This window comes from Vanellus vanellus, assembly GCF_965231255.1.
Source record: "Vanellus vanellus genome assembly, chromosome: 11".
Taxonomy (NCBI): Eukaryota; Metazoa; Chordata; class Aves; order Charadriiformes; family Charadriidae; genus Vanellus; species Vanellus vanellus.
Genome location: NC_138916.1, coordinates 4,342,559 through 4,624,527, shown reverse-complemented (window position 1 = coordinate 4,624,527; position 281,969 = coordinate 4,342,559). Strand labels below are relative to the sequence as shown.

The 281,969-nt window shown below is 39.9% G+C and overlaps 4 protein-coding genes across 4 annotated transcripts; 2 read left to right on the top strand and 2 right to left on the bottom strand.

Annotated features, from left to right (window-relative positions):
- Positions 1–22,300: 22,300 nt before the first annotated feature.
- TMEM266 (transmembrane protein 266) lies at positions 22,301–91,641 on the top strand. The gene is made up of 10 exons (XM_082489067.1): positions 22,301–22,365; positions 24,595–24,783; positions 39,116–39,270; positions 47,161–47,234; positions 56,925–56,981; positions 58,769–58,907; positions 60,432–60,547; positions 70,220–70,406; positions 82,506–82,556; positions 90,396–91,641. Exons 1-10 carry the CDS (start codon positions 22,352–22,354, stop codon positions 90,986–90,988), a joined length of 1,575 nt encoding a protein of 524 aa, XP_082345193.1. The 5' UTR covers positions 22,301–22,351; the 3' UTR covers positions 90,989–91,641.
- On the bottom strand, positions 91,616–124,228 carry ETFA (electron transfer flavoprotein subunit alpha). The gene is made up of 12 exons (XM_082489068.1): positions 124,165–124,228; positions 116,704–116,853; positions 115,015–115,096; positions 114,831–114,913; positions 113,263–113,362; positions 111,940–112,050; positions 110,599–110,700; positions 108,263–108,331; positions 107,115–107,197; positions 96,211–96,276; positions 92,587–92,667; positions 91,616–91,726 (listed from the first exon to the last, which is right to left on the bottom strand). The coding sequence occupies exons 1-12, from the start codon at positions 124,201–124,203 to the stop codon at positions 91,688–91,690; spliced, it is 1,005 nt and encodes a 334-aa protein (XP_082345194.1). The 5' UTR covers positions 124,204–124,228; the 3' UTR covers positions 91,616–91,687.
- Positions 124,229–132,685: 8,457 nt separating this feature from the next.
- ISL2 (ISL LIM homeobox 2) lies at positions 132,686–135,341 on the top strand (the record flags this gene model as incomplete). Its single annotated transcript, XM_082488792.1, has 6 exons — positions 132,686–132,743; positions 133,692–133,881; positions 134,108–134,370; positions 134,497–134,780; positions 134,890–135,060; positions 135,225–135,341. The coding sequence occupies 6 exons, from the start codon at positions 132,686–132,688 to the stop codon at positions 135,339–135,341; spliced, it is 1,083 nt and encodes a 360-aa protein (XP_082344918.1).
- Positions 135,342–137,515: 2,174 nt separating this feature from the next.
- Positions 137,516–272,966, bottom strand: SCAPER (S-phase cyclin A associated protein in the ER). The gene is made up of 27 exons (XM_082488793.1): positions 272,866–272,966; positions 271,388–271,504; positions 266,892–267,052; positions 259,403–259,665; positions 258,723–258,947; positions 256,996–257,166; positions 256,499–256,574; positions 255,918–256,035; positions 255,471–255,582; positions 254,782–254,922; positions 251,748–251,903; positions 249,044–249,186; positions 245,066–245,147; positions 243,571–243,723; positions 242,486–242,593; positions 227,600–227,736; positions 223,332–223,397; positions 213,969–214,095; positions 194,316–194,431; positions 186,019–186,142; positions 177,102–177,331; positions 173,102–173,257; positions 162,554–162,791; positions 159,386–159,535; positions 142,413–142,604; positions 139,683–139,734; positions 137,516–138,027 (listed from the first exon to the last, which is right to left on the bottom strand). The coding sequence occupies exons 1-27, from the start codon at positions 272,955–272,957 to the stop codon at positions 137,933–137,935; spliced, it is 3,801 nt and encodes a 1,266-aa protein (XP_082344919.1). The 5' UTR covers positions 272,958–272,966; the 3' UTR covers positions 137,516–137,932.
- Positions 272,967–281,969: the final 9,003 nt, after the last annotated feature.

The window sequence follows — 281,969 nt, the reverse complement described above, 5'->3', positions numbered from 1 at the left end:
TTGTGCTTTATGGGTATATCCAGATACTCCTGTTTATGTGTCAAGGGTCAACGCTGGCAAAGAGAAGTCTTATTGCCTTTGGCAGCATGAGTATGTGTACACTTTTGTTGTCATTAGATTTCACATTACTAACATTGAAATTGTAACAACATAACTTTCTTCTAGTTATGTAAAACCAATTAGGCTATATAGTATAATATTATATAATACTATAATATTTTAAGATCTTACCTGAAGATGAGTACCTCCAGAAGTAATTTTTAAATTAAATTTATTTTATACATATGACAGCTAACTTTTGTACATTGTCTGCTTCATCAGGCAATAGTTTGTTTTTCATGTAGCCCCATAAAAGCCTGAATTTTTTTAAACTGGAAGAGATGGTTATAAAACCAGAAAGTAAGTGGGAGAGTCAGAAGCATGTAATTTGTCTGAAACAATCATCCTTGCTGTTTAGGTTAGGGATCTTACTTTTGATTGTTACATGCATATTTATTATGTAGAACGGTGCTGCAGTGACCCACCCCACTGTGATATGAAAGTGCTTGTGGACTGGTAAGAATAGTTTTGGCTTTGGGGAGGAGAGTGGCTAGAGTTTGTTCACTGCATTCTTTAAAGCTTTTAATTTGTTTGAACAGAAGCACAGTCAAGTTTTTAACACAGCATTGGGATTGTTTTGCCTTTTCCTGCAAGAATCAATTTAAAAGATGTTAGATAGCTTTCTAGAAAGCTTTTGTCCTTTGCTGAAACAGGCAATGAGAAATAAGTTAATTGTAAGTTTTCCAAGAAAACCCAAGTTTGAGACTTACTCTAAATGAGCTGTTTTTGAAGAGACATTCTGTGCATTAGTATATCTTCTGTGTATTTTAAAATGGAAATCCAACCCTCAGTACACAGCTGCGAAACTAGGCTGACAGTGGGAATATTGAGTAGATTTTAGGAGAAGGAAATATTTAATGGCTGCTATTACAGTCACACGGCAGCTGTGGCCTATCTATTGGTGATCTATAGCTGAATATCTGTAGTAGTAGTAGTATCACTGAAGACAGCCAGCTCTGCTGTCTGAAACTGAATGGTAGGGTTTGTTAAATCACTGCTGAGCTGCATCTTGGAGTACTTTGTTGAAAGACTTGTGCTCTGTGGAATTTTTTTCCAATTTAAAAGGAGAGGGGGAAAAAAAAAGGCACAGAAAACCCCAAAGGTTTGTTTTTAGCCCCCAAATTGGAGAACTTAAGAGACTAGTTAGTGTGTAGGCCTTGGGGTTTTTTTTAATGCATGGTGTTGTATGACTTGTATTGAAGTCTTCTGAAATATATTGTTTAAATATACAGGAGTTTGTTGAAGGGAAAATCTGTGATGGATATAACTGTGACATGCTCAGATTCACAGGTAACTTCACCAAACTTGGCTCCCCGCTATTGTTTTCTAACGTAAAAATGAGGAAGAATTCCTTTAGTTGTCTGCTTCTTGTGAGACAGAAATTGCTGATAAGGCAGTTTCTCTACGGTCTTAGAAGTCAGGATCAGGTCACCATAGTGACTGTTGACACTAACATTAGAAAAAGTTTAGACTTGGTTAAAGATACTAAAGATCTTTAGTTTAAAGATACCAACCATCTTCTTGCAGCTATTATTTATTATTCTGCTGTAGAAAAAGAAGTAATTGTTGTGCAGGTAAAATAACATGGTTCTGGCTAAGCAAGAGACTAACAGTTATCCTAAAGTGCTGCTTTTAGGCTGGTACCCAGGCTTCATATCCTGCCAGAAAGTATAGGAGTTTTGATGTGTAAATGAAGGTATTCTTTGAAATGCTGGGAAGGCCTGGAGTGCCAGGCAAAGGATTCCCTCAACAGACGGAGGAATAGGACCTCAGGGACTCTTACAACCCTTTGAATATTGAGCTACATACTGTCCAGTTGTAAGCATGTTTTGTTTTGTTTTTAAATTACGTTCTCCTTTGATTAAAAATGCTTGTCAGCAACTCCCTTGTACTCTTCTGAAATTCGGGAGCTATAGAAAGAAACTTGGTCATTTTTCCTTTGGTGGCTGGATGTTGCACCCAATCTGAATGCATTGTTTCAGTCTGACGATTAGATAGGGCTTGCTGCTTTTGAAGAACTTCTTTCAGTCTAAGATGACTTCCCTTTTTTGGGGGGGAAGGGACTGCAGTCAAAGTATCTGGTAGCCTGCCAAAGCCTGAATACTAAAGCAGTGGCTACAGCGAACTAGCAAAGACTAATAGGTTGTTTCACACAACCAGTTCTCAGAGTGTCTAGGTGACTGGCGTCAGCTAGTATCTGATTGATATTTGCTGGGTTAAATGAAGTAAGTATATCATCTAGTGAGAAATGATCCACATCTTCATCCCAAAACACTAACTAGCGCTTTTCACAGGCTGCCTTGGTGGAGAGATTTCATAGACTGAGTGAACATGTGAAGTGAGCTTTCTTCTGCTTCATGCCTTCGAACAAAGGTTAAGGTGCATGGGATGAATTGACTGGGAAATACAGGCTTGCACAGTTCATTTTGTCAAGACAGGGAGGGCTTCATGCCCTAGTGCCTGTGTATTTCGCAGGCTTTAAAATTTCACTCTAAATAAAACATACTCTTTGTTATTAGCTGTGTGGGACAGGAGCTTTCTCTCCAGGTAACATCTAACGTAATGAAATACTTATCTTGATTATGATGCTATTGTAAAGCAATGCAGAGTGTTTTATCATAGAATGAAGACAGAAAAAGGGAAGGCCAGTGTTCAAAATATTAAATTTTAAAATGGACAATTTGGTATCGGAGGAAAAACAGGTGGTGGTGGTACTTTCCTTCCCTAGAAGGACATCTGATCTTGAGGGCTATATACTGGTTTTGTTTGAATGGTTTAACAAAGCACTTCAGTCTGAAATTGACTGTTTTTCTATTAGTTTCACTGGGTATATAAAGCATACTGTATGAATGGCATTTGGCAGGAGAGGAACATAATGTATCTGAAGCCTTTAATTACATGCTGTAGGCAGCTCTGTCTAGGTCAGAAGACACCATATTATCAAATAATATTATAGGCATTCAGAACTTGCACAGTAGCTTGATTATTCATTGAATAATTGGGCTTTGTTAAGCAGATAATGGCACTGTTTGCATTCAGAGCCTAGGTTTGAAGTATATGATATAGAATATTTGTATTTTAAATCATCTGTTATCCAGCTGATGTAAGAACTAAATAGAACAGAGTTCAGTAAAAGCTTTTACAACAGCAAAGACTGCCTATTCTACCATGCATGGCACACTTCTACTTACTATATCCTACCAGCAGTTCTGAAAGTGTCCAAGAGATTTTTTTGGTTTATTGAATTTAATTTTGTATGGGGGTTTGTCTGCAGCAACATTTAGGACCATACACACTGTTTAAACATAGACTGTTAAAAAATGAAACAAACAAAAAATGACCCAAAGAATAATAATAATAAAAAAAAAAGTTTAGAAGCTTCCCAACTGCTTGAGGGCAGAAAGGGAGAAAAATAAGTAGTGAAGGAAAACAAGTGTACGATTAAGACATGCAAATAGGAGTTACAAGAGAAATGGCATGTCTTTCTCTGTCACACATTGTACCTTACTTTGTCTTCTATGGATAAGTAAAATATTTCTACTGTATGAATAATTATTCAGGCTTTTTAATGCTTAAACATCCCAAGATGGAATAGGAAATTATTGACTGCAGTGTCAATAGCTGAGAATTTTTGCAAGTATGTCAGAGTATGATCTAAGTTTGCAGGTTCCTCTGGGTACTCGCTTATGTAAATTCGTGCTCGGAGGTAACTATCAGCTTGGTAAAATTCCCAGTTGTTTCAGTACTCTGTTTTACAAGGGCTGGAGAACAGGTGATGATGAATGGATCTTTTTCCTCTAGATTTCATCCTGCTTAAGCCTAGCATCTTATTTTCTTTTTCCCAAGCTGGAGTTTAAAAGCAATAAGTTGATAAAACTATTGCCTTAAAGGACAACAAAAGTGATCAAACCCACTCAAAGTAATGGTTTTATTGTATCAAGTGCAACATACTCAGTTAATGAAAACAGGTGCTCTGTGTCTGTGACTGTTTAGCCTGCAGAAGATCAGTCTGCCTTACAGAAGAGAAGTTGTATTTTCAGTATGAGCTATATACCCATTTGAGCTGTGATCAGCACTCTTTGCCTTCCCTAAGGAGATGGCAGTGATTGTAACATTTATCATACATAAAGGAATCTGTCTTGCTGTATATAGCTGCCAAAAGACATGTGAAAAATAGGGAGAAAGAAGGCAATGTCCATGATCTCAGGAACCCTTGAGACAACAAAACTGATGGTGAACTAAGGAAATCGCATCCCCACTTCTCACCCGAGCCCCGTCTTTAGCCACAGCAATAGCTAAGACTTGAGCTGATTTGGTAGCATGTCTGTAAAGGAATCTGCCAGCAGAATATTGTCTGGTGTAGTGGTCTGTGCATGAAGCTATTGACCCGTGCTGTAAAGACACGGACCTCCAGGTGAAAACAAACGCTCGTTCACTGCAGAAATTGAGTACACAGGTAGAATGCTGTGGCTTACGTTAAAGATGGTTACTTGAAAATGAAGTGAAATGATGGGCAAGAATTTGAATTGTTAGTGTTCAAGGAAAAATCCAAATGCATACTGGTGTTTTAGTAAGAGCAGAGACATGAAACCAAGGGCAAAAGTTTTCCTATTTCAGGAAGGAAAGATGGAGCAGACTGAAGTGGCAGAGCACTTTTGCAAGGGAAAACACAGAACATTTGAGTTTCACTTTGGTTCTCTGTGCTTTGTAACATGTAGCAAAGATGATGAATCGGTGATTCTTCTGACTTGGTGAAATTAAGTCTGCTTTCTGGGAAATGCAGCAAAACAAACTCAGAGGCTGCTCTGGGGATGCTTACAGATTTGCACTCCTATGAGAGGTCTGTGCCTTTGCAAGGGAAGGAGAAGGAAAGGACTTGCAAGCCAAGATCAAAATAAAAAATGATATATCAAGGTGCCATACATGACCTGATTTTCACTTCTCTGCTATGGGCGATGAAGCTACATGGTACTTAATTTCTAATGACTTTCCTCATACCAGGCTAAGCATTCTCTTCCCTTCACCCCCCAAAGGACTGAACTGTAAGGATTCTTGTGATTTGAGAGGTATATGTAGCAACAGCTATTGAATCTCTATATGCTGGACCTAGGTGCTCCCCTTCTTGTCTATCATGGCCTTTGGTGTCAATGGCATTTGAGTTGCTAATTGTTAATTTAACATCCACATTAAAGGATGGATGAAGATACGGGTATGTGCATAGCTGGAGTATGTGTATCCCCTATACAAGGGGTATGACAGTGTTCTATCCAAGCTTAGATTTTTGTCAGTTTTGAGATGGTTATGTGTTTGTTTTAGTGCATGGATAAATGCATGTTTAAACTAGTTCTCACCTTTTCCCTAAGGTATAGTTTTGCATTTCTATAATCATTTATAACTGAAGTCTTGGAGGAAACCTTTCCGGCATGAGTATTTAATAAATTAAGATCTAGTAATACTGTTCACCATTGCCTAGAAAATCCTACCAGGCTTTTCCTTAAATAAGCAAGTAAGATCTCTTGCTCTTCCCTGGTTTTGCACAAGTTTCAACACCATATCCACTGCAAAAGTGCATAGGTTAGCTTAGGAAAACCATGTTTGCCTTGTGGAATTTTTGTCATTATCCAAAGTGTATGTACATGTGGATCCTGTAATTTTTATGCCTTCAGAGCTCTCATTAAGGTCATCGTGCCGCAGAGGTTCAACTTTAATTCATACTTTATACCAAGTTGTCTCTGGGACAACCTCTTATCCCATTGATTTGCTGTGATATTTTTCTGCGAACTGTAGCAAAAGGAGAAAATGTTTAAGAATTTTAGATGTACTTTACATCTTTTGGACACAAACTGGTACAGCAAAGGGGAGAAAAGTCAGCATAATGTGACCAGTCATCTCTGTAATAAGTTGTCGATGGAGCACAGTTTGAGAACATCTGGACTGTAAAATGCACCTCTTGAACTTTCATTGATCAGTTCCTTGGGCTGCCAGCCATGAAGTATATTTTTAGGTACTTGCAGCAAATCTTATTGCATGTGAAAGAATGCCAAATCCATAGTTTGTCAGCTGCTGTTTTTCAGTAAGTAGGGAAAAAGGATTTTGGTTTGAGTTAAATAGTTAATGTGCTGCTGCATTGCAGACTGCAGTTTGTACAGCTATACCTGAGTTAGCTTTAAACAAGGCAGCCTGGCAACTAGTATCAAAGTCCAGCTGCAGCAGTGCTAGCTCAGCATGAGCTGCTATAATCCGTCTCTAATCCGAAGAGGAAAACTATTGGCCTGGACACAGTAAAGCAATCTTTTCTTTCAGTAAGCCATTTCCTCCAAAAGCCCAGAGGGGAAAAAGTGTCCGTACTTTTAATTTTTGTGGCTCATGTTTTGCCTTTTTTTTTTTTTTTTTTTTTTTTTTTTTTTACAAGAAAAAGGAGGGCATAGTAATTTAATGGAAAATGAATAGGTCGACTCCTTAAATGGCTGAAAGTCTGTATGCTACAATTACGTATCACACTATAGCATGGGTATTCCTTGGAACTTTTGAAATGGGGCATGCTCTTGTCAAAAGTAGGAGAAATTAGTTCTGCGCTATAAATGTGTGCTCTGTCTGCCATCTGCAGCAGTACACGTTAGTGGTAAAATGCTTTGAAAGTGTATGGCTGCCTGAACTGATCTGAACCCATTGATTGTCTTAGTCCCATAGGAGTCGGAAGTGTTCTGCTCTTGGGTGAGGGTGCGTGGTGTTTTGCCCTGCCTGTACTTGGTAGACTATTTTTCTAGCCTTTGGATGCTGCCTAACACTACTTCTCTCTGAGTGTTCTCTGCAGTTCATTACACTTGGTTTGGACATCTGTCTGTTTTGTGCTTAGTAGAAGACTGTTTCTGTATTACCAGCTGTTAAAGAAGGGTAATGTGCATTAACAAAAAAATTACTTGTTAACAGAATATTTTTTCAAAAACTTGTTCATCTGTGATTCCAGACCGAAGTTTTCCTGTCCTGAAGCATTCCCTGTTTCTCATGCTATCTATCCTTCAATTTTTCCTAAAAGAGTCTGTCTTTAGTATCAAAATAAGTATGATAAGTCTGTTAAACCAACCTATATTTATACTATATGCAGTATATACTTGTTCAAAACTGTGTGATCTTATTACTGCTAACATTGTCTCAAATTAGATTAAGTACTTTGGAGCAGGGTTTATGTCACTTGAAAGAACACCTTCGAAAGTACCTAATGTGTCTCTAAGTAGCATGTGAATAACAAAAGTATGGGCCAATTTTTCTTGCCCTGAAAGACCGTTCATTTCCAGGATCTTAAAAATCATAGAATTCTGATTGTAAGCTCGGTATCTTTCCTGTCTCAATCTTGCAATGAAGTTTGCAGGGGATGCCTCTGACAACTGTCACTGAGAACGGGTGCTTAATACCATCTGAAAGCTTTCTATCCTGTGTTTTTCAAATGTTGCAAACTCAACAGGTCATGAACTGTTAATTGTAAAGGTCATGTTTGAAATCAGCATATTGAAAATGACAAAGATAACACAAGAGACCAACAGTTTTATTAAGGACTGGTGTTTTGGAGCTATGAAGATTAGAAATGAATGATCACAAGATACTGCCTTTTTACATCCCTTATTGGTGTTTGCAGCAAGCAGTTTGTCTCATTTCTATTGCTTGTTTTTATAGGGTCAAGTGCAGTAAATCTCTGACCTGAGGCCAGTATAATCTTAATTCCTTGCAGATATTCTTGTTTTACTGGAGAATTTGTATTGATTTTGTATTTTTGTATATGTTTCTGATTCAAACAGGGCTTTAAAGCAAAATTAAGTTTATTTTTTGGAATATTTTATATATATGTATTTTAAAAAAAAAGGCAACAGTCTACACTTATACTACTGGAGACTTTTATTTCTTTTGGGAAGTGGCATTTTTTACTGACTGAGCGTTAGACGAACACACAGAAACATGAGTTCCAATTCAGACTCTGGTACCTGTTTGCTAAGTGGTCGTGGACTTTGGGTTTAGTTAGGGAGTATGTACTCATTAGTTTACTTAAATTTTATGGAAAGTGCTAGTTAGACTTTGGCTGAAGACTGGTAAGTTATTTAGCAGATAGTGATTGGGTTGGAGGGATTAGTACAACATTGATGTTAAACTATTTCTGAAAAACTTAGAAGAGTTTGACCATCTCTTCATGTTTTTAATCCAGAAGCTAGTACAGATGTAGCTTCCTTGCTCTCATCTGTTGGTCTTTGGAGTCTTTTTTCTGAGTTTCCTACCTCCTAGAAACGTTAATGACTATCCTGGTAAAGCTGTTTTGATTTTAATAAAAGTGAATTTATAAATCTTAACAAAAGTCTGTTTGCAGCTGCAACAGACACAGTTCTGTTTCAATCCAGGTGGCTGGTATGTGTTATGGGTTTAAGAGCAAGAATGTGTTTATTTATAACTTAGCATTTGTTTATTGTTTTGGGGGTTGCATTGCAGTATGGATCCCTTGCATAACCATTGCTTGAAAAGGGTGCTTTTATCTGATCAGTGTATTAGACAGAACCTCATTATTGGATATGGGTCATGAGACTTGAAGTACTAAATAAGATACTGCTAAAATAGAGCTGTGGAGGGTGACAGGATAACTGCTATGTTGGGTCACACCGTAGCGACCAAAGCTTTTCTGTCTGTGTGCTGTGAAAAGAGGCAGAATTCACCTAACTTGCTCTGGTGGATGCTTAGGAATGACAGCACAGAATGTTGAGAAATAACAAAGATTTTTCTGTGGGCCAGTGTGGTTGGGTTGTCCTGTTTTCTTTATGATCTTCTGTTTCAAAGAAAATAGTGAGCAAACAAAGCTTTTTCAAATACATCTGCTTTACATATTGCCTGGACTGAACTCCAGGGTAGCAGAGTCTGTTGCATAAACTTGTCCATTGTACTATGTTTCTCCAGCAAACACTGTCATGTGTGATATAAGCATTCACAGAAAATGATTGTGTCTCCTTTAATAAATGTTTGTTATAATTATCTAATACACAGGCAAAAGCCACTGTGGTCTGATTCAGAGTTAGTGCTAGGCATTTTAAGTGAGAATAACTTTCCTCAATCAGTTCATCTCCCCAGCTTTTTTCATCTGTAAATAAACTATAGTTCTATATTTAAAGAGCAGCCTAGGAATTAACATATATGACTTTTAGTTGAAAATACATGTGAGGTTTTTATATGCTATTTGTCTCTTCCCATTTTGCTATGATTTGGTAAGTGTTGAGTAGAACAATTACTGGAAAGTTTACTTCTGGAATTGCTAGAGAAGCTGAAGCCAGGTCCCTGTGCAATGTTTCCTGTACTTTCTTGCTGCATTGTCAGTGACAGCAGAAGCCTCGCTGGACTCTGCAGCACCTCTGGGGTTCTTGGTGCCACTTCAGGAAGACCAGCTCTGACATGAGGGTACTCTGTGTTTTTCTTAGATTCATCAGTCTGCACCTATGAAAGCACTTGGGCACCTGGAGTGGCATGCAGGCACCGAAGCCCAAACAGCTGAAGCAGCATCTCAGTATTATCACTTCTGTTTGAGCCATAGCATGAATTTTGTCTGCCTCTAGCATATGGAAGTATTGTTCTTATTGCTCAGTGCTTCTCGCTCATGATCGTTCTGCTGGGTTCTTAGTTGATCGGCATGGTCAACTGCAATGGTGTTCAGTTTTACCATGTGTCTTTCAGGCCCTGATTCAAAGTGCTTTATAGAAGCCTACAAGGGAATACAGAAGTACATTTTAAATCTGAATCCCAGAGTACCATTCACATTGCTTTACAACATGGATTTCTTAGTATGTTAGCAGTAGCAACAAATTAGTGTGCCACAGTGAAAACTGGTTCTGTGCTCAGTGTTAAATCACAGTAAGATTAATTTCCTAGTGTCGTGGTTCAAACCAGGACACCTAGTGAAGCGTAAACTTTGTGAGCCCTTGGCAATTGAGAATTTAATCTCAAGTTTCTCTGATACTGACGCTATCAGTGGAAGAGCACAAGCTGACAATTCTCCACTTTAAAACAAAGGGAGTTCATGGGTGGGTGTTCCTGCACTTTTCTTTGGAATTTATTTAGTAGCTTGTGGTGCCCTCCATTTACTCATGTGGCAAGAGTACCAGTCCTCTCTGTTCACACAGCATTTCAGAGAGATGGGGGCTGGGCAGGGATAGTGATGTTAGTTTTGTATTCTTGAAGGGGGAAAAAGATCAGCTTAGCGTTTTTACTTTCTGTATGTGGTATATTACATGACCAGTAGCTGAATGCATTTTAGTATGTATTTATATGAATAAGCAAATAGCTTCATCCTGCAGGAAAAAATCTGCATGCCTGTGCAGAGCAAATACTTATCAACATGTTCAGAAACTACTTCTCTTGCATACATCAGTGATCCTTCTTGTATTCTATACAAAATAACTAATGAATCATTTACCTCTAGTAAAAAAAGTTCTGAAAACCTAATGCTTACGTTGAAGTTTCACCAAAAAAAAAATCATAAAATATTTTTTGTTTTGGTTTGTTTTTTTTTTCTAAGTAGGAAAAATAGAACTTCAAAGTTCCAAAGCATGTATTTAGGTACAGATAGTGTGTGAAATTATTGTTTTTAAATGAACGCACTATTTTTAAGATAAAAAATGTTTACTTTAAATGCACAGTGTAAGGTAGAAGTAAAAATGTAATTGTTCATGAGGTAATAATTTGTAATTGTGTCTCACACCAGGTAAACAGAGGTGCTGATGGTTGTCATTATGAAATCCAGGGGATTTGGGAAATGTATGTCCATTATATACAGCAGAAATTAGTTTAATGCCCTCTTCTTTCCATGTCTGTTTATTCACTTTCTCAGTTTTCCATCAAAGCACTTCTTAATAGAAGAATTAGGAGCCTGATAGATTTCTTTTAATTAGCTTTTCCAAGGGAAGGAAGTAATTCAGTTATTATAACTGATCTATTGAGACGAAGTACCAACTTCAGCATCATGGCCATTTGTCCTGTAAGAACTGATTAGGGTACTACGACTACAATTAGGGTGATTGTAATTGACCTTGGGGGTGTTGGCTTTTTGCAGCATGAATTCTTCACCAGGCCATAGCCTGGGATTTGGCAGCAACAGGGACCAAACCAGATCCTGTCCCTTCTTTCTCCATCTGTTTTGTTGCTGTGCTGCCTTTCATAGAATTATGGAATGGTTTGTGTTGGAAAAGACCTTTAAAGGTCATCTAGTCCAACCGTCTTGCAGTGAACAAGGACATCTTCAACTAGATGAACTTTTGCAAAGGCTGTTCAAGTTTCTGCTTTTTCTTTCCCCTTTTATACTTGGTAGGATCAGGAAAATTATGCTAGCCCTTGCACTGTAGTTACTCTTTGCTGCAGGAGAAAGAGCAAGCACTTCCCATCCTGTTTCCAGGTCCAGTGGGAAGAATTGTTCTCTTACCTATGCAGTCTGCAGCAGCCAGTCTAGGCAGACTCCAAACATACACTGGCCGCATGTGTCTCCTCTGCGTCTGCCTTCCAGACCTCAATTAGAAGTGAGGGGGGAAGGTGCAGGCTTGGCTACTAAATGTGGAAATTACTGGCCAGTAGACATGGCTGCTTCCTTCAGATCGCATGTAGGACTGTCAGGGCTGGGTCTACTTACTCACAGCTTGGACTGAGTCCTTCACCATCACTATTTTGTGGCAGAAACCTGGCCTATATGTAGTAAACACATTCCATCACCTGCTAAGGGAGCCAGGGTTATACGGTTAAATGTACTAGCCGTATATTAAAATAATGACTGTCAGTATGCTGCATGCTATGATAAGGCAGTTAAATCTTGCATTTTAGGCTCTCGGTGGTGAAAAAAGATTTTCCCAGCCACAAACAGGACAACTGTTGTGTCTGCATACACTGTTTGAAATAACTGCCCTCTGAAGTACCAGACAGGATGTGAATTCAAGAATTTGACTAGCTGTCTGATCTTCCAGAGTGGGGTTTACCCTGTTAGCATCACTAGGATGAAATACTGCAGCTATTTGTAAATTTGCAATCAAAACAGCTGGAATATTTGTTTCCGAAAGCTAAACTACAAAGCATAGCTCTGTTTGGGAGAAAAGTGATGTATTTCACATCAATAGGCTAATTATTATATATGTGCTTTTAAGATACGTAAAGCTGTAAATTCATAAATTTATTGCGTTTTTTCTGGAAAGTTGCCCGTAAGACTTATCAGGAATGACAGAACATAGATGTTTCTCAAAAATATATTTGTAGTATAGTTGGTTCTTATAATTAAATCTTTGCTTCCAGATCCTGGTTTTGACTTGTCTAATAGCTTGACTGGATTTAGTACCGGTGTACTTGGGTTTGTTCTGGTTCTGTACTGCCGAGTATGTGAGGGGGACAGAATTGGTCTGAAGAACCTTCTTCTCAGTCTCCATCTTGTATAGGAATATAATATTTACGGGCCTCACAGGGCCATAATTGGTAAGACGTATTGAAATCCTCAGCTCCAAGAGAGTAAATAAATGCTAAGAATTTCTCATGAGGTTTTCCCTGTACTTTCCCCCATTCTTATTGTAGTGTTGTGAATCTTGTATTTTGGTTGACATTATCTCTGCTAGAAAATTAGAGAATACTTTTAAAAAAAGGTATTTCAATCCAGAATCTATTAGGCCTAGCATTCTAAAGAAAATAAAAATTCATAGCTTGAGGAAGAATCTTAAGGCTGAAGGACAGTGTTCTAGTTACATTAATCTAAGGGTATGGGCAGATACTCAAGCTTGTATTTATTAGAAGATTAACCTGCAAGTAAGACGAGCAACAGATATTATGGATGGAAATTGAAATGTAGTGAGTTTTAACTATTGTCACGGCAGACAGGGAGCGACCCTAATACTTTCACATGGTTTGGACAACAGATTGACAGTGTCACCCCCATGAATTGAGACATATATTATCACAGAATCACAGAATTTTCAGAGTTGGAAGGGACCTCTAGAGATCATCTAGTCCAACTCCCCTGCTAAAGCAGGATTGCCTAGAGCACATTACTCAGGACTACATCCAGGCGGGTCTTGAAAATCTCCAGAGAAGGGGACTCCACAACCTCCCTGGGCAGCCTGTGCCAGTGCTCTGGCACCCTCACTGTAAAGAAGTTTTTCCGTGTATTTGAACGGAACTTTCAATGTTCTAACTTGTGCCCATTGCCCCTCGTCCTGTCGCTGGGAGCCATTGAAAAGGGGGGGATGTCTCAGAGCAGGTTGACTCAAGTATCTGTGTTACTCTGTTGCTAGTGTTAAGAGCCTAAGTGAAATTCTAGCTCTGTTAAAGTAAATTTTGCTGTTGGATTCAAATGGACTTGTATTTCTACCTCAAAAACCATTAGCAGACTGCAAAAACTAAGTGTCTGTGTGTTTAACTCAAATCTAATCAGAGAAGACCTGCGACTCTTCTATATATAATTTTTCTATATAGAACTAAAAACATTCGTTCTAGCGTGTTGAAAAGTGTATGTATTTTTTCTTTTCTATTCCAAAGTGTGACTGGACCTTTGTTGCTTGGCTACAAAACAAAAGACAAGGCTGCAGGTCTCAGGTTAGTGGCTTTTCACTGCAGTTCCAGGGAGTAAGAAAGAGAGAACTGGAAGCAGAATCCAAGAGTTGATTTTTGACAGACAAAAGCAAACCAAATTTCTTTGAAACTAAATTGGTACTTGATTTGCTTCCAATAGTAATAATTTGGCTTAATATGACTCAGATAGGCTAGTGTCATCCCCAGACATCTGAAATTCAGAAATAGAATTGTTGTTAGCCAAACAAATATAAAACCAACTTTGCTGGGTTTCAAATTTAATCTTTTAATATTTAATCCAAAGGAGATTGGAGTTTTGGTTTTTTTTTTCTTTTCAGAACCAGGATTTGTGGCACAAAAAAATCTTGGCGGGGGTGGGGGAAGTACCTGTGTTATGAAATTGGTCCAAATGATTTTCTAACCACGTGCTGGCTGAGCCCAGAGTCATTTAGTTTCCTAGACCGGAAAAAAACAGGTATTTTCAGTCCAGTGGAGCTGTTGATGCCAGGCTCATTCCTATCAGCATGTGCAGTGGCACTGAGCTTTCCAACTGTGAGCCCAGAAGCAGTATCAACACAGCATCCTGCCAGAGCTTTTTATCCAAGTCCATGATCCCTGCTGGTATCCTTGTGCTGGGCTATGAGGAGAGATCATCTCACTAGGAGCCACGGCTGGTCTAGGTGGAGCTGCTTTGTTATGTGTAGGTATGACCTCACTTTTTTTCAACTGAAAGTACAATCTCCAGCAGTCAGCCCCATAAGCAGAGCAGATGTTGAGACATGCAGTAAAATAGTGTAAGCTGGCAGCCTTGTGCCTAATGCTTATGTGAAACACCAAGCGGGCTTTTGTGGTTGTGGTTTCCCTCCTTAGTAAGTGGACCCAAACTTTGAAGACTAGACAAATCTGTGAAGGGACCTTTTAGATATGTGATTGCTCTCTTTTGGTTGCTCTCTGTATGTGAGAGCCCTGTAGTGCGGGGTTTTTCTTCCACATTAACCGCATTGGGAACCTATAGGGAACAACTAGGATCACCAATTTATTACAGCTAAATGGGCGTAGTTTGTAAAATGGTGAGGTAAATGGCAAGCTTGGAGAGTTACTCCAGAGTAAGAGATCAAATGAGTAATCTTCTTGCTGAATGAATGTGCGTCCTTTATTAAGGAGCTAAGAGCAAACTTTCTATTTGGGTAGCCTTGATAGTCAGTTCTTCCAGATTTTTCAGGTGCCATATTGCTCCTGTTATTTGCCATAGAGTATTAAAACTTGGCAAGCAGGACCTCAGTCCAGAGAAGTAATTTTTTTTTTGCCCCATGACACCTTGAGAATTAGCTATATTGTGGATCGCTGCAGTACCTGCTGGACATGTGCCTTTTCTGAAAAAAGTTGGTAGCATATCAGAACTGGATTTTCACAGTGCCAGCATGCGCTGTGTAGCATGAACTGGAAGGAGATCCCAAAGTTGCTGTCAGGGCAGCACTGGTATGCGGTGAAAGCATATTCATGCTGGAGTGTTTGCATGTCCCAGAACCCTGTTTGTAGACCTGCTACATAGCCCCCACCCTCTCTCCCTAGCTCATGGGTGCAGAGATAGCAGAGGGAAGGAGCGTGAGTGGAGTCTTTTCATAACCGTCCCCAGCAGAGCAGTTCTTCCTGTTTCTTTCTGTGTGGAAGTACCATGTGCTGCACATCCACATGTTCCTTGAAAGAGGGTGGGTGTGACTGGGTTCTTCTGGGAGTTTGTATTGGTCTAGTCCTCCTCTAAAGGCTTTCTTCCCGCTAGTCTTATTTGTTCTGTAGTCCAGATTTGCAATACTGAAAAGTTCAAGATTCGACCAATGATCATGATGAATTTGTGGAGAGATTATTATAATTGTGCCCAAGATCATTCTTCTCTTTTTTTTTTGTCTGTCTAAACAACTTCTCCCTAGAAAGTATAAGCTATACTTACGAATAATGACAGTCTTCAGTTACATGATTACATGCTCTTTTTTTCCCTCCTGAACAGCATTCTGCTTAATTTCAGCATACAGGATGATCCCACAAGGGGATAAAATTATGGCTGCATGAGCAAGTTCAAATCTGCCGTTTCCTAATTTCTGAATGCCTGATTTTTTTCCAATCTAAATACCTTTCCTATGATGGAGGGTTTTTTCCTTTTTTTTTTAATGTGATGTATTTAAAAACTTTACTGTAGATCCCTCCATAAAAAAGATATAAAATTCAGTGTCCTTCTTCCTTGAAATAAAAAGCTCTATCTCTTGTACCTCTTTCCTTTTCTGAATACTGCATGGGAATGTTAAAGATATGAATGGAATCGGGAATCTGCAGTGTTAAAATAATATGTATCAAATGTACTTGACTTGTTAAGGAAGTTAATTTGCTGTTTGTTTTCTGTGTGGCATCTCTGCATTCATAATCTTTTGACAAATCTAATTATTTTATTTTTTTAAAACAAATAAAGGAAGTATGCCTTATCCACCCATACAGAGACATATAAACAACAAATACTTTATCAAACTTTTGTCTTAAAGTGGGATTAGGGAGGATCAGTTTAATGAAAAGAAATTTTGATTTTTTTTTTATCCCGATGAACCTGTTAACCCATAAGGGGGGCAAAAAGAAAAAGCAATTTTGTTCAACCTGAAGTGACGCAAGGAAGTGCTGGGACTGTTCCTGCAGGAGATTTTCAGGGTTTCCACTTCAGAAGTGCAGGTTGCTGGATTTCTGAGGGAAACAGTTTTGATATACATGACCAATAAAACTTTTTAAATGTAGATGTGTAGAGCTAGTTAAAATTCTCACAGAGAGGTCAAAACAAAAACAGTTGTCAGAATTGTCAGGTTGTGATCCCAGGGAACCTAGTTTGAGTTCCTGGAGAAATGCGATGTGCACTAGTAGAGATGAGTGATCAAATCTTGTTCATGCTGATCCTCATGGTGATATCAATGGTGTTAATCACAAAAGAAATTTGGCTAGTCTAATTAACAAGAGCTAAATGTAGCTACCCCTAAATCACACTTCCCCTTTCTCTTTCAAAGCTTCTGGGCAAATGTCTGGTTACGTGTTTCTTCTGCTCCTACTTCAAATTATTCCTTCTTTCCCCTTCTCTGTTTTTCTGGATAGCTCTATGACCTCCTTAAGATTGCCCAGTAGGAAACTTAGCAGCCATCATTTGCATTTGAGCTTTAGACTGTATAAGAATTTTAATGTATAGACTGAAATAAGAACATAACTGTCTTGCACACAGCAAACAAAATTCCATTTCCTGATGCGTACTAGATTCAGAATAAAAAGCTCCAGCATGGCACAGAAGGATAAAAAACTCACACAATCCCTTATTGTTTCTACCCCTTCCTCAATCTGTTAAGCATTTTCAGGTTGGGTGCTTACTCCAGTTGAATATTGCCAATGGCCAGGGCTCGACACATTGTCTTTGATTTGAGTATTTCTGATCTTAAGTATTTCTCCTCTGTGCTGTTTGTTTCCATGGCTGGGCCCATGGTGCACTGCCCTACCCTCTCAGTTTTGCTGACATAACTATTTTTGGAGCTGTACTGTGACCTGTATCAGAGATGCCACCCAGCTTGTTGTTTTTCCTTTTTTAAAAAAAAAGTGCAGGAAAAGAAAAATATTTTTTGTTGTTGTTGATTGAAATGCCAAGTCAGTTTCCTGGTCCAGCTCACAGTAATGGCCCGCGTGCAGGTGCATGGCTATGGCATGGGCAGAGGAAGGAGCAGAAGCTGGGCATGAAGACCTGAAGCCTGCATTGCAGCAAACAGCAGTGTTTCCTCAAGTGTGGCCTGTTGCATTTACTTCGAATGCAAACTGTGAGCCTGTCCACGTGTCTAAGCTGCTGTTGGGGGACTGTGTGGAAGAATCTTTAGTTAGAAGAATGTGCCAGAACTTGGGTTTATAGCTACTTGTAAGTACATAAGCTCAGATGTTTCAGTTAGTGTCTGTATTTAGTACAGCATCTTACAGCTTCAAATTCCTCAGACTGTAAGCAAATGCAACAAACAACTCTGAACCACATGGTCTTGACTTCAGCTAAACAGGGTACAAGTTAGTAGAGACTTTGGTGCAAAAGACTTAAATTAAACTATCTTCTACTCTCCCCACACGCGCTTGGGCCCACTACATTGTGGCATGTATTTTGTAAGACACTGATTAAGCCAATGCTAAAAGTTATGGTTTTCACACACAAGTGGAGTACAGGTGTTTGTTTTTTGGTTTTTTTTTTTAAAGTTGCGCTTGGGGTTTTGGTTTGGTTTTGTTTTTTTCTTTTAGCTTAGACTGTATGTACACACACGCTACACTTCAACATCTGTTTTCCAAACTGTGTTCTGTGCTTTGTATTGTTTAAGCTGGACTTTATCTCATTATTAGCAAGCTGCAGCCAAGGTGTGGTGACTGACAGTAGAAGGTTGATCTAAACGTTAACAAATTAACTCAGGCAGGATGTGTGCTGGGCAAGGGCAGCAGCATGAACCTTTGCTCAACTGTAGCGCGTGACCCCACTTCTCAACCTGTGTGGCTCTGAGCATAACCCACGGACTGTGAAGCAGTTGCTTGCCAGTGCCCCCACAGAGGAGGGGGTGAAAGAAATCATAATCAACCAAAGGGTACCTTGCAAAAGCTTTGAGGAGCACTGGCGTGTGTAATACCTGTGCAAAGAACAGAGGCAAGCTGAAGGGCTTGGAAGGCAAGTACAGCACTTGTTAAGCACTTTGAAGATGTTGCCTCAGAAAGAGCTCAGTGTACTGGGTGCAGCTTCCTTCACCTGCTACAGAGGGGTGAAGTGCTGAGTCAGCTTTGCTGGGACTTGAACTGTGATCAGTTAAGCTGGACTACTGGTTTACAAACTTGATTCTATGCAGAAAACCAGATGCAGAAATATGCTTCCCATCAGATTGCACAGTCTGCTTGGTACATACAAGACAGTATGTCAGTCATTTAGTCCAGTGAATGCTTCCGTTCTTTTAAGCCTCTTCAAAGCGCTCACTAAAACTTTTTGGGACAATTCTTTCCTTTCTGTCATATCTCCTTTTTAAACTAATTCTGTTTAACTTTGGAAACTGTGCTCCTTCTACAGCCATATTACCTTGAAAACTGTCGCCAAAAACACACCACAGAACAAATAGAATTGCCGAACTCTCACAAAATGGGCACTGCTCATACTCACATGGCAACTCAGCGTGTACTGTGTGCTGTCTGGTCTCTGTTCCAAGAAGTGAAAAAAAAAACAAAACCAACCAAAACCAAACACCACCCACCCCTAAAAAACAACAAACAAACAACAACAAAAAAACCAACCAAAAAAACCCCTGTAACTGTTAACTAATTTCCTCGGATAAGACCATAAGACATAAGGCTTTTTTGTCTATCGAACACTGAGTGGAATAGGTGTGGAAAGGGCTGTATGGAAAAGATTTCTGCTCTCGGGTGGTAGATGGAACACCCAAAGGATGCCCCTGCCTGTCCCTGGGAGGGAGGAGAGCCACATCATTGGAATTTGTCTACACTATATCCTAAAGCGATGCAAGTGAGAGATAAGTGCAGAAGAATTAAACCTCCCTACTGGTCCTTGTTGCCTTTAAACACCGCTCAGTTGCACAGAAACTTCCTGTGGAAGTTGGAGTGGTTTATGCTGCTATAAAAGGTGGGGTTTTTTTACGGAAGTTTTGAATGTAACAGATAAATAAGGTGGAGCGGATGGAAGAATAAGTTTTTGCAAAATATCGGTATATGTTAAGACATTTCTGTTGCTTGTATAAAGTCTAGGAAGAAGCATGAATCATAGTAATCCCTTTAGGGTATAGATATAGGCAACCTATTACATCCATTTTGAAAGTTTCAGTTGTGCTGCCCTCTTATTGTACGTATTAACTACTTGTCTTTTTAATTCATAAAATAAGCTAATGTATTAGTTTTCTGCACCAGAAACTACTCACGTTTTTGCCACTTTTTTTCTCACGAAGGCTCCAGTGAGTCCTTTGGAGACTTGATTCCCTCTGTCTCCTTTCAGGTCTCTTTCCACGTTACTCTCATCTCACCTTTGTGAGCACCATATGTCATGGTGACAACAATCCCTTCAGCTAAGGCGAGTTGGACTCTGCTCCCTGTGGGGCCACCAGAGCTATCAGAAGAGCTTGCTGCCTGGCTGCGAGTTGCTCCTTCGGTCCTGGTGGTGAGAAAACTATCTGTAGAGCTGCCAGCTCCAGTAAGAGGGACCATGTCTGGTTTATTGGTGTTGCCACTGGTTAGGTTTGATTGAGTTGTAAAACAAAATTCTGTATGGATGTGAATGTATTTCCAGCTTTAGAAAAAAAAAAAAAAGATTGAGCCTGTATTCTGGAGGGGCAAATGTTTCATGTTTGTGTTCTATGTGAAAGAACTTCAGTGTTGCTGGACCTACTGTTATGACTTAAGTTCCCTCAAAATCTTGAGGTTAATCTAAAAACGATGGATTTTTTAAAACCTAGCTGTACATTTTTTGTCATTCTTTTGTTTCATAAACCCCCTTTAGGAGGGAGGTTGCGAGTATTAGCACTCTGCTGTCTCTCAAATAAATGGTGAATTTTTTGCTATGTTAAGAAATTCCCATATCTACATCTGTCTGCCTGTCCTCTGAGGCCAGTTTCCATCCGTTTTATTCCCATTTCCAAAATCAGCTGTGTCCCCATTTATCTTTTATTCTCCAAGCCTGCAAATGCAAGTATAGCAGGGTTCTCGGTTTCCTCAGTCTCACAAAACAGGTGCAGAATACCTTATGCCTTAACCATTTTCTCAGGCTAAGTGCTTAGAACAATTGATTTCGGTAAAATTTTTAATGAAAAAATATTTTTTTTAAAAGTTGTTGTAAAATGTCAACCAAAACCAAGATGTTAGGGAGCTAATATCGCAAAACAAAACTGATAGTTATATTTTGGGTTTGTTGTGCTAGTAGGTGTAACAATTGCTATCATAAAGCTGTCACAGGTACAGATTCACCAAACCCCTTCTGTGTGTGATTTAAACATGCATCATTTTAGGCAAATGTTTTAGTATTTTGCTACCTTAGGGATAAATAAAATCATTCAAGGACTAGGAAGGCCAGGGAAGAGACTCCTATTGATATTAAATGGATGTTGAATCAAGTCTCTGCTGTATCAGGGAAGGTTTATCTGAAAAAAAAGTTGTCGTCTTACTCTGACTTTAGAAGTATTGCAAGGTTGTAGATAAATAGAGTGTGTGTGGTTTTTCTAAAGTACGTGTATTTTTCTGATTTCATATTTCATTTCTTCATATGAATAATTGAATTGCTTTTGGCTGACCTATCTACCTGAGGAAGGTGGTAACAGTGTAGACCCTTTCTTTTTGCATACCCAGGCACATTACCTGGAAAATCTGAGAATGCGTTGACTACGTTTTACATTATTATAAGGTTACAAGACATAAAGCCTTGGAAATGGCTCTACAAAAGATGTAAGTTCAATTTTATTATTTGATATCAAGTGATTGTTTGGGGTCATAATGTTGCTACTTAGAATCGTCTAGGTTGGAAGGGACCTTTAAGATCATTGAGTCGAACAATTAACCTAGCACTGCCAAAACAACCACTATATATATAACTCCACTGTAAATACTTGACTAATACTAACAATTCAGCCTCTAAGTGACTCTAGTATAAAGTTTAGTATAAGAAGCATTTTTCATTATTGTGAATTTTTTTTTTTTGGTGTTATCGTCAGTAGTATTCTAATTTGCCAATGACTATTTCTGTTTAATTAAAATTAGAGTATGTTTTTATGTTACTTTTAAAAGTTATTTAGCATATAATCTTGTCAATAGCTTTCAAAGTCTCTCATGATATCTTTTTGTAAGAATTTTTATTTCTTATATAGTATTCTCCAGTTTATATTTTTTCAAGCTACATAAACCTGTGTATCGGTAGGTTTCATTCTCACAAGCTTGTTATCTTACATTCTGGTTGCCATGCATTGATCCAGGTACAACACAAACGGAGACTTTGCCACAAGCAAATGTGGGGCCTTTTCCAAATGTGTTAGTGGGTTTTGTTGATCAATATCATCTTGATAACAGCCCATCTAGAATGTTTGAGAACATGAATTAATTCTTGGAAGAGACTTTTTAAAGTAGTAAAGGGAGTCAGGAACACAGTTCAAATTGGAAAATGGAGAACAAAATCCCAGACTTTGACAAAGCTAATGCTCATCTCTTTAAAGTACATTATATTGTGTAAAAAAAAAAAAATCAGTTGGCTTCCAATAGAATTTGTGCTCCTGAAGCCATGAGCTTTCTTTGAAAATCCATTCCCTCCTCTGATCTTGGTTATCTTTCTCAACAGTCTAGTAGTTTAAAGCAAGACATGTGTTCTTATGGAAGTATATATGTGAGCAAGTGTCCATGTGTATAAGTAAATGCACTGTAACTTTACAGCACCCATAATATGGAGGAATTAACCTGGAACAACACCACTTTGAAAAGGAATCATGGGGGAAATAAAATTATTAGACAAACTCACAACATGACAACACACATCAAAGCAGCCCTTTGGAGTTCTTTCAACTGTGTTTTAGCTAACTGTGTTTTGCTTCTCATAGAGACCTAGTCTTGGAAGGCTAGAACTTCTGTGCAGAGCAGCTGGAATTAGTTAAATACTGGACCCACTGCCGATTTGGTCCCATCCTCCAACATGACCAATCCTCAGTAAGTACCATGTGAGAATAGTTAGAGGTTATTTTAAGTAGAAGGAAACAGGTCGCTGCCTATAGAAGAATGATGTTGTGACATCAAGAGGGTTGTATCACTATTACTGGAAGGAAAAATTGGCATTTTGAGAAGTAGTAGGATTTGGTGAGTTGTCTAAAAGAGTGTGAATTAGCAGAAAAAACCATGAATGTTGTAAGAATGTTAGATGTGTTACTAACAGCCAGTGGCTGAAAACTAGTATGTCATATTATCTTTAGATCTATTTGCCTTTTTTCTTTCCTGCCACCAAACCTGCCCCAAAGCTGTTTGCCAACACTAGTCTGTTGGTTTGTTTGTCTGATTTGACTGAAAAGAAAAACAATGTCTGTCATTTAGTCTGTCTAAGAATACAGAAGGTATTCTCTTTCTTGGGAGAGGGAAGGATACACAAACCCATTTCCTTTTTCCTTTATAATGCTGGAAATTGGATCATTGTACGCTCTTTCAGGCAAAACTGAACCAGCTTGGACTTGTAAAGGTAAATGACCACAGGATGGCACTAAAGGTGAAAATCAAAGAAAGAAAATACTTGCTAAAATTAGCTCTTCCCTTAGGGCTTCTAATTTCAGATTGTTTACAGAGGAATACAGTTCTGTTGGAAATGGAAGATTCTCATTATTTTCTATTATTAGTCAGACAAAGAATAAAATAAAATAAGCCTTTAGGTTGTTCAAATAGTACTTCCTTTTACCTCTGCTTTCTGCCATAGTATGACACAGTTGCAACCTTTCTCTGCCAAATAGTTGAGATATAAGAGCATTTTTTTATTTTTTAAGTTACTTTCTTGTGTAATGCTGGCAGCAGTTAGCTCCTTTTAATTTAGGAATAATGTTTTCTGTCCAAAAGGGTTACCCTAATGGTGAGGCTCTGACCAATAGAATCTTTCCCTATATCTTTCACATAGAATTTTAGTTTCTTCACCCATATCCTTAGACTTACAAGATATATGAGTTAAGAACTCATCTAAATAATTTATTTTTTTTTTATGGGGAAAAAATGAACTGTTACTCAGGTTGCTTGAATATCTGGAAGATTTTAATAAGCTGCTTTAAAAACAAAACCACCAATGCAACTTTTGTAGTCAAATAACAGAGGGAAGTTGGGTGCTAAGCACTTTTTAACTATATCCTTAAGGAAAAAGAGTATCTGCACACCTGCTGTTGAAAACCTCTGACAAGTAGCCTGAAATTTCTTCAAAGTTAACAAGCTCCCCTGGATGAAAGCTAGAGAAGTTTATGCTTGCACCTACTCTGAATGAAATGGAGCAAGCAGCTTTCTCTGGGTACTGCAAAGGATCAATCCCTGCTGGGGCTTGACTTGCAAGCTCTCTCCTACAATGAAGTCATCCTTCGCATGCACTAGGTAATATGCTAACTGACAAAGTTTGAGTTTCTAGATAAGTAGTATCTTGTTACAAATGTGGAAGATACATATCTAGTCAGGCTCTGGTTTTACCTGCATGGAGTTCCCATTAATGTTAGTGGGGTAGTAGAAAGATTCAGATTTAGAAGCTGTACATAAGGATAGCTACGATAATTTTTATAGAGGAGTCCATAATTCTTCTGAATTGTTGTTCTCCTTTCAGAATTATTTTGCAATAACTTGTAGAAGAATGATCCTTTCTAGTTCAATGAAACAAAGTTGCCATTCATCAAAACTATTTGAATATTGACCCACAGTGAAAGAGGCGTCAAACTGCATCCATTAATTAACAGTTGATTTGTATATAATGATTAATAAGTTTAACTATACATTGCTCTCTGATCTAACTTAAAAAGCAGTGAGCTTTTAGTTGGCGTGGTTACATGCCTTCTTTCTGTTTTGCACAAATATTTTGCTTTTGGGTTCATGCATTGTTTCCCTGCTTGTTTATAACATGCCCATTTATATTTAGTGCTTTTAAAGCAGATTCAGCAGAGTGAAATGCTGCTCTTTGTCTGTGAAGTTTCTGTTGATTGCAGTGGGATCGACGAAAGACAAGTTTGGAGAAATTTGGTCTGTCCCCTCAATAAGGACACCTCCCTCAATGACCTTGTAACGACCTTTTAAGTTGCTGGCTTTTTGGGATTCTGTGAAATTCTTGTCTCTAACTTATTTTCACTTGCTTGCTTCTTTATTTATTTATATTTGTTTATATGTATGTGTGTTTAGAGAGGGGTGTTTTTATTTTGCTTATTGCATTTTCAGGCCTACAATAGAAGGCGGTGTTTCAGAAGTTGAGATAATTTCGCAACAAGTGGAAGAAGAGACCAAAAGCATTGCTCCTGTACAGCTTGTTAATTTTGCTTATCGAGATCTACCTTTAGCTGCACTTGATCTGTCTGTGGCTGGGTCCCAGCTTTTGTCAAATTTGGATGAGGAGTACCAAAGAGAAGGGTAAGTACAAAGGACAGAATTTTGCTTTATAGTTTTAGGTTATAGGAACTTCATGGCCTGTAAAAAAGAAAACCTTGAGGTGGAGAAGTGCAGCCAGTTGTCCTCAAACTGTTTAAAACCACTGTCATAGGATGGAAGTGACTTTTTCTAATATAATTAACCTGTGATGGTTTGAGGCTCTTCATAATTATGAAGTGATTCGTAGCCGCTATTTGACCACAGTCTGGAAGCCTTCTGTCAGGAAAAACTAGACCAAGCATCTAGCCCATCAGGCAAGCAGGATGGCCTGGTGAAAAACTCTTTGTGAAAGGTGTTTCAGGGGAGTTTCAGGATGACAGAGAGTTGGCTACTGTGATTGTTGTACATAGTTGTACGTCTTCTGACTGAGAGATAATGACAGTACTGCTGATTCCTGGACCGATTGTGTACTTTTCACAGAATAGTTTGAATTGCGCAGCTTGCTTATTGTCTTTCATAATGTGTATACGTATTACTCCTGTTTTTGTAGAACAACTGTTCCAGTTTTAATGGAATAAAAGATCTTAATCAGTTCATAACATTTGCCTGAACATGACCCAGTGTCAGATTAGGTAGCACTGTTGTCCTACAGGACGTTAGAAGTCATCCTTATGCCTGGTTCAGGCTTGAAGTAGCTGTAGGTGGACTGCTATACTAAATTTTTTATGAAAGATTTGGGTCAACTGGAGAGAACCCAGAGGAAGGCAGTGAGAATGATTAGAGGCTCAGAAAACCTGCCGTGGAGTACTGATTGAAATTACTGTTTCTGTTTCACATGAAGAAGAGACTTTCAGGGGAGCTTATAAGAGACTTTGGTGAGGAAGAGAACAGTCTGTTATTGATCTCCATGTTTAGGACAAGAAGTAAAATGCTTGAATTGCAGCAAAGATGAGAATAATGAAGGCAGTGGAGTGCTGGGGTAGACTACTGGTGTGTATGACGAGATGGGGAATGAAGTTGCAATTGCTAGATGTCTTTAAGAAGACGCATTTGTCAGGAATGATAACGCTATAGTTTAACATCCCTTGGGATAGAAATTAGGTGAGTGCTTGTGCGTAGCCCCTCTGATTCTGTGATTCCCGTTCCACTCTGTGTTGCACTGAACATATACACTCTCCACTGTCAATGAGATCTATCTAAAAGCACTTCACAGTAAGTCATATAGAGCTCTCATTGATGAAGACATTAAAAGACTTTATATAAGCCTTCATTTATTAACAGCTGAATGTGTTTTAACCTGTTCTCAGGAATCAGTAGAGACCTGCTTGATCTGTGCTCAGCAGGTATTCTGTATGGTAGTCAGGAAGCAGTATGTGAGGAAGGCTCTTGCCTTTAATTTCTTTCCAAATTGGACTTTGTGAGACATCTCCAGAAAGTTGTTACTCCAAACGAGGGGAAATACATTTCAAGTAGGTTATATAAGTGTGGTACAACTGTAACATAAAATACCCTGCATAGCAAAAGAGGCACTTGAAAATTAATTTGAGTATGCAGGTGTAACCCTCAGGCTATTTTGGTGCTGAGTAAATACCAGTTTAGTTCAAATACGCATTTTTATAATTTTTTGTGATCTGAAACTCAATTCTTCACTGTGCCAAAGTGCACAGTTCTCTCACTGTAACCATTTAAGCAGCTTTGCAGTCCTTGAGCATGGAAACAGACTTGTCATTCTTTTCCTCAGCCGACATATCTTCCTTCACACAGACTGCTTTTGTGGCTGTATCAGTCCAAACGGAAATAAATGGGTGCCATTCAGACCTCCCAGCTTGTAGAGTGGATTCTCTGAAGAAAAGTCAGAGCTTTAGTTTGTATGTCTCGATGCGTTTTGGCTCTCTATGTTCAGCTGAGTCCCAGGACTGTATCTGCCTTGTGGGAATCATAGAATGGTTTAGGTTGGAAAGGACCTTGGAGATCATCGAGTTCCAATCCCCCTGCCATAGACAGGGACACCTCCCACTAGACCAGGTTGCCCAAGACCACGTCCAGCCTGGCCTTGAACACCTCCAGGGATGGGGCTTCAACAACCTCTCTGGACAACCTGTTCCAGTGCCTTACCACCCTCAAAGTGAAAAATTTCTTCCTAATGTTTAATCTGAACCTGCCCTCTTCCAGTTTAAAGCCATTCCCCCTCATCCTATCACTACATGCCCTAGTAAAAAGTCCTTCCCCAGCTCTCCTGTAGGCCCCCTTTAGGTACTGGAAGGCTGCAATAAAAACTCCCTGGAGCCTTCTCTTCTCCAGGCTGAACAGCCCCAACTCTTTCAGCCTCTCCTCATAGGAGAGGTGCTCCAGCCCTCGGATCATCCTCATGGCTCTCCTCTGGACACGCTCTAACAGGTCCATGTCCTTCTTATGTTGGGGACTCCAGAGCTGAATGCAGTACTCCAAGTGGGCTCTCACGAGAGTGGAGTAGAGGGGCAGAATCACCTCCTTTGACCTGCTGGCCAATTGGAATGGCAGCTTCTTCCTTTCAGAGGCACTTGATTGCAGCTGATGCCCTGTGAAATTTCAGAACAGAGCTGAGCTCAAGAAGCCCAGCAGCAAAAGTAAAATACTGTCCCCATACCACCTCATGGCTTGTTTGGTTTTATGAGTGTGGTGTAATTTCTTTCTCATGGCCTTGTTAGATATGACTGGCTTCCACCTGAGTAAGAAGGAGATAGGGTGGGTCAGATTGGTTTGGTACAGGAACTGCCAGCTTCATCTCCCTCTGGTATGAAGAGAGTGATGTGGGAAGGGCAGCACAGGAGGTGGCAGAAAACGTCTAAGTCCCTGTAGTTTCTGCCAGCATCCATATTTGTAACTGTGGAACTCTGTTACCCCAATGCTTCCATACAGATTGCAGGTGGAGATACCTGAAGATGCTGCCAATGCCAGAGAGTACTAAAAGGCACTGTAGGACTCATCTTCCTCTCCGTGGCAGTCTGTCTTTGTCACAGAGTCCAAGCGTTACCTTCTGTATACTTTTCCCTGAGAATTTCAGGAAAGATGCCAACCCATATGGCCTGCATATATTCTGTAAAGATCTGTTGTTGTAGGTCTGTAGCTGACCTAGGCAAGTTGTAGTCATTCTAATGGCAAGGCTCTGCATCAAGGACTGGTGGAGGATATTAAGGTGGGGGGCAGACTGGGCTGCAGTGATCATGAGAAGATTGAGTTCAGGATTAAGTGCAGCATACACAAAATGACAAGTAGGGTTGAAACCGTAAACTTCAGGAGGGCTAACATTGATAGCTTCAAGGAATTGCTTGGACAAATCCCATGGGAGAGGGCTCTAGAGGGTAAGGGGGCTCAAGAGAGCTGGCTGCTATTTAAGCATCACTTCCTCCAAGCTCAGGATCAGTGCATCCCGAAGAGCAAGAAATCAGGCAAGGGAAGAAGGAAACCTGCATGGCTGAGTAGGGACCTTCTAAAAAAGCTCAGGTGGAAGAAGGGAATTTACAATAGGTGGATGAAGGGGCTGACCGCTTGGGAAGTGTATAAGAATGCTGTCAGGGTATGCAGGGAGGAAACAAGGAAAACCAAGGCATCCTTGGAATTGAACCTGGCAAGGGATGTCAAGGCCAATAGGAAGGGTTTCTTTAAGTATATAGGAGACAAAAGGGAAACTAGGGAAAATGTGGGCCTGCTGTTGAATGAGACAGGTGCTGTGGTGACAGATGATGCAGAGAAGGTAAAGTTGCTGAATGCCTTCTTTGCTTCTGTCTTCACTGCTTGGGCCAGTTCTCGGGAGACCCAGAGTTTGTGGGTAACAGAGAAAGTCTGGAGGATGCAAGACTTTCCCTTAGTTGATGAGGAACGAGTTAGAGATCAGTTAGATAAACTGGATATCCACAAGTCCATGGGGCGTGATGAGATGCAACCTCAAGTGCTGAGGGAGCTGGGGGAAGTCATTGCTGGGCTGCTCTCCATCATCTTTGAAATGTCCTGGAGAACAGGTGAAGTGGCTGAGGACTGGAGGAAAGCCAATGTCACTCCAATCTTCAAAAAGGGCAAGAAGGATGACCTGGGAAACTACAGGCCGGTCAGCCTCACCTTCATCCCTGGAAAGATGATGGAACAGCTTGTTCTGGGTGTCATCTCAAAGCACCTGGAAGAAAAGAAGGTTATCAGAAGTAGTCAACACGGATTCACCAAAGGGAAGTCATGTCTGACTAATCTGATAGCCTTCTATGACGGGGTGACTGGATAGGTGGATGAGGGTAGGGCAGTTGATGTTGTTTACCTTGACTTTGGCAAGGCTTTTGACGCTGTCTCCCACATCATCCTCATAGGCAAGCTTAGGAAGTGTGGGTTAGATGAATGGACAGTGGGGTGGATTGAGAACTGGATGACAGATAGAGCTCAGAGGGTTGTGGTTAGTGGTGCAGAGTCTAGTTGGAGGTCAGTAACAAGTGGTGTCTCTCAGGGGTCAGTACTGGGTCCAGTCCTATTCAGTATATTCATCAATGACATGGATGAAGGGATAGAGTGTACCATCAGCAAGTTTGCTGATGACACAAAACTGGGAGGAGTGGCTGACATGCCAGAAGGCTGTGCTGCCTTACAGCGTGACCTGGACAGGCTGGAGAGTTGGGCAGAGAGAAACCTTATGAAATTCAATAAGAGCAAGTGTAGGGTACTGCACCTGGGGAGGAATAACCCCATGCATCAGTACAGGTTGGGGGCTGACATCCTGGAGAGCAGCTCTGTGGAAAGGGATTTGGGGGTCCTGGTGGACAACAGGATGCCCATGAGCCAGCAATGTGCCCTGGTGGCCAAGAAGGCCAATGGCATCCTGGGGTGCATCAAGAAGAGTGTGGCCAGCAGGTCAAGGGAGGTCATCCTCCCCATCTACTCTGCCCTGGTGAGGCCACATCTGGAGTACTGTGTCCAGTTCTGGACTCCCCAGTTCAAGAAAGAGAGGGATCTGCTGGAGAGGGTCCAGTAAAGGGCTACAAAGATGATTAGGGGATTAGAACATCTCTCCTATGAGGAAAGATTGAGGGACTTTGGTCGTTTTAGTCTAGAGAAAAGAAGGTTGAGGGGGGGATCTTATTAATGCTTACAAATACAAGGGGGATGGGAACAGCCTTTTTTCAGTGGTGCCCAGTGATAGAACAATAGGTAACGGGCACAAACTTGAACATAGGAAGTTCCGTCTTAACATGAGGAGGAACTTCTTTACTTTGAGGGTGGCAGAGCACTGGCACAGGCTGCCCAGAGAGGTTGTGAAGTCTCCCACTCTGGAGACATTCAAAACCCACCTGGATGCCATCCTGTGCGACTGCTGTAGGTGACCCTGCTCTGGCGGGGGGGTTGGACTAGATGATCTCCAGAGGTCCCTTCCAACCCTGACCATTCTGTGATTCTGTGATCCCTGTGCTTGGAAAATGCTGGGTTTGTTGTTACAAGTTGCATCTGTTCCTCACCTTGTGGTTTTCAACGTAATTGTTCACAATCCCTAGTTCATTATGTGGGTCGTCAGACTTCATCACTAGTAAGTCTCCACCTCCATGCACAGAGCAGTGAGAGAGACGTCAGACTAGGGATGAATGAGTGGGCAATAAAAGAGTCTTCTAATTTAATGGTTTGGTTGTGTGCACCCCAAGGCTTTCCTCTAACTTTCCTTCTTTAAGGCCAGAAGGTGTTCAGGGTGCAAGGACAAGCACAAATTTAACCTGGTTGCTAACTAGGGGAGCTTTTTTTTTCATCTGAGAGCATGTGTCTCTCAAGAAACCTGATATTAACAGGCAACCAGGAATAGGTGGGTCATAGCTCAGCCCTCTTTGTATGACTGGAAACTCTCAGATGGCATCAGGCTAACTACCCCTCCCACAAGAAATGAAAAAATGAAAAGGAAAAGCAAAAAGAAAGGAAAATTATGGTCTGTCTTTTGATAGACAGACCATATGTAAACTGACATTCCTATGGCTTTAAAGATACTGGAATAAAAATCTTATTTTGTGCAGTTTGACGAGTCTTTGCTGTATCATATCAAATGCTCAGGGCAGTTCGTTCCCATCTGTTAGTGTTGTTGAAGGAATTTTTGTGGACAGTTTGAGCTGGTTTTGTCAGAAATTTAGTTTACGATGCTGATCTCTGTGCTAAGCAACAAAGAAAGGACTGCAGATTAGACGGCGCATTAAGCCCGTCCCTGAAGTACACCTGTAAGTAGTGAAAGGGTAATCAGGCAAGAAAAATTTTTCTGCTCTCCCAGAAACCCCCAAACAAAACACAAAATAAGCTGACTTCTAATGTGGGCTGAGCAAAAATTCTTTTCCCTCTGTAAACTTCTTAAACAGGGAAAGTACAAAGATTTACATGATGGAGGTTGGTTAAGCTGGATGGAATCTGCATTGCAAATATTCTCACTCGGTATAAATCACGTGGGTGGGCTGGCATTGCCGCCTTTGCACTGAAGGGGAGTAAGGTGCCTGTGGCCTCCTCATGTGGGATAGGAGGGATTCCTGCATCTGGCTTGCTTCCTAGCTACAGCATGGCTGATGTTCCTGGTGTTAATAGAGCTGTGGGTCTTACTCTTCAGAAAAAAGAAATTTTCTGATAAATGCCAACAATATGTAATTAAAACATTTTGAGTTTACGTGACTATAGCAATCTCTGTAAAGGTGGCACTGTGAAGAAATAGTAGCTTGGTTCTCAGAACCAATGTGAGTGTGATGTTCATTACTTATTAGTCCCACTGATCTGCCTTGCAGTTAACTTGTTAGAATCATCCTTAGATATTGCTGCTGTGCACTGTACTACATGCTTAGACATTGCAGAAACGATCAAGGCATTGGCTGGAGGTATGTATATGAGAAGTAAACTTACTCAAAAAATGTGCCATGGATGCCAAGGAGAACTTGTGGTGTACATTTCTAACATACCTGTAACAGATTCGGTGATACTTGTGTACAAAAAGCAGCGGCCAAGTTGCTGATTTTCTTCGTGTCTGTGAATTTATCCGAGAGGCTGTGCCTGCATTGAACTCAGTTTGCATGAAAAGAATATGTAAATGTTTCTTTAAGGAGACTAATCACCCAGAAAGCTGAGGAGATTTTTTAATGTTAACATTAGCTTTAAGTGCCACTCTTAATTTCTTTTTTTCAGTCAAGTATTCTGTTTTCCAAAAATTACTTTCTCTCTTCTATTTTTGCCTTTCTCTCTTCCATTTTTGTATCAGTGACCAATAAAAATGATGGGGAATAATTGGAAAATTGACAACATGCAGAAAGTGGTACGTGTGTGCTAAAGACAAGTGGGCATAGGGAAAAGCTCTCCTTCCTGTATTTTCCTTGAGTTCCATTAGGAGGTATAATAAATTATAAAAGAATTTACAGACAGTTGCACAACAGGCTGTATTTGTTTTGTGAATATACAGTTAGGCAGTGAGCCTGTCTCTCGATAAAGATCTGTGTTTAATGGGGCTGGGAAGCCAGGGGAGAGAGATACACCAACTTTAAATTATTTGTTGTATTTGTTTTAGATTGCAGTTCTTGAATTTTTATACGTTGAACAAATTTGAAACATGAAGGTGCTTTCAAATAATGTGTTTTACATCAACAACTGTAAAGGTTGGGAGTTCATACAGTTAACGTAACTCACTTGGCATTAGCTGTAAATAGTCATGCCATTGTAATTTAATAATTTATGATCAACTGTACATAGCCTTAGATTTGTTTGTTTGCAGCTAGGAAGTGCATTAAACAGTAGGAATATTTGGGGAAAAAAAAGCTGTAGGAAGGGATAGAGAGAGATAAAAAGGAAGGGAAACAAAAACTGAACAGTGAACAGAGATGTTTGGAGATTCAGAAGTTAACACAGGAAAGAGTCATGAGCTTTTAATTTTAAATTGGTTGCAATACTTCACTGATGAATGTATTCACCCATCCTGGGAGAAAAGAATGTGTGTTCTTTCAGTCTGTCTTCTGTAATTGCATCAAGTGGATGCCATTATTTTTGGTTTTCATACTCATCTTTTAGGTTTTGTTTTGATCTCTTTTAAGGTATTTTATTTGTGTTTTCTACAAAGCTTAAAGGTGCTTTAACTAAAAGAACTCGAATGGACCAAGTTCTAACATTTCTCGTTTCCTGCTTTTCCTGTCTTGTATCTGGCAGCATAATTAAAAAACAGTCCCTTTTCTGAAAAGTTCTGTGCACCTCATGTAGATCCCGGAGCACATCATGTTGATACGTGCTGAATAATGAGCTCCAAGCTCAAGATAAAGTGCAAAGGTTTTGGACAGCAGAAATATTTCATGTAGTGAGCAGGCTCCTTATATTTACAAAAGTGACTTTAAATTTATTTTTAGCTGCCAGCCATGGTCTGAATCCAGAAAGATGGTGCAAAATCTTAACAGAAAAATACAGAGAATGAGACAGTAGTGCTGATTTTTTCTTTGTGCAGTACTATATCACTGCTACTCTCTGTGCTCTGGTCCAAAACTAAGACCTGCACTGCAGCAGAAAATGAGCATTCAGCACGACAGAAACGGTGAGGTGACCAGCTCTTCACTGGAGAATACATGAAATTTTGGGGTATGTTACAGGGATGTTTAATGGTTTAGAAACTTCTTCTTCTGTACGGATCCTTTTAAGTGTTTATCTTTGTAAATAGCTCATTACTGTGTTAATCCCGGTACCTAAATCATTTGAGTGTGTCCCTCTAATGTCTTTTATCAGTAACACCGATTGGTAGAGGGAGGTCTACTATAAGTAAAAAAAAAAAAAAAAAAAAAAAAAAAAATTCATTTTCTAGCTCAGTGATTTTCAGACTTTTTTGATGGGTATGTCTTTCTGTATTTTTCCAACAGAACTTGCTTTTCCCCAGGTATTTTTTGTGGGTAGAAGTGTAGTAGTTGTAGCCCACAGACCACTGTTTGCAAAGCTCTTTATTGGAGAGTGGAAATGGCATGGGTCTAATTTGTCTGTCTTAACACTGGAATTAATTGTCTAAGTTGTAGAAGGTATGGCTTGGTGCAAGAACTGAAAGATGGATAAGCAATAAGACAAAGGAGAAATGTGGAAAAGAGGAATATTAGCCTGGAAGGAGGGTCCGTGAAAAGGTCAGCTAAGTGCTGAGCAGCCGTCTAAAGGCAAATCAGATGTTAGGATTCATTAGGAAAAGGAGTAGAGACTAGAAGAGGGGCCTCTCTATATATCCAAGCTTCGCCCACATCTTGAACATGATTGTAGTTCTGGTTCCTGTCAAAAAGGATATGGTAGATATAAAAGAACTGGAAAAGATTCAAAGGAAATCAGTGATCAAAGATGTGATTTGACTTCCATTGGAGATGGCTACGTAAGCTAGCACTCTTCAGTCTGGAAAAGAGAAGTCTGACACGGGATTTGATTGAGATTACAAAGTCTGTGGCACAGAGAGGTTAAAATAAGGTTTGACATGCACCCTCTGACCTCCCCCACCCCCCAATACAGGGACTAAGGTACTTGCATAGATTATGGCCCAGTTCAAAAGAAATAAAAAGAAGTTGCTCTTTGCACAGAGGGCATTAGGTGTATGGAACTACTTTATAAAAGATGTGTGGCTGCTAATAGCTTATCTAGCCTTAAGGGGAGATTGGACAAGTTTGTGGAAGAGAAATTTGTTGAAGATTACTAAGAAGAATCCGAGAAACCACGTACGTCTCAGGAATTTACCAAGTTGAAAATAGTTGGATGCTATGAGAGTTTTAAGGGGAAGTATTACATGTTTGCTGTGTTCTTATTCACCTTGAGACATCTGTTCATGGCCACTATTGGAGACAGAACACCCAGCCTTTGTTCTGACCAAGTATGGCTGTCCTTATGTTTCTTAAAGGTTGTTTTTGAGCATCGTGCTAAAGACCTTACCATAAAAAGGAAAAGCCTAATAAGCAATTTTCTAATGAGAGGAGTGACATACCAGGTAATCACAGGATGCTGCAAGCAAACGTTGTAATATACACCTATAAAGAAGGCACAAATGATCCTAGAAAGCATAAAGTACTTCAAATAGAGCTGGGAAGCATTCATGTAATTAAAAGTGTTCCAAAATATTATGTACTGCTCTAGGTGTCTGTATTCATATGCAGAAGAGACTACTAGGAGGTTATAGAAACTGAGTGTCTGTTTTGCAAAAAGCACGGGCTTTAATTATATTACATGAGTGGATGCCATTGCTGTGTATGGACAAAATGCCAGCAAGGGAAAAGAACTAATCAAGCTAAAGAACAATATTGGCAGAAGAGCAAATATGTGTAAACTGGCCATGCATGTGTTTAGGCAGAAAACTGTGGGAATCTTTCTTGCCATTTGAGCAACAGAGTTTTGCAGCAGTCCTCCAAGAAATGTCATGGGGTTCGAAATAGTAAAACTTTTAGGGAAAAGAAAGGATGAGGATGCTCTCAATAGTTAAACTTCTGTAGTTAAACTAAGCTTGTAGAAGTCCAGGAAAGGGGTGCAGAGCTCTATCTGTTGTTCCTTGGAGTTGTCAAAGGCCTTCAGCTGCTACCTGTAGCCTGCTGTGAGGCTCTGCTGTCTGTTCTGTCTCAGCCAGATTTTGTAGTGTTACTTAGCCTTGCTGTGTTTCTGTCACTTCCTGAGCATGGCCTTTCTACTCCTTCAGAGAGTGATTTGGATCTCATCCATCCTTCTGTTTTCTGATCATAGCCATCTTGTGAGATGCAAACACTTGCTGTTTAGCCAAAAGAAAAAGAAAAAAAGACAGGGCAAGGTATAATGCAGACTTTGAGGTATTTGTTTGCAAGACCAGAAAATAGAAACAGTGACAGCTGTTAACAGCTTGAACAAATTGTTTGTAGTGGTTTCTTACCAAATAAATATGTTAAACCTTTTCCAGTTTTGCCTTATGTTCTTTTTTCCAAGCTGTTTATTAATAAAACTAGCAGTGATGATGACAGATTGGTTTTCCACAAAGCCATGTGTGAAAGTATCTTTAAAAATAATTACCCCTGGTAAAATTCCACTAAATATATTTCAGTGTCTCATAACAAAACTTTACAGCCCTGTATCACCATCAACCAAGAAATTCCCATGCTAGTACATTTATTTACTTCATCCAGGCATTGTAAGAAAGGTAAATAATATTCCTGTTGTATAGACGGAGTAACTGAGGTGTCTAATGAGCCTGATGGAAGTCATGTGGTAAAGTTGTTTTAAGTCACATTTTACTTGTATCCATATAGTGCATGGCATCCACAGATAACACAGGACACCAAAAGTTGTACTTGCTCTCTGAACAAAATAGGGTACTTTTTTTACTCGTTTTTTTTTTTTTTTTTCTGGAGTGAGGAAAAAAGGTGTTTTACTTGTGTGTGGTTAGTATGTTATCTTTTCATAAATTTGAGCTGTGTAAATTAATTTTTCTTTTTTTTTGAAAGGTCTGTGTAGCTGAGTTTCTAATCTGAGCTTTAAACTTAGTGTAGCTTTGCAGTATTGCAGGGGAAATGGGCAGGATTTGGAAGGTGAGTTTAAACCCGCACTAATTCTGGTAGGGTTTTTTTTTTTCCTTAAATACCAGATTTCTCATCTTTTGAATGGATGAGCCCCTATACATCAGGCAGGAGAGATACTACTCTCCTAAGGTTACAGGGCTGAAGGAGATGAGGTTTGTGTATTAGGAGTCAGTATGGTTAGCACGTAAACAAGTTTATCTAAAATATATTACTAGTTGGAGTATAGTTCCTTTTATTATTTATGTCCATCCTTTACAAGAGATAAGAAGTAAAAAAACCCACAAAACCCAAAAACCAACAACCCAAGGCAAGATTGGGACTCTACTATACAGGAGTATAGAAGTAGCAGGGAATGAACTAGTTAAGGAGCAGCCAGAAGATAAACCCTCTGGTGTTCCTTTTAGAGCACAGTGTGATTGTTAATGTCAGTGAATTCAGAGGACTTGGAGGAAGTCTGGGAAGAGGTCTGTTAGGCAGTGATGTGAAGATGCTAATAACTGTACATTTACAGGACAAGTGTTGAACAAAGGTACTTTGGTGTTATAAGATATGAAACTGTTTGGGTTTTTTTCAGTGCTTGAATTTTAAACACTTTTATGTCTTTGAAATCAGTATATATATTTTGAGTGATACATAGGTGTAAACATGCAGATGATCTGCATTGACCTCTTAAGTTAGTTGCTTTTCCAATCACAAACTGATAGTTTTCTTCAGAAGCTTTTTGGAATGAGTGGAAGATTAGTACTGCACAGACAGAATAACTCCGCATTCTTTAGCATTCTATAAGGAATTATTAGCTTGAATAATGATTATCACTGCTATATGTAATGTGTGCTGAGTATCACAGTTGATTTATTCTTACTAGTACATTTGGTATATTTGAAAATCTCGACTGTGTGGAACTTTTAAAGGAATGTACTTAGGCCCTCTACTGATCATTCTGAGAACGGGAAAGAGGAAAAAGTGCCCTGCACTATGAAAATGCTGGCAAAATGGTTCTTTTTGGAAAAGGGAAGATAAATGTAGGAAGAGAATAGAACTAAAACCTGTTCTATTTAAATGGAGCCATTCCCTAGCATCATTTTTAGAAATATCTAAAAAGCCCAAAATAACAGTTGCAGTAAAGACAGGTTATCCTGTTTTGAGATTATGTAAAATAAAATCCATTAAAAGGTCAAGTTTGCAAAAAGGCCCTATCCCAATGCCTTTTTTTCATTATGTTTTAAAAATGCCTATTTAAAATCTAGTGCATCCTGTATTCAGGCAAGAACCATAACAAAGTTAAACTAAGGGCAAGTTCCTAATAGTAACACTTGTCAAATCTTCTGTGAAGTTTTAAGAGTCAATTGAGGAGGTCTTTTACGGTCAGGTAATCAGCCAATCTAAGTACAAGTATTTAGTTGATATGCTTAATTCTGAGAAGCTGCTTCAGCGTGTCAAGTCTCTGAGCACTGCTTAGCATCACTTTCTCCCTCATTTTTGAGTGTGGCTATGTCAGGGAATGTTTTGTGATGTTTTTCCAAGTGTTTGATTATAACGTGACTTATTGAGTCTAGAGTTGTTATTTGGAATTGATCAGTATCATCATGTCTTCTTGTATACCATTGGTTTCTGTGTATTGATATTTTGCTGCAGACAGTGCGGTTTCTGCACCACACTTCTGTATCCTTGCAGCTTCTTAAACCCTAGTTAATAAATCACGTCAGCTCTTTATTAGCTAATGTGTATTTACAGTGATTTGAAAAAATGAAGTGTCAGGCAAGCATCAGAACTTTAAGAGGTGAGCCAGTACAAGAACATTACAGAAATTATTATGGTGAGAAATGATACAATACTGCCTCAAAGTGAAGCTGTGGGGGAATTTTAGGAGGAAAAAAGTATCAGGATGGGCTTTGTGCTTCAGAAGTCCATGCTAGTATTATTCCTATTACAAATATTTTCAAAAGAAAGAAAAGATTATTTTTTTTTAACAACCCACTTGAAAACCTGTATCTGCATTAGCACAATACTAGAGCAATATTTACTGATTCATCAACTTCCTTCCAGAGTTCTGGTCCTCGTAGCCTGCTCACAGTTTCCTTCATCTTGCCTAAACCTTCTTTTTCCTCCAAAACAAAGTGACCTCATCTAAACTAGGTTTGGGAGCAGTCCCTGGTGTATGCTGGCCCCAAAACTGCGCTACCCCAAACTCTGGGAAAGTCCTTTTTGGCCTGGTCCGCAAACAGATTGGTGAGAGGTAGACAGATTGACAAAGCTAGACAGCCTTGGCCGGTTGCTTGACACTTTGTCAGGCTCTGAGCTTATTCTTTGGTGTTTTCCAGATTCCTATTGCTCTTTTCCGTGATGTCACGGACTGATTGTTGCAAACCAAGTTTGGCAGTTCTTGTCTGATTTCTGTCATACTAGAACAGGGGTAAAGGTGTGCAACCATAAAATTGAATAGCAGAGAAATCCTTACAAAACATTGTTAGCTTATAACCGAATAGCAGAGTCCTGCTGTGCCTTGGTACTCACAGATAAGTGAATGTAGCATGTATGTCAAAATAAAAAGACATGAAAAATAGTAAGACAGGAAGAAAGTAGAAAAGTATGTATGATAATTAAGGTTGTGTTACTCAGAGGATTGGAAGGCACTTGAACACTGGTATGCTTCAGAGGGTTGGAGAAACACACAAGATCCCCGGGGTGAAGTTTTTTGTGAAGTGTTTTTCTTGGTAAAGAAACCAGTAAAAGTGAATTTTGCAAAGTCTTTGTACATTATTGCTGAGTGTATCCATAACAGCAGAAGTTGTCATTTTGAGTTCACTGCTCTTTAGCTCTCTTCCTTTTTCACTTCTTCTTTTCTTTTCTTGTTCTTCCTTTTAATTTTATTTCCTTAGATCTAACTGGCTAAAACCGTGCTGTGGGAGACGAGCAGCTGTGTGGCAGGTATTTTTGCTCAGTGCAAGTCTCAACAGTTTCCTGGTAGCCTGTGTAGTATTGGTGGTGATTCTTCTGACTCTGGAACTCCTAATAGATATAAAGCTTCTCCAGTGTGAGTAGGAGGAATTTTTATTTTTTTTTTTTAATTATTTTGATGAAATAAAGGCTTAACTTGCTGGGAGGTTTTTGAAGGGGGGAGGATGGTGGGGATTCTTTTTTTCTACCATTTAAATGATTACTAGGCTAGGTATAAAACGTATTTTTGTGGAACCCTGGTACAGTGAAGTCAATCTCTTATTTTGCTGACCAAAGGACAAACTTTCAAAGGATACAAGCAGAGAGTACATGCCGAGATCCGCACATATTGTCGTTAGTACTTGAAAAGGTCTGTCCGTTACAGACACACTCTGTGTACACAGAAGGAAGATCCTTCATGTGTCATTAGTCTCTGATACTTTTCACCTGCATGTGGATAGACAGAAGTGATGAACTTGCTAGGGTATTTGGTGCTATCTCTATTATTAATTTACATCTACTGAGGTGGGTAGGCATTGAAATTATGGATTTCTATCTTGTAATGCACTGAAATGACAGAGCTTTTCATTCTACCTTACTGATACACTGGGAGTCAAACAATAGCTTAAATGGAGTTTTGCTTTATCTGAATTCACTCTACGCAGGTTCCACAATGGAAATTTTAATGCTGCTGTTTTGCTTTCTAATTCATCTTTTTTTTTTTTACTGCTCTCTTCCTCCATTTCCCCCTCCTTTTTTTTTTTTTCTTTTGTGATACAAAGCTGACATGAACACAAATACCAGCTGCGTTTTTCCCTAGGCTAAATGTTGAAGAGCAGCCTCTAGCATCTCTGTAGAATCTCAGATATTTTGAAATGGCAGTGATGGGGTTCAGAGGCTCCTATAAATGCAAGAATATATAGCATGGTCTGTTATTTTCTATGGCAAATTTAAACTGAGCAAACGAACTTTTTATTCTGTTGAAGTCCTTTGATTTTTGTGATTTGTCAATTGATATTAGTGGAGTTAGATTTCACTGTAAAGATTGCAATTGTATTAAGATTACTTTAGGGGACTTTATTGATAATTGCAGCCATTTTATAAACCGTCTAAGATGAATAAGTGACTAAACTTTCCACATTGTTGTCCACCATTTACACCCCTGTCTGTCCATACTGCACACACCGTTCTGAGCACAGCCACTCTGTTACAGTTGTTATTTTCTGTAGTCTCTGATGATTTACCATTTTGGATGAGGAAGTCCAGAATTTGGAAAAGTCTGCTGCTTTCAAAAAAAAAAGTCAGGAATGCTAATTAGGGGTGCAAGTCCTTAAAAACTGAATGAGAAAGAAGCTTTCAACAATATTTATTGAGGTGCCACATCTTTCTGTTTATATTGAGATTTGTCACTTCCTGTAGAGCCGAAGAGTTTTAAAAACTGTTTCTGTTGATTTCTCTTAGATTTTTAACGCAGTTTTGGAGACTGTCCTCTGGAAGAACCTGCTTTCTTACCATTTATTTTCTGAAGAATCTTCTAAAGAAGGCTTTATTTTAGGGATCATTCCTCCTCTATGTGTCTAGTGTGTCTAGCACATGTGGTACTCTTAAAAACTAAGTAGCTTACACCTTGTGCATGATCTATAGGTGTTTGGTCAAGCCAGGTGATTTCACTGTTCAGAGGCTGCCCCTGCCTGTATGGATTTTCTGAGCGCTTGAGAAAGAACCCATTCTGCTCTGTTTTGCTGCTTTGCATTTAGCTAATGCATCAACCCATCAGGCTTCTTGCCTTTTAAAAGTTGAATACCTTCTATTTTGTTTTAAATCAGATAAAGGCTGTCTTGGTGGGGCTGATATAAGTATTGCAGTTGTGTCATATAAGGAATGTATGTCACTGATCTTAAGGTTTTAAAAAGCCATTAGGCCATAATTATGTTTTTCAAAAATGTAATTACAGTTTTAAATGATTCCTTTTTCTATATGAAATTAACAAATGCATTTAGGATATGCTACAGCACATCACTGCCAATTTTATTCATAATAACAACTGCTAATCCACATTATAGACTGCAGTTACTTAGGAAGCCTCCTTATAAAAAAAAAAAGCTAGCCTTTTCTTTGGCTGTGACATTTTGAGAGCGTCATTTTCCTCTCATACTTTGAGTACAGTCTTTGGTTGCACTGTGCACTTCTCCCATATGCCAAACTTGTCAGTATCAGTGATGGAGACCACATTTGGAAATGTGTAGGTCACACACATGAAAAGGACAGAGACATTTCAGGGTATTTTAGCATAAAGCATATTCATGTCAGAATTAGAAATCCCAGAAAGCAGAGGACGTAGAACAGGTCTTTTATTATAGGTCTCTGTCTTATAATCAGCTTTTTTAGTCCTTCAAAACTTTTCACATGCATTGATGAATCACAGAATCACAGAATTTTAAGAGTTGGAAGGGACCTCTAGAGATCATCTAGTCCAACTCCCCTGCTAGAGCAGGATTGCCCAGAGCACATTACTCAGGGCTGCATCCAGGCGGGTCTTGAAAATCTCCAGGGAAGGGGACTCCACAGCCTCCCTGGGCAGCCTGTGCCAGTGCTCTGTCACCCTCACCGTAAAGAAGTTTTTCCGTGTATTTGAACGGAACTTCCTGTGTTCTAACTTGTGTCCGTTACCCCTCGTCCTGTCACTTGGAACCATTGAAAAGAGCCTGGCTCCATCCTCCTTCAACCCACCCTTGAGATACTTGTATGCCATAATAAGGTCTCCCCTCAGCCTTCTCTTCTCCAGGCTAAGGAGTCCCAGCTCTCTCAGCCTTTCCTCATTAGGGAGATGCTCCAAGCCCTTAATCATCTTAGTTGCCCTTCGCTGGACTCACTCCAGCAGTTCCCTGTCCCTCTTGAACTGGGGAGCCCAAAACTGGATGCAGTATTCCAGTTGTGGCCTCACCAGTGCAGAGTAGAGGGGGAGAATGACCTCCCTCGACCTACTGGCCACACTCTTCCCTATGCAGCCCAGGATTCCATTGGCCATTTTGGCAACAAGGGCACATTGCTGGGCCATGGATAGTTTGCTGTCTACCACGACCCCCAGATCCTTCTCCTCCGAGCTAGTTCCCAACAGGTCTGCCCCTAACCTGTACTGGTGCCTAGCATTCTTCCTCCCCGGGTGCAGGACCTTGCACTTGCTTTTGTTGAACCTCATTAGGTTCTTCTCTGCCCAGCTCTCCAGCCTGTCCAGGTCACGCTGGATGGCAGCACGGCCCTCTGGGGTGTCAGCCCAAGCAAACTTGCTGAGGATACACTCTGTCCCCTCATCCAGGTCATTAATGAATATATTAAACAAAATTGGACCGAGTATTGACCCCTGGGGAACACCACTGGTTACAGGCCTCCAACTAGACTCTGTGCCGCTGATCACAACCCTCTGAGTTCTGTCCCGCAGCCAACTCTCAGTGCACCTCACTGTCACCTCATCTAGCCCATACTTCCTCAGCTTCCTAATGAGGATGTCATGGGAGACAGTGTCAAAAGCCTTGCTGAAGTCAAGGTAGATGACATCCACGACTCTCCCCTCATCCAGCCAACCAGTTATAACATCATAGAAAGCTATCAGATTGGTCAAGCATGATTTACCCTTGGTAAATCCATGTTGACCACTTCCAATAACTTCCTGTTCCTCAACGTGTTTGGAGATGACATCCAGAATGAGTCGCTCCATTACCTTCCCAGGGACAGAGGTGAGACTAACTGGTCTGTAGTTCTCTGGGTCCTCCTTCTTGCCTTTTTTGAAGATTGGAGTGATGTCAGCTTTCCTCCAGTCCTCAGGCACCTCTCCTGTTCTCCATGACCATTCAAAGACGATGGAGAGTGGTCTAGCAGAGATGAAATAACATCTCAATTCCTTGTGATGTTTTGCATATGCAGAAATAGATATATATTAAGTGACTTGAACCTCATTTCTCCTCATAAATAAAGACCATGCTGTTCCTTTCTCCTCTTCAGTAGTTCTGGGGGAAAGCAGCTCAGGAACTTACCTTAGTATTGCCCTCCTTCTGCAATCAACTACGGCAGGTGTGTCTGTAAAAGGCATCAGACCTTCCTGAAAACTGTGAAGCTGAAAAGCTCCACTCCTGTCCATTTGGTTGCTGGGTGAGGGCCCTGTGTGAGTACGCGCATAGCTGTGCAAAGAGAGCACACGCTGCGGTGCAGCAGTGCCTCGGTAAGAACGGTTTCAGGGCTTGCCCAAACCACGCAGTGAGCATCTGCCATCTGCTCCTCGCAGAAGCAGTATAGCTTGGATCTGCCAGGAAACCATGACTGAGAGCAACATCCACCGAAAGCAAGCACTGGTAGTACAAGCTTCTCTAATAGCCACTCAGGGTTTGTCAGGATGTATTCTTCATCCCTCCCCTCCTAGATATACGTTTTGAGGAGATGTGAAAGCGAGGGAAAGGGGCAGGAGGTAGACTGAGGTTGGTTGACTGTGTTCCACATTTTATGCTGAACCGTCTTCTCCAAGACTAAAAAGCACCTGGATTTGCATTCACTTCCTCCCCATAGCACCAGACAAGCAAAATGTGAAATAAAGCAGAGCTTTTTGGCTTTTAGCTATGTTACAAGTTCAAGAAATGTGAAATTCTGTTTCAGATAAAGGTAGAAGCTGAATAGCTGAGGTGCTTTGCCTCAGACTGAATCCCAGTGATGTGTCTGAACTACCATAGAGCAGGAATGAGCACCTCTTGGAGAAGACCCTTCTCCCGTTTTTGTAGCTTTTCACTGCATTTTTGAAAGGGGATATTTTGGAAGAGGCAAATATCCAGATTCGACGTATGGGCTAGTGATTCAGCTCTTGTACAAAAGCTTCTTGCTTGAAAGGCTTTTTCAAATTTACTGTTTTACTGGCAATTTAATTGCATGCTGTCTGGCAGCACTTCCAGCACTCTGCTACAGTTAGTGCAGTGTCAGAAATTTATTTTCTTTCCAAATTGGTGTTTGCTATATCCATTTTGTCCACTAAGGGGCAGCTCGAGCCTTGACTGTCAATCGGCAGCTGGTTGAAAAATAGCTTACAAATGGTTTCCATTTCTTGTTCTTTATGCCACCCGATAAAGACAGTGTCTTGAGAAAGTTAAATATATTATATTTTGCCCAGTTGTTTCATCTTTAAGTAGTTCTCTGTGCACCACAGCAAATCCTGTCTCAGCAAGCCCCAGATGAGCCTCAGCTGCGAGTTCCAGTGGCGGTCCACTGTCCTGGTTTGAGGTAAAACAGGACCAATTTTGTTCAGTAACTTTACTTTTTAGCTGGGCCTCTTCTAACTACTGAAATTAACAGCATATTGTGCAGACACTGTTCACTCCTGGAGTGATAAGACCTATATTTATAGCTGATGCCAAGGCATGGTATGTGGAGAGGCTCTTGCTTACACTTATAACACCCAAGGCCAGCTAACTTGGTTATGTGCACCGTTGGAGGGTCGGAAGCGGAAAAGCGTAGAGGGGTCTCACCTGCAGGGAGGAGCGAACAGGATAGGTCAGCCAAAACTGACTAACAGGGTATTCCATCCCGTCTGCCTCATGCTCAGTATAAAAGCTGAGGGATCAAAGGGCCAGCACTCTTTCTTCAATGGCCGATGTCCGAGGAGGACTCTGTTCGTCTGCCCTTGATACCGATCCTGAATGCAGATCTAGAATCCAGTTCCCATCTGTCACTGAGTCCAGCCTGGGACTGCCCCAGTGCCAGCTGGTGACGTGATCGTCATCCTGGGAGCTTGATACAGTTCTGTATATATGTTATTGTCTTTTTATTTTATTAATATTTCATTAAAGTGGTTTAGTTCCTTCTAAACTCGTCTCTCTTTCCCTCCTGTGCCTCTCTCTTTAAGAGAGGTGGGAGTGAGCATCTGTAGGTCACCCAGTGGCCAGTTCTGCTCAAACCATGACACCCATGCTAACAGTTTTCTTTGTATCCTGATTTCTTCCTACATCCCTTCCCTCCCCTTCCCATTTTAAGCAGTTTTAATTTTAAAATAAGATGTTTTATTTAGTGCTTGCCCTATATGTTCTTGGGACTTAGTTAATTCTGCCAGTCTTGCATCTCTATGCACAGTCATTGATTGCCTTAAACTTTGCTGTTACACAGTAATTCTTGAGTATAGGAAGTTCCACCTAAACATGAGGAGGAACTTCTTTACCTTGAGGGTGGCAGAGCACTGGAACAGGCTGCCCAGGGAGGTGGTGGAGTCTCCATCTCTGGAGACATTCAAAACCCGCGTGGACGCATTCCTGTGCAACCTGCTCTAAGGTGGTCCTGCTCTGGCAGGGGGGTTGGACTAGATGATCTCCAGAGGTCCCTTCCAACCCTATGATTCTATCATTCTATGATTCTGTGAATTCTTTAAAACCGCAAGACCGCACACACTACTTTAATCTGTCTGCTGTAAAGGATGGTAGACTCACAAATGCCCTGAAGTAAAGAGAGATTTTTTTCTCTTCATTCTCTTATTCCAAACTTGAGAGCATGTGACCTTCAGAGTAGGAGTTGCCAGCAGTTCAGATACTGGACCCTTTCAGATTTCTGCTTTGTTTTGTCAGCAATGAAGGGAACTTTGATCACAGAATTTCAGTTGAACTTACTTATTAAGGAATCCTCCATATTTCAAGACAGCCATGTAAGCCCCTAAAGACAATTTGTATCATAGAGCTTCTTATGTTTTCTTGTGGCAAACTCATTTGTCTGAGTTTATTTCATTTTACTTACAAGCAAAATAAGTTGAATCAAATGAAAGCTTGATTTAATGCCAGTGAGTGTCCATGCAAGACTTTAGTAGTCTGTAAAATCATACTTTTAATGAATTCAGATAAGTTTTCCTGAGTGTTCCAGCCAGTTTCTGAAAGGACTTTTGTTCAAAGCCATTCCACTTTGAAAGTGGAATAACTACCTCAACAATCTGCATGCATGAAGAGTACCTACATGGGAAGTTAGTGTGTAGAATCTAGAGTTTTATAAATTACCATTTTAAGTTACTCTTTACAGACTTCTTTTCGTGGAGGAGTTTGAAATGAAGTGAAACACAAATGATTTTAGTGGTCCCTGTCTTTCTGAAAGCAAGTGCTTACAAAGGAAATTGTGTGTTTTAACGGATTACTTAAACTGGAATTTTATTTCACGTACTGTAACTTTCTTGAGTGTTCTCATAGAAACTTGCTTAAAGACAAGGCTGTTCATATGACAGCAACTTTTCCTGAAATAGACGGTACAAAAATAGTCATGTTATGTTTATTGTACAGATTAGAATTGCTGATATTTCACAAACTCCTTAACATTAATATATTAAGATTTGATCTTATTAACAATTAGTAACAACAATGGTTCTTTTTATTGCTTCACTCATTGTAGTTTTCAAGTCAAACTTGACTCTGAGGGGAATGGGATTCTGAGCCACTCATAGCTGTTCATGCCACATCCGGAGAGCTGTACAAAAGTCTACTTATCTGGGTTATTTATTTAGATAATAGAAATGTATTTTGAAGCCCAGTTTGAGCACCAGTTTTTAAGCACCTATTCCAGATAATTACTGATCTTCTCAGTGAATACCAGGAATAATGTGTTGGGTAGTAGAGCATTCTGTTTCCTTACAGAATTCTGATGCTGGATTTTTAGATATATGGGATTTGGTCACACATCTTGTACTAAAGCAGTGCATGGAGCGAGAGCATGGAGCAGTGACAGAGCATCAAAGACCTAAAATGTGTATGTCGGTGCTCAGTGGCAGTCTTATCTGTAAAAGCTCCAATGAGCAGCTGCTGCGGCTGCTAACACGCTGGCCTGAATTAGGGTGAGCAGCTGACAGGGCTGGGGGTCCGTGTCCTATTACATCCCATCCCCTTTCTTGTACTTCCATTACAAAATTTAAGAAAGCAAGTTTCAACCATATCTAAGTTGCATTCTGCTACTATAATGATGATTCATTGTATTATGTTAATTGCAGTTTCAAGTGCTTCACAGTTTGCAGGAATAATTCATTGGATCAGCCTAGTCATCCTGTCTGTTTTCTTTTCAGAGGTATGTATAATCAAAGTCTTTCACCACATACAGAACTGCAAAGTATTCTTATGCTGTTGCTGGAATTAGCAAGAGTTTAACAGTAATTTGCCTGTGAATAAATGTTGCACAGTGTACTTTAAGGGGGGGAAAAAAAAAGGAAAAAAATTAACAGTTGCTGCTCCTACTGAGCAAACTAAAAAATCTTGGTTGGATTAGTGCTGTTTGTCAGTTGCCTAGAATTGGCAAGGAAACATGGAAGATACTGGCTTACAAATTATAACTGGAAAACTACAAAAAGAAATAATTATCTCTGAAGCACTAAAGGCGTGGGACAGGACTAGTTTCATCCGTTTGTTCTTACAGAAATCTTATTGGTGTGACTGGGTATAAGGTACAGAAATAAGATATATTCTTCAGGAATAAAGATCCACAGGTTTTTTTATTACAAAAAGATCTGTTTTAGGTATGGAATTGTCTCTTCTCACAATTTATGTAGGTAGTTTAGATGTTCTAGGTTGCTGCATATATACACAGTAAAAGAATGAAACAAATGGTGAATTTCTTTGCAAAAACTTGTATGAATGTATGCATTCAAAAAGGCTGTAGTCATGATACAACAGATGACCAAATTGGGATAATCTGTTTTCAAGTTTATTCCAAAAAGAAGTCACGGGTATTGAGACATTTAGACTACTCCTGAAATATCCCAAAATATGTTTAAGGCTATTTTTCTGGATCATAATGTGTTACTTATCACAAAAAAAAAAAAAAAAAAAAGTTTGTTAAGTTGGAATACAGTTTGGACTTAAATATTTTTAAATCTTTTTTCTAGTTCCATAGGAGAAAATATTATCATCCAAATAGATGTTAAAGTATTCACTCTGTAGTAAATTTAGGTGAAGGTTACAAAAAAAACCCCACCACAAAAAACACGGAGCTGTGTTGTCTGCAAATGATTTGATAGATTGTTTGTGTTGAATTGATACTCACCATATTATACCGTGGCTTATTTCCATGGTTCTATTAAAGAAGTACGTGTATTTAGTTATAGCACATTGTCTTTCTACTAATAACAGGGATTTTCTAGCTGGTGGTACCAGACTGTCAGTGGGTACTTTCTGAAAGGATTCCTTAGTAACAGGCAGGGATCTCGACTGCTTTGCATCCTTGCCTTCTGGTGCTGCAGTTACACAAATAGATACGATTATTTCCCCATCCTTTGACGGTGATTGTGGGTCATAGGATACATGTAAACCAACTGAAAAAAAAATCTCTAAACAATTAAAAATTTTTGCAGAGTCTTTCCTTTGTGAATTGCACCTTCTAATTCTTGAAGACTCAGGTTTGCTAGATGGAGTCTGCTCCCTGTAAAGAAATACTTTTCTCTGTCCCCCAGAATCTTCCTTCAGTGGGGATTAGCACCCTGGAGCTCCCTGTAATCCTGAGCTCCCCAACAGGATCAGCTTGTAACTCTGCTGCTAGCAGCGTGGCTGCACACACACGCTCACCTGATCTTCATTGCTTTCTGGAGCTTGTTTCACAAAAAACCTTCTCCTCTGGTCCTCAGTTTCCTTCTGCTGGGGTGTAGTCTCAAGTTCCGTTTTCATCCACTTGTACCACCAACCACTGTTCTCAAACCCTGATGCAGTGCCTTGCTCCTCTATCCCTTCCATTGTTCCGTTCATATGCTGACAGCTTTTGGTTGGTGTAGACAGATCCTCAAGGCCAGTACTCGTCTGACTTGAGGAAGAAATTAGTTGTTTCAGTTCTACTGAGACAGTACCCGCATAAGTGCATGAACTGGTTCAGAAGTGTTTTGCAGGAACACAGTAACAGAAATACTTTACAGAGCCAAAACTGGTTGCCTGACTCACCATCCTCATTTTGGATCTGTGTTGACTTTGCTCCTTCTCTCTGTGTTAGGTATTTGGAACTACTTTTCTTTGTCTACTTGCTGCTCTCATTTTTTTATAAACCTCTTACCATTCACTTTATTATCACTGTCTGTCTTCCCAAGTATCTTCCTTTACCTATTTGATTATACTTTGAATTTGTTTACCCCAAAGAAAAATGAGAAAAAGGCAGCCATGTAAGGTGCACAGAGGAGGGTAGATTTCAGGTTATTTGTTCATTCGGCAGTTCAGAGTCCTTGACTGGGTTAAAGCAACAGAGACGGCTTCACAGAGCAACTGGATGTGTTTCACAGAGCACAAATCTGGAAGAGAATGGAGGTGTACTTTTCCTGCTGGGTTTGCTGGGGTTGACCTTGTGCCAGTTTGGTTTAATGAGCAACAACACATCCGTTTTTGTTGAAATGCATTTCATCAGAGGAAAAACAGGGGGGTTAATTTTTTCTCATCCAAATCAAAACCTTTGATTTTTCAAGAGGTTAAGAAATATTGCAATAATTGCAGATCACAGACTTATTTTTTTTCCATCCATCTTAATGTTATTTACTCTTTTGGTGCCTTCAGAGGTTTTTTTGCCCTCTGATTCCCAATACCATGAGTCAGCTGTCTTTGTTTGGCTTTATTTGTTGATAAGATTGTGTGTTATAGTGAGATTTTGCAGTCTGTGACTATTCATGCCAGGATGATTTTCCAGAGATGAGCAGGTTTAATTAGTTTGCTTGGGTATAACAGGCAACTGGCTGAGGATTCATTAGTCCTTCAGTCTATGCCTTTTTCCTCAAAGCAAGGATTCAGGGTTTCTCGTGTTCAGAAAGGGTTGTTTCCATAGCAAGTACCATGTCTAAAGTTTGGATGTTTATTGTTTATTCTGTAGTTTCGTTCCCATTAGTTGTAAGCGTGGATACATAATTCTTCAGGAAGGCCTCAAATCAGACTTAGAGAACAAATAATACAAAGTTGTAAAAGACTCGTTAAAAACCAGAAAACTTTCAGCACAAAATGTGAATGTTTTGGAAAAATATGACTGATTAAAAGCTATTGCTAAAGGCATTGGAAGTAATTACAGACTTCTCGTGTTGGAGTTAAACAGGCACTGGCTTTCTGCTTGGTTAAAATGAAGGGGACAAACATGCCAGCAGCTAGCAAATGCCAGCAGAACAGCTGCCAACAAAATTAAGTAGCTACTCTCACAGCATATTCCTGCTCTCTCTACACTTGTGTTATAGCCACAAGCCTTAAAGGAATTTATTGCACTCTGTTAATTTTATATTCTCTGTCACTGTCTGTGACTTCCCACATTAAAATACCCTTATTCAAGTGAAGTACACATCAGCTCTTTTTGCTTTTTTCCAAGTATTTGAACAGGATTTACTAGTGGTGATGATTGTGTATGTTTGTCTCTGTTTACATACATCACTATGATTTGTCTGTGCACCAAATGTTACCCAGATGTTAAGACAGAAGAGAAGAGAAAGACACTGGGGGGGAAACCCCAGTACCAACAGCAAGGCAAGGCCGGGGTTACACCCTATCAAGAGGGCAAATTCAGCCTTGGTAATAGTTGGCTGAGAAAAGGAAGATGGGGAATGTCACAGTGTTTTGGTAAGTGGATTGGAGTCTGCTTGTGTTTTAATAGTCTTATCACATCGCCACAAATATTTGGTTCTGTAGCTGTTGTTCAGTTCTGCTTTTCCACTAAGATTGATGAAACTGTTTGCCTGCAAGAGTTGAGTTCTCTGATACTAGTTGTTTGCATTGCTCTGTATATGCTTCAGTCAGCCAAACACTCAGGCATTCTGCTAGCTTTCAGCACTTCAAGTGTTTCCCTGCGAGTAACGAAGTCTTCTGATGTGCTTAAAGACAGGCAGTCGTGGAATTGCAACTTTTTCCTGCATCTATGTGCAAGAAATGAGTTCTCAAATTGAGTAGAGTAAGTCTGGGATCCTAGCTGATAAAGAATTTGTTTAATTAGCTACAGCTCACAAGTGCATTTTAGATTTTCACTTTTAGGAGGAGAAAAAAACCCAAGACTTTTCTCATCCTATATGTTAAAAGGAATTGTTCGTAGTAGTCTTGACACTTTACTCATTGGAGGAATACAACCTACTTAGAAACACCCTACTATTAGGGTTCTGTTAAAAAGGAAAAACATCCCAAATGACAGAACTAAGACAAAATAATGTCCTTCCCATATAGATTTTTCATTAAAAAGTCATAATATTGTATTAGAGAAATCAGTTATGTTACTTTTGTTACTTTTTTGTGAGCTTCAAACAGCTGAGCAGAAAGATAATAATCTTCTGTTAATCCTATAATTCTTCCATAAACTGTAGCTTCTTTTCTGGATGTTTGATTTCATTCCCTGCACACACAACTTTTCTCATGGTGCCTAAATGCACTGCGTTGCTAGCTGTGCATGTTTTGATTTATATATGAATTGATTAGGGGAACAAAGATATGGATTTTATATGCAAATCAAATTTAAGCTTCCTTCTTTGTTAGTGTATAAAATAAATATTTACTATACAGTGAAATTTCTTTTCTAACTGCTTTTCTTGCTTCACCAAAAAAGTAGTTACCAGGGAAAAAGTTTTTGTAGAGGTTTAAGAATTTAGCTAGACACCTTCCTGGAATGCCAGTCTGCCCATTTCACTTCCCAGAATATACCAGACTTACATGGTGATCTCTGTCAGTGCTTCATCTGTGCCTCCATCTGTTGATGGTGACAGTTCAGCACCTTCTATATGGCGCATTTCAAAGATAAGAATTGGCACTAGTGTCATCATGCCCAGAGGGAACTTCCGGTGCAAGGTTGCTTAAGATCAGTTTTCTATTCAATCTGCATTTATCTTATGGTAGTATACTGTGTCTCTAGTAAGCCATTTCTGTTCCTGAAAAGCCCTTTCAAATCTATCCTGAGTTGTCAGTTTAAAATTCATTATTTGTCTCCATATTCTAAGAACAAATATTATGGGAGAACATAAGAACAAATATAACTGCAGTGTTTATGCAAAGGTGTGTTTGGATACTATATGATATCATAACAGAGTGTTAGTGGGAATAAGTGAAAAAGGATGTACTGCATTCATGTCTACTGGTGTCACCAAGCTTTTGCAGTTAATGATTTCCATGTAACCACATGTGTTAATAGACCCACGGCAGTTACAAAGTACAGTAGATGGGGAGTGTTTTGTACTGGGTAATATGTGAGGTGAGGTCAGTAGTTGCACGTTTCCTTTCAGAGCATTGATTGAAGAGAAACCTATGCACTGGAAACAGAAGGATGTCTCAATGTAAAGATGCTAACGTGTTCCTGCGTGCTGTGGTGGCCTGGGGATAGCATACACTCGAGCACCTAATGCAATATCTCAAGACAAGCACACCAGAAGGTGGCAAAAGAAGATTCTTTTAAGTAGTGAATGAGCTAAGGCCTCTGTGGGGTGACCCAAACCAGAGAGGTTATAAATTACAGATTGGGTACAAGGTGTTCTTTCTGGGAAAGAGTTCAATGAATACTTGGTCTTATGAGATATATCCAAAAGGCAGAAGCTTAATCTTCAGAGTTTCTGTACAAGCCAGAAGTAACAGAGGGTTTTGTGGCAGTGGAAAGAAGGAAGGGCTCTTCTAAAGACACCCTTTCCACCCCACTCCATCATGTCTCTCTCTTGTACAATCGCTACCCCATCTCAAAATGCAGGGTTGCTCTCCATTGCTGTTAGCTAAACCTGGTGGGTCAGCTTCACCTCCTGTGCTGCCTCCTTTTGGTTTCTTTACACTACGGATTAATTTGGCACAGTGAGTCACTGAGTAGTAAATTGTATATTAACTGTGCAAGCAAAAAAGTATTTAAAATTGCCTAATGTACATTGCAGTTAGCTGACAAATGTAGCTAGCTCATACAGATTGTGGGAATTCACGCGGCTGGCTCAGCGAAGGACTTGGCCAGGGTTCCCTACAAAATTAGAGAGAAAACCTGCAGCATCACACAGTTCTTCATAAACTTCACTGCAGACATTTAATGTTGTGCAAACAACTGTGTGTCACCAAGGGACACTGTCAACTTTGAAATTACTTTTCTGTCTGGAAAATGGTTTACTATTTTACTTTTATCTGGGTTTACTCCAACTTAAAGAAGTTAACAGAAATGTTCAGTCATTTATGTTTTATTAGTGCACTGGACAGACGTTTACATAATAATTTAGCTTTTCTCAGAAAACAAAAATGTATTTCTGATATAACTAAAAAATATATATGTTAAGGACTTTCCAATTAAAAGATTTCTAGTCAAGAAATGTTAAAGCATTCTTTATCAAGTCCAAGAACACAAGCTGGCAGTGGCCTTTAACAGAAAAGTACTCACACTGATATTTAATGTTTGCTTTCAAATCTGTGTCCAAAAATGCAGAATGCCTGTAGTGTAATGCAAAACTATGTGTGTGCATTTGCTACAGTGCTGAAAGATGCTTGCACATCAGTAGGAAACAGCAGTGCTGCTCCATTTTTTCCCCTATTTCTTGTAGATTCTTGTGTCTACAAAATGGTAGAATTGTGACGAACATTTATGTTTTGTCTGCTATGAATTTTACAGTTGCAGTTCTCTTAATATGCATTTCTCAGTTTGGTCCGTGTACAGTGCATAGGAAGTTTCCTGGATTGTTAATTTCTGGCTCTGTGTTTTTTTTTTTTTTTAGATTCTGCTACAGGTTCTCATTTTTTTAAGTTCTGTACATAGAAAGTACACAATCAAATGCAATATGTATTTGTTTGAAAGATATTTTTGATTGCTTAGGAAAAATACTAAAATGTTGTTTATAAGTAACACCAATGCTTTAATTTCAGTAAAAGTATTTATTTTATTGAAAAGTCAGGGATGTTTGCCCAGTGAAGTCCAAATTTGCTGGGTTTGGACTCCTCTAGGTAAGAGTTGTGGCAGGAGCAGTGGATGTGATCTTCTGCTTTGTACAAGGGTGAGTTGGGAAAGCTAAACCTAGTTTGGAGTTGCCACTAGTGAAGGCTGGCCAGTGGGCAGTAAGCACCCAGTCTGTGACTCACTCGTGGTACTTTCTTGGGGCAGCCGGTATCCCCAGGGCACCAAGGAGAAGCTGCCTTCCATGGCTTTTGTGACTTCAGTGATGATGTGGGGTTTTTTTGTATCAGTGACGATGCTATTGCGTAGTTTTAAGACCTTCCATAAAGAGCAACTTAACCCTCAGTTGTGCCCAGTTTGTTCTGAAGCGTCTCTCAGACGGGGAGCTGGGCTCATTCTGCCCTCACACTCTCTTTCCCTTCCTGTAGTGTGTCTGCTCTAGTTGAGAGCAAAGATGCTCATCAAGGCATTTTTTTGTAAGGAGAAGACCTGTCTTCTAGAGGTAGCAGCAACAACCACGACTGCATTAAACGTCTGCAGTAGACTTCCAGTCATTGCTGACTTGTGCTGATTCACACCAACAGACTGAAAAAGAAAACATTTTTGCTAGCTTCCAGCCCTTGGAACTGCTCAGGCCCATTAATATGACAGTAGCACAGTCTGATTTAAACACTGCAGTGAGGAATTAAAAAGGCAGAAAGCAAAATCCTTTTTTATGGTCACTCAACAGCCCCATATTAAATCATGTTTAGGATTGTGAGACAGCGTTTCTATTTTCTTTGTGCAGATATGCCTTATTATTTAAGTGAAAATACCTTTGTGCACACCTGTCCAAAGGAAGAAAGATTTTCACCATCAGTTACTGTAAAGGTGTTAAGTATTCACCCATCCTTTAGTTTAGTGCTCATTGGCCTCGCACTTCATAAATGCTGCCGAAGCATAGAAGAAAATGAGCCAGATTTCTCTCTGCTGTCTACAGGGTTGCTGTAGGAAGCATCTCAGGCTTTAAAGAAGGCACTGCTTTTCCTCATACATTTCCCGATGGTTGTCTGCTGTGGAACATGCTGTGGTGGACCCCAGGTTAAATTATACAGCTGAATCTATGGCCTCACGAGTAACTTGTGCTTAGTGTTTCGTGCAGCCTCTCAACGGGGAGTGAGTGAGGTGCTTACAGAGGAGCTGGGGTGCTTTTGTCTGAAAGTGTTCTGCTTGGGGCCTGAGTTGAGGCTGCAGGAGTGCCTTGGTTGTACAGCAGCGTGTGTCCTTACTCCTTGCGCTTACATCACATCATGCTGGCAAATTTGGAGTCATTAAAGGATATGAGGAGCTGCTGTTGTCCATCTCTTCCTTCACATACAAATCTCAAGCATAAAGGTTAATAAGGAAAGGGCTGTGAATAGTCTTGTTCCCATGCTGCATTTGTAAAACACTGTGGAAGTAAAATGTTCTTTTTAGGAGTACAGACCAGCAGCATTAGCGGTTCTTGGTGTCTATGTAGAGTCCCAGAATTTTTTGTAGAGGAAAGAGAGCACTGCATTTTATCTTCTGGCTAGTGACTCCCTTTTGCAGGCAGACTTGGCCAATGCTTCACATACGCCATTTCTGAGTAAGTGTTGGCTGTTTCACTCTCCTGCTCGTTGATAGTATGAGGTTGGGCTCTGAAAGCACTGTATCTCCCACAGCAATGTCTCCCTCTGCAAAACAAGATTAAATGCTGTTATCCAGGTTTGGAGTGCCAAGATAGAGCTCAGCGCAGTCATCCTGGGCCAAGCAAGGCAATTGGGCTCATGGGGTTTGGCAAAACCATGCATAGGAACGGTACTGAAAAATCCAGTGTTGTTCTGCGATTGGTTAGTGCTGGTATGTTTGGCATAAATTCAGAGTTGGCTGGAATTTAATGTATTTGTATTTGTAATGAAGAGGAGATACATATATTCATCACAGTCACTTTTTTCTGCACAGTTGTTGGCATGGTCAACCCTCACACATAGGCCTGTGGAGCTCTCTGTGATTAGTACTGTTCTTTAACAGAAAAAGTAGCAATTTGAACTTCTTTACAAGGCACACAGCTGCTGTTAGACTCTTCATGTCTGTACTGTCTGTCAAAATCTGACCTTGATGTTGCTATTGGCAGAAAGCATCCTACCAGTTATGCTTTATGTGAATTTAATTTCAATCATTAGTTGGCTGATTTTATTATTATTATGTCTTCTGAAAGCCAGGTTAAAAATTAGGAAAGATGCCATTGGCTTTTTTTAATGGGAATTCACCATTGGTTCATTCTGTGTTCTTTCTTTATTCCTCTTTTCTATCTACTGATGCTATTTATACCTGTTTTGCTTAATAGAGGAGGATCACAGAGATATTTTTCTCCCTTATCCTATGACTTTCTGGGATTTTATAAGACAACAGCCCTGTACTTCAGAGGGGGAGAATAAGAGCCTCTGCTCTTCAGATTGATGAAACATCAGTATCTTTAGGCATCAAGAGAGGGCAGTGGCACTTTTCTTTTCTTAGAAAATAGTAAGCACTGGCATATCAAAGATGGCAAGGAAAGAGAATCTTCCCCCATTCCAACTGAGGGGGCCCCACAGTGGATCTTACATAGGCTTGACTCAGGGGGCTGGGGTGGTAATCTAAATCTCAGAAGTCTGAAAGAGAAATTTTAGGAGGATGGAAAGACTGTTGAGCATTTGAACTTGGAATTTGTTTATGGAAGTTTCACTGAGTCAATATAGCAGTTGGAAAGCAATATCTGCTTTTATAATACAGAAGTGTAGCAATTTCTACATTCTTCCTTTTTTTCGGAAGAAATGCATAATGCTTAAATAAGGCAAAAAATGATCCCCTAAATAGGTAAGGGACTAAATGTTTATCTAAAATTACAATAACTTTCATCATCCTTTTTTTCCCCCTAATCTATTTTACTAGACTATTTTGAGGATTGTGGTCCTTGGCATATGGGATTACATTGAAAACAAAATAGAGGTAAGCACTCTTACTCTTCATACTCTTTTCCAGGCAGGCACAGTAAGACCGTTAAGAACTGCTTTGGGTGGCTTTGATATAGACCTGATGCAATACAATACAATATCTTTTAATTTGGATAAATATGCACATTCTTCTCATTATGTGCATGTATACATAGCTGTATGATGCAGTCCCTTTTTCTGTGAGACACTCAGAAGAGTGTGATATTTGGAACTATTCTATTGAGGGAGGGATTGTGGGGGTTTTGCTCTATGTGTCTATTTATTTTGCTGTTAGAGCTGTGCTAGTCTAACTTGATATTGCTACTCTAAGATAATGAGCAATACGAGTAAAAATTGTCATGCGACTTGTGTAACCCCATTCCCATAATCAAGTGGAAATGAGAACTGGATGAAAAATTGTGTGTAGGTTGCTGACAGAAAATACTGGTTTGACAAAAACACCAATTTTATTGTGAAATTATTTTTTAATTAAATTGATTTATGAGAAACGCTATAATTTGTACCTCAAATTAAAAATTAGGTAGAATATGCATACTGTTGCAGAGGCAGATAAGGAAATGCATGTATTATAAGTAACACATAATCCCAATCTGGGCAGAAGCCTGGAGATCAGGAAAATTAAAAGCTCTTTCTTGATACTGTCTGATAAACTGCACAGGATGCACCAGAAGAAAATCTGGGTTTTCTCGGAGCTTAAGTGAGTCCAGAAGCTTGCACATTTTTGTAATAAAGTTGTGAACCTTTTAACTTGTTTCGATAAAAAGAACTGAAGTGAGACTTAAATTATTGATCCAGAAATTCTTATTATGGAGACTAAATGCAGCAGTTTTTGATAATTTGTTTTGGTAATTGGGAATGGAGTGATATCATTCACTGCCCATCAAATGGTGGCAGTAAGAATTTTTTCTTTTCAATACACTGAATTGTTATGCACAATTCTGAATGTGTGGTGCTTATAAAATCTATGTCCTGCCTCCTTATGCAAACCATTAATCAATGGTCTTGGCAGCTGGGAAGGGTCTCATTGGGAATGAGAACGTGGTATTCTGTTCTACCCTGCTAGGCGAGCGTAGGACAGACACAACGCTATTGCCAGTTTGCTCTGAAATGTATTTACTCACGCATTTCTGTCTAATACTTTGCACAATTGCCTTTTCTGATCTAATCCCAATGCAACCAATGTCATATAAATCATTCTGAATATTCCCAGTTGTCAAAATCTTTGAAAACCTACCTGCCCAATAAAGGTGAGAGCGGGGAGTCTTTCTGTCTTGATGCACAGACGTTCCCACCCACGTTGTGTAGTCAGGACGTGGCCAAGATCCATCAAGTCTCTTTGCTCCATCTTTCTCTACTTGTCTTCTTGATCTCTTCATTTAGACAGTAAGATCTATGGGCAGGGACTGTATGCTTTTTTGGGATGACATTATGCCAAGTAACAGGTAATAAATACCAATGATAATAAAACTCTTTAGCTGTAATAGCATTTAGGCTATCACTTCTATTTGGGGATTTTGGCCAGTATTTCCAAATACCTTTCTCTCTCCCTGCCCTCCCACCACAGTTTATCTCTCCTCACCTCATAAAATGCACTAAGGAATTCCGTTATGCTACCTAAAAAGGATGCAGCCTTTCTAGGGCTTGGCTGCTTCTCATATCCCTTTCAAATACGTACCATAATTGCATTTCTTTTGAGCAAAGTGGGAACCCTTCAAGACCCCAAGCAGGACTGGCAGGGTTATGATCTTTAGGAAGGGTTTGAAAAAACTGATTTCTCTCTAGGTGTTTGATGGTGCTGTCATAATCTTGTCCTTGGCACCAATGGTGGCCTCAACAGTGGCTAATGGCCCCAGCAGCCCATGGGATGCTATCAGCCTTATTATCACACTACGAATATGGAGAGTGAAGAGGATCATTGATGGTGAGTGGCGATTCAGTTTGTGACTTCAAGAATTCCCTGGTAGGCTGGGGAAAAGAGATTTAAAAAATATTAAAAGATTGCTTGCCACCGCTGTTTCTGTTGTTCTCCTTCGTCTTGCATTTTAAAAGCACTGAACAGAAGAGAGTTATGGCTCCCATGGAGGAGAGTAGGTCTCAAGTTCATGGCTGTATCTCCTGTTCCCTGTAAGCCTTTGTGATCGAATGGTTTGTTTTTCTGTTAGGCACCTTCACATCCCCTATCCTGTAAAGTAAATGCTCTAACCTGCTTCCTGTCTTTTGTCACCAGATGTCATTCCTGATTCTGCAAAATAATTCTGCAAAATATTTGCTTCTAATCTGCTTTGCTGCACCTTCCCCATTTCCATACAGCTAACTCTGTCTTGGGACTTTCTTTTCAAGTTCTTGTCTGTAATACAATTTCTATGTCAGATTCCAGGAGCATTTTCTTACCAGGGGGGTCCCATGCTGAAAGTGCTCTCTGCAATGCTGGTGTGCTGTACAGCATAACAATGAAGCATGTATCGGTATTGTTTTGCTCAGACCTCCGTGGGGAAGCACCACGGAGATAAGAAAGCCCCAGCAAGTCAAGGCAGAGAGCAGAACTAGAGACTGTGCCTGGAAGCAAGGATTTTAGTGTAGGCTACTTTATGTTCAGTGGTTTCAGGCATTTTAGGTTACAGGGAAAAGGGGTAAATGAAGGGTCACTTTGCTCTTGTTTGAAAGATCAAAGGCAAGTTGTTATTTTGGGTTTAGATGTCCAGGAAACTGTATTCTGAGTTCAAGAAAGATTGTAGCCCTCTGACTGAAGTATACGGGAACAGTTCAGGATCTTTGTGTAGCTTCATAAAACGTCGAGAATTGCAATATGCATTGAACAGCTTTGCTGATCAGTCTTAGTTTGTCATAGGTATGACAGGAGCAAAATTTCCAGAGGTGTTCAGAACACCTATTGAAAATGGGGCTGTAGCTTGAAAAACAATAGAAGATAAATAACTTTTTGGTTTTTTAAAATATCCTTCTTAGTCTGCTATTTCCATTAAGGACTTATTTCTTACCACAAAGTCTAGGAATTAAATTCTTAGGGCTCTGGAATAGTTCTTTTCCCAAGGGAGCTGTGCTGTTCAGGTTTAGAGGGAATGGGCCTAACTTTAAGCAGAAAATCCTCCTACCCAGCAATTCAGGAAATCTGTGGTAAACACTGGAAGAGCTCTGTATTAGTGCAGCAGCAGCTAGGAAGAGCATGCAAGGATGCATTTCAGCTCAGCCAGGCAAATGGAGGTCTGACCAAACAAGATCTAGACCCTGCTGATGACCTGCATTTTGCATGATAGAAATCCTTCCCCAGAAGAAATACTCTAGTGCTATTTCTATAAGAAATACTCTAGTTCTCTAGATGCAGGTGAAAGGGGTGATGTGCTTTGGCCTGTAAAGGTTTTCCCTCCGATAAAAAAAAAAAATAAAAATCACAGCTGGGTTACTCTAAGTGCTTATTTGTGTTTTCCAGCCTATGTTCTTCCAGTGAAAGTGGAGATGGAGATGATGATTCAGCAATATGAGAAGGCAAAGGTTATTCAAGATGAGCAGCTGGAAAGACTAACCCAGATCTGCCAAGAACAAGGGGTAAAGTTCAGTTATGTCTTTATTTACGCATAGCTTGTCATGGCAAATCAAACAGTTCATGTACTTTGCTGCAAGCTAAGGTTTGAGTGGTATCACTAGGACTTCTGTTGTAAGGTGACAGGTCTCAGTGTTAAGGAAGTATTAGCTGCAGCCAGGATATTGTCAGCATGCTATTTGTCAAACAGCAGTTGTCTCCCTCTGCTGCTGTGCTTGTGTTTTTTAAGGTGAGGAAAACAAATGTGAGGAATAGAAAAAGAATGCTTCCAGTATGTAATTTGTTGAATGAGTACAGATAGCTTGACATAACACTAAGAACGTGCAAAAGTCATGGCCGTTGTTGGAGACTGCAGCTATATTAAGGCCGTATCCCTAGGAAAAATATACGCAGTTGAAAGCTAATGAATCTCCCTGCTTTAAATGCAGAAGGCAGCTTCCCTGTAGGTCAGTCAGAGACTCTTTTTCACAGACTCAAAATGTAGCAATAGAATCTTCTAGTTGCTGGAAGCAAGTCAAGATTTAAGACTCTTCCCAGGCCGCCAAATGTTTAGTGATTCAGTCTTGAGGTAAGGGAAGGTGAAGCTTAAAATATCTCAAATGAATATATTTGCATGAAAAAGGTGTAAAACCACTGTTTGGGCAATGAGCCAGGAGTTTTTGCAGTTTGTCTCATGCAAATGAGTTCTTGAATAACCAGCTTTAAAGTAGAAACCAGGGATGTATGTGGAGGCCCAGGCTAAGCGACGCATTCAGGTGACCATCAAACCACAACAGAAAGATCCCCCAAGTGACTCACTTCTTGTTTCAGTTGTAAGGGTAACTATGAGCTATCCAAATAAATCCTGGAGATTTCTAGCTTCAATTCCCACTCCCCGCTTGTGGTAGGTGCTTTTCAAATACAAAACAAAGAGACCTGTAAGTCTGAATGGCTCGATCAGTCTAAAAGTTGAAGGGCCTGAGCAGGCGTGAGGAGCAGCAACTTGTCCCAGAACAGACCAACTGCTCAAAAGGTGTATAATCTGAAGCAGGGATTTAGGTGCATGTTTTTTACCGAGGAACCTAAAATACTTGTGAAACCATCAGTATTTAGGTCCCCAAATGTCGTTTTAGATTTAGTTACAGGTATCAGTCTAGGATTCTGCAATGAACTCTTGGTGGTGCTGGGTTTCCTTGTCTGTGTGATGAATTTGGAAGACCTGTTGAGAGTGTGTGTCATTTCATAAAACTGTTTTTGAGAGTCTCTCATGTTAACTGTAACAAATTTCTAAACCTTAGGCTTGAGTTCTGCCAAAAATTAGTTACTTCCAACTATGTAAGTATTTTCAGTGGCAAAACTGCAGTCCTCTTCATGACAGCTTTGCACAATGATATTAAGTGATTTGTCTTCTGCCATGGTTGTGAAATGAAGAGGGAAATGGTATATACCCCCTTTTACAGGGGAGAGATTATCCTTTGACCAAATGCACTAGGCAAAACAATGATTTCTTGAGTCCTGTTGCAGTATTTTATCTGTCAGACCGTGCTATTAGGCTAAAGTCCTTGACAGTCATAAATTTGAAAAGATTCACTTTTAGGAAATGTATAATGCAGCCAAATAACACTCTCCATCTCTAAACAATTTTTGGTGTTATTATTTCGTAGTCTTCAAGTAAAGATGGGCTCATTATCCCAAGTGGGGTTCAGGAGCAGCTTTTGCCACTCTCCGTTCTGATCCATGTACTCCTTATCTGCATGCCTGGCTTGCAAAATGTCTGAGCATTGTAGCCCTAATCTGAGCTCTGATAGTTACAGCATAGCTTTACATCAAGCACAAAGAAATGCTGCGTTGGTAAATGAGTAAATCTATGAAAACAGAGCAGGTTCTCTCCTCGCTTTCAACCGTGATCAGCTATGGAAAAATATGGACTATAGAAAAATGACAATATACTAATCCCTCTTATTTTACTGTCCTGACTTCCTGCCAAACGTCTCAGCTGTATAATATGAGGTAAATGTACTAATTTGCTACAGTTAGCAGCATAAGACATTGACATGAGTACTGCATCCTTTCTTTGTAAATTATTAGCTTCATAATTCAGTCAAGAACAAGTTGTCAGCCTTATAATATTCACATTAACATTGTGTACGGTATCTGGTGGGAAAAATGTCTCCTAATGGTATTTAATGTCTAAAATTCTGCCAGGATTTTGCTTTTTCATTTGATCATCTTTCCTGACCTTTTTAAAGGATTGCTCGTTCGTGGAGTTTAAGTGTGCATGTCTGCGTTTTTGAGTGAAGGTTGGCTTACAGTAGTCTGGCTGTTCTCGAATCTGGAGTGCCAGCAGGGAGGGATTCTAGTTTGCCTTGTCTGTGTGGTGGCACCTCTGGCACGGGTAGATGGGATAGCTGGGAGCTGCCCACGGGGGTTGACCTCTTGACTCAGGTATATGCTGGGGCACACCAGTGCCAGCCCAAGTAGGAAGAATGGGCAAGCCACCATGGTTACCTACATCCCGGCAGTGGATGTAGATACTGATTCATCCTGAGGCTGCATCTTTGTGATCATGCTGATGATTTGCATTTATTTGCTAATTATAGACAGGGCTGAAAACATTCCTGTTAGAAAGATTTCCCAGCATTTCATTTTCTGAGATCCTGCGTTCAGTTTCTTACTGCCTTGCCACTTGTCAGGCAATTGGGATTGAAATTCTCAAGGTCTGGCATCTTCTGCAAATGAAATTATTTTGCAAGTTTCAGACAGAATATTCATTATTTCTGAAGAGGAATTGGGAAAAAAATAGCCTGTTTTGTTCAGTATTTAAAACAAAAAAAAATTGGTGGCCAGTTCTCTGAGAAGTCCCACGCCCTCCTGTTTTGAAGCTGGTACTTAACACTTGACAGGTAAAAACGGAGTTCCTGCTTTAAAAAAATAAAAGTAGGAAAGATGCAACCTCCCTGCATCTTACTTTTTGAATTCTGTTTCTTTTGCCAGTTGTATATTTTTTTGGCCAGTGACAGGGTATCACAGCTATAAAGTACATTTCCATTCCCGACTGGCATTGGAGACATACTTTTGCAAACATGAAAACTCTTTCCAGATGTTGATTTTTGGCTAGCCATACATCTGAAAACCAGAATATATTTTATAAATTATAGTTGCATGGACCACCGCTTTGTTCTCTGTAGTACCCCACTGAAACTGTTTGAATAGTTTGCTGTTTTATTTATTCTCTGTTGGCCACAAAAGAAGTCATTAAAAGAGAGTGGAGCGTGAGGGCAGTCAAGGCAGAAAATACTGAAAGGGCTGAGGTGGCTGTACAGGACTTCATGAAACATGAGAAAGATTAACAGTCACAGTAACAGGGATTTCTAAAAATGGGTAAAGGTAAAAGATAAAAAAATCTCATTGCAATTACTATAAAACATATGAACAGAGTATATTGCTGATAGTGTTGTTTTATCAGAATAACTTAAATTGTGAAACAAAGTTCCAAAGTTTCATTGACAATGCAAATTCTAGTCAGGGAAGATTGCTTTTTCCCTTTGGTATCACCTGTAAAGGAATTTCCATTTCTGATAATAGAACTACTTACATCATCTTTTCTGCTTAACTTTCCCAAGAGTCAGTCAGCCGAGTACAGTGCAGCCAAGACTATGTATTCAGCTTTATCACAAGAGCTCCTTTTCTGTCAGCTCCTATAGAATTGGGTTTTTCATCATTCCCAAAGCTGCAACAACTATGGAAGCTATAATTTCTTTTTTATCTTGGAATATAATTTGTACAACAGCTGCTAGTTTAATGACAGGGCTATTTAGCTGGTAAAATTACCTATTGGAGAAATAACTTATGTTATCCTTTTGCAATAATTTTAATTTATTTCTAACTACCAGTCATTTTCTTGGTGAATGGAAGGCAGCCAAGGTCATCCTGCGTTTCATTCTGCCCATAAATCATTAGTTTGCAACTGTCTCCTGGTTTTTATTGTTACCAACAATGGCTAAACTAATGGAAATAAACATTGGATTGTATCCCAGTGGCAGATGAGTTTTAGGGCAGGGCATTCTGTACAGACAGCACTAATAGAATTGAGCCAAGTTATTGCTCCCTCATTAGACACGAGTAAGCTTCTGGCTAAAATGTTCATTGATCTCTCTGAAACTCTGTCAATCATACCCTGTTGCTAGAGCATTAAAGGGAAGTACTGTATGATTCACTGCTAAGTCCCTTTTTGAGTCTTATATGCATGTTGTAAAATATCAGATAGGATGGGTGGCACGTTTTATAGAACCAGTCATGTAAACTGAGATGTTGTCTAGAGTTCTGGGTAGGTCCTCGTCATTTTAGCTGCTTGTAAGTAATCACGAAATGCGTTCCTTGAGGAAGTGCACAGGTGTGCCCCATAGTTCTTTCTGGTTTGTTTCCTGCCAAAATATTGCTAAGCTTGTGCTACAAATTTTGAAAACACTAAATAAGTTCAAATTTACCATCAATGGACTTTCTCTTCATGCCTGACAATCTGGTTACTCATTCTTACATGAGATGGTCTGTATCTCCCTTTTTCTTGGTAAGGAGTGTATTTTCACATTAACCACATCTATTACACCTTTATTGCCGTCTTCAGCTCCCCCGTGGGAGGGTGTAGCCAGGCTCTTCTCGGAGGTGCACAGTGACAGTACGCAAGCTTGGAATGTGCAAAATTCCTTTTAAATATAAGGACAAACGTTTTCACTAGGAGAATGGTCAGGCACCGGAGCGGATTGCCAAGGAGGTTGTGGTATGTACAACCTTGGAGATATTCAAAACTTGACAGGACAGGCTTTCAGCAACCTGAGCTAAATGGCCTTGCTTTTAAGCAGGGTGTTGGACTAGCTGACCTTCGCGGGTCCATTTCAGTCTCGATTATGCTGTGATTCTATGAAGTTTTCAAATACATTTTTTCCATTGCACAGTGTGTTAGGAACTTATTGATAAAGGAACCCCCCAGAAGCTACCAAAGTATATGTAATTAAAGATAATAAATATTGTAGATGTCTTGGTAAATAGTAACAGTAGCAGTCTCAAGTGAACCAGTGTCCAGTTTATAATTATCTTGAGTCAGGAGATGGTTTACCTTAGTCTCCTTGATTGCAACTAGTTATCTTCCACTCAACAGCACTATTTGCCTGCTGGCTCTCTGTGGCATTTACAAGGTTCTTAGCACAGACACTTACCTGTAAGTAAGTCTTAATTTAAACAAATCAAAGTAGGTGTATAAGTTTGCATGCTTTTATTTTTTCTTTTTTTCCTCATGATATGCGTAATGTGCATCCTTCCATGCAGGCTGAAGGAAGGATGGTCTACCTGAAAATATGAAACATGGTTTTCTCAGTACAGCTCTCCTGCAGGGCTCTGTATTAGAGAGGCCGAGGTCTATGTTCAGGCAGCTACATCAGCTCCTACTGCAAATAGAAATTTCATATGTTTAACTTGGCCCAGAATTTTTACTTAAAAGGACTGTTATATTTTATACCTTTTAATCATTTATTTAACCTGCCCTGGACTGCGTGACATCCAGTCAGAGCAATCTCATTAGCTCTTTTACACATCAGAACTGCCCGAGGTCAGTGTTCAATATAATGTTCAATACATATAAGCACCTACAACATAATTTGCTCATGCAGTCTCTCATCGAATTACACCTGTAAGGAACACCTACTTCTCTTAGACTTAACCTTTGTTTTTAGTGGGTTACGTTTAGTGCTAAAACTGTATTCCAGCTTCTGCAATATCCTGGGATCATTTTTAAGTAATAATTGGAAACAATTAATATTGAACTGACCTCCTGAGTAGATGCATGTCTCTTGTGAGCAAGAATCTCTGTTTCTTGTTTAACTTTTCTTACTTTATTGAATGTCCTTTCATTTTCTTAAATCAGTCCTTTTGATAAATGGTGATTTTCCATCCCACCCAGTCCCTTTTTGAACATGCTAGAGACTTAGAGAGTTTGGTTTTGCATTTGGAAGCAGTATATTGGTTTGAGGTTTGGCTCTGTCTTATGCTCTCTGTCTGTAACAGAGTTACGGTTCTGCATCTCTGTGGAACATGTATGGATCACTTTGCATCAGTAACAGCGAATGTGGGAGTGAGACAAACACCATTATTACAATGAGTACCCTCTTCTCTGTCAATAAAAAAAAATGACAGTTTTTTAAATACACAACAGTATTTAATTCTAGCTTTCCACTGCTTTAATGACTCCATAGACTTTGGGGCAAACATGAATTAGACCTGGAAGCTGACCATCTGAGGTAATGCAAAAGTGGAAGGGAGAGCCTGTTAACCAGCTGCAGCTGCGCAGATTTGTAGGCAGCATCAGTCTCTGCTGTTATCTTTCTGAACATCTCTGTGTGCCGTTACTCGCCTTGCACATGATGTTGAAGTCCAGAGCACTGTGCTGCTTTACTGTGCCTAGGAAGTCAGTCCTCATAGCTGCTCTTGACGGTCTCATGTTCAGTTCTGGATTTTAGACCAGCTGAACTAGCTCAGGGTTAAGAGCCGAAAATAAGACAAGCATGTGGATTGTGTTTGCTGCTAGCAATAAAAGAGGGTTCACGTATCACTTGAAAAGTTGCAAGTCCTGCATATGCTTCTCATCCTCAGGCAGTGGATGAGGGAAGCGTTGCATGAGCCAAGACACCAGGTCTAGGTTTCAGTTTCTGCTAGAATGTGATATTTGTGCGGTCTTCCCAAGCAGGTGTTACCTCTGCTGCGGTCGGCACAAGCGTGTATTTCTGTCTTTCAAACATAAGATGGCAGCAAAGCCCCTTCTGGTTTTGACATTACCAGAGGTACTAGCTGTTACCTGAATAACTGTGGTAGTCAGTTTCTCTGCGGACTCTGGTTTCTCATGCTGTCTCTGCGGTTGGGATTCAACCAAGATAGTAATTTTTCCCATATAGATAGGAAATAAAGAATTGTTGTTCAGCGTGGTGATCCCAGCCATGGTTGCAGACTGCTACTTGATCCAGCATGCCAGGCTGAGTAGTTCATAGCTTGTTGGCAGAGCTGTATTAAACAATAAAATTTATGAACTCATCTGTTAAAAACTGGATGGTGACTGGGCATGGAAATTTTAAAGATTGACAGTAGTCTGTGCATATTTGGAAATGCTTGCTTTATCAATTGGAACATGTAAGTGGGCATCAGAAAGTCTGCTCTCTTCCCCCATTTTTGCTGTAGGTTCAGTGTAGTGGGGAAGATCACCTAATGTGCTTCCTTTTTCACATCTGTAAAATGCACTGATTCTCTTCAAGCTTTTGATTGTTACAAGGTTCAGCCAATCTTTGTAAATGGTTAAGCTGGTTAAATTGGGTGTGATGCAGAAATACAATTGTTGAACTGACTTTTAGGTAGTTTTAGCCATTTGTGTTATAAAATACCTGCCAAGTTTTTTCTCTTCCATGAAAAAAGAAATCGTATCCTGCCTCTAGGCCAGAATTATGCATTTTAGTGGCAATATTTCTTTTTCTGACACAGGAATGTTTTTGAAGGATAAAATGTGAAATGTAGAAAAACAGTAATGATGCCTAATTCTTGTTGCCTTTTAGTTTGAGCTAGGCAAGTAGATATGATTAGGCAATAATTAAAAAAAAAAAAAAATCCAGATTTATTTTTTGCCTATCCTGTTTGACTGCATTTCTTCATTTAAACCAAGAGAATATGTGAAAAGGGTATCTTTCCCCCGTAAAGGTTAAACGGTAAGGTGTTTTGGCATTTCTTCTTCTTTTGAGTCAAGGATAAAACCTGAGATTATCTGTGTTGTAAATTTGAACTCCAAACAGTCCTTCCACAGCTGAATGACACATTCTGGCACCTCTGGTATGGCACAGGAGCCTTAAGCCTCAAGAAGCTTAGGGCTGGCTGGGGAAAGAGTTAGCACTCCCAGTTTGCTACTTCTTCCTAGCTGATAGGTTAACACAAAAACCCACTAATCGGGAGCTGCCATGGAGGTTTCATTGCAGGAATCAAAGAGCAGGGCTGCAATTTGACATTTGCTGATACTATCTGACTTCTCTGACCGTCACTGTCAGAGGACCATTGGTTAAGAGCAGCGAGCGTTTCCAACAGTGTGCGATGCAGCCAGCTGTCTGCAGCTGCCAGACCTCCGTCCACTGGTTTCCAGAGAGGAAAAGCTGTGTGCTTTCTTAGATCCCTATATTTGGTGGTTTGAATGTGATCTGGAAAGCTTAAACTGCCCTTTTGCTCTCTAGATTTGAGTCTTGCAGTGGGCCTTCCAGTTATTGTAGTTCCTTCCCTTATGCTCTGGAAAGCAGATAGTCTCCAGATGTGGCAAACTGGAATCCCTTTTTCTTTCCTCTATTTTTTCTTTCTAAAATCTGCGGAAACTCTGTCTTGTTTCCCCCCCAGTCCCTTACACAGCTTGGAGGAACTGCTGATGCTCTGCAGCCTGCCTGGTGTTCGCGCCATGTCTGATGTGGACTGTGGTGGAACGAACTAGGTCCACTGATGGATTCCAAAATCTGACAGCAAAGTAATTTGAGTCAGCATCTGAGAGGCAAGAGCCAGAACCAGATTCATTTAGCCTACGTGTTATTACACACCAGTTTTCAAGCGCTGAGGTGCTAATTCCATCTCTGTTGTAAATGCGGAGTGACAGGTGCAGTGCGGCTCACCGTAGCATCGTGCTTTCTGATGGCTTTTCAGGCCTTGAACTATGGGAGGCCCAGCAATGCTAAATTTTAAATGCCTTAGCCTATTAGTTGCCTCATTTGATTTTCCCTCTCAGACTCTCTATAATTAGACAGGACTTGGTCACTGCTGTATTGCTGGTCTTAAAAAGAGTTTAAAAAAGAGAAACCCATTGCTGGATGGCAGAGGGGAAGGACAGCGAGATCTTGCAGTGCCTATTCAAGGGTTTAAAGGGTCTCTGCAGCCTCTCCAGAAAAATTATTTTCCTTCTTGCATTGTGGAAGACCTGTGGCTGTCAAACGCAAGAGAAATTTGCTGTGTCCATCAATCAGATTGTACCCAGTAGCTTCTGTCTTTTTGTCAGTGTCTGCTTTATAAGACCAGTCACAAGGCAAATCCCCTCCTGACTGCAGAAAGTCATTAACCATCGTGGCTTGTATATTTGAGGGGAGTGGCCAGAAAAGTGGTAACCTTCCCCAGGGTTTTCTGCACACTGGTGACGCAGAAGATTTCGAGCTGGAAGAGGACTGTGGTGTCCCTCCCTCTTGCCCGCTTAGTGAGGGAGGACCATCCTGGGTACTGCTTAGAGAACCTGCCTCCATAGAAACCGTCATTACAAAGTCTAGCAGATTAGGGATGTTTGTCATGAACATAAATCCCTACGTACCTGTTAAGAGTGGCCTTCTATAAAGATTTCATTTGATTAGGTGGTTGGATCTGTTAAAAATTGTCCAAAATCATATCTTCAGGATGCAGACATGTACAAAATAGAAGACCAGCATGAGACAGTCATTATTTTTAGATTATGTGAACAATGGTTTGGCTCACATGGGCTCTGAGAGAGCATCAGCAGCTTGGACTCACATCCCGGCTCAACCACATTGTATTTACTGTCACCAGTTTGTAGTGGTTTAATGATGAAAAGACTAGTAGGTCCCCAGCTGTAGAATATAGACTTCTGGCTGTGCTTACGTGACATCAGTATGTGGTGTTATTTTTTCCTCTAGTTTGAAATCAGGCAGCTGAGGGCACACCTTGCTCAGCAGGATTTGGATCTGGCTGCAGAGAGAGAGGCTGCGCTGCAGGTCCCACATGTACTGAACAAACAGAGCAGCAACAGGTACAAGGTAGTAGCAACTGAAGATTCGGATGATGACACCACCGAGAACATCACTGAGCTGCGACCCCCACGAGGTGAGTGCTGCTTGTATGCTGCTACCCGCTGGCACAGCTGGTCCCTTACATGGAGTTGTTGAACCCACTAAATACTTTCACTCTATCAGTGAATTGATTACTTTCCCTGGAGACTGCATTTTCGCATTTTTGCAAAGAGGCTGCATCTGCTTCAAAGTGGCAGGAGCTGTTGTATTTGTGAGCAAATTATGAACAGGGCCAATAAAATGACTTGGGAAGAAAATGACTATGATGTACCTTCCCAGTGTCCTCATGATTATATCCATCAAACACTAAAGAAGCAGCAGCCAAATCAGAATTGGCAAAACGATAATCACTCAGAAGTAAAAGCAGGGAAATTGAGAACGACTTTGAAAAATGGGTTTGGTCTTTGATTACTTGTATTTCTGTGGTTTAGAGAGGACCCATGCATCAGCTATGAAGCTTGCCCTGCCTAGAGGCTATGTTGTCACCAGGTTGCTTAAAATTGCCAATACTGGACAGCCCAGCTGTGCTTAGGCAGGGCAGCTCTGGTACCAGAAAAGGAGTGATGCACTGTGTAGGCAGCTCCTGCTCAGATATCTGAGTGCCACGTGACTGGTGATGAAGAGCAGTCTGTTGTCTGTGAGCTGTCTGTTGGGCGGGTGTGTGGTTCAGGGGAATATCAAGTTAGATTTATTTGGATCCATTTTTATCACACAAGTGCTAGATCAGAAATATTTTTGGAAAAGACATATAGCTCTTTTTCCTGTGATCCCCCAACCCCTACAATGGAGTGCAGAATGTGTCCTGATCTCAGTAACATTTAACATAGCATTCCAGAGGAGGTAACACTTTCTACCTTAGTGATGTGTTAGTTTTCTTTGGACTTTTTAGCTTGATTATTATAGTAGATAAGCAGTATGTGAATATATATGAATTAGACATTTGCGTGGTTTCTTTATTTTGGTCAAACTCCTTAGAATTCAAGGCACAGAAGTACTTTAGTCAAAAGGTTTAAAAGAAAAAGGTTACCGGACATTTTCAAATCCTTTCCATTCTCTACACAATAATGAAAGCATGTAGAAATTGTTTTTGTTTTTTCCTCTGCATAATATCCAAGCACTAACCACAATTCAGCCATTAATTATTCCTGATTTGAAATTGTATTTAAAAGCAGGCAGTTGAGCAGACTGCCCCCTAAAATGCATTACCCCCTTTTTTGTAGGATTTCAGAGGTTTCCCCAGTGGATATATTATAATTTATGCATGTATTCCTTGAGGGTTACATTTGGAACTGGAGAGTGTTGTGCGCATTATAAGGAGGTTTGCTGAAATTTTAGTGCTGTGGAGATTAATCTAAAAATTCAGGTATTCACTCCATCATCCAAGTTAACACAACTACTCATTGTTTGTTTTTCCCTGTGAAATGCTGGTCACACATGTAAGAAAGTAGACACATAATCTTCAGGATTGATTTCTACATTCAGTTAGGTTATGTGATTAGAGAGATACGTGCTTTTCACTGAAAAAAGATGATCAGCAAATAAGAAAACATGCATTACTTTACATATCGGGTAAGGTGCAGTTATGTTATATTTAAACATTCATACTCTTGTACAGAATTAATTTGCAATTCCAAGAAGTCGTCAAAAATGTAAATGCATTATTTTGAGCGCTTGTCCTTTAGAAGCTAAATTTGGGTGACTCCATTTAAACAATTGTCCTTTATGTTGAATGAGGCAAGAGTTGGACAGAAAAAAATTCCTTTGGTCTTATAGCAAGGGACACCAATCTATGATAGTCTACCATTGTGGTGGACTTCCGACAAGGGGACCAAGTTAAGATTGCATGAGAAACCTCAAGCCCAGCAATAACATTCAGTGTGTTAGTTCACAATCCAGGGAACAGTCAACTGAGGCAGAGGATTTTGCATGTAATTTCCTGGATTATTTTGCAAAGGAAAGCAGTAAGCTACCAAGGCTTTGAACGCTGCACTAGCAATGCTGGCTTAGAGTTTGCTTTTGTGTAAGGTACAGGATTTCAAAACCTCAGCTAACAGCTTGAGAATGCAGTTACCCCTGAGGAAGAAAGTTCATGAGCCAGCCCTGCCTGGTTCTTCTTCCTCCCCACCTCAGCTGGGTCTTTCTTCTCCAACTCTCCCAGCACCTACTTGCGCTCCCAGTAATATGCTGGCTGTCGCTGCAGCAGCTTTCACCATTACCACTTTGGCATGCCACCCGAATTTTCTTCATCGACACCATGGCCACTGTGACCAATACGTATATTATCAAAACCCGAATGTGGTATGTCAGGTGGAAGAAGAGCATGTCTTCAGCTGAAGGTGCCTCCATTTGCACAGTCTGGAAGGTATATGTCTGGTTAGTGTAGGATCTCCCCACCTGCTCAGGCACGTGCAATACTCCTGAGACCTGGCTCTGCAGAGCACAGACAATTAAGATGTTTCCTGTGGGTCATTTCTGTATCCGCCTGTTTCTCATGTGCTGTGGTTACACTGGCTGTGCTATCTTCAGGGCTTTCTACACCACTTGCTCTGCCTGGAACTGTAAGCCACTAGTGTTTTAAATCCTGACTTTTGGATCAAGGGCAATGTTTTGCAAGTTACCCGCTGTGTCAGACCACATTAGGAATTGTTTTGCGTTCATTTTCTCTAAGCTGTGTTTTTACTCCTTAAAGATTCCAGCGTGATGACTGCAGTTAATCATTCTGTGTGCCACATGGCATTTGAGAGCTTTGAAAAATATCTGCAGTTGCCTATTACACTGACTAGATGGAGGAGAAATAAGGAACCAGGTTGCTAATACTGTTAAAAGAAAATCTGCAGTTCAAGGCCACGATTCAGCTGTTAGGCAAAACAGGCTCTGATGTGCTCTTATGCTCTGGCAGAACGTTAGCCCTACATATAACACCTGAGGGTAGGGCATGGCATGGAATGCATGTGTTTGTGCCAAACTTCATCAGCCTTCAAAAAATCACCGTCTTTGGAGAGCCCTGGATTCTGCCAAACCAGCAAGCTTGAGTTGGCTAGAGAACACGCTGCATGAGAAAATGGGATATTCCATCTCAAGCTAATCTTATTTCCCCCATCTATATTGAACAATGGAAACATTCAGTGCAGAATACTTTACCACGAAGGGGTTATGGAATAAGAAAGCATTCAGACTCATTTCCCTACCTGGGAGTTTTATGGGATAGTGCATAAGTTAAAGCTCCTCAGGGGCGGCTGTAGCTTGTACTCTGGTATTTACACTGGATTTTGTGCAACCGTTTACTGCAGCGTTAGTAAAGTAAGTCAGGTAACCCCAGCATCACGTGGTACGCACAGCATCTCAGGGAATTTGTGTAGAGAGGCACTGTGGTCTGCACCAGGAGAGTATGGTATGTGCTGGCTGATCTGGTAGCTTTCAGTATGTGTTCTCACCGAGCTTTTCTTTCTGCAGACCTCTTTTTATCTGAAGTGCCTTAATTGCTGGTACAAGACTGGGAGAGGCAAGAGCTCTAGTCAGATGGTCAATGGGCTCTGAAAGTGTCCCATAATTCCCCAGCTAATATTTCATGCCTCTTCTTGAAGGACCACTTCTTGAGGCAGTACAGCTGTAAGCTGTTTGTGGCCTGGTCAGTCCTGTGCTAATTATCTGAATAATGAGCTGGTTGCTGCCTCACACGCTTCTGTCTCCCCAGAGTAGTTCACCAAGAGACCTCCTAACATAGTAGGAATAACTCTGGGGAAAATGTATGGATATATGGTATTTTCTAATTAATTTGGTTAAGCAGCAGCAAAATTTTCACCTTTAACTTGCTTTGAATGGAGGTTTTATTTGTCTTGCCAAAAAATTGATCTCCAGAGCGGACAAACATGAAGGCTAACACGCAGGCTTCAGCATGCAAGTCAAAGGGAGCCATTATCAACACCAGGAAAGATGATGGACTCAAGAGAAGGGCAGGACTCCAGGAGCTATAAACCTAGGGCAAAGCTGTGACATTAGCTGCACTGAGAGCACTTTACTTAGCTCCTCTCTCTCAGTTTGTAAAGAGCTTAGGGTGAAAGCTGTTGCATGTGAATGCACAGAAGCATCGCTAATGATTTTCAGGACCATTGTGGTCAGCCTTTCTCTAAGAGCAAGGGAAATATCCTAAGTGCTGTCATCCCCTTTCTTCTTCCTAGAGATGGTTACCGTTTGACATAATGGCAAATATTATCCTATCTGTTCATCTCTAAATTATAATGTAAGTTTTTACTCTTGCTGAGTTCTTACTTCGTACAGTATGTAACTGGTCATGGTCAGAATAACATCTAATGTTTTCTGCTCCTGCACAAATCATTTTTAGTGTTTGGTATACAAAGTTCCAGGCTTCGGGGAATGCCAGGTTCACAGTGCCCCATATAGCCATTAATACTTCCTTCCAAAATTTATTATTCTTTAATCTCTCCCATAATGTATGAATTACAGTCCCTAGTGGAAATTCCTCATTTTCCTGCATATATCATTTCAGTTTTTGAAATTCTACAGTACTGCCATAGTTTAAGATTAGTATGCCACCCTTCTATTCCTTTGAGCAAGAACCGGATCCTAGCTCTGTTACTTTGCATCGCAGAAAGCTTATTTTAGCTATTTTGAGTCACATTTTCATTTTTATGGGGTTAGCAGTAAGTAGTTTGCTTTGGGGGACTGCTGCAATTTATGATCGTGCTCGGGGAAAAGTAAAGCTTGCTCTCCCCATAGGTACCCACTGTTCTGTAAGTGAAGAAAGTAGGATATTGGGAGCGGAACCTGAAAAATTCTGGAGCTTCAGAGAGCTTCCCTTAAGATTATTCATAAGCTGTCTGAGAAGGCAAAGCAGGGCACTGGAAAGGATTTTGTCAGTTGTTCCACGCAAGGCAGTCTGAGCTGGTTGAACACTTTTAAACTCTAAGCCAGTTCCTTTGGTGATCATCTGTTAGTGCTCTGAGAGAGCCCTGTTACTGCAGAACAATAGATAAAAAATAGTTTATGGTTATTTTCAAATGTTGAAATGTATCTACTTTGAAGCCTGCTCCTGGAAATGGTTATATCCTAAGTGCACTCCGCTTCCTGGTTAAACTCCATGTATCCGTGGAAGAGTGAGGATTTGGCTTCTCTGAAGGTGCCTCTTTCAGGCTTTGTGGTTCTGTACGCACTGATCATCCAGGCGGGAATCAAAGGAATTAAACCTTAAGCAACACTTACATAAATGTGTGTGTATTTAGTGAAGTTAGGCTCTTGAATTTCATATTCACCAAATGGGTGGGGTAGAAACTTTTCACTTCCAGAAGTGGTGAGTGTACAGTCACGCATGTGAGGTTGGAATTGTCTCCCATCATTAATTTGCAGAGGTGTGAAGACATTGTTGACAGGTAAAGGCACACAGAACTGGAACGTTTTCCACTGTCCAAGCATGCAGCCCCTTTCATAATAACCCCTTTCATAAACAGCTCGTGCTCCATGTGACAGCATTGATGTATTTTGCCCTCTGCCGCCATTATAACACTGTTCCAGCATCTCACTTTTCTAAATTATTAGAAATATTTTCCTAATTCCCAGTCTACGTTTATTCTTTGCCAGTTTATAACAATTTGGGTTTGAGTCCTTTTGCTGAAATGGTTCTTTTCTTTCCCTGATGTTTACCCAGCAAATTATTGTTTTGTTGGTAGCCATATTCTTTCTCAGCCTTTGTTTTTCTAGACTCAACAAATGTGGCTATTCTGCAGAGACAGACCCAAGTTCCTCTATGTTTGCTTCAGGCTGACTGTAACAAGCCAACTCAGATGGGGATCTGCTGATCCATATTCATAGAGAACAAGGTTGGAAAGAGCATTGAGAGGTCCCCCAGGCCATCCTCTACCCAAAGCCACCAGCCATGCTGACACACAGATGTCATCTCATCGCAGCATTTCAGCCGTGCTCAACTCTGCACGCGGTGCTCTTGCAGCCTGATCTGCTAAAACGAGGGCCAAAGCACCCCAGTTTGTTGTCAGTTAAGGATTTTGGTTTTCTGTCTCAGCAGTATCTGCTGATAGTGGAGCCTGTTCCGAATTCCAGGATTTCCTTCTTCACAACAACTTCCATCTCAGGTTGACTTCTTACTTAGAACCAGGCTGAATCCATTGCTCTGTTTTCTGTGCAAGCTAACTTTGACAGTTCCTCTTAAGGTGGATTATCCACGTGCTCAGGCATCCGTCCAACCTCTGCAGGGACTGGATATCCGTGTGAACGGAACAGTGGTGCGAGTACTGCAGCTTGCGCTAATGTTGCAATCCGCCTCCATTCGGAAAGCTGGGGAAGTCTCCTGGAAGGTGCCAGCTGGCTGTTCCCGTTTCCTCTTGGCACAAACTTTCCATGTTGCTAGAGGGAAAGGGAGAGAGACCTTCTAGGGCCAACAAAGCAAAGGGGAAAAACTCTGCTCCGGTCGTCTTGCACAAGACCAGAAAGGTGAACTAGACGGTACAGCCTAGCCAGGGAGCATGCGTACGCCTTAATAAATGAATTGACAAGCGAGCAGTGAGCTATACTTGGGCTGCTGAGGAGAAGAGGAGGTTAGGTCTGGCTGAGAATTTGGTGATGGTGAAGTTCAGATGGCCAAGGTCAGACAGATCTGCAATGCCAGACATTGCATGGCAGTCTGCAGGGGAAAACTCTCTGGGATGGTTACAGCTTCATTGCAGAATCTTCCCCTGTGGATTGCCAGCCTGCTCTCAGAAACACCTATAGATGCCCTTTTTTATGTACATTCTGTCTTCCTTTCTTACTGCACTACGGTGTCATACTAAAGCTATGTTCTTTTGGGGCAAAGTCAGGTTGTGGCAGTGCTATTGACTGGTGTCAGAGCAGCGTAGCTGTCAGTACTGTTCTTATTTCTAGAAGTGTTTAGGGGACAATAACTTGATCTTATAACTTGTGCCTTGAAAAACCTCCCTGCTCATAGCGTATCTTAGTGGGGTTTATTGCAAAGTGTATTTTATGTTACTTTTCTTTCCCAAATGCTTCTAAGTGGTAGTGGTACTTTAAGCAGAAGATGCTGGTGTCAGATAGCAGCGATGGAGATAAAAGAACTGCTTCTTTAGAAACCTTCTAGTAAAGATTGCTTTCTGGAGGAAAGTCAGGGTAAGACATTACTCTGAAGACTCACATCCTCAGTGGGAGGCGACACAGCAGAAAAAAATAACCTTCCAGTTCAGAAAATTCAGCTTTGAGAGACAGAAGGCAGTACAATCAGTGGCAATAAAAGTATGAAGTGAAATACTTTAATAATGAAACATTTCAAAAGAAATCCCTTTTTTAAGGCCTCTAATCTGAAAGATGTGCAAATGGTATTTATTGTATGCAGGGGGGTTGCAGACTCATTCACTAAAGTCATTGATGAAACAATTAAAGGTCACTGTTGAGGGATTATAGAACTGAGAGAGAGATCTGCTTTGGGTGGAATGTCATTTATGTGTTTCACCAAATTTATTAGATTTTTATAGGGCCAGGAGAGAGAGATTACAATGTTGTCTCTTGGGTCAGATGAGATTATATGGGACTGTACTCTAAATAGTTTATTACTCCCCGAACCATTTTAGCATGTGTTCTGAGTCTTGCAGGAAAAGAACAGGCAGATAATTTGAAAACCTTCACCAGACAAAATCCAGTAGCTGTCAGACAGATCCTGACCAAGAACCACACGTTTTTTTCAATCACAGAGATTTGGGTAGCAGGCAAAGAGATGGGACTTATTTCCCCTTCTTGATCTGACTTTACTGCACTTAAGGCCTCGGAGAAGTGATTGGTTACAGCGTCGGGGAAGGCTGTTTTGGTTTTGTTTGAGATAGGTGGGAGTCCGAGCAGCCTTCCCAACCAGACGTTCCCTTCTGTCTAGTGAAAACTCCCGGTCCTGTTGGAGTCGGCCCTGCTGTCTGTCTGTGGTTCCACATTACTCCGCTGCCTCACCTCTTCCAGTTATATAGTTGTCATCTTCCCCTAGTAGGTAAAGCAGTTCCAGGTGTCTCATTTTGTCATGCGATTTTGGCAGTTGTTTGCACCCCACACTACTTGAGCAAATAATGCTCATGGACCACAGAGACCAGCCTATTTCTGCTCCTTCCTTCTCCTGCCCAGCAACACATTCTCTCAGCTGGATTCTTCTACAGTGCTGCTGCAGATCTTACTGCTTCCCATCGCTCTCACTTTCCAGGGAAGGTAGTAGAACCATCCTTGTTCGCCACAGGTCAGGATGGGTTTTCATGTGGGGAAGAGCTGCCTCACTCTCCCCATTCTGCCTTCTCAACTCACAGCTGTTGGATCTTCATCACCAGATTCGTCACCACATTTCCTGGGGGTAAAGGCTTTCATTCCTCCTGGTGCATCTAGCAAAAGCATCCCAATCGCCATCCATAAACATTTTTCTAAAGTTGCCATTTCCAGGGTAAATGAGGGAAATACTTTTTCTTTCTGCTTACTGCCAGTTCTTTAGTTTACTGCAAGTACTGTTTGGGCATCAGGATCGCTAAGGACTAAAAGTCCTTGGAAGGTTTCTCTTCTGGAAAAGGCAGTGCAGGTAACATTGCTCTGTATTTAAAGAGATGGGTTTATTTCTGGGAAAGGAGGAAGCTAGAGTCTTCTGGATCCTGAAAATTCCAAGGTGGCAAAAATAAGGAAAAAAATGTTTTAAAACCCAGGGAAGCTACGAAGAATGAAGTATTTCTTAAGAAAACTCCCTTTATGGAGCTGAAACTAAAACACACTGACAGCAGAAAACACTATGTAGAATTTAAATAATATAAGCAATCTGCCCCTCTTGTAAAAGCTGGCCTCCCCTACTTACTGACACGAACTTCCTACGTGCCACCGGCTGCAAGTGTAGTTGTACTCATCCAATTTGACTGCACATACCGAGCAGTGGGGACTTCATCTCATTGTAATCACCGTAAAGTACTTAAGCAGTGTTTCACAGTAATGTGCAGTGCTGTACTTTTTATTTGTGTGTACGTTTTATATGCACAAATAGTTGCTTTCAGTTGTATATTTGTGGCTTTTTTTTTTTAAGCCCTTGCTTTCAGCAGTGAAGAATATAATGAGAGATAACTGGAATTGTTTATAGCCTTTTATGCCCAAAGCAGCTGAGACTCCCATATGACTAAGATGAGTTTGTTAATTGTCAGTTTGTTTTAATGTAATGATTCAGAAACTTAATCTGTTGTTGAAATATTTATTCTGCTGCTGTTATTCCATTACTCTTTATTGTTTTTATTCATAAGAACCTATTCAAGGTAAAATGCATTTTATATTTTACATACACATGTGTATGTATTTACACACATATATTTTCTTTATAGATAAACAGCTAAGCAATGTAAAACAATGATGTTAATAACATGAAAGTAGGCAGCTCTCCCAGTCTTGTGTGCAGGTGGTCACACGCACCGCCAGGACAATCGGTGACTTTTCCTCACCGCTCAGAGGGATCTGTGAGTGCACAGCAGGAGTTCCTTTTCAGGTGTTTGGCGTTGCCCTTTGCTGATGTAAAGAGTAGTTTGTATCTCTTTGCTACATTGGTTTCAGAGCAACTGATCAGTTTGAAAATAGTGCCCCGCTGCATTCTGTTAGTTGATAGACAGGTGGCCAGGGCAGTAAATGTATGCAATCCTAAAGAAGACTTGATTTGAGCCTTACCATAAAACATGAAAAGCAGATGAGTAACTTTTCCAAGTTGTTTTCTGTCTTCAGTGCAAAGCACCTTGGCATTTGGGGCAGACATTGGTGAGAGCCAAAGGAAACGAGAGCACCCCACTCCCCCATTCGCTGCACCGAGTGTGGCCGTGTGCTTTTGCCAGGTGACAAGAAGGGGCGACCCCCACGTGCCGAACATGCTCCAGGCCAAACTGTCCTTCTGCTTTCCTCATTTCTCTGCTTAGAATTGGACTCCGAAGTTAAACGTGCTGAAAGCGTGTTACCAGAAATGCAGACATGCAGGTATTTTCTGACTGTAGCTGAAGGTTCCATGCCTGAACAAGAACTTGTATCTATACGGGCTGGCAGGTTTGGTGGCATTTAGAGTATAAATTATGCATGATTGAAACGAAGTGTATTTTAGTAGCAGATAGCTGAAAAGCCTTGCAATGTACTCCTCATTCAGCGGCATTGCCTTGAGCTACTCGGAGGCCTCTTTTTTAAACGCAGACATTAGCACAAAGCACACCTCTGACTGCAGGCATTTAAAGATCAACAAGGGCCAAAAAAGCTTTTAAGATCCAATGAAACCAGGAAAACAACCATGTTGCCTTTCAGTGTCAGGTTAGATTGCCTTCTTATGAGTGCAGCTATTTCAGGTACAGAGTGCTCGGTGGTTTGGGTCTTGTTGTGTGGAGAAAGCGTTCCCCAGAAAACATCTGTTTCTTTCACCTGCAAACCGCAATGTGCTGTGAAAAGGCAGGACTGAAGCCACAGAGACCCAGGGGGATGAAGGAAATCTGGCTCAAAGGGATGAGCATGGTTTTCTGAAACATGGTATCAAAAAGAGCACTTAAAAGGAGAGAATGCTTTTAGAGCACACGATACACCGCAAATTGGGCAGGTCAGGTTGCTTGTAAGCTTGAAATTCTTCCTGGATTGCCGATACTGTTTTCTTCACAGCAATATTTGCGTTCTGCTCAGAATTGCAACAAGAGGAGTTGGTTATTTTCTTTTTCAGTGACTGTAAAAAGTTCTGCTTTTCTGTAAGATAAGAGGAAATCCCACTGTCAGCTGCAGCATCTAAAATCTGTCTATGCAGTATAGCTGCTGCTTGCCTTTTTGCAGTCATGTCTTCCTTTTTATCTTGCCATTGTTGAAGTTCAGGTGTGGCTCTCATGTATGTGCTACAAGTGTAGTACCACACCACGGACTTGTAAAAATCTTTATAGCATATTTTAAGCCAACAGGTAATGTAGTGTTAATATTATGCTATGTGCTACATACGTATATGTAATATACAACGAAATAACCCTCTTTCTTTGTTCCGAATGAAAAAAATAAGTCATTCTTTTAGAAGTAGGGATTTACACACTAAAACTACATGGATTTACAACTGCTAGAGAGCTGGCTTGGCCGGCTCTGGTTTTTGTTCCCCGCAGCAGCGCTTGTGCGGAGCTGGAGAGGCATTCCACTTGTTTTGGTAAACTCGTCATGTGGCTTTTACTGGCCACGTAGAACAGGGGGAGTTCTAGCCATTCTTCTGGAAACACTGGATATAATTTCCTCTTTTTTCAAGTCAACTGCGTTTCACAGGAACAAGTTAAGAACACTGAAAGGAAAGAGAGTGCAGAAACACGGGGAAGCTGCTCAGGAGCAATGGTTATGTCTTTGCTGTTCAGCATGGCAACAGCACAGGTCTCAGGTGGGGATTGCGAATGAAAACAAGGAGCAGTGTTGGGCTGTGTGAAAAAGGGTATTGAAATGAAACAGAAGTATCCCTATAGGAGAAATAAAAGCTGCCCTCCCAGTGCCTCTACCTGGAGAACTCCTCGGCAGGATGAGGGGCTGGCTGCAGCCTGGCAGGGAGTGGGGGGATTGGGCACTCCCGGGAGCGACTCAGGAGAACGTGAGGGAGGAGGCAGCCCAGGTCACGGGTGGTACACTGTGCCTCCCCTTCTGCGGACAACTCGGCGGTGTAACTGTCCGGCAGAAGTAGGTCCATCGGCACTGGTGCCCTTGGTTCAGCCTGTCAGGGTAAAGGCAGGCTGGGTGCTTGTGCCACGTGTGGGAGGGGAGGGCTCTGCTGGCCAGAAAAAGGGCAGTGTTACACTTGTGTTTACAAGCAGCGAGCAGACGGGCCTGGGGAGCTGCTCAGCCCCGTGTCAGTCTCTGGAAGAATCTTGGAGCACATTTTCTTTGGAATGCAGAATGCCTCATTCCCGGGCTGGTCCCATAAGAACCGCAACAAATGATAACCCCTATTTTGGCTGCAGCCATGGGGTGGGTGGGAGGTGTAGTGTGTCGCCAAATCACAGCTGGTCTTCTGGCCTAAAAATACACAAAAGGTGGTGCTCTGGGTGCACAGGGCAGAGGAAAGCCTTTCAACGGGGTGGAATTTCAACCATTTAATCCAATAAATGGTCTTCTAATGGCTGCCTTTTTGTTTTTTCAGAGGATGACATGAATAATTACATCAGTCGGTATTACAACGAGCCTAGCAGTGGTAAGTTTTGCTTAAAAATGTAAATGTGAACTGCATTTTTGTATTGCACTGTGTGCTGTAAACTGGGTGACACCGAACAATGGTGTAGATCTATCCAGGGAACGAAACCCACCATGGCATCTCTTGGTTTGCTCCATGGAAGTTTGTCCCAAAATAGTGAGTCTCTAAAGGTTGAGAGGCCCCAAGTTTGCTCCTACTGAAGGCACTCATGATGATAGTCTGGAGAAGTGGGAGAGGTTACTTTCCCCTCGCTAGGCTGTCCGGTCTGCAGAGCGGTTCAAATGGATCTGAGAGTGACAGTGTGGACAAAATAAATGAAGACAGAAGAAGTGGGGAGTTTGCTCAGCCCGGCACCGTGCTGGGAACCTTTCAGGAAGGTTAACCATAACGGTAAGAAAGAACCTCAGCGGCATGCACGGTCTGTGACCTGAGCTCAGGCTTCACATGGCTGTGCCCTGGCAGACGTCCCGCCGCACGAAGGGCTCCCCCCCGCCTGCCGGAGGGGCTGGGCCTGCCCCAGGGGGCTCTGGCGGCTGTGACAGGCTGGGCCATGGCATGGTAAGCAAGGCTGGGCCGGTGGGGGTACACACCTCGCCCTAACGTATGTACAATTTCATATAGATAAAAAAAAAAAAATTATGTGTGTGTCTGCATATACATGTATGTATAATATATATGGAAGATATGTGTGTATATATATGTGTACATGTATAAGTATAATGTATTATATGTGTATATGTCGTATACACATCCCTATATATAGTATGTATACATGCAGTGAAATACAGACATATATCTATATAAGGATGTGTCTGTGTATATGTACATACTATGTTATACATAAAATGTGTGTATATGTGTGTATGAATATAAATCTATAATGTTTATATATGTATATCCCACATATATACACAGAAACCGAAGTGCACATACATATATAGAAAAAGACATAAATAAAAATATGTCTGTACATATATGTGTATATGATGTATCATATATGTATCTCCAAACATACATACATCCCCATATATATGAGATGATTACATACATATAAAGGTATGTGTGTGACTGTGTATATACATATATATAAGATAGAGGCATATGTCTTTATATACATATAAAGATGTGGGTGAGAGGTTGTGTCTGTGTGTATACATACATATTTTACCTAAATACAGTTATTAAATATATAAAAATATATAAAGGTGTATGTAAAGGGGTGGGGGTGTGCGAGAGGAGGAGAGATGGTCTCTGAATAGATGTATATATATTATGGACGTAAAACTTTGTGGAATAATTACTAAAATGATCGATAATACAGCATTGTCCACACACTAAGGAAAGGTATACAATGAAAAGGATTCTAGGGTAGAATACAGCCGCAGCTGGTATGCGTAGAATCCGCTACATCTGCCATTCCCTGTACAATATTGCTTGCAAAGCAACACGGGGAGTGGAGTGGGGTGGAGACTCCAAGGCCAAACCCTGTGATAATCCAGCAAATATGGGAACGAGATGGCACCATGGAACCCTAAGACGAAAAACAGTGCGGAGGATGGAGCAGAGTGGAGACACCGCGGCCAAACTCTGTGTTAAAATGGGAACTTGAGGGCCAAATGGAACCCTTGAAGGTCTTATGGAACTGATAAGCTGCCTACTTGTTACCCTGAGCCAACGATCTGTCATTTTTTGATTAAATGCTGTCCTTTGGGTGATCTTTGCTCATTATAATGTCATTATAATACCAAAACACACCTCCAGCCCAAAGGCTACCCGCCTCCAAGGTGCGACCACTCCTCCTTGAGTCTGCGCCCTGAATTTTTCGTCAACTATACCTTTAAGTGAGAGGTGAGAAAATTTTACACCAATCATAATGAAAGTATTTACTGCTAGAGTCACTCCAACTCCACCTTGAAGATAAAAAATAGCATTAAAATGGCCCCCCAAAGGGGGGATGTTAGGGAAGACACCATCGTGAACAAGTTGAGGAGGACTCCATCAAAGACTGGCTTGACTTCTGGGATCAGGCGATGGGCTGAGCCTCTCTTCCCCCCATAAGGACGCTTGTGGGTAAGATTCGAACACTTGGCTGTACCAAGTGCTTGCCTGGGAAACCTAGAAATCTCTATAGAGTTGTTTTATAACTTAGCGCATTTGTAACCGAGCTATATTACTAATATCTTCAGTATTGGCACGTGCTTTGCAGACAGTCGCTATCACCGGCAATCCAACAGAACTTGTGTCTCTGTTGCTTAAATAAACCGCACTGTGTCGGCAGCTCGTCGTTTGGGTTTCTCATTGAAAGCGACCAGAGCGTGGCCGTGCCAGTTCATGAGCACGACTGGGCTGAAGGTGCAGTCCGCTATTAGTGTATCCAGAACCGTAACAGTTTAATATATATGAAATGCGCCTGGGCTGATAGTGGTGAATTGGGCATCGCTCAGAATTTAAACCTAGCCGCACCTAGCCTCCCACCTCGGTGAGGAGTGTTAGAACGCAAGGGGGTTTATTTTCTGCCAAAACTACTTTGCCCTTCAATGCGACAAACATGTATATGTCTATGTAGAATGTAGTACATATTGAAATCCCCATATATACATACGCACATACTTATATAGAGATGTATATGTACATAAGAATAAATAAAAGTGTGTGTAAGCATATGGTTGTAAGTATGTGTATATATATGTATAATGTATAATATATTTATATCCCTGTAGATACATCCCTGAAGAGATCTTCTGTTTTTTTCAGATAGATCTATTAAAAAGATATGTGTGACAGTATTAGTGTATATACATATAATTTTGTATTTTTGTGTTCATGTATAATGTATTATATATGCATAATCCTATATATATACAGTCCCTATGTATATACACACACAGCGAGAGATACATATATGTTTATAAAGGTAAGCACGATATATACATTATGTACTATATATGGGGCAGATGCATAGATACACACATTCCCCATATATACATGGATAAATCTATATATAAAGAGTATGTGTATATAAAATAGGTGTGTGTGAGAAACTGTGTAAAATATACTTATGTATTATATATAATATGTATGTGTGTACATATATACATATATTATTTATAGATGTACATCCCCCTGTATACATCCCCATAATATACATGGAGATACTAAAAAGCTGTGTGTATCTGTGTGTGTGTATATATACACGCATATAAGTTTATATGTATAATAGGTATTACATATGACGGTTGGACTCGGTGATCTTAAAGGTCCTCTCCAACCTAGATGAGTCTATGATTCTATATACTATGGGGTGTGTGCCCAAGTGTATGTATAATGTATATAACTGTATATCCCTATATATACATTCCCCATGTATGTACACAGTGGGAAACACATGTATATTTATATATGAAGGTAAATTACGTGTGTGAGAGAGTGTGTGTATTCTATTTAAAGAAAGATAGATAATTATATGTATTTAAAGGGGGACTATGTATTATTAGTATATGTATCAAATGTGTGTGTACATAAGTATACTGTATTATACATGGGGCGCCTAACAGACACTCCCCTTATCTATATAGATCAATCTATAGATATTACATGTATATAAAATATGTGTGTCAGAGAAAGCGTGAAAAAGACTGTACAGACACACACATATATTGTATAGAATAACTATGCATACATGTATAGATATATGGTGTATATTATTATTATTATTATTATTATTATTATTATTATTATTATTATTATTACATACTTGGAGATATATTAAAGAAGGGGTGTATGTATACAATTTTAAAAGCTGTATAACTAAAGGGGGTGTGTGTGTTCATGTGTAGGTATAATGTATTAGATCTGAATATCCCTATATATACATGCCCCGTGTACGTACAGACACAGTGAGAGATACATATATATTTATATCTAAAGGTATGACTATATGTGAGTGAGCATGTGTGTTCTATTTAAAGATCATTTTCTGTATTTAAGGGGGGGCTATGTATGATATACTATATGTATCAAATATGTGTACATATGTATGTATACTGTTATATGTATGTGTCTCCTTATAACCTATATTGACACATCTATATTGAAATATTATGTATATATAAAAGATGTGTGAGATAGACTGTATATGGACACATAACTATTATGTGGAATACATGTGCGCGCACACACATATAGGTATACAGTATTATTTATAGATGTATAGCCCTCTGTATTTATCCCGATACACATGGTGATGCATATAAAGATGTATGTATTGATATGTGTGTGTATATGTCGAGGTATTTAAATAAAGAGAGGGGTCGTGTATTGGTATGATATTTTTTATATATATATATATATATTTGTAGATATATATCGCTCTATACTCATCCCCATTATACAAAGTGATGTATATAAAGATGTGTGTATCGAAATGTGTGTGTATATATATATCTATATCTATATAAATAAAGGTGTGTTAATGTGTAGGTATGATGTATTTTATAAGTATGTATATCCCGTAAGTATATTTACACACAGAGAAATATATACATATGTTTATATATAAATGTAGGAGGATTGTGTACATTCAGTTTCAGGACAGATGGTTGTATGTATTTAAAGAGGGGAACATGTACTATAGTGTGTGTGTGTGTGTGTATATATATATATAAAATGTCTGTACATATACCGGTATAATGTATTATACATGGGGTCTCGTAACAACATACACAAACACAGCTAAATCTCTACCGAAAGATTATGTGTATATGAAATGGGGGGGATGAGTGCAAAGGACTATGTATCTATCTATGTATTAGATAACATATGTGTGTACATGTAGAGGGATAAAGTATTATTTGTAAATATATATCCCTCTATACATCCCCATAATACACTTGGAGATCTATTAAAAAAAAAAAAAAAGGGTGTGTCTGTATACAATTTAAAAAGCTGTATAAATAAGGGTGTGTTCATGTGTAGGTATGATGTATTAGATCTGAATATATACATGCCCCATGTACGTACAGACACAGTGAGAGATACATATATATTTATATCTAAAGGTATGACTATACGTGAGCGAGCATGCGTGTTGTATTTAAAGATAATTTTCTGTATTTAAAGGGGGGGCTATGTATGATATACTAGATGTATCAAATGCGTGTACATAAGTATGTGTCTCCTTATAACCTATATTGTAACATCTATATTGAAATATTATGTATATATAAAAGATGTGTGAGATAGACTGTATATGGACACATAACTATTATGTGGAATATGTGTGCGCGCACACACATATAGGTATAAAGTATTATTTATAGATGTATAGCCCTCTGTATTTATCCCCACGATACACATGGTGATGCATATAAAGATGTATGTATTGATATGTGTGTATATGTCGAGGTATTTAAATAAAGAGAGGGGTCGTGTATTGGTATGATATATTTTTTTTTTATATATATATATATTTGTAGATGTATATCACTCTATACTCATCCCCATTATACAAAGTGATGTATATAAAGATGTGTGTATCGAAATGTGTGTGTGTATATCTATATCTATATCTATATAAATAAAGGTGTGTTAATGTGTAGGTATGATGTATTTTATAAGTATGTATATCCCGTAAGTATATATACACACAGAGAAATATATACATATGTTTATATATAAATGTAGGAGGATTGTGTACATTCAGTTTCAGGACAGATGGTTGTATGTATTTAAAGAGGGGAACATGTACTATAGTGTGTGTGTGTGTGTATATATATATATATATAAAATGTCTGTACATATACCGGTATAATGTATTATACATGGGGTCTCGTAACAACATACACAAACACAGCTAAATCTCTACCGAAAGATTATGTGTATATGAAATGGGGGGGATGAGTGCAAAGGACTATGTATCTATCTATGTATTAGATAACATATGTGTGTACATGTAGAGGGATAAAGTATTATTTGTAAATATATATCCCTCTATACATCCCCATAATACACTTGGAGATCTATTAAAAAAAAAAAAAGGGTGTGTCTGTATACAATTTAAAAAGCTGTATAAATAAGGGTGTGTTCATGTGTAGGTATGATGTATTAGATCTGAATATATACATGCCCCGTGTACGTACAGACACAGTGAGAGATACATATATATTTATATCTAAAGGTATGACTATACGTGAGCGAGCATGCGTGTTCTATTTAAAGGTAATTTTCTGTATTTAAAGGGGGGGCTATGTATGATATACTAGATGTATCAAATGTGTGTACATATGTATGTATACTGTTATTATATGTATGTGTCTCCTTATAACCTATATTGACATATCTATATTGAAATATTATGTATATATAAAAGATGTGAAACAGACTGTATATGGACATATAACTATTATATGGAATACGTGTACGCGCACACACATATAGGTATACAATATTATTTATAGATGTATAGCCCTCTGTATTTATCCCCATGATACACATGGTGATGCATGTAAAGATGTGTGTATATGTAGGGGTATTTAAATAAAGAGGGGTGGTCGTGTATTGGTATATTTTTTTAATCTATACATATAAAAACATTCCCATGAAAATATATACACTTACTATGTATTTTATATAACATGTATCTGTGCATGTGCATGAATATAGAGGTATATATGTATAGCTGTATATCCTAGTGTATAGATTCCTACTATATACATACAGAGATATATAAAAGGGTGTATATAGCTATAAGGTATGTGCATATAATTTAAAAGCTGTACAAATAAAGGGAGATAGAGTTCATGTATAGGTCTGATGCCCTATACATACATTACCCATGTAGATACACACGCACATTTATATTAAAAAAAAAACCCTAAACAGTAGGGTGTGGGGTGTGTGTGTTCTGCTTTAATAGTAGCTAATTAGATGTATTTAAGGGGGGGGACAATGTACTGTATGTATCAAATGTCTGTGTGTACATATTTAAGTATTGTATATGTAGTTCCTTATACCTATACACACCTTCATATCTATAAGAATACATATATAGAATGTGTTGGGGTATGCAAGCAATTGTGTGTGTGTATATATACACTGTGTGTGTACATATATATAGGTATATGGTATTATTTATAGCTGTGTATTCCTCTATATTCATTTCCATTACACATAAAAGCAATATATAACAATATATATGTATAGATATTTATATTACTATAGAAATACTATTTATATATTAATAGCCCTTTCTATACAACTGCATTATATACTTGGATATATATGAAATATGCGTGTCTCTAGACATAGGGCTATATATATATATTTTTTAAAAGATATATAAATAAGGGGTTTGGGGGGTATGCAGGGATATGTTCATATATAGAAATGTTTTCATTTATACCACTTTAATTTATACCACTTTTTATACATTTTTTTCTCTTTCTATACAGAACAGTATATATATATTTATATATAAAGGGCTGTGTGTGTAACGTTAGATAATATGTATTATAGATGTGTATATATACACATATGCATTTTATATAATATATACACACATCTGTTGGTATATGGTATTATTTATATATATATAAAAAAATCTCCATATGACCCTTCATAAAGATGTGTATATCTATACATATGTGTATATAAAAAAAGCTATATAAATAAAGGGGTCTGTGTGGTATACATCGCTCTTTTGTTATACATACACAAAATAGCTCTATAAAGCGAGCGGGGGAGGCGCGGTGGTTTTGGCAATGTGGTAGTTTCACTGAGACTGTCCCAGCTGCCGCGCGCTGCCGGGCCTTCAACCACCTCTCTCTGCTCTCTTCCCTGCAGACAGCGGTGTCCCCGAGGCAGCCATCTGTGTGGTCACCACCGCTGCCATCGATGTCCATCGCCCCAACATCTCTTCTGACCTCTTCACGGTGGAGGTGCCGATGCGCCTGGGCAGCACTGGGACATCCGCCAGCATCACATCAGGCAGCGCCTCGCGCTCCACCGTCAGCTCAGGCACTCAGGCCTGCAGTGAGAGCAGCCAGACGCTGGGCTCCTCCCCAGACTGCAGCACGGCCTGTGAGGACCCTGCAGAGGTGGCCGCTGGCCCGCAGGCTGACCTGGCACCCAACCGGCAGCGGGTAGCCCAGGCCATGGTGCAGGAGCTGCTGTCCTCCCTCTCGGAAGAGGCCTGCCTGGCGCAGAAGGGGCTGGATCCTGTCAACCTGAAGCTGCCTAGCCCAGCAGGCTCGGTGGGGGCTAGCCCTGACCTGGGTCATCGGCTCAGCGTCTACAACCGCCGGAACCAGGAGAGCCTCGACGTCTTCCAGCTCAAGCCCCTCATCGACTGCCCACAGGGTGCCCCAGTGATCGACGAGAAGTACGGGGCGCTGGGGCCCCCAGAATCACGGCTGGGCAGGGTTCCTGAGGCATAGGGACAGCCTGGAGGAACTGGGACACCTGTGGGGACACACTCACTGCACTGGGTCACAAGGCTGCCACAGACAGAGGCCGTGCTGGAGGCAACTCGTGGCATCTCCCGCAACAGCCACCAGCCTGGGGGCCAAGCTGGCATCACTTCTGCCCACCAGTGCCTGTGGCGCATGATCGACCTGCCACCAGCTCTGGGCCAGCTGGGACCTACAGTGTCCTCTGGGGCACAATGGACCTTCCAGCAATTTTAGGCCAACATGGACCCGCAGTGCCTGCAGATGACAGATGTCCTGCCAGCAGCCTGGGGCCAGCCCAACAGTGCCCAGGAGCACCATGGACCTTCCACCTGTCCAGGACCAGAACAGACCCGCAGTGCCCGGGGTCAGGATGCAGCTGCTGGACAGCCTGGGCCTGGGCTGGCCCCCCAGCCTGACCCTACCCCGTGGCTGAGCGCGGCTGGGAGGGGAGCGGGAACATGAATAAACACTGACAAACACACGCTGCCTCCGGCCTTGTATCCCTCTTTCATTCCCTTTCCATCCTTCCCTTCCTTTCTTCCACCCCACCCCACCCCTCTATGTGCCATCCCATTGCCCACCACAAAAAACCCACCACCACAGTGACCCCACCTCTTTCCAGTACAATCTTTTATTTGCCCTTATTCCCCACCCCAATTGCAGTGCAGGGTCCATTACCGTCACTCACTTCTTCTTCAGAAGCTCCGTCATCTCTGGCACCGCCTGTGAACACCAGTACTGGGGTAGTGCGTGCTCTCCCTCTGACCCCCCCAAACTCACCACGCGCAGCACCCAACCCCCCCAGTCCCACTCGCCACCCCTCCTGCCCAGCACACCACTCCAGGGGCTGTGGGTCACCCCAGCTCACAGCATTCCCCACTTCTCTCCTGCTGAATAAAGCCTCTTAATTATTTAAGAGAGCTACATTTCCATTAGGTGGAAATAATGCATTCGTACAAAATTTATTAAGGAAATTGTCTACATGGTGTTTCTTCAGAATGTGACTTTGTCTCTGGCTTATGAAAAGGCCTGTGCTCGCTGCCGAGCCAGCGGGCATTAGTTCAGGAATGGCATTAAGCGCTGGCAGAGTTTCTGCCCACGCCTCCCCACAGAGCCACAGCAGCTCCTACCCCTCACACGTGTGGCCATGCGTGTAGGCGGCGCATGCAGGCGAGCCACAGGCACTTGGCCACAGCATAACTGGCAGCACAGCTCTCCCAGAGAGAACTGCAAGTTCCTCATGGGCATCCATAAGGCAGTGAGCCCGGGCAACAATAAGACCATCTCCTGCCACCTCTGTACTTTTGTATTTTATGACACTTACTTAAAAATACATGCAAGCACCTAGCTCACAAGATGGTTCATATTCAGGAAACTAGAATAGAGCTGTGATGCATGCCTCAACCACACACAACTGTCTATTGGCAAGGACTGAATTTTGAGACTGAAAATAATGAAATCATAAAACCAATTCTTTAACAACACAACCTCACCCAGCTGTCTTTGTTTAACACTTACTGTGTCATCTAAGCTATCATTATCTCTGAAACCGTTATCCTGCACAGCTCTGAGTTTAGCCTCACCTGGAATAAGTCTGCCACCAGTCCGTAGTCTGCCACTTGGAAAATTGGAGCTTCTGGATCCTTGTTAATGGCAACAATGGTCTGCAAGCAACAGTAGAAGCGCCATGTAAAAATATATCTGTAATTAATGGCTAGGGCCAGCTTACAATTGACAGGCCTTATCTAAGGAACAGGCTAAATTCTCTCCAAGCCCCTAGAAGCAGAAAATATGAATCACAGCACTTTTAAATGTGTTTCCTTTCCACGTCAAAAGAAATAAAAACAAACACCCTTCCTGCTCATTGCATACATTGGGGCTATCCTTCCCTGTTGAAAAGAATCTAGAAAAAAAAATTACTATGAAATACTATCATCATCTGCAAGATCTAAGCCATAACATCACAGAAATAACTCAGAGGTAGCATTTAAAACAAGTACAGTAAAGCCATGCCTAAAGGCCTCAGTACTTACTGTGGGACATATCATTTAGTTTGCCCCACCGTAAATAACCCCGATTGATTGAAATCCCAACACAATGGGCTAGAAAATGTCTTTTTTGGTTTAAACTCTGCCATGCATGTCAATCATTCTGTAAATGTTCGACAGCTTCCAGCAAAATATGCATGGGTGTCCAGATCAAAATCTACAACAGGCTGGGGAGCACTCCAAAAAGGATGGGGAGTGGAAGACAACAGCTCATAAACTGAGCCTTACACCAAGCAGGAGTGCAAACCCCAGCACGCTGATCCCACCCCTGTGAACGCTGACTGGCAGCACCCAGACTCCTCAGGAGAGCGCCAACCTCATGCTTCGGCACACTTACCTGCCATTCCCAGGCAGCCACAGCTCACTTGTCTCTGTTTTACTCCCTCCACAGAATGTAATTGTCTAACACAACTAATGGCGCAGTAGCATATGCCCAGTGGCAGTAACTCAAAGATAAAAGTCCGCAAATCCTGTGTTTTCAGGCCCACAGAAATGTTTTTTCTTCACAGGTCATTTGTATCCTGTGACTCGCTATAATGAAGGACCGCAGCATATATGCAAGGACATACCTACAGCAGAGCACTGCTGCTGCTCTCTTGCCAGCTCGTAAGCAGAGACCTGCAAGTAGTCCCGTAATACTTCCCCTGAAATATTCTTCCCAAAGTTTTATTGTTTTTATTTCCATTACCCCATTTGCAAATGCAAGCCTCCACTGACAATTCCACAGTGCAGGAAGCAAAATCCCGGCCGTGATACCCGAAGACCTTTGCCCAATAAAGACCTTCTCTACCTGTACTCTGAGGCCCTTTGCAGAACCCTTCACAGGCACATGAGGCCACAGGGGCTAATGCTGAGGGCTGGCTGAGGCCAGCAGTTGGTGACAGCTTGGGGGCTGCCAGCTCTGTCCTTATCACAAAAATAATTAACACCAGTTGCAAAACTGTCTTAAGCTTTAGTTTGGCAGCCTCGTCCTTCCTCTGTCTCCAGAAGTAACTTTTTAGTAAGATCTGGTTCTCTATCTTATCCCTAAATCAGCCTTTCCACAGTAAGAAGCAAAAGCATCCCCTTGCTTGCAACAGAACACTGCAAGTTAAATCTCTTAGAAAAGATACTGTAACTACCTTGTGAGGGAATTAAAAATAAGGAAAGAAAGCAACAATGATTCTCCAGGTCTCCTCAAAAGCTGCATTTTCTACCTTGCTGTAAAAGGACAAATAAATTATACATTTCACTTGGCAGAAAGCATCTGACTACTTTGGGAAACGTACCCTGAAGTGTACAAGTTCAGAATGCCAGGTAATAATGCTGGCGAAGACGGGGGACACTCCAGAGAGTTCCCATGGCTGCATAATTCTTTATGTTTGTAAAAATTGGATCTTTTCAGCACCTACATTCTTTGGCTAAAAGGAAAGCGGAATGCGTTTCAAACACAAATAAGTAAAACTGAATTTTACAATACACACAATTTGTTTACACTAGAAAACCTACAATATATGAGAGAAATGAAACTGAAGTATGTATCTCGGAATGACAAATTTCATCTGTCCTTATTTCCTATAAAACAACATCTCAAAATATCAAACAGGGCAGGAAAAGCCAAAAAAGCAAGCGGGTTGCTGTTACAGTACAGGACAATATTGTTGTTCGATATTTTCATATCAAAGGAAATTCTGGGACTTAAAGGTTCCCGGTATTGACGGTAGTCTTAACTGAGATAAGGCAGCAGATAAATACAAACAGGGTCAGATAGTTTTAAACAGCTTTAAATACACAGTTCTCAGTCAATGACTGATACTAATCCCACCCACCCACCCACCTTCTCCCTCACCCAAAAGCACAGTTGGAGACTAAATGCCTCGAAAAAAATTACACTCTTAACACTGTGGCCCATCAGCTACAAGCAGAGCCCAGAGGGAGCCGAGGACCACCCTGGCAGTGCCGCATCAGTGCTGCTCTCACCAACTCCCCCGCTGTCTGCCCAGCCTTGTCGTCTTCCTGTTGCTGCACCGTGAGTAGAACAAACTACAGCGACACTGTTGCGCTAAGAGCAGTGAGAGTACACTGCTGCAGATACTATTATTCACACTTCTTGATAGCGACCTTCATCCCTGCCCATCACTCATCCTTATTTCTAATTTTGGTTTTTCTCCACTGTGTCAACTAATGCTAACACCACTCAGGTCCCTGATTTTAGAAGACTGAGGCCCCAAAAAGGACACGTATCCCCAATCCAGCTTATATGATTTTTCCCCCCAAAATATTTAAGTAATATATACAAAAAGAACTAATTGTAAGAAAGGACAGATCATCCTACCACACAGGCTGGCTCCTGAGGACAACTACCAGTCCCATAAACTCACTAGTCTGTCATCAGTTAAACACAAGGATCTGCCTGTAAAGTTTTGCAAATCTTTTCCACGGTTTTATAAGCTACTGAAGTTCTGGGTTTCGTTTCTGCCAGAAAGCATAAGTTCATTCCCTGGAAATAGAAAAAAAAAAAAAAAAAAAAAATCCTTTTTCTAAAATGCCTTGCGGGGAGGCAGGACAACCTACAGATGTTGATGTTTGGCATTTGATATGATTCTGCAGAGAATTTATCTCTGCTTTGCAAACACTGCACTGTGGACGAAACTGGCAAATCCAAATTCAGATTATTTGCTTTGGCAACTCATGAGTTAAACCTTTTAAAGTTTTACTGCCGTTTTATAATAGGTTTCCATTTGAATGGCTAAATGCAGGAATGTCACAGACATCTTTTACTTTATGGAATAGTAAGTTCATAATTCAAATTGCACATTGTTATGCATGAATTAATATGTCACACTGAAATAAACGCAAATGGAACTACTGTATAGAATTCAGGCATGTGTTTTGTTTAGTTTTTTTAATAAACAAAGTCAATTAGCTGCTTCTACTTACCACTTTTTTTACCAGTTTTTCTACTGTGTGAGACGTTTTGCCACAATAGCTTTTCCTGGCAAGGCTCAGAGGGCTAGCGTGTTTTAAAGCAGGAGACAAACTAGCAATTTTAACATTTAAAAAAACAAACAAACAAACACACACCACCCAGAAAACTGGCTAGAGTACTGATGTAAAAGCAAGGAAGTAAACTCATTTCCTTCCTCAAAAATCTTTTCCAGCACATCCATCTTTATATACCTTGCTGTCTTTCATCCCAGCCAAGTGTTGGATTGCTCCAGATATTCCCACAGCAATATAAAGTTCCTAGAAGAAAACAAAAATGAGACATTTTTGGTATCCACAACATCGTTTCAGTAAGCTCTCACAAACTTTACTCAAAATCAATTACATGCAGTAGTTTTTACATTACGGTAGTTTTCAATATTAAAGGCATCTGATGATTGGTTCCTTTCCCCACTTGGGGATGTAATGTAACTGTAAAAGGAGAATCCCAAAGGAGCATCTGGCAAAGGCAGATGACGAGAGGAGAAGGGGGGAAGAAAAAAAAAAAAAAAAAAAAAAAAAAAAAGAGAACTGCATCAAACCTAAGACACTACTTGAGGACAGGGCAATCAGTGTTACCCATGAGCCTGGAGATTCCCAATGCAAATACGAAGCAAGATAACCTACAAACAGGAGGTAATGCAGTTGCCTAAAGAGAAAGCCTAGGCTTTTTTGTTTGAAGCCTCTAGAACCCTTTAAATATGACAGAATGCACAAAGATGAAATTCAGGTGTTTAAGCCTTTAAAAAGTTTCCTATATGGCAGGATAAAACATTTCAGATACCAAAGCAGGCTAGTGCACTTGTAGCAATAGTTTCTATTATTTACCCCGGCCCTCAACATTCACATGCCCTGAAGCTTTTCTTTCCCCATTCACTATCAACTCCTACACGGGACAAGTAAAGAAATGCTTCCCAGGTAGACACCAACGTGCAGCAGACCTTTACACTTTGGGGCTCCCAATCTAGAATCTCCAAAGAGACTTACATTCAAAATAGACAAAAATGTATATGCAGAGATCTGTATCAACAATTTTAATTCACAGCAGAAAAGTATTTTTTCCCCTTGGGCTGAAAGTCATCCAGGCTATAATCTATCCAAAACCAAGGCGTGTGTTTGTTTTTTTTTTTTTCAGCTCCATGATAGTTTTCCCACCACCACAAATTCAAGTAGCAGTCAAACCTGCACTGCTTAGCTACCTAATTTTACACAAGAAAAACAAAGTACTTTTCACCAACTCATTCAATAAGAGGAAACTTTAACACACAAAACTAGTTAGGGGATCATCTGTCAAAACCAGTTCAAAGGTGGCATTTATACAGTCTTAGAAGACACAACCCTCAAATGCAAACAGAATTTCTCTTTTAAAAATACCAAGGCTAGTCCATATTTAAGAACATACAAATCGAATTCAAGAAATTATTTCTGGGGCCAGGGAGGGTAAGAGGGTCAAAAAATCTTACCCCCATGCAACTGAAGACGTGCATTACAGTTAAGTGGCTTTTAACATGAGAGAACAAAGCACAGCTGTGGAACAGGCACAGACCTGCAGAACAGACTGGCAAACGAAGGTGTTCAAATACAGAGACCATGCAGACTGCTTTTTTCACGCAGGCCTGATAGTCATTATAGCAATTAAAGAAAAGAAGAATATTGCTTTCTGATGTTTCTGCAGCTACAGACTTGCCCTATTACATTGATTTTTAAATAGGAATAGATAAATAAAATTTATGAAGCTTTTCTACAAAAGCTATGTCCTGTAAAAATTGAAGAGAAAGGAAAACAGAGCAGGAGCAAAGTATTTCCTATTAAAAAGGCTTGCTTTGAAATTGAAACACAGAATATAGTCTATGTATTTCCACAAAAACACACAGCTGTTGAAGACACTCAGAAATTTCTTAGCCTCAATAGCTTTTTACTGAGTAGATTACTATTGGAGGTCAATCCATTTTAACCACAGCTGCAATGTAATATAATATGTCCATATAAGAACTCATGGTAAGACTGCAATATTTTAATTATACCAAATAAAAGAACAGATGTTACAGGAGAAGTTATTCTAACATCATATAGTCTTTAATACAAGCTCTTTTTAAAAACACATTACTGTAATTTGATTTTTTTTTTAGGGCAATTCATTAAGTGCCAGTCATCCAGACTACCAGATACTCCTATCAGTCTGTTTAACATTGTGAAATTCAGTCTTTGGAAAGAATCCAGCTAAGCAGGAGCCAGATGCCTATGTATATATTCTATTAAAATATCTAGGAAAGACAAGGATGTTTCATTAAAAGGACATTTGTAAATCACCAGCTTTGTCTAAAAAGCCTTTATTATGCCTCTAAGCCATGCCCTTCTAGGTTACGTGCTTTTGGCTCTCTGGCTACGGTAACTGGTCCGGGCAGCAGGCTGTAACACACACAGCAGATCCCCTCAGTAATGTTTTCATACAAAGAACACATAGGACAGCATGTTTCTTATCAATAGTTCCATACCATAAAATAGATTTGATTGCTTAAATCTTACTTTAAATCTATTCTACAATTTGGTAGGAGGGAAACAAAGGACCCATAAGGTCTGAATGATAAAGATTCAGTACTGTTGAGTGCTCTCCAAGGAAATAATTCAACTAGTCATCCAGAGAGGTCAAAAAAGACTCAGAATTTCAGATCTCTAAGTTATTTTCAGGATATTACCCTTATTTTGATGTTTTACCTGAAATCGATAACTTCCATCAGGCCTTTTGCTGAGTCCTATCATATCTGCTGTGTCAGTGTTCAAAGTCCCAAGTCAGGACTGTGGCCACAAGCGCTATGAAGTAAGTGAGGGAGGAAAACAGAAAGCAGATTGGTACCGCAGATCAGCATCGCTTCCAATTGTGTTACGTGACACGCCTGCCATCACAGCAGAGAGCACATTAAGGTCTGGAAGGAGATCTCAGTTCCTCAGAGCTCATCTGCACAGGACACCCACAACCAAGGCACAAACCAGCATGAAACGGTCTGGATTGCACCTCTCAGGTGCCAGCAAAGATGGCTTTACACAAACCTCCAAGTCCCTGCTTTTTGGATCCCTGGAAGCTGCTCTAATTACTGCTGTCAGGTGGCTGATCCACACTTACATCAAAGCCCAGGACACGGAACGGCATTTATCAACTCCCCAGTGCTTGTTCACAGGCAAGTTTTCGCAGCTTTTCACTGAAGGGCTGCTGCCAGTGCTGTGCCACAGGAGAATGGTGCAACAAAACAGCAAACAGATTCTGTACCAAGGGGCTCACTGCACTGTCTGATACAAATGAAGTCCCAAAAGCAATTAAAGTCAAGGAAAGTGGAAGTTTTGGTGGCATAAAGGCATGGCATCAGGTTTGTCTTGCCTGACAGTAACTTAATTTCACAGAGGAAATAATTATTGTACACACGTCACAGCCATGCCACAAATCTTTATTTTGTATGAAGTGGACAGCAGGGGGAAGAAGGGGAAGGGACACCTGAGAAGAGCAAACAGTGAGAAAGAGCACAATGGAAGGAACAGGCAGCACAGGAGCTGGATGGACAGAAGAGCGTTTGAAGCAGAGGGCAGGGAGGCACCACCAGGAAGTACTTAATTTAAAGACGTGCTATTGCAGAAAGGGCTGGGTATGTCAGCAATATGTTGTTTTTTCAAACATGACCATGGTATGTCTTGTAGGGAGAGTCATTGTATGCTCATCATTAAAATGAAAAAAGTCCCCCTAACCCACCCTCTAAACTCCTATTTCTGCTTTAAATCTACCCAACTTACATATTGGCACCTATAGCAAGTCCATGAGACTTCACGTGCATGAATTTGCACAACCAGCTCCAGAATCCAAATAGCCACTTACACGCTGTTGGAATAAATGTCACAAGAGTGCTATACGTGGATGATTATAGCTACCAATGTACCAATTGGTGCATACTGACTCTTCCAAATATTTATAGAATAATTTTTGGTATATAATATTAATTTTTACATATGAGAATATTTAAAAATGCTTTAGGCTGCCTTGGGGCAGTTAAGGTACATTTGCTTAAGAGAACCACAAGAACAGTTTTCAGTTGCAACTTACAGTGACTTTGAATGCTGCTTTCAGAGTCTGCTGCGCATCCACAGGTGCAACACAAGATGAGGTAGTCGCTTTGCAAGCATGCCGTCAGCTACTATTGATTTTTATGCCAATTTCTGAATTATGCTGAAAACCTTCAGTGTACATCAATTTATCATCCTACCAGTGGCATGCTTTTAAACAGGCTAGTTTAATAAACCCCTTTGGCACACACACTCTTTTTAAAGGCAGCTCAGATATTTTATTTTCTTTACAAGAGTGAAAGGACAATGAAATTAGAAAGAAATCTTTGTAATGAAAATTGCTTCATACAAGAGATTCCTTCCAATTACAAGCTATTAGCCCAATAAAATATTTTCTGGCTTGACACTGGTTCATATATATTACACTGCATATCAAACAATTATCCAGTGTGTACTACTTTAATGCAGCTGAGTATGTTCCATTCAAGAAGCACACATTACTAAACTATATCCCAACTACAGTTTCTTTTTCACTTTAAGAACCTTTGATCAGCCAAGCTATGTAATTACTCTTAAGCGTGGTTAGGGTGTCTGCTGGAGTGCAGGGCCATACAGCGATTTTTTTTCTCTCTCTAGGGAAAAGCACATCAATTGCTTTCAGCTAAATGCACTCACATATGAATATTTTAGTACAATTTAATGTTTCTGCACCAACCCCAAAGGAGCAGAGCATCAATTTGTGAACATAGTTTTCTTGGAGTTAAAAGCCACACTGGATAATGCAGGATGAAAGGGGTTGTCAATCCTTAGCTTTTTAGCAAGTCAGAGAAAGGTAGTCTGTAAATTCAGTCCCAGCTGCATACAAATAGCTCTCTAAAGTTTGCCACTATAAAGCTACTTTTCAACAATAGTGAATTATCAGAGGACATATTCCAAAAACAATTTCCCAAGCACGGTCAGTTTTCCCAATGCTATTCCCATCTGCTAGCTACCTAACAGCCTCAGCCATTTATACAATGAAAAGTGCGCCTGCCCGTCTGTTAATAAAAGGTAATGTACTAATAACACATTCCTACAAAAAAGCTAGCTGAAGGTAGGAGAAATTAAGTAGTGTACCATGTGTTTGAATAAAGAAACTTTAGTGTCTCGATATTCTCTTGTATGTGTAACAAATTAGGAAGCAATAAAGATCTTATCATTGATAAGCAAGGAGTCTTAAGAATAAGTCACTCGTGTTTTAGAGAGAAGAAAACCAGGCTAGGTGAGGCATTGGATTGCTTTGCCACCGAATACAAAGAAATATGAAATATAGGAATAACGTAAATAACGTGATATTGTCTTTCTCCCTTCCTGCTACTCCCACAGCAAGATGATGACTACTAAGTGCTAAGAAGCCACTCACTGCAGTGAAAGGGACTGCCTAGTAAAACACTGGGGCATATATAAGCTCAGAAAGCATCCCATCCTCTTGTAAAAGAAGTGGAGCAACAGGAATTCCACTGCTCTGTAGAAGACCATTCTGCACCTTCATGCGTCTCTCTGCCAGGAAACACTTCCTTGTCATTCAGCTTTCTTTTTCCTGCTTCTAATTTCATCCCGCTCCTGCACTTTCTACCTAATATAACACCTTAAGTTGTTCCTGCTCTTCCACGGCGTTGGTGCCTTTCAACTGGACCATCATCTTCCTCTTCAGCACCTCAATTGAAGCTGCACCTCTTTAACATGCCTCTTTTCCCCTCATTATTACTGGCAATTCCCAACAGTTTTAATTCTGCCTCCCTTTTGAAGTTCCTGCAATTCATTACATCCAGAGAGACCCTCTGGTATGAAATTAAAGCTTAAGCACTGAAGCTACACAGGTCACCAAGTCTACTCCTGGCGATCATATCAGAACTAAGCTGGATTCCCATCTGCATTCCCCACGCAAGGTTTCTCAGCACATGCAACATCCAAACGCATCTGCCTTCTCTGCAATCATATCACATTTCTAACACAATCACCTAATACAGTATCAATTATTACTACATCATATATTTACTAACTTTTGCCTTCCTAAGATTTCTATCTCGGTTTCTTGTTGCCTGTTAGTATTTTGTGCCCAGAGTTGAAAGTAACAAGACAGCAGCAACTGAACACCTGAAAAAAAAAAAAAAAAAGTTCTGCCTGGCTGCGCTTTCCCTGCTGGATGCGCCCTCTGTACTGTACCCTCCTCAAGAAGAAAACCTCACAATAAAGTCTGAGATGGTGAAGGTGTCCTAGCCTGGTTTCTAGCCACAGTTCACTGATGGCTGATCCCAAACGGACACCTTGAGTCTTACAATCATGATGTACTGGTCTGGCCACATCTTCCCTATTGCCAGCTAGGAAGACCTATAAAGAAAGCTAAAGCAGTTAAAGAACTGGACCCTTGAAAGAACACAGACTTCAAGAGAGGAAAAGAAAATAAATTTTAAAAAGAGTGAACACTTAAACTCTGAAGAGATTAAACTATAAGGATACCTTTCAGGGAGCAGCAGATCCTTCATCTTCCCAAGGTCAGTGAATAACAACAACAGCCTAAACCAACACAGACTTTGAGAGACAATAAAAAAAAAAAAAAAACAAAACCCAACTCACTGCCACAGACGTTTTGTTTGTTTTCTGAGGGGAAGAAGTTGAGAGAGATAATCCCAGTACAACCCCATCTTTCTTCAAAAGCTAAAGGGAGAATATAACTAGAACAGGACACAAGGGAAAACTTGGGAAACCATGGGAACAATTTGGGTGTCCAAACATAGGTGCCTAGTGGCACTGTAGACAGTGTAGGATTTCCCACCTGAATCATAGATGATGCTCCAGAAGGAAGTCTCCAGGTCCCACACAGTAACTATCAGCTACTTAAGGCTTATAGCAGTTGCTCTCCTTTTCTCACAAGTCAGAATTTTTTTGTTTAAATACTAGACAAATTACTCAAGTTCATGAGAAAGATTACATACTTCTTTCTATGTTAGAAATGTTGCTAGTTATACCTAGGGTAAGGAAAGCTCATACTGAACTAATAAACGAAGCATTCATGTTCCATTTATAAAAGTTTTAAATAACCGAGAAACATTATTTACACCTTTGTTCTTCTCCTCTTCCCTTTAGTTCTTGTTCCTTTCTCTTTTTTTTTTTGTAAACAAGATAGAAAGACTCGGGAAGATTTTTACTGTGAAAACTAACACCCCTGACTATTTGAAATTTCTTGTCTAAAAATAACAGTTATTCTGGGGTGTTGGTGGGAGGCTTGATTTGTGCAGGAAATTTAGTGTTTTCTAACTGGATATAATTAATACTTAACAGTAGGCACTCATGGGAAGGATATTTTTATCCAAACCCAACTAATTTGAACATTCTTACAAGGGCTTTTTTCTTAAATAGAAATTACACACAGTGCTTAATCTGAGAACTGAATTTCATTTTTCTGCAGAACACCTGCATATAAGAAATAGTGGAAAACAACTGGCTTCTAATTTAAAAAAATACACTCCTAAAATGGTTGTCACTGATTAAAGACATTGAATATACTAAATTACTTTTTTAATTAGGAAGGTAACATTTTAATATATCCACTTATGCCTAAAAATTTCCTTCCTTCCATCTCATCAAATAATACAAATCACCCTTCTCTTTCATAAGACAGAATGTTCAAACAGGAGCTGCAATCACCTGAAATCAACAGGTAAAAAAAGCTACTAAGAGAAACAAAAATAATACACCAAACATTCTAGCAACTGGAATAAAATTATACAAAAGAAAAATTACCAAAGATCCAGGCAAAACCCAACAAAATGCATAAATTCCAACATGAAGAAAACCTCAAAGTTTAGACAGCCAAGGCTATTTTAGAAGTGTAGTTATGCTCTACAGAACTAATTCTCAAACAGAAAGAAGGTGAGATGTATACTCCTTAATTCACTGCATTGTTTCATTACTTAAACTACATTTGTTTCTTGACTGGCAGTTTGTTCATGTATTAATACATCAGCATTTGAGGAAAGCTGCTGGGGTTGTGAGATTCTCACATCCTGTGACTCGCTGCCTGGGCTGCACTCTGAAAAACTGACGCTAGTCACAGAATTACTGAAGGACTAGTGACCAAAATTACCTTTTCTTCACCAAATCCAATCAAAGGCACAAGGGAAGAAATAAGCAGATCTTTTAGATTATTACCTTTTTACCCAATGATCAGCACAGAAACACTCCCCAGCAGTCACACACAAAAAGCAGCAGTAGAAGCACCTCCCTTCTTCCTGAGCTTGTAACTAACTTCTCCCTCTGTAGTCTCAAAAATGACCCAATTCCAGAGTCCTTTAAAAACAATGCATTCCAATCCTCCACTGAGACTGGGCAAGAGACTATTAATAGAATAGTAAGAGCATACGCTAAGATACTTCCCATCAGATACTAACAGCTGCACAAGAGAGCAAGTATGTCCCAAACTCCAACAGTTCCTTGTATCCAAGATTCTTCCCTGTTTAAAATCCACACGCCCAGGAGGGCATCCACCATGTCAGCTGGATTTCAAAACTAAACACAAAACTCAGGTCTCAGCTAATATAACTAACCAATGTACAAAGCTGCTTTGCAACTTTCCAGACAAAACACCATGAGCTCTCCCTGAACTGCTGATATCAAACATACCTCATAGAAAGAGAAAGCAGTCATCTTCTACAGGATTATTATCAGTATAATCTTGATCTGATTGAGAAAGCTCAGTTCTACTCCTTCTTAAAGCGAACTCTATCTTCCACTGCACAGAGTAAATTTCTAGCTAAAGTACCAAAAAGACAGTGAAGTAGAATTGGGAATGTGAAATTAAGAATTTGCAGCTTTAGACTCCCTCACATTTAAGATACCTATCCAGCACATTGAAAAATTCATTCCTCTCATCAGCAACCCTGAGAGCTTAGTACCAATTCATCTTGCACTTTCATTACAATTAAAGTACTTTCTGTACTTCTTCATCACTGTATGCTGTCCTTGCATGTATTTTAAGATCCAGAAGAAATACTTGAACAATTTGAAAGTGGCATAATTTCCAGTACATAATAAATATTTGTTAAGAAGGGAGATGAGAGAGAAATGCATCAACCTGCTGACAAAAAGATGTGGCACCATGTAATTGTGCCAGTTAGGATTGTTAATTGACACAACAGTTAAACATTCATTAGTCATTCCTTACTAATGGCTGTTTTAACAATCCTCTAGAAGATAACAAGGATGACATTGATATGATCCTATGATGCGGCTGTATGTTCTTATGACTTTCACATGTTGCTATGAGCCATTTGTGGCAAGTTATAGCACTGTATCTTCATCAAAAACTAGCCCTTTTTGTTTCAACGTAATTGTTTATGTGCCCTTGACTCTGGAAAGAATGTTCGTTGTTGAGCCTTGAGACACACAAAGCAGAGCTGAGCTGTCTTCAAATAGCATTTTCCACTTCATTAATGGATATTTGGGTAGTGAAGAACTAAGGATGGTCAGTCTCATCTCACACCCTTTCAACATACGCAGTTAAAGAACACTCAACTTACTTCCTGGTTTTCAAAGGTTTGGGTATGCGACAACCAACTAAATATTGCCTCCTCATGACAACCAAGTCTGCCTTCTTTGGAACCTGCAATTTCCATGTAAGTTGCAGTTGCACTTACTGAATTAATGTCGATCAGCTTGCTGAGACCTATAGCTGCAATATGCTGGACCTTATGCCTACTCTGTGACCAAAAGAAAGTTCACGACATTTTAATACCAGTGTTCCCTTAGCAAAGAGGAAGTATTATGCTGGGGGCTACAGCTGTCCTGCACTATGTCCAAAAAAATAACAATTACGTACTGTGCACAAAAGACAGACATCACCAGAAAGAAGAGTTCAGGTTGCATGTGTAATCTCTAAAGCCTCACAATTTCTTTGCATAGCAGAGGTTAATATCACTGCTATCAAGATTTTGGAAGGACACAATACGCAACCAGATGGACCTTAAGTCTTATCAATATGTCTATTTCTCAGAAGCTGTTTTTTGTAGCAGTTGGTTATCATATAGATTTACAGGTTAAACATTAGTGTGCCTAGAAATAGCTCCACTTAGCCCTACAGGGCTACCATCAGAAGGCCTCTGATGAGGACTTAAAAAAAAAAAAAAAAAAAAAGCAGCAGACATCCCTATCTGCATTTCGAGACAGAAGAACTCAGAAGCACAAAGTATCTTGTTCAAGAAAACCCAGCAGGCAGAACCAACAACAGATTCCAGGAATCACAAGTTCCTGTCTTTGATATCTTCCAGTATTGCTCTATCCTGCTGAACATATTCCTGGAAAAATAACAGTTGTGGTTTGAAGTTCTCCAATTTACAGCTCTTAAGGGTACAAAGGCAAAACACTTCAGATCCTATTAAGGCTTTGGACACATACAGCTTTTTAGTATAATTTAAATTATTGTGATTTGGTAAATGCAGCAGTTAAAATATGACAAGTTTCTCTATAAAGTTCCAGCTTGCTCTCCCTTTCTGGTCTCATTAAGCCATTAACAAGTAAAAAGTTGCTTTATGGTGCCTTCTGTTGCCATACACGCTCAAAGAGAACCACTTACTGAAAGGCTAAATGTTTACTCGATTATGTAGCTCAAAGTGTACATCTGACAGATTGCCATACCTGCCCATGTTCTTAGTCACAATTCCCTACTCATGTCTATGACCATTGCACCTCAGTATGTGCTAGCACACACTCTGCCCCGCGCCGAGATGAGCTACATTTGTACCTTGTTATTTACAAATGTTCCATGTGCTTTATCCATCTACCACTTCCCCCATGTTTCCCCAGGTCATAAGGAACAATGAAAGCTGTCACAGATTTCTACATGACAGAAACCCCCCCTCCAAGATCCAAAAAGACACCGGGATAGAAATCCATCCCCCGTGATATCAGGATGCATGGCAGAAAATACTTCGCTCATTTCCAAGCGCTTGCTTTGAAGGAAAAATGCATGCTAGAAAACATCACAGCTCTTTTATGAAAGATATTTCCATACTTACTGGTGCTACTATTTTGCCCGTCTGTCCAACTTGCATGTCATTAGGAACAAAGCCAGCATCAACAGCTGCACGGGAAGCTCCAACTAGTTGAAAGAAAATATTTCCAGTGTTTTCTTTTAAAATATTAGCGAGCCAAATTTCTATCACCATAAAAGCACATCTATTTTACTGAAGAGTCCCATACTCTAAAGGCACGTATTTAGAAATTTCCCTCTTAAAAGCTCTTATAGTAATCCCTCTCTATACCACTGGCTGAAACTTCCAAATACTAAGTGCTAATGCACTTCATAAGCAACAGGAAATCCTTACTCCCAGCACCAAAAGGCCATATATTAAAAACCGAGGATTTCAGTCTGGCATATTTCCATTATTTTCTCTTGTTGCTTTGTAAAAAGAAGATTTTCCCATAAATGTCTTCCCATAACGTTCCTCCAAGTTTGAATAGAACACATGTGCCATCTTATACTGCTGTGGAGCTCAAAGGTCAGGCATTGTAAAGAAAAATATCAAAGTAAACTTGAAAATGCCACATGGACATTTAGTTAGTGAAGCCACCAGTCTAAAAACAAAGCCATTCACATAAAACTATAAATTCATTATTACACATAAAATCTAAAACTAATGTAGTTAAAATGTTAATGCAAACAGTTCCTCCTCCTCCTCCCCCAACCTTTACTTAAAATATTTTGCTGAAACACTGTACACGGTCAGTTTTCTCCTGTTAATACAAAAGCATAGCAAAAACCCAGAGACACTCAAACTACAAGAATTGTGAAAGGGATTCTGTAAAGAAGTAGTATATAAGAACATACAAAGAAAATACCAGCTTTTAAAAGAGAGCTAGAACTATTTTTTAATTTATACAACTTCATTTTTTATTTGCGAGTTTGTGTTCCGGACACTTGAGGAAGACAGGGAACATTACAGTTTAGTATTTTGCTTCATACACAGGCATTTAAATACACAGTTGACCATAAGGACAAGATAAAACTTTATCTATAACTGAACTAACAGGATTTTAAGAATTTATTTAATAGAGACATGAAAATAGAAGACTTAAGATGAACACTGCTTTTAACGTGACCTTTTTAAATTATAATAGCCAGGGCTAAAAAAAAAAAAAAAAAAAGAATGAAAACAAGCTTTACCTGCGGCATGCAACTGATCTGCGAGATCATACAACAACTTAAAGTTTTCACCGCTCTTCAAGCCTCTCCCTTAAAAAATTAAAGGAAGAACATAATATGCTTTAAGATTTTTTTATTGCCTACACAAATTTTCTGTACGAGTATCTGCATTTGCAAAGGCACAAATGATACGCTTGGATAGGGTATTTCTGGATATATTACTACATAGTATTTAATATTTGAAGATCTAGCTTTTGTCTTTGTTATCAATATTATTTCATATGTATAAACCAACACCATTCTGTCTGCTTTACTTCCTGCACACAGCACCATCAAGATCGTTCTCTGAAATCAAGGAAACTGGATTTTTTTACTAATTTGTGCTCCCTCTGCTGGCTTTAGGTACAAAACTCTGTAGTGGGATAACTACGAAATAGTTTTTTAGCCATAGGCATACACTAAAAATCACAGTCCATCACTTTATACCTGAAGAGCAAGATACAAACATAATGATACAAAGGAAACAAACATAACATACAAGGCCAAGTGCCAGGTCCTGCACTTGGGTCACAACAACCCCATGCAACACTACAGGATTGGGGCGGAGTGGCTTGAAAGCTGCCCAGCAGAAAAGGACCTGGGGGTGTTGGTGGACAGCCGGCTGAATATGACCCAGCAGTGTGCCCAGGTGGCCAAGAAGGCCAACACCATCCTGGCCTGTGTCAGGAATAGTGTGATGAGCAGGACTAGGGAAGTGATCATCCCCCTGTACTCAGCACTGGTGCAAGGTCCTGCACCTGGGGAGGAAGAATGCTAGGCACCAGTATAGGTTAGGGGCGGACCTGCTGGGAAGTAGCTCGGAGGAGAAGGATCTGGGGGTCGTGGTAGACAGTAAGTTATCCATGGCCCAGCAATGTGCCCTTGTCGCCAAAAAGGCCAATGGAATCCTGGGCTGCATAGGGAAGAGTGTGGCCAGTAGGTCGAGGGAGGTCATTCTGCCCCTCTACTCTGCACTGGTGAGGCCACAACTGGAATACTGCGTCCAGTTTTGGGCTCCCCAGTTCAAGAGGGACAGGGAACTGCTGCAGCGAGTCCAGCGAAGGGCAACTAAGACGATTAAGGGCTTGGAGCATCTCCCTTGTGAGGAAAGGCTGAGAGAGCTGGGACTCTTTAGCCTGGAGAAGAGAAGGCTGAGGGGAGACCTTATTATGGCATACAAGTATCTCAAGGGTGGGCTGAAGGAGGATGGAGCCAGGCTCTTTTCAATGGCTCCAAGTGACAGGACAAGGGGTAACGGACACAAGTTAGAACACAGGAAGTTCCGTTCAAATACACAGAAAAACTTCTTTACGGTGAGGGTGACAGAGCACTGGCACAGGCTGCCCAGGGAGGTTGTGGAGTCTCCTTCTCTGGAGATTTTCAAGACCCACCTGGATGCAGTCCTGAGTAATGTGCTCTGGGCAATCCTGCTTTAGCAGGGGAGTTGGACTAGATGATCTCTAGAGGTCCCTTCCAACTCTGAAATTTCTGTGATTCTGTGAGGTGCTGGAGCGTGTCCAGAGAAGGGCTACAAAGCTGGTGAGGGGTCTGGAGGACAAATCTTAGGAGGAACAACTGAGGAAACTGGGGCTGCTTAGCCTGGAGAAGAGGAGGCTGAAGGGAGACCTTATCACCCTCTACAACTACCTGAAAGGAGGTTGTAAAGAGGTGGGGCCTGACCTCTTCTACCTGGTGACAAGTGATAGGACGAGAGGAAATGGGTTTAAGTTATGTCAGAGGAGGTTTAGATTGAATATTAGGAAACACTTTTTCACTGAAAGGGTTATTAAACATTGGAATAAGCTGCCCAGGGACGTGGTGGATTCACCATCCCTGGAGGTGTTTAAAAAAAGGGGAGATGTTAGGGACATGGTTTAGAAGTGCTTTTTGTCAGGGTAGGTTAATGGTTGGACTTGATGATCTTAAAGGTCCCTTCCAACCCAGCAATTCTATGATTCTATGATTTTTAAAATCATTAAAGCCATTACATAATTATGTTTGGAATGCCTGTAATGATTAGCAATAATTTTAAACATGACAGATTTGGATCTAAAACCATTTCATATTGCTATAATTTTAAATGGACTCACCAAATATGACAGTGTTCTTAAAAAGCCTAGTAGCATGTGTTAAACTCATGTTTTGCCTCTTCATGCAACACACATTGGGTGTGTTCCAACTGGCCCCTATGCTGTATCTCAGAATTACATCACAATGTTTTTAATGTATCACATTATAGTGTTCTGCTACAGATAATATTAAAACTGTTATGTTACATGTAAGTAATGGTGCATCTTGATTAAATAATATCTACTTACCACCCGATACAACCACTTTTGCACTAGTAAGCTCTGGTCGATCGCTTTTTGTCAATTTCTGCTCAATCCATTCAGACAGACCAACAGGCGGTGGAGGGGTTACTGCATTCATCAGATAAAGAAAAACATCCCCAAGATAAAGGATAATTCAAATATTTTCAACCTTTTGAGCTTAAACTTAATGCAAAAGTTCATTCTATATCCAATTCTACCACAAGCACTTAGCTACTATCAGTAATTGCTCTATGGCTCTGAGTTAAAACATAACTAATGAAAGAGGCTTCAAGTAGCCTATAGTACAAGCTGCACTAAAATGAAGGTCTGTTGTATAAGCAATACATTGATAACAACCCAGCGTAGTAAGTGTGGTTCTTATTAAGACAGGCAAACAAGCCGATTAAGTAGTGCAATGACAGTGCAATATGCTAATCTTAAGCATCAAGTAGCATTTGTTTCCTAACATCCACAGACGTTAGGAAATCCAGGATGGTTCAGGGGCAGGTACTACACCACCCAGAAAAACATGAGGACTGGGACACACACACGCAGCACGTTACTAATGATTGGCTCTGGAGGATTTACAGCACAGTTATAAAAAGGCCCACAGCGAACAACAGTAGAGGTGATCAAACACTGGAACAGGTTGCCCAGAGTGACTGTGAAGTCTCCATCTGTGGAGATACTCAAAGCCTAACTGGACACAGACATGGGCAACCTGCTCCAGGGGGTTTGGACCAGACGGTCTCAAGAGGTCTCCTTCCAACCTCAACTCTTTTGTGATTCTGTGACTGGATTTCTCTATCATCAAAGCTACACTGGCTTCATTAAAAGAATAATTTAAACTGATTTAGTTAAAACTGATCTAAAACAGCAACTAGGTGTTCTCAAATCAATTTAAACTGCTACTAATTTAGCCAAACACTGTAATGACCTATCTCAATTGAAACATGACCCATTAAGCCATAATGGTGGATAGCTAGCCACTTTTATTTTTGCTTAATCTTGCTTTGAAAACCGATCTGGCTATCCAAACAACTGTAACTTTAAATAAGAAAAGTTTAAGATTGCGATGCAGAGGTTTAAGCAGCAAGTGAAACAGGCACAGATTTCAGCACAGATAATCTCCATTTCTGGTCAAAGAATAAGTAGGAAGCAAGCAGATAACCCACATCTTCCCTTACCAGATGTCACTAAAAAGTGCAAGTACCCATATCAAAAGCATAAAGCTCAGATTATGACAATCAGTTTGCTTTGACAAATACTTCTGCAAAACATCACTGTGCAGTGAGCAAAACTTAACTCTATTACCTGAAACAACAAAATATAAGAACAAATACTCACACTTTTCTAAACTGGCACTACCACCACTTGTTGGTGCAGCTTCAAAAGAAGTTCCCCGTATGGTAAATATTTTAATTGCTTCATCACACTGCACAGTGCAAAGAATATTTCCTGAAAAAAGGTGTCACATTATATTTGAAAAGAAGATAATACCAGACATACTATGCTTTTTAAAAAATAAAAAAATTAGTATCAGAAACACATTAGCAGTTCTACTAGAATAGGCAACATTCAGAAAGTTACTTCTCAAAATTGCAGTTTTAGACGACTAAAACTTGAAACCTCGGCACTTAGTAAGTGTAGCTCACAAATATTCTCACTTACTACTTAGCTCCATGTTTCTGAATTATGACAACAAATCCTCTATTTTTAAAGGATCCAGAACATTCAAATAATCTCTTATGAAAGAGCTTTTAAATTTCAGAAGGGGGAAAAGAAAACCCCAACTTTTAAAGTGTCATTTTTAAACATAAAGTGTCTATAATTCAAAGTAGATCTTTTATCCTGTTGCATAAATTCATCAGAACAGAAAACAATGAGGCCCGCCCCAAGTATCTGAGGGATTATGTTTCTCTCAATAATATATAACATAAGGTATCTACTTCACACTGGAGGCTGCAGGGAACACTAAAAGAGAAAAATGCTGCAACACCAGCTATTCATAAACAAAGTCATCTTGAAACTGTGAATTACTGGGAAGCAACTTAAAAGTGCAACACAAAACCACATTCTGGTAATGTAACTCGAAATGTAACACTATGTTGGTACACATGGTACAATCTTGTACAGTAAAATTAAGAAACACAAGCTAATGCACTCAAATCTAAATTAAAATGCAGTGTCAGACAAGCATTAGAGAAAGAAGACTGAAAAAAGAATTGCAAATTAAGTCAATTAAATATTATAAACAATTAGTTCAATGTCTTCATAATTAGGAAAAATAACCCTGTGGTATCTTAAATCAGAACTAATGCAAGTCATATTAAATAAAGCTGGACAATTAACTTATTGTCTTACGTTTTACAAAATCTGATCAGAAGTACATCAACAAAGAAATGCAGTATGTATAAAGGAGATCACCAAATTCTATTAAAGTGATAGAACTGGTTTCTAACTGAAGGTACCAAAGTTGTTGGGATTACTTGCTTTCCCACATACGGAGTATCATGTCCCATGTTTCATTTTTATGAAACACAGCGCTCAGATCGTAAAGTGAAAACTCCTATCATATTCCAAGGTTCTAACAATAGAGTTATGTAGAAAAGTTATCAGTATTGGGTCCTTTGTTGCACAAATACCACATAACCTTTTGTGATCACCCACCTGCATAGATAGTTCTCACAAAAGTGTCTGGTGACTGAATTTCAATAATGTCAGAAACGGGGGCAACATCAAGTTTGCCAGCCACTCTGGGAATCAGATTCTAGAAGTTAAAGATGAAAAGTTAGCTAAGGAAATGCTCAGTAAAATGCACATGGTCAGTAAAAATGCCTGCTATCCCAATTTTAACTTCATATAACCCTGTCTGTAAGTAAAAACACATACAACTGTAAGACTTTTGCAGGGCTATTCATGTAGCTTTAGCAGCCAAATAAAATCCCATTATTGTAATAACATTAGACATTATGAGACTTACTGTAAGTAAACCCCTAATTCAGTATCTTAAATTGGGAAGCTTATTTGCTTCTATCATTTAAAACTGAATATAGATGCAATTTACTCAGAAAATTGACAATTATGGATTGCTGAGCTCTTAGCACTTCAAGAAAAAAAAAAAAAAGGCATTTTTGGAAGATAGCTACCAGAGACAACAGGAAAAAAAACACAATACTGCACTGTCCCTTCAAAAGCCAAAAAATTATTATTTTAAAAGTTAATATTAAAATATATATTCTCCTGCTCTGAAATAGACTAGAAAATTACTTAGCACCTTTAGTAATGGGAAGAAGGATAAAAAGAAAAACACAAAATAATGAAGAAATTAATGACAGCAAGAGCTTTGCTTCCATTTTGTCACCCTCCTAATCTGGTACAACAGAGAAGGCCCAGTTCTGAAATCTTTACTCACCTTAAGCACCCAAAAATGGAAGCGTAAGCTTTAAAGCTAAAGTTATTAACCTTTACTAAGACATTGCAGATGAAAAAATAAAGAGTAGTAAAACAAAAACCCTGTAAGACCTAAGGTATATAAAGATTTACCTAAGCAAAGTTACAAGTATACAGATTGATATTGATTGGAAGTAAAAGTAGTCGGATGGAAGGCTGACATTATTCATCCCACATAGGCAACATTTCTGAGGTATCCTTTTTCTCTAATTTAGCTGCACTACAACATTGTAAATACTGAGGCTCTCTGCATACTTAAAAACACACTCCTTAAAAAATAAGCTTTGGAAAAAAAAGTATTTTCATTTAAAAACATCTTTGCTAGGACTTGAATCCGTGTTATTTATATACATTAATAGACATTTCAATTTATATGACTTATATCATAGATGCAATTCCCCCCCCCCCAAAAAAATTTAGGTCTGCACACTTTCATTTCAACGTGCAAATCATATTTTTCATCTCAATTTACTATACTTTTCCTTACAATTTTCATAATGCTTTCAGATCACTTAATCTGTTTTGTGTTATTGTACATTTTACCTTGGTTACTACTAAGTATTTCTTCTGCACTATTCCTTTGTCCAAGTCAGCCCATAATAAAACGCAGACATGAATCAGTGTTTCTAACTAACGACCTCTTAAGCAAACTACTGTAACATTTTTCAAAAACTCAAAACTGTCCATGGCTGACCTCTCTCAAGCATTTGATTCACACTCTTACATACAATGGTGTCTGTGTCTCTTTTCTACAAGAAATTTTTGATGCACTTTTATCTACTTACCTTCCCAAAGGCAGATGCTCCGGCACAAATGTGGGTGTAATTAAATTTTTTATGAGTTTCCAAAATCAAGGGAGTCAGCTCCTCTGAGGATAAAAATATATTGCTCAAAATTTACGACTATCTTATTTTCAATTGCAAATATAAATACCATTTCTTATGTTCAATAGGTAAGAACAACTCTCACCTGCTAGAAATCCCTTGTACGCATCGTGCTGAGCCACTAGAACTTTTGCAACACCCTGCACTTTGCTGAGTTCTTGTGCTACCTATGATTACAAATGAATTATTATAAGTTTGTATTATAACAGGCACCACAAACAAATAACAACAGAGAGTCCCTGCTGCAAAGAGTTGACACCTTATAGATTAGTTAAAACTGGAACACAAAAGTATGTGAATTTCAGAACAAGAATGGAACAAAACGCAGATCTTGCGACTCACAGCATAGTGCCTTACGGGATAATGGAAATTAATTTTGTGAATAAGAAAACTACAAAGCTAATCAAACATAGGAAAGTTTACCTCCTGTATGCAGGATTACACAACAATATCATGATTTATTACAACAGCTGATAACAATCACACTTGAGGATTATTCTTCAGTATTCTGATACAATCATGCGGAAACCAATCCTACTTTCTTTGAAATCAGTCAATACCTACTGCACAAGCATACAATGCAAATACAAATGTACAGCAATGTTATGATCTTTGCCCAAATTTTAGGAGCAATCCTTTGTTTGTAGCTGACTTTGCCTACTGATTTGATGTATATTTTCGATTCTATATTTATGCGGGTTTTTTTTTTTCTTTAAATTCGCAGAAGTGAAGTTTAAATGATAAAAGGGTTGTTGCAGATCAGAGAGAAGAGGACTGACAGCAGTGTCTGGAGACCACATGCATCACCCCAGAACTAGCAGAGTTTTACCGAGTATCAGTTTACCCTCAAAAATTAACCAGAGGAAATAAACAAAAATTCCCCAACAGCCGCTACAGAATAACAGTTACTGTTTGAGCAACTGACTCTTTTATCCTATCAATACAGATTCTTACAAAGAAACTTAAAAAACCCCAAACCTTCATTTTTTGTACTTTTCCCAGCATCATATACATTACCAAATAGACACCATATACTAAAAAAATATAGTATTAAAAAAAAAAAAAAAACCAAAAACATTCCCAATCATGTTTCTACTATGCAAATGCCAAAGGATAATGAAACTCAAAGACAGACATATCAGGCAAAATTAGTATATTTTTTTTTTCCCCTCATTTTCTTGGCTTCCAGGTCTCCACCTTGAACAGTTGGGTCTCCTTTAGAATAGCTACTGAGGTTTCTCCACCTATTTGTGAATTAGCTGCCATAAGTGTGCTTCCTACATGAGATACTACATATTGCTTTAAGAATAACAATTCATAAACAGCCTAGTATGAAAAATAACAGGCATAATTATTTGTACTTTTACTGTTCACACGAGAGTACACCATGCTAGAATAAAAGTGTCACTAATGTACTAACCATATTGTCTCTAGATTTTGCACATAAAAATTTCCAAGTTCTTAGCACTGCTGTATTTGTCTTTCAAACTTTACAGGGAAATATTGTTTTAAAAGTTAATTGTCCTTTAGTCCTATAAAAATTTGCTTGCTTAAGCTTGTAACAACTAATATTGGTATTCTCCCCTGTGAGGTGAAATCTATACCCGTATTTTCACTTCAGAAGAGAAGCAGTTCAAGTGCAGGACATTTCCGGCAGATTAGCAATTCCTGGCACAGTTCCTCTTCACTACAGATTATTTTTCAGGCTGACCAAGATGCACCAAGTATTGTTTCACTGCACTCATTTCATTCATAGGAAAACAGCATTTCCTACCTTGTCACAGCTGGTACCAGCTACTAAACAAGAAACTTCACCTCCAAGACGTTTTGCCGCAGTGATAGCATTTAGTGTAATGGGTGTAAGAGTCTCATTGTTGTGTTCTGCTATGACTAACGTACTCTGAAACCTCCGGAGCAGCGATGCCTTTAAAAAAAAGCAAGAGGGAGAGAAAGGAGTTTGATACTTAGCATTTAAGTAAAAAACTGTTCCTAAGAGCATCCGATGTTTCACAGAAAATTAGCAATTATACAAACTGTAAAACACTGCTGTCAAATGAAATAGGCTAAATCTAGATATTTATTAAGTAGACAGAATACATAATGTGTTAAAAACAAAAAGGCATACACTTGCTTGACTTCAGCATATTTATAACATGCTGTGTTTAAACTAAAACCTCCACAGAAAAATACTGAACAATATTAAGAAAAGCGTTTTAACACATTATATTCAAGCTCAGTTAATCAACTTAAGTGCCGTAAAGGGTGAAGATTAGACCAGCAAGACTAAGACACAAGGAAATCAAGGGTAGCAAATAATTATTTACTTCTTGGGTTTGAGTTGTTTAATTTGTTGGGGGTTTGTTGTTTTTTTTTTGGTTTTTTTTTGGGGGGGGTGGTGGTGGTGGTTGGTTTGTGTGGTTTTTTTTTTTTTTTACTATAGGTTTTAGACAAAATCTAGCTACAGAACACACTTCTAAAATTAGTTATGTATAAAGGCAAAATTGTATGCAGTGGCAGGATGACAATTAAGCAGCAAGGGCTCACAGCCTGAAAACATACTAATAAGAGTGTTGATAAGCATCAGGTTCATTTTTTCCTATTTTCCTTTAAAACATTTGACACTACCATAGTTTAGTTATCCTTAAATAATAATTTTGACAAATTCACCATCCACACAGACTTTAATTTCTAAAGCAAAAATGAAAGAAAAAAAAAAAGGGGGGGGGGGGGGCAAAGAATTGCCATGTAACCAAACCAAAATATTCTAAGCTCTGAGACTTCCCTCTCTAGTTTTCAGGTGAACCTAGAAAAAACATTATTCATCCAATACTAATATTAGGGTTAAGGAAAGAGTTTGTGGTGGGAACAGAGTATTATCCTTCAAGTCTTTGTATATCCTACACAAAGGACTCAAGACTCGAGTTATGATCAATGTAATATGGAACACAATGAAAACAAAATATATTAATATGACCAAGGCACAAACACTAACACAATGCACGTAACTGACTGCACAGCCAATACAACTTTGTTAAACATATATTCTCACCCCATCTCCCCTCGTGCCAAATATGCACTTACCCACCACTTAAACTAGAAAAAAAAGCTTCAGAAAATCTGAGAGGCTAAAATTTGGATATGGACTTCAACCACACTAAGCCTACCTGCTAAACATCACACAGAGAAAGCAAATCCCGAGGACTTCCCTGAAGCTAATCGCAATGTAAAAATATAAATACAAAGATAAATTTTTGCAGAATCAGGATTATAATTTGTCATTTTGATTAAAACAATACAGATTCTTATAAGAGTGCTCTGCATTTCATCTTTTATGCTTAAGGTTACTTGTTACGATTAAAGATTCTAAGGTCGTTTGAAGCCAATTGCCAGTAACAAAATATTTATTGCCAATATAGATCAGACACCATATTTTTGATTATGTTTCATACATCATTTGCAATAAAAGTTATGAGATTTTAGTCACTATTTGAAGAATAAATCCATGCTTTTGTGGCAAAAAGCCCACTTTCCCAATGATTTATAGTCATGTCACAGGGTAAAGTGGACCATGCTCCTGAAAGACTCTGAAGTTTTCCAATTTCCAAAGGGACCTGCGTGCATTTTAAACACACACTCAACTCTGACTATATTATGATCTTTTCCCAAAATAAGTACTGCACCACCACAGGAGCGCTATATTCTCTCAAACGATTCTAGAATAAACTGAGAAATATTTTTTTAAGCCAAAAAGAATAAGAGCAACGGATCTTGCTTGAGCAGACTGTATATTACAGCATTACCTAGGTATTATTTCTAAACTGATGATCCCACATTTTATATTTGTGGGAACTGCACAATGGAAGGTCACTTTATGTCTACATACATGACTTTACTGAACACAAAGAGCAGATTTAAAATAATTTAAAAGCCACATTCCAAATCTTGGATAAAAATCCCGGATGACAAATAAGATTCCTGAATTTTAATATACTAACACACATAAAATCATTTTTTTTAAATAAACAAAACAAAAACAAACTGACTTTTGTTTGTTACAATAAAGATTCTGCAGTAAACCCAAAGGCTAATTCATTCAGTCACATATGATCCTGAAAACTGAGACTCTGCAATGAGTCAATGAAGAGGACAGGCAGTTATTTTGACGAAGGAATTGCCCAGCTGCACATGTGCAAGAACAGCCCATTATTTCACTGACATAATTCCTCTACCTGTACTTGGGCAAGATGTCTAGTTTCAAGCCTAGATAAAATAGGAATGTTGAGTATAACCCTAACCAGCCAACAGCAAGGATAAAAAGCACAAGAAATAAGACACACGGAACAATCAAACTATTGAAAACAATGCCTTTAGAGGGAACAGCACTCAGCGCTTGCGCCACAGAAGGTTCCTGGTGAAAACCAAACTCTGGAAAATCAAACCATCCAAAGAAATCCATTACAGTTAAACATCCTACAAACTTGGGCAATTAGGTAGCTTCTCAGGCACACCAGTAGATTATGAACACATCTGCCAGCAGCCAGGAGAGCTGGAAGTTTATTTCACCTAAGTTTAGATACAAATGGAAGCTAGGCACCTATGCTCCCTCTACAGCAGAAACATCTACATTTCCTCTCTGGTGGAAACTCCACACAGTGATTCAGTTTATACTAGAATAAACATTTATGAAGAAAAAATATCCAGAGTTTCCAACCCCCCCCTCAGAATTTCCTGTAGAACAAACCTGGCCTCTGACTTCCAGATGTCTAAAAGTTGGTAAGATTAACCTAGATGCGCACTATACACCAACAAGGCCACTTACAAAGTACCAGTGGATTTGCTGAATCTATCGTCTCAAGTTTCCACAAAGCATCTTTTTTGCTCCCCACCTGAGAAACCCAGCAACGTTTTCCAAGCAGAATGTGAAAAATTTAAGCGCAATATCTGAATTTCTAGACTTCAGACAAAATAACTGAAACTACTCACTGCTACTTTCCCAGCCAAACGTTAGAAATCTGGACATGCCCAGTACACGTGCACAGATGAACACATGCATGAGGCCAACATCCAAAGTACTCATTTAATTTGAGCAGGTGATCTGCTCTCCATAGCAACGCCAACATAAACTGAATGTATGTTGGTCTTTCAGCATGTAGACAGGTCAGCTGAACAGCACATGAGCAGGCCCAGCACTTCTTAAATGCAGATTTGCTGCTTACACGCTACAAAACGTATGTATTAACAGCTGGAAAATCCCAGACAAAAGTGTTGTAAATCTTTGCTTGCTGCTTGGTGAGACTGGTGAGCAGACAGGTATCAATGGCCTCTGCAGTCAAGAGTTGATAGCCAAATGCCTGCAGCCTGCTCCAAGGATGCTCCCTGTAATGCAGGAATCATGAAATTGGCTCTGTAGTAACACAGGTGGCAGACACAGGAACAAAAGATGGGACGGCCAAGAAGTCTTTCCAGTAAATGAAGAGCTCCAGCAGGTGTATTCTGCATGGCCCCACACTCCAAATACGCATCAATATAAAATAGGCCATTAAAAACTTCACCCAGGAAACTGAAGTTTGCTTCCCTACTTCTTCAGAGGAACCACTGGAAGTTTTGGGAACTAAACCAAAATAGAAATTCACAAGGCAAAAGCACCTAACAACTGGACCCACAAAGGTATCTCTAGAGCTGATTTTCTTAGCTGTAAAAGCAAACTGGCCAGAAATTAAAATGCTAAAACTGCTTAACAGGAATTACACATCTCATAGAGACCCATTACCACTGGGCAAAGCTCCCAAGAACTGACTCCAGGAACTGGGGTATTGCTAAAGATAATGGCTACATTCCTACACCACAAAACAATGCCTAAGTCTATTAATAGACAGTCTTGTAGCTGCAAAAGTTAAAAAAAGAAAAAAGAAAAAAAATATTTGGGAAGCTCGCTGAGAAGAGGTAGCTCTAGCAATAAAGCTTACACTTCTCCTAGACCCTCTGTACAGATCTGGCTAAAGGAGAGGTCTAAGCAACAGCTATGTAACTCCAGGAACCACTAACTAGAAAAACAACACTAAAGGCACCTGGAACTGAGAGCGTGCTATAACTGCAGCAAAGAACAGCAAAGGAAATAAAGCAAGCATTTATAAAAAGGATTTAGTTAGGAATCACAATAAAGACTTAAAATCACAAAGGATTTGAAGCAGCAATAGAAAGACGTAATACGAAATAAACTGTTTGAGATATATCCCATGCAAATCACTAATAAAAATCAAAGCAACAAAGCTGGTTTGAAATACAGACAACACTACTGAAAATGAACTCAAGATAAATGAATGCATTTAAAAAGTTAATAGTCTGAGCTTATCAGTGACAGTTGAATGATATATACAAAGTATTCCCTAGGACTACAAATGTAGCCCAGTACTTTGAGTAAGATGTGTTTCAGCCTATTAAATCTATTTATCTGAATTATCTCAGGCTAAAAAAAAAAAAAAATCCAAAAGAAACCCACACATGCGTCAGGAGATATATATGACTGAAATAAAATCCACCATTTTCAGAAACACCAGGAAATTGAAAGCTCTGAACAAATCAACAGGAACTCAAAGACTCAACAGCTGTGAAAACTGGGTCCCCCCAAAACACTGTGAAGACACAGTACCTGGCTCAATATCACTAAAAATTAGGCAAGTGACATTTCACTTTATTCAAAAGCTATTATATGGTAAGATACTACACTACAAAGTGAGAAAGAAAACCTGACAGTTAAGACCACTTTTACCTCAAGATCTCCAACAGCTTCATAAGAACATTCCTATTGTTTTGTTTAAGCCAACTCCAAAGTACCTCTTGACTCCAAAAAAAAAAAAAAAAAACCATGCTGCAGAAGCAAATGCAACTTTTTATCCTACCTGGGCCTTTAAAACAATAGGAGAACCCCAAAATACTTAAGAAAACTATTTTGCTTTGTATAGAAACAGGAAGCCATGTTTTTCACTCTGCTGCTGGGGTTTTTTTGAGGGACCTTGGAGGTAGAAGCAAAGGAGGCTTAATTTAGGATTAATTTATGACTTGAAACAGTCAAGACTAGCACTGTTTTTCCTTCATGAACAGCCTTAGGATAAATTCTAACTTCAACACAGGTTGAGTAACAACTGGATACAAAATTAAAGGCATTGGTATCATATCCAGCTACAATCAACTTGGCCCCAAACAGCTGGGGCTTGTTTTCTTCACACAAGAAGAAAAAAGAAAAACAACCCACAACACTATGAACAGGCAAAAAGGCAGACACTTGCTTACCTGATAAAAATTATTAAAAAAAAAAACAAAAAACAACCAAACAACAGAGAATGTTAAGGGAATGCATTATCTGTTTGTTGTTTTATAAAAGTAGGAACGTGTGACCTCAAAATGCCCCTTAGCTAAGAGTCTGCAAGATAATCCTGATGATCACAATTTCATATCATTACAGGTTTGGAAGGGACCTTAAGAGTTCATACAAAGCCATCCTCCATCAAATGCTAAGCAACCATATCTATGTTATTTCCAACATATCTGTCTAGCTTATTGTTAGTGTGTTTCAATTACAGAGGCTCCTAGTCAACCTTTTCCAAAAACTTACTATCCCTTCAACTAGAAAGGATATCTTAACTCTTCGTAGCTATCCTAAATAGCTTTCTCATAATTTAAGCCAAATGTTATTAGGTTATCATCCATGGACTGATGAAATGGCTTATTCCCATCTCTGCAGCATTTTTGTGTACTTGCACTCTCATATTCCTCCTCAGTGCTCCCATCTTTAAGTCATGCAACTCCAACCTTTCCTTATTGCTCATACTTTACAGACTGCTCACATCCTGTTTTTCTCTAGACTCTATTCACTATTGAACTGCAGGAGCACTAGCAGTGCTGAACTGGAGTTTGTTTTGCTTCTCTGGCAGACTACATTGTTACCCCCCCACACACTGAAGTTGCACGCAATGTTTTCTTGGCTTTATTTTATAAATTTATGAGTTTAGATGCACATGGCTGAAAACCAAGGAGCTGGCCTCATATTTCCAGGTCATGAAACTGAATTGTGTGGTGAACATGAGAGTGAAGTATTATTTACACAGCAATACCATATGTTCTAGGAGCTCTGGAGATCATCAAGACCTTTGCTCTGCAAAGCCTACAGCCTAACAATAACTGAAAAGACATCCACACCTACAACAACAACAGTTACCATTTTTAGATTAACTAAATCATTTATGTCCTGGTTTACCTTTGCTCCTCTTTTAAGCCATTCTTAGTATGTGACACTAATTAATATACCCATAATTACAATTTTAGAGTTGCACAGGACTGTAATACCTGTAAAAGCCTTGGAGAGCTCAAAAACAAACTTGCAGGATTTAAAGCTCTTTTAGAAGGGCTATTTACAGTTCTAGTGGAGGGAGTGTCTCCTAGCACGTGCTACAAGATCGAACAGATATTCAGGGACATTTCATAAATCATCTACTCCAACTAACCTTGAGTTCACCTAGTCGTTAAATTTGGTAACATAGCCACCATGACACATCAAGCAGCAAACGGCCTCCAAAAGCCCAGCACTCCTCCCAGCTGAGCCATATGAAGGTCAAAATGGAAAAGCAACAAGTGTTTCACATTAGCTCCGGCGCACAGGTTGTGAGGGTTAAAGCAATCACGTTTCTGCGCAGCTGAGTTCGTCTGACTGAAAAATGCCGTGTTAACCTCTCAAAACCCCAGAAAGCCTCTCCTTCAGCCCCAAATGTATTTGTAACGTTGTTAAGAGTTCGCAATAACAACTCCAAGAGTCTTTTCAGCTGTAAGGACAGTACTCCTGTACCTCAGTTTCTCCTGTACGAGGGGGGACGACGGCGAGCACTCTGAGAAAGTTTTGACAACGCTCCTCAACTCCCGCCCGCTGTGCGCACTCAAAGGGCCTCTTAAACACCCGACATCCCCTCAGAAACTTTGTTTTTAACAGCCACGGTGCGGCAGAGAAGCGGAGTCCAGCGGAGGAGTTCGGACCCGGCTGCGCCTGTTGCTCGCACCTCCCTCCCCCCCGACACCCCCTCAGCACCGCTGCCGCGCGGGCCGACGACGAAGCTCGGCCCCGCGCCACCTCTTCCCCCCTGGGCAAGGACCCACACGGCCGGGGCGGAGGGAACGCAACCGACCCCTCGGCACCCCGCGGCGGAGCAGAGACCCCCGCTTTCCCCCGTCCCCCGTCCGCACTCACCGCCGGCCGCAGGCGCTGCGCCGCCACCGCCCGCAACATGGTTCCACCGCCGCCCCTGCCCCCCGCGCCGCTCTCGCGAGAGCCGAGCCGCGCCCCACCCCGCCGCCTCATTGGCCGGAGCGGCGGGCCAATGGGCAGCCCTAGAGACTGCTCCCCCCCCCCTCCCCCGCCAAGGCCGGACGAGGGGCGCGCGCGGCGGCCGTTGGCGGGCCGCGAGCGTTTTAATTATTACTTATTATTCCGATTTTTCAGAACCAAGGCTAGACGGTTTGCGCAAGACACTAGGGAGTCCCAGCCGCCAGGCTGGGACTTGCTGGGTGGGATTTTTTTCCATATCTCCAGATTATTTTTTTCCCCCAAAAAAGGGGGATTTAAAACAACAACAAAAAAAAGGAAATAAAATCCACGAAGTAAATTGTTTCAGGCCAAATTCACGGCTATAGTATGTGCTGGGGCTCTCTGAAAACCTGGTGTCCTGGCAGCAGCCACCACGCAGGAGTGACCAGGGCCCAAGAGCCCCCTGCACAGGTGGATTTGCGTCCCAGAAATCACCAGATTATCGCCAGATAGCGAGCCACAGGTGCGGGCTCTTCCTACCCATCCTGAAGTCGTTTAGAGAAAAAAAAAAGAAAAAAAATCCCCAAATCCTGAACAATTATGACCATTAGACTGTTCTTCCCAGAACAAGCTGTGATCTGCAGCACGGCAGTGCCCCGTCGGGCATTTCTGAGGCGCCCCAGAGAACAGCAAAAGGCAAATTGCTCCAAAAGGCTCTTTGGCTTTGCCACAGCCTTGGCACAGCATCACCTCTAAAATGTATTCTGCCATGCAATTTTCGCATCACATGCCAAAAAGCACTACTGCTTTCCGGCCAAAGCTAACGAGGGCCAGCAATGCAGGCATCTGAATGGGCAATTTACTTTGTCTCAAATCTCAAATGCCCCTATAACAGATGAAAAGCAGCTGCGCTGCATATTCCCTCTTCCTCCTGCGGGGCCTGTGCCCCATTACATGGACTCAGGTAGCTCCAGGGCTGCTCTAACTTTTGCCCAGGCCTGGCTCCATCCTTCAGCCAGTCCCCCAAAAATGGAAGAAAACAGAAAGAGTATTTGCGGCTGCCTGTGCATCTCCTGGATTGAGAAATTACCAGGTAAAAGAAAAAAAAAAAAGTTTTTATGAAGATGAGTGGAAGAATGATTATGCTGAAGTCACAGGACCCTGAGATGGGTTTGAGAAGAGGATAAATAATTAGAAGCAGCTCTTTGCCAACAGTTTGAGATGGTTAAGGTGCAGTGTAACTCTTTAGAGATGTGAAGATTTTATAAAATTATAGAAATCCCTATCTGCACCCATTCTGATAAAAGGAACAACAAAAGCAAAATAGGAACATCCTGGGCATCCTTAATTTGGACATTATGCCTTTTAATTAAGGTGTTTTACTCATGGCACGCAATTTCATAATCCTATTTTAAGCTTCAAAACTGAGCTTCCAACACACACATCTCATGGGGATGAAATCTTAAATAAAAGAAACAACACGTATGCCTAAAACGCCAAAAGCACAAAAATAAGCAAACCAATCTCATTTGAGTTTGGTTTTTAATACCTCAGAGCAAAACAAAAGTGAGCTACTATCAAAATTGTCCTAATTGCATCATAGCTCAGAATAAATTGATCCTTTCACTACGTATTTGTCTTAATAGCATATATCGTATTTTCATGAGCAGAGTGACACCACCACCCTTTAGGTCAGGTTTCAAGGTGTAGCGTCACCAGACCAGAGACGTGGCAGCCTTTTTGTTATGTTTTCTGTCTATAATTTTGATTCAAAACCTCAGCAACACTTCAGATGCACATAATCCTTATTGAAACTGGCTTGATGCGGATTACACCCTGAAGCACAAAGGAAGTCTTTATCACTTATGGCCAGTGTTTTAGGAGCTTATAACTGTAATCAGGTAGGGATTATATCAGCATGATCCATATATCAGCTAATGCTCAACTGTGGCAAAAAGCTTTTTTTCTATTTGACCTTCCCACCTAGAGCATGACAATAATAAAAATGGTGAGACATGCAAGAAACAGGTGCCGCTGAAGGTGGAGTCACTGTCCACTGCAGGCAGAGGATAGTACTTTGCATTTTGAAAGAAAAATTAGTCATTAATTAGTGGAAGCAGATCCTTGTATGGTGCATTGTTATCCAGGATTATTTCATTAGGATCTGCTGACCCAATTTCTGCATTGGAAAGGGAATTACATTTTTTCACACAATTGGGGGGGGCAGGAGGGGGGGAAACAAAAAGAAATCAATAACACGAATTACTTAAATTTTCAAAAATCTGGTTGCAAACAAGAGCAGGTACCTGTATTGGTATCTCTACAAAAGCCAAATGAAAACCATTACAAATACGCAATCATGTCTCCACTAGAATTCGATTTTGGTTCCCTTAAAATACATAATTCCTAATTAAAACATATGGAATCCAGCTAATACAGCCTCATGACTAAGGGATTTAGTGAAGGGCAGGAATTTTTTTATTACTGCTATGATGGTCCCCTCTGTCACGGGTCAGCCTTAGCTTACTCCTCCTGCAATCACCCTGAGGATAGCTGACTCAGATAAATTAAAAGAGCTTCATTTGGGAAGCTTCCCCAACACACGAAAGGATTCGCCTCCTAATCTGTCAAAATCCAATAACGTTAAAGCAACTGCAACCTGCTTACGGCTCAGCGGGGCTCTCTCTCAGCCGACTGGCAGGACCCACGGCCCAGCACCAGACGGGCAGCAGTGAGGAAGGATGGGACAAAAACCCACCTCGGAAGTGGCAGCAGAAGAGATCTTTGCTCCTGAAGTATTTCATACCCAAGCACTGCGAGCTCGCATGACCAAAGTGGTTCAGCCACCCCAGGACATTCATTGCCTAATCCCCCTGCACTCACCCCTTCACCGCAGCCACAAACACAGGACCCTCTGCACAAGGCACACTTCTCCCTGGGATCTTACCCTCTGCTCCTCATCCTCACTGGCACAAAAATACATCTCAACACATCTGACATTTGAGTTCCTTTATAATAAAACACCACCACAGGTGTACTTAATGCTCTGCTCAGATCATCTTACAACCACTCACCTGCGTGTCTCAGATCAGCAGATAGTCTTTCATGAGGCCTCACGGCAGACAATACCATGAGCCCTATTTCCACAGTGAGGGACAGAAGAAAGAGCTCCCCCAAAGCCACCCCATAGCAGGGACAACCCTTCCGCTGATTCCAAGCCTACAAAACCACCACAGGCAGGTGTTTTCCCTTTCTTATAAACTCCTCTTACTTGCTAATCATTTCCATTTGCCAGTTGAGTAATGAGGGAGTCAGGGAGCAACATCACATTTGCTGCATATTCTAGAGAACGAGATCACCAGAGGGGTTAAAGAAGCCCCTTCTGCCTGGGTCACAGGTGAAAAGGGACCCTCATAACCTCCTGGACGCAAAGGCTCAGGTTACCTTGGAAGGCAGCTTATCCTGCCTGGGAGCAGCGGTGGTTTGTGTGGAGGGTGAGGGAAGCAATGCCGGTGGGGAGAGCTCTGTTCCCCTCCCAGTGCAGACACCCACGATGGGTGTTTCGCAACCTGCCACCCTCCTCTGGCATGCAGCTTGCCTTGTCGCTAATGGGAGATGTGTGTAAAATTCTCTGCCGGGTTATAGCAGCATTATTTTTTAAACAGGTAGCTGCTTTTCTTGCCCGTTACGCTGCTGGAGAGGAATCCAGATGCCACTGCATTCCCGCTTGTGCCAGCCCAAGCCATTCCCGCAGAGGCAGGGACAGCCAGTGCGTGAAATCATCCCAGGGAAACGGCCCTTTCCATGCCTGCAAGCACTTTGCGGAAAGTTGCTTTTTCCTTTTTTCCTTCAGTTTCAGCTCAGTGAATAACACTTCAGTGCTAAGAGCAGCTGCTGCAATAGGCTTCTGTTTTCAGTGTTTTGTGACCTGCTTGATTTTTTATATTTTTATTGCAAAGCCTGTTAAGAGAGGGGCACCTTTGGGTGAAGTTACCTGCAGCTTATGCCACCAGGTGAGGAAGGCTGACACACCTCCTGCTTGCCTTGTCACAAAGTCTAAGATGCTACAACTTACCCGTTGCCTTTAATCCTGCAGATAATGGCATAACGAGATCGAGTGGCTGGGGATTGGACCTAAAATATACACTTAATTTGTCATTTCAGTGAAAGTAGTTAATGAGCAGGATGGCTTTGCAGGGAGCGGGGCAGCCTCTCCTGCACTGGCAGGCTACGTCAAGACCAGACGCATCTCTGGGAGACATGACTGAGGTCAACCATAAGTTAACGGGCTCACTGTGAGGGGAAAAAATAATAATAATGGGTCCAAGTGCGTGGTCTGGTATGAAGGATGAGATGGGCCAAGGGAGTCCTTTCTGTGCCCTTGAACTTGCTGAATCCATCCGGAGGGGAAAAAAATGGCAAGGGCTCCCTTTGCCATTTTACCATGGCTGATTCTTAATCAATAGCAGGGCTGGCAGTAGCTCTTGTGCAATACCACTTTCCCCAGAGCTGGGCCCTCTTCCCCTGCAATGCTCCCAACCCCTGCTGGTCTCAGAAGAATTGAGCCCAAAGCTCCACATAGCAATTCAAATGCATCACCAGACATTAGGCCACCGGGTTAACCACTGTTTAATTTCGTCACATTTGTTTGTGAGTTATGTACGTGCCTTTCTTTTGTCAACATCTCCTTTTAAAAAGGATATTGATTTTGTTTTCAAAGGCTCTCGAAAATAAAATGAATGACTACATTCTAAGGAAGAGTCATTTTCTCAACAGCTGTAAATAATTTATTGTTCGCAACCCACCCAGATCAAAAGATACTTCATCAACTGATGTGGCAAAATCTGGTGCAAGCTGCATTTCTATTATCTCAGATCCAATTAACCATTTGGAGCAGACTAAAACATAACTAGATCAATCCAGAATCAGATTAATATCCAATCCATAATCACATTAATCACAATCTGTCCATAATTAGCCATCAGATAATCCCATTGGACAGGAGGTGACATGCAGTATCCCATTATCTCATTAATTATCTATTTTCAGTATCAGACATTGTCCCCAAACACAAGGAAATGTTTTTTAAAGGGAAGGTGGACAGGGAATTCTCCTTTTGCTACATCCTCCCTGTTGAAGCCCCCAATGGTTCGATGTTGGTGTTTTACATTTCTTTGTTTTTAAATGTTCTGTTAGAACCAAGAGCTGTTTTTTTTTGAGAGATGTCATCTTTTTAAATAAAATATGATTATCTTAGGAAGATGGATAAATAAAACATTTGTTTCATGTGAACAAGTTTATGAAAGAAAATAAAACCCTTCATCAAAGGTTTTAATGGTAACATGATAACAATAGCTTTGCAATGCTAAATCTTATTGCAGATGGTTCCTGTCCTTTTTTGTAATGTAAGTGAAATTGTGTTCCATCTGTTTTAATTTTATAATGGACTTAATCCATGGCTGGCTCTGAAAGAATCAGCATTTACTGTCTTTGCAATCTGCTGCAAACAAAAAAATTGTTACCGTTTCCCCTTTCTAGAGGGAACTTGTCTTTCTATTTGGGAGTGAAAACCAAAGCGTTGCTCTGTAGAGAGCGGGAAGCGCTGTTAGCCAGCCTTGCCCCACGGCCAGGCAGCCCCTGCCAGCTCTCGCACCAAACCCAACCGGAATTGCCCCGAAACTGGAAACTCCAGGCACTGGGTGGAGGAGAGCAAGGAGTAATTGGTGTGGCAGGGGAGATTGCATTTGGTTTTGACTAGCAAATGCTTCCAGTGTTCCCAAGCGACCTGAAAGTGGTTTTCCAGAGATCCCTCCTGACCTGAGTTATTCTATGATTTTATGAGATGCTTTCCCTTAACATATCCCCTCCCCCCCCCAAATGAACCAACAAGTAACCTGTTTATAAAACGTGGTGGTATCAGGCTGGTTTTATGCCTCTCAGCATTACCTGTAGTCATTTTAAAGTTTCTCATGCATCACCTAGAGGAGGTTCAGGGTTTTCAGCATTTTCCTGGCAAGTCCTTTTCTGGGGTTTTCTACTAAATTGCCCGTGCAGCACTGCCCGCCCCACTCCTGCTTGCCCGGTCATGAACTGAGCCTGGTCCCACCGTACCTGCCTGGTGTCAGTGCCCAGCTTGGTACCGACATAGGTGTGCTCACAGTGGAAAAGCCTGGCTGGCTCAGCTCTAACCTTTCCTGTTCCTAAGCTGGTGGGAGGTTTGGGAGAGCAGAGAGGACCCTGCCCTCGAGTGAGAAAAGGGTGATGCAACACAGAGCATCCCTGCCAAGCTGCTGTATTCTTAGACATGTCTCATTCTCCTATCACTCTGATATTTTATTTTTACATTTTATTGTTAACACATGCAGATACTGACTCACTCAGGACTCCGTGGATTCCCACTCAGACTGAAGTCACCCTTCTGCACCCCACTTTCCTGCCAGGTGACCAGGCATGGGCAGAACACCGTGTGCCGCCCCACAGCCATGGCAGTGCTGCAGAGATTCCCATCACCCGTCCCACAGGGTCACCCCAGTTTGAAGAGCCAGCCAAACTTTCCAATACCCTTTGCACCACTCACCTCCCAGCTCAGCTCTGCCTCTGGCAAATGAGCCACGCTAACAGCAGGCAGCAGTCAGACCACAAACCCAGACAGGCAGCATGGCCACCCTGCCACTGCCCCACAGGCAGGGGACCCATGGGCTCGCCCTGCACTGAGGATGTCATTGCTACACCACACCTCTGCACCTTCGCACATGCAGGGGTGGGCACGGATGCCAAAATGCCCTGGCAACACATGCCCCTGCTGAAGTGGGTACCCCAAATGCCATCCTGCTTCCCTCCTCGGCTCCTGTGCAAACTTAAATGTTTGCTTTCAGCATTTGGGGTGCCCAAAGGTGTGGCAGGGGCCGTGGTCAGGCTGAGAGGGTAGATCAGACAGTCAAATGCCAGTTTTCCAAGTCCTCTCCCCCTCCTCAGCTTCTGGGGTTTCATACCAACAGGGTGCCTGACTCATACAAAAACCAAGTGCTTCAGCTGGAAAACCCATCATGCCTCCCTGCTCCAAGCAAAATGAGCACAGCCTGCCCTTCCTGAGCCAAAATGTAAAGTCACCGTGTCCTTCCCGAGCTGTACAGGTTGGTCTATGCCTTTCAAATTCTGCATGCAAAATTAAAAAGGTGATTGCATGGAGGGGAGGGATGGGACCAAAGTCCCAAAGCAGCAGCAGCAATCTCAATTCCAGCACGTATAAGCTTTCATGGACCTTTTGAGCTACGAAGTCTTTGGGAATTTAAAACGGAGTCAAAGGCCACTGAATTGCTCTCCCTATTTTTCTGCTCATGCACAGGAAGCCCATGGAGACTGAGGGGAAAGAGGGAGGAAAAACTAATAGAAAGGATAAAATAGCAATAGAAGAAATTCAGCTGCAGGAGCAGCACGGGATCAGGTGCACGAAAGTGCGGTAAAATACTATTTTTTCCTCTAATTTCAACTCATCAGGCGGCTGCTGCCCAGAACGGCCACCCCGACGACGCCGGCAGTCCCGTTCGTGGTCGTCGGGGCGGCCTTCCCGCGCACGCCCCCCCCTTCCCGCAGGCAATCGCTCCGCGGGCGCGCAGCCTTGAGTCGGCGTCCCCTCGCGGAGCCCCCTTCCCGTCTGCCGCGGGTATGCGTTTCCGTGCAGCGCAGGGGACTGTCCCGCCGCGCCCGTCCGCGGGCACCTGCCTGCGGCACGCCGAAACGCAGGAACAACGAAATGAAAGGCTAAAGAGAAGGGAAAGAACAGAGAAATGGAAATAAAAGAATGAGAAAATAAAAGGCGAACTAAAACTCGAAGAAAATAACAGGGAAATCAGGGGGAAAAGCTAAAATGAGTCTCCATCTCCTCGGACTGCCGGCGCCGCCGTCCCCTCCGCGGAGAGGGCCGGGGCACCCGGCGCCGAGTGGTCGGAGGGTCCCGCGGTCGGCGGCGGCTGCCGGGCGGCTGCCGGGCTGCCCGGGGCGCAAGGCGCTGAGGCGCACACCCACCGCCCCCGCGGAGGAGCTTCTCCCCCCGCCGCGCACAGGCCGACCCGCCCCGTCCGGGCCAGCACGGGCGCCGGGGCCGCGCCAAGCCGGACTTTCCCGCGGGGCGGCCGGGGGTGTCCGCGCCGCTCCGCGCCCCGCCGCGCGCCACCGCGCGCCCATTGTTCAGCACGGCCAATCCGCGGGCGCCCTCCCCGCCGCCGCCAATCGCCTCTGGGGGCCGCGCGGTGAGGTCAGCGCCGCCCCCCCCTCCCTCCCCCCCCCCCCCAATCCATCCCGTCGGCGGCGGCGGCCGGTGCGCGCTGACATCACGGCGCGGCCCCGGCGGGGCGGGCCCGGGGGGGCGGGCGCGGCCCCCGCCCCGCGCCGCGCGGGTAGTGGTGGAGCGGCGGCGCCGCATCCCGCATCCCGCATCGCCGCCGGTGCGCAGGGGGCCGCCCGCATGGTGGACATCCTCCTCCCGCGGCCGCTCCCGGGCGCCATGGGCGAACCCTCCAAGAGTAAGTGCGGGGCGGCGGGGTGGGCGGGCGCGGAGAGCTGCGGGGAAGCTGCGGGGACGGGCTCCGCGCCGCCGCTGCCGTCGGGCGGCCGCCGCGCCGGCCCGGACCCGCGGACGCGGTGACAGCGCCGGGAAGGGCTGCGGCGGGCGCGGGCGGCTGCGGGCTCTGCCCTTGGCATCGCCGGTACCGCCGCTCCCGCCCGTGCCCCGCGCTCGCCGGCCCCGCCGGCGCCGTTCCTTACCGATCGCCTGTCCCTTCGGCCGTCCGCCCTGCTGCTCTCATTTCTTTCCGCTGTTCCCGTTTCGTTCTGTCTTCCCCTCTGCTTTTTCTTTCCTTCCTTCCCTCTTTCTCTGCCCGCGTTACCGTTTGTCTGTCTGTCTTTCCGTGTTGCGGTTTGTCTGTCTTTTTTTTTTAAACTTCTCTTTCCGTTTTTGTTTATTTCTTTCTCTTTCTGTTCTTCTGTTTTTGTTTGGTTTTTTTTTTTCCCTTTCTTTCTCTTTGATTTCTTGTCTCTTACTGCTTTCATTTGTCCACGTTCCCGTTTCAACTGTGTTTTTCTGTTTTTTCGATGGTTTTGTTTCTCTTTCTGTCGTTCCATTTTTATTTATTTTCCTGTCTTTCAGTTTTTCCTCAGCTTTTGTTGTAGTGTTTCTGTGTTTCTGCTTATTTCCTTTTCTGAAATTCTACTTTTAGTTTGTTTCTGCATTTATTTCCCTCGATCAAGTTTCTGGTTGTTGTTGTTATTATTTCTGGCTGTATTTATTTCTCTCCTTTCGTGTTTCCATTCTTTCTTTCTGTCCGTGTTTCTGTTTTATTTCTCTTTCTTCCTATTTGGGAAAAAAAAATATATATAAGAATAAGGAAAAAAAAAAGTGTCTTTCCCTAATTCCTGGTGCTTCTGCTCTGGCACGTCGCTGTCCCTGAATGTGCCCCGCTCGCTCCCGGCAGGGCGGCCGGGGCTGGCCCTGTGCGCGGGCTGCGGGGGCCGCATCCAGGACCCCTTCCTGCTGCGGGTGTCGCCGGATCTGGAGTGGCACGTCGCCTGCCTCAAGTGCGCCGAGTGCGGGCAGCCCCTGGACGAGACCTGCACATGCTTCCTGCGCGACGGCAAGGCCTACTGCAAGCGGGACTACAGCAGGTGACCCCGAACGCGTCGACGCTCGTTTTTTTTTTTGTTATTTTTTTTTGTTTGTTTGTTTTGGTTTGTTTTGTTTTGTTTTGTTTTGTTTTTTTCAATATCCGAAAAAGCACACAAGCCCCTTAAAACTGCCGAATTTCCCCCAAACGAAAACCGGACTTTCGGCCGTCCGGAGTCGCCCCGACGGTGCGTCCGCGGGCCCTGACGGCGCGTCGCCTCCCTCCAGGCTCTTCGGCATCAAGTGCGCCCAGTGCCGGGCGTCCTTCAGCAGCAGCGACCTGGTGATGCGCGCCCGGGACCACGTCTACCACCTGGAGTGCTTCCGCTGCGCCGCCTGCGGCCGCCAGCTCCTGCCCGGCGACCAGTTCTGCCTGCGGGAGCGCGACCTGCTCTGCCGCGCCGACCACGGGCCGCCCCACGACGGCCCCGCCGCCGCCGCCCGCGGGCCGCGCAGCCCCTCGCTGCCGCCGCCCGCCGCGCACCTGGCAGGTACCGGCTCCCCTTCGGGGCGGGCGGCGGAGGAGAAGGGGGGGGAGGGGGGGGATTGGGGAGGGAGGGGGGTGCGGAGGGCGGCGCTGACGGTGCGCGCCCTCCCCGCCCGCCTGCCCGTCGCAGAGCCGGTGCCCGGGCGGCCGCCCGCCCCGCGGCCGCCGGCGCACAAGACGGCGGAGAAGACCACCCGCGTGCGGACGGTGCTGAACGAGAAGCAGCTGCACACCCTGCGGACCTGCTACGCCGCCAACCCGCGCCCCGACGCCCTGATGAAGGAGCAGCTGGTGGAGATGACGGGGCTCAGCCCCCGCGTCATCCGCGTCTGGTTCCAGAACAAGCGCTGCAAGGACAAGAAAAAGTCCATCCTCATGAAACAGCTCCAGCAGCAGCAGCACAGCGACAAGACGGTGAGCGCCCTCCCGCCCCGCCGGGGAGGGAAAGTGGCGGGGGTTAGGGGATGGAGGGGGGCGTCCCGGGCTCGGCGGGCAGCCGCGCTGAAGCCCCGTCTGCCCGCAGAGCCTGCAGGGTCTCACCGGGACGCCGCTGGTGGCCGGCAGCCCCATCCGCCACGAGAGCGCCGTGCAGGGCAGCGCCGTGGAGGTCCAGACCTACCAGCCGCCCTGGAAGGCGCTAAGCGAGTTCGCCCTACAGAGCGACCTGGAGCAGCCCGCCGCCTTCCAGCAGCTGGTGAGCCCCGCCGCACCGGGGCAGCGCCGCGCCGGGCCGCCCCGTCGGGCGGCGGGGGTCGGGCGGGCATGCCCCCGGCCCGCCGGGCGCTGCGGGAGGGGGACGGGGCGGGGGACGGGAACACCGCGCCGGGCCCTCACCGCCGCTGCTCCCTCCCCCGCCAGGTCTCCTTCTCCGAGTCCGGCTCCTTGGGCACCTCCTCCGGCAGCGACGTGACTTCGCTGTCCTCCCAGCTCCCCGACACCCCCAACAGCATGGTGCCCAGCCCGGCCGAGACGTGAGGCGGCCCGGCCGCCCGCCGCCGCGGGACTTCCGCATGCCTGCGCTCCCTGCATGAGACACCCGGCCCCGGGCCGCTCCCAGAGCGCCGGACAAACGCCTTTGTTTTTTAATTATTCTTATTTAAAAACAAACAAAAAAATATGTTACTGACGGCCAAAAAAGCACCGGGATCCTCGCTGCCTTCACCAGACCGGAGAGAGAGCCCCCGCCCTGGTTATTTCGTTGTTTTGGGTTTTTTCCCTGCGGATTTCGATGTTTCTTTTCCCCAAAGAAACGCGGATTTCACCGCTGGAGCCCGGCACGGTGACAGGCTGCCTCGCCCGCCGCTTGCGCCGGGGACGCCTTTTCTTCCCTTTTTGGAAGGGGAAAAAAGAAAAAAAAAAACCAAAACAAAACAAAACCGAAAGGGGGAGAGACCCCCCCCCCCCGGCGTCCGCGCCTTTCCGCGGCCGCGGAGCCGGCCTGGCCCTCCCTCCGCGGAGCCGCGCCGTCCAGCCTCATCTCACGCCGATGCCTCGCCCGGGCCCGCACGATCGCTGGAAAAACGGGACACGGAAACGAGACTTTTTACCGGGAAAATCAGTACTAAATAATGTTAAGTTATCAATGGACGGAGGACGGATTGTTTAAGCCTTTAACGAACAAAAGTAAGTTATTGTTATTTATTGTCAGAGTCAGCGGTTGAATAGTGGGATTAAATATTTTGGACTTAATAAAAAAAGAGAAAAAAAGGAAAGGCAAGGATTGAAACGAAAAATGGGGCGGGAAGGCGGCGGCGGCCCCCCCTCCTCGGGCGCGGAGCCCCGGCTTTGCCGTCCCGGCCTACCCGCACCGCGCTAATCGGCTTTCCCCACCGCAGCCGCGTATTTATAGCCGGGGGAGGCGGAGCGCGGGGTTTCTCTTTCGGAGCAACCCCTGGGCCCCTCCGGGCCGTGCCCGCACCTGCCGCCGTGCGGGGCCGCCTCGTCTCCTCCCGGGGCGGCGGCGGCAAGACGGCCCGGCTCGTCCCGTCCCGTCCCGTCCCGTCCCGTCCCGTCCCGTCCCCCGGCGTGTGTCCGTCCCCCCGTCTAGACGCGGGCGGCGGCTCCTTATCTGCATTTGGCATCACCTGGGAGCGCGGCGGGGGCCCGCTCCCTCCCTCCCCGTTACCCGGGCGGGATGCCTTAAACCACGGCGGGCCGCCCCCACGGCCCCATGCCCGGGCAACCGGGCCCGCGGGGAGCGGGGGCGAGGAGGCGGGAGAAGCCGGGCCGTGCCCGAGCTGCAAGGGCCTGGGGCTGAGGAGGCGGGTGTGCCAGCATCGAACTGGCCCGCGCGGTCGCCGTCGGGGCGCGGGGAGCAGCCGGGGCCGCCTCAGCCAGGGGATCCGCTGCCGCCGCCGCAGCGGGCGAGCCCCCGGGTCCGGGGACAGGTGGGACGGGGGTGTCCGTCGTCGCGCCCCACCACCCCCCCCCCGCCGCGGGGCCCCCGCAGTTACCTGGCTCCGGTCGGGTTTCAGCTCCCCGCGTTCTCCCGGGCCCGGACTGGAGCGAGCGGTTCCGTCACCCGCCGGCGGGGCCGAACAGGCGGTAAAATCGCCTCAGCGGAGGCGGCCGAGTTCCCGCTCCCCCCTCAGGCAGCGCGCGGCGGCACCGCCTCATGAAGCGCGCGGCGGCCTCGCCTCACCGGGCGGGACGGGACGGCCGCCGCCGCCGCCGCCGCCTCAGGTGCGGCACTGGGGGCGGCGAGGGGTCCGCAGCCCGGGGTCGCTCAAAGGGGACGGTCCCGGTCCCGGTCCCCGCGGCCGTGAGCTGCCCGCGGCCCGGGCTCGGCGCGGCCCCTGAGGACGCCCCGTTCCCGCTGCCCCTCACCGCCGCCGCCGGGGCCTTCGGCGAGAGGCGCGGAAAATAAAACCTCGCCGAGACACGCCGCGATTTTTACGTTTTAATTTTGCTTCACGGAACCTTCACCGTTAAGAGAACAGCACGAGGTTTAGACAAGCCTTATTAAAGTCGTATCGAAACGTTAAAAATGCGCGTCGGTTTAAAAAAAAAAAAAAAAAAATCCGTATTACACGACTTAGCTCAAATCACCAAAAAAATTACAAACGAACTCTCCTCAGAGCCAAACCCGACAGATTCTTTAGGCTTTTGATTAACTGGAAAGACATCTTAGGAGTCTTTTTTTTTTTTTTTTTTTTCCTCCTTCTCTCCGAGCCTGGTGTTGCTTACGGTAAATCAAACACACCAATTTGTAACACAGAAGTCACGCTACAGACAGAATAAGTTATTTTATTACAAGATATATAGAACACATTTTCTCTGTTTGCACTCTTATTTCAGCAGTTCCGCAGTGCAAGTACCACCACATCGCAGGGTAGAATATACCCGAATCATGACATACGTGAACGAAACAAACGCAAATTATCAAAATTACAAAACAGAACTCGAAAGTATCTACAGTACTTAGGATATAAATAGTGCAAATTATGTATCTACAGCATAAGTATTTAGAGTATCAAAAACGTTTCGGGATAGCCTTTTAACGAAGGTAGTCAGCAGGAACCGGTCAGCGCAACGATGTTAGGGGTTTTGAAAACAAATAACAATGCTTATTTTTTCAAGAAGAACTGTCGAGCTTCTTCCCAGGACTGGCGGGGGAATCTGTTGGACAGCTCAAGATAATCTTGAGAATTGAAAAATTTTTCTGTTGAAGACAGAACATAAAATTACCAAGTTATTCCCTCTCAAGATAAGATGGCAATAAAACAAGAATAATGAACGCGCGGCCAATTCGAGATACTTCAAGTCATTTACTCCCCTCCCCCTCCCAAAAACTTCTCAGATCAGGGGGTGATGCTTCAGTGGAGCTCTGGACGCTGAGGTTTGGCTTTAAAAACGGGGGCAGAGGGCTCTGATGAGCAAAGGCTTAGATTTTTAAGCTTTTGGATCAGGCGCTCTGCTGCTTTATGCATCGGAACGTTATACATCGCTACACACTTTATGTTCTCCGACCCACGGGGGAACAATTCAGCCTCCTCCAAGTTCGGGCGGCCTCGACGGCGCTCTGGTGGCTTAGCGGCTTCTTTTTCCGTAACAGGCTGCGGAGGAGTTTTGCTCCCCAATTCCCCCAAAGCTCACAGCAAGATTACAAAGGCAGCTTTTACTCCTACGAGTACTGCTGGTGACGTGAAGGGGACTACACACGCGCACACAGGTTTGCGGGGTCCAACCCTTCAAGCAGTGCATTGCAGCGCAGCACCCAACAATGAAGTTTGTGCTTTCATGTTTTTTTCCGAGCAGCGTTATTGTTTTTTTGGGAATATGGTCCTTCAAGTGATGTAATGGATAAAAATAATCCTGCTTATACTACTATTAAGTCAGCTTTTTTGCAACCAGGGAATGTTTAGAAATCACACTCACATGTCACCACATAGTTGTCTTTGTTTAAAAGTTCATCCAGTTTGAATAGTGAAAATAAAAAGCAGTTTTTCACTTGAATTTTAGATGTTTCTCGAGCAGATTCTCATGCAGACACAATCCTGGAAAGTTTGTGCTGCAGACTCTGCACGAGGCTGCTTCAGACTGAGAGATATAATGTTGACAGTAAAAATCTCCATAAATTTATGTTAATTTTATAATTTATTTTTAACCACAAAGCTAATGTTTTAGACCTAGAACTGCTCATCTTCTGGCAAATGTTCAGCAAAATGGTGGTGGATTTCTGCTTGCTGTTAGGGAGAAATGACTGCCCGAACAATGTACTTTATGCAAAATACGGGCGACTCAAGACCACATTCCCATCAACACACTTGAATTTTAGATGTGTTTAACAAGTAATAGCCATCTTAGCTGAGAGTCTTTCCGATGTTTAGCTTAAAGAGGTTAACTGCATTTTACACAATATTTACAACTGAGGAAAAAAAAAAAATCACAACTCTTCTGTAAGCTGACAAACTTTACAGGATAATTACAGGACAGTATTTTACTAATTTTTGGCTCCCCAGGTGTATTGGCATGGCTGTGGGGCTTCAGCAACCTAAAACTTTTGAAGGTAGCCTTTGTGACAGCTAATTAAGTACATGCACGTACAGTATCACATTTTAAGACACGATACCACATTGCATGTAATAAGCAGTTTGAATTCCTGATGCGATGAGCAGCAGACTGGAAGACGAGTATGTTTAAGTCAGAATGTAAGCTACAGCGCCTCTCCCCAAACTGTAAAATCAGTTTGCAATTTACTATATTTCTTTCATTGTGATGCAGATTAAAAAAAAAAAAATTAAATCACAGTAAAATATAGTATCTACACATTTTGTTACCCAATTGCTACTCGGTTACATTTCATTGGAGACATACCCTTCTGCTGAGATAACTGATTATCCATTTGGCCTGAACTCTGAGCAAAATCCTATGGGGGGAGAAAAAAAATGGCATCAGGTTTTCAGCTCTTACATCTGAGGAATTAAAACAACATTTTAAAGTCTTCACGGTGGCTCAAAATTACTAATACTTTATGAAATCTGTAAATTAACAACCTCGGGCTTGTTTGCTACACATCATAACAGAATACTGCCAGCGCTTAATATATAGTGCCAACTCTATAATATACAGTGGATTTTTATACCTTTAATTTATACTTTTTGAAAACCAAAACCAAAACTTTTTAATAGACAACAGAAAAAACAAGGTTTTAATATCTCTTAGGAAATAGTTATTATCATGACCTTTACTTTAAGGGAACATTTACTATAGCTGTGTTTCTTTAAAACAAATGGTGGGTTAGATTTATGCTCCTGACTCTTCCAAAATTCTCGAGTTGTCCCAATTTCATCGGCTGTGCCTCCCAGTGACCCGGGAGCCCAAGGTCCCGATCTCCTGAGATGAAGTGAAGTTCTTCCACAGCCATGATGAGCTTTGGCCAGCGCTGCAGCCAGCTGTGTCACCAGCTGAGGTGGCAGTTACTCTAAACGCCCAGCGCCATGCGCGATCCCCGCTGCTATCAGACGGGATGCTGCGTCCTCTGGAGCCAGCCAGGACACCGACTTCCTCGGAAACACGCAGGATTATCCAAGTCAGCGTATGGAGAGGGCTTTTAGTATCCTATCTGTTGTTGGAGTATTCCCTGAGCAGAGAGGGTATTGTCTGACATCAGAGATGCAATGTAGCAAAGCATGGACACTCCTATGTGTTTTTTAATTATTTCAGCACATCTAGACACAGAGGTAACAAAAATAAAAAGGATGATGCAAACTTCAGATGATGGAAATAAATCTGTTGGTAGGGAGGTGTAACGTGGGGTCGTCATAAAACACAGCAGTCATTTTCCTTTGATTTACACTGCACACATTTAACACACTGTATTTAAGTGTTATATTTGTACACACCACCAAACTTTTACGTAAACGGGACTTCATTTTGCATTCCCTGGCACAGGAAGAATCTCATTTTCTAGTCACGGGGAAACATTTTACAGTCTTTCCCAAACCTTCCACTGAGGCAAATGAGAGATTTGCTGGAAAAACAGCAGCGAGTTGAAGTAAGAGGAGAGAGGCAAGTCTCTCCCGCGCGCGCGGGCATCTCAGCGCTCCCTGGCTCCTCTCAGAGTCAGTCTCTGTGTGTCTGTGTGTGTGTGCACGTGCTACATTTGGGATTAGATTTTAAAATGGGTAAAATACTAAAGTACCAGTGAAGTCCGCAAAGACATGATGCTTTACAGCACACAAGGATCTTCCATATTTAACACCTTTTTTAAAAGCCTGCAAGAATAATACGTGGGCTTGGCATCTGAGATATACCTCTAATTGGAAATGAAATTAATAACACTGACCCTTGTAAATATACTTATGCTTTGCTGTAACTACTGGGGATTAAAATGCTGTTCTCTCTCCGCTAGCACAGAAATAAAGGTAAATAATCTTAATTATTCATATAGGGAACACTCTCCTCCACTCTTCATGTTTTTTGGCTGAAAATACCAAACTAAACTCACTGCATTTACGCACAATGCTTAAGTTATTTTTTACCACTGCAACTTTTACACTGAAATCTGTAGTTTCACTATAAGAAAGTCAAAGTAAAACATGAATTCTGGCTTTGTATTTAACCAGAAGTTCAGTATTAAAAGAATTTGCCGTATAGTAATAAGTTCCAAACTTTTTAACTCCTATGCAATTATTTTAGTATTAAAAGGATAAAAAGTAGTTGCACTCAGAAGTTTGATGTTATGCTAAGACTTTTAGTAAATATTTAGTTCTAGTGCCTTCTTCCCAAATCCGCATAGCCTACCCTTGGACTAGCTGTAAAGCATTAGGAAAAAGAGTTTGACTAGTGTTTCTGTATCAACAACAGTAACTTTCAGGTGACTGATACAGTTACTAGACTCCTAAAAGCATATTATTTTTTAATAGTAGAGTGTTTACAAGAACTGCATTTATTAATTGGAAACAGTCAATAAAACGTATGGAAAACATGAGGCATGCATAAAATCTGATACATAAAGCACAGCATATAAATTTAGACAAAGAGAACAAAAATGCTGTAAATCCTTATTCAAAACAGTATTCATAATGACCTCAGTGGCTTACTGTCAAAAATAAAGATTGCAAGATTAGACCGGTAACATATGTTCTGTGTATTTTCTGCATAAAATATATACACTTCTGCTCAGTTCCCTCTGTAAATCTATTGTACACAGTATACAACTGTACATTTGTATGTAAACAGATTAATATACTTATTTCAGATATGCTATATGTGTGGTAGTTTTTAAAAAATAAATATTTTAAGAATTGTCTTGTAATAGCAGGATCTACATCAAATCTTCCTAGCACATCCAGCAACTTTAACGAAAACAGGATTCTGGATGTGAGAGTGAGAACCTGAACTACTCGGTAACCTTTTAGTGTTACAAGATGCCTCAAGTACAGGCACAATCTGTGGTTTGAAAAGATCTGCAGAGAATCTTAAAGTACTTCAGTGCTGTTTACTTGTTTTACTGAAGTAAAATGATTTCCATATACACAGCAAAAGCGAGGAAAAGTGTTGCAGTTACGCTGCACGCCGCTGTTTGGTTACTGCAGTAGCTACCTGAATGAACGTGGCGAGTAAAACACAACTCATCTCCTGCTCCAGGATGATCTTGTTCTGAGGGTTATTGTAACAAGCAGCTATTAGCGAAGGGAAGAGCACTTTGATTAAACGAGGATCACTGAAATACTGGAAAGGCAACTGGCAGAGTTTTTGCAGCACCGTGGGGTGACGGCCAGACTGTACAATGATCTGAAAATACAAACGTAACAAAATTAAAACACGTGATCCATCTGTTCTTCTTTTCCTGTTAACCACCGAGGGTGTTGAAGTCATGCTAAAAAAATGAGCATGGCTGAGGAGTAAATACTAAAAATAAAGCTTATAACATTTAGTCCAAACAACTTCTGTTTTAGCGTCCAAGTATTATTTTTATTGCACGGGAACACAAAGAATATAAGGCTGTGAAACTTTTTTTCCAGTTATCAGCCAAAAAGATAGTAAGTAAACGAGAAGGGGATTAATCTGGAGATTACAATAAAATAGATAATTTAATACCTTCATTTGAAAGACAAAGAATTACAGCAAAGGGACTACTGTAAGTCGGAGCTACGAAACAAAAAACCCCAACCCCTGCCATTTACACATAGTAAGCATGTCTTGGGAGAGGAAGGGGGGGGGGAGGTCAAGAAAGAGATCACCAGGACTGTAAAAACCCTCCCGAAGCTCGATCATCCTTTACTGGAGTGCTTTCTGGCAATTAGAGAGGACTCTGTTTCATGGTAGATGTCTGCCACGCATTCTCAGGCACCAAAAAGAAAAGGTGATTGTAAGCCGCAGAGCAAGGAGTTTAGTAAGTAGAGACTGAGCAAGATCCTCCCATCTGTATTTCTTATCTCAGTTTCTATCAGTGCCATTGACTCTAAAAGGAGAATTGTTTAGATAAATGGGACTGTTGTCACGAAGCAGGCTAAGTTTACAACTGTGTACATCTGAAGAAATAAGGCAACACTATTACTGGTCTCCTGCAAAGGAACCTTTCCAATTTACTTGATATTCTTATAAAGTCTTTGTGATAAACTAAAAAATGTCAAAATCGGATCTGTTCCAAGTAACCTTGATTAGACAATTATAATATGAAAGAGCTGCTTGACCCAAAGTTGGCTTTTCGGCATAGGAGGACGCTCCTATAAGGCTAGAACACTGTAAAACTTTGGGTCACGACTGTAAATTGTACTTGGAAAAACACAATTTTACAGGTACACACCCAGACAAGACTGCGTTCAAATTAAAACCAGAAGGACAGAAAGAAGCAGTTGAGACCACAGGAACATAAATTACAGGGATTTACAAGTTTTCAAAGCACTTTTAACAATACCTTCAGAGCACACTCTCAGTTGATAATGCAGTTCAGTTTAAAAACAAGATCAACAAAGTAATAGTTTGCATTTTTTTTCAGTTCACCAGCCAAAAAGACATTGAAAACCTTTCAAAATACTGGTAGAAATGTCTTGATGCCCTTAAAGACAGAAGGGATTTTTAAAAGAAAGCCAAATACATGACAAGCATGCATACATTCAGGCATTGTTTTGAGGCTAATATCACTGAAGCATTTGGATGATTCTACACTTAACTATCGGCTACCACCCACAGCACCAAGAGGATGCCTTTCGAGTTTGTGATTACTGTTTGAATTTTAAATTAACCGGAATGGTTATTATATAAATCTATGTTTTTCTACGGTACATTCTGCAATTGGAGAAGTACTTGAAATCAATCATAACTGTACTAAAGTAACTACAATTGGTCTTTCTGATCCAGGACAGAACACCAGAACTCTTGGATGGCTTCTTAACGGCCACTGTACACTTGATGAACAGGCAGAGGAAAAGAAGTTTTTGGGACTTTCCATTTTTTATTTCACATTTCACTTCCTTTATCCATTCTAAAAACGCCATGGATAATTAGTGAAGTCTTGGCAAACATAACAGTGCAGCTACTCAAACAGCTTTCATGGAATTACTATTTCATTAGCTTTTTCTTTTCAATTTTTTTACTACTATGATGTTATCAACATTAAAGATAGGAAGGTATATATGAGGGCTGCCGATTGTTTTAATCTGGTATTTATCACATGTGGAATCAATTTAATGATTTCAGCTCATCGTACTAATGCAACTGCTAAACCTGATACACTATATTATGTACTCTGAAAAAAAAGAAAGAAAATCATGAGTCACCCCTTACTGGAAAAAACCCCAAACAAATAAACCTCTAGCAGAGCACATATTCCTTGTTTCACTGTCAACTGGTGGAGAAAGTGAAGTCCAGCACTTGACTTAGCAGATGAACATCGAAGAAAACAAATGAAAACCTTGCCTATGACTTCTTGATGGTGGAAAAGGGCTTCTCTTGACTTTTTTTTTTTCCCTTTCTTTTTTTTTTTTTTTTTTTTTTTTCCCCCCTCCTTTCAACCACTCACTTGGCTGAATGATCCCAGGGAGCTTTGCAGGCCTGGAATACTCATCTTACAAAATGCTCTAATAGGAGATACAACCTCCTTACTAAAATCCAGTGCAGAAAGCTTGCTTTTCCTCCTGCCGCATACTGGAATCCAGACACATTTACCTAGAATTAGCCTTTCTTGTTGCTCTCTCTCTCTAGCCTGAAAGTCAGATATGCTTGTCAAACGTAACAAGATCCTAATTAAATCACTGCATTTCTGTATAGCCAAGCATTTAAGCACCTGCTTAACTTCAGATATGTGCCTAGGTTCCATTAATATTTACTTGTGGTTTTCTTTTTCTGAATTGAGACCTATCAAATTAGTCCAAGCTGCATTTTTTTTTTTTTATTCAGAGCAGGCAACTCACATTAATGTTTTCTATATTTCATTAAAAAATTTTGCTTACTCTCAAAATTTATAGATATTCATACAACTTTATTGGTTTTGCCTGTGCTTAGCTTGCTTAAATTCCAAAGAAGGTGTACCTGCTTAGCTTAGCTTATTTTTGGCCCAACACAGTAAACATTAGAATAACCCTTTGAAGACCCGAACTACGCACAGGTAAGAGACAGAGCCAATACGTTTCTGAAATGCTATTTCATGATGAATTAAGGAAGTTTTTCTTTGTGCTACCAGCCAAACTCAGGACCCCGACACATTTCAGAGGTGGCGCTCCTGTTACATAGCATGGTGGTGTGATTCAGGCGTAGCACACCAGAAAGCACTGGCCAAGGGCACCTGCTGCCCCCATGGCAAAGCCTGCTGAGAATGAGAGGCTAGAGCATCTTAAATCAGTTACTGCGCTGACCTGAAGCAACTTCTACACCATATAGGCTCATGCGTATAATGCATGTAAGATGCATATAAGCAAGGCTGCACAATATATGCCACTCTAACACCTGATTTTGTTTACTGTTAACCTTTGCTAAAAGTCACCTTTAAGAATACAATTTTCCCTGCTTGGTCTCTGAATTTCCAGCTTTCCTACACCACGTACGCTGCGCCTAGGAAAGCCGCGCAAGCTGACTGCCCAGCACAATGACTAATGGGGTGACCTGTGGGAACACTGACTGAGCATCACCTTTCAAGGTTGCCTATCAGTTATCTTCTGTCACTCCCACCAGTTTATAGCCTTCGGCAGGTCTCGTGATTTGCTTAATCTCCAACAGCCAGAGGGTCAGGCTCTCTCTTCTGCCCTACCAGGCAATCCATGCTCCCGAGTGACTCTTTGGAAAGCGCACTCTGCACTCGCAAGTGCAATAACCATCCCGATCCACTGCATCGGCATCTCTGAAGCTTATCGCTTAGGAAAGCACGATTCACGATTTCTGAAGTCTCTAGATGGAATCCATTTTTCTCCTCAAGTTTACTTGGGCCAATATTCACTATACAGTATACTGCTCGCCCATTTGCTGCAATTCTTCTAGCTGTGGAAGTCTGAAGCAGTATAAGAGCCAGTCTTTCAAAACAGACTACCATGACAAAAGCCAGCAATATGCCACATAGCACTTGAGTAATAAAAAAGGACAATCAATCAAAAAAAATTAAAAGCTCCCTGTGGTATGGAACAGTAATAAAGTTGTGAGGGGAACTCATCATTTTGCTGGAGATAAGGCTTCCCCTGTCTCTTAGGTAGGGTGTCTCAGACCTGAGGCGACTGCTGGAAGGATATTCCATCCTGGATTCTGCAGTTCTTCCTCGCATTCCCACCAGGACAGCTCCAGCATCCTCCCAGCACCTTGCAAAGGGGATCTTCTCGGGACGGAGGGCCTTTGCTAGAGAACTCAGAAACCAGATGGAACCAAACAACTTGGGTACCATTTCCCTCTGGGTAGAAAAGGGAATGCTGCAGTTCATTTAATTTTTTCTGTGAAGCTCCAAGGGCTTACAAGTAACTTTTTGATGACCCTGCAGGAATGAGAATCACAAAAATCTCACTCCTTTCCTTGCTTGCAAGGGCAGGGAGATAACCGCATACACAGGGGCAACCTTCCCACGAGAACTAGCACGGGGAAGGTGTTGCGGAGAACACCTCCTACTTCTATTTACATACTGTAGATATATACATTTGTCTTTCACTTAATCCTTCTCTATATTCCAGGTATCATGAATGAAAATTACAATTACTTTTAAATGCATACATATGAATTTTTGTCAAAGCAGAGTAATCGAATCTTCATGACCAATAAGATCCAGATCTTTTGAACGATACAGCAATGATACAGAATGTATCGACAGTTACTTGTCAAATCATAAGTAAAATCTTACCAAGTCAATGATGAATTTTACAAGAAAATTAAAGTAAGAATCCTCTAGTCTTTGAAACTGTGTCTCCACAATCAGGCAACTGAGTTTATAAGCATCTTGTAAGGAATAAACAGAATTTTCATTAGGAAAAATTAAATGTCAGCCAGAAAGTTGAAGAATGACTTCATGTAAAATACTGAACAAATATTAGCCAAATTGAAATGAACTGATAATTCATATATTCACCAGTCACATATTCATATGTCCCAATTAGACACGTAATGTGGACGCGTGCTACTAATTTTTCAAGAACTAGTAGTTCAATCACATTGTCTTGTGAAGTTTTACTTCTTTTTTTAAACTATGAAGTAGCATTTTTGATGACAATCTAAATTTCCATTTCCAAGTTGTAGCTGAACGCATTTTACATATGTAAAGCATTTTAAAAAAGAAGAGAAGATAACCGAATTTAAAACCTTCCAGAGATTTAAAGATGATTAAGATCACAGATAGGTTTTCAATGGTTCTATGCATGTATGTTAAATATTGTCAGATATTTTACTCCAAGTAACAAAAAAAAAAAAGGTTCAGTCTCAGACCAAGAACTTTTTCACTCCTTGTGTACTGCGGAAGGTTAGTTGAGGATTACTGCAGAGTGGAAGTGCTGATTTTTAAAGCAATATTTAGTCTAGTTCTACTGATGGATTTAGGTTTTCTTGTTTCACTTGGACATTTGCAGCTCTGGAAAGGCATCATTCATGTCAGTTACTTCTGTCCATACATACCATAAAACCACTGGAATTATCTTTCAAAGAGGCTAATTAATTTTGTGGTCAGGAGGAACAGAAAGTCAGCAGCAAGCTTTTTGTCTGTGCAAAGGCAAAACAAAGAACTGAGAAGTGAGTACTCAACTGATTCAGAAAGCCAGGTTCTCAATGAGCTAAACTGTGCTAGACCAGAGAATCACAGTATTATGAATCAATTACTATCACTGACCGAAGATTACCCATACATTTATGTAGAAAGCTACAAGACGTTAATCGCTTGTCTAAAATGATAATAATATTTACCATTCTATTAAATTATTCCCTCAAGGGTTGCTTTCCCCCACCACGAAATAGTAATTAGAAAGAAAAATCACCTCATAGTATTCCAGGTTAAAAATGAGTTGGTTTAAGCCTGGCAAGAAGCTGTTCTCCTCCAAATAGGCAGCGGACAGGTTATCAAGTCCAAGAGTACGTTTTCAATTGGTCAAAGCAGCTTCCCTCTCTATCAAAGAAAGCTGCTAAACAAGACGGGGCATTTGCTGTGAGACATTTGCCACATCCATTTCCGCGTGGCAAGCAAAGCTGCCAACGACAGCCGTTGTTCCAGGGTCCTTTAAGCTGAGGGCTGGGGACACGGCCAGTGCTGGCCCTTGGAGACCTGTAGGGTATACACACGAGAGCCCTCAGCCCCAGGCTGCCTCAGGAACACGGACGTGTACTCCATCATTTCTGTTCCATTTTTGGGAGACCTGCTGAAGCCTTTTCACAAACGTAACTGGACGACACGATTTAAGTGTTGCCAAATAGAAACACTGTAGGTGGGTACCTTTCACAGCAGCTCCTGTAACTTATTTGAGTTCTTGTTTGCATTCTGTTGTGCTGCCCTATGATTTCCTTTATCACGAATTTCTCATTACCATTAGGGCAATGATTTTGCAAAAGCTTATTTTTTGTTAAGGTGACACTTCACTGAAGTCACCAGTAATGCTTTTGTACACCAAGGTGTACGGGTGTGCTCTCCACAGGACAAACAACAGAAAAGCTCACAGCAGCCTGGATACTGTCCCACATCTCTCCTGGTAGCCGCTTGGTTACTCTGCCTGCCAGCTCACATTGCCTCCCCGAAATCAAGTACACAAAATTATCAGAAGATTTAAAAAAACCTGGTGTCTTCAGATGTTAACTTGATCATATTGTTCGCTTATTATTTTTATTCCTTTTTCTATAACACCATTATGTCATGGTTATGCATGTTAAAACACGCAACATAAAAATGCAGAAACTTTGGGAGCAAATGCATTGCTGGCATCGATGGCACTGCTCGGGCACAGCAGCCATAAATCAGACCTGCAGGGGCAGTGGGATATCCAACTAACAAAGGAGAGACGACATCCAGCAACTCCCGGCTGCCATCCGAGCACCTGGAACTGCACGTATGCTGCCAGGTCTCCCCAGTACAGAGGGATGCTTGCTCAGAAACGCTGCGGCAGGGAGAGAATGTGACTTAGGGGTGCTTTCTGTAGCCCGTCGGTTTCTTTCATCCACAGAAGAAAGGAAAAAATTGCTTCTTGCTGCTTAAAGATAGGAGACAAAGGAGGAAGATCGCCAAGGCGAGAACTGAAATCTGGTGCCACAAAAAACCCCAAACGTCAAGATACGAACAAAACCTTACAAGTCATGTAAGTGCACCACTCTCATGTGACTAACTCTGCAGGACAATGTTGTGTTCTTCGTACTCTACAGTCAGGCTGGTGGGTTTTAGTAGTTTTGACCAAGCATTAGAAATTCTTTTATCAAATGAAGAGTGAGACAAAATGATAGTAACTTGAAGTGGATACAGGCAAATGGACTTGAACCATAACTTTGTAAGGTCTAAAATCTCCTCAAGCGAAACCTTCCTCAGCTCTTGGAGAGGAAAAACTGCGAATGACATGGTGTATTCCATAGGTACTTGGAAACAAATACAGTGATTATCACTGTGAGCTGAACTGAGATACACCTTTCTCAATAGACTTTCCTGTTTGTTTGTTTTTTTTTTTCTTTACTGAAATGAAGCATTAAAACGTGCTCTTCTACTTCACTGTCTTCTTCTGCTGTAACATATTTCATGTTCAGATGCAATTTTCTTAGAACAACTCCAACTAAAAAGCCCACGGTTCTCTAAGGGGCACTCCTTGGCTTTTCCACTATCTCATATGACCCACGGTTCCAAACTTGAACATGGCCATTATAAACATTTGGATCTTAAAACTGCCCTGTTGGCATGGGAACTATTAATGTGTCTTTTCTATTTATTTATCACTTATATAAATCTCAATTCTAATCTGTATAAACAACTAATAACTTTATTGAACGGGAACTGAAATGCTGTGCATCTAATCTCTGTACAGTATTCCATCAAACAGTTAAATCTTTTTGTTTGATGTCAGGTTATTTATAACTTCGTAAAAGAAATAAGTCTTTATATTAGTAGTCCAGAGTCTCTCTTCAAAGTTAGATCTGCATTATTTCTTTGCTTCTACATAAACAGATCCCATACTGCTAGCATTTAATCAGCAGAATATGTCACCACTTAGGCTCTTCTTCTGTTTTAAGGTCAAGCTCTCTTCTTTCCATTTTGCAAACTCCACTATTGGCAAGGCTCTGAGCAAAGAATGTTCTAAATTTCTCCTAACAGTTATCAGGAAGCAGAGCACCATTTCCACGCAAAAGCAACGTTCCAGAATGCTACATTCAAATTTTAAACAAAGAATTTTGTCTATTTGAAAAATCCCAGTGTTTATTTTCTTAACATCACGTGTAAGCTTTCAGACAGAAGATAAGAGAGTTCAGAAATAACATTAGTCTTCCCATAAACCACATTATGAGCATCATCCTTTCAGAGCTAGCTCTATGATTTAAGACCATGCATTCGGCAGCGCTCTGTGTATATACACAACAAAGAAAAAGATTATCTGAGCAGGTTTTGTACAGTGATCCTTAGCCATTTCAGCTTTTAGGATAGGACAACGACAAATATAAGTACAGCGATGCAGAGAAAAGATGTAAACATGTTTATCAAAAGTGATGCTAGTGGGAAATCCAGAAAAAGAAGTTCTTTATACAAAGCTCTTGAAAAAATGTCACCCAAAATGACAAGTCACCTTAGTTAAAAGATAACAAATTAAGTATATAGTGATTAAATTCAGCAATAAGTAAATAATACTAAACAGATATTTAAAAGATTAGCTCTGTTACAATGCGATGAGAGGAGAATGGGAACAATTCTTATATGCATTGGGGCTATTTGCGAATTTAACACACGCCCAGGCTACAGGATAAAATAGCGGTCTAATGCCTGAACTAGAAGAGGCACTAAGGACAAGCCTAACTTTAAAAATGCTAGCATTTTAGCATTTAATGTATTAACATAAAAATAAACGTTTAAGCATGTGAGGTTGCTCTCATGCTTAATGTTAATCATATATTTAAGCACCTTGTTAAACCGAAGGGTATAATTACTTTCTTTAAAACAGTAAATTTCATAGTTGCCAAAATAATAATAACGTACCAGAAGATTTATATGTTTAAGTGTTGGCCTAATCATTTTTAATCAGAGAAGAATATTGTTAGTCATCAAACGTATTGAGGAATAAATGTATTCTGTAAGCTCAAGTAAAAAGCGATCATGCCATGTCTCAAGTCCTTGGGTTTTATTCCGAACATTGAAATGATCAGAATTGGACCTCACAGCCCTGAACTATTTTTGAAGAATCATCTTCATACTTAGGTAACATCCTCGACTTTGATGGCGTACTGCTTGTAACAAAGTTGCCGCTTTAGGTGTGGTTTTCTACTCGCTTACACAGATGAAACTCAATTGATGTGAACGAAGAATTCCCGATTTAAAGGCTGGAGAAGAAACAGGATCTTAGTCAACAGAAGTTCAAACAGACTATTGGCAGAAGCTTTTGCCACCACGCTTGAAAACATCGCTAGTTTGGGTCAAAATCCCCAGAAGGTGTGAATAATTAAAATATGACAGTCTAAAACACAGAAAAACTTTTTTGTGTCTCTCGGCGCATTTTCTCTCTTCAAAAGCAAGCATTTGCTGTCACTCTCCAAAGCCCTACTTGCCAGTAAGCTATACAGCTTTACAACTTTTACTACTAGTACATTTTGTCTTCTGGCTTCCAACAATAAACGTAAAAGCTTAGTGAAAATATCCGACCATCGACTAAAAAGACTGTGCAACACCGAGCCATTGGCGATGTTACAGAGCTGGCCGAGGAAAAGCTTCAAGCAGAGAGCAAGAAAATGTGCTTTTCTGCCACGAAAAATGTGCTACAGTTTACCCATCACTAAGGGGCGAGGAAGACGAGCAAGATTTTCCATAGTGCTCACTCTGCAAGATTTAATGCGTTTTGTTTTTTCTTTATGTCCCAGTATCACTTCAATCAAGCGTTACTTGAACGAAACGCGACGAAATGAGTTTGGGAGACATTTTGGGGCTTCTTGCAGGCTCCCTCGCTTAGAGCGGCATCCAAGTGCTCGGAACAACTGTCAACTGCCCGAGCCCAAAGCTGTGAACACAGAGCAGGCTGGCGTCCTCTCCGCATGGGGCCGGCCGTGTCGGGGACAGGCACCGGGGCTCCGCAGAGACTTGGAAAACTTACCAGTTTATGGGAGAAGTACAGGGAGTTCCCTCACACTTGAGGCCAGGCAGACAATAGCTCACAAGGCCCGATTAAATATTTGCAGGCTTTAGACTTTGTTTTAAATCGCTGTGTGCAATGGAGTTCTCAGGCGAAGGAGAGGCGGGCGGGCTGGGTGGGAAGGAGGCAGGGCGTTGCGCAAGCTTCTGCGTCCAGCTCCGCCAACACATCTCCACCAGCCAAACCCCACAATGTTCCAGGCCCAGGTCTTCGCTGAGAAGAAACTGCTTATTAAGCAGGATTATGCCAAACTCTGGGGTGTTTTTTCAACGCGGACAAAGGCCCACTGGGGATTAAGCTGCGACCACCAAACTCTTTTTATTCCTGACCCAGGAATAAGATTAGAACCTCGCTCTCCGGAGGCGGCATTAGCCGATTGCTCTCTCTTTTCATCACTAAGCGTCAGTTACGGACTGTATTTTAAGGTTGCTGAAAGTACTGGCTTTTACGACATTGGGAGCTGAGTTTATTCTTTTGTGTTTACAGTTAAGGAATAAGAAAATAAGAGGAATCCAAGTGCATTCATTTTTCATATTAATTCCTATACACTCTCTCTTCCTCTCCTACGGGAATTAGCCAGCCATGAACTGAAACTAAATACACTTCATTTCATGTTAGTCTTTGCTCATATTAAACGACCTTCCCCACACCCTCTGAAAAAAAAAAAAAAAAAAGAAAAAAAAAAGGAAAAAATTATGGGAAGTATTTTGGAATGTTCGAAATACAATTAAGATGTGACGCGTGAAATATGCAGTCCCACATGTTCCTGTTGGATTTTATTTACTTTGTTGTAGATCATTCTTAAAAAAAGAAAAAGTTGATCAGTAAGCTCAAATAACAACAAAGGTGTCTGACAAACTACCTGCGAAGCATCCCCACTTTTCACTGGCTGCCTAGGTAGGAACGCCAGCTTTTGTGCAGATACTGGTTCACTTAAGTGAATTTATGTGGTCTGAGTATGTAAGGCTGATAGAGAAAAAGCGTATGTTATGGATCTGTTTTAATTTACTCCATTTTAACTTGGCGAGTTTAATCCCCAGGGCATTTTTGGTTCACAAGCTGAAGTGCTCCTAACTGGTAGCCAAGACTGTAACTTCACATGAATCACTCACTTGCCAAAATCAGCTACTCCACTAAATTTACCAGACATATTTTTCTATTTTTCATTCAAACCTGTAAAGCTTTAAAAAGATTTTGTTTGTTGGTTGTTTTTTTTTTTTAAAGGTTTAAAGAGCTGAACCCACAGCCTCAACGTGAAATCCATACTCCTAAAAACCCCTCCTCTGAAAAGAAACTAACAAGATCAGAATTAAGTCGTTTCAGATGCTATTTACATACGAACACAGACATTGACTATACAGTAACTACCCGTTCCTGCATCTTTACTCTGTGTTGTATTTTCAAAAACTTCACCTACCAGATCAAAATTGTTCCAGTCACTCCACAGCCCCAAACCCAACATAAATAATGGAAGTTTAATGACAGCCTCTAGTAAACAACCTATATGGAAACTCTACATAATATTTTTATAAGCATTCTTCCAAGCTTTCCTGTCAACTTCTGATTTTCACAATTTTTCCATTTTAAAACTATTTTTCTTTCTTCATGCTAATACTAGAGGAAACTGGCGACATACTGAAACTCAGCACACCGTAACACTGTCAAAAGCACAAAATAATTTCCCTACAGAAGGTATCTTTTAATCTAAAGTCACTTTGTAAGCGTCCCTTACCACCTCGCAGTACTCGTAACCACAGTTTGCACATACGTCATACACATATTATACGTATGTGATAGACGCCTACTGTGGGATAAAACATACTGCTATTTTACAACACAAAGAAGATTTGCCACATGAAAAAAAACGCTAAAACGAATAAAAGAAACTATAACTATAAGCCAATCATTTGATAAAAAAGGGAAAAGACAATCTCAGCATGAAGCCCTTCTTGGGGACCATCTACTGTGCTTTCTTTGTGCTGGGAATGAGTCATAAATTTCATGATCCTTTCAGAACTGTGCCTGCCCATACAATGCTTTAATTTCTCTGAACATGATATTCATACCCGTGATACTGCTGTGTGATGTTTTATATGTTTAAGACAGGAGAATTTCGTCACCCAAAATATCCTGTAATCTTACTGTTCCTTATTCCTTTAACTGGAGCTAGCTGGCATGCCTGAACCATGGTTTGCGATTAATTCTCCACACCTACATAGCAAGGAGTAATTTCTAAGAAGTCAACGATACTATTAAATCTAATTCTGTATGTTTCGATTTTCAACACAGGGATTATTAGATATTAACATTTCAATTATTTACAGGTTTACAGTAAGAATATTGTACTGTGCCTAGGGACACAAGTGTCTAGGGATAAAAGGTTTGGAGTGGCAGAAAAATACATTAGTTAGACCTGCAACTGGAAGACAAACTTTTGGAGATGAAATCCCTCCTTCAAGGACACACGGTTTGTGCATCCAAATTTGTCTAATTGCATTGGTTATTCTAAGAGAAGTTTACTTCTATCTACAAACCCTAATTTTATAATTCAGTTTTTAAAAGCTGCATACACTTTTCCCTAGCTCTTTCAGAGATTTTGTTTTCCAATCTAGTAATAACAGGCGTTAGTTCGACAATTTAGAAGTATACAGCTCTGTATCCTACAAATCCTCAAAGTCAGTGAGGTTCTTCTAGAGCACTCTAAATGCAGTAAGTGTCAAAGACTGAAAGAACAAAAGTTTTGGTTGTGTTTTTTTTTTTTTTTTTTTAAATAAATGCACAGCAAGACAGATGAACAACACGACTTCCTTTGGAGCTTGTCAGGCAAGAGCCCGAGGATCTGATTTGTGATGACTTTTCAAATGAAAAATATTCACTAACTGCAATGAATATGGAAAGATTTTTATTCCCAATACAGCAATGTGAAAGAAGCCAAATCGCCTGTCATTCGCATTAATTTAATTACGTGGCCACATTCAATGATCCAATATAATATGCAAATGAACTGAGTTGACAGCACATGCTAATTATATTCATTATAATAATTAAATCAAACACTGAAAGGGAATAAAAATGTAATGAAATAGAAGGATATTTTTAATTAACATGAACATTTTAATTAGAAACTCTAATCCCATAGTCTGATATAGCATGATTGGGTTATTCAAAGATTGGACATTACTTTCATTACGCAGTTTAGTTCTACATGTCTGTCCTTAGTACCATGGGACCTGTTTTCGTATGTTAATAGATTAAATGGTGGCCAAAAAAAGAGAATGAGTTTCCTTGACCATACTTCATGCAAAGCAGATGCCTAATAAAGCCGAGCTCCGTTACGGCATGATTACAGAATCCCCTCTCATGAAACGCAGGCTGTCTAACTCTGTAGTAAACAAAAGTTCACGTGCCGATACAAAACAGACAGCGCAGTTTAGGCTTGACTAATGATGTTAAAGCATTTAAAATATTAAAGAAACTCTTTGCTTTTTGAAATTTTCAGTTTCATAACTGATTTATTTCTTCAGTGACAGCAGCTGCCCTGAAAAAGCTTTATGAATGTTAAAACAAAATACAAAAAAAGGAAAGGAGTACTGCTGATATATTATATGTGGGCAAAGTCAGCAAACCCATGGTCTTTTTAAAATAAACAGAGCGAGCACTATCAAAACACTCGCGCTCCTTAGGAATCCATTGTCCTCATCGCTCCCTGACAGAATCACTTGGGCCTGGACCAAAAGGCAACCGAGGTGCAATCGCTACCTGGGACCCAGCCACCGTCTCTGCCTGTGCGCGGGACCCACCGGGAGGCCCTCCTCTTACGTGGGGCTCCTGGAAACCGCAGTGAAATACGAATCGTGAAGCTATACGAGAGAAAAGAACTTTCCTCTTCAATTTGCCATTCAACTAAATATAAAGACTTTTATAGATGGTGTAATAAAACCAGAGGAACCTATATTACACGAAATGATCGGCATATGATGCTCTTGGAAGATTGTCTTCTATGAATGTGAAATATTTAGGAAATTGCCCTTTTATTATTTTGACTGCATACTGGTAATAATTCACTTACTTAAATCACAGTACTACTACAGAAGGTCAATGCTGAGGTTGACAGGCCGTAAAATTTCCTTTTTAGAAATCTATCTATGCTCCAAACTGGGAAACTGCAAATTTTTTTAATAATTAATGCCTTTTTTTTCTTTATTCTGGTATGCCATTTTGGATATTTATCTATTGATGTGCGTAGACAAAGGAATCGCAAAAGGCACACTGAAAACGCCAAACAACTAGTTGTTCCTTTTTTTTTTTTTTTTGGAGTTGAAAGGAATGAAAACATACAAAAGGTTTGTAATAAGGAATACAATTTTAGAGAGGAAAGACTTATTTAAACTACAAACATTTCAAAACAAATGCACATTTGACTGCAAGAATAACGTGAATCTGCTTTAAAATATGTCAGTTATTGACTCCTTTAAAGTTTGTTGAAATAGTAAATAAAAAGAGCTATCAGGCTCTATGGAAATTTGTTTTCATAGCTCGAGTCTGGTGTATCTATTTTTATTATGCTGTTCTTTCCGGGAGTTCAAGCCTACTATTTGAAAGCTTTCACTGTGAGACCAATTTTTTATTTTTAGTAGGACTCTGCAGATGATCAACAACGGAAGAAAAAATTGGAAGCTCCTAACATAATAAAAAATTAAACCATAACTGAATGACTAGAAAGCACTTCCCTTTTAACGAAAGGCATCCTATCTTCGTTGGAAGTCACAACACTAACAGCACCTGAAAATAACGATCGTAAGCAAGTCGTACTGCTTTGCCTCGTAGGAAAAGGAAGAACGCTTCCCTTTACTAAAAAAAAAAAAAAAAACAACAACAAACTTCCCCACATTTGGCAAGTACCTGAGTGAGGAATGCTTCACTTTTTCAACATGTTTTTTTAAACAAAAAAAAACAAACCAAAATGCCACTTCCTCAGTTAAAAACTTATTAATCAGGAATAACATAAATGACAGAAAAAGTTAAGCTCGTCATGACGTCTCTTGAGATAGTACCACCAAAGCAACCACCATAAAAGACTGCTTTTTGTGTATGAAAAGCACTAACGTACCGTGGCTGCCTAACCAGAGACCTAAACTTGACTCGCAGAGCTGCCGAAGTTACCTTTTAACCTGGAATATTAACTCAGTCCGGGGTAGACCAGCGATGGCGCGTGACCTCAACTCCCGGTGGACATGCTGAAGGCTCTAAGACACCGCAAAAATGCCGGCTGGGAAGCGTGCCCCCAGACAAAGGCATTTTGCAGCCCCCATAGCCAGGCTGCTGCCATGGCCCGGTGCCCGCTCGCCAGCGTCGGAGCTTCGCCCCGGGGCACGAGCGCTGAAGAGGCGCTACAGACTACGCTAACTGCCATCGCTGGTAGGAAATCCCTCCTCTGCGCTATTCCTGGCACGTTTATAGTTGCAAGTCCTCCACGCAATGAATCACATCTGTTTATACTTGCGTGCCAGAAAAGACATTTTTAAACTGCAGAGAAAAGAAAACGCTGTTTGCTGGCACTTCTGGATGCCAGCAAGACCTGTTGCGCAGCAGCAGGAATCAGAAAATGGCAGCAGTATCACGTGGATTTTCAAAACAACCATATTAAAAAGCATCGCTCACAGTCAGCTCCGGATCCCGAGTGGAATTTGGTTGCACAGGGTAGGAAGGCTGCAGGATCCTCCCTCCAGCTGTGGCCAAAGCCACAGCAACATTACTGTGTAATTACATTATATAATACTTCTGACAGCATTGTCAGCTTTAAGATATTATAACGTTTCAATTATGGTCAACAACTTTGAGAACGTTATCCCAGACAGCTTCTCTCTAAACCTTTGCTGACAGGTTGTAACACTTCATTCTTCTGCTCGTCAGCTTAACTGAGGGCACTAAGCTCCTCATCCCGAACTCCTACCCCAAAAGCTGAACAAACCCAGGAACAAACCCAGTGTTGCAAGTATGGAGAGAGTACAAAACGAGTAACTTCACAAAACACAGCATTCAACTGAATCATGCCAAAGATGTAGGCACCATAACGCAGTTTCGACACATCCAGGGTCAGGTCCACATACTGCAAAATAAAGAGCCAGAGCCAACTTCTGCCCTGCCCAAGACACCCCGAAGGGCTGTATAAGCTGAAGAAACTCGGGAGATTTTTAAGACTAAAATATTTGAAATATTTGTGAAGTTTTGTGTCTGGGTTATTTCATAAGCTAGTATGAGAGGTCACGGAGTCCACTGACAAAAGTGGACAACAATCATGGAAGCTAAAGGGGAATTTCCACTGTTTGTTCGACAGAGTATTTGGTTTACTACTGGAAGGATTCAAGGAATGGCTGAAACTTAAACGAGTGCTCTGGCTACCAGGGAGATGCCTACCACTGGCATTTGAGGACAAGTCTTCGTGGCAGACCAGCTTACTTGGCTTTACAAGGGTTCAGCTTGGGTACCACAGCCATCTGATCAAGCTGACATGAAGTTAACTCGGAATTAAAAATATCAGTTGCTAAGTATATCTTGGCAGCGAGTACGGCTAGTTAAAATCAATGCAATGTCAGCATCACTGGCTGCATGGGAACATGGGAGTTTGCTTATGGCCACATAAAATTAATGTTTTTGTGTTAAGATGCAACTTCAGCTTCTCTTTTGCAAACGCATATATTTGTGCTCATAGGAATCCCAAGTGTTTCAAAAACAACGTTGAGGGGATTAGTTTTCTTGAGGGGTCCATGACTAAATGTGCACTTGATAACTTCTGATCCCATTTGCCATTTGCCTTACCTGATTATCTGTGTTGTTTACAGTAAAATAGCCCACACAAATAATGACTTCGTGTAGCAATCCTTCACAGGTATGTTGGGAGCAATACCACAGCAGAGAGCTGATAATATGCCGGAATGCGAGGGACAGTCCTTCAGCACCCACAATAGACTGAAAAAAAGGCCAAGAAATAGAAATTACAGTCTAACAGTATGATAAAGAAACTGTGCGAATTGCATACGCATCAATCGCGCCTTTTCATTTTTTTTTTTGCGAAGTACAGACTATGTTCTTTGTTGCAATGACTTTGGGGGAGGACAGAATCAGCTCTCCTCTTTCAGTGTCGCTTACAACTGGACTATAACATCACAAGCCGCAAAAATAAGAATAAATTCAAATCTTAAAGGGACACAGGAAAAATTGGATTCCGCTTAGTTGACATTCAGTGTAGCGCTAGGTTGACCATTTCATTTGACATACATTACATGTTCCGGGAAAACTTAATGCTAACAATATTTCTTAGTAATAAGCAAAAGAAACCAAACCATCCTCATTTCTGCAAAAAAGCAAAACACATTTCCCATTAATAACTTGCGCTCTGAATGGAATACAAAGATTAATAACAAATAATGACTTTTCAAACATTAAAAAAAAAGTTAGAAACATCCAGAAGGAGAGAACATTCAGCTGCAAAGCTTCTTGGGAAGCTTTTTAAAAGTAGGCAAATTGCTGTAACGTGGAGATTCAGAATTAGATTTTATCTGCACAGTCTACAGCCTCTATTTAATAAACATGTCAAACAGACAGAACGACACAAGGTCAAAGGGGAAAACTAAAGCACAAGGAATGAGCGTGACAGTCTACTAACTCTAATGAAACAGCACTGCGGGGCCTGTGAGAAAATCTCTCTCATTTGAGAGTTTTCTTGATTTTATACCTTGTAGCTCGTGTTAAGTACATATACATAAATCCCAGTTGGTAGTATAGTTTAGTCTTAGCGTACTCCAAATCTAGCCGGCAAAAGTAGAATCCTTGGCAATTAAAACAGACTCAGCTGTTGAACCTCAAGCATTCTGGTAAGTTAGTCTATTTTCAAAATTTAAGGCACCCTACAGCCACCACTTACTGCTTTACATCATGTAAATGCCATGTTCGTAGGCCCACCCTTATTTAATTAGCGCTGTCCACGCACGCTGTGACCTAGCACTCTGGGTTTAACCTTTCCCGGTAACAACAGGTCAAAGGGCACCTGAGTTTGTGTATAAAAGTTAAACTAATTTTTCAAGGAAACTATGCTTCCTTTTTAGCCAGAATTAATATCAGCTCAGGATCCTGCGTTGTTTCTCACTACCATCTTTCAATTGTTTAGACTGTCAAATTAAATGAAATATATACCCACGAGCCATCTGTGCTAATACAAACTCTAGAATACCAGACCTCTTCTGTTAATCAACCCCCCCTATTCTATAGTCCTACTATTGCGTGATAAAACTATTCTTTAGAGATAATCATCAGACAAGACATAAACTACCCTTTTCCCCCCCGCTGCCTGCTACGCTCCCCAAGGTCAGAATGGACAGCAAACCGCCTCAGGTGCGCGTTGAGTTTTTTAACACCACAGAAACAAATCACATCGATACCCGGAAAGGGACAGCTGCTGAGACTACACAAGTGTGTCTGTCCATCACAACCAATATTATGCCTGCAATGCAGCAAGACAGCTAAGCGGCCAATTCCTGGGGAGAGAGCCCTGCATCCATGAGCTGAACAAAGTCATTCACGCAGGTTAGTTTTCTACCACCCTTTCTGCAATAATTACTACCTCGCACCGTTTTTGGCAGACCAAACTAACGCAGACTGTGGGATTTGGGAATTAATGCCGTTGGTTTAAATGCTCAGATATAACAGTAGTTGGGAGAGGGGTAAATACAGACAGAGTAAGTAGAAGCCTGTATTTTAAATTAATAGTAGTTTCTTGAGCTATGGGGGAGCAGCCCTTCAGCCAGGGCCATGCGCTATAGCCCCCCTACAAGCCGCAGCTGTCCCAATCCAAGTCGCACTCTCTGGTGTATACCTGTAATATTTACGGCAACAAATAAACACACAGTGTCAAACCAAGAGGTATTGAACAAGCTGTGGCTGTGAACTACTTTGATAACCTTGGTCGTGAGAGAGAAATGGGAGTTGATGGTGTGTGTAAGAGCTGTTTTACATGAAACTCCAATAAATATACTGTTTCTGTGCCCTGTAAAAAAAAAAAAACAAAACCCGACTGGACTGGATCCTGCAACCGCATCTGTACAGGTGAATGTCGCTACATGCACATCGCTTGTTGCTGTTATGACAGATACTAAATGTACTAAAAAATCAAAGTCAAGAAACACAAACCGAAGGAGACTTATACCTTATACTAAGTTCTTTACTCATGCAAAGCTCTTGCTGAGTTTAATGCATTTCAGATGGAGTGTGTGGCACAACTTATATACAAATTACATATTAAATGAAAGGGAAACCTGTTCTGATGAATTGTAGAAGATTGATGCTGCTGAACGTGTTTTGCAAAGCAATGCTTTTTGACAGGTGTTTTACATTAACAACACAACAGCTTTGCCAATTTATCTGAGAAATACACCAGTATTTGTGTTTTCTTCATATGGCAAAATGGTTCATTTACACTAGAAATCCGTTCACAAAAGAAAACAAATTTCAATAAAATTTCACTTGGATAAAAAAAATATTGATATCAAGCGATTTTCAGTTTCAGCTGTACAATCTTAATGCAAGTGGCCACTGAAAGCACTGAAAAATGCAGATTGTGGTTATAATATAAGCAGGTCCTTTCACATTAGAAAAACTTATTTCATGCTTTTGACCAAGATTTTTTTTACATTTTTGGGGCTTAGTAAATATAAAAAGTACAAAGCTAAAAGTAAGGGTTTTTTGAATAGAAGAAGTAATGGCTGGGGATTCAGGATTTTGCACAGTCCAAATATTCACTTTTTGCTTAAATTCATTTGCCATAGCTATACAGTGGAAATAACAATAATTAGCAATTTTAAGCATGGAAAGCCCCAAAACATATATGAAAGTTCCTTCAATAACTGAGATCTTAAAGACAAAACTTTGTCCAAAAGTATATGCAATAATTAACGTTTTCGCCCTAAGCAAAAGTTATAAAAGGTCTGTTACCTGAAAGGCAGGCAGGTCAAGAACAGCAAAACTATTGAAGAAACGTAAACTCTGAATGGCAACCTGGATAGTGTTCGCTGCATAGCTGTCCTTAGGACTGGCTGTGTTCGGATCAGAAATTGTCCCGTGGAAGAGAACACAGTACAGCATATGCAAGACTCCAACCAGATCCGTCGACTGAAGAACTGCTGTGAGCCCTGTGGGGTCCTGACGTGTATTGTCAAATATGTTCCAAGATCTGTAAAAGAAACACGAAGCTGCCTGAGGAGGAGACCGGCGCTCGGTTGGAACACTTGCCCAGGATGCAGTACCTCTAATAAGCCAAATGTTAGAAAACCAGTAAACTGCTAAAAAGTCAAAAACCTGAGGCTTCATGTGTCAAGAAACCACAACATTTCCAGAAAATGCTTTCAATAATCTGGGCAGCGTCTCATGCTCTCTTTAATTGCAGTGCAGCTGTATCTTTAAATAGCTTTTTCCACATACTGGTGTCTTTGCTCCCAAAATGGGCTCACGATACCAGACGAGATCATGCAGAGATGCGACAGCTTTGAAGTCAGAAGCCCGGGGGCACTTTTAGGGGCTCCGTGCAAGCTCTGTCTCAGGTCAGTAGCCCACACCCATCTTTCTGTCTTGCAACAGCAGCCAGCAGAGGTGGGAGAACTCCCTGGAGCCGCTCGCTGCCTCGGTGACGGGCTGCAGGCACCGGAACAAACCACCTACCTAAGTAGCAAAATAAGTTACTAGGACCAGATGATCTTAATCAAATAGTTCTGCAGGAATTTAAGAATGAAGTGGTTGAGCAGTTAACAAAACACACTACTACTTCTTTCAGTCAGATGTTATTATGGGAGAGTGTACGGTAGCAAAGCACAAGTAAGTATGAAATGCTCGAGACAAGCCAGCCCAGCTTGTGCAAATGGAAACTGGGTTTCTTTGGTACCTTTTGGCTACGCGTGTAAAAACAGAGAAGGGTTTTGGCTATCTAGGATATCAGGACAGACAGGCAAATAACTCAGGATGCCCTTTCCATTCTCACATCCAAACTTTCAAAAGCACTTAACATAATCCCTCTGTGATTTGTACCGTTCATGTTTTTTCACATTATTAATAATCCAGAAGATGATGCAGGACAGTCACTACAAAGGAAGACTGAGACTGCCACTACTCTGGAGGTTAAATAATGTGTGGAAGGCAGGCAAATACAAAACAAAGCACACAAAATAATTTTTTATATACTCTGAGGCCTAATTCAAACCCATCACGTAAATCACCTGAACTTCATTATGGAAATACATTTAGTCTATATTGGCAATCAAAGGAAACACTAAAGTATTAAGATACAATGAACAGTACCACTGAAAATATGGTACATTAAAATCTGGTCTTTATCTCATCTACTAGGTTTCCATCTTAAAGAAAGAAAGAAAGAAAGAAAGAAAGAAAGAAAGAAAGAAGCATCAATATCAGAAGAAACTACAAAGACTGAGTCTCTCTCTATATTTTTTTTCATAATTGAAGGAAAATGCAATGGGTGATATGAGAAAATGTTATAAAAGGACAAATTAGATGAGGGTATCTTTCTGTTCTGTAACAACTAAAAGCAAAGGAAATAGCAAAGCACTGGAAACAACAACTTTCTGAAAACACCTGTAACTTTGAAGACCTTAGTCGAATACAGAAACGACTGGATACTCAGAGGGCTCAGAATATTCCTGCTGACCAGTAGCAGTAAGGAGCTTTTCCTTGACTAGAAAGTCTCTAAATGATCTCAGTATCTGCATCAGAAGCACCCTGCACCACTCTGCTACGCACACTGCTTTGCTCCGGTGGAGTTTCCAGCACAGATCCTGGGTAGGCTGACTAATCCTGCTTTTTATGTTAGACACTTGTTTTCAATGGAGCAACTAAACCACAAATTCAGCTACTACCAGGTTTTGGCGATCATCATCTTGTTCTGTCGTTTGCACTTTCACTAGTGAAGAAAAAAAAAAAAGCAGGTAAGAAAACACCACCTCACCCAAACCCAACGTCTACCGATGAGAATTTCGATTTCTAACAGCATACTATTGCTCCCTGGGACCAAAGAGAGAGAAATGGGCAGAGCAGCATAACGAGCCTGCATTCTCCACGTCCCAAAGAAAGCCCTGGTACTGAGCTAACTTCAAGTATAGCTTAAATATTTTAAGAGCAGAAGGAACAACAGTTACGTGAAACACCATCCTTGCAGTTATAATCGCAAACTCGAAAGCTAATATCTATGCATTTTCCCGTGGATACAGTTCTTCTGTAGGGGAGCACGAGTGGGCACTAAAAACATGAGCAACACCTGGATGCTTTATACAGCAAGGCTGATAACCAGGTCCTTCTGATCCCACAAAGTCCCGCTGTGTCCCCGAGCAGGAACTGCTTGGCAGCTGGGGGGGACAGAATGGGCACAGCTACTGCGAGGAGCCTGGCACGCTGCAGGTGAAGGAGGGGAGATTTAGGAGGTTTAGGCAGGGGTTTTTTGGTACTCAGGCTATGAAGTATCTCTGCACAGCCTTTGAAAGGTCTTCTCGCAGCCCTGAGCCCAGGCGAATACAGTAAGACAGTATTTGGGTTGTACACACCTTACTCTGCTGTCACCCATCTGCTCCCATCACTGTCCGCTCACGTCTACGTTGAGACAGCAGTTGCTCAGAGGACTCACTTCTGCTTTTTATCAGTTAGATCACATGCGTAAGGAATGATCTTATCTGAAATTAACATCTATGGATACCATTTCTTTCCAAGTTATTTCTATTTAGAGTCTGTGAACGTTTGATGCTACTGAAAAATCTTTTAAGTACAGCGTCCTCTGCTGCTACCACAAGGATTAACGTCCCGGTCGTATTTCAGCAATACCTGCGCTGTACAAAAAAATACACGAGACTGCATAATTACTTCACAAATCTTTGAAAGAAGCAATCAGATCTTTAGGCAAGACACAGTAAGAACAAACCCAACATAGCTGTGCAATGATCTTCAAGGTCCTTTCCAACCCAACCCATTCTACGATTCTATGATTTTCCAGGACCTGTGCTGTTACACAAGTGAGCCCATGACCACCAGTCACCACCGGGCCTCCACCACAACGCTGTCAGCTAGCGGCCAGCCATTCCTACAGACGCGTCTGAGTTTACTGTACAGGTTCCAAAAAACCGGGGTGTTTGTTTAATACTGTGATAGCCAGCTGAACTCCTAACAATCCTCAGAGAAACTGTGCCACAAAACCAGCCGCGACAGCGCTTCAGAAGGTCACCAGTGTAGGATTCTCTCAAAATAGACGGCACAACATTCAAAAGACAAGCTGAAGTAAATTAAAAAGAGGATTAAAATTACAATTTGATGCCACTTACCTGCTGCAAAAGAAGAATCACAGGCATTCAGCCGGTGGTTTGTAACACTTATAAGGACCCTAACATTTACTCCGTAAAGAATAAAAATGTGGAAAAAATACTGGAGCTTTAAGTGTGTTGGGGGGGGGGGGGGGAGCTATGCTGCACAACAATTTACGGCATTACTTTCCTTTTCCTACGCCTGGAATCCGTGCCCAAAATCTTTGTTTTGAAGCTCTGTGGTCTCTAAGTGAGTGTGTTTGAACAGAGTCAGCAGAGACACTTCCTGAAGCATCACCTGCCCTTGCCAGCGCCGTCTGGTGCAGATTCCCGCGGCACAGCCCCAAGTCCCCTTGGCACCTGAACCGGGCTGCAGCGGGGAGCGAACCCGCGCGGCTGCGAAAGGCTCTGGGACCACCTCTGTGCATTTCCACAACCGTGCTTCCTGTGCCCGTGGACTCCTTAATATTCTTCACTTTAAAGTAGTTTCTGCTGTCCGATTATTCCTTTCGCAGTGCGCAGTAGCCAGAATGTGCTAACCGTCGCTTAACTACAATCAAGTAACTAGACTGTTTATTTCCACAGTATCCCATGAGAGCACAGCTCCTTTTGCCAACTAGCGTTTCTTAATTTCAATCTCAGCTTTTTCAACAGTACAAAACAGAAAAAAAACCACTCATGGTCAAACGATAACCCCAAATTAATTACTGTATATGATACCTGCCAGAATTTTTGGTGACTACATGCGATGAGAAGATTGACCAATTTTACCAAAGGTTAAAGTCAGCCTGCTTTCAACTCTCACTCCATCATTATTTTTAAACAACTCCATATGAAAAAGCTTACGTTGCTGGATAAAATCCTTTTACCATTTTGTGCTGCTCTGGAGCAGTGATTGAATCAAAATATACATAAAAAAGTCAATTGTAAAATAACTCGGAATGCAAGCATTATTTTTTTCAGAGAAAAGACCAGGAATTTAAAGTTATACCACAGGACAAAGCTCTTACAAAAAATAAAAATCTGTCTGCTAGGTTTGGTGGATTGAAGGAACTGGTAGAAACGTTTATTTTTGATGTTGCCTGTATTACAGTTAATGTGCGTATGAACAGTCTGCTGGCTCCTGTTGGTTTTAACTGTCAGTTATAATCACTTGAAGTCTAAATGTTTACAATAAAAAGGTAAAAGACGTTATTCATACCGGTTGTGGAGCTTTAAAGTAGAAAAAAAATGTATATGAGATGTTGGAAAATAAAGCATGAAGGTTTGTGCATGCTGCTTTGAGTGATTTTGGTCAAGTCTGTACAACAGCGCATTTCATAGGTTTAGCAGATTTTCAGTGCCCCTCCAAGGTAAGCCTGCTGAAAATTCAGCGACAACTGTCAGGACACAGACTGAAGTAAAAACTCATACAAAAATGAAAATCACAAGGTGACAACGTCATACAAGAGACCTAGGTTCTACATAACTAAAGCTACAAGAGGAGATTCCTGCGGATGTACCTCCTTTTAATTCTCCTATTTAAAGGAGCTACCAAAGTCAAACAGTCAGTATGGACAAAACCTCGCCGATTAATCACTGAAGGGAAGCAAGACTTACTGGATTTTTTACATTGGCTTATGTAGCTGGGAAAACAGATCGGCTTTCAAACTTTACCAAGTCTCTATATTTAACGCAGATAAACAGGCAAATATTTATCGTACGGTCAAACAACCTGCAGGATCTTAAAAAGGAAAGTTTCATGAAATGCAGGGAATTTTCATTAGGGGCTGCCATTATGATTTTCAGCTCCCGCCATCAAGGAGTCGCAGGAATCGGTACGGGGTTTATTACTTACAGAAAAGGTTTAAGAATTTAAAAATGTGGATATATACATCACAGGAAAGAAAGATACTAAACAGTGATACTTCACTGCTTAAAATACACCACTATTTATTAAAAACGGGAATTCAATACAGCTTGATGAGAAACAGCATACTCTGCAGAACAAGTATAAAACTACAATTTCTCCAAGCTTCAATATGAGCAAACTGTTTATATCTGAAAATACACTGTTTTAAAAACTGGCTGAGCTAACAAGCAGTCAAGCCTTTCTAAGGGTATACATTATAATGTTTGTATATTTGAAATACATACTCCTGATTAAAAACACGGAGCCAAATGGAAACACGAGTTTTCAAAAGGCTTAGAATATCACCAGTTGGGGGGGGGTATTATTAGGATTTAAAAACTATCATCTGTACTTTTTGCTTCTAAATGATTTTATTTAGAATGAGATGTCAGCATAAAGAGGCAAGATAATAATAAAAGAAATATAAAGAAGTATTTAGCACCTGTCAGACGGTGTTATAATTCACACCATCAAGCTAGGAATCACAGGACTGTGTGAAAGTGATGACTTGAAAACTTTTAGTAACTTCAGGAACAAGTTTCAGTTAGTTTACAGTCCTTGCTGGATCTGCTGTCCGTTGGAAGCAGTGGGAAGCGCAACCAGCCTTCAGACAGACTTGCATCTCATTTGCCATCCAGCAGCCAAAACAGACATTATCTTAATTACTGTAATAAAACTGAAAAGAGACTTCCTTGCCTATCTGTGACATGACGGTCACTATTTTCCTCGACCAAACCCCATATATCTGCAGCTTTCCACCACTGCAGCTTGCAATCCACAACTTCATTAGCTGTTGACACAGATTTATATGGATTCCACTACTGTTTTGAGATAACACACAACAGTAACAATTTAGCTATGACATTCTATTTGCCTAGATTAATGAGGGAGCTTGCAGACATTTCTTACACCGAGAAAACAGCAAAATTTTTAAAAACTTGATGTCCTAAGAAGCTACATGCTTTGAGGGACTATTATTTGCAATATTCTCTTTATGCATAACTCACTTTCCTCCTGGTGTCTGTGTTATTGTTAGTCCACTGCACTGCTCTCAGGGAGAACATTCTTCCTTAGCGATTAACCCTTACACTGCACTGCTGCTGATAGTTTCCTCCTGCTGTTTGCATTAACTCTGTGGTTAATATTAATTTATTCATTCATACTAATGGTGAAAAGTGAAACAAGGCATTAACAATCATCCTCCACAGAGTAACAACTAAAGTTATTGGACAGAAATCTTAGTTCCAGAGACTTATAGTGAAAAAGGGGATGTAGATTTGATGAACGCTGGGCAGTCCCGGAAAAGCCAGGAACACAAGTAAGATACCTGCTATGCTGATGAAGGATTTGCCATGTATTTTCTTACTTAGTCTTTACTCCTGCTTTTAGGGAAGGGTGAGCTGGGGCAGCATGGCCATATTTTTATTAACGCTCCCTGCATTCCATGCCTGCTCATTGTTTTCTGGCTTATTTTACAAGCCAAGCATGCTCCATATGTGAATTCAGGACTCCAGGGCCCAGAACAGGCCTTACATCTCTCATAGTTACAATAATAAACGCTGGAAAACAAGGCTGTCATCCTGAACACTGCTACTGGACATCTGGAATTGGACACCAGTTGCAAGGCAGATTTATATGGCTCCATAAACCACTGTTATTTTGTATAAGGTCTATTTAATATTTTGCTTTATTTCAGGTTAATGAAAACATCTCTGCTGTCAGTTCTGGCTACTGTTACCCTTAATGCTCAACTGATTCTTGCGTACTGTTGTCAAGGACACAATTTTTGAGTCTAAGCATCAAATGTCAGGTTCTTCTTTTGCTCAGCAAAGAGAGCGAGCTTGATACTCAGATGTGCTGCATTTTATGAATTCTCAGTACATACAATAAGGGACGATCCCCTATTTTCAGCTCCCATACACTTTTTTTTTCTTTTAACTCATCAGGGAGAAAGGAGCTCTCACCTCCATTGCTAGCAATGGCTGCAACACTGCATAAGAAAAATGGGACTTCCAGTTGGAGGTCTCAAGTCATCCTCACTGATTCTCACTGTATAACAGATGAGGGTATAAAAATTATCAAAACAAGGTTCACATGAGGTTACAAGTTATTAATGTTTTTAACAAATAATCTTTTATATGTATTACACAGTGTTTGGAAAACGTGCTATCACATCTACAGAAAAACTTCATTTAAAAGAATCAATCTAGCATTTATTAGCCAGCACCAAAAATGAACGCTTGATAAGTAAGATCAATATCAAAGTTAAATCTTTTTAAAGACCTTGACCATTAATGAAAAGAAAATCCCTCTCTTATAATGTTTATAACATATGTTCAGAATAGATTCCCTCATTTCATAACTTTTTATGGTGTTAAAATCCTCCACTTTATGTTTCCACATTAGCAAGACTTTCCTTTATTGTATCTAATTCCATGATTTTGGCCTTTTTTTTTTCCCCTAAGTCTACCATGGGAATAAAAAAAAAAAAGTATCTTAGTTTATGTCTTAAAATTTTATCATCTACATTATATCAGCCATACACCTAATTTAATATTTAATGCTGACATACATTATGATCCAATGCAAGGCTATTCTCTAATAATCATTTTTGTTGTGACATCTTGCCTGATGCAGACCTGCAGGTAGGTACTTGACCGAGATCTCTTCCCTGACTATAAAATTCTTTTCCATGAAGTAACTGTCCAAATAAACACTGGGTATCAATTCAGAGCTTGGTTTAGAAACATTCTGCTAAATCTGGGAGTGTAATGACATGTTCTTGTGAGGAATGTAAGAAAGTCTGGATCGACAGACTTCCTACATGGGAGCTCCAGCAATGGCCTAACATACTTTGTACCCACAGGACAGGATGTCTTAATTGTTTAAAACGTGAGCTAGTGTGTAACTTCTGGCCCTCTGGGGATATTGCCGATTACAGTTGCAGTAAAGTTTGTAACAGCCTGGTGGTGTCGGTGGTGTCAGACCAGGAGGAGGATCCTTCAGGAGGAGGATCCCGCAGCGCTTGGCCATCTCTAGCTCATACGGGATTTCATCATTGCAGGCACTGTGGATGGTGAGAGCGCCCTGAGGTGGTCCCAGTGCGTTACCCACCCAGCATCTGCTGTCCCATCAGCTTCCCACTACGCCACTCAGCAGCGCAGCACACTAAGAACTGTGCACAGTATAAAGAGCACTTCATAAAAATACTCCAATGCATTTAATATGGAATGGCAACTTTTTATAGGACAAATAACAGCCTGAAATAGTTCTATCAGAAAAAATGAACTTATTTTGTGCCTCCCACCGTCGCCATCGAGGAGTGTAAAGAAGTTCCCAACCTGGAAACGTTCTGTATAGGAAGATACATCAAAACAATTCAAAATTGCTCCTGCAAGAATGGTGAAAGCCTGATAGTCTTTTGGCAAAACTTCATGCTGCAGCGTCAAAGCACTGGTAGTACTGACTAGGCTTTTTTCTTCTCAGTAACAACTTCAGAAGTTTTACGATCAGAGCGGTTAGTTACTCTGATGTAGAGAGGAGTATAATACGGCACGTTGGGTGCTCAAGCGTGTATCAACTGAGCTGGAGAATGAGAAATGCCGGTTTCTGACTGAATAGGCTGCATTGCCTCCTCCTACTACTTACCACGAATGAAAGAGGCATCTGTGTTTCTCACAAAGAGAGGCCACCTTTTGTGCTGCAAGATCATGTATCACACAACATGTATTACTATATGGTGACATATTTAAGAATTCAATAAAGTTGAGCTCTGTTTCTGCCACCTTAATCTGTGTTTGGCAATACCTTTTTTCCATTTAAATCACCTTGAACGCTAAGGACTTCAGTAACGCGACAGAATTACACTCTGCATTCACTTCTTAAATGAGAGTGGACTCAGGTGATGAAAGACACTTAATTTAAACTGCCCTTCTAATCAGTTACACCAAAGCTTTTGATCTAAAAGTGAAAGACAACAGTTTTGAAACCTCCAAGTTCATTCCTCTCGTTTCTTTTCATGCTCAAATGAACAATCCAACCTGGAAATCGAGAACGATCAGCAAGTTGGACAAAATCAAAAGCATTGCTATTATATGCAGGTAGTAAGATCAGATACTTCTTGGTGTAACTGTGAAGAAAAATGCTCGACCCTCCAAAACTATTATTCTGCTGCAAAGCACAGATGTTCTTGGAAGAAGTACTTGCACAACGCCTTATTATTTTGGGGTGCAAAGTTCTGCGTTATTTGGGTGAAGCATGTGCCTGCTTCAAAAATGGCAAATATTATATTACTCACTTTCGTAGCTAGAACTATTATTCCACTAAGAGAAGGCTGATTTTTTTTTTTTTTTTTTTTTTTTTTAAAGTATGCATTTGACTTTTGGCAGCGCTGTCCTGGAATGTAAAATGCCAAGTTGGCAGCTTTAAGAAAGGGAAATTTCAGTAAGTTGGGATGGTCTCTTTGGGCTCATATTTCTTGCAGTTCTTTTTCCATGTGCCTTTGTCCCCGAGCTACCAGCAACAGCTCTTACCTACAGCTTTGTTTCTTATTTTATGTTGTATTAACTCTAGTTTTTCCAACCCTCACATCGTTTTACCCTTCAGGAATTCATTGTAAAGTTCTGTCAGCCTTGTCTTTTCCTGAAATGTGTAACATGTTAACTGTGGTAGGTTCTAGTACACGCACCCCGAAGCTCTGCAGTTTTGACTCTCTCAGTGTCAGGCTGTCCGATGTTGTAGATTATAGAAGTCCAGATTTGCTGGCAGACACATACCTCATGCTCACTCCCCACAACCCTGGTTAGGTTCCGATAACGAACATTTTGCATTAGTATTACTAGATTTGTCAGAGAATTTTCTTTTCTTTACAGAAAATATAATTCCCTTGCTAATAGTGGTATTTTAAAGAATTAGACTGCTCTAGAGACAAATCAATTAAGAGTTGGTTTTAGCTGACAATAAAATACCTCTTGAAGTCCTTAGGACTGGGCATTTAAAATTAGTAGTGATAAAACCCTCTCTGTAATGATGAGTAAAGGAGATAAAGTTTGCAGTTCTGATAAATGACTTACAAGAATCAAGACTCAGTGCAGGTAACTAATTACAGTTCAATGGTGAAAGGGTGAGCAGAGTGAATTTCCAGTGCCGTTTCTTTACCGGCTATGACTGTGTGACTAAGAACAGTTCTGTTTAACAGCCTCGTCGGAACGCTCGCTTCCACGAACGCGGCGTTGGCACAGGGTTACAACAGCTGCTGCCTGAAGAACGTATTAGAGACGACAGACGAAGTGCACCTACCTTCCATTGACAGCAAAACATAGTTGACATATTCCATGCAACACTGCTGTGGCATTTTGTAGAAAAGTTGCTATTTTGGGATTCTCATCAACAGGGCCTTGAACAGAGAGGAAGCAGCAGCACAGCTTGTCTATCAATCCTATGTTCACCACGTAACTAGAAACAGAGGAAAAACTCTATTAAAAAAATAGTCCCATGCCAGTTTCGGTAACTTTGCAAAGGAAGTAATTTCGGCTTCTCTACTATCAAACCATACAAAATGCAGGTTGTGATTCTTAAATACCCTTTCTGAAAGGGTTCAATAAAACAATTCAAATTACAATAACTTCAGATCTGGCTCTCTGTAACTATCAGTAGTTTTTGTTAAGAGATCTGTCTGTTGCAGGATAACTTGTATTATACTGTACAAGAAAGATGAGTGTAAATGTTTATTTTACCATACTCCTAGAAGGACAATGGAATTTTGCCATAGTTATATGATTTATAATAATCTTGATAGCTCTGCAACAGCACAATTTCTTTTTAGCATGAAGAGATAAACTTTGTGGAACACACTAATTCAAGAAGACAATGATGTTACCCAGATAACGTTTTATTGCAATACATATATCATAACAACTACTGCCCAGTTGTCGGGGTTTTTTTTTTTTCCTTTTTAAATTATATGCCGCAGTTAAGAGACTAATAGAACATGCAGGTAACAACCTTCTACCGTCAGTATACAAGGATCAGGATCAGAAAGCCTCCTCAGGAGCTCAACCAGAACTCAACCCAGAGAAAAACATGCCAGTGATGGGTTGAATTTTTTTAAACTGAGAACTCCTCTTTCTTTTTTATTATCAGAGTAGATGATCGTTGCTGATCATCAGATCACTACTGCTGAAGTTTCTTCTTTGAATTTCTAATAGCATGGAAACCTATGCCAAAAAAATTCACTGTTTGTCCCTGTACCAAGATCGCTCTGTCCACACCAGGTTCTCTCACACTTCGATCATTATCAACTCCACTTAAACTGTGCACGCAGATGATTTTTTTTTTTTCCAATGTCATTTTGTTGATATCACCTAACTTCTCATGCTTTCCTTTTTCTCCCACCAACGTTCAGCTTCTTGGACTTTACTCTGTCTCAACTGTTCATTCTGCTGACTTACGTGAGATCAATTTCCTTTGTGGAGACAAATACCCTGCTGCAATCACCTCCTTCTCAGTCCCCTCTGATTTCCTTTGTACTTTCCTCCCCTTTTATCAAGTGGGAGAAACTTCTTGCCAAAATCAGAACTGCTGTTATATCCTGTGCCTCCACCTGACTTAACAGGCACGGGGAACCAATTGCTTTCAGACACCATCAACCGAGTCACTGTTTTTACACTGACAGTCTACGCTAAACCATCCCGTTATTAATATTACTCCATCCTACCAGCTGTTCCCTCTACTTGCTGGTCAAGTCCATTTGTTAGAGATTGCCTCTTGGAGCATAGGCTCCTTGGTACGGGAACACCATTGGCTGTGCGTTTCCATAATGTCAAGACCACTCTGACTTGATGAAGTACGGAACATTATTAAATAATATTGATTCTAGTAAATAAACAATACTGATTTGATAACGCTTGTCACAGGAGCTGTACAAGCATTTATTAAGAACAACTATTCCCTCACATGTCTTACAGTCTGATTTTGAAAAACCAGGGATTTTTAAGATTAGGGGAGAAAACCTCTCCACTTTTCAGACAGTGTTGTTGCTCAAAGACTCATCTCTCTTCAGGGCTAGAAGCTAGACTTTCTGCCAAAGTTTACCCTGCTGACACAAAGCTGTTGGAAGCAATTAAGAATAAAAATACACTGGATATAAAGCAAGAAGTCTAACTGCATAGGAAAGATTTTTAAAGCTCCCGAAGTATAGCAGTTAAAAACACTTAAAGACTAACAAAGGTTATTTAACCCACGCTCGTTGCTCAGGTAAGTTTGTCTGTTATGTTTAGCAACATGAAAGGTTACCAGCATTAGGTTTTCTTGCAGATTTTGATCTAAGCAATCCACCTGATCATAAGGGTGGTAAGCAAGCTCTCCCCGTATTAGGAGAATAATTCCAGGAACAGAGCTGGGTGTTAGATACATCACAGTGCCAGAGAAGTGCTGAGTGCTAGGAATCTCTCTGTGAAAGAGGATGGGAGAGGAGGGAGGAACCAAATAAAATACAGCTAATACTGATAGATGATTACTGACAAAAAGGCACAACTATTCTCATCAATGTTCTCTTCCTTTTTCCCTAGGAATGTCTCTACAGTCTGACTGACACCTGCAGAACACGTTCATTTTCCCCCCTTCCTTTACACCCACATCTGGATACAAAGCGGCTGCTCTCTTGGCAGAGAAGAAATAGATGGATGAGAGTTTTCAGTCTACCGGGACTATCCTTTAACGGCACCCGGAGACAATGGGAAGATGCATGGAGCACTCCTTTCCTTGAAGAACTGAGCATACAGACAAGTGGAATGTCAAAGCTCTCTAATCTATTGCTCCTATCTCCGAGTCCTGTTACCTATGGTAGCATAGTTCTAATAATTTGGCTACCCCTTTGATCCCCAGACAGTGTGTAGGAAACTGTTGTTTATGCATCAGGTCTAGTAGCCCCAAATAGGAAAAAAAAAAAAAAAATTTCACCTTTCCTCTTTCTTCCCCCCATCTTCCTAAAACTCTCATTTAATCAACTCCCCAAGGACATACAATACAATGACCTGGAGGTGAAAGATTCTCATTAATAATAGAATTTGTCTGTTTTTGACTAGTTCAAAACGCCCTCTCTCTTCTTTTTCCTAATTGCGCTATTACCTTGTCATCGTGCCTTTCATTCTCCATTTATAACCAGATCCCCTAAAGTGCCTCAGGTGAGGGACTTAGTCGGATTCTCATGTGTCTCCTTATCTTAAGGGTATGCCTGTGCCTGGCCCAGTCAGTGTCAGATGTCCCTTCAGCACAAATATCAATAAGCAGACCTCCCACCCTCCCATTCATAAAAGGAGAGAATACAACATCCTGAAATTTCACACTCTTTCAAAACCTGTTTGGGGAGAAGGCGGGTTACACGAGAACAATAAAGTTTTAGAGGTCACCGGTATCTATGACAACTATTTGTTTGGCTTTCCTCCTCCAGCTGTCTTTTTTGCATCCATCGGCATCATACCAGACTTTGAAAAGTCTGAAGACGCTCACTGTGACACATTTTCGGTAGCATACAATCAGAATTGCATTTCTTCAGAAGGCTGAAGATGTACTGACGATTATTTATATAATTTACTAGAGAAACTACACACTTTTAGCAAGTCTAATATGTTGTTTGGTATATATTAGTTTTTTTTTTTATATATATTATATATTAATTTTATATAGAATATATTCAGCTTCAAGTGTTTCTACCATAGAATTAGAACGTTTCTAGTAAAAATGAGAAAAACAATGTATTCTCTTTTACTCTGTTACAACTCACTGAGTTATTTGGATTGAAATCTTGTTCAAGGAATATACTTAGAAAAGAAAATTGCTATTAAAATACAGCTGCGCTGTAGAAGTTGAAATCAGATCACAGGAATTACTGGGTAATCTTTACAATAGGAACTATGTATTTTCTGGCAAGCTTATATGAATGCATTTATGATATGCAGGACCCGACGGGCAATGGGCATACACAGTCAGCACAGAGAACTGAGAGAAAATAATGAAAATATGGAAGCTGACTCCTAGGTAATTAGGAGAAGAAACTGACGGAACGGACACAAAAAACCAAGTCCAAAATTAAATGACTTTTGGTTTTCTGTATTTCTGCGACTGCAGTTTTTTGGAGAAACTTTTTGTTTGAGAATACAGCATTTCAACAGTCTTTCAACACAAACTACTCATACTAAGTTCAGAGTTAAAGCGGTCAGTTCCTTTCTTAAATCATTGCCAATTTCTTTCTCTGTAGTAAAGAAGTTTACAGAAGTTTCATTTTTATTTTTATTTTAACCTGATAAGGTCTTGGACTCTGCTGTTGAAGGCTTCCACTTGCGAGGATTTACTTTTCACTTCCTGTAATATCTTCAGTGCGGTAGAGTGGTTGTTTCCATCTGGGAACCTGGAGATTAGACATCTGAAAATCACAGCAGTTATCCTCAGAAGTCCTGTTGTTAAACCTTCAAATACCTGCTTATTTGCACTTCTGCCTGAAGTAGCATTATGGTCATCTGGAACACTAACCTAAGTAAAGAGAAAAAAAGAAAAAACAACCAGAATTCAGTAAAAATAATCAAATTTTGTAGAGAAACACTAAAAGTTGCATATGAGTACATAAAAATAATAATAAAGTAACATATTCTAGCAGTACTGATGGACGTTAAACCATTTCAGGTACAAGAAAAGGTCTATACCCCTTACACAAATAACACAAGCTGGAGCAGAATAAACCAAGACAAAATAGCGTTCAGTGTATGAGAAGGAAAGGAAGCCTCATAGCAGCAGAGTATGTCATTAGTATGATTCCGGTGCTTTTATGCATACACTGGATTTTTGATGAGTCGCTAGCAGAAACAATTTTTTTTTTTTTTTTTAAACTTGACTTCAAATAAACAAACTACTGAGATGGTTCATTTTGACTACTACATTGTGTAACCATGAAGACATATTAAACGTCTAGGATACTCAAAGCGTTCAGTAATACAGAGGAAAGACGGCTATTTTCTGTGCAAGGAATAGCATCTACTGTTGTATGGTAATCCCCTGCTCAACTTTAGAAAACCACAACGTGCCGTCAGAAGGCTTCTCAACAGTTTGAGTCCTAAACACCCCCTCCCCCCCCTACAAAAGCGTGTATTTTGAAAGGCGAAAGTTCTTGTGACACCGCAGGTACAATTGTGGCTCTTCACAGAAAAAGACAATATACTTTACAGGCAATAGGAATGATCTTTGCAATGAGAGCTAATCCCTGATGGACTTTCTCCTTCATAGCAAAAAAAGAAACCCCCAAATCGCAAAACTACAAAAATATCCCAAAGTAAGCATCCTTCCAAGATATTTCATGTGGAATTCAAGACGACACAGCTGGTTTACACCAGAGAAAAAGGGCAACCTTCACTGAATCAGGACAGGTGTGCTGTGGTTCCCCTTCACACCTGAAAAAGCCTGCGAGAGAACCACCTTTTCCTAGTAAGTGTCAGAACTTCCATTTACTATTAAAGCTAACCCAAAGTAGGTAAGTGTTCCAAAGAGCTAAGTACTCCCCAAAGGCAAGAAGACCCTTAAGGCAAGGCTCCAAATCTTTCTTTGATTCACATTTCTCTTATCCATCTTTTTTTCAAAAAGAGAACTTCTAAGTCTTCCAAAGTCTACAAAAACGAAGACAGTCCTGATTTTGTAAGAAATTAATGGCGGTTGAAGTAGAAATGTCTGCCAGGGACGGGGGGAGGCATATAAAAATCTAATAAGAAGAATCCAACCACCACTCAAAAAAAAACCCCAAACCCTCAAACAACCAAATCCAAAACACAACTAAGGAACTGTCTGAGAAGACAGAAAAATTGCACAAATTCTAGGGCACAACCTGACATAGCGGAGCATCGTAAAGGACGATATGAATAATATAGTTCTAAAAGACGCTTTGGGAAATGATTTCCACTCACGAATCTCAAATTAAGCACGGGGAAAGTCTAAACACTTTTATGGATACTTTCATATTTTAACTATTAAGGAGAACAGGCAAAATGTGTCCCATGAATAAGGCCTGACCATCTCAATATAAAACATCACCTGATGACCACTGCATGTGTCCATCAGGTGTCAGTCACTTGTCAATCCCCTCCGAAGCACAACATGCAGTTCTCTCTGAACAGCCCTCAGAAGTACGGAATCGCGTTTTTCTTAATCATTAAACTACAGCCCACTCCTAAAAAAGGCAGTGAAGTTGAGGTGGACAACACCTAAATCTGAAGACAAATTTATACGCAGGGTAGGGATGTGGAAGGAAATCCTCACGGAGAGTCATTTTACTTTCTTTTGTCATTTCTGCAGTCCAAGATAATTGAAGCCATCTGAAAGCGTGCCCTATTACGATCAAACAGCGAGAAGCGTGTGCGGAAGCCCCGCAGTTCTCCAGGCAGCACACTGGCAAGCACAGACGCATCAATCACGAGCCGGGGCTCCCACGCACGTTCACCGGGCTTAACGCCGCTGCACTCCCCGTACCAACAGACCTCGGTGGCGGCAGTTTTACGAGACAGCTTGAGGCTTTCAACACTGTAATTAGTGATCAATATTGGCTGAAATTTTACTTTCATTCCAGGTTAAAGTCATTCACACTCGGTATACGCAAGGGAGGTCACAGAAAATCGTTCCTCCCTGTATAGGTATCAGGAGGGATTTGGTAACACTTGGTGACAAAGAACAACATGCACATTTCTTTATTATTCATTAGCTCTGAGCCTTGTGGTGGTACTTAAAACTCATTGTAATAGTCTGTTTCTGGTGACGAGCCAAGCGAGCAAGTGAGAAGTCTTTAGCTGCTTATTCAAGTTCAATAGGAAAAATAATATTATGTTGCTCCAGTAACTTCTGTTGACTAAAATAATTCATGCCTAATGATTCTAATTGCCTACTGAAACAGAAGGATTAAGCTTTGCAATGTATAAATCAATTTAAAATGCGGTGACTTTGTAGTAGGAACACTAAGTTTTAAAAATTGCTAACAAATGCTACTTCCTGCTTTTTCACCTTAGATAAAAATTATATATAACTTGTTTCTTAAAAGATTTATTCGGATTTGGGAGAAGAGCCTTCCATTTCCTGTAGTGAATGGTACTATAAACAGATAATGTCTATTTTTATCTTCTAGTTGAATGTACACATGAGAACTATATTTTCTAAGTATATAGACCTCTGCTACACAAGTTCATGCTTTAATATAAAACTGTTCTTCCCAATTTGTAAAATGAATAGATCTGGCACTCTCAATACAATCATTGAATTCTAGACCTGATTTTTCACATTTGATTTTTGGGGAAAGCGTGTGTGTATTAACATAAAGTGAGAACAAATGTGTTTTTTATACTGTGTATATCAAAGAGGAGACAGAAGGAAAAACTGTTTTACAGAAAACGCATAAATTTGTACTTAATTCCTACCTTTAATATTTTCCATTTATACTCACTCAAGTGAGCGACAAAAGATTGGCTCTTTTACTGAAGAAGTAATTAATGGGATAGTGTGAAAATGTGTTGAGATTTATGTTCAAAATTAATTGGGGTGCTTGCAAAAGTGATGTATTGCTTCGCTTGTTGATTATTACATCAAGCAAGGGGGTAGGAAATCTTAAGATTTAATAGTGTAATTATGAAAGCTTTCAAGCTCTGGTTTCTTTGTGTTGATTCCGCATGGAGTTAAGGATATTCAGAGAAACCATGTTTGTTGAACATGGGCTTTGGATGAGTAAATGTCAAAACATTCCACGTTTTTAATTCTGAGGTTTAACAGTTTAACTGACACAAATCTACAGGTACGATTACACTCTTAAGCTGACTTGTCAAGTAGTTGCTATAAAACATTTTTAAATCTCAAAGGAAAAATCAGGAAAAATGTAACTATTGTTCAATTATCTGACACATCCAACATCTCGGTGCTATTTTAGCATTTAGGATGACTGCCTGTGCTGAACCTACTCAAGACTCCTACTTTCTTTACAACAGTTCTCGAAGCAGAACGCTCTGCTGACCAGACTCTCAGCCCTGGTACAGAGTCTCCATACAACTGTTAAGCCATTCAGCAGAGAATTCCCCTTGCGCAGGGATTCCCTTGCTCGTACAGAGCTGCCATAAGCTCTTCGCTCTGCCCAGCATCTAGGACTTAATCCTGCAAGATGCTGAACAATATGGCCCCAATCCAGTAAAGCACTTAGGCACACATTTAATGCAGCTGAAATGTTACTCCATTCTGACCCATGTCACCAAAAGTACCTCTGCATATCAGAGCACTTTATTTTTGTGCTAACAACAACAACAAAAAAATAGTTTCCAGTTAGCAATGTCGAGCTCTGTCACTGAAAACTCATTTATGTTTTTATTTGTCTTGTAAAAAGCATAATCCTTGACAGACATGAAAAATTTTAAATACAGAGCTGCTAAACCTAAATGGAAAGTCTTCAGACCTTTTGAAGCACCCAATTTCTGTTCATTTGGTCACTTATGTTGTATTCTTCCCCCATTACCAGTGGTGACTTTGTGCTTCTTGCACGTGTAAGTCATTGGGCATGCCTCAGAAACACTGGCAAATGCATACCTTCCTAACAGTATCTATAGGACGTCAGACTTTCTACACAGTAACTAGTGAACTAAAGAAATGGAAATGGCCCGGAAAATCTACGGGCTTTAGATGGTGCAGAAGGTGGTTCCGCTCTTTAATTTCCCTACCCTTAAATACTTGAATGTCATTATTTCCCCTACCCAAGCCCTATTTTCAAGATTTACTACAGGATTAACACACTGGCTTTCTACTGAAGCAAATAAAATACAAGTTTTCGGTATTTTAAAAGTCACATTATTAAAAAGAAAGAAAAAGACAAAATTTTTGTGCTTTTTTACATTGCCAACGCTGACTGAATTGCATTAGAAGTGACCCAAACCGCAGAGCTGACATCCACCTGAGAGACACTTTTTTGCCAACCTTGATACTTCCAGGTGCCGGTGCTCAGGTAAAGGGTGGGTGCCAGGAGGATGGGGCCAGGCTCTTTTCGGTGGTGCCCAGTGACAGGACAAGAGGTAACGGGCATAAACTTGAGTATAGGAAGTTCCACCTACACATGAGGAGGAACTTCTTTACCTTGAGGGTGGCAGAGCACTGGCACAGGCTGCCCAGGGAGGTGGTGGAGTCTCCATCTCTGGAGACATTCAAAACCCGCCTGGATGTGTTCCTGTGCAACCTGCTCTAAGGTGGTCCTGCTCTGGCAGGGGGTTGGACTAGATGATCTCCAGAGGTCCCTTCCAACCCTATGATTCTATGATTCTAGGAACTAGGACCAAAACCGCAGGCTGAGCAAGCTTTTTACATCTCTTAGTGACCTGGAAGGTACAAACTTCCCCCACAGTTTCGTTACGAGGGACTAGGGGTAGTGTCAGTGCCACAACAGCTGAACATGACAGAGACAGAACGTAACGTCAAAATGGACCCCAGGAGCTGAGAAGCACGGACGCGCCTTTGATTTTACAATTCTTGCCGTTATCAGTGCAAACAAAGGTGAAGTTGCCTTACTTGTCGCAGCACAGATTCAAAAACTGACCACAGATGGTTAAGAACCAGCAACTCCAATAGGATGTACAATGTCATTCTGAAGCACACAAACGGCAGCACATGCCAGTGAAGAAATAGTGGAGAAAAATCACTTCACTGTGACTAGATAGCCAGATTAACTTAAATCCAATCAAAGTTTCATGAGTAAAATTTCATAGGCCATTTACCTACAAGACAGTCCAGATTTAAGCACTGTATTTTGGAGAAGAAAAAGGTAAGAAGCAACTCACTTCTGATCTCTACATTTATTTGATCTCTATTTACACTCCAATGTTCATTTCACATGTTATGTTCACTAATGATGTTTTATTTAGAATTTTCAGGTATTATTTATTTAAAGGTTTCCTTAAAAAAAAAAAAAAAAATCAGAGTGATCCAGTTTGCAATTTTCAAAATTTCAGCCAGAGCTATAAGTGGCAACCAACTCTGGCAAGTCAGACTGCCGGAGTGAGAGGCAAGACTTTTGTTTGGGGCTTTTTTTTGCCTTTTCAATTCTGAAATCAAGCCTATATGTTGCATGTTTATATACAATTATGTGCTCAAAGGAAAAAAAAATAATCTGAGTCTAGCCTTTAGCAATTAATCTTAAACAGAGAGAAAAACAGCCTAAAAATTTTATTGCACGTGCAGGACATTAGCAATAATGCACACAAATAAATGAAGCGCTCAGCAGTGACCTTCTCAAGCTGCTCATTTGCAGTTCTATGTACTACGCAAGTCAAAAATGAAACAAGAAAGAACCTATGTCATTTTGCATATTTATGTGAACAAAGAAATACAACAAAAATGTCTATCTCAATTCTTAATGAGTATTGATTTGCATTCTGCTTTAACTGCTAACAGCAGGTATGCTCTGATGGGAAAGATCTGAACGAATGAACAAAATCGTCTAAGAATTTTTACTGGAAGAGGTGGTCTTGTTCAGCTTGTTATTCTCAAAAGCTTTTTGAAATTTCCCTTTGATCTGTCTGAGAATGTATAGTTGGAAAACAAACCGTCATGCTTTTCTTATCATGAAATCGTAAAAGGATGGATATCCAAAGATACCCCCAAGCCCCCAACCTGTTTACTAAACAGATAAAACTAATTACAAATGCAGGCACAGATATGTATGGTTTATATATATGGCTTTTTCAGATATCTTAATGGAAAACTACGTGACAGCTAGAAAAAACCCAAACGAACACATAATAAAACCCTACCCTTACATGCTTAGAGCTCCAGGTAATTACGTGTTTCTCACAGCGTCAAAACTTCCAAAATATACAATTAGAAAAGTTTTCATTATTTCACAACTATTTTCCAGGTACAGGAGACAAAGAAGAGCAGAACTAGCAGTCTGCAGATAACTGAAGTTACCAGAGGAGCACACGACACGTATGGATGTAGGCGAGAAGGTTTGCTCCGTTAACCACCGAAAATCGGGAGATGGGCTACTGCTGACCTCACCCCACACAGACTTAGGCAGTCCCTGGGCTGGTAAGGAGGCTGTGAAGAGTAAAACGCTAAGGAAAGGCTACAGAAGGTTTCCTACCAGTTTGTTTAGGCATGAGATAAAGGAAGGTCACTTTTAATAATTAACTTGGGCAGGCTTGATGTCACAAAAAATAAGAAATACACTACATTTGTTATTCTACCATTTCCCATTAGCACCCAAGCTTTCACTGGAGGAAAAAAAATGGGGTTTTTTAATAATTCTTCAAGTAATATTTTGAGGAGAAAAATGTTACACCTGTGTAAAGAAAAACGAACATTTTGTCACCAATGAGAAGTGACTGTTTTAGATTTTTATCTCTGAAACGTACCGCTGAGTTTTAGCAAAAGTGAAGCTGACATTGCATTCAATTTTGATGAAGAAAAACAAAACTAAAATCACATTAAATTGATCAGAAGTAAGGTTCGTACTTGTGGTATTTAAGAATATATTTAAACTCTTCTCAGGACTAGATTCTTTCTGTTTCTGTATTCAGCAAATATTGGCATACTTGTTTAACAAATTGTTAAAACCTTGCAAATATACTTTCTCACTTATTACTCGTGGTATTACATGGAGTTTATTTCCCAAAAGTAAGCGGGAATACGCACAACAGGCAAAGGCAGCATCATACAGCTCCTCAAACTAGGAATACTGCAGGGAGCTAAATTCTTTGGAGGGGTGTCTTTTAACATTTTGGTATTCGGAGCTTGATCCAATTAAAAAAGCGCTCTCCGTTCGTCCATTTCTTTTCATAAAAAAGAAAAATTCAAGCTTGATCTGATTTACTATATTTTCAAGAGTGAAAAATCAGGGTTAGAAAAGCAGCGCTGTGTTTATTTTTTTGTACTTAAATATGTACTTCATGGAACTATGAAGATATCCCAGTTTAAGGGCCAATTTTGCCTGAAGAGAACATAAGAGACTTTATGCATAGGAAAGAAAAGGCCACTGTGGATCATGGCAAACATTAAGCTTTAATTACCCTTTTGCTGCAATTCAAGGGCAGCATTTGGCAACAGACTGAAAACAGCTCTAAACGTAGTCAAGTTTCCTTACGCCGTATCTCTGATCTCTAGGCGGCCAACGTTTCCTAAGAAACACCCTCTGTGTATTTCTCCGGGAAAGTGCCGGTCGTTTGCGCAGTGCTACACTGCGGAAAGGGAAGGTGTTTGGCATCAGAACCAATCTTGTCACTTGTGAAGTGCCGAAGGATTTCATCTCTGGTGTAATTACCCACGGAGCCTGTGCTCTGGCTGGCTCTGCAGAGAGCCAGCGGGGTTGTGACTGGCCCGGCACAATGCACGCACCTTTCACTAAGTATATTTGAAATCTAATACCTGGAATCCTCTTGGAAAGATTTGGCGAAGAACAATGAACTGGCAGCTACTTAGAGGAGAATGCACAGGTCGCATTCGGGTTTTCTTTGTGTCAAGGACCTTCGGACTATCTTTTTAAAGTCTTCGTCAACAGTCCTATGGCTTGTTGATTCTAACAGCGTCCTTTAAATTATTTAAAGTATGTACATAACTTTTCAATTAACAAAGCGCTTGGCTCATGAAAATACATACACACAATTTATAAGTAGAAAACCAAGACTAAATATCTTATGATGAGCAGGTCACTATGAATTAAAAATGAGTTTTCAAATAAAATATTTAATGACATTTCAAATCAAATGAAACATTGGAAAATTAAAAAAAACTTTCACAGTGAAAGAATCCTGCTATTTAACCACCTCAGCAAATCAAACTACAGTAATATACTGACCTGTCATATATTCACAACATTGAAACACGTAAGAACAAACCACACATGGACAACTCATAATAATCTATACTTTAAATATTACTATAGGGTGAATTAAAGAAGAAAACCTCGGAAAATGTTAAAGATAGAACACTGTCCACTCACTAAAGTTCCTGGTACGTATGCTTTTGCAGAATTTATTAGCAGAAGCAAGTATATCCATTTGTATAGAAGTACAGCAGATACAGTTAAGAAAACACATAGAACCACAGAATCTTATTCTTTTGAGCCTTTACTCTCATGTATTTCCCGCTGTTCTTACACTCTAAATACTGTAATATGTTTGTGAAGTATACAAAAATTTCTAAATTAAGATAGGTATTTTACATACCGTAAATTGGTGTATCAACAGGTCCATTAGAAAAGTGATCTTATTACTAAACAGAACATAGGTGCAGTTTTCTGCGCAATTACTGCAGGTGAGGCTGTAAGCATTTACTGCATTGCAGAGTGACCTAAAAAAATCAGAAGGAAAGAAAAAGAAAAATAAGACTGCTGCTTTTTTTTTTTTCCAGTAAATTAAAAGCAAATAAATGGAAGCAGATCACAAAACAAACTTTCAGCAATTCACACTTGTTTTCTTAAACTTGGGATTCCAAACAGAACGAAAAATTTACATTAAATCAAATAAATAACTAAAAACTTCAAAACAGTAAAGCCGTATCTATCAGAAGTCATGCAGTGTATAGCTATCAGACTCTTCTATATTCAAAACTTGGTTTACATCCAAATAAGACGCACCGGAAAATGCATTCTTGAAAAGCCTGAGCTTTCCTTGCAATATGTGATATTGACCTACTACCTATACTAGAAAAGCATAACAAAACTTAACCAGAACATCGGATAATTTCATACTTTGGATATGTAACGTTCTTTTCTTGTGGCTTACAGTTACATCACCCAAGCGATTTGGGTATAGGGTCTCTTTCCTAGCACAACCTCCAAGAAAAAAATTGTGTATCAAGTAATTCACAGCGTACCGGGACCAACTTTAGAGAGAGGTTATCGTGCAGCACCCGAGAACTAATTCAAGGAAGGGAGAGGATTGAGTAATTTGTACAGAGCAAGCGAAACTGAGCAGGTGAAATTCCTGCTCAAAAATTTCTACTGCCATGTTGTGAACCACTACTGCGCAGAGCCTTTAAGTCTTAGTGCATAACTACAGCAGCATCGGTTGACCTATGCCTGTGGCTGGCGGGAAGAGGTAACAGGTAAAAAAACAGAAAAATCATAAACACAACAAGCCACAGAAAGCTCCAGATGTACAAAACACGCCCAATTATTCTTTACATCATGTGCAGTAATTTCCATCTGCTCCGATTAAAGCGTTCTTCTCAAAACAGGATTTGCAGGGAAGCTGGGACCAGTCCTACAGAATACACTCATGGAGAAGATAAATCTGACCATGGACAATACTATTTTAGAATAAACACAAGATCCATTTCTTGAACTTTGTTGACTACAAAAGCTATCACTGTTACTATACAAATATGCACAGACACACAACACAAACGCATCATAAATATATACAATAATAAATAAAGACGGGTAGAAATGCAAGTTGTTTGTCTGAAGTAAACCAAAAGGAAGAGAACTTTTACTTTGTCGGGGTTTTTTAACGTGAAAAAATGTGACTAAGTTCAAATAAGCTCCCTAGAAGAAAACAAATTGTGAGCACTGCCAAAAGGTCATACAAAAGTGAGACTGCAACAAACAAGTTATCCTACAGAAATCTTCAAAGCTGGTATTTAACATAACAAGCTGCAGACTAATTCAACATACTTATAAAGAGAGAGCTGAGATTTACCCTTTAGTTTTCTCCTAAAATATTTTTGGAAACAACAAAGCTAATTACATAGTAAGGAAGGCTGCTTTACTGATTGCTGCGTTCATCGCTGTGGCATCTGACTACTTAGCGTGGCTCCCCAGATTTGGAATGGAAGCATCTTACATACATACATGCTATTGCCCAAGCCAAGAAAAGCTGGGAACGCTCAGAGGCCAGAAAATTTAGAGTAAAGTTTCTTTCATTCGCATTTCTGGATCGTCTTTTCTTCAGCTGGAGAAATAATTTTAAATTTACAAGAGAAGTGTTACCTTGCTTGGTTTGATCTGTAAAAACATAAAGAACATTTATACCTTTCCTTTGCTAACATCCTACGTATCACCGTATTACCAGTTATACTAATTCTACTGTACTGGTAATTAATTTTACTCTACTGCCAAACTAAATCAGCTTCAACGTGCAGTTCACATGATACGAAAACAATATTAAATCATTACTAGTTGATCAAAGGCAGGGCAATTTTCACCTATTTCACCTAATTTTTACCCTACGAGGACAACACTATACAAAATTCACATGCCAGGTTTCGCGTGCATTTTTTAAAACCTGCCTTGCAACAGGATTCTTCTTTCCTATCCTGACTATATAAAGGTATTTATTTCACTTTCCACAGTGAGGCTGAAAAAAAAATTTTCATTAGGCACCTACTTTTACTTTTCATGCAAGATTATTCCCCCGTGTAGGTACGTTTACAGGGAGAGAGGGATATGAAACTATATTGGTAGCGTCTATTTTCAGTTGAGAAGATGATGCTTTAAATCAGCATCTGTCATTTTATAAGCTATTCTAAAATAAAGATTAATTCTATTTAAATACTATAATTTACCCAAAGTGTCAAATGTGAACTTGGTAGGTTAACTTATAATTTTGACAGCATTTCAGAGTTTTTGAGGTGATGCAATAATGTTTTTCTGATATATGGGATTCCTAATTCCTAAGAGCATCATTTATTTTACATTTGAAAACACCAAAACTTTCCACTTTGTATACAGAAAAGATTCCATTGTAATAATGCATCGCGCTTTTGTATTTCCCAACTGAACCTCACGTCAGAAGAAGTACTTGCATTTTCAGAGACTCAAATAATGCATTTGAAAAGGTGGTGTAAGCAAATGGATGTCAAATTAATTTTTCACAACAATAAAGAGGGTTCTTTTAATTGATACCGTAAGCTTGCTAACTACAATTTGTCTAAATATGTTCTGATCATGTCACGCTCTGAACTATGATTCAGTTCCACAATTTTTTTTGATTCAAAATTGGAAGTGTCAGCACAGAAGCCGTCCCCAGGTGGTTCGCAGTGTTAAATGGCAGATTAAAGACAGCACAACTAATTTCTTTACTTTAATCTTATTAAGGGAACAACAGCTGTCAACTGTCACCATTTCTGCACAAGGCCTCTGAGACAAGCGCCGTGCCGCGAATGTCAAGCCAGAACTTTATTTAACCACCAGTTAAACTCTCCAGGATGAAAAACTCAACACAGCTCTCACTATTTTTTGCCCCGCTGGAAGCTCTAACTGCTCTTAATTCCAAAACTTTTATCTCAAGAGATATCAAAATCAGTTGAAATAATGACGTGTGAGCCCCACGTAAAGCAGCTGTTTATTGATTACCGATGTTGCTCTAAACTTTGTATCACACCCGCAAATCGGCTTTAAAGCCGAGTTAGACAGGCATGTGTACTCAAACCACAGAATAAGTCTACCCTCCGATGTAAGGCTTTCCTCTAGAGTAAATCCAATTATAAAAACCCTCGTTATGGTACACAAACTTCGATCCAAAAAAGAAATCGCTCTTTAAACTAGACAAAAATACGCATCTGTATGTTATATTTATTTTACATGAGTACAAAGAAATAGGAAGTGGATTCATTTTAATCAACATCCTCAAGCTAGATCTCAACAGTTTATACATATGGACGTGACTTTCTTTTGTGCTAGCACATCTTCACTTTCCTCAATGCGCCCGGTATAAACAAGCCGACAAATTCTAACTTTCATTCAAAACACTGAGGCAGCAACAGCATCCAACCAGGCAAAACTAATCCGCTGTAGCGCACCAGGACACGGAGGCGAGGACTCACAACTCCTGCGTTACAAAACTCAGGGCTTCATCAACATGTAATAATTAACCTGTTTCGAGTGTAAAGCTTTTTCACGTGACTTTCAACTTTCAAAGATTATAAATGAACATACTTTGATTATCAATGAAGAAAATAATCCAAAAGGCTCAATTTGGCAGCAAAATACAAAGCTAAACATCATCAAATTTAGCATGTGTTCATTCAGTAGCAAACTGCTGGTTTTTAACCAGTTAGAATATTATGCAGCACTCTGATGGGGAAAGAAAGTGGTCAGTAATGGTATTTAAAAGCTGAGCTGAGAAGAAGTGGGAGGTGAGCTATTACTGAAAAGCGGTGCACAGGATGGCTATATAGTGGAATGGTTAAGAAAACCTCCAAGGTAAGAATTTGGATTGAAACAACAACAACAGAACATTTACCTTGAGGTGAAAATACCCATTTTAAGGCTTGAAAACTATCCAGGCCCTTATACTTCACTCACGGGGCACATTACACAATCAGGAACCCTTAAAGACTAGTAATCACTTACTATTTTGTCTGTATTTTACATTATTTAAGGATGTCCGATTAAAAAAAAAAAGGCGCTCTAGCTGAAGTGTAGTCACAATTAATAGAGAGAAGTCAACACTCAGCATCAATTCTCCTTCAAGACGCTTCCAAAACCGGACTGGAGTTGCATTCTGAAATGTTAGTGTACTTATGAATAAAGTACTGTATGGCAAGTGACAATCAAATAATTAATTTACCCCAACATTTACAGCGTGATGGAATCCGAAAGTCTCCCACAGAAATTCCCCTGTCCCTGGCTCATCAAGTGTTGCATCGCGAGATCCGGCTCTCAATCCAGAAGTTTCCTAACAGTTCACAGAGCTCCTTTCAACGACAGAACTTGTTCCTGTATTGCACGGGAGGGCAACATTGCTTTATTCTTGAGCTCTGTGCGCTTGAAATGCAGCTCAGAGACAGACCGCAAGAACCCATCATGGAAAGAGACAGACGCTGCAGGCTTCGGATGGGGCACTTGCAAAGAGGTCATCCTCTTTAGGGTACCTTTATGTCCTCGTACCAACCCCTAGTTTGCAACACGTGTTCCTCTAGAGGGAACAGCCTTACAAGAAAATACGAAAGCTTGTTTCGCACTTTACGTAAAAACCTTTGTGACCAATCCTATTGAACTGCATGAAGAGTAAAGCACGGCTTAAGAAATGTATGCTCACAAACCCAAGTAAAACGACAGGGAACGAGCTATAAAACCAGTTCTCAGCTCAAAATGGTTCTTACTGATAAAAGTAATTTGTATCAATGCCATAATATTATGCAGGCACTATTTTCTGCTTTTTACGTATATAATTACGGTTTGAGCTTTTTTTACCCCGATAACATTTGCTTTAAATAAATGATGCAAGAAATTGTACGAATAGAGAAGATACATTATAAAAAAGTGACTTTAATCACGTCTTCACTTGTAACGAAAGTTCTCCTTTGTTCCTTACTCAACTACTGCTAATTTCTATTTAAACGTGCTGGTCACCCAAGGAACTCAAAGTATTTCACAAATGTTAATTAAACAAACCCTACAAACCTCATTTGTTAGCAGATTTGTTGCAATCTGCAAGGCCAGTAACATGTCATGGCACAAAGGGGCTAAATGAGTCGCGCATAGCAAATACGCGAGGCAACCCAGGCGCTGAGACTCATCTTCTGCTCTTCATCTTCAGTCAGTACCTTGTTTTGCTGCGCAGCTCCTGTTTGCTTTTCAGTAGAAGCATAAGAAAAATGCCATAAGGCTCTGAAACCCCTCAAAGTTCCGTTGAATATGTCTTAATTTGTGGAGAACTGAACAAATTCATGAAAATTACAAAATGCTACTTTAAGAAATAACGCAGCTGGACACTAATTTGTATGTTAACACCCATCATAAAACCTACTATAATCCATTGCTTTCTCTTTTCCCTTTTCAGTGATTTATTTGAAGAGGAGAAAAATTGCCCCAACACCAAATGTATCATCCGTCTCATAAATGTCACATCTTTTTCACAGCCTTTGCCGTCCCGCTGGCCTGACTACCAATCTGGACAGTAGTACAAAACAACAGGCATATTGTTAAATCTTTTGATAATAAAGCTTTATCTTGTAGACACGGGATTAAAGTTCTGAGCTGCACCATACTGCCAGGATTTTGGAGAAAGAGAGATGTAGATAATAGCCCACGTAATCTCCTCACCTACTTGTAAATAGCTTATCCTCATCGCAAAACAACAGACAAATTCCCAATTTAAGAAGAGTACAAACGGTTAAACATTGCAAGAACGCACAAACAATCTTAAAGTAGCGTCCTTTAGCAAAACATATTTGGCTAGGGGAAGACTGGAGGGCAATTAATGAAAGGTCTTAATTCAAGTTTTTTCAACAGGGCTTCACTTTGTCCTTTAGTAGAGAAAACTGCTGCTTCACCAGATTCAAAGTTTAACAAGTCAGGATGTAAATTATATTTGCACAGAAGAAAGAAAAATCATTTCAAACTCATTTCAAAAATTAAATGAGAAGAAACAGAATCCAAATTTTCTTCATTTAAAGAACTAACTATGATTATCCTTTGGTTTTGAAACTCAAACATTCTGTATTTAAAGCAATGCATTTGAAGAATGTCTTAAATACTTCCAGTGAGACCATACCAATTCGCATGAACGTGGTTTCTCTAAACCAGCCATGTCGGTGCCTGTTTCAAGCTGCTCACAGAAAGTCCCACCCTCTGGAAGGGTCGCTCGCACTCAACAGTTGAGTTGCAGCTCCTGCACAAAATACGTTCCCCTCTATCAGAAAGAAAACCCCAGAAAGAGCAGCAGAGGAGGCTCTGCATCACACGCAGCAACTTCAAGTTCACCGCGACACTTCCAGCAGCCTCCAGACCCTGCAGGTTAGACTCACGCACTTAGACCCCCGCAGAAAAAAACTGCAAGAGCAGTTAGCTCTAGAAAGCACGATCCCGTGCTAAAGTACGTGCAACCTGATGTATAACTTCCCAACTACAATAGGTTCAGATGCCTGGAGCCTGCCATTTGCCGTAAAGTTGAATGAAACGTCGTATTTCAGCAGTGGAGCAAAGTTCTTCAGTCGATTATTTTAACATACAGAGCTGTCAAAATAGTGTATATTAATCTCTCTTCTGCCTTGATATTTCTTTTGGAAATGCAGATAGTTGAAAACTTGTGTTAATAAAACAACGTTTAAAGATTTTTTGAAAGGTTTAAAAATTCTTTTTATAATTCAGGCATGAATAGGCTCAGGAATCTGAGAAACCGGTTATACCAGTCTGAAACAGGTATGAGATAGACAGTAACTGTCACAAAGAGGAGAACCTCTGATAAATCCCTTTGGGTGCTTTTTCTGGTATACAAACGTAGCTGACACGGGGCTTTATTTACCAGCACGCAAGCTCCTTTGAGTACCCATACATTCTCATACTGTTTAACAAACTTTAAATAAAATGTTTTTGGTAATATAAACGTAATATTCTCCAACCTCCTCAGCAAAGGTTGCCGAAGTGAGACTATTCCCAAAATAAAAGAACAAAAATCGAAGATGTATAGGAAGATGCACATTCTAAGAATTCAAAGCTAAATTTAGACTGTTACCTGGCCACACAGTACAGCCTTTTCCCTTGCGAGGTTTATCCCACGTTGATGAGGATAACTCAAAATTAGAGCCTCTGCAAATCCAAAGGCTGCTGCTCACAATAGGACCAATTCGGGATTGCTCATCAGTGGAGTTGGCTGGACTTGCAGCAAGTGCATTCTGCATGACTTAGCGGGAATGTAGGAATTTTATTCTCTTTGAAGACCAAAGTTAAGATGTAAAAGCTTTTTTTTTTTCCCCTTGGTGCTCTTCCCTAGCACTTCACACCTGCCCCATAACGTATTAATGGACAGTTTTGATCCAAACCCTCACAATGTAGTCCTAAAATTCCAATTATTACAATACTAAAATGTATCTACAAACAAATGATGACAATGGTACATAACCGGATATCCTGGGCTTGGTTCATCTTGTACTAAAACCATCCCCAGCTCTGCTCTGAAAGCACATATATGCCTTTGAATGGATAAAAATTACAGTTAGAGATTAGGGGAAAAAAAGCACGCTTTAGAGTTACCAGTTTTTGCAGGCATTCTGCTTAGTCACTACCTTTTTTTTTAGGGATTAGACATTTAAAACCTTCTATTCTTATGTGCTATAAAGAGGAATTCCTCTAATCCACAAGAATTTTGATTTACCTGTTTGTAGGAGCCTTTTCAGGTAGCAGTATCTTACAACTGTTTCATTTCAAAAGCAGTCAGACTCCAATGAATGACAATCCTTCAAAAAATTCCCCCACTTCCCACTATAGATGTTTACAGACTAACTTCAAAAGATACGTACCTCCTCCTCTCTTTAATACTGTCTTCTCTTTTCCCATTTTGTACAGTTAGGGATGCCACTGCTCAAACATATAATAGCTAGAAATAAAATCACCAAGTTTGAAAACCATCGGTGGAGTGGAAATGTCTTTCCCCTTCTATGGCAGCGTAGGGTACAGCATGTTTTTTTTCTTTGAAGTTCAACACTGGACCATGAGAAGATGCAGCAGTGAAGCAGCAGATATGAAATAGATATTCTAGTGATTCTAAGCGGCAAATGAAGGACTGATCATACTTACTTGAAAGGAATCCGTGAAACCGCATTCAAATTGGTGGGAGAAGTCACCACTTGAAGAACATTTTCAAGGGCAGTCAGTCCTCCTGCAGCCCTGAATGCTATTTGATCTGCTGTGTTCTAGATAAACGCAAACACAGAAGAGAACCAAGAGAAATTAAAGAAATTCTTACATAAAATATACGCCTGATAGACAACTGTCCTGAGGTTTGTCAATGCAGAAGATCCTTAATACATGTATTTATCACGTTGAACACCTCTGAAAAAGAGCATTTTACTGCCAGTGCACAGGGCAGAGTATTCTTTAGAGCAGGAGTTGAAATTCTCAGGTGCTATCTTTTTCAAAGATCATATATACATATCTAATACTATATAGGTAATACAGCTGAATACAGTATTTTCTGTAATGACATATGTTCTAAGGATTTTAATGAACTTTATCTGTTGCTGTTATCTTTGTAGCTATTCTTTATGGCGCTGTATATGATTTAAAGAACATAGACAATCTCTAGATGAGTAATTTACCAATTTGGCAACTCCAACTTCTTACCCCCCCAGGTCCTCAGTCTTAATCTATGGCTTGCAGCTTATTCAAAATGCAACAGAACGAATGGGTATTTTTAGCTTTGAGGTATGACATTCACATCCAACTTGTTTTGCATTCGCAATGTTGTTGATTATAAATGGAAAGATTCAATTTAAACTAGTTTGGTATGTGTTCCTAGCTTTCTAGATTAGCTTTTCTTTATTCTAGGTGTCCCCTTTGAACTTCTATTTAGCAGAATAGGAAGGTGTAGGAAATAATCCTACTGTTATTCCTACAGTTTGCCAATGACTGAGTTTTTATTGGAGCAGGTCCAGGATTTTAACTTACTCGTGCCTTTTTCCTTTCATACGTAATTGTTTTTATCTCCTACTGTTTAAAATAAAGCACCTAAAAGTAGAGAAGAAAAAGATCTAAGTTGCTAATTTTGTGTAGCTCTATTGGCTGTTTGTATTTACTCATCTTAACTTCGTCAATGATGAGGAGGATATTCTAGTTAGTAAGAAATAATTTCTTTTTTTTTCTTCTGTAAGCACTAGGCATGTGGGAAAAAACAGGAAGTGCTCTATAAATGCAATTGTTATTAGTCCATGAAAATGTATTATGCTATAACAGAAAAAAAGAAAAAAACCCAACCACTGTATAACAGAAAAAAATCCTAGTGACTCCGGCAATAAAATCTTTCTTTGAACTGGAAATATAACTGAGCAAGATATGATTTAGAAGAGAAACATTTTTCCCCTCTGAGAATTAGACATTAATATGTAAACAGCAAAGTAGAATCATAGAATCATAGAACTAGTGAGGTTGGAAGGGACCTTTAAGATCATCAAGTCCAACCATTAAGTACATATCTTACGTTTTTTTTAATCATGCAACTTTATTAAGTTTCTTTCAAAGATCTCTTTTCTATGTAAATGACTTGTTCCAAGCTCCAGAAAAACTGTTTAAACAAGGAAGTCAGATATTCAAAAATAAACCATTTTCCACAATTAAGATGAACGGCATGTAGATTTTTAGACAGCCAAAAAGTTCACCTTCAAAGGAATAACTAGCCTGAACTGAATGGAAATCTGTGTGCCAACTCACCAAGCAGTTAAGATCGTCAACCACCGACTTCCTACAGGCTAACTGAAAAATACAACTTCTAGCAGTCAATTTTAGTCCAGTTAGCCCAGTAAGCGCGCCTTAACCGAAGAGTTATTTTTGAGTTTCGCTCATATATGCCTCCTTTACTTCCTCTCCCTCCCTTCCAACTCAGGGAAACTCCAAGCAACAACCAAAAAAGGCTCCTTGGGCAGCCCTGGGCTGGGGCAGGAGAGCCTGCAGCGGGCCGGGGACAAAGCTGCAGTAGCACTGCCTCCCCTGCGACGCTTCCCACCCACCGCCCGACAGAGCCCCAGCAGCCCTGCCACAAATCGCCTACCATCATTTGAGCCCCCTGTGGCTCACGGCCACCGTTCACAGAATCACAGAATTTTCAGAGTTGGAAGGGACCTCTAGAGATCATCTAGTCCAACTCCCCTGCTAAAGCAGGATTGCCCAGAGCACATTACTCAGGACTACATCCAGGCGGGTCTTGAATCTCCAGGGAAGGGGACTCCACAGCCTCCCTGGGCAGCCTGTTCCAGTGCTCTGGCACCCTCACCGTAAAGAACCGTTTCCGTGTATTTGAACGGAACTTCCTGTGTTCTAACTTGTGCCCGTTACCCCTCGTCCTGTCACTTGGAGCCATTGAAAAGAGCCTGGCTCCATCCTCCTTCAGCCCACCCTTTAGATACTTGTATGCCATAATGAGGTCTCCCCTCAGCCTTCTCTTCTCCAGGCTAAAGAGTCCCAGCTCTCTCAGCCTTTCCTCATAAGGGAGATGCTCCAAGCCCTTAATCGTCTTAGTTGCCCTTCGCTGGACTCGCTCCAGCAGTTCCCTGTCCCTCTTGAACTGGGGAGCCCAAAACTGGACGCAGTATTCCAGTTGTGGCCTCACCAGTGCAGAGTAGAGGGGGAGAATGACCTCCCTCGACCTACTGGCCACACTCTTCCCTATGCAGCCCAGGATTCCATTGGCCTTTTTGGCGACAAGGGCACATTGCTGGGCCATGGATAACTTACTGTCTACCACAACCCCCAGATCCTTCTCCTCCGACCTACTTCCCAGGTTCTCACACCTTCTCCTCTTCCTCCCCTGCTCCACCGGGGCTGCCGAGTGGCTGGGCACCCCCAGACACAGCCCGCGGCCTTTCCAATGCATCCGTTTCCACTTCAGCTTAAAAACTTCATGGTGTAAAGAGAGATTTTGTTATTTCAAGCACGAATTTTCCTTGGTAACCAACATACCCACGTACCCAGCGTAGACACATGTGCGCGAGGATTTCTGCAAACGCCCGGCACGCCGGCATCGCAGCACACGAACCGGAGAGACATTTATGGGACGCTGCTGATTTATTTGCTACAGCATATTTGTTAGTGCTACTCCAGTTTTAAACGTGCCAAGCACTTCCCACTTCTCATTTTCCCTATTTCCCATGGGAGATTATGCCACAACCTATTAGCTCTTGTGGCGAAGAAGTCTTTCCTGTCATTTAGACCAAATATGCCCTTTCTCTATTTCATCCCATTACTCTGAGTTATATCCCGTTTTATTGCACTCGTTTTGTTTCTCCCCTTAGTAATTACTCCATTCTTGAAATCATACACTCTTACATTTTCCTACTCGGCTTCTTTCTCAACTCTATATATTCATTAATGCTAAACCCATTCTTTTCTTTTATTTTGTTTTTCATGTAAACTTTTATCTGTGATGTTTTTTCAGAACTCCTCTTTTCTCCATAAATAACTAGTAATGAAGTGTCCAGAAAGGAACTTCCTCCCGCCCAAATCAGTCACCAGAGCCACACGGAAAGAAGCTATAATGTCTCCCTATCCTGAGAGGAGATTGTCATGCATCTATTTATAAAGGATATTAATCTTTTGAAGCTGTTTGATTTCCTACGTGCTCTCCTTCCACTTCAATCTGGAGCATCGCTTCTTTTATAGACAGACTTTTTTTCAGAGTGCCTGTTTCATTTTTGGCTAATACTTTGCTAAAATACAAGTATACTTTGCAAAATACCAATCTACATTTTAAAGAACTTCCTTTGCTACTGCAGTTTTCTATCAAGCAGAAGCGAGTTTGTAATTTCTCCCAGTTTTATATGACTTAGCTTTATGACCTATTATTCTCCTCTCTAGATTACTCATAAAAATTAATCAGCATTTTGATGCTTAGCCATCAGGGAGATAAGTCCCTAACTATGTGCATGGAAGACAGAGGGGAAAAACCTTCAATAAAAGGAAGAAACAAACGAGCAGCGAAGTTGGGAATGATACATGAGCACAGTATTTGTTCACCGTGCTTACAAAGGTCTATAAAACCGCCACTTAGGGATTAGGAATACACTACTTTTGGCATGACATTTAATATATTTATCTCCCAGGATTCTTTTAAGATGGAGAACTCCAAGAGGTTTTAACCCACGTATTGAAAGGCGATGTTGATTACCAAAGTAACTGCTGGTGCACAGTGCTTGTGAGTGACCTTGGTCACCACGCAAGCCTCTTGCTCTCAGGAATCCCAGGTTCAGGCACGGCTCCTTGAGCTTGGCCTCGGGCCACTGGAGGTCATGGGAACTGAAGGGGAACATGCCCTGTCCACAAAGGAGCAGAAGAGTCACTCGAATATTGCATTACTGAGGTTTTCAGAGTGAATACTGGGTGACTGTGGTACCGGAGGAAACGCTGAAAAAGGAATCGTGCACAGGCAATTCCCTTGGCTATCCACGGTACGAGACCTCGTACTGATGTATAAAGATGTATTGGTGTATAAAGAACAAACAGTATTAGATCTCCCCAACGTTGAAAAATATTGCCGTTCTATCTCTAAAGTATAGCAGGCAAATAATACCAAATGTGTCTGAATTAATTCCTACTTGAGGCAATTTTCAAACCTTGAAGTATGTATCTATTCAACTAAAGGAATCTTTCTTAAAGCATAAGCATATGGGAGCAGGCGATCTTATCCAATTTGCCTTTCTTCCCCAAATTAACCTATATCCTTCAAAATATGATCCAAACTCAATGTTCTGTAGTGCTAAAGCTTTACATTAGCTGATACATATTAAAACATAATAGAAATTCAAAAGAAGTAGACTGAGGCACGCGAGTTATTCAAAACCCTTATTCACAAAAATATTCTTATTTAAATTGGTTCCCATCTGAATCTGTGTCAGAACAAAAGACCAATTCAGGTAACCACGACTTTTGCTCTCGTAGCACCCAAGGCACCGAGCAGATCAGGCACCATCTAAGTATGCAAAATGGCAGATCCTGCAAGGAGTAGATGTAAATCCCTATTTGAAAAGAGCATAAACCAGTATGGCACATTAATACTGCTTGAAAGAATCCTCCAGACTTCTAACTTAGTCTCTCAAATTACTTAACTAGATGTTTATGGCACCCATTTCATAATTTCACTATAGAAACTGTTAACTTTGAGTGGCTGCATATTTAGATTGCTAAAGTTATTCAGCAAAGGCAATTGATATAACAGCGTGCGAGTTTGTTGAACAAAAGAAAATACATAAACATCTGTTTTTCAAACTGTGTGCAAATTTGACCTGCTCATACACTTCTTCAGAAATTCACAACTACTTCAAATAACTTTGTTAAACAATTTGATTTCTAAGTACTAAAGGATTTCAAGGCTCTGAAGTTACCTGGTGGTGCAGGAGAGCGGGGACAAATGAACACGTAGGCAAAAATGATTCTTATTGTCATCTATGCATTTCTTAACAGAGACAGGAGGAGGCACAAAAACCTTGGGGATGCCACCTAGATGTGTCTTAACCGTGACAAAAACAACAACAGCAGATATAGGACTCAAAACCAAGACACGACAAGAGTCTTGCTTGCCTTATCCCTCTCCAGTCTGTATCAGTGTGAAATAAAGTGGTCTTGTTTGTACAGGAGGAAAGCCAACATAGCCGATATGATATGAGGCATCCGTTCTTAATCTTTGGACCATTATAAACTTGTCATTTAGAGCCCACAGCAACTAATTTCAGTAGAACAGTGCGTGAACCAAGTAGCTTTAGCAGAGTGTGTGTGTACACTAATGCACGTGTGGCAAAGTAAACAGAAATAACAATAAATTAAGCAAATCACGTAACCATTTTATGGATTAATTATGAAGCAAACATTTTGCGAAACCTAAAATTAATCCTTTTTTAAAAAAACCTATGACAAACAATCAAGTAAGCTCCCTGCACGCTGGGCTAGCAGGGCTGACTTATTTACCTGCCTGTTACAACACCTTAATGGATTTGAATTCCCCTTCTCTCCTCTCCTATGGCTTGAGTGACAACTGACTAATAGGATTACAGGCTCCGTTCCAATAATACAGCTCAGCTACATGCCAGCAAAAAATGACAGCCTAAACCTGAATTACACGGCCTGGGAATCCATCCAATTATTAACTAAAGTAACTGTTATTACCTAACCTAATCAAAGGAGAAGCAGCTGTTAATCTTTGGTGGCCTGCAGTGTAGTAGCGGTCAGACTGGATGAACTGTCTTTGTACTTGACTCCTCTACAGACAATAATTATGTCCTTTGTGATCAAGAAGGAAGGGCTTCCTAACCTTTCAGACAGAGGCAGCAGATGGGGAACAACTGTTTGTGTGTTCATTAACAAGACAGGCTGGATTTTATCAGGGTTTGGCATCTGTGGCACCTTCAGAAGCACCACTTGCCCAATGATACAAGTATGTTCAGCAAATTCGAAAATTAGCAGACTAAATAGAAAGTTCAAAATAATACTTCCATCTCATTATCTGACATTTGGTACAGAAGAATACACACAGCTTAAAAAAAAAAAAAAAAAAAAAAAAAAGAGATTTACACACATGCCTCCTCACACCTAACATGGTCAACAAAGAAATACATGAAAAGGGCAACTGACCTGTGCTGTTACTTTGTGGGGTTTTGTTTACCTCATTAAAGCAGTCGGATAATATAAACTGCATGCTTCTGAAACAAAACCAAATCGGGGAAAATCTCTGATTTATTTATACAAGTCAGTGGGTAATACAAAGTAACAGAGGGTGAAATAAAGGGAGCATCAATTAGTAACAGCTTTTGGGTTGTGTGCAGCATTCCAGGACAGAAGCAAAACCAACTCCACTGTCCTGTGCTGCCGCTCCCCTTTACACAGGACATTTGGCAAGCTGGAAGATTTGTAAAACAGAAAATATGAGGCCAGAGAAACCTGCCTCGTCACAAGACACTACAGAAGTACCATTTAGTTTATGTTGGAGGAAATAAAAACATGATGGGATCACAGTGTGGAAGTACCTGAATGGGAAGAAGATTTCCAATAATGCACAGTAACAGCTAATATTTGGAAGCTGAAACTGGAGGAGTTCAGGTAAGAATAAAATGATTTTTTTAAATGCCAAGAGTAATTAATGACAGGCATAATATACTTAGGATATAGTCGACTCTCAATCATTTGAAGTTTTTAAATCAAACCTGATTATCTCCTAGAAAAATATGATCCTAGTTAAACCATAATTTATTAATTTGGTGCAAGTTATTGGGTGAAATCCAATGTCCAAAGTACTCACTTCCATACATTTCTCCTTTTAAAGTATTATTATTAGTTAATAAGTAGAGCAGAATCAAATAACACAGAACTTTAACAGCTGAAATGACTTAATGCCAGCTTTACCACCTCTGTTCTATGTAACTTTAGCATCTCACATTTTGGCTATTTGAAATATTTTTGAACTAACTCCTCCCTCTATGACAAACCTCCACAATCAGTATTTTCATGTAGATTAAAAAAAAGTATTTTCCTTCATCAGCCAAAAGAAGGCTTTCTGCTAGTCCTGCCTACTATGTCTGAATAAGAAGCTGATCTGGAAAGCCTGTTTGAACAGACCTTAGGAACTAAAACTATTCAGAAGAAAATATTTCTGAATGAAACCCAAATACTTTGAAACATTCTGACTTCTATTTCTGAAAGAACACACCGAACTTGTGCAACTCTATTCTACACTTGTTAAACTGTTCACTGAAGGAAGAAATAATAACTAATTAGTATAATATAGTTGAAATCCATCTTAAGAATTTTCTTCTTTCCTTTTATCTAGTGTTTGAAGATACTATCTAAAATGCCAGGGGCTAAGAAATGCAGTTCAAAGCTGCCTTAGAAAAACAAACCAGACAACTGAATCCTGGACTGGCTCCTCCTCCCCCCCCCCCCCCCCCTTTAAATAAATACACAAGTATATCTACATGTACATAGGAAACCACAGACACATTTGCGATTGTAGAAAATCTACACTCTTTGATTAGTCTTCCAGACATAAAACTACACAGTGAAAACCACTGTAGAGTACACCAAACTAATACTTTCTATCGAAAGAGACAAATTTTGTTCCCTGTAATACTTCCCTATGATGAAATCAGTATGATAGTAATACCCCACTCCATACGAAAATCTCAACCTCTTTTTCAAACGTGAGTGACTTCACCCACAATAGAATTTCAAGCACTGAACGTCAATGGGAAACCAGTTTAAGATTAAAACATGAGCCAGAATTGGCTCAGCAGCCTTTGCACACCATTCGGGGGAGGCATTCATTCATGTTAAGGACCTGCCTGTCACGTGTTTGTATCAACTCCTCCCTCAGGCACTGCTTACGTGTTAAAGCACCCAAGCTCTTTAGGCAACGCTATGCAAGGCCACAGAAAGGAGGCCTTGAGAAATGCTCCTTTACACATCATCCCACAGAGCAAAGAGCTGATTCTGAAGCCTTAAAGATAAGGCGGCTCCTCTGGTTTTGGCTTTTACGCTCCGCACAGGCTGACCTCCGTGGCTTCACCTGGGAGAGGATGCTTGCCTAGCATCTCCCCAGCTGCCGAGAGGGCAGGTAGGTAAATGGGCCTTATCCTGCAGAAGGTGTTTCGCTCCCTGCACGATGCTCAGGACTTGCACGCTCCCGTGCAGAGCTCAGCCTCCAGCACCTAAGCCACGTGGATAATACTGTTTGTTTTCACTTGAATAGCTAAGGTACACTAACTGCAACTTCACATACCTTATATTTGGTATAAAGGAAGACAAGTATCTAAGTACAACAAAAAGAAAGGGTGAAAAAGAAAGCAGCTGATACCTCACTCAAATGCAACAATGAAAGTGAGGCTTACTTTACGTTTAAATTCAATGAAAAATAATAATAAAAAAAAGACTATGCATTTACTTTCATGCTCTCTGAAAGGACATTATTGACAAGCGACGTAAAATTGGTCCAGGCTTAGGGACAATACCACTACTAAGAAATTGACTCTTAAGCGTGTCCTGCAAACACCAAATGTCACACGCTCGTAAATTTCACTTCTGTCTATGCACATCAAACACTTTATTCATTTTTCTGTTTCCAAACTTCTGCCCATATGGTAAGGTGAACCATACTGGACAGGGCTCCTTACTGAATCACTGTATTATCTTATTGAATAAGATGAACTTTATTTACGCGATCTTCCAAGCTCTGCAGTGTCTTTCCAGTCGAGTAGTAAAATCACAGAAAGGCACTCTATTAACACTTTTGTTGACAAGGAGAGAACCCTCACAATACTGTTTGTGAGGCTTCCAGAGTCGATGAAAGCCACAAAGGAGAGGCAGGTAAAGGTAAACTAGTGAGTTCCACGTGATCTGTTTAGCTGCTTTCACTCACACCAAGTAGCATAATGGGAAACAGCCAATATTGCTTGGGAAAATAAGAATTGTCCTTACATATACTGCAAAAGGCAGCACTGAGCATCGCAGCACTTGTGCCTATTAAAAATAAATGTTTAGTCTATTTATAAATAACAGAGCATCTACTAAGTGCATCAATTACAGGAGGAAAGCAAGGATAAAGGTTTAAGTGTCTAATACCAGGAACAACTGCGCCTAGACCTCCACAGACAGCTCCATTACCTAAGGCCAATTTGACTTTTTCTCAGTAACCTCATAAACATAAGTTCCCAAACAAGTATCTGAAAAGCACAATTACATGATCTTGTCCTGTTCTCTCTCAGCAGTTTATTGGACAAGAAATTGTCTAATGAGTAGGAAAGTTGCAGATCTCTTGCAACACGGAATCTTAAATGCCTATGGCTGACAGTTCACCAGTGGAAGCTTTCAGCCGCTAGAAAGCGGCACTGATTTCAGCTGAACTGAACTATGAAAACCAGTGCAATCAAGGAAAACTAAAGACATTGACATTATCTGGGAGAAGACATATAGACAGGAAGCTACAGTTGTTTAAAGACCCGTAGCGCAGTCAGGAGCACTTGAATTCTAAACACCGCTTTCACACCCGTTGCCTTGGGTACTCTCTTGTAACTTCTTGGAGTCTTTGCCCATTAACCCCAACTACGCGACAGCAACAAAGGACTGTGGGGCAGATTAATAACGTGGGTTGCGAACTAGTGCAAACATCAGAACAGACAACAGAGACACATATAGGTGATATGTTCTCAAGTCAGAAGTGATGGTCTCAAATGAGATGTAGAATTTTAAGAATACTTTCAAGAAAAGGTGCATGTATAGATACCGTGTGTGTATACATATACCATCAGGCTAACCGAAATAAAAACTTCAGTTCTTTAGAAAATATAATAATTATTTTGTCATGAGCTCTAAATTGGCATCTACTTGTTAGCAGAAACGCGTCCGTGTAGGGCATTTTCTCATCACTGAGAAATCAGTGCCTGTACTTTAATGCTATTAAAACAGATCTCTTGTCCTGTAAATGCTTCGTGAAGAAACTCTGCCTATCTCAGAAGGTATATATATACATTCTGATATGATGTATTAGTTCTAAACTGACACAGAAGGAAGAAAGCTTGCCCTGACAACAAAAGGCCACCAATAGTACAGTAGAAGCGCACCGGAAGCTAACAACATTTAATTGCATCCCACAGAACCAGAAATCAACACAGCAGTTTTCAACTACACATGCTGCGCACAGTAAATTAACCTCTAAATAATCTTGGAATAAGTACACTGCAGAGCTTATCTGTGAACTGAACTTGCCTTTTAATACCATTTCCAGCAAACAAGTTAAAAAATAGTCCGTGGCTGACCTCTAGTAACAAGTTCCTATTTATATGTTCATCTTGAGAAAAAGGTTAATCCACAGATTATAGCAACTCCGGGCAAACGAATTATTGATGATATGAAGCTGCCTCATCCCACCTGCAACACACACCACACACCTGACCTATTGACTTCTCCCCGGCAGTGACGGGGAATGGCTGGTTGGGTAGAAAATGCTGTCTGAAGAGCTCCTCCTGCGTTTGCTCACAGCTCTTTGCACTCCCAGCCACTGACCAGGCACCATCCAACGCGCCGCCGCAGCTGATCGGATCAGGCAATGTTTCTACTACCAGTAGCAGTTTGGACCGTACGCGATTAAGATAGTTACTTACATCTCTGATTTTCCATCAATTATATCTGGTTCATCAGTTCTTGAGTTCATGCTCTGAACTCGGGTTCTGCACTTCCTTAAGAACAGCTAAAGAGTCGATTAACACTTGCAACAAAGGAAGCATAAATACAGAATTCCATATGTTACCTTCTGTGTTAGCAAAATTACTAAATTTTTGGTGGTAAAATATATAGAGTTCCAAGTGCCTGAATTCTAGTTTTAACTGGCAAAACAGACGTATTTTCAAGTTTTGTAATTCACCACACTTCATGAAGTTTGGATTTTAACTTTAAATAATTTTTAAACTGTTATCATTTAGCTTTACATTTGATTAATGACTTCCCTTCCCACAACATTGCCGTCTGGAACTGGCTACTGCAGGAGTATCCAAAGTTGAAAAATTAATAGATGGATTAAAATATTAATCCATTCTTTGCATAGAAATACATCATATGTTTAGCTAAAATGAAGCTTACAGTTATAACTTCTGATTATCTATAAGAAAATAAGAGTAGCGACTACTTTGATAAATAATAAAACCCCCGAACACTGATGAAAGCAAAGCTAAGATAGTGTGTCTTTATTTTACTTTTTAAGCACTTTGGCCACGAAATGCCCACTGCCCAATATAAAAGAAGGCTTTTTGGTGTAAAGCAACGCACTATATGTCAAAATCTTCATATGGCTAAGAGCCAAAAGACATATATCACATATATAAGAGAAAGACGGTAGGTCACAACATGACAGCACCAATGACCCCGCAGGGTCCCACTGCACCATTGCAAGGGTGGAGGTAGAGAAGGCAGAGGACTGATGTGGGGCTCGGGGGCCTTTGCTGGCTCATCTTCATCCACAGCCATGAATTTACCTTGCCAGCTGCTGCCAGAGGGGAGCCCCGCTGCTGGTCCCGTGACACTCCTGCCACCGCAGCCACGCTGAACTGCTGCTCAAGCACTGGAGACCATCTACACCCCCATCAGCACTACAGGGCAGTATAAAATGTAATGTAGACCGAACAAACAACTGTGGCTCAGAAATATGCCTACTGAACTGTGGGCATGTGACTACCTTTTCTTTTTTTTTTTTTTTTTAAATGACTACTGTGTATGCGTGTACTTCTGTTTTTTCCTATAGAACGTTCTGCGTGATTGCACATTTAAGTCGACAGGATATATACTAATTACCTATGTAAATATCCTAATGCACCAAAACCAGGAGACATGCTGCCAGAAGAAGCTCAGCAGGAAAAAAACCTGTGTAATTTCTAAAAACACTGGCACGTGACGTGCCACAGAATTGGCTGAACCTGATGTCAGGATGATGAAGGCATGCCCCAGGAGGAGTACTCAAATTGAACAAAACTGGGGCCTGTTTGCCCAATAAACATCAACCATATTTTAAAGCCCGTTTTGAACACAGCCATAACTAAACACAGAACTTTGAGAATTAACCTGCAAATTAATTTAGCAGGTAATACCTTTGGCCTTAGAAGTCATATCGGTATTAACCAAATTAAAATCTTACATAAGCATTTTTCTCCCCAAAAGAAAATTTGACTTCCAAACAGATTTATTACTTCTAAGGATTGAAAGGACACGCTGTTGTTTCTGCCAGTAGTGTCCTCTAGTGGAGAAACGGGAGATCCTAAGTAAACAAGAAAACAGAGGTGGGCTGCGTCACAGAAATCACCCTGTCAAGGAAAATACAAACATCTCTCCATCACAAATGTGCCTATAAAAGTTTGGCATCTTGACCAAACTTTTCATTACTATAATAATGCTTAAACATAAATGCTAAACGACTTTTTAAAGCTTCAGTCAGACTGAGAAACAACGCAGTTGTGAGGCTATATACAATAATTGGTTGAGCTTGTTAAATAATAGACAGATAATGTGCCTCTGTGTGTATGCATGTATACACCTAAGATAAAAAAATACAGACCAATGCGGCTATACTTTGGGTAAAGCCACTAGTCCACGACAGGTAAATTCACTAAAACAGTATTTTTCACCCTTTTTCATATATAATGCCCTGTGATGCTTTTTCTGATTTAGTAAGAGGGTGACAGATAAGCTGACATCTCCCTTGATTTTTCCAGCCCTCAATGAATCCACGTATCAGACTTTATGCTGGGTTTCTTCTAGGGGTGTAGATATCCTTAACATTTAACCTCAACTTAATTAGTGACCGTAGCTTGCCTATAGAAGTACTCTGCTACCGAAATGAGGAATCTGTTCTATTCACAACTCCCGACCTCATCTATTGTCTTCCTCTCTCCATCTCTTCCTTTTCCTACATAAAAGCCAACCAAATTAATTTTGTGGGAGGGAAAAAAATCATCACAGTTTTTTTTATCACCACAGATTTTTGCCATTGTCTTATTCTCAGCTGACCCTCCAATGCTCCAAACACAAGAATTCCTAATTTCGAAAAGCTTACTGAGTCATTGCTGTCTGCTAATGCTCCTGCTTTCTTCAGAGATGCCCATCAACCTTGCCTCTAAGGAGTCCAGCTGATTAACACAAGTAAGTTACACTTGGATCAATTGCTTTTAAGCCAAAATTGAGGTTTAAAATTTGCTGCTTCTAATTCACTCTTGGACAGTTTTCTTCAATTATGAAATAGAAGCCACAAACCTCAAGCTATGGTCTGTGTGCTTTAAAGCTAGTCTGATTCTTCCAGTGACATTATCTAGCATAAAGTACACTACCTATTTGCGTCACTCTTGCTTAGCTTACGAACTCAAACTTCCTTCAAAAGTTTGGTATCAAATTACAGTATCTTGTCTAATACTCATGCAAATCAACAATTATTATGCGCAGCAACAATGCCGCATCCGGTTCAAATATAATCAATAGCAGGTTAAGAAAAGCTTAAAGATAGGTTATTGCCTTTCAGCTGGTCCAGAATTCTGTTCTTCTGAAAAAGAAAACCCGGCCATTATATTCAGTGCCTTTCAATCCTCTCTTTGATGGCTACACTACTCTGCCACACCAGAACCATGCAGCTACCTAGGTGCTCGAGGCAGCCTCACGAATTTTTGCAGCACCAAAACTGAACGCGTAAGAGTGTGGGAATCACAATTCCCACTATATTCTTAAATATACGTAAATAAGTAACAATACTGTGTATTTATAGCATAGAATATTTGCTTCTAAAATCTATTTTGTCTGTATATACATGTCTCATATGTATTTATATACACATACACACACGGGGCAATTTTAAATCTCCGCAGAGACTTTTGAAGAAATTTATCATGAACGGTACAAAAACTTACATGTGTCCCATTTAACATTGCTTTGGTTCCATACCTTAGTTTTTCAACAGTTTTTCATTTTATTGTTCTGGTTTCTGATGATTCAGAGTTTGTGTTACCGGGGGTGGGGTGGGGAATCGGGAGTAGCCGGCCAGGGAATTCAGTGTGCCTTCCAAAAACTGGCCTATTAATCTTCACACTGGCTATGGTCACCATACCCAACGGCCCTGACAGTTTAGAGAATAAAACATAAATACCGGGCCTGACTGTGCTGTTAAAGCCAGCCATTTCTGACAGTCTTTACAATGGGATAAACACTGTCTGTCTACAGTCCCCCTGTATTTGAAAGCTACGACAAACATTTTACTGAAATGTAAATAACTGACATCACGACTGCTGAAGCAGGAGGCTGAAAAATCTATCTAAAAATCGCAAACCCAAAACCACTGCCTGACACAAAACAAACCATTAATGGCCGCTGAGCGAGCACGTTTTAGAGGTCGTAAGCATCGAGATCCTTTTTTTAAAAAAAAGTATTAAAACACGACAGTCAATTAATAGCTCAGATTCACACATTTGTCGGTTACAAAATTACACCTTTTCTAAGGAAAAGGAAAATATTTTTCCCCCTGAGATCTGCTTCCAGTAAGAATATTATTCGGAATTACTAATAAAAATAAGTATCTTGAAATTTAGCCTACTGAAAAGCAGCTACTTTTAGATTTGTAGGAAGAGAGCTGGTAAGTAACTATAAGCGCCATGGGGACACGGCTAGCCTCAAAACTGTACAAAATCACAGTAAGTTTTATGAACATCAGAACCGGTGAAATCGTGTTTGTTAGGGTTTTACGCCTTGTGATGGAAGCGTGAGCTTCAGCTGTAACGTTCGCTGAGGCTGAGACATTCATAAAACCTCGATCCTTCCCCTGCGGCTGCGGCCCTCTCCTCAGGAGCACATCTGGAAGATCTTCTCTGTCAAATCACTTAGTTGAAGGAATCTTGTAACTTGTGCTGCGATGAAGATCTTTTTCAAGCTAGTGGTCTGGTGAGAAACACCACGTAAAAATAATCCCGGTTAAACTGCTGCGCTTGGGATTCCAAAAATCATGAGATCCCCTCATGATCATATTGAGCCTCTGTGTCACACTCCCAGTCAGAAGGTCGGGAGACACATTAAGGGCTCGTCTACATGTCACATGTAAGTATTGTACAAATTTAACTAAAGTTATTTACCTGCCGTGTTTTAGCTGCAGCCGAGCCAGGTGAAAAGGCTACTGCCCTCAGCTGCGCGTCACCGTCCTCGCTGAAGGCAGCAGCACCCTGCCGCCTTCTCCACAAGAAGGGGGTCTGCCACCTCTGCCCTGCCCAGACCTACCAACGCCCCCTAGAATACTTTAAACATTTAAAAGAAGGACTTTTAAAACCTGGACCTCCAAAAAACCCTCTAAAAACAGATTTTAGGAAGAACATCAGTGAAGTGATGTTCTGTCAGCAAGTCTAAGGATGACCGCCCGAGAGGCTGTAACCTCAGACCCAGGTCGGGTTCAAGGCCTTCGAAACAGATGTGCTTCAGACAGCGTAACGTCGAACATACACGCAGCAGAAAACGGTTTTGTTTTTCCATCAGTAAATCTCACCTCTATACACTGAGGGATGTACCGGTTCCTGACAGCGTTCCCGATTACAGGACGCTTCTGTGCGAGTGCTCAAGCTGAACTTCAGCAATTCATTGGGCGTTCGTTGCACATCTGAAACACGCTGCTGCCCTCAGTAATAGATGTGTAAAATTAGTCCCAAAGAATGAACGTGTATAAAATCAAAAGAACTGCGGCAGAAAAACTGCTTTAGCCCTGCAGTTCCAAACATCAGCTCTGCCTTCCTTAAGAGGATACAGGAGTTCTTCTTTTTGCATCACAGCCCCATTGACGGGGGATCTCAAACTGAGCGTTATCAGATCTTATTACGAGCTTGAAGAGACCCATACAACAGTCTGCCAACATCAGGGCAGGGCCTTCTGCTAACATTTGCACGCATTTTGCTGTTGTGTCTGTGTGTGTGAGTGGTTGTTTTTTTTTTTTAAATATACTTTTAAACAAAGCGGAGGTGAAAGTGAATACAACTTCCTTCCAGGATTTCTGCCAGAAAGGATGAGAGGTTGCGCACAAAACTCAAGGACGGGGTCCCGACTATCTAGAGCACACCCAAACCAGCACCTCCGCAGGACACATTGTAGATACATCCTGGGGACAGCACACCGGGCGTACACACCCCCATCCGGACTTGTGCCTCCCACTTGAGGTTACGAGCAGAAGCCAATACACATGACCTGAGGGGTACAAACCTATTTAAAACCGTAACGACATTGTGGTTTATGATTTTATAGCACCTTTTATGTTTATTTAATTAAAATACACGTGAACCACAGGCTGTATATGCAGTTAATGGCCATACTCCTTGTCGGATCCCGAAAAGCTGCATTTCAACCTGCTTACTTACAAATACTTTTCTGGCACAGGGTGCAGTACTTCTAGCGGTTGTAGAGCTTCATCCAAGTAAGCCAACGTGGACATACCAAGAAGTGTCTGGAGATCTAACAACCACCTGAAGCAAAGCAAAACAACTCCTCTTTCATTTATTAGGGCTCAAATCATGCCCCGGATTCAAAGTGAAAGTTGTCGATTTTATGGTGTTGCACGGGGCACCAGCAGCAGCCTATGAACTCTGTGTTAATGAGAAGCGGGCAAAGGGCTACAGTCAACACACAGGACTCCAAAAACTACGGTGGTTAAGATATGACTTTGCCTGAGAGACAGATTTCTCAAATCTGACTATCCAGATGATATGCCGATACAAAAACCTTTTAGTTTACATTAAACAAATTCTTCTTGCTATGTTGGTGGAATCAGTTGGCCCCAAGTGCAAAATCTGCTGGTGTCCAGCAGACCAGGAATGCATCCAAACAAAATGAACTTTACCACAATAATCATGCAGGCATGGCTCATCCTAGAACGTTCTCACGGTATAAATGAAGTTCAGAAGAGAGAAAAAGCCTCATTCATTACTACGAAACACAACAGATGAAGACTAAGTCCCTAAAGGAACTGTTAGTCTGATTTGATTCTACCTGAAGGCAAACCCCAGTGAGACAGGGCTGCCAATCTCTCGCACGTGGCTTTTTTGCGATTCAAGTTTGCATAAAGAACACACTCCCACTGTTTTAGTACAGTCATGGAATTTCTAATGAGCCGAATAACTCTTCCTTCTGTTGAGAAATTTTATGGTATTTATTTTTCTTATTTACCAACAGCAGCTCAGCATTTTATTTCATGGTTTGTAAACCAAATCTTTGTTTCCCTAGTGAGACCCTACAAACACATTTTTCAGTCAGCGTAAACAATTAACAAAAGAAAAACCCAATGTTTCACAGAATGACTGAAAAGAGTTTTTTTTGGATCAATTTTATTTTATAGTACTTTTGCACGACTTCTGAGCCTGAAGAATTTCTAGTAAGCGGCAAGGATCTATTGTAGTGAACTCTGTCCTCCCTCAGGGCAATTCTTTATTCAACCCAGGCCATTAGCAAGGGTAAATCAATGTTATCAGCTCACACACACTGACAGCTTGTGTGGTTCCCACTCCCTCATTCCTCCCCTCACATTATGGTATATTTTTATGCTCTCCAGGGAAATTCAATTAACAGTGTCAGTCTCCTCCTCTCAGTCGATGACTGACACCATCAAGATTCTTTCCACCGCCCATTGACATGTAAGATGTGTCTGCTGATTTCTGGACTTGCAAGTTAACAAGAGAATTACTATCCACTTCTATAAATGACTATGTACGATCTGTGCTGTAAACACAGGGACAGCTATTGAAATCAATCTTTCTTGACCTTATTGATTAGGACACTCAGATATAATAACACTTCTTCAGCGGTAATGTTTTGGGGGCGAAAACCCAAATCAACAACGCATGCCTATTAATACTATCAAATTTATCTTTTACTTCCCCTGCGCAGACTCAACAAGCAGTGAAACATTGCGAACAATTAATGATTAACATTTAGCTGCAATTCATGTCTCCTTTAACAAAATCTCAGAAAACATGTACTGATGAGAGGCTGGATACAACACCCCTTCCCAGTAACAGTTACCAGTAATTATTTTGGTAACTTTCAAAATAGGTACATCTTCTAGTCTTCACGCAACACCACAATTTCTATTTTGAAATAAATAATTATTGAAAAATTAATTTCTTAAATACCATCAAATTCGAAAATGTCACAACTCCTTCAAAAACACTATTAAACTTGATCAGCAGCTCAAAGTAACTAACAGAATACATGGCAGAACCCTACGCACCCCAGGCAGCGTTTAGCATTTAAAGGCATTACTTTTAGCAATTGTGCTCCACATTGACTAAGCTGTGAAAAGCATCAAGCATAGCTCTCATCTCCACAGACACCAACTCTGAACCACAATGATGCAACCCCCTCCTCAGATTTCACTAGTTCCTCTCAGAAATAATTTTCATGATTTCTTGATTACTGATACGAGAGAGAAGTATTTTCTAATGGTTACAGAGAGAAGAGAACATAATGTTCCAGCTGAAAACTAAAATATGATGCTCCTAATGGAGTAAAAAAATGCATGTCAAAACACAAAGCACTACGGCACTATGACGAAACAGTAAGAGAGACGCAAATGCTACGCTATCAATCAAAAAAATCCAACATTTACCATAAAACAAAATATGCTCTATAAACGTAGCACTTTGAAAAAATTCAAAACATAGAAGTATCCCATGTATATTCACACGAGACCTTCATCCCCCATCAAAGACCTACCCCCAAAATACAGGCTTGTTTGTACTCCAGGAAAGCTCAACAGATTTGCGCTCCTTCAAAACTCAGCCATAACACCACAATATGGTGGCTGTGACAGCAAAGCTGGCTCCAGTTCTTTCCTCTGTTCTCTGCTAATTGTTTTGACCCTCTATTGTAAAAGCTCTTTGTGGGTATGCACTATAAACTAGATGACTGAAACGGCCCAGGTTAAAAACAATCCTAATGAAAATACAGTGGAAGTACAGCTTGTCATTATCCAGATGATCTAGCATCAGTCAAGCGTGTTTTCAGCACGTCTGCAAAACTGCCTATATAAAATCTGATGTCTAAAAAGCATTCGCTGCTGCAACCACCACAGAAAAGTGTAAGAGACACTGCTTGTTACACAGAGGCGATGTATTCATCAATACATGTTTAAAACATTCCCAAATCCAAACGGATGACATGCGAGGGCAACACAGTTTATAGGTTAATCAGAAGTTATAACAGCCACAATACCTCTTTTTCCAGAATACGTGAGATCTCTCCTAAAGTCCTGTCCAGAGCAGAAACCTTGTTGTTCCCCAACGAACAGCCATCCTGCATTTGGAGGTGCTTTAAAAGGTCTTTTGCTAATCGCTGTAACCTTCAACATTAAACAGAAAACAAAGAGCTATTAAAGCAAAAACTCTCCTGATTATGTAAACTTTTGTCTTCTTAATGAAATTCTGCTAATTGAAACAATCAATTTCAGGGAAATGGCATAGAAATAACGTAAACAGTACAGCCATAAAGGTGCTGCTTTATTAGCTACATGTTTGTTTCTGTTGTTGTTCAATAATTTCCCTATTCTCCCGCCACAGTTTATCCTGCTAGTTTTTTGCCATCTTCATTTTCAACATGGTTTCATCTTCCTTTTCTTCCATCATTCAATCTTTTCCACCCACTTAGCTGAGTAGTTCACTCTTGAGATGAGTAAGGGAAATAGAACAGCAGACTACTTGGCTAATTTCTTATAGGCATCATAAAAGAAATGGCTCTTTAGGGTTATGTGAATAAGTGAAAAGTAGTGACTTTGCAGACTACCTCAAAAAGGGCATTTTATTAATGAGGGTCAGTAATGAAGCCAAAATGCAGAGGTGGGAGAGATGCAGACACACGTGGGTTAGGATTCATTTCGGTTTTACACATCTACATCTGGGCTATTCACCTATGCTCTCCTGCTGGGCAGTGAGGAGAAATATGCAGTTCCAAGGCCCCATTCGTCTCAGCCTAAGGTCTAAAATAAAACAGTCCAAACACACTCGTAATGTATCCTTCTTTGCCCTGAACGTGAAGTCAGTAACTAGCTCAGATGTAGACTTGTACATCTGTAGATGCCTTAATGCAGACGATACGAATGCTAACCAGAGTCCCTTAGCTGGAGACCGAGAGAAGCAGGGAGCAAATATCGTTCAGCACTTGCCGTGAATTTGTCTACCGTTGCCTTAATACCTGCGACCGGCTGCTCTTAATGACAGGCTCTGCGTTTGGTGGACCTTTGGTTTGATCTATTGAGCCATTCGTACTGAAAGCGGGACGAAGCTGGTAACCGAGCAGCATGAGTGGGTGCAATACTGTGACTAGAAGCAAACACAGCTCCATAGGAAGAAAACGATAGGGGAAGGGTACCAATGCTTATCATAAAATGGGAGATCATCAGTGTAGAAGGGGCGGAAAACATTCACAAAGTGACCACAGAGTAAGGACTAAGAGAAAATTATATTAACTAGTCTCCGAGAGGCGAGAAAGGAGATGGAATGTACCACAATAGTCATGTGTATTAAAAAAAAAAAAAAAGAATATCCATTTGTGGCAAGAATAGAGTTTCCACGTTATCAATAGGAAACAGGTACTCTGTACCCTTGTCTTTGAAAAAAATAAGAGCTTTTGTAAAAGGTTTCAAGAGTCTCTGAAAATACACATATGCTTTTAAAGTACAAAGTAAAACGATCTGCAGAATTTTGTGTCTTGGACCTCCTATCATCTGGTCAGCTGAATCCACTAATACTCAGCCAGGACTTTTCTGTGACAAGAAAAATAAAGGGAGATTACATCCTGATGAGACTTTCTGCACTGCTATTTCCTCTGTGGAAAATGAGGTTGGAGGAAACCTCTCTCTAACCCAGTAAGCCACGAGCTAAAATGGGAAAGAAAATTAAAAGCCAAAACACAAATAACTGCAGGACTTGGACAGTAAATCAGATGACCACTAACGCCACTGAGCATACGGAGTGGACTGCAGCACCAACGAAAAGCCGAATTCCTGCAGTGGAGGCAGATGATCTAGAAGCAGACTATTCCAGGTATTCTCATAGAATGTGATTTAGAATGGCTATTGCCTTGGCAATATCCTAAGGCATTCAGCAAAAATAAAGGCTGCCTCACTTCGAAACATCTACCAAATTCCATCATTAAAGCATATACAGAGCTCTGAAAAAACCCACCACACTATATTGTCACTTCATCTGACAGAAGAGAGCAAGACGGGTTTCCACGTGCTTCATTTAACATCAGAGGAATGGAATTCAACCAGGATTAACCACAGAGGCTGAAGAAAGGGACCTTCCTAATCTACATCAGGCATCAGCGTACAAAATGCGTAACATTTATCAGAATGCTACTCACAAGGACTCAAGTAGAAAATAATCATATCACATTCTAACTTCTGTTGACAAACTCCCTTTCTTTCTCTTCAGTCTATAAAGATGCTACATAAGTTAGATGACACGTCCAGTTAAAAAAAAAAAAAAAAAAAAAAGCGCTGTACAACACTAACTCTCAAGGAAAAGCTTCCAGCTTTCCATTTCTTCTAAAAGTCTTCATGGCCAATTTTACCAAAATTCAAACTTCCTAAGTATGTGTTCAGCATCATACAGTGAGAAACACGAAGAATAAATTTTCAGTTCTGCCGCATTAAAGAACTACCTCTTACATCCTCATGTCCTACTGTATGTTGGTCATCGGCCAAAACAAGGTAACGTATGCTACGGGATCACATGAGGAAGAGAAGGGAAATAAAAACTCTCTCCTCCCACTGAGTGAACCTCAGAGACATTATTTTAATTTAATATCCTTTACACTGACTTCTTGGCAGCGTCAGAGAAGTAAGAATAATTTCAGGACTGTTTCAAAGGATTAGAAATCTACGCAAGATGACTTGTGCTCGGATATAGAATTTATCATTGCCATGAACGGACTTGGAGAAAGAGAACTCTTTGTACATATTGTACTCCTTGTACGCTCTTTGTACGCACTGCAGATTAATACAGCGTGGTGTCAACACCTGATCCAGTGACTATGTGGAAATACCGTTGAGTCCAAATCCAAACAGTTCAAGGCAATTATTTAATCTTCGTTCTGTCCCCAATCTGCACTCCTCCAATGTACTGGGCTGTACAGGGAATGATTAACTGAAAATTTACAGGGCCAAATAAAAGGGAAAGTTACAGTGAATATCTTTTCCTCTAAAGTTATATACATCTCACTAATTAAGATTTTAGTATTGCCCACAAACAGATAATTCAGAATGCAGAACAAATATCGTAAAGGACATAAGGCACTGATTGGTCTTGGAAAGTTACCGTAACGAAAACGTTAATAAATAGTATGTTCAGCAAATACATTATCTGATCTTTTTGCACTGCAAATGGGAAAATGACGGATATTCATATTAAAGTTTTATATAGCAAATATATAAACAAAATTTTAAAAAAAGTATTGTATGAATTAAAGGTTTCTTTTTAGAGCGGGCTAAATATTTTTAGCAGGTTTAATATATTTTATAAGCTAAAGGAAAAAGATCTCTATTAATATTTATAGGCCACATTTCATCTCAAGAAAAAAAGCCTTGAAATAGTAACATCAATGTATTTCAGCACTTCCACGTTTAAATCTGTGATTTCTTGGCCGTGCACTGAATGTATGGAAGGAAGGATTAGTACGACTGGGCACAGCGCTGGATGGGTGCAGTTCCTGTATGGAAGGAGCGGTTACTCCTCCCGTCTGCTCCTGCCGAGGGTGGCCCGACGCCAGCCGGACACACAGCCCCAATTCTTCCTGCCGCAGCCTGTGCCTGGAGAGAACTGAGAAAGTCTGTGGCAGTTCCTGCCCGGCCTGAAACAGGGAGTTATGCTGTATCGTCTCAAAGCAACGTACAGCCCCTGCACTATTCTATACTGTCTGCAGTAAAAGTTAATATACGTGGTGGCAGGAGGCATACTCCCAGCGCTCTAGGTGCACAATGGAAATCACCATTCCACAGCTTGAAACTGCTAGACGTGAAACATCTAAATCTGCAGCTTCACACACCTTCTTTAGGTTTTGAAACGGAGGCTGCCTGAAAATGATGAAAAATGCCTATAAAGATTATTTTCTGAATTTATGTATTTGAATGCCTGTAAGAATGTTCTAGCAATTCTCTGAGGAGGAAATCTACCATCCACCCAATCATAAAGCAGGTATTTATCTTTCTTTTTTAAGTGCAATTGAATTTTATTTTATTTACGCTCAGCTCTTCTGTAGTTCACATAGCTGTCTGGAAACTACATTTTGCACAAATACTTCCAGCTGCAGAGATTATCTGATCTTTTTCCAGTAATCAGTATTCGGTATAGTATCTTCTAACTGGCCTAACTGGACCCTAGCCTACCACACCAAGAAAACCTACAAGATAAGTTTATCCTGTGAATGCACTGATATACCATAAGGAAAATAAGAAAGAACTGTATTGTTAAAGGCATTTAGCCTGGAGCCTCTGCAAGAACAAACTTCACACTACACTCTCATCTTTTCTCCAGCAGACTCTTACAGGAAATAATTTTTCATTTCCTAACTCTCCTCTTTTTGTGCTCCAGTTATTTTTCAGGATAACAGTGGTTCCCGTTTCCACACTATCCGAAATCTCCCTTTATATAGTTGTGTTTGCTTTTTGTTTTGTTTTGTTTTTTTTTTAAAAAAGGGTAAGCAAACAAACAATTAAGTGAAAAAAAAAACAATTCCTTCTTGCATGAGGAGAGACTGGCTAAAGTATTAATTAGGAGGTTAATTTTTTTTTCCCCCTGCAATCCTGCTAACTCCCTTTAGGCATGTGGCATTCTTTCATTACCTGACTTTCCCTGCTTGTATTAAAGGATGACAATTCCACTTTGCTACCTGCAGATTGCTTTAACACTGAAATATGTCCTTTAGATTAGAAGATACTAAGTAGATGTAATAAATACTCTCACTTTGTGAATACGTTTTCCTTCCCTTTCAAAAATGTGCTCTGACGGCCACCCAAGAACGCTGCGATCAGAAATAGCCATCACCAACACACACCTTTTGAGAGGCTGGACGCTAAACGATGACATTCAGATCAGTTCCCAGGGAATACGGACTAATACTACAAATCCATCAATAGTCCACCAGCATTTATAAAATGACCTAAGTGCCACCAGTGAGCAGCCAGTTAATGCACAGTGGAGAGAGGCCAAGGAGCAACCGCCTGGCTGCTCCCAGGTGAGAACGGCTGTAGTCCTTTTCCTTCAAAGTCCCTCTTGTCACATGAAGTAGTTCAGAGAGCAAAATACCTACCAAATAAGGCAGCATTTGGAATTCCCCCCCCCCCACCCCCCCCAAGTGAGGGACTAAATTTTTTTTTAATAGATACCAAAAAGAAAAAAAAAATCTGTTACAGACATCTTCTAAAAAAGAACTACTTAAAGCCTTTCACAATCCCACTCAGGAAACAGAGTCAGCACTCTGGAACTGAGAAAGGTATACATACCATGTCTGTCAAAGCAGGGCAAACCCTGTCTGCTTATTGATATTAGTGTATTACCAGTGTCAAGCTTAGAAAGCACTCGGATCAGTGCTTCCTTAGAGCAAAAGGTTTTATAAATCTGCAAACCATAAACTAACAAGAACTACTGAAACAACCTATCAGCTGCAGCAGGAAATCAGTGGTCTCGTAATATTAAGGTGGCTTAATCTTAAAGGTGATCTAAAAAGGCTTTTTACCTGCCAAAGACTAATTCTGGGTTCTGTCTTTCTTCTGTAACAACTGACAACATGACTAAGAACTAAAATCAGATAAGACATTGCATTCCATAAATGGTTTTAGTTGTTCGCAAAGACACAATCAGTTTGGGAGGAGAAGAGGGAGTAGAGAAACGTGACATAAGCAAGGAAGCACAAGAGCAAGTTATATTTAATGATTTAATTCTAAGACACATTTGCTGCTGTTAAGTGAATAAATAAGTCTACCGATTGTGTCGCATTTTAAATGGAATTAAAAAAAAACCTTTTCATTTTTAAATTCCATAGTCCACTAAGTTAAATAGTATGTTCTGTTCATTAGCATACTTCGACTCCAATCTGAATACCTCACATCTTCCTTTACAGTACACAAAAAGTACTGGTATTTGTTTTGACACAAAGAACACATTTAGCGCACTCAGTTTTTACTCGCTTCATTCTGTGACGTAACTTTTCTCAAGAACTTTGCAGATCTCCCGAGAGCGTGTGTCGGATAGCTGTTACACCTCCTAGTATTGGCAAGAGTTTGCGCTCTCTCAGCCAGGTACAGTAGCAGTTAATATTAGCTCCTGGTACAGTACACTGTGTTCTGGCTAAAAAGCCAATAATCTAACTATTTTCATAGCTCCTCAATGTAATAATGCTCCAGTGGAGACCTCCCACTGTTTGATTCTTTCAGCTGATTCTTCCTCCTACTGTTCTTGGTTAAGTAGGATCCTGTACTTAGTTCTGTTTAAAAGGTGTTTTCCTATTAATTTTTCCTGTATTAAGAATGTGTTTTTCCATGTAAATATATACGGTCTGGGCTAAAACTCTTGCCTCAAGAAATTTCTTCTCCTCCTGCCCTTTCCTTTAAAGGGAGAGATAAAACTACCCTTCCTTATCTTCTTTCAATTTTTTAATGTTTTCTGTCAAATAAAAAAAAAATTTAATAAACTGGGCTTGTGGTTGACTCACAGACAGTCCCCTATTTCTTCTTAGTCAGTTCGCCCTTGAGCTCCCATTGCTATCCCCTCTATATCAAAGCAGCTTGCAAACATTTGAGCCCTGATGGTAGGTAAAAAGTTGTGTTGTTTTGGAAATAACTGTAACTACGATATCTGAAACTATGTTCTAAAAATTTAGATGTAAGCATCTGCTAGATCACTAGATGTCTACATGAAGACTGCAAAAGATATCTCCCAGAAAAACTGTGATGAAAGTGGCCATCACACTGGTTCACATCTAAAAGGGTACAGCCCTGACCGAGACAATAAAGGATGAAAATAAGAAAGCAGATGGAACAAAAGACTCTGCCAGAAAGCACGCTAGCATTTCATTAACTAAAGAGAAACGAAAATGGCAAATTCAGAATCAGTCAAGAGATTACAAAAAAAAAAAAAAATCATCAATCTGAGTTTCTGTTGAACTGCAATTGAGACACAATTACATCACTGATAAACAGAAGTCAGAAACAAACAAAATTAGAAGCACTACAGCTTATCAGTATTTTCAGAGTCACTCAAACACCCCACATTTCTCCCTAATTTTTTATTTTCTGGTAGCAAAGAAAAGCAAAACACAGGAGCTACAAATCTAAAAGTCTTAATCTGCCATGAAACTAATCTTGAAAATTGAAGTGCTGATTATTAAGAATCGAAGCCAACAACAGAACCTTCTTCCCCAATGTGTTTATGCAGGTGTGCCATCTGGTGGAGATGTTTCATTTTCTTATGTCAAACCTCAGTGATGGATTTTTATTATTTTAAAATACATACTGAGATTGAGCAGCAGGTTTTTAAACTACTGGAAAGACTATGTGAAAGACAAGGCGTACAGGCTAGTTGTATATCCAACCAAGGAAGCCTAACAGCAAGGATCTGAACATCTTAACCAGCACTTAAGTGTTAAAAATGCTACCTTCGAGTACATCAGCAGTTTAGGAGGGATAGAGGCAACCACAAAACATACAGGGTCTGGTACAGGTTATTAGCTCAGTCTGAAGACAAATATCCCCAACCTGGAAAGCAGTTGCAATTTTAGGGTGAAGGTACTTGAATCCAACAGTTGAGACACCACAGCCTCTTGACTGACCTACCACAGACTTGTGAGCACAACTGTAAGAAAGGCACGCCATCTGCCCACCGGCCGTTTAACAACGAACTGTAAATGGATGTCTCAGGAACGTTAAGAACAGGACCCTCTTTACTAATCCTCTTTACTAATCTGTTTCTTGTCACCATTCGCAGCTTAGGAATCTCTTGGGCTGGATGAAGTTCCCTAGAACTGCAGTAATGCAGGTAAACTTTTAGCAACTGCGTGATTTTTGTCAGGGAGTTCCATACACCTCATTGCACACCGCATGAAGAATCACTGCCTTTGGTTTCTTTTGAACCTGGCACCATCTTCGTTCTGTGCTCCCTCATGCCGGTACCAGGAAGGACAGCAACCAACCAACATTCATCTTTTCCATGCCGTTTACGACCTTGTAGACCTCTGTAACATATCCCCATTACAACTTCCTCCCATAAGCATGTTTTTTTCTCCAGAATGAGAAGTAGTAGTTTACTTAATCTCAAATATAGAATTTATATCAGAAATAATTACTGATTTCCCTTCCTGCCTTCTCTGAACCTTGAACAATCTTAGCACATCTTCTCTGAGATGACAAACCAGAATTGCACCCAGTATCCAAAAGATGTAGATGACGCAGGCATTTGTACACAATGGTGTTCTGGTTTTGCTCCTTTCTAAATAATTTTAACAAAGGATTTCCTTTATCTGCTAAGAGTACTGCGCTGATGTTTTCTTGAAACTACCTATCACTTCTGTAAGTTCAAAGCCCACACTTTGAAGATATAATTGAGTTCTGCCTTCACCCTCCATTGTGTAGCACTTAATATACACGGGATTTCACCTGCCATTTTACTGCTGAGTCGCTCACTCTCTTTGAAACTATCACTCAGTAACAGTTTTTGTCCCTGCTATTCTGAATATCTTTGCATCATCATCATCAAACTGCGTCATCTCACTGCTTGCCCTCTTTTTCCAAGTCAGTTGTGAATATGTTGAACATCATCGGGCTGCAGAACTCTACTGGTAACCTCGCAGCTCTGCAAGGACTGATCATATACTCCATTTCTTTTTGGTTTTTTAACTGATTTTCTGATGCTACAGCTATATAGTTTCTTTTAAAAGCTTTGGTGAGAAACCTTGTCAAAAGCTTTTTGGAAATCCAAATATTCTGCATCTTCTGCCAACCAGTTTCAATGGAATCAGAAAGCAAAAGCTGAGCAATTTTCAGTTTCAAACTGAGGAGGAGGAATTTGTCAGTGATATTAGGTCCCATTTTAATCTTACCATCCACTGTTTTCATCTGTGCCTTATCCTAGACAATAGAAAGGTCTATTCTTTAAAAAGCTCAGTGCCAGATTAAGACATCTGCGCATTAAAATATCTGTGCTTTCACCATATGAACCTTTGTTTCTGCCCAAATGGAGGCCAAAGATAAGATTTTCAGTCCAAAACCTCAAGTGCTGAATTTTCACCATCAGTCTTGAAGTACAAAGCTGGAACCTTCTTGCTTCCAGGTAAGAAAAGGACGAGCATATGTTCTCTTTACTATTAAAAATCACATGTTTTAAGATATACAGTGCCTTCAGGAAAAATTGCATTTATAAGGTCTGACCGTTTGTATTAGAACCTGATCTGCAATTCAAGATGGCAATATGCCCCATATTGAGTGGGAACCTTACCACACTTGCTCCAGTGGAAATTTCAGAAGCCCTTCTGCTACAGATAGGGGAAAAAAGTGTATGTCTGAAATATATAAAGTTAAATGCTTACTTGGCTTTAAATGGGGAATCAGAGACAGCATTTTTTGCTTCCATCAAACTCTCGTATTCCTTTGCCCTGAAGGAGAAAAATATTCATTATTACTGACTGTTGCCTAAAGCGTACAATATGTTAGACCAGCAAGATAATTCTAACCCTTGGGTTTTTTCTGTTTCATAGTAGTGCACACCATTTCTGTCAATTCTGCCCTGTCATAATCCGTACTGATGCGTAACTATTGGCCATTAACAATTTACAATTAACATTACTACTTCAGAATAACATCAGTGCACAAATGGCATATTTACGTTGACTTTCCAAACGGTAGAAAATGGTACAAGTGATATATACAACCACAGTAACCTACTGCCTATTATAAAATTATCACATTCAAGTGATGAAAATATTAGTAATTTAGACACGTAATGCAGATCAGAAGATTACTACAACATAGAGATTATAACTAACATAAATGATGTTATATTTACGGTTCAGGAGTATTTTTTATGTAACTAATGACTGTATCTTAACATAATGAACCTGGGTAGGCATACAGCATAGAAGTAAATACCCCCAGGAATGAATGTTTTACTGCTGGAAATAGAAACACAAACTTCTTTAGTCCCTTAAAAGTATTATTTACACTGGCCGAATGCCAAAAAGTAGGAAGAGGGAGACAGGCCTTTTTTTTTTTTCCCTACTGCTTGTTTTGACTCCAGCCAGCCCCTGCCAAAAGGTGAAAATCATCACCAGCTCATCAACCAAAACAGGATGCGCAGTGGTAATCATACACAGGCAAGGTAAAACTAATCCAGACACTACAGTGATGCAGAAAAATTCAATTCTCGGACAGAGTCCTGTGATGAAGAAATATCCAGCAGGCAGTAAAAGAATTTAGCCGTCAAAAACATTTGATTCATTAAAACTGCTCTTTCGATTTTTATTCTGAAATGAAGACTTCACAGATGCAACGCGGATCTCTAGAGACTTCAGGGAGATCCGCCGTTCACGCCTCTTGAGGTTGTGTTCTCAGATGAACAAGACAGCATCGTTCATGGCTTAGAAAATTCTTCAAAAAACCGCACATACACCTGAAGGAAACTTAACTGGCACACTGGACTAAATCTGCCATCAGGCACGTGATCTGTTCATCTCTACCAAGAGCAGCCGTAACAAGCCCCAGAGGGAACTGCCAAAAGCCCCTCAGGACAGCAGTAGGAAAAAGACTGCCTCAGGGCAACTTTCCCCCATAAAAATGGCGTTTCCTGTTAATTTTCAAGGTATTCTGAATACTAATTGCTGTCAGTTGACATTCTTGCCAACTTTACAAATGTCCAATTGTTTTTTTCAACTCTAAGATTTTGACAGTGGCTTCCAATGGGAAATGTGGTTCATTGCTGCGCTGCAAAAAAATGATTTAGTAAAGATTTAATTGCTGTTATTTCTCTTGGATACATTCACTAAATGTTTCTTTATAATTTTCTGTTCACCCAAGTGGATCAAGCTTTCCAAAGCAACACAAATTTTCCCCCAGCTTGCTTAACCTAGACAACTTGTGCTACAGGCAAATATTGTTACATTACCACTAGCTCTGATTTGTGGATCATTAATAAAGCTATTAATCACAACTGAATTTAGTATTAAACATGAAGGCGAGATTCCTTTATTAACCTTTTGCCTTCTTTCCTGCCTCTTCGCCAGAAACAACACAATTCAGCTTTGAGTTTTGTACAGACAAGTCAGTCAACCGTGAACGATCACCTAAAATATCTGTTACCAAACGGACATGACTGGAGTGCTTTAAACCCATTGCAAAGCGTACCTCAACTGGATACGCTCCCTAGCCGGTAGCTACACCTCGACTGCTGGAGGTTCGCTTTCAGCACGCCTCCTTTTGCCACGCGCCTACCAAAAGTATTCTTCTGCCAGCAGCACATACATGTTTAACCTGAGATAATTTACTTAGCTATATATCAGTTGTTACTATAGCACCAGTTTAATGGCTTAGGGTTATAAATATAATTAATAAGACTAACAAAACTTCTCAACGTATCTAATAACCCATTGATCACAATCTGTCCCCTCATTCACCTTTGCCCTTCATTGCTTTGATATTGTAATAGTGATTTAAGATCTAGAAACTCAGGAGTGCAACAGGAACCTATTTGGAGGCAGTTGCTTATTTTTTTCAAGTTTAACATACCACAGCTTCCTAGAAATGGAAACGAATGTATAATTTCAAGTCTTGAGGTATAAGGGGGGTTGTTATAACTGTTTCTTTTCCTAGAGAAGAGGAATAGTTGCAAATATGTACCAAAACGTGGGTTGTAGATAACCCGCTAACACCTGTGAAACTACGTGAATTACTGACATCAAACACTCTTCAGCTTCAAACCATCCCCAACAAATTAACTACTAAGTATTAAGTAGGTTTTGAGTTGATTTTGAGCAGTAAAATCCCAGCCATCTGGTGGTAGTACTGTCCAGATTGTTGGCAAACATAGTAGACAATACCTAAATTATTTCATTTAGTATTTCATATCGTAATTCTGAGGTTATTGCTTTAATTGCTTTAGCCGCGTAACTTAAGATAATCCTCTTCCATTTTCTGAACATGGAAAACCTCCCCACCTTACCAGTAATAAGCTTAGATGCAGGAACATCCAGGCAGTATTTGTCATTACTATGCCCATTACTATTACTCAAGTGTCAATTATAGTAACTGTAGAAGACTGGCAAGACTCGCGTGGCTAAAATTAATTTCCCAAATGGATTTTTCTCCCCCCTCTCATCAATTTTTTGTTTGAAATTTCATGGAATAACCCTTGCTTCATATCACCACTGGACATTTTTATTAGCAAGTCTTTTGTGTTAACATTAGAAAACTCATGGTGAAATCTTCAATTTAATTCTGTTATCTTCAAGGACAGTCATCCCATTGAAGAATTTAGACACCCTTTAAAACTAAAACCAAGCTTAATGAACATGAATTTCACATCTTGCCAATATAACTCCTCTTAGATTTTGAAACTTTCAGTGTATTTTTCAACCGTATAGCACCTCTGAAAATGATGCCCCTTTATTACTGTTTTAATTATAATTTTTGATGATGAATATGCTGACTCACCCAACAGTCTGACACATAAGAATTCAAAACGTTCTGGAAAAGTTTTTCAACTATCAGTGCCAATGAATTATTATTTGAGCTTGTAATAATCTGACAAATCTTTGACAAATTCAACAGAGCAGCTCTTGAGAAAGAATTAAAATTGGACAGAATAATTGCATTAAATCAACAGGTAATATTAATAACACTGCATCTCAAGCAATCGCAAACCTGGAATATGTTACCCAGTTTCAACAGTGTGTTCCAATGTGGTATTCACGTGGCAGATTTGCTCAACCAAAGATGAAAACAATCAGAAACAGTAATACATTGTAAAAGTATTGTGTTTTTGAAGACTAATGTGCCATTATGAGCATTATTATGAGTTAATAAAACATCTCATCTTTACTGTAGCTCTAAAAATCCGTTCAGGTGTATTTCTCTTATTTGTAACCCTTTTTGCTTAAAACAAGGCAGAGAAAACACGTAACAATGATTCTTACCTTCTGAGAAGTGTTTTTAGAGAGAAATGCAAAGATAGGTTCTAATAATTAAGTATTAACCTCAGCTGGGGACTATTCAGCTGTAAGGACTGACACTGCCAGCTCATGATACAGTGCTGTCCTGCATATCATACTGATTTGCAGATGTCACTTTTTAGACTAATAACAAATTGCAGGTCTGACAACTCACTTTCCATTTTAAGATATTTTTAACTTACATTTTGTTGTGACAGGCAACAAAAAATGATTAAATTTAGTCATGGGATTTGACACTACAGCAGGCTGACTTCTATTTGTTGATTACTATTGATTTTCTTTGATACTTCATTTAAAAATCAATAGCTAGAAAGAAAAATAGGCATGGTTTACACAAATTTAAACATGCTATTGTATGCTAGAAGAGGCTCCAGTTTTGGCAGGGCACTGGCATCCAATTATGAGAAAAGCTCTTAACAGGTGAAACCAAGGGCTCCAGATCGATATTCAGTTTTCTTTCTCAATCAGAGAAAGTGGCCATAAATTAGGCTCATCAGTGTTATTTTCAAGACACTCCCAAAGCAAATAATTTTCATTTTTTTTTTCAGCCTTCCACTGCACTCATACTAAAGGACAAAAGGTAAAGTTTAGAACAAAACTTAAAGAAAAAAAAATTATAAAGAAATTTGTACTACCTGGAGTTCATCCGTGCCTTTAGCTTTTTGGCTTTCTTTTTAGTTTTTTGTTTCTCCTCTCCATCTTTTAGGGGTTCCACAGGAACAGAACTCTCAATCACAATATCCACAATGTACTTTTTCAATGACAGGTGTTCCTGCAGAAAATATTGAAATAATATTTAATCTCACAGTACGTGATGGACGTTATAGGTTATCTTCCCAGGAAACAGCAGTGGCAAACAAAAGATTAAGAAAATGAAAAATTTTAAAATAAATTTTGGGAAAGAGATTTTTTCACACTGGAGAGAACACATCATGGGTATTTTGTAATAAGGGAGAATAATTCTTGAGAGAAGTAAAGGCGAATAAATATTGTCCCTCATTTTCAAGAAACTGTTACTTAACAAGTATGAACTCCAAGTTGACATCCTCTCCTTCTTCCAGCTGCCTTTTGCAGCTACATGAAACCAATGCCCTGCCCTAACAACATAACTCATTATATTAAATGAACTAATACTGGGTTATGATTTTAACTCTTCATGAAAATCTAAACCTGTCTTAACTTTTGTTAAAATACACTCAAATTATTTACTGCTTACAATGTTACGATTTATTAATGGAAACATCACTTTTTCTCTCACATTAGCAAGTTTGCATTTAAGTAAAATATTGGTAAAATCTCAGCTGCCCACAGAAAAAGCATTTTAATTATTAAATAGTACAGTCTTTACATAATGGCATGCAAGAAAAGGGAATGTGATTACATCACCTGATTTTAAATAAATGCTGTGTACCAAGATTTAAAAAAAATGTTTCAAAAATTTTCCCGTGTCCTCAAAATTACTTTCAGTGACAGTACAGACTACCCCAGTACAGTTCAAGGTCTACCTTTAAAATGAACATTTATCATTTAGAGGTATAACCAACAAAGGTATAACCAACAAAGGTATAACCAACAAAGGTATAACCAACAAAGGTATAACCAACAAAGGTATAACCAACAAAGGTATAACCAACAAAGGTATAACCAACAAAGGTATTCCCCTAATATTCCCCTAATTTTGATTGACGTACGCTATCCATGAACGGACATGTAGGTGCTTGGAACAACTCCAATGACCAGTGGACTATCCAGAAACTAGACATGCAAACACCCCCCCCCAAAAAAAAAAAATCCCAAAGCCAAACAAACCACCAAACCCCCCCCAGCTTCTAAACTGTTGACTGCCTTATTTTTCCTTAGCTCTCTCAAGTTAGAAATTTACTCAAAGTACTCTATGCAGCAAGTTAGATTTCAACAACCAAGAAGGATTTCTACTCGAGTGCCCCTTCTAAACTTACTTTACAATCTGACCGTGCATAACTGAATTTAACCTTCTCTGAACTATCAATGTACTTCAGACCCTTTCTTGTCAGCGCAAGAAACAAATTTAATCAACACAACTTTAAAAGTGATCCACTTAAACCACTAGAATGCCCACAATTAGTCTACTTAGCGTGAAAAATATGTGCAACCTGATGTTCTGCGTGATCCAGCAACGTCCTCCTACAATACTAAAAGTCTAACAGACACATTCACACTACTGAAATCTCTCATACAAATACCTCAATGCTACAAGTGGCACCGTATCTCCATATTGCATTATGGCTGCTTGTTCAACCACCAATTGTTCATTTCTACAAATAACAACAAACAACTAGTTTAATGCCAGTTATTAGAACGTATCTACCCCATTTTTAATATACTGAGGGTTATATTTGTTTTCTTACAGAATACTGGACACATTATGAAGCACAGGTCACCACTGCTTATTAGGATAATTTATCCTTGAAAACAATTCGTGCCACAATCAGATGTGGTTATTCCTTCCTTTTTGGTAAGTGTCCTTAAAATTCAAAGTAGAAGTGTTAAAAAATTTATACGTAGTGTTTTCCAGAATATAACCTATTATTTTTCACTGATTCAGGAAAATATTATGCCTGTTGAAAACAAAATAAATCTCTCTGAAATTTCCTGGAAAAAGACCATTTAGTTTTTATAAATCACTGCTGCATGATATAACCTAGCAATAAATATTTGGTCAAAATAGTAATTGAAATGTCTTATCTTCAGTCATATGAATGCAAAACGAATACTGACTTAATATTAGACACGAGGAATCGAGCATAATAATCTAAGCAAATTCTAGAAGTAACGCTGACTTTAACTTTGCTACACTGCCTACCCTGTACAACGCCCAGTACACCTGAGCATTTTTTCCCCCAAGTAGTTCAAACCACGGATATTGCTGTATCCACATGTAACGTAATTCTAACAGATTTTTGTAAGCATTCTCCCCTCCCCCTCCTTCCTTAATAGTGTCCATTTAATTTTAGCAAGAAGTCCTTAAAGGAAAACTTTCTTGAAGTATCTCAAAAGGCCTGCCTGAACAGTACAAGACTAGCAAAATATTTTGGCGAGTTAGTTCTTAACCAATCCGTAGTAGCACAGAACATAAACCATCCCAGTGCTGGTTATGAAACCCCAGTTCAGAGAGATGTATACCTCAACACCCATTGAAAAATAGCCTTTCCCTTAAACTTTCTTCTAAAAACCAGAAACCCAGGATGAAACTTCACAAGAAACCGACGGTCTCGAGTTCTTCAATGTTAAGAAAGAAAGGACTTCTCCAGAACAGACCACGAGGCTACTGCTGCTTTGCTACCAAGCTGCAGGGTACTTAACCTGTGACATTCGGTGGGCGCTCAGTTATTAAAAGACAACAACAACAACAACTCATTATTTCAGGGGGATTTGATATGTACTTCCCTGCTTTCCAAACTCAACTCGTACACCCTAGCACTGTAATTTACCTCACGTCTTACGAGTGAGATGAAGCACTTGTAATTTACCAAACTAACAAGGACTACTACTGTCATTCTACATCTTTGTTCCACAGTGAAACTGGTTTTTTTGGTTCATCAGATCTTCAAACTATTTACTATATCCTTCCAAGTGACAGAAGAGCAAAGTGAAGTGAACACTGCGCTTTGGAATGGACACCACCAGACGAAAGGGGTCGACCATATCCACCCAGGTGCCGGCAGCCTGCCGTCCTCCCGCCGCGCAACTGCAACCGCCAACAGGGCGGCGGGCTTCTGCTCACCAGACACGAGCGAGACAAAGCCTTGTATGCCCTTCGCAGACACTCGTGCCTTCTTCCTACTCTTATCTGTGGTGTAGCAGACAGAACTACAGGGTTCAACAAGCACATTCAGCTATCGGCCCGCGAGGCCTTGCCGTCAGTAGCCCACAGGATGGTTTCAAACCATTTTGTTCACACGAACTCCAGCGCCTTCCTGAACGACGTTTCTCAGAGTTCTCCGCTTTCACGTGTGGCAGTTTGGATTGACATCAGCCTTCACACACACAGCTCATTAAAGTAAGGCTGGAGTAACAACCCCGTGTGACAAAGCCCGGCCCCTTCTGAAGGCAGAGGTCAAAGGGCAGGATTAGCGCAGCAGATCTACGCCACTCCGGTGTGAAACAAGTATCACTCCCAGCGTGGGACTGAGTGAGGACTGAGACCTGAGGATAGCTGCTGCTACGCTATGCTATGCTTTAGAGCAGCGTAAAAATATTTATTCCCCTGTTTTATTAAGCTCCTACTAGTTATCTGGGGAAAAAAAAAGTTTTTAAATCCACCCAGTCACACTGATGTACAATATGTCCAATCCTTTAAATAATTCCATTAATGATAATTTTACTTGCACGACCATTGGCTGGACAGCTTAACACACTGAAAAAGGAGTTGCTGTTAAGGATATGAAAGCGAGTGAAGCCAGTGCAGTGTTTAGAAAGTAAACTTGTTTCACCTTCTGAATACTTTTATTTAAGCAATAATGTATTAATTGCATTTCATTTTTTTTGATTTCTAATAAAGGTAATGCAGGGGAACTGGGTAATGCAGTCACTCCTTGAAAGCCGTTTACTTTTTATTATTTTTTTTCTATAAATAAATGCTAAATGCAGTAAGAATTATTAAGACTAATTTACTCTCTCCATAGAGGTATTCTGGGGTTTGTTTTTACAACAATGTGAAGGGCCCGATTCTGTGCAATGTTGAGCACATTCTGACCGATAATCCCCCACGTGCTCAGATATTAATAAACCATCAGATCTTTGGAGACTTTTGGCCATTATGAATGCAAAGCATCACTAAGGAAAGGCTCTTTTCTAATGAAAGCTTCTGCTGTAGATCTGTATTCATACCTACCAAAAATCTTCATTGCAGTTTCAGTTTCTATTCTAGAGATCTCAATTTTAGCTGCACAATTTCTCAAAAGCTTTGTTTTAAAGATTGACATATGACAAAAGACGTATGTAGGACAAAACCAACAACATTACTAACACAATACTTTTTATCTCCGGATGGAAATAGCACCAGCTGTGATAGTCATTACATATCAGATTTCTGCCATCGTTTTTCATACTTGATAACTCATCCTTTAAGTTGCACATCTGAGACCAAGTATGTCACAAAATAAGGTATCAACTTTCACAAAGACAGCAGAATCTGTGCCACAGAGAGCAGTTGGTCTGTACTACACTGGGATGTACAGCTGCAAAATGTGGAAACAAGAATTGAATGGTCATCTGTATATATTCCTCTATATATTCTCCGATGGTGATGGCTCAGTGATGCGTTCGAGTAGAAATACTTTTGCCATTTCTCTCCAGTGTTATTTACGTGCATTGACCAAAAAGTAGAAGTTGTTTTTAACAACCACAAGGTAATACCGAACCTGTTTCTCAGAGGGAGACTGGCTCTTGCTGAAAAAGCCTACCTAACGTAAAAGTAACCTGGTAAATATATACAATTTGATTCTGTATAGACACATCTTGTCATCCGAGATATTTAAAAATCAAGCCATATATAATTTTTATATAACACTCAAGACATTTTTATAGAATCATAGAACAATCTAGGTTGGAAGGGACCTTGAAGATCATTGAGTCCCACCATCAACCTAACAGTGCCAAAACCACCACTAAACCATGTCCCTCAGCACCACATCTACCCACATCTTTTAAATACCGCCAGGGATGGCAACTCCACCACTTCCCTGGGCAGCCTGTTCCATTGCTTGATAACCCTTTCAGTGGAGAAATTTTTCCTAATATCTCATCTAAACCTCCCTGGCACAACTTGAGGCCATTTAGAACAACTGAAATAAATTTCCTGTACAAGTTTCAGTGCTTCATTTACAAGCAAGGTGATAGGAAATGACATTAAATGCACACGTAAATCTGCAGCCATAACAAAGCCAACAAGATAGAAATGAGATTATTCACATAAAACGTCTTTGCTTTCCCTCTCTTCTCCCTCCAAACTCAACTGTTCTGACTTTTAGTCCCTGAGAATCCTGAAGGTTTCCAAAAGCAACAGATGGGCCCCATCTACAAACTACATGAGGAACCCAGTTGCAAAACCCATTATAGCTAAAACTAATAAGGTCACCCATGAAGTCACATTCTTGCTGGTTATTGCCTAGTCCCATTCAACTGCCTGAAACAGAAAAACTACCCAGTTCATTTCCTATCTTGAAGTTGATTATTTTAGTTGACTAAGCACTTCTTATAACCAAGTTTTTCCTCCATACGCTGAATGACACCCCTTTTTCTTGTTTATATCCATGTTTATATTACAAGGATTACAGCATTACTATTAATATTCTCTGAAATTAATATTCTATTAATATTCTCTGAAAAAAGCAAATTTTTCAGGCTCCAGAACAAACATAATTGCAAAAGTTTTCCACGAAAAGTGTAGCAAATACTACAAAATGCTGAAATGCTATACAGTTGAGTACAGTCCACTTCAGTTTGGATGAGGAAAACCATACCATAAACTGGATTCTGAACCTCGGTAATCTATATAAAATATAACATCTGGAGAATACATTTCCTAATCGAAACCCTCTCTCTTCACACAATACCCATTCACAAGACCAATCCTCTTGACTAGGTCTCCCCATTTGATGTCCTGATTACCGCCACAACATCCACCATTGCTGCAATCCACATCCACTGCGACGTATCTGACCTTGACAGATTAAATGTTGGATGTGTAAGTATTTATCAAACCAGAAGACAACTGCAAAATTATTTTCCTACCCAGTCTCTTCAGCTATGACTCTTGGCCCTCTATATTACATATGAGCAACTACTCATTTCACTACTCAGCAAATATTTATAGCGACACTATTAAATTGTGATGTAAAGCGCGCCAAACAGAATTCTGCCCAACAAAATTTCCTCATTCTAAAATTAGGAGTGAGCATAACACAAATACGTTTTTCCCTTTCCCTTCTTTTTAAGTATTGCCTCTTTATGAATTCTGGCTGGGGCAAGATTGCACAGGTAGGACAATATTGCAGTAAAGCATCTGTATTCGCTCAAGCTGAGAAGAAAAATCACAGCCTGGCATTTGTTGCCGTAGGGCAGTCTTAACTTAAGATCCTCTGTTCTCTTGTGCGCACATTGCTCCTTGCTGGCTCTCATGAAGCACAATATTCCTCCTAACACGTAGTGGTAACAGCCAGGGAAGGAAGGCTCTGAAAGTCCTCCAGCCTGAAGCCAGTCTGTCGCTGGCAGGAGCGGCCAGGATCATCACCTAGTATATCAAGTATTTTCTGCCGCTTTCTGTAAGCTCTGGAGGGTCCTGCGCTAGCACAAAGCGGCACTGGAGTGAAATCCTACTGTCTAGCAACAGGCGTGACCCTTCCAACCTATAGTCCATTTTATACAGCATGGGACACAGTGCTTCATTTGCTACATTTTCATTATGTATAAGCTAACCAATTCACAGAAGTGGAAAACCCTTCTGGCTATCAGACCTTCACCCAAAAAAATGAGCCAAAATGACCTTCTTGGAATCTGAGAATTTTATAGTTGTTTTTTTTTTTTTCCCCTCTATTATTTTTCATTTTCATTCCCTTCTCTATTTCTGGATTCTGGCCAGAACTGAAGCAGAAGTGCCAGAATACCGTAAGACTGGTTATTCTTGTTATTTTTGTATTCTTTCCAACCTTGAATCCTCAAGTTTGGAAAGAAAAGGCATTCTTACAAGTTTTCTAACCCAATTCTGCAGACCAAGGCAACCTGAAAAATATCTGACTCTAACTATTAATCTAAATTCCATCTTCAGAACTTCCGAACACTTGTTTTTACTTGCCCTCTCATATCAGCATTAAAATAATAAACACAAGGATAATTATAAAGAAGTATTTGTAGTAGCTTATATCACATAACTGCTGTCATTCATTTACCATTTTAATAAAAATATTAATAGCAAACTCAATATTTTGCATAAACATAAGGTACATAAGGAATATATTCTAGCAAATCAAGAGGTAACTATTCTGAAACCTACATATATCTTTTGGATTAAAATCTTTACCTGTTTCAAAATAAACGATATCTTGTAACTGCAGAAAATAATTAAAAAATATTTTTTCAATATTTATTACCAATGTCAGGAATAACCGTTTCTTACTTGTATATAATCACTTAAGGGAGATACTCGCCAAATTTTAAAGAGGTTTCTAAGGTTCAAGTCTAAATCATGTTACCACAGGAATATTTGTTCATGATTTTATTACATGTTTCAACAAAACTCCTCAGTATTTTATTTTTTTCCTCATAGCCTAGGACAATATTTAATATGGAAAACAGATGCCGAAGCAGACTATGAGCTATATCAAATACAAAATTCAATTTTCAACATTATAACCAATGACAGCTTGAAATACAAATGGTCATTAATGCTTAAAGATAGAGAGATCAAATGTTTGTGATCAAATACTGTTTTAATACCACAAGCAATGATCCACTCCAAAATATGGAGAAGATTCAAAATAAGGAAGGTGTTTACTTGTTACCACTAGTAAGAGTTATTACAAGTGCTTCGTACACACAAAAAAAAACCATAAAGGATATTCAATTATTATTTTCTCAAAATCAAGACTTTAATTGTGCTGGAACGTACTTTAGAAGATGAGTGTAGAGCATTAAAAAACTTCTATTATTCATTCAAAACTGAAGATTGACCTTTGATTGTAAAAGTAGTTTTTCCTTCACTATTTGAATTGAATTAAGCTTTCATTTTTTAAATGAGGGACTAATACTGCTTTTTAGCATACCCAAACAAAGTACTACTTTTACAGCTATTACTGACTGCAGCTTTAGTCACCTACATTCAATGGTACAACAGCCTGCCAACTAAGATGAATCGCAAATAATATTCTGAATAGTAGGTTCAGATATTTCTTGGGATTTTTAATATCCTCCCTTTTCCCACTTGTGCCTGCAAAACGTGGGAACAGAAGGCAAAGTAAAGCTGTTTCTTCTGCGAGAATCAGAATTCTGTGTGCTGGACATCGAAAGCATCACCCCGCAATTAGGGCAGAAAGCGGGAAGGCACTGACGTTATCAGCCGGCGGCAAGAGCAAGCAAACGAAAGGGGGAAATGAGAGTGCAGTTGGCCCTGCCAGCAGTAGTTTTTCTTACCGGCTGTGAATATTTAAGATATCCAAGCCAAAAGGAGGAAGGCTGCAACTGTTGGCAATGATCTATCACAATTAAGGGCACAGCCAATAAACAATTAATCATCTACATTTTTGCCAGGAGAAACAACACGTTATAATATATTAAAAGTAAGAAGCTATTGCTGCTAAAGTACAAAAAATTAGAATTGATGTATAGAATACCGAGAGACCTTCTGCAAACTGCATCGTGGATTAAACTTTGTAATTACATGATTGTTCATGACAGCTTCTTCTAGGACAAGTGCATTCACAGTAGAATTACGGACCCAGAGTTCCTGTGCTCAAAGGACCGCAGGTATCCAACAGATATGAAACATATATAAACAAAAATGGACCACAGATGCTTGGCTTTATTCCATTCCTCCAGCAACACACAACCCCTCTAAAAAAATCCTCTCTTCCTCAGGGGAAAAAAAAAAAAAAAATCCAGGGAAAGCAAACTCAACTGGAACCTGAGGCTTTATTGGGATGGGGAGTTCTTATTTGCAAGTGATTTACAGGTTGCTTCCACTGAGCAATAGAGAAGAAAAATGGGCTACTGTTGGAAAAAATAATCAGATGCCAAGAAAAAAAAAAGAATTTACAATGAAGTCTGTATTCTGTGGATAAAAGAAACAAGAATATTTTTCAATATATGACCAAACCATATGCATCACTCCATCACCCAGAAATTATTTAAGTATTATATACCACCAGAGCTGAGTCAAGACCATCTCCTCATACTGTAATGGTCACAGCTGATCGGTCAAATGGCAACAGATGTTTGAAAGAGACTGGAGTGCAAACATACACCAGAAGACGACCAAGGCTGCAGACCTCAGGCACACAGAGTTTGTAGGTGAAAAAAAATCAGACTCCCACGAAACCCTTAGTCCAGAGCCTTGAATAATCAAACACAAGAGAAGACCTTAAAACGGAATGCTAAGGACTTTCATTACTGAAAATGGAAATTAGTGAAAATTGGAATAGAGACAGCTAAAAACACACTTGGCAACACAATACAAGTAGACATGTACCACACACATGAATGTTCAACAAGAAAAAAAAGAACTATTGGTCTTGCATAACAACTTTCAGAAGATCACATACTCACAAATATAAATACCTCAAACTCCTCTATTAGATCAAATGAAAAAATTATTACTCTTTAGTGTTACTATTTTCCATTTTGCTTAATCATATCGTTTAGCTAGGTTACAAAAGGAGTTCACAGGGTGGTGTTCTTCATTTAATTAAAAGAACTCGAACGCACTCTGATTCAGAAAGGAAAACAAAAAGCATTTTTCCCAATACTGGTAAGGCTGAACCAATAAAAGAATAATTATATTTAATTTAATTTTAATAAAAACATAGCGAATAAAAAAAAAATAGCAAAGACGAGGCATGACCATGTCTCTCGACAAGAGAGCTCCCTGTAAATACAGAAGAAAGAGAGGAAAGGTCAGGCACGAAAACATTCCCACATCTCTTTCCCTCAGTAATTTCCTCTGTAAGAAATAATGGCAGCAGCACGCAACTTTGAGCAAACAGCTCGGTTTCTTCAAGAAAAACAACCCCTCGCCCCCGAAAAGCTTTTAGAAACTCAAACTCCTATGCACATCAGCTTTGCTTGTGTGTTGTGCTAGCTATAAACCTTCCATGGCTGGAACAGGACTGGTACCAGCGCCGCTCGGCTTTCTCAGGCAGCCTCTCACCACATCCTGGCAAACGCGCCGTCCTGCCAGAGCAGGAGCGTCTGTACCAGGGGAGCGTGCCAGCACAGCTCGGCACGCTGTAAATCAGACCCCGCTACAATCTCGACAGACCCGTGCCAGAAAAGGCTTGCACTGCAGCCCCGGCCAACTTGAGAACCCACGTTACAGAGTCAGCTTTAGTCACTGAGGATCTGGGTCGTTTTTTTTTTTTTTTTTTTAAAAAGGAACGTGGGTGGGCTCAGCCAACCCTGTCTTTCCATAAATCCTCACGTTTTAATGCTGTCGATCTTCAGACAACAACAATCTCTTTGCTCCATCACGGGATTATATTTTCATTCGATCTAAATACGCCTCTAAGTAGTTCTTTGTTTCATTTATATCGTGACAATAGAGTTAAGTTTTCCTCCCTGATAAAAAAAAGCACATTTTTCACATACGCAAACAAAGTTTCATTAATATTCCTCCATCCTGCTTTGGAACACATAAAATTCTAGCACGCACCTTATATAAATTAACCAAACCCCTGCCAAGTTATCTATTTCATGTGCTTTTTAGAAGTACTTTTCACTTATTAGAAACATCCATAGACTACATGGAATTATGTGATTTATACTCTAAATGTGCCGTTAAACCATGGTATTTAAATGACAGGAGATAGAGACAAAAGATGGGACAATGGTTCAAAGGAAGCAAGCTATAAGGATTAACTGATGTCACGTGTATTTCTCAAAGCAACTTAGGATAGACAAAAAAGGCAAGGAAAAAAGGGAAAGCAGAGGGGCATAAAAATGAAGAAATAATCTAGGAGCTACAGGTGGGAGCAAACATCTACAAGGTCCTTGCAGAGACTCCTCCGTCTAACGAAGTCACCACGTGCTGTCCCACGGCTTTCAGCAGGCACCTCTTCAGTGATGGCCTTTGTGTCAAAAGCCCTTTGTGTCACACAGGCTCTGATTCAGCAAAACAATCAGGCAGAACTTCAAACATCCTAATTGATTCCAGTGAAGTCAATGAAAGCAAATTGCATACATTGTTTACATCTTTTGCTGAACTGAAAGTAATATGAATATTAAGGCAGGGGACAGGAAATCAATAGCATAGAAAATAGCAATGAAAAAAAAAAGGTGAAGCAGTAAGTTGGATGGAAGAAGACATGCATTTATGCAGAGAGAGAAAATGTAGACAGAATACTGCTGCTGCACTGACGCCAACGGTGAAATGGTGTGAGACAGCGATGGCATCGCAAGTTTCAGAAATACGATGAAGGAAAGACAACTTCTAGCCTGAAGCCCACCTTGCTGAAAGTGTTTTGCCATCTACATGAATGAATGTATTTATAAAAGACTGGACAAAAGAAAAGTTAAAAAGGAAGTAAAACGTGAACAGAACTTAAATTGCTTTCATATCACCACTGTTTCAAAATCAATAGATTTGTGGTATAAAAGAAACCTACATCCTTTTCAGGTGGAGACTAATAAACACTCAGATGAAGAAAACCCAAAAAGCAGAGGTGAAATGAAGCTGTCGTATGATCTTAGAAGTAACTTCGTATTTTTTCATTTTGGTATCCTCATTCAGAACAAAATTATTTTCTTTGTAAGTTTCACCAAAATTATCACATGTTCAAGTGAATTAATCTTATTGATTAAAAATCTAATACTGGCTATCAGCTCTTGCAAAATGGCAATCTGCTCCAACACAAAGTCTACTTTTATCTCTGAAAACATTTGTACAATTGCAGAACCTATAGATGCTATAGTAAAGGGAAAAACCTAGAATATAATTGTTTCTTTTTATATCTGGCAAGATCAATTACTAGCATCCACCTGACCCAGAGAAATTGGTGTCAATGATAATTCGATACAGCTTTTAACTTTTTGCTTACAGTCAAATCAACCCACAAAAATCCCTACCGTATGAAGACATATTATACAAACACTTGCCTAAATTAGTTTCCGAAGTCTTAAGAAGATACTTAAATTTTACCTTCTCTGGTACTGATATGGTGAAAATAAACATATTTCAAGTCCTTCTGCGATTTCTCAAGTAATAATAAAGAAACGCTATGGTCATATGACAATTTAAAAAAAAAGCTTTCTTTCTAGGCAGCTACCTATTTTACTTAACGGGCTTAACACAAAATGAGTCAAAGATCAAGAGTAAGTTATCTGAGGTGTCAAGTGCATAAGGTTAAAGGTGAAATTTTATTAGGTCAAAGGTGATATAAATAAAAGCTTTTATGTCAAAGAAGAAGGGTCACAGACAAGATGTATATAATCTAAAGACATCACAGATGACAAGTAATAACTTTAAGTAGTACAAGTATGTTCTCACTACAGATACCTTCACTGACTAAAAAATTGAAAACAGTGATGAGTAAGTAACTATGAATACTATAATACTTCCCTGGAATACAGTTTTACTTCTGTATAATACTTGGGAAATTTTTTCCTAAGTATTTCAAAACTTAACTAAAGTTACTGAACGCTTTAGTTGTGGGGGACGCGAAGTTTGGCATTAACTATGCATGCTGAATAAAGTGGTACACAAAGTAGATTGCTCTGATAAATAAAATTGCTTTTCAAATTTACAGTGACCATATCTCTGGCATGTATGTCCTATTACTGCTCTGTGAAAAAAGAAAAGCAGAGAGGGCCTCAGGCCAAGAAAATTTCAGATTACAATAGTCTAGTTCAGAATTGTATATTTGGACTAATTAAATTATAGCTATAAATAATATTTTAAATATCTAACAATGGAAGTAGCCAGATGTTGCCAGTATGCCAATTACTATGCACCATCTTGATGAAGGATATTTAAATCTGCTATTGTAATCATCAAGCTCTTCATTCAGTTAAAAATAGTCTCTCCTTTTGCTCCCGCACTAAGTACACATTCAAAAAATCCCATACACTTAACCTTAATTTTCATCTTAAAGTCACATCGAAATGTTTTGCTGAAAAACACTGGATTTAAACATATGATGTCGGACACCACAAAAATCAAGATATCTGTGCCCTCTAGTGGAACTTCTTTTTCACCAACTGGGCACAAACGCAGCTGTTTTAAGGTGATCCCTTTTTCTGGAAGCTGGAATTGTTAAGCTATCAAATTAGATGTTGTGAACAGCATACAACACCCAGTCAAAAGAAAATCTAGTTCACTGGTTCCTCCATATTCATCTGAGACAGCTGCCCAGCAAGAACCACAGTTCAGTTATCAGTGGCAAGACAGGTACAAGCAAAGGGTAGGTAGATACAAGAAAATGTCTGTATTACAGATTGCTCACACACTGGTGCGTGTACCAACACGAAAGATTCTGTGAAATCGCACAGCTTATATTTCTAGGAAAACAGATGCAGTATGAAGCCTTCTCGCATATGTCCAATTAGGTAAACCTGGCATCTAAAGCCAAATCCAAACCCACAGAACTCTCATTAACCACTGTAAAAGACGAAAAGAGAAACTGAAAAGATACTTCATGTACTTTCGTTACAGTTAGGAAGGGGCAGGCAAACTGCAACTCGGCAAAAAATGTATTCCTCCAGATTACTATATCTCTCCAATTTTCTTTTTTTGTTTTTCTAGTGATAACCACCTCTCTGGATTTCAGTGGAGACTTAACTCTCCAAAGCTTTTTAAAAAGGAGAAGAAAAGGTGTTACTACTGGATGTAAGAAGCTGTAAACAAAGAGAAGATTTCAACAAATAAAAATAGTAACAAGAACTGCAAAGGAAAGAAGGAGACAGACAAAAATTAGAATTACTGAGCAGTATCATTTGAACCAGCTTGGCTGGAAAGAGATTTCTGAATGCAATGAAGTTAAATCTGAATCAGCTCTGAGAACCGGCTTGTACCGTATTTCTTCAGAATATCTGACAGGAATAATGCACCGGCATTCAAAAATTTTTTGGATAAGACAGAACTCGAAGTCTTGACTGTTACAATTTGTCTTGTAGAAAGGCAGCAGCAATGAGAAATTAAATCAGACAACCATTCAGAAGTCTTCAAAACAGCATAGTTTCTTGATTTAGTATAAAATGTTCTCAATGCTTCCTAAAAATCACATTAAGTGCCAATTCTTCTAAAGAAGCTACTGAAAAACTAATTATCATTCTTTTTAGCAACGCTAATACTTGCAAAGTGTTTCTGATCTGACATTTTAAAGTAATTTAGCACTACAATTTTCAGCATTATTGACCTTGACGCATAGAACAGCACATCTGATAACCTAAAAAAGGTCTAAGATATTTTAAGCCAAGGGAAGGAACAACAAAAAAAAAAAGTAAAGCAAAACGCAGAGACCTGCAACATGTCAGATTTTTATGATTAAGAGATAAATATAGTGAGATGAAAAATGCCTCTGGATTAATAGAAAAGCAATTAGTCATGTTTTATACACCTTCTATTTCAAATGGCAATTGCCCGAAATATTTGAATCCACTGTTTCTTTTGTTCCTTTTCATTGGTAGTCTACATTCAAAAAGGCACTACTATTTCCATGCTAACACAAATATTCTTGTCAATTACTTTATAAGAATTTTTGACTTTCTTATGCTACTCAGCTGGAGAGCATTTAAAACTAGAAGTAACATAGGAAAAAAAATATTAGATAACTTACCACTTCTTCATCTGAAAGCTCTCGTCCTTGTATACTGCTGTTTTCTCGCACAGCTTGTTGGTGTTTTTTCCCTTTAATGTGGCTAAAAAGGTATACTTCTGATGAAATCTGTAATGACAATGACTTTAGTAATTTTTTTCCTTGATAATTCCATAATCTATAAATAATAGTATTTGAAATATATTTTAAATATAATATATGCCAATTTGTCAGAAGCATGTTCAGAATTTCAAGCACAATACTTTATTCCTCAACGCAATTTACATAAACATCTTTTATACAGGACTTAAGAGTACATTAGATATTATACTGCTGGCTAGCAAATCATTGAGAGATTAAAAAGTAATCTTGGCTTCTCATTTCATTTTGACTGCAGTCTAACTTCATATATCGGACTTTCATTCTGAAATATGTGACCAGTGAATATACAAGACTCCAGTCTGCTGAACCTGAGTTTCTGTTCCAGCACTGCCTGAAGTGATCCCCTGCAATCTTGTTTAATTCAGCAATGAAAGAGAAGCAATGCTTAGTAGGACATAAGGCTTTATTCAATAATGCATAGTCTTTGCAAACCAGTAAAACCAGTTATCAACAAGAAAAGATCTCCCTGCTTTCTACACAGTGACTGTATGGCTTCCTCTTCCCCACCATTCCTGGGACATACAGAACAGTGAACACAAGAAGAGATGCCCAGTTGAGACTGGAGGTCTGCCTAGCAAAGTACTTGCTGTCCAACTGTGTCCAAAAAAATAAGATACCTAGGGAAAAGTGAACGTACAGACAGACAAAGCGAACGCTGATTCTCCCCTTCAACACTTTTAAGCCTCCAACCAAACTCAGTTCAAGACCTTCTTGAGCTTGATTGATGTGGTTTCTCTGTGTCTAGTAACCTTCAGTGAATTTCAACTGGATTCAGAGACACAAGACTCCAAAATAAGGTGCACTTTACAAGAGCAGAACAGGGACACAGCAGATGTGCAGTACTCTCATCACACATCATCATCACGTGAATGAAGCGTAATTTGTAGCTTCAAGGCTTAGGCTGGCCTTGCAATTCTGCCAGTATTCCCCTCTACCCAACTTACCATTACGTTGCATAATGAGCACTGTTTTTTTCGTTCGTACGGTGTAAGTTTTGGTGCATAATCAGTGTTAGCATGTCTTCCGCTACTTAATTCAGCTGCTTTCTCTTTTCTTTGTTCAATTTGTTCCATGTGCCTTCTAATACTTTCATCATGCTGAATGGAAAATAATCAAAGCAACAAAGAAAAAACACACTGAATTACAGCAAATGGAATTAAACTGTGCAAAGAAATACTGGGAATTCACAAATATTGTACAGTCAGATTGAACTTCTGTTAAATTGAAACTATTTTTTATTTCTGAAAGGCGTTAAAAGTCACCACACATCACACACATTTTAACATTTTACTATGATTTAAAAATCAATCCAAACTGTTTTTGGTTTATAGGCGATTATGAATTAATAATCTGTTGCAAATCCTTCTGCAAATCTTTTTGTTACATTTAACACCTCAGCTCTGGTTTTGTTCTTAATGACACACTCCAGTACAGAATACAAGTTCAACTTTCAATTCTACAAATATGTAACTTATGTAGTGCTGTTTTTCCTTGAGAGATATGAAATCATAAAGTATAAATAAAGTAAAATAAATTACTTGTTATTTATCTGCAGTAGCAGGCACACTTCACTGGCTTCTTTCAGAGGGTTTTCATACCTAACCCTCATGAGAATGGAACAAACTCTCAACTATTATTTAAAATCAGAGGCTGGGGTATGAACCTGTATTTTATAACAAAACTGCATCCTACAGTACAAGTAAATGTAGCTGTGGTGCTTCAGGCTGGGATCACAGCAAACAATAACACCGAAATTAAAAATTATTTCTACATATACATAAACCATCCTAGAATAAAAATTTACATAATTTATCATTAATTGAAACGCTAATATACCGTTCCACCTCAGAACCTCAAAAATACAATTTATCATTTTAGAAGTCTTTACAACTCTTAAAAAAATAGCGGATGTGTCTTCAAAACTTCTAATACCTTGGTTCTCCACTGGACAGTCAATTCAGCCGGACAGGTGAACTACAAGGGGCTCGATCCTTATGCCTCTTTTATGAAACAGCAGGCCACACTTGACGGCATCAATTTCAATACCTTTAGATAGTACCTCATGTGACTATTTGGTGAACTGCCTTCACAAACCAGTGTGAGATTTTTTTATATATTGATTTTCCTTACAATTTAATTCACAATTACTTTGACTTCTCTTGGAAAGTACAGGTTTACTTGTTCTCATGTTCAAAGCTTTGAAATGAATTAATTCCATAGAGCTCAGCTCAACCCCCGAACTACATAGCACACGTTATATGGCAAGGTCCTCTTCTTAATCTAAAAGTCTAAATAAAAATCTCTTGTAAAGTTGTGTAACTCAGGATGCCGTACAGTGCACTGTTAACATCTTCACCAAATAAAACAAACATACAGAAAATAATTTTGCAGAAATTCTATATTGTTGACATATTTTTCAACTAAAGTATCCTTTCATACCTTCAGTTGAATCTTCTTCTGTAGTTCTTCCATGGCTTCTTGTTGAGCTGCAGTAAGAGCTGCCAACCTCTCTTCTCGATCTCTAATCAGAAGATAATAAAAATAGGGAAAACTTGTAATCATGCAAAGCATGCATAATGATGAATTTATGTTTGCAATGGAGAACAAGCACCCCCCAAAATTAAGCTGAAGATGGCTCAGTAGAAAAGACAGACAACAAAAAGCAACTTCTTTAACAGAGAATACAGATGCTTTAATTTTGATGATTTAATAAAGGCAGACGTTTGAACCTTTGTAGCAGAGCCTGGATCATACCTCAGTCCAAACCAGAGCAATGATCGTCAACACGATGCTACAAAATAGTGATGAATGTGATACCCTGCCACCATTAGCGTTCTGCAGCCAATGGCTATGGTCAGTGAACCCAAGGGGAGGAGTACAATGGCAAATTGAAGAAAAACCATACAGCAATGAGGGCAGTGTGTTTTATAAAAACGATAATCAGTGGAAGTTTGAATATAGAAACTTATACATAAAACTTTGACTACGTCAAATGATACAGTCATGAGTGATAAATTGACGCTCTAGAATATTGCAAGTCTAAATGTTCAAGAAACCAAAGGATAGCAAAAGATTAGGCATTTATCTTACTGTCATGTTCTGTACATAACTGCAGCCAGGACCTATTTTGCTCACTGAACCTGTCTGCCCTACATACCTCTTCCAAAAACTGAATCGCACCTCAAACTTCAGTTGTCGTCTTCACTTTCAGCAACTCTCCTTCCCCTCCCCAGCAAAGAGCCAAAGCACAGCTGTCAGCCTGTGAATGCCCTAAGCATCACCTTTTGAAGAAATTAAGATTATTTTTTTCTGTCTGAGAAAAGAACAAGAGGTATAACTCGATCTGTTACTATAACTACTAAGTAGCAACCTGCAGATCACAGTTTCATGAAGAACAACTTACTAGCGAGTAGTTTCATAAAGAACAACTTACTATTAAACCCTGAAAAGGAAGAAAGTCAGCTACTCATGGGGTTTGTACAAAAAGAGTTGGGATGGGAGAGAAACACCTCCTAGAATTCTGGCAGCTGTGAGAGGCCAAAAGAAGTAACAAAAGTTTTGAGTAAAACTGAGCAACGAAGAAGTCATTCAAAGCCATTAGCCATCTTTTAAAAAGGTATTCTAAAATTAAAGTAGTTTGAGTGACAAGACCAGAAAGGGTAACAATGAATATTATCCAAACTGCAGTAGTTTCTGGTTTGCGTGAATTTCTGTTTGTTTGGGTTTTTTAAACAGATAACTCATAGAAAAAACAAAGTCATTTCAGTAAAAGTATCAGGCTCAGATAAAGTAACATATTAAAACCAAAGACACAGAAAAGATAAAAGTGGATAGGAAAGAAGTCGGGGGAGGAAGCAAGTCTAACGATAAACACTACACACAATTGTTCTTTCAGAAAGTATAAGTGAACTCCTCCAATCACCATGGACGTGGAGGGGGAGCGAGGAAGAGATGATGGATGAGAAGCATTAGGTAGTTTATGTGCTATCTCCCCTGAGGTATACAATGAAAGACTGAACTACAGTCTTTGTTTTTGTTTTAAAGAGCTCCTGACTCACATCATGAGCTGAAACAAGTCACAAATTTTAGCCATTTCTTTCAGTATGCTTTTTTACATATTTGTTTAATCCTACAAACTATGACAAATTAATATCATTGCATACTTTGGATTAATAATATTTGAAATAAAATACTACAGCATCAATTTATAGCGCATCAACATTATTCCTGTACAAGCCCTTCTGAAAAGCATGCTTTTTACATGAGTAGGTTACATTATACAGTTTTATGATTTCTATTGACAGGAACAAAATTTTCCATATTATGGATTTCAACTCTTTGGAATATAAAATACTCTGAAATTACATCTAAAACCTTACTGGAATCAAGTTAATGTACCATAAGGGCAGAGGGGCTTCTAAAGTCAGTTTTAAGTACACTATTCCTTTCATACAGATGCTTTAATCACCACCAGATGCACATGGTAAAGCTTATACTGAACAAACTTTAAGCAGATATTCCAAAAATTACTCATTCCAGCAAGTATTAAATCTTCAGGATAAGAGTCAAATCCTAGCAACAGGGGAAAAAAACAAACAACAAAACAAAACACCAAATGATACCCCGAGGTTCCACCAAAACATGCCGAAGTCCAAGATGGAAGGAACAGTACAGCCAGGTTCCTGTCAAGCTCATCTCTCCTTTAACTTCTAAACCAGGACACTTTGAATCCTCTTCTAACTCTATTATGTTAGAGAAACCTCAGAACTGTTATTAAGGAGATGCAATGACTTTGAGGTCATTCTGACATATTAGAATCACCCGATTGTAGGGCACCACGCGTACATTCTTTCCTACTCTTTCCCAAAATTATCAAAAAAAAAAAAAAAAAGAGGAAAAAATCTCTCTTGTATAATCAGCATCTGGCAAAGAAAAACAAATGCAAGCACGGTACTGCAATATCAAGTACAAAGCATTCGAAAACTTGAGTGCTACACTAGAAAACAGCGAGGAAATTCGCTGAAACACAGTACTAAGAGAAGGCAAATGGAAAACTGCTGTTCTTCAACAAAGGAAAATGGCAGAATTAAAACTGATTAAACAAAACCAGCAAAGAATTACATGCCCTAAGCTTTCAGAGAAGTTCTAACCATAGAAGACCTCAGATGCCAAAGATGTCAACGGCAATTATATATTTGCTTACTGTGAGCGTTTCCTCAAGTTTCAGAAAGATGTAGAAGCCTCACACATGCAGTGTCTATCTCCCCAAAACAGCATAACAAAAATTCTCCCTTAATCTTCCTCTAGTGTCTGTGAATGAGAATAAGACACTGAAGGACCCCCTCCAACTGACTCAATCCCATTGTGACTTTGGCTCAATATATTGAGGGAAGGTCCATGAAGTCCTGGTCAAGGACATAGAACCTATCCATGATTCATTAAATATCTAATTAGAAGTTGAATCTCTTTATGATGTCAAGCTAGAATTACTCCTGACTTTGGAAGATTGAAGAAGGTGATCAATGCATTTCTGAATATTTTACTGGGAGGAAAAAAAATCTCTTCATGACAACTTTGAAGAAAACAAGCTGTGATGATAAAAATGTCTAAAGAACCATTAGTGAACGCTTTGTGTCATAGGAAAAATGTAACTTCTATTTAGGTTTTATGGAATGCTGTGGGACTGTAGGGACAGAGGGAACAATAGAAGGCGAGCACAAATAGAATTTGGCAAATTAAACAATAAGCAGAAAGCAGGTTTCCTGTTTTCTTTTTCAAGGTTTACTTGAAAGTAAACTTTTCTCACACACTGCAATGCCACCCAACATTCACTCTCCCTGCACCTCATGTTTGGCTCAAAAGAAAGAGAGAAGAGCCCATATGAAAACCCCTTTAGGACCTTTTGATTATGGGCAAAACCACAAACCAAGTAGTCTGTAGGCAGTAGAATTAATGAAGCCTGATTTCCCGGCTTTGTGCTTCACACATGTAATCTCTGGTGTCTACAAAAGGGTGAACTCAAATTGATGCCAGTAAGTCCAGAAGTTACTGGAGAGCGGAGGAAATGGGGGACACAAGGACATTAATCTTGTTTCCCTTGAAAACTAAGCTAAAATATTTAAAAGGCAAATTATTCAAAGGTCTTGTTAGCAATAAAACTAAGATGAATATAATAAAACACAGCCTTGCGTGTAATATTCTGCACATATCTAAGGAATACAAAAATCTATTACAGAATTTATGATTACTCACCTGATTTCTTCTTTCAAACCATTCCTCCGGAATATTTATTAATGTTACTTTTTAAAATACTAAGCCTGAAGAGCTAAGAAGGTACTGTTGTTATAGAGAAGCGGCAGTTTGCTGGAACGGATAACGGTGAAGGGCAAGGAACCAATGGAATTATCGCAAAGTTACCTGGCCCTCTCCCGTGCTGCATCTTCTCGTGCTTTTTCTTTCTCTTGCCTCTGCTGTTCAATCCGTGCTTCTTGCTCTTTCCTCTTCATCAGCAGCTCCTCAACTCGGGCTTGCCGTTCTGCTTCTAGCGCTCTTTTGCGCTCCTAGTCATAGAAAAGTAAATTCTAACTTTTCTTTTAGGAAAAAATGAAAAGGAATTAACAGCAACTGTATTTTAATATCTGCTTATAGAATTTTATCTTACTTTCACGATGGAGCAAAACTGCGTTTTTATTAGCTACAGGAATAATATGCAAATGAGTATATTCAAAAGCTTGAACGTACATTGAAAGCACAGTTGTATGAACTAAGCTACGCATTAATTTGCCATATATTTTGCTCATCCTGAAAAAGTCTATCCACTATAAAAGTTTATAAAACTAGTTCATTAATGAGAGTATTTTAAAACATTTTAAAGATCCTACAGGATACAGGTAATGCAGAAATAACAAGTTTCCCATGGAATGTTAATATTTAAATTATAATTCTGAAACTATCTGAATGTTACAAAGCAAAACAGATTTTGACAATTAATTTTTGCGCTATCACTAACTGCACAGTTACTCGCTACTCATTTTTTACTGTTTTCTCACTAATTAAGAAACTACACGTTATTATAAACCTTTCTGACAGAATGACTATACCTCTACTGGCAACAAATGTAAAAATAAAGCATGTTTGAAAACTCATATTTAAATTAGACATTTATGAGTAGGCATTAAGTTGGTGAGTTTTACTAAGAGGAAATTTGATCATTTTGTTTAGCTGAAAGTCTGGGGAGAAATGGACTTTTAATGTGTTCTTCAAATCCTTACCCTACTGAAAAATTAGTCTGTTTTGTATGACGGAACAAATGAAAAATAGATATTTAAATACATTTTGAAAATACGCTCCCTGCCACAAACTCCAGGACATTTTTACACTGTTAGATGAGGGTCCTGCATTCTTAAATATTGGCTTTACAAAAATTTAGAGATATTAAAAGCAGAAAACATTAACCTTATACTTTATTAAAAAAATGAAGAACTACAAAAATAAGTGAACGGTTATTTGTTTCATGCACTTTATATTAGTGAATATGCATTTTATATTAGTGAATATGATGTTAACTGCACTGTCTTTATCTCCACAGGCAATATAGCTTGGTAATGGACAACTAAAACTGTGGCTTTCACAGTAACCATATTCTTTCCTACATGACGTTTCAGTAACAGCATTGCATAAAGTAGTTATGTTTAGAAGTTTTGTATTCTTCCAGTGTTTGAGGATTTTTTGCATAAAATTAAGTCCATACTTACAGGCCAGAACTTTCACGATTCATTTCAGTTCCACTGAAGTGGAATTACCTGTTTGCAGTTATACGAACTGTTAAAAAAGTTATTCTACTGGAAGTGGGTCCAGCTCCACAACAATGCAGGAAAAGCTCCCTGCGAGGGCAACGCACATTGTTTTACAGAGGACAGCAGGGGAAGCTACAGCATACCTCAAAATATAGGGCTTTGCTCAACTGTTAAGTAACTTGTGCATGGAAAAAGCAGAGCAGAAAGCATCAGCTTGATCCTTGGTCGGGCAGAAAGGCTACAGACAGTGGTGGTAAGTGGGATTTAGTACTGAAAGCCTGTCTGCAGTGTTTGCTCTAGTGCAACTCCCAGCTTAAGAACAGCCTAGTGCCTACACAGCCCAGGAAAGGCCCAAAAAAAATATGGCAGAGACAAGAAAGAGTTAAATATAGCCCCGAATCCCAGAAAAGGACTCCAGGAAAGCTACATTCTAGAATAAGGAAGTATGAGTAACTACAAAAACCAGGATCACTGAGAGCAGGTTTTTCCTAAGCTATCTGGAAGGGTACTATTCACTGATAACACAATCAACCCTTGGAAATCCAGATACTTTTACTAATATATTATCTCAAAAAGAGTTTTATCCAGCACTTTTGGAGAACCTTCTGTCTCAAAAATGGCTTCTGAGCCACTGAAGTCAGTAACATGCCCCATTTTTCAACAAGAAGACAGAATCAGCTGCTAATGGCAAGTCCTAAGCTCTGTCAGAAGCTGGATTCACAGGTGACCTACAGTTGTGGTGATCTGAGGTATGCCTAGAGAGGAAGGAGGAGTTAACCTAAGAAGAAAACTTATGTTTTAGATTCTAACATAAAGAACAGGGACAAAAAAGCGGATGTGTGAGGCTGGGAAAACTTAGTATTAAAATGCTGTATTAAAAAACCAAACCAAACAAAAACAAAAAACCCAAACCAACCCACAACAGGATTCCAAGAGTGGCTTTCAGTGATCCTGTAAAAAGTATTGTAATTATGACAGTAGGTATACGATAAGGGATATTTTTCTGTTTCCTCTCTCAAAGTTTTAAGTGTTACCAAAACATAGGGATTTTCTTATAATGGAGTAACATTTTTTAAAAAAAAAAAACAAAAAAAAACTTAAGACAGGCATGAGTTATCTACCCAGCATCTATAATACCTCTGCTATACAGACATGAAGACTTACCTTTCCCCATCTTACTACTGAAACATTATAAAGGAGAAACATATTGTACTTTTCTAAAGTTGAGCAAAGGAGGTAAGATAGAAAGCAACAAAGACTGCATAGCCAAAATGAAAACCAAATACATATTTCATTGTCCCCCTGCAACTCCAGATATATTATACCTGCACTGCTTCATCACGGGCTTGTTTTTCCTCTTGTCTTCGTTGACGCTCTTCTTGCAATTCATTTAAGCGTTGTTCATATTCTTTTAGTTTATTCAACACATCATGACGTTTGTTCTGAGCTTCTAAGGTGTTTATAAAGGCAATTTCATTCACCTGCAAATAATCAGAAAGAGCAAGAAATATCTGAGAAGTTGAAATAAGTCTCATCCTTCAGGGATTCCATCCATTTGTTAATTATCCATTTGATAATTAAACTGGTGGGATGTTTCTCCAGAATGGGTTGGAAAACTACCAAGTTTGAGAATAAGGCTTTGGCTTGGGGTTTTTTTTGTTTTTTGGTTGGTTGGTTTGTTTTTGGGGGGAGGTTTTTTTTTTTTGCTTGTTTTTATTTATTTTTTTTATTTTTAAGAGGATAGGTCATGGAATATAAAAAAAGAGAAACTGAATTGTATCAGAAAACCAAGAAACTTTGGGCAAATACCAGGAAAATCTTCCCAGTCTTCTCAGGAACGAGACTTCATTAGTCTATTCTCTCACTCACAAAATGAGATACCCAGCTGGATAAATCAGTAAAAACACAAAAGTGCTAGAAAAATCCAACAGGTCTTTTGATCTAACTTTAAACAGATGGGTACTTACTGAATAAAAAAGTATACATACGACAAATAAGAAAAAAACTGAGCAAGCTCATTGTCTTAATATTTCTTATCAGTATAGCCTATTTCACAAACATATATTTTTTTTTCAACCACAGGACAGTGCCATACATAAGAATAAAAAAAAAAATCATGGGAAAAGCCTAACTTAAAAATACTTTAATACGTATACTAGAAATATCAAGGACTATGCTTTTGTACTACCTAGGTTCATGAAGGTAATCAGTATTTTGTCCTCTCTACAAAGTTGCTGAATGGAATTCTTGTCAACTTTAGGCCTTTAAATGCTTTAGAAACATATAGGGATGGGAAAAATCAAACTCAAATTTAACTTCACCTTGATTTAATGAAATCAAAATTTTAGAACCAAAGTTATTGAGGAAAAACATAAAAATGCATCAGCTATAAACCGTACCCAAACCTATGACTGAAATAGAAATTCTTTTCCTGTACTCAACGATCGTACTCTGTCAGAATGCACAAAAGAAATGAGTAAAGAGAAGATACGTGGACACACAACAACAAATCGTGTAAAGGGTGGCAGGATAATATTTGTTGCTTTGTTTATTGACTAGAATCCAGTTACAGAGTGGATTTCACAGTTCAGTAAACAAGTGAGCACAGGGAATTTAGATAACCAATTGGGCAGCAACAGTTACCATGGTCTTCAGCGATGTATACTACTCATCAGCGGTTTCTCTAAAGCCTTCTGGTCCCATCCCAATTAACCTTTATTTCCAGAACACAAGAACCTCAGGAGGCAGCAGATCTTATACATTTAAACACACACAATACTTGAAACATCTGCTTAGCTAGGGAATTATGGCAAGTGTGATTTAGTTAATATGATTATAGAAGTCACACCGGTGTAATGAAATAATAATGAAGGTACGTTAGACTGAATTAGGTAATCTAGAAATCATTTTAATCCAAGAGACAGAAACAGCGGCTAAGTAAAAGCGCTACATCAGTTTTGTTGTGCTTATCTTAAATAATACGGATGAACAGCTGCATCAATCAGAGCTGGGATACACGCTCATTATATAATGTAACATTTTAGTTTTAAGTAGATGCACGTATCTTTGCTTGGGAAAAACAGTCGTTAAAATAAAATATTTCATTTATGTTGTGCTGGTTTTTGGCTGGCATAGGGTTAATTTTCTTCATAGTAGCTCGCATGGAGCTATGTTATGGATCTGTGCTGGAATCAGTGTTGGTAACACAGGGATGGTTTAGTTCCCGCTGAGCAGGGCTCACACAGAGTCAAGGCCTTTTCTGCTCCTCACACCGCCCGCCAGTGAGTAGGCTGGGGGTGCACAAGGAGCTGGGAGGGGACACAGCCGGGACAGCTGACCCCGACTGACCAAAGAGATATCCCATACCATATGAGGTCATGCTCAGCAATAAAACTAGGGGGCAGGTTGGGGGGTGGGGGCTGCTGCTCAGGGACCGGCTGGGCATCGGTCAGATGGTGGTGAAAAATTTTTTTCATTGGCATCACTTGGCTTTCTTGGGTGTTATTTCTCTCTCTTTGTTATTTTCCTTTTCATTACAATTTATTATTACTATTATTATTATTGCATTTTATTTTTTTCAATTATTAAACTGTTTTTCTCTTAACTCATGAATGTTTTCACTTTTACCCTTCGTATTCTCTCCCCCATCCCACCGGGGCAGGGGTGTAGAGTGAGTGAGCAGCTGCGTGGCGCTTAGTTGCTGGCTGGGGTTAAACCACGACAATGTTTATCAAAGTAATATGAATCGGGTAAACCAAAAAGCATTCACCTAGTGCTCATCTTATGAAATTACGTATTGAAGTCAGAAGAGCACTAAACAAAATTAGAATAATTGCCATGTGCTAGCTGTAGGCTTCTATTTATTTCCAACTGTTTAACAATATTAGTGGTACAAAACACAGCACAGAACAGTTTAAGAACACAGAATGCTGAATATAGAATGGATATTTAACAAAGGAGAAGAGCCGTGAGCTCTCCCCATTTTTCATTCTATGTGCTGGAAAGCAGAGAATTGATATCTGATATTCTACTCCTTCCAGGAGGACTAGTTATCACCAAAAATGCTGCCATACTCTCTGTGAGGAACAAATGCAGCAAGATGACTATGAGTTCTTTATTTCAATCAATCTTTTATTCCAGTCCAACCCACCACAATGTGTAATAACAGCTAATTAATTTTAAATTCATATTAGAGAAAAACTGTCTGTTTTAGAGATCAGCATTTATCTGCTTCACAGTTCACATGTGTTCACATCTAATTTGCACCATCCTTCACAACCTACTCACGAGCACTATGAAGTACAAAACATATACAAGCATAACTATTAAATAGTTGCCCTTTAAAACAAAATAATTTACCTTAGCTTCTTCCTCTTGTGCTTTTTTCACAATTGCTTGTAGCTGCACTTCACGTTTAAATTCTGCATGGAGTAATTTTTCCTCCATCATCCTGCGTCTTTGATCTAATAATTCTTCTTTCCATTTCCGTACATCTTTCTCCTATATATAATGAGTCAATTCATTACTAATACAGTAACTGAACACAGGGCCTGAATTTTCCTCAGAATTTTCTAATATTTGAAGGTTTATTTACAGTAATAAAACATTCTGATGCCCTACACAAAGCCCGCATCAAGTTTAACCCAAAGTACACTGATTCGCCAACTACTTCAGTTTGGTGAGGTTAGCATTTATGTTGGATACATGCAACGCATTTCTACTTTCATCATGCCTTCCCTGAATCTGTGTCAGTACGGTATGTCAGCAACACTCTTGCAGAAGTTCATGATTTGCAATAATGCTTTCTTTAACCATAGAATCACAGAACGGTTTAGGTTGGACCTTAAAGATCATCTCGTTCCAACCCCCCTGCCACAGGCAGGGACACCTGTGATGCACGAGTCATCTATGAAAACTATGTGAACTCAGACTCAGAGGAAAATTTCAGTTCACCACTAGTTTTGATCTCTAATATTTCTAGGCTATGTGGGAAAAAAAGCTCTTCTGAAAGGCAGCAGACCGGCGTCTTTGTATTACAGAAAGCTTACCCTCTCCATTAATTTTTGAAGCTTCAGTGTTTTTTCTTCACGTAACTTTTCTCTCAGCTGCTGAGCTTTCATTTGTTTCTCTTCATGTTTCTTTTTGGATTCTGCTATTGTTCTTTTAATAAAAAACAAACCAGAGCAAAAGCAAGTGAGACAACATTAACTGACAGCATTGCAAACAATTCTGCCATTTTCAGTAAGAAAAAACAAACAGGCCACTGGAGGGCAATTATTTCCCCTAAATGTAAATACTGTTCTTCTAGTCTTCAAATCTTTATTAACTGGACAATATAGCACGAGCCTAGCTCATTAGGAAAATAATACACTGATTTCTGTAACACTTTCCACCCACAGACTTACTGAAAGTAGATTTACGAACAGTTTCATGCAGCCATGAGATTGGTTGCTTGTTTTCACTGGCTAATCAAGACAGGTTAACAACTCTCAAACCTTTTGCGTGACGGTGACGACAGTTTCTCATGCATGTGTATTCCATGTCCAGGTGGACGTGCAGGCTCTTCTTCCACTCTGTCTCCCCAAGAATTACTCTGGCGCCACGATTCACGAGCTGTACATAAAGAAAACAGAGACTTAGATAATTTAAACACACATTTCTGGGAGAAGTGCAATTAATGAGGCTTAGTCCGTCTTGAAGTTCTCTCTCAAACAGGTTCTCTTGAGCCTAAGGAAGGTGCAAACACAGACAGAAGCATCTCTAATCCCTGTGCATTTTCAACATTTAATGACTTTATTATGCTTTTATCCAAACGTTAAGATAAAACTGGGTAACAAATTTTAAAATTCTAATAGAGCGATGGGGGAAGAGAGCTGAAGAACAAAGACATGCAGAGATAGTTTGAACATACAAGTCCATCTTTCCTAAGGAAATAACATAAAAACATAACGTAACTTGGAATAATATTTAGATGTTAGAGGATCTTCTGAAACCTTAACTAGCCATGACTAAAATCGGCGTTATTCTAAATTTTGCTGCCGTTTCAACGTAAGCCCAGTAATACATGAAAATTTACCTTCATAATCTGCCAGAACATCATTCCAGTCCATAGACATGCCGCAGAAAGATATGCTTCCATTGCCGATACCAGCCTGAAATTTAATATGACCCAGACAGTAAAAACATAAACATTAATGCGCAGGTGCACACACACATTAAGCAGTGCCAATGCAGCGATATTCCGCAATGTTTCCAAACTGAACCAGCCATTTCAAAGACAGATGCTGTTCCTGCTGTTTCTGATAGTAGAAACGGAGACTTCTGCTTCACCTAGAGTCACTCCTGCATGGTAGCACTGTGCTACCACTCAGCAGCACTGTGCTGCTGAGTTTAGTGAGACTAAATATACCTTAGACAGTATGGTATAATTATTACATCACACTATTTGCTTTCTTGGCATGCAAAACAGGTTACAGTAGTGCAAAAACGAACACTAACGAATTCTATATTGATACTTCACTGACATCAGAGACAGCCTGAAGTTGGGTACTTCAAAATACATGGAACACTCACAGAGAAATCGCTATCATTGTCAGTCTCGATATTAATGTCGTTGTTTTCCTCTGCTTCAATCTCTCTAGTTAATTGCTCTTCTTCTGCAATAGCACTTGCAATGGCTTCTTCATTTGCCTTTTCCAGGCGATCTGCTAACTCCTCTTTCTTCGCAAGGACTTCTGCCATAGACTGTAGGAAACATGAAACCAGAGAAAAATCCAAAATGAGTAACAGGTGCAAAAAAAGCAGTCTCCATAGAGTTAATATGAATTATGCGATATTTTGTTCAACTTCTAATAACTTCTGGTTCCTTTACCGCTATATTTTGTGAAGGTAACTGAAATATAAACCCCACTAAAACTGTTAGCAACTACTAACTCATTTAACAGCTACATGAAACTCTTATGAAATTAATTATCATTCACATCATTCCAAAATGTATTACACAAACATTGCCATTAAAAGCAACAAAGACAATTCTTCTCTAATTATACCTCGTCTCAGGGACTAAGCAATGCATACTCTGAAACACGAACGGCATGCCCTGCTGTTACCTCCAGAAAAGGAATCATGCTGCAAAGTATCACTTAAAGATGAAAATGGATCTGCAGATGAACTGTATCTGGAAACTTCACTGTAGTTAATACAACAGAATCTCAGGCTACATTTGTTTTGCACCATGAATGGCAAGATAGTTAGGTGAGAATGTGAGCCTGTGTATGCTGACCGACTGTCTTCTTCTCTAATGTCCATTGTTAACTGGTTCATTTCCACCCGAGCTACCACACAATGCGCTGCAACACACAAATCGGTGTTCAAAGTAATCTATTTAGGAGTAGAAAAACGCTGACAGGAGATACAGATCCCACCAAACTGTCAGCATCCTGAACTGTTAATAACTGAGAATCTGAAACAATGTTAGTGGATGAGATGCCAGAAATCAGCTCTGAAACCAAACAGATACTTGACTTGGAAATTATCTAGCAGGAGTCCACTTTGTAAGAGATGTTAAAGGGAAAGAGATTTACAGGAAAACTTCTGTAAAGCAGAATTTTAATCTAGTGTCCGGGGGGAAAAAAAAAAAAAAAAAAAAAAAGAAACAAAACATAACCTGGATTTTATGTAGCATTACTGCAATTCTCCACTCAGAGAACCCAGTAAAGCAGACACGTCTTGAAACCTGCAGAATTCTACAGACAAGAACGGACATTCTTTTTGGGAAGCCACAGAAAACCAGAATACCGACTTCAGATTTGTTACTTAAGAATGCCAATCATCCAAATTGCTAGTTGTATAGGAAGACCCAAGAGAGCAGTTCAGCTAGTCTTAAAAGGCAGAGGTCTACATTTGTTACTAACAGAATTTTGATATCCCACATGTTTCCAGTTTGAATAATTAGCAAAACTGGAGTAAGAATTCAATGAGTCTGACTTAAAATGACTGATAGTGGAAGGAAATGAAAAACTGCAGCACACACATGTAAAAAAAGTAATGAGAGCACAGATCTCTTTATTCCAAATAACATATTTATATCTTTCTAGTTTAAGCTCAGAAACTTTTACTGGAATTAAATCTTATCACGAAAAGTATCTGCACAACAAATTGTTTTTTCTACAATAAGTACTTTTCTACAATTTCTACAACAGGCTAACAATAAACACTGTGCAGCACAGAATAATTAAGGCTTATATTCATCATTTACTCGGAAATCTTATAAGATTTCTTACCAATCTGGCAGCACTCACATTTGAAATATCCGAGGGATCCATTTCAGTTTCAGTTTTAGCTTTTTCTATTTGATGCCGGTGTGCAGTATCGGTGATCAGGGAGGAAGCTTCATTAATCTGCAGAGTTTTTGAAGTACTGTCAGTATTTGTGATAACTGGAGGCATTTCAGAAACCGTTTGTAAGGAATCTTCTTGCAGTGGTGTGCCAGTGCTCCCATTGTCTTCTGAGGCGTGTGCTGTGAACTAACAAGAGGCATTTCCAAAATTAATGACATGTAACACACTGGTTTTTAAAGTTACTGGAGTCAAAAGGATTTTAACAAAATACCTGCCATCTCACAGTCAGTGATGCAAATAACTCCATGTATATTTCAGTTGTTCATAACCTTGAGGAACTTTGATCTTTCCACCAGAAATCTTCTACGTGTGAGATGTGCCTAATGCCAAGTTTTTGGAAAACATGGGAAACCTGTCCACAGCATTGTAAAATATACGGTTCATCTCATGACTTTTAACTTGCCTATTTGTGCCAACATGTTGATGTGTTTCCATAAACATAACTGAAATAGCCATTATTTTTAAATCCTTTTCCAATTTGGTTAGTGAATAAAAGCACTAGACAACACTACCTTTAGAAAATGCTCTAAAGAAAAAGTTGCAAGGTTTAAGGTTAGAAAGTGGTTCAAAATTGTACTGACCTGAGTCCTCTCAGTAAAAGGACCTTCAGACTGATGTAAAGAATCATTCTGTACAAGCTCCACGCTTTTGGATGCACCACTGTCCGTGAGCGAACTCCCATGCTTATTCTCTGATGGTGGTGAAATGATATTTTCTTTGTCACTGTCACCTTTGGACTTCATTGATTCTGCAGCTACAGGAGTTTTTGTTGCCAAAGCTGTGGATCGAGATCGAACAGGCCTTCCACGCTGAACTGTTTCCCAGCCCTCTGCATCCTTTCGATCTACGTAAAAAATAAAACACCCCATTCTAAGAAAGGGAGACTTTTAAATAGAAGTATTATAAACAACTATTTTATTACAGAATTTGTGTGATAAACATATTCTCTTTAAGAATCAATACCAAAAAAGTCAATGAAATATTCCTCAGCAAAGCTTTTTACTTCAAGGAGCGCTATCAGTTTCACAAACACCAAATAACTGTTCATGGGACCAGTTCTGTTACTTCACGAAGCTAAGCTGTTCATACACAAAACCCATGTGAAAAATGGCAAAATCTACTTAAGCTTTTCATGCCTATGTTACTGTTTCACAAGATGGTAAAGCACAACAAAGCAACGACACTCCTGTTGTTCTTTGTAGCAACAGTAAAGTTAGAGGTCTTTTGTGAAAGTGCAAATCTCTGCAAGTACAAACGCAATTGCAGGTCTTAAGAGTGGAAAGTATTGTCCAAAATGTGGCTTACTACTCTTCCAGAAATGTTTTCTTTACTTTTTTCATTTGTTTCATTCTGGCAACAAAAACCTACTAATCAGTGTCAGCTTTTGGAAATTTTATTTTCCTGGATTCCAAGAAATAGCAAAATATGGCTACAGTGGGACTCCAAATTGAAGGAGCAAATAGAAAGAGTAGTTTTGTTAAATTGCTTTGACGACTGTTAAATACAACTTGCTGATAATTTCTGATATCTAGTACATACCTGAAAGGCCTTCAAAGTTACATTTGTTTGCCTAAAGTATCAGGTCTTCAGTGTGATCAGATTTCTAGAATATTAAGGTGAACCCTCTTCTCCCTATATAACATCTTTGGGGCCCGCAATTAATACCAGCACATAACTTCCCAGACATACTGAAATGACTGTAAGTGATTCTTTTGAGACCTGATGGTACAACTCAACAAGCATGAAAGGTAAGCTTATGTGTGTCTATTTGCTGAACAAAAGTTCTTGCAAAAAACTCGAGAACTAACTGCACGATATTTTCCAATATACTTTTGGCATAAGCTACTTTTAGGACCATTCACATAAAGGGAAGAGAAGGGCGTGGAAGATTACTTTTACTCGGAGGAGTAGAGAATCAAAAAACCAACACTAACTCGCCTGCTTTACGGAGGGGAAAAAATCTACAATAGAACACAACTTGTATAATAAAATTAATTCTCTGAGTATTTCTAAAGCTTTTACTTACAAAGATGGTCCTGTAGCTCAGGCAGAAAGATCAGAGCTCAGACATTAAGATTTAACATAAATATGAATAGGAATAAATATGAGTCTACTTGGTTGTCAAAAAACGTAATTTGAAACACCCAAGGGGGGGGAGAAAATGGAATGATTTGTATATTACGATGAACTGCATGTTACCAACTTAAAAGACTGGCTTAAAACTTGCATTTCTAGAGATCTGATATTTAAAAGCAAAACATAAAGTGGTTTAAAAACCACAAGATAAAAGTGTTATGCTGTCTAAAAATACTGCCTGTTTTCAGTAGGAACACATGACGGTTTGGTTACAAGAAGCGAACCATCTTTATGGACTGCCCATAACATCTATACACAGGTCAACACAGCCCTAGGGAGATGAGAGAAAAACGTATTTTTTCTTCCTTTCAGAACAGTATGTTTATTTTAAAGCCATTTACAATACACAAAAAGGACCTGTCTTAACATTAATTTTCACAGTCAAAAATCCTCAAGTCTTTTTAAGTTTCGCTCCAGGGCATGTGTTTCTGGCAACACTAAAACAAGCACAGAAATTCTGGTACCAACACTTTCACCAGAAGTGCTATACTACAAAGCACTGCAGTGGCCCAGTCACAGGACTGTCAATAAAAATGAAGACTGTATTAGGTAAAAGATAAAACCGTTGTACCTACTGGACTAAACTCCCTTCAGGTGGACTTGAACTGATGTTCAACATCAGCAGTAACCGGTGAACTGGAAATGAAGCTAAACCAGAACAAATGTCACTTGCATACTTTGCTACCTTTGGCATCTAGCATTTTACAAACATTAAGTGCCCGTTGAACTACTGGGTTCTTTTAACATCTCGGGATGAAACACAGCAGCCTAGACCAACGGCTGGTGTAAATCATGAGTTACCAGTGAAGCTAACAGGACTGTACTGATACTTCCCTTAGCTGTGCAGCTCATGCAATAGCTGTTTTTACGTAACTATATTATTGTTCGCAAACCTTAACAATACTGATAATAGGAGAGATCCAAAAAGGTAATTCAATTTAATATTTTACTGTTGATAATATATACGGCGAATTTTCTAGAGTCAAACTAAAGTAAACAAAATTCCAAAACTTTGTGTGAATGACTATAGCTGATCTCTTCAGATTACTGACGGTAACCAGAGACAGCATACCTCTGCAAAAAGCCTTTCTGTGTTCGTTCCCTCTATGCGCACTTGCACATGCTTCGGTACGCACCACTGATTAGAGAGGGCAACAGCAGCCGAAAAGATACAGATTATATTTTTTGTGTTACCACAGACTTTCCATTTGACCCCTGTAAGCAACTTTGACTTTATTTTCATTTCTTCATCTTTATGTGGAAAAAATTGTATTACCTACAGGACCAAGTGATCGAAACCTGTTATTACCCTCTCAGAGACAATCTTATCTCCGGGGAATAGGGTTTTAATTCCACAAGAATCACAAACAGATTTTCTGCAGACAGCTCCAGGCACACAGCCTGTGTAGAATACAGCCCTGCATTACACAGGACAAGGACTGCTCTGGCCCCTTGTATATCACAGCCGCTCCTACCCCACCGGCTTTTGCAATTGGTAGGACCACAAAGATTTTGCTGTACATAGCTTCTGATAAAATTTGGCCAAGAAATTTCCCTGGCAAGTAACACGCAGACAACGAAGAGACTGTTCAGAAGACTGCTAAAATCAACCAAAAAACTCCACTGCTTTACTGCAGCAGACTTCTAGACTGACATTCCTTCTTCTTGTTATTTACAAAACAAGATTGTTGCAAGATTTCACATCTACGTGTTCCAAAAATTGAAGTCAGCTCTTAAGGTATCTTTTCTACATTAAAAAAGATCAGGAGATACCCAATATCAACTGAAGTTAATGCTACAAAAGAAAATTTAAAAAAATCTTGCCTGCCTTGCCTAGTTTCATGGCATATTTCTTAGTACTCTCAACTGGTAGAATTAATCAGAATAAAATTACTCAGAGCATAGCAAAGCCATTATCATGCTTACTACAACAAGAATGAATCTTTTACTAAAAGCTATACATGTTTAATTTTTAATTTGTATTTGTTCACTCTCAGATTCATAATTATTACTCAAGACTCATCCAATTATTCTAACAGCACAGAAATATTTGTGTGTGTTTGGTGATTTTTTTAAGTACAAAACAGTTTTTAACGCAAGCATTCAGACTGTTGAAATACTTGGAATCGGCTTAACCGTTTTATGCCACCTGACAAGTAGCTGTGCACAAGAAGTTACTTTCTTATTTTAATTCACTTATCAGTTTAATGTTTGGTCTTTTTCAGGCATGCTTTTAACAAAAGGTTTGCAAAGCCAATACATTCATTGACATTAGATCACACAATTCCTAATCTGAAGCAAAGCTAATACTCAGTAGGGCATCACCCTTCCTCCCTCCCTCCGCTTTTTTCCCCAAGTCTGGAACTGTTTTCATATAGCCCAGTAGCCATCTCCACATGCTAAGTATCACATGCTGGGTTTGATTACGCCCAGAGTTTTGTTAATGAATAATTCATTTGACTACCTTGATCATTCTCTAGTTTCATTTGAACTTCCCTGTCCCTCCCTGCTCTTGTATTACATGGAAGTGACAAGCCATCTGTTATCTGGAGGCCCTCAGAGCCACCAGGGCCTTATTCTTTCGAAGTCACTCCATCTGGAAGAACTGGCCAAGCAGCCTTACCGGCAACATCAATAATATAAATCTAGGCAAGCACGTGCAAAACGCTTAGGAGTTCTTCTCAGGAGATGCATGTCCCTTCTTCAAAATCTACTTGCAAAAAGCCTATTTGACCTTTCCCCTCATTACTAAACTTCAGCCCCAATATTTTGTTTTAAATCTGAAGTAGTATTACTGCATCTGAGAAGCACTTTGGAAAACTGTGATTATTTGAGAACCTGGAAGCAAATCGAGAAACATGAACTCAGCCAAAACAGTTACAGGGCAGAAGACATGAAAACCAGAACAGTAAAATAAATAAATAAATAACAGAGAAACGGTGCAAAAAGTGGCAATTTTACAAATCGTAACAAGAGATGATGAGTTAAGAGGCAAGACTTTAATTAGAGATCTTGTCAGGCTACTTTTAACGGTCACTTAAAAACACGAGAGGAAAAAAAAAAAAAAAAGATCAAAAAAGGAAAATGTACGTAACATTTTCAACAGAAATTATGCTTAAGAATTTGCAACCCATTCAGGAATAAACTCTGCTTTGCTGTCTGTGATGATATTGTTCTCAATACACAGAAGTTACACGTGCTTCCACAAGATCAGATGCCAGCACGTCTGGGCCCAAACCAGGAGAGTTACTGTAGAGGACTGTATGGCCTGCAAAGTCTGAAGTATTAGCCGCACTACAAACAACACCTATTCACAACTATCGACATGAGCAATTAATACTGGAAAGATAATAATAATAATAAATAAATAAAACTAGATTTCAAGCGTGGGAACGAAAAAAAAAAAACATTTGCTATTTCCGAGAAGTTTACATGGTCTTGACTGCCCTTTCTCCTAAGTTATGTACAAACAATAAACAATTATTCTAATTGCAAGGATCTACTTGCAGTCTTAATACACACTGTGAACTTGTATCACCTATCTCACCTCTTACCACGAGCTCCTGGGAGTTCATTTCATGCTAGGCTATTGCCTCTGGGTACTACTGTTCCTAAACCAATCTTTCCTCTTGCCATTAACTGGTCAGACAGTAAGATCAGACTATGTTTCATACTGTAGAAAACACTCAAGCACGAAAGACAAAATTAACAACTTTTAAAATTCATTAATTCATCAAATATTGAAAGTAACAGCAAGTTTAATTAAGGAAATGAGATAAGACGGTTTAACCTAATTTAATTACGCATCCAGAAAAAAAGAATTTAAAGAAATATCTGGGAAAATAATGTGTTTTCTCTCTCTCCCTAAGGACTTATTTAGATAAATTTGGAAGTTCCGTCAACCATGAAACAGATACAGTATCATACCACTCGCCCGTTTCACAAAACCGTTGTGAGACCTAACAATAATGCTGTTGGGAAATGACTGGAGAAAAGCGTTTTAGGGAAATCTTGCCCCTGTAAGCCCCAGCTGGCTTTAGGGTAGGCAAGAAAGCATCACAGGGTGGCACAAGGCCGGAATGTACCCAACAGCTGTGAGCGCATTAGCCGGTGCACAGGCAGCGCAGATGATACACAAGCCTCATATCTGCTTCAATAATGCATGTGAAGAGCCTTTGTGACTCCCTTTGCGTAAACTTCACAGATTCTCTTGTGCTCCAATCAGGGAGGTTAATTTGATTTTACCAAAGTGATTCTAGTCTCTGTACAAAGGATAACATGCTCCTAAAGAGAATTTGATTTGTTAAAAACATTACATTTCAGCCATGAGAAAATAATTTAAATTCTCCAATGCTGAATGTCAGAGATAAGAGATTCTTAAGAATAAACAAAGCCTCTAGAAGGAATGACTTATTTCTTCAAATGAATTATTTCAAGTCTGAATTGTCTAGTACAGTTGATTGTGAAAATCACTGAATGCTTACAGGCCAGTAGTACAGGACCTAAGTGGTTTCACTCTTTTTGGATCTCATCAGCTGCAGGTAACAGCCAATAAAACAGCACAACACTGACTCTTCAGCCCTTTAAATGACTAAAACTAACATCAGGATAAGGTCTTTTGTTTTCCTTTTAGCCTCATAAAAATATGTTATCCATATGGAAGTGCAGATCAGTTTTATTACCGGCATAGCTAGTAAAATTCTCAATACACACAAGAATCCCTAATAAAGGTATTTTAAAAACAGCTTGGAGTCTGCCACTTTAATATCAGCGATCATCAACAGAACAAGGTTTCATTACGAATAGCTTCAACTACTGGCAAAAATTAAAAATGGAATTACACCTTCACTTACAGTGTTGAAAACTCAGCCAAACTGCTACTGTTCTCTAACCAGCTCACTGCAACTACATACAGCAAGAAATCCCCTCATGCAAACAGCATCAATCAATTTAATTCAAACATCCACTTTTTGAGTATGGTTTTGGTTGTTCTTTTCTAAGCGTACGAGTCTGCATGCTACTGAACTCACTTCGGGTATACCGCAAGATATTTGGACAAGGTAGTTTAGTTCCATAACATACCACAAGTCTCCAAACCACCATACCTCACTTCTACTACTACTAGGTTGAACATACAACTCTCTTAATTAATGCATGCTCTTCCAGTAATTTTTCTTTAAGAAACCCCCAACAAATTATGAACATTTCTTTTGGAACATCCATTTCTACATCCTGCCTACCGATTTTGCAGAAAGTATATGGGACCACACATGAGAAAAATAAATGAAAAAGATGCATCTCTGAAGACAATCACAGGGTTCCGGTGTGTGCAAAGAAACTAAGTTTATAAACCAAATGGTAAAGCTTTTTAGGTCTGCAACTAAAGAAATCTCTTCTAGAACAACAGACCCTGCATCAAGCATTCTCCAAGGAGAATCTTTAGAGAAACAATTCATAACTGAATGTGGTAGCTTGTCTTCAAAAAAAACCCAACCATCCCTTGTTAGTTCAGCACAGTTCTAATAACACCGTCTCCCTGGGCACATAAAACTATCTTGAGCTCTTTTGCAGATTTCTGGACACGTATGACTCTTTATATTGTTAAATCATTCCACATTGCAGTCGGTTAGATAGTTAGTTCGTGATCAAAGACCTTTCATTTCTTGGAGTGTTACGTACCGGTATTTTAACAGAACAAACTCTAGTTACTGGAAATACAGTGGAATGTTACCTATGCATAAAAATACAACTTTGTCTCAAACTTAATTATCACAATATAAGGTTGCATCAATCTTTTATCTCAATACTTAATTTAAACATTGTATTTTGCAGAATTAAGACTTAATTTTGGCTTGCAAATAGGTCGTCACACTCTGAACTAACTGTATACCACGCAGTTTGTGAAAATAACTTAAGCCACTTCAAGATACTTGCCGTTCTTCCGCGATGCCTTCTGTGCTGGAGGTGGCAGGCAGGTTTGTGCTGCTGCTAGCTCAGGATTGGCAGCTTTAGTTCCATGATTGGCTTTTACCTTATCAGCCCAACTTACACCAGAAGGAGCCAGGCGCGTTGCGGAAATTGTCACTGCGGGGTTCCTAAATGAAAGTCATAGCTCTTTTTAGTGTCTAATCAAATAACAGAATGGCTCATTAGAAAACTTTATCAGGAGGTTCTCTCCTTGATCTTGGCATTCAACGGTCCAGACTGAGAACTAGTTCCAAAAACTGGAACCTACTATAAAACAAGAAAAGCTTATAATTTTTATAACTTTTTTTTAACTTTAGCTTATAACTAAAGCTTATAACTTGTAACTCTTCACACAGCCTGCCTCCTTTTCTCTTCCCAGTTTTAAAAAATATTTGTCGTTCTTGAACTTTAAAGCCTCAGTATATTTCTCATCAGCAAAATCCCTATAAATTCCACTCATGAAAAAAATAAACCTAACCACAGAAACAAGGATGCAGCAATAAATCAGCAGGTGGGGTGCGGGGTTTTTTTGTTTCTATTCGGTAACTACGTTGGATAGACTACAACACATTCCCAGTCACAGAAAAATCAGAAGACGACAGAAAATAGTGCAGCACCTGGAGAAAAATACCCAAGTGAGATTCCTTATATTTAGTTGTCAATGAAACTAACTTAACAAGAAGTTAAATCCTCCGATTAAAATTTTTAGAGGTATAATGACTGAAGAAACATACAACACTAGTGACGGACTGAGAGTTCCCACAGGAAACATTCTCTTATACCAAATTTTAAAATCACAGAAATAAACATATGGTGAGTATTCACAGCCAAATATAACATCTCTTCTATTGCATCTTCCTGGGTCCAGCCTAATTTCATCAAAGAACTGTACAGAATGGGCTGTAACCGTTACTTATACGAGAAGTCTAATAAAACATACAGGCAGGAAGTCCAAAAACGTACAGGTTTCATCGTAAATGTAGATCACCCGAATCCATAACGTACTCTGTTACAAGGTCAAGTATATAAAGGAATAGATCTATTTTCTAATACTTACTCAGCAAAAATAAATTGTAAATCTGGAATGCCATGATACTAACTTTTCTGAAAGATCCAGATAACACTCACCACCCCAGCTTTGAATTTCTGGGTGGACAGAACTGCAGTCTTTTATTATTTTGTTTTGCTTTTTGTAAAAAGTTGCAATTTTCTGCACAAGGCTTAGGAGAAAAACCTATACAGTTCTATTTAAGTGAATGCAAGCAAAATTTTTTAAATTGGAAAACGGTGACATTCAAGAAGCACATGCTCAAGAAGCGTCCAATTCTCTTCTGTAACAAGAGTAATTTTATCTGCAATCATGCAGCTGATTTCTCTTCCAAGCTTTACAATACCGATTAAAACAAAACCAGCTGCCTCATTAGCTAAATGCAAAAGCAAATTAGCTAAAGCAAATCAAGGATAAAGAAACTGAGATCTGCAAGTTTCAAGCAAATGTGTAGAAAACCCCATATACCTGAACGCTTATTTTAAGCCCAGCAAAGTGTCAATTTGTCATTATTCCCTATTTTTATCAAGTCAATCATCAAAATACCCTACCAGGAATAACTCCATAAATTATAAAAACGTGGCTGGTTGGTTGTTTTTAATAATCCCCATTGATCCTATGGGGATGCAATACAATTTCATATGAGGAAACCAGGAAAAGAGGCCAAGCCCTGTACCCTGTCTCTGACGATTTTTTTTTGCTCGGCTGTATGGAACTATCAGAACCCTGCGGTACAGAACGACTTTTCCTTTGGCATACTCTCCAGGTTGCAGCAATTTACACTGAAAAGTTGTAATTTATTAAACACGTCTTTGTGTTTAATAATTAATATCACAAAGACTGAAGTCCATCTTTGGTTATTAGATGTGTTTAATAACCAAAGATGGACTTCAATGTTTGTGATATTAATTTCTGAAGTCATTTAGGCTTTTGGCATCCAAAGCATCACACAGTAACAAATTCTACATACTAAGTCTTGAAAAATACTTCTGACAATTTAAGCTTGGTGTTTGACCATTTCACTTAGTACTTCACAGAATCACAGAATTTTCAGAGTTGGAAGGGACCTCTAGAGATCATCTAGTCCAACTCCCCTGCCAAAGCAGGATTGCCCAGAGCACATTACTCAGGACTACATCGAGGCGGGTCTTGAAAATCTCCAGAGAAGGGGACTCCACAACCTCCCTGGGCAGCCTGTGCCAGTGCTCTGGCACCCTCACCGTAAAGAAGTTTTTCCGTGTATTTGAACGGAACTTCCTGTGTTCTAACTTGTGCCCATTGCCCCTCGTCCTGTCACTTGGAACCATTGAAAAAAAGAGCCTGGCTCCATCCTCCTTCAGCCCACCCTTTAGATACTTGTACGCCATAATAAGGTCTCCCCTCAGCCTTCTCTTCTCCAGGCTAAAGAGTCCCAGCTCTCTCAGCCTTTCCTCACAAGGGAGATGCTCCAAGCCCTTAATCGTCTTAGTTGCCCTTCGCTGGACTCGCTCCAGCAGTTCCCTGTCCCTCTTGAACTGGGGAGCCCAAAACTGGACACAGTATTCCAGTTGTGGCCTCACCAGTGCAGAGTAGAGGGGGAGAATGACCTCCCTCGACCTACTGGCCACACTCTTCCCTATGCAGCCCAGGATTCCATTGGCCTTTTTGGCAACAAGGGCACATTGCTGGGCCATGGATAATTTACTGTCTACCATGACCCCCAGATCCTTCTCCTCCGAGCTACTTCCCAGCAGGTCCGCCCCTAACCTATACTGGTGCCTAGCATTCTTCCTCCCCAGGTGCAGGACCTTGCACTTGCTTTTGTTGACCCTCATTAGGTTCTTCTCTGCCCAGCAAAATGCCTATTCGTGAAAAACAATGAACAAAATTTCCCTACTCATCTCCTCTGTAAGTGATTTTATTTGTCATGCCTTTCTTGTTATCTCTTCTCCAAATTCTTTTCTTTTTGCTTCAATACTGTTGGATACAGTATTGTTCCTGTTTCCAGTTTCTGTACTTTTTCTACATTACTTTTGGGAAGAGATGAAGACAACCAAAGGTACGAGTCATTCACTAAGAATTTCTACAGTGGTAGAACACCATGTTCTCTTCTGTCCTCTATTCCTTACCTAACAATTCTTAGCATTCTGTAAAAATGTCCACAGTACCAAGTACGTGGAAACCCTTATTTTCTATCATATTTTCTCATACACACACAAAATATTGTAGTTGTCCGGTGTTGCCTTGCTTTGAGACAGACAAGCAGGCTAGGACAGAAGAAAAAATTTGCAAGCCTGAAGGACAGAAAACTCATCTTGTTATCAGTTGCTTTAACACACAGTTGGTTATCATCTCCCTGTGATGTGAATAAAACAGCTCCAGTAACAAAAGCAACGTGTAATTACACACAAAAAAGGGCTTAGCTGAAAGGCATTGTTACGCTGAGGTATTGTTTCTGTTGTAATAAAAACTAAAGAGCATTGACTTCCACCAAAGTTTTCATTTGACGACTTGTGCACATTTCCCCCCCCATCATCATGCATTTAAGCAGACACCTCTCACATGTTGTCAGGTAGGTATCAATACATACATCTACAAGGAGACTAGCACCGTCGGAGCAATTTTTCCACCAGACAGCCTTTGTAGTATTTTTGCAGAAATATTTGATACTCAAAATTTAAGAGAGCTCAATACTCGGAGGTACTGACCAAATGTTCTAATATTACATTCTGCTGAGGACAGTGTAACCACTTATGAAACAGTGTATTATGTGCTCTAGGTCCCAACAAACCTGAGTGACTGAAAAAACACACCCTGAGAAAGACTTAAATTGGACATATATGTGCTCTCTAGAAGTGAAACAGCAACAGACAGTGCTGCTCTAAACTGGTGTTTACGCACATTTGTTGAATTGCTTTCAAATAGCCATTTTCTTTTTAACAAGTAAAAGATGATTTATTGTCGTATACGATATGCTCTATATTTAAACTAGGATCAGGTTTGCTATTCATCAGAACCATAATAATCTCACTTTCACTCTTTTTGACCTATATTTACTTTTGCACACTCAGCTCGCCATTTGCATTGTGTACACTGGCAATTTTAAAATGTTGATTACAGACATTTTTACCTTTGTTATGCAGTGGGAAGAGAGTATTAACCAGATGACATGAAATATGCTAATTGTATTTTATCTTCAGGTCTTTGGAATGACCAGTAATTAAATACATAATGAAGTAAGTAAAAAATTAAGTCCTTGATTGGATTTTCTTTTACAGACCATGTGCTTTCCTTTCATGCATGCAAATAATTGTATATATGACTTCATAAACAGCAAAACAATATATTGATTACTATATAAAAAAAGCGCATTCATGAACTCTGCCTTAAATAAATCCTTATTTTAGCTTTGATAAACTTATATCTGGTTTCATACCCAAAATTTAAACTTCTTCGAGCATTTGATGTCACACTAATTCTATCTGTTGATGGACTTGGAATCACATGGCGTCCTGGAGACATTTTCTTTACTTCCCAGGCTAATGAAGTAGGTCTGCAAATTCAGGAAACAAAAGTTTTAAAATAAAATTCGCAATAACTATTCCTCTATCACGTTAAAGGAAAAACAGCACTGACAAATGCTATAAAGTGTTAATGAATCCTGCTGAATTTAATCATACATCTTAGCAACTGTTTCTACACCAACTCCAAACCTTGTTAGTCAGACCCATATCAAAAATAACGCATACTCACAATACTACAAGGCTTATTTTAAACATCAGTGTGGGACCAAACATCAAACCAACAAGTTAAAAGGAAAGGATGAGGGGTAGGACTTGAAATGTCCTCTAGTTCTAGTGACAACAACAATGCACATAAAAGGCCACAACCATTTAAAGTACTTTACGTTTTCCTATCCTGTGTAACAGAGCATTCCATACACTTTAAATGCTGCTTTGGTTAATATAGGTATCAAATATCTCCAGTACATTAGAAAAAAAAAAAAAAACAAAAACAACTTTAGAACTAACCAAATATACCGCTATCCACCCCTCCTATTATTCTACCAACATACCAAACTTTGTCAGCAATAACATTTACTGAGTAATGTGTACTTGCAAAGATAATTGAACAGGCTGATTTAAGTTCACTGCCACTAACATCAAATGTTCCCATCCGAACAGACATAGTTTGAGGCAGAAGCCAGGGCAGCAGTTTCATTATGCATCTCACTGAAGCTGATGCTATTTTCTTTTTTATTTTTAACTCTTGCTCCTGAAGCTATCTGATTACATGAAAATTACAACTGGCAGTTCAAAACAAAATCAAACTTGCAGAACCCAGTGCTGGTGAAAACAGATTCAGAAAAGCACTTACATAAATTATTTTTAAACTGGTTCCAGTACTATTAGCAGGATTAACAATCTATAAAACCACTCTGTCATATTTGGTCTACTTTTTGTGTCTACCTAGGCAGATGAGTGACTGAACTCACTACCTAACAAAGCAGAATGGAAAAAATAGAGCTTATCACTCCACACATACTAGAGGTCTCCCACCTTCTACAGGCACAAATTACTACCAGCAAAACCTTACTTCTGATTTACCTCTCAAAGCTAAAACTTAGGCATCAAGGCACAAACTGTAATGACATAATCAGTTTTACCTTTCTGATACTATACTTCCAAACCCGTTACCAGTTCCAGCACAGCTGTTCACTGATAACACTACCAGGGAGGATAAAATCCCCTCTATGTCCTCACACCAATTCTGTCCAAAAGGAAAGTTTCCTTCCTAATGCCCCAGAGCAAGTATTAACATTGGTTCTATTTGCTACAAAATGAAGTTTACTACGAGACAGTATTTAGATGTAGATTAAAAAAAAAAAAAAACCAAAAACATAAATCTAATTACCTGCTTTGAGCATCAGCTTTTTCTAGCTTCTCCTGTAGCTGTATCCAGTCAATCAATGCTTTGAAGTCCCTCACATAGTTATCAAGCATCATCAGGACTTCCTGAAAAGCAACCATTACATCAAGCTTTGTATTTAAAAAAACCAATCCCCCCCAATACAGGAACTGAAAAGAAAGTAGAAAATTTATTAGTCTCTAGCACAGTCATAAAAAACAAAACCAGGAAAAGCCCTGAAACAAAAGAGCGCAGACAGTTTTTTCTGGGAACAAACATCAAAACATTTATCCAACCAAAAACCGTGCATATTTTCTAATATCTCTACAAGCACCAATGTCTAAGGACAAAAGAGCAAAATTTGGCAAGAAATTAATTCCTAACATACACAAGTATCACTGTCTCAGGATTTTTTTTTTGTCAGTTATTATCTTTTAAAATATACTGGACATACTTCATCAAATACACAAAACTGTAAAAACTGATAGACCTGTGGGGGACTAAAAATGTCACGATTAATCTGTTTGTGAAGTAGAAATACACAAAGCTCCACAAAGGCAACTGCAGACAGAGGGAATTCCTTCTGGAGAATCCTGGGATCCCTGCACTAGAAAAATTCATTTCTTATGCCGCTGAAGTTCAGGAAACCGTATCCTGTTCCTACAGACTTTCAGCTGTGCAGAACTTTCAAATGATGACTGCTTGTACGTGTCCAGATTAATGACAAACATTCTACTGTCACCTGAGATTATCAGCACTATTGTTCTAACAATGCAGTTTTTAATCAAAAAGACTCTCATGATGATACTTTGAGAGGCAAAAAGAGAAAGATCACAGCATTGCACTTGGTTTATAAAATCATCATGTTTGACACAAACTTACTGAGAAATAAACAAGATATTTTCAAGATGAAAAGTTTACATTCTCTCCTCTGATTAGCACACTTTAACAAGTGAAAAAAAGTCCCTAATTGCACATTCTTCTCTATGCAGTAATTATGTGTCCAGACCTTACAACTTCAATACCAAGATTATACTTCTTGACCATTACAAGCCAATAATTTTTTACCATTTAAAAAATTACTTTTGAACTATATAGAGCTACCGAAGAATTTACGCATTTTTATGTGAATGCCTGACTGAAAGCTGTAGTCATGAGCATATTTTATAGTTTGAAAGATTTACACATTATCATAAAATAACAGAACTGGGAGGGATCTTAAGAGCAATCTAGTCCATCCCATAATTCCTGGGTAGGATTAAACACACGCTGACAGAAACGATGTGGGCATGCTGGACAAGATATTGCAAAATCTTGATTAAGCAGTTAGAATCTTGTAAGTCATGTGTTGGTCTCTAACAAGTAAAAGTAACTTTTATGAAAAGACGTAAAATTAACTCGACTTCACACCGTGTGAGGAAGAAATTAATAGATAAATGCCAATGGCCAAACAGCAGGGCACTAAAAGACTTGTTTCTCGTAAAAATATCCTTAACTTTCAGAAATTATTGATTGTATCCACTGATTTCCAGTTTGGTCAAATGTGCAAACGTAGTAAAGACAGATTACATAGCAAAACAATAAAAAATTAAAAGGTAAGTTGGGATCTTGCAGTCTTTATTCAGACAATACTGCCATTTTTTCACAGCAAAGCAGAGCAAAAGACTACATGATTAAACTCTTAGCTTTGTTCCCTGAGCAAACTATAGTTAGCTACTGGCACCAGTAGGGAAAGGAGCAATTCTTTGGCATGCAGGAAGCTAGGAAATCACTTATATTCCACATATAAACTCAAAAATCATTTATTGAATGTGACAAAAACCACACAAACCATCACAGCCAAGAGGCATGAGGCATCTTCTCAGCAGAGCTGATTATCATCCAACGGAGCACACGAATGCATTTCGAAAGGAGACAGTTCGAGATCACGTCAATCAGAAAGAGAAGCTTTAATAACCACTCTTTCAAAGACAAGAAAAATGTATACTGTACCCTACGATGACAACGTGCTGAAAATAATAAAAATCCAGAAGTGAAACCTGAATTCTGTGAAAGCTTACATCAGCTTCACATGCCCCCTTTAAAATATAGACATAATTTCATGGTATAAGGAAAAACACTAATGACAAAGTGTTGCTGTTTTACAAATTCTTTACTATGTCAAAGTCATTCCTGCTGGTATTAAGAGAAATTTTCTGCTCAAAGCAAAGCATCATTACTTAGAAGCATTTTGGGAACAATTACAAATGAAGATGTATTGGTTCTTAAGTGTATAACTACAAATTTTAACAGTAAAACTTTTAACACTGGAAACAGTAAAAACACTCTACTACAGTACAGGTAAATAATGCACATTTTTGTAACAACACGTCCCCTTCATCTTTACTTTTAATTGTTCTTTTAATAGAAAAAAGATCGCTAATGTATGCACAATCCTCTTCATATGAAATTATATGGATGATTATTCATTTTATTTAACACAAACGCAAGTTTGAAATTCAGCTTCAGTTGTCACATAAGTACGCGTTTAACCAGTACGTATGACAGATATAGAGCACATGCTGGTTGTTACAAGGGAAGTCACAAGAAAGTCAAACACAAGGGAAATCAAACAGAATACCGCTGCTGATGGAAAAGTTGCTCTTTGTTTTGAAATACTCGACAAAAAGCTAACAAAAATCTTTCTTACAAGGCAGTCGGTTTACAGCACCAAAATGATTCTTAAGTAAAGTCTGCTACAAGAAATGAACAAGTCAAGTATTTTAGCCAGTTCTTTTTTCAGTTTCGCTAATAAAATTTCAGTTTTCTAATTCAATTCATGTCCATTTAGGTTAGCCCACACTAAGTTGTGCTGACTGTTACTAACAATAAGAGCACAGAAAGCAAAATTTAATTCTGAATCATTTACTTTTCAAGTCTGCCACCAAGATATTCCTCACCAAAAAAAAAAAAAAAAAAAAGAATAAATCTGAATACGAATTCTATTTCTGAAGTTAGTTGGCAGAGGGGAAAAAAAAAATACAATAAATGGCTTAACCTATTTTAAGGAATGTTTAGCTACACATTATCAGAAGTGATCAGAGCAGAACCATGCAGCTGTAACCCGAGTCATGTTTTACGAACAAGGGAATACAAACAAGACAAGCAGCTGGAGCGGCCCCATATTCACTGATGCACATCTTTCTCCCTAAAGCTATGAGGGCCATTTTGTCAAGCAGGATGAAGCAGAACAAAAGTGGCTCTGAAAGCGCCGTTACAGGCATCCAGATAACTACATATAGATGTACAGCTAAAATTACCAATTAGTTTACCAATTGGCTGCAACGGATTCGATTGGTTTGTAATTAATTCTAGTTACTGGCGCATAGAGCAGGACGGTTGGCGCCATCCCTTTGTCCTGCTGACACACAATCCTGGCGTGCAGGGCTCTGGGGTCTTGGACATCAATACAGCTCTCTAGCTCACCTACGGTACCGAGTGTAGCAGATATACCCTGTGGTGCTGAAGCAGTGGAAACTTGTACCACTTGAGAAGGTGCTGACAAAAAGGAACCTTTATGGGGTAGACTACGGCTGCACTGGAGTCAAAACAATTTTAAATCCCATTATTTTTCAAGGTCGTATCCATCCTATACGATTTTTAAAGGGGCAGTTCAAACTAAAAGAGAAAGCAATATTGTTAAAAAACAACACTTAAAGGAAAATCAGTGACATAAAACTGAAAACACTCACAATACGGCTCCTGTTTCTTTCTGCCTTCTGTCCAATTCTCTGATCAATAGTCCTGCACGTCAAAAAGCTTTTTTTGTGCTTTTCCTTTTTTTCTCCAGCTCTCAGTTGTTACTTTGGTTTCTATGTAATTGTCTTAAAGTCTTACTTCTTGTCTCTTCAATTGGGTCATCATATTAATTCCTTTGCAATCAACAAGGATCTCTAATATATACAGTAGCCACATCAGAATAATCCTGTATTTCTGAATAAGGACAATCTTGACTCGGGCCCTAGATAGGCCTATTACGATCCTTAACAACACAAGTTCACTTTGTTTGGAAATCCTGTAACAGCTTTGAAATGTCAGCTTCTCCGTTTATTCTCCCATTCTCAAACAAGGAAGAGGAAAACAGGGAAGCATGGAAGACTGCGGGATTTTAAGGTTACTGCAATTCAAACTAGTAGAAGACATGTCAGAGAAATTAACTCAGTCACCACATCTGCACTTTAGCTTGTTCTCAAGGCTAGAAACGTATATTCTATTTTACAAACTATTTATACTTTCTACTGTTTCATTATCTATACCCAATATTTTAGATTATGTATTTACCAAAATAAACTCCATTTTCTTGTACTGCAGTATATTTTTAGCAGGCAACCTAAGCTCCTTCCTTCTTTCTTTAAACGTATGTTTTCAAGGTTAACCGGGTATTTCAGTAATTTGACACAAAAATTGCTTCAAAAAATTCCGTGTAGCCTTTTTCATACAGTTGAATCACAAACACTTAAAGCCAGCTCTGGGGTTAGGTTAAACAACGATGATTGCCAAAGCAGTTCTTACAACTTTGGGAAAGGATGAAAGGAAGCAGCTCCTCTAGCCAAAGGACTCTCATTATACCAACATCAGTACGTGGTAGATAATATTTAAAAAAAAAAAAGAAAAAGAAAAAAAAAAGAAAGAAAAAGACTAAAACAGATGCAGAGAGGAGAAAACCAGAATAATTTTCCAGTAACTAAATTTCTCCAAATTCATGTGCTTTTTTAAGTGCTGCTGCACCAGCCTTGCAGAAGCCACTAAGCAGCAAACTCTAGATAGGAAAGCTGCAGGAACACGTGGCCTCTTAGATCCAAGTGTTAAATGCCTTGTATCTGGCCCCAGTTTGTTCCTCACTGGTTCACCTGCAACATGACAGCCAGAATCCACTATCTGCCACGCATGTGCTCCTGAGAAGCGTAACCATTACACAGCAAATTTTCTCCATAAGAATGAATGTTGCGATCAGGGAGAACATGCAGGGACTTAATCACACAATTTATCTACATAAAAAATGTAAATATATATATTTCTGATGTGAAGGATGGGGAGGCAGGAACAGGATTATCCACACTGCCAACGAGAAGACTCGCAGGCTTTTCAGTATCTGCCTTTTTAGATTAGATTACCATCCTGAAAGATCTCATCCATTTTCCCTCTGTGAAACTGAATGCCCGGTTCTTACCCCATTTTCCTGTCCTTCACAGTTGATGGAAGATGACAACAACAAAAAATTAAATGTCCAAAAGGAGGCAGGAGGAATGCTCACAAAAGAGATTTTCACTTGGCATTGACTGCCACAATCCAGCCACAGGGTTATTTATTTAGAAAGACAGTAACATACTCCTCCTAACTAAGTCCAAAGTCAGATTTTGAAGACATGCACTTTTTATAACTGAGGGATAAGTGGCAGCCTAGCATAATTCTGACATAGTCCAACTGCAGAATTAGACCTTCTCCAACAATTTGGTTATATATTCCATAAAACCCTATTGATCTCAAAGGCTGTCTCGTGAGAAACACAGAAACAGAATTATACGTGTTCTAACAGGTAAATCATTTGCTGAGGCTTTCAGGAAAACTCATAATCGCTTTAGTTTTAGTGAATAGAAAGAAAATAGATTCAACCATACAGAACAGAGGTCGTTCTACGCTGAAATTCTCATTCTAACTGGAAAAGTTCTAGAGGTTCAAAGAATTGAAGAATTCAGTACAACAAGGTATTAAGTTAATGCTCAAAATGGTTACAAAATTGATAGAAATACACTTAATAGAGGACTCTAGTGGGGAAGTAATTACCAATTAAAAGAATTTAGATGTAAAAAGCCAAAGATGCTGAATAAACCCTAATTAAAAAACACGTATTTTGCAGTTTGGATAGTTTTGGTTTGGGGTTGGATTTTTTGTTGTTGTTGGTTTGATTTTGTTTTTTAATTCCTTTGAAAAGTCAAGATTTTTTTCACCCAGGGACCCAGAGGAATCCAGGACACTGGAACAGGAATAATACACCTAAACAGAATACTGAGAGGCCTGCGTTGAGGAAATACTTCATAATCCTTCTTGGGATACCTTTCTTAGGGTTTGTAGGAAAGAAGTGAAATTCACATAGAACAAATGATCTCTCCCCAAAAGCCCTAAGTATCAAACCCCAATTCTGTATTTTTCCCTCCCTGGAACCAGGCAGTTTTCAAATTTGTAAAACTGAAAAGTAGGGAGGGAAAAAGAAGGTAAAATCAAAGCTCATCCTCCAAAAAAAGTAAAATGGAGAGAGTTGCATTGGCTCTTATCAGTGGAGATAGGACCAAGATGCTGTTTGGATCAGCTCGGCCATTATACTGAATTATTGCAGATTTCCTCTTCAGTGAAGTTAGGAAAATCCCGTTTTTTCTACCTTTAGCTCCAACACGTTTAGAAACAGTTTCATTTTCCTGGCTGTCTCAAAAGCCAGTAACCAGCCTGGATGACCATGAGTCCCGGTCTGCATGCATAGATCGAAATCATCAGAATTAGCATACCTGGAACCAAAAGCAGCCCTCACATGACGTTCTCAGCAAGAGAAGCTAATGAAGCAAGTTCCTCTCTCCTTCTGGGAGGCCTTCAATCAACTCAAACTCTCTCACAGCTATCACCCTGATTGGAAAACCTTAACTAAAGTTGTTTCAGCTGGTTCTCTTGCATAATAACATCATTCAACATGTCAAATCTTTTAAGGGAAAGTCTTTACTCTTTAGAGTATCTTGCGCTGTCTATGAGAATCAGAACAACAGAACCTCATTGCTGAATTTTCCATTTTATAAGAGGGAAGCAGAATGAAACTCTTTTCGCTGAACTATACTCAAGGTAGACAGATTTAAGAACGTATCTGCAAGCATTAGAAACAAGGAGAGAAAATACCTTTGCCAAATTATTGCAATAAATAAATTTCCACCAAACAGGTGGAAAGATAAAAGTTTATATAATCATTAAGTAACCCTAAACAGCAACTTTAAAAGAATATAAATTTGCACACCATAAAATTCATTTTTTTGAAAGAAAAAAAAAAAAAAACAGAAACAAACACTTGTAGCCATTATTTCATCCTAGGAGGAAAAAAAACCCAACAACTACATTTAAAGTAGTTTGAGATTCTTCTAGACTTACTGTAGCCTTAGCTGCTGGATCCAGCTGCTCAAACTCTTATTGATAGAGTTTTGTGTATGTGTGTGGTGTGTTGTTCTTTTTTTATATATATACACATATATATGAAAATATAAATAAACTCAGTTGCTGAGACACTTGAAGACCATAAAAGAACAGCAGAAGACACATTTCTCTGTCGCATTAACGAAAATCCCCTTGGCTGGAATTCAAAAACTGGCTACAGAATCCGCCTTCCTCCATCCACAAATAATTTTGGGCTCAATTCCTTTTAGCATACAAAAAGGGATTTAAAGGCATTACTAATTCTTTTCTGCCTAAGCTTACCACTCAAAACTGCAAAATTCCAGGTAATAAAATATTCATAGAAACATTAGACACAGAAACCTAACCAATGTATAGAATATCCATAGAATTTGCATTTTGAAATGTTGAAGGTTATAGCCAAATCTGTTAGACTACAACTAATCTCTATCCCTATTGCGCAAACTGATTTATGTACAGTAAAATGATGCTTAAACTTGAGAATCCTTTATTTATTTTAGAAATAATTCAACCGTGTTCATTATATCTTTATATACAAAGCATCAAAGCCATATCTTTATATCTACATACATGACTTGAGAGTTCTCAATTCCAAATCAATAGCAAAATACCAACTTCAGCAGTGCCCAAAGCTGAGAGAAAATATACACAACCACCGATCCTTTTACACACATTTCCACTGTTTGTATCCTTCCCACAACCCTTTTGTCTGCAGTTTCAACCACAACCAGCCACTAGAGCCCTTTCCGATTTGGGAGCATCAAACATTATCTTCAGCGACAACGTAATCAATAAAACTATACCAACTTGTAAGAACACAAGAGAGTAAGAGTTACAAAATCAAGAGGAAACACTTTTATACCAGATTAATATGAAAGTTTTAAATGCCACAAATGGTCACATCTCATTTTCACGTGGGTCTTCTTTTAATACGTTCTTTATACAACTAAAATGTTTAAATAGAACAGCATATTGCCATTTGACCAAGACATAAGTTTGAGGAGATACCACTTAAAAAGTTGAAATGTGGATTAAGGGAGTTTTTGATAACATGGATTTATCTTAATAAAAAGGATTTTTCAGAATCCCACTTAAATAAGGATCCAAAATGGCTGAACTGTTAACTTTTCCTTCTTTTTTTTTTTTAATATTGTTTCCCATATATGTCCAGCAATAAAAATAAAATGGTACTTCATGAAAAGAGCTAACAAGATGTCCATCAAATGAGTTTGGAAAGTAAAAAAAAAATAGAAAAACATGGTCATATGAATTACTCATTTATCAAAATCACCTCAATTCTTTAGGTACGGCAGAAATACATTAACTCATTTTCAACTGAGCTGATGTGTCTGTTGGTACGTCTTGTATCCGGTGGATAAAATATTACATCTCTATGTAGTATAAAAAGTTCGCAAAACCAGCATAATCCATTCTCATTTTCAGAATGAGCTTTTGTAAAAGCTCATTACAATTGGAATTTTCATCTTAAAATTTAAATATTCAGAGGATGAGTATTGCCCTACGTAAAAATGGAAAGAGTCTAACAATAAGCCAAACTCCTCCTGCCCAAAGAGAAAGAAAAAAAAACCAAACCAACAAACAAAAACCCCACAACAAACCATCAAGCAAAAAAAGCCTGAAGTGGTTCTGCAAACTGTGGATCTAGTGGAGCCTGTTTTCCCATGATCTCCTTACTGGTTTCTCAGGTGCCAGAAATGACATGGACTTCAATTAATTCTTATTAAAAAAAACAAACAAACAAACAAACACCAACCCCCCCCAACAAAACAAAAAACAACCACATACAATCCCTCTTCCCTCGGTGCATTTGTGTTCTCTTGTTCTTTCTCTGAATTCCCTGGTGCCTAATAAAGACTGAGTGGCAGTTATTTCTGCAATGTGAA

Bases quoted from the DNA above. Each gene is read 5' to 3' on its own strand.
- ETFA (XM_082489068.1), bottom strand. From the start codon at position 124,203: ATGTTGCGGGCGGTGGCGGCGCAGCGCCTGCGGCCGGCG. The intron at 115,097-116,703 runs GTAGGAAATGCT...TTGTAATCATAG, and splicing joins CTGGTACCAGCTGTGACAAG to GTAGCACAAGAACTCAGCAA. The intron at 92,668-96,210 runs GTATATAAAGAT...TGTTGCTTGCAG, and splicing joins CTGGGATGAAAGACAGCAAG to ACCATTGTTGCCATTAACAA.
- SCAPER (XM_082488793.1), bottom strand. From the start codon at position 272,957: ATGATGCTTGATAACTATGTGAGGGACTTCAAAGCATTGATTGACTGG. The intron at 245,148-249,043 runs GTAACTTTGCGA...TCTTCTGATTAG, and splicing joins GCAGCACGGGAGAGGGCCAG to AGATCGAGAAGAGAGGTTGG. The intron at 138,028-139,682 runs GTATGTCTCCAA...TGTCTTCAACAG, and splicing joins TCAGTTATCTCAGCAGAAGG to AAAAATTTTTCAATTCTCAA.
- TMEM266 (XM_082489067.1), top strand. The intron at 24,784-39,115 runs GTAAGTACAAAG...TTATTTCCTTAG, and splicing joins GAGGAGTACCAAAGAGAAGG to ATCTAACTGGCTAAAACCGT. The intron at 39,271-47,160 runs GTGAGTAGGAGG...TGTTAATTGCAG, and splicing joins AGATATAAAGCTTCTCCAGT to TTTCAAGTGCTTCACAGTTT.